Genomic DNA, 283,601 nt, shown 5'->3' on the forward strand with positions numbered 1-283,601 from the left:
TTTTTTTTTTTTTGTGAGATGGAGTTGCAGGCTGGAGTGCAGTGGCGTGATCTCTGCTCACTGCAACCTCCGCCTCCCGGGTTCAAGCGATTCTTCTGCCTCAGCCTCTCGAGTAGCTGGGACTACAGGCATGCAACATGACGCCCAGATAATTTTTGTATTTTTAGTAGAAACGGGTTTCACCATGTTGGCCAGGATCGTCTAGATCTCTTGACCTCGTGATCTGCCCACCTCAGCCTCCCAAAATGCTGGGATTACAGGTGTGAGCCACCAGGCATTCTTAATCACAGGATGAGATAGGAGGTCACACAAGATACAGGTCACAAAGACCTTGCTGATAAAACAGGATAGGTAAATAAGTTGCCCTAAACCTACCAAAACCAAGGTGGCAATGAAAGTGACCTCTGGTTGTCCTCATTGCTCATTATACACTAATTATAGTGCATTAGCATGCTAAAAGACACTCCCATCAGCGCCATGATAGTTTACAAATGCCATGACGTCAGGAAGTTATCCTGTATGGTCTAAAAGGAGAGGAACCATCAGTTCTGGGAATTGCCTACCCCTTTCCTGGAAAATTCATGAATAATCTGCCCCTTGTTTAGCACATGCTCAAGAAGTAACCGTAAGTATACTCAGTCGAGCAGCCCATGCTGCTGCTCTGCCTATGGAATAGCCATTTTTTTATTCTTTTTCTTTTTGAGACAGATTCTGTTACCTCAGCCTCCCGAGTAGCTGGGACTACAGGTGCCAGCCACCATGCCCAGCTAATTATTGTATTTTTAGTAGAGATGGGGTTTCACCTTGTTGGCCAGGCTGGTCTCGTACTCCTGACCTTGTGATCCGCCCACCTCGGCCTCCCAAAGTGTTGGGATTACAGGCGTGAGCCACTGTGCCTAGCCTGAAGGCAAGTTTATTAAGAAAGTAGCCGGGGCCAGGTGCAGTGGCTCACGCCTGTAATCGCAGCACTTTGGGAGGCCGAGGCAGGTGGATCACCTGAGGTCAGGAGTTCAAGACCAGCCTGACCAACATGGTGAAACCTCCATCTCTACTAAAAATACAAAAAATTAGCCGGGCGAGGTTAGGCATGCCTGTAATCCCAGCTACTTGGGAGGCTGAAGCAGAATTACTTGAACCCGGGAGGCGGAGGTTGCAGTGAGCAGAGATTGCACCATTGCACTCCAGCCTGGGCAACAAGAATGAAATCCCTCTCAAAAAAAAAAAAAAAACAAAAACAAAAAAAAAAAAAACAAAAAAAAAACAAAAGGAAAAAGGGAAAAAGAAAGTAGCAGGGCACGGTGGCTCACGCCTGTAATCCCAGCACTTTGGGAGGCTGAGGTGGGTGGATCACCTGAGGTTAGGAGTTCAAGACCATCTTGGCCAACATGGTGAAACCTCATCTCTACTAAAAATACAAAAATTAGCCGGGTGTAGTGGCGGGCGCCTGTAATCCCAGTTACTTGGGAGGCTGAGGTAGGAGAATCGTTTGAACCTGGGAGTGGAGGTTGCAGTGAGCCAAGATTGCGCCACTGCACCCCAGCCTGCGTAGCAGAGGAAGACTCCATCTCAAAAATAAATCAATAAATAAACAAACTTGTTTTTGCTTTACTCTGTGGACTCACCCCAAATTCTTTCTTGGGTGAGGTCCAAGAACTCTCTCGGGTCTGGATTAGGACCCTTTTCTGGTAACAGTATGTTTCTGTGGCTTGCAACCAAAAGAGTCCTAACCAATAAACCCTCTTTTTTGAGTGCTCCTCTCCCCTATATAGGCCAGAAATAGACCAGACCTATGTCTACACTCAAATGGAGAGTGGAGGACTGGAAAGCCATGGTCCTTTGCTCACAGGTAACAAATTGAACCCCGGCCTAGAAAAGCTCAGTGGGCACTGGTGATTTTCCTGCTGGCCCAGATACCTGCATAATCTGCAGTGCTGTCCCAAAGTTGGGCCCCAAGTTACAGCTTTTTAGTTCACATTCTCACACTCAGCCACTGTTCTCCAAAGCAGGACACGTAAGAGTGGCTGGACCCAGAGAGATTTCCAGCCTTAGCCAAATGCCATATTGAAACCAGCTTCTCCATTGAACTCTAGGCCTTTGTTTTGGGCCCTGTTTTCCAACCCGAATGCCCACTTCTTGGTAAATTGTCCTTTGTCAGGGGTACTCTGCTTAACTCAGAAAAATTCTCTGAATTTCGAGTCTTGAGAGTTTTATTTCTGTCCCTACTAAAAGGCTCTGGGCTGCTATGCAAATTGGTCCACCCCCTCTCCAGGGCTCCTCATACCAGGGAATCTCTAGGAGATGCTCAGTTTTTATCAAGGATGTTGTCAAAGCTATTTAAATTGTACATTTATAGGATAGTCAGATGTGGCCACAGGAGGAAAGATAGGAGAGGCTTGTAGAAGAAAGTTTATTATACTCACAGGTCCTAAAGAAGGGGTCACCACATGCCATGCAGAGGTCACTGGGGAATGTGGGGGTAGTCAGGGGGCAGAACACTGGGATGGGGGAGAGCTTGGGCCATGGCCTTTATTGACGTTTCTGAGGCAGGGCAGGTTAAACAGTTGAGGAGTGGCCAGTTGAATAATCTTTTTCTTTTTCTTTTTTTTCTTTTTTGAGACAGGGTCTCATTGTCGCCCAGGCTGGAGTACAGTGGTGCCATCACGGCTCATTGCAGCCTTAACTTCCTGGGCTTAAGTGATTCTCCCATCTCAGCCTCTGAGTAGCTGGGACTACAGACGTGCCACCACACCTGGCTAACTTTTGTTTGTTTTTTGAGACCAGGTTTCACCATGTTGCCCAGGCTGAAATTTCAATAGGCTCTAAATTAGATGAGTGGCCCCTAGTTGCCTGGTAGCAGGGCCTGGGATGATTAAGGCAAAGGAATAGTCTCTTTTGGAGTGTAAGGGCCAGATAGAGCTAGGATGGCCATAGATTAGTTAGTCTGCGCATCAAAGGCATGCTCCTGGCTAGTCCCTTTGCTATCTCTAAGAATTGGCTATCCCTGATAGGGGCAGTCTCTCCCCAGCTAGAAAGATTTTTCAAGACGTCAAAACAGGCTGGGCGCGGTGGCTCACGCCTGTAATCCCAGCACTTTAGGAGGCCGAGGCGGGTGGATCACGAGGTCAGGAGATCGAGACCATCCTGGCTAACACAGTGAAACCCCCGTCTCTACTAAAAATACAAAAAATTAGCCGGGCTTGTTGGCGGGCACCTGTAGTTCCAGCTACTCGGGAGGCTGAGGCAGGAGAATGGTGTGAACCCGGGAGGCGGAGCTTGTAGTGAGCCGAGATCGCGCCTCTGCACTCCAGCCTGGGCGACAGAGTGAGACTCCATCTCAAAAAAAAAAAAAGTCAAAACAGGCCGGGCGTGGTGGCTCACCCCTGTAATCCTAGCATTTTGGGAGGCTGAGGCAGGTGGATCACCTGAGGTCAAGAGTTCGAGACCAGCCTGGCTAACATGGTGAAACCCCATCTCTACTGAAAATACAAAAAATTAGCGAGCATTGTGGTAGGCGCCTGTAATCCTAGCTACTCAGGAGGGTAAGGCAGGAGAATCGCTTGAACCCAGGAAGAGGAGGTTGCAGTGAGCTGAGACTGCGCCATTGCACTCCAGCCTGGGCAACAAGAGTGAAACTCTGTCTCAAAACAAAAAACAAAACAAAACAAAAAAGTTGAAACAGCATAATACACAGAAAATTTAAAATATACCCAATGAATCAAGTAACAAAGCCTTCCTTTCCCTAGGACAAAAGTGTGCCTTTATATTTGCATACGAAAATAAGCCATTTAAGTGATTTTGCAGAATGCAGAAAATCTGCTCCTAGATGACTTTATTTCTGCTTATTCAGGGAAGCAGCTTCTGTGGTTTTCAAAAGGTAAAAGGAAGAAAAAAAGCTCCTATTTCCCAGTATCCTGCATTGTGAACAGTTTCTACTTGCCGAGTTAGTCTTTGTTTCCTTTCCATATCCCAGCTCCTATACCTTTGCAGTCTCTCAGCTTAACCTTTCCCCTCCCATTTTCGGAATTTCACTTTTTTTTTTTTGAGACGGAGTCTCGCTCTGTCGCCCAGGCTGGAGTGCAGTGGCATGATCTCAGCTCACTGCAACCTCTGCCTCCCGGGTTCATGAGATTTTCCTGCCTCAGCCTCCTGAGTAGCTGGGATTACAGATGTGTGTCACCGTGCCCAGCTAATTTCATATTTTTAGTAGAGATGGGGTTTCACTGTGTTGGCCAGGCTGGTCTCGAATTCCTGACCTCAAGTGATCCACCCACTTCGGCCTCTCAAAGTGCTGGGATTACGGTGAGCTACCGCACCCAGCAGAATTTTACTTTTTCTTTAAGGGTCAATCCAAGATTACACTGCTTATGAATTAATTATATAATCATTTGCTCTCTTGTTTTCCTAAATATTAGTCTTTTCTCTTAACTAGTGTACACATTCTTTATGTGTAGGAACCACATTTTCCTTGTTTATTCTTTAGTGCTTAACATTAATAATAATTAGTGAGTGAATAATTTCATGAAAAATCAAATACCTTTTGTAACAAATGGTACTTCGAATACTTGACTTTTCTTCTCTTTCCTTCTTTTTTTTTTTTTTTGAGACAGGGTCTCACTCTGTGACCCAGGCTGGAGTGTAGTGGCTCTATCTTGGCTCAATGCAACCTCTGCCTCCTGGGCTCCAGCGATCCTCCCACTTCAGCTTCCTGAGTAGCTGGGACCTCAGGCACACACCACCATGCCTGGCAAATTTTTTTTGTATTTTTTGTAGAGATGGGGTTTTGCCATATTGCCCAGGCTGGTCTTCAAACTCCTGGGCTCAAGCAATTCACTTGCCTTGGCCTCCCAAAGAGCTGGGATTATAGGTGTGAGCCACCACGCCCAGCCTTGGAATTTTCATGTAAGTTGATGTAACATTAAAGTCTATAAAGATTGAAGTCTATAAAGCTCTTCATTGTATATTGTCATTAGTATATTAATTTTTACATATTTTCACCATACATGCATTTTGAAAACAGGATTTTATTTTTGTTTAACAATCAAAATAATATCTTTTACACATTTCTAAGATTACTATTCAGAAATTTTACATTTAAATTAATTTTAACATTTTTAAAAAGTTTTTTTTTTTTGAGATGGAGTCTCACTCTGTCACCTAGGCTGGAGTGCAGTGGCGCCATCTTGGCTCACCGCAATCTCTGCCTCCTGGGTTCAAGCAATTCTCCTGCCTCAGCCTCCAGAGTAGCTGGGATTACAGGCACATGCCACTGCGCTTGGCTAATTTTTGTATTTTTAGTAGAGATGGGGTTTCTCCATGTTGGCCAGGCTGGTCTTGAACTCCTGACCTCAAGTGATCCACCTGCCTCAGCCTCCCAAAATGCTGGGATTACAGGTGTGAGCCACTACGCCCAGCCATAAATACATTTTTTTAAAAGTAATTTCTGCTTGTCAAAGTCCAGTGATTTAAAATTTGACTTAATGTCTGTTTTCTGTTGCTATAAAGGTGAATATGCAGTTTGATATTATAAATAGAAAGAGCTTTTGTGTGTGTGTCCTATAAACATTCCTCCCTTAAATCCTCTTGTGGAAAAACATCCAGCTCTGTAAGTCAGTGGCACTGTACCCTAGAAAAATGGTGAAGGGAAAGTCCTTAGGAGAATGGGACATTTCTGAACTCTTAGACTTTCTATCTGTTTAGTGGCTCACTTTGAAAAGTGAAAGGGAGGGAATCACGTATCCCTATCCCAACAACTAGTTTTCCATAGGTATATATACATACACAGAGAGAGAGAATTTCAATAGGTATGTATATCTACTATATATGTCAGGTACACACACACACACACACACACACACAAACATACATATACATATCCCTGAATTTACATACAATGTATAGTTATCACAAATCAGGGACTTTTAAGATAAATATAAGATTTAAATCTCTTTTGCCGACTTTTCTTTAGTAACATGTGGGAAAAAACCTCTATTTCAAGATGTGAAATTGGAGACTGCTTTTCCATTTCTTCAGCTCCTAATAAGCACTAAGAAGCAATTTGCATCAATTCACCACCTACTCCTTGGCATCCCCAATTCCTCCAGCAGTTATTGCGAAGGTGGCTTCATTTTCAGGCATCTCAGGACTAACAGAATACAAGGGAACAGAAGTTTATAAAAAGCTCTATTTCTATAAATACTATATTCATGTCACAGGCATTATGCGCCCATCAGTCTGAGTCTCCAGAGACATCTCAGAGTTGGTACAACCAAATGTGGCCTACAGAATTTACCCACAAGTATTATTAACCCTCACAAAAAATTTATTGAGCAACTTCTATATATAAAGTTCTGAATGTCAAGAAAAATTACCCCAAACTTGGAAACAGGTGAAAGGATAACTGGATGTTCTTTCATTTATTTATTTTAATTTTTTTTTTTTGGACAAAGTCTCGCTCTTGTCCCCCAGGCTGGAGTGCAATGGTGAGATCTCGTCTCACTGCAACCTCTGCCTCCTGGGTTCAAGCAATTCTTCTGCCTCAGCCTCCCAAATAGCTGGGATTACAGGTGCCTGCCACCACGCCCGGCTAATTTTTGTATTTTTAGTAGAGACGGGGTTTCACCATGTTGGCCAGGCTGGTCTTGAACTCCTGACCTCAGGTGATCCGCCTGCCTCGGCCTCCCAAAGTGCTGAGATTACAGGCGTGAGCCACTGCGCCTGGCCAACTGGATGTTCTTTTAGTATAGTGTCAGGCATTGTATAGCAGCCCCTTAGCGGTTTATCTGATTCTGTAGGGGTATGCACCTTTCTCATGACTAGACTAATGTAGGAGCAAACTGTAAAATACTTTGAAATAAATTAAAAGATTACTGAGTACCTTCCGTGGAAACATAGGTTGTTTAGCACATCCTCCCAGGTTATCCAATTCTTTTTTGTTTTTTGTCTTTGTGTTTTTTTGAGACGGAGTCTCGCTCTGTCACCCAGGCTGGAGTGCAGTGGCGCGATCTCGGCCAGTCTCAAACTCCTGGCCTCAGGTGATCCGCCCACCTTAGCCTCCCAAAAGTGCTAGGATTACAGGTGTGAGCCACTGTGCCCGGCCAAAATCTGTAATTCTTAATTAAACACATAAAGTGCTGAGAAAGAATATAGGGTATAATATACTGAGTAGCCTAGACTGTAAGGGTTAGGGAAAGGTTCCCTGAGAAAGTGATGTTTAAACTGAAACCTGAAAAACAAATAGAGTTAACCTGGCAAAAAGAAAGGAGGATATGTTCCCATACTTGATACTTACCTTGCACTTAACACAATTTAATTGGAATTGATGATTTCATTATCTAGGTGTATGCTTTGAAAGGTCAGGGACCAAGTCTATGTGTCAATAGAATCCCTCAATCCCTAGTACCTAGTACACAGTAGGGACTTCCCAATAAATTGAATAATTTTTTAGAAGGAAATTCAAACACACAGCATCTGGCAGTAATAATTACAGCCTTGCGGTGGCTCACACCTATAGTCCCAGCACTTTGGGAGCCCAAGGAGGGAGGATTGCTTGAGCCTAGGAGGTTGAGATCAGCTTGGGCAACATGGCAAAACCCCGTCTCTACACATACGCGCACACACACACACACACACACACACACAAAGAATAAAAAAAATTTACCTGTCATAAATCTTGGCAATTCTGAGCTCTCCTCTTCCCTTTCGCAAGCTTATTCTTGTTGTTGAAGCATGAGCCAGAATGTGTCCCCCAATGGGTTTTTTGGGATCTGCCTGAAAGCTGAATTAATAAAATACCCTTTCAGGTTTCATCATATGGACTATATATGGCAATATCTGCAATTACAAAGCAATCTTTCTGTGGTGGATGTCAGGAGTTGGAATAAGTATATATTCTAAACAAACAGAGGCTTGGTCATAAACTATGGAGTGGGGTGAGTTTTGGAGCTGCTATATACCCCATCTAGTCTAGGCTTTTGAGATTCCTATGATAAATAGTTTATATGTTGTTTGACTTTTTTTTTTTTTTTTTTGAGATGGAGTCTAGCTGTGTCGCCCAGGCTAGAGTGCAGTGGTGTGATCTCACTCACTGCAACCTCCACCTCCTGGGTTCAAGCAATTCTCCTGCCTCAGCCTCCCAGGTAGCTGGGATGACAGGCGCCCACCACCACGCCCAGCTAATTTTTTGTATTTTTAGTAGAGATGAGGTTTCACTGTGTTGGCCAGGCTGGTCTGGAACTCCTGACCTCATGATCTGCCTGCCTTGGCCTCCCAATGTGTTGGGGTTACAAGCACGAGCCACTGCACCCAGCCTGACTTTAAAAAATGAGATTACTGGCTGGGCTCGGTGGCTCGTGCCTGTAATCCCAGCACTTTGGGAGGTCGAGGTGGGTGGATCACTGAGGTCAGAAGTTCGAGACTAGCCTGGCCAACATGGCAAAACCCCATCTCTACTAAAAATACAAAAATTAGCCAGGTGTGGTGGCGTGCGCCTGACGCTTGTAATCCCAGCTACTCGGGAGGCTGAGGCAGGAGAATTGCTTGAACCCAAGAGGTAGAGGCTGCAGTTAGCTGAGATCAGCCACTGCATTCCAGCCTGGGCAACAGAATAAGACTCCTTCTCAAAAAAAAAAAAAAAAAAACTAGAAAGAAAATGTGGGCTTAGAAATCATCAATAAGGAAACAGCACAAACTAAAGGTTATACTTGATCAAAATAAACTATGATATAGCATAATAGCTTCAGTTCTGGAAGAATATAGTTACAAGTCAATTCAAGTTGTGCTTGCTCCATGAAAGTGTTCATGATTCTGGTTACTCTAAGCTTCAGGCTTGGTGTAGCAAGGATGTAGCTGATTGGCATGAGGTTAAATATTTAGACTGTAGGTTGGTCGGGATAAGAAGCTCTTTGGTAAAGGAGTTTGCTGAGATAAACTGCTACTTGATTAAATGGCTCAGAGGTTAGGACCAGAAGATCCCTGGTTGGTGCTGAATGGGATTGATTAAGATTCAGTAGAAGCTGGGCACTATGGCACATATCTGTAGTCCCAGCTACTTCAGAGGCTGAAGCAGGAGGATCACTTGAGCCCAGGAATTCAGAGGCTAGCCTGGGCACCACAGTGAGGCCCTCTTTAAAACATTTTTTAAAAAATTATATATATAATTATATATATAATGTATAATATATTATACATTATATAATAGATTATATATAATATATAATATATAATACATTATATTATATATCTATAATGCAGCAGCTCCAACATAGGAACAAGGACAAAGTTAGTTTTGGAGTGAACCGCTATCAAGAAAGTAGTAGCCAGACAGTTGAGACTAACAGCAGTTAAGAAGTCAGAAAGCTGGGTTGCTTTGCTGGGCACCTGACAGGGTAGTAAAGCTATAAAGCCTTCTCAGTTGGATAAAATAGCTAGGTAAGTGCGTTGTCTCTATAATGCTTTCATATCAATGCCACTTAACTTTTCAGGTCACCCTACCTTACAGGTGGTTCTTCATGGTTTTAAAAGAATCTTATGTTCTATATAGATGGGCTGCTTGAGACCCTGAGGATATTCTCAACTGGGCTATGAACTCCAAGCCTGCAAACACTGTATTTATGCTTCTGTAACGTACTTTTCATGTTCTGCCTTTAGTACTATTATTTATTTACTTATTGTATTCCTTTTCAATTCCTCTCTTATTCTCTATCACTAAGCTCCTTAAGGGCAGATTATATTGTGTTTAGTTCTGCACAACCAGGCACACAGTGGGTGTTCAAAATTGTTTTTTCAGCTACATGGGAGGCTGAGGCAGGAGAATCGCTTGAACTCGGAAGGCGGAGGCTGCAGTGAGCTGAGATTGCGCCACTGCCCTCTAGCCTGGGTGACAGAGTGAGACTCTGTCTTAGGGAAAAAAAAGTTTTTTCAGCTTAAGATATTTATGCTACAACAATTCCAAGGGGAATATTGGACTGCAAAAAGATTGGTGTTTTCACAAAAGTTAAGAAAAAATAAAATTGAGACCAGTTGGAAATTTCTATCAAAAGGAGCTAAGAACGGATAGTCAAGGTTAGCTTAATGGGCAGAGAGAAGTCTTAACACAATGCTACTGCTTCTCCCAGCTAGTGTCTCAATGCTGCTCATTCTCCTGTGTGAGCATGGTTGGCTTTACTGCCTAACCTTCAGTAGTCTCCTTAAGCCCCCTTTTCCATTCTTATCCCCTCACCTTGGATGACATTGCCTGCTACTTTATAAAGAAAATAAGGGCTCGGCCGGGCACGGTGGCTCATGCCTGTAATCCCAGCACTTTGGGAGGCTGAGGCAGGCAGATCACAAGGTCAGGAGTTTGAGACCAGCCTAGCCAATATGGTGAAACCTTGTCTCTACTAAAAATACAAAAATTAGCTGGGTGTGGTGACATGCACCTGCAGTCCCAGCTACTCAGGAAGCTGAGGCAGAAGAATCGCTTGAACCCAGGAGGCAGAGGTTGCAGTGAGCTGATCGCGCCACCGCACTCCAGCCCAGGCGACAGAGCGAGATCCCGTCTCAAAAAAATAAAATAAAATAAAATAAAACTAATAAAAAAAAATAAGGGCTCTCAGGGGGACACTTCCTCAACTTCTTCTTTCTATCCACCACCTATATACTTAACTACAGTTGTACTCATGTTTTCTCCTTCCCTCTAAAACTTCCTTTTTTCTGATTTCAGAAAGTCTTCTTATCCTTGATGACTTTGCACCCATTATTCCCTCTGAAATGAAAGCTCCTTTCCCCACCGTGTCTGCTCATTCAGCTCCTACACAGCCTTCAAGTGTCCTCCCTTCTAGGAACCCTTGCCTGGCTCCCTGAAACAGTAGAAACTGGCCCCGTCTGTGCTTTCCAACAGTTTGTATTCTTTTATTAAAGCACACTACGGGCGGGCGCAGTAGCACTTTGGGAGGCTGAGGTGGGCGGATCACCTGAGGTCGGGAGTTCAAGATCAGCCTGACCAACATGGAGAAACCCCATCTCTACTAAAAATACAAAATTAGCCGGGTGTGGTGGCACATGCCCGTAATCCCAGCTACTCAGGACGCTGAGGCAGGAGAATCACTTGAACCCGGGAGGCGGAGGTTGTGGTGAGCCAAGATCACGCCATTGCACTACAGCCTGGGCAACAAGAGCGAGACTACATCTCTAAATAAATAAATAAATAAAGCACACTACATGGTAATTTTAAATGTATGGGCCTTATTCCCCAACTATACTCTAAATATCTGTTCATCTTTGAAACTCCAGTGCCTGGAAAAGTGCCTATAATATACAGGGTACTTCATAAATATTGCGGAATGAATACAGAGATGACAATTTGGGACTCCCTGGTCTAGGTCCTTCTTATGTCATATCTTCAAAACTGTAATTCAGGGAACTTTTGAAGAGTGTTCTGACAGAGGCAAATATAAAAGAAGATAGATTCCCCCAGTTGAAGCATCATGCCTCCCATGCCATCATAGATAACCTAAACAAGACTGGGAAGCTAGAGCTTCTAGATGTATAGCCATGATTTTTTTTCTTAGCAAACTATTGTTTGCTGTTACTAGTGTGGTACCCGATGTGCAAAAAAGAATAGAGACAATTGCTTGTCATTACTATAGGTGAAGAGCCTGAATGTTAAGAACATTATTTCCAAAAGGAGATGATTTTGAATCACCCAAATGGGGAAATAAATTATAGCATTTGCAAAAGGGCAAAGAAAACATATAGGAATGAGGCTAGGCACAGTGGCTCACACCTGTAATCCCAGCCCTTTGGGAGGCTGCGGCAGGTGGATCCCTTGAGCCCAGGAGTTCGAGACCAGTCTGGACAACATGGTAAAACCCCATCTCTACAAAAATACAACAATTAGCTGGGCATGGTGGTGCATGCCTGGAGTCCTGGCTACTCAGGGGGCTGACACAGGAAGATCTCTCAAGTCCAGGAAGTTGAGGCTGTGGTGAGTGGTCATTGTGCCACTGCACTCTAGTCACTCCAGCCTGGGTGACAGAGCAAGACCTTGTCTCAAAAATAAAATAAAATACATAAAATAAAAGAAAAAAAAGAAAAAGATATTATGGGGATAAAAAAGTCTAACAAATGATTCATAAACTAAGAAGTTATATCAAAATAGGCTGTGACATAGCAGCCTTAGCTCCAGGAGAATATCAAGCCAATTCAAATTTTGTTTGTTCGATATAATCCATGGGTTTAAAAGAAAGGAAAACAAACAAATTTTGTTTGTTCCACTAAGGTGTTCAGGATTTTGTGTAAATTTATGGATTTTTTTTTTTGAGATGGAGTCTTGCTGTGTTGCCCAGGCTGGAGTGCAGTGCCGTGATCGCAGCTCACTGCAATCTCCACCTCCCGGGTTCAAGCGATTCTCCTAGCTTAGCCTCCTGACTAGCTAGTAGTAGATTACAGGTGCATGCCACCACGCCCGGCTAATTTTTGTATTTTTAGTAGAGACAGGGTTTCACCATGTTAGTCAGGCTGGTCTCGAACTCCTGACCTCATGATCCGCCCACCTCAGTCTCCCAAAGTGCTGGGATTACAGGCGTGAGCCACCACTCCTGGCCAAATTTATGGCTCTTAACCTTGCTTGTAGGTCACTAACACTTTGATAATGTAATAAAAACATCCCCCCCCACCAAAAAAAAGGGCACATATACACACATACAAAAATTTTTGTGTAAGTCTGGGAAATTCATAACCCCTTCTCTGGTGTACATGGGTATTAATAATAATAATAATAACTAAGATTTACTGAGTCCTTGCTATGTGGCAGACATTCTTCTAAGTCATCAAATTTTTCCCTTTGCTTGGATTCCATATCTAGTAAATAATTTCAGATTAAAATTGGATTCCTATTGAGGTCTACTTACAGGGAGAGAATGTGCTGGTCACATGAATCTCAAGTGTAGCTACATTTTTGTTATCAATAAACTGGCCCTCTGGTTCTTCATTCAGTCTCATGAGCTTGATTAATGTGTGTCTGGCCCCAAGAAACAGATTGGTTCTTAGTAAGCTGACCAAATCAAATCTCTGCCTGCAAGGCTGAGGGCTCTGGACTATGGTCAATTCACTGGATAAATGGATACATCCCTGCAAAACCTCTCGGGTGACAGCATACCAGCCGTTCCCCAGGCAGAAGCAGTCCTGATATACTGTGTGTTGTATGAGCTACGGAGTTAGACTTGAGTTCAAATTCTGGCTTTTTAGCCATATGACTTGAAGAAAATTGTTTAACCATTCTAAATCTCTCTTTCTTCTTGTATTTTTTTTTAGACGGCATCTTTCTCTGCCACCCAGGCTAGAGTTCAGTGCCAGGATCTCAGCTCACTGCAGCCTCCGCCTCCCAAGTTCAAGCGATTCTCCTGCCTCAGCCTCTGGAGTAGCTAGGACTACAGGCACCCACCACCACACCCGGCTAATTTTTATATTTTCAGTAGAGACAGAGATTCACCATGTTGGTTGGCCAGGCTGGTCTTGAACTCCTGACCTCAAGTGATCCGCCCACCTCGGCCTCCCAAAGTGTTGGGATTACAGGTGTGAGCCACTGCACTGGACCTCCTTTTTCTCCTTTTTTTTGAGACAGAGTCTTGCTTTGTCACCCAGGCTGGAGTGCAATGGCACAATCTTGGCTCACTGCAACCTCTGCTTCCCGGGTTCAAGCAATTCTCCCTGCGTCAGCCTCCCAAGTAGCTGGGATTATAGGCACCCATCACCATACCAGATAATTTTTGTATATTTAGTAGAGACGGGGTTTTGCCATGTTAGTCAGGCTGGTCTCGAACTCCTGACCTCAGGTGATCCACCTGCCTCAGCCTCCCAAAGTGCTGGGATTACAGGTGTGAGCCACCATGCCCGGCCTTACTTCTTCATTTTTAATGGGAGATAATAACTGTACTTAATAGTTGTAAAATAAAATGCAATAATTCAGGTAAGGCATAACTCCAGTGACTGCAATTATTTACCTGCTTTCCTAATCCTGACTTAAACATTTATTACCTATATTACCTTGGGGTACCTTTATGAACCTCAGTTTCTTTCACTATAAAATGGGAATAAAAAGACTTTATTTCTTAGGGCATTGTGAGGATTCAAGATATATGGAATCATTTTTTTTTTTTTTTGAGACAGAATCTCACTCTGTCACCCAAGCTAGAGTGCAGTGGCATGATCTTGGCTCATCGCAACCTCCACCACCCAGGCTCAAGCAATTCTCCTGCCTCAGCCTCCCGAGTAGCTGGGATTGCAGGTGTGCGCCATCACACTCAGCTAATTTTTTTGTACTTTTAGGAGATACGGAGTTTCATCATGTTAGCCAGGATGGTCTCAAACTCCTGACCTTAAATGATCTGCCCGCCTTGGCCTCCCAAAGTGTGGGATTACAGGTGTGAGCCACTGCGCCTGGCCTGAATCTCGAATATTATACATACAAGGCTCCTATGTGCCAGGAACTGTACCTGTTCACTTACATACATTTGTTCTATCCTTACGGCAATCTTGGCACATAAGAGATCCTTGATAAAGGATAATTATTGGCTGGGCACAGTGGTTTACGCTTGTAATCCCAGCACATTGGGAGGCCAAGGTGGGCAGATCGCTTGTTTGATCCCTTGGAGGCCCATGAGTATGAGACTAGGCTGGCAACAGGGTGAAACCCTGTCTGTACAAAAAAAATACAAAAAATTAGCCCGGTGTGGTGGCATGTGCCTGGTTCTGTGCTGCCTTGGAGACTGAGGTGGGAGGATCACTTGAGCCTGGGAGGCCAAGGCTGCAGTGAGCTAAGATCATGCCACTGCACTCCAGCCTGGGCAACAGAGACCCTGTCTCAAAAACTAAACTAAACTAAAATAATACATAGGATAACTATTATTTAACTAAACAATTCAGCTAAAACAGTCACTCTGTCAGTGAAAAGTAGACCAGGAAACTTTTCTTAAAGTTTCTTTGAACTTCCTGACTATTACAGCAGTTATAACCAAGTCTTGAGGTGAAGTACAAGAAGGTGTAATAGCGTTCCACATTCTTTTAGAGGGCTTTAATTTTCTACTATTTCTTCTTCTTTTTTTTTTTTTTTCACGGAGTTTCACTCTTATCGCCCAGGCTGGAGTGCAATGGCATCATCTCGGCTCACTACAACCTCCGCCTCCCGGGTTCAAGCGATTCTCCTGCCTCAGCCACCCAAGTAGCTGGGACTACAGGCGTGTGCCACCATGCCCTGCTAATTTTTGTATTTTTAGTAGAGATGGGGTTTCACCATCTTGGCCAGGCTTGTCTTGAACTCCTGACCTCATGATCCACCTGCCTCGGCCTCCCAAAGTACTGGGATTACAGGCGTGAGCCACTGCACCGGGCCAATTTTCTTCTATTTCTGACCAAGTAAAAACAGCTTCAGAAAACCACCCATAACCCTCCTTGAGCCTATCGTCTTATTTCTTCTTCTTTTATATTTTCTTCTCTTCTTTCTTCCTTTTGTCAGGGAACTGGGGAGTATGGCGAGGAGGAAGAGATGGGGGTAGATATTAGTAGTAAAGAGGGGATGAGAATATTTCACTTCTCCCCCTCTGGTTGAACAGGATATGGCATATTATATTGTTGAGGGTAAGACCCAAAACAGCCTGAACTGGCAATGTCAAATTAGAATGCTGGGGTCATGAAACATATATAGAGTTATGGTATAGAATGGGAAGGATGGTACAGTGAGGTTCAAGTAGCATTAACTTTGTCGTCAAAGATACCTGGGTTCAAATCCTGGCTCCCACATTTTTAAATTCTGGAATTGGGCAAACACTAAGTATTCTGAGCCTCTGTTTCCACCTTTATAAATTAGGAATAATCATCATGCCTACCTTAAATACTGGTTAGAGTGTGGATCTTGAGGGGCATGGGCAAGGGCAAGCTTAAGGGACAATAAATACTCCTGGTGCTTTTTACTTGCTAAGGAGTGAGATTACAGATGGCATTTTCGAGAAGTGGTCCATTGAGGAGAGAAAGATTGAACTTGCCCAAGAATGAGGAGGCTTTTTTGGAGATGGAGTCTTGCTCTGTCGCCCAGGCTGGAGTGCAGTGGCATGATCTCGGCTCACTGCAACCTCCGCCTCCTGGGTTCAAGCAATTCTCCCTGCCTCAGCCTCCCAAGTAGCTGGGATTACAGGAATCTGCCACCACACCTGGCTAATTTTTGTATTTTTAATAAAGATGCAGTTTTGCCATGTTGGCCAGGCTGGTCTCGAACTCCTGACCTCAGGTGATCCACCTGCCTCAGCCTCCCAAACTGCTGGGATTACAGTTGTGAGCCATGCCTGGCAGGGGAGGCTTTGAGATTTTGGGAAGATGGGGGAAAGGGGAGTACTACCAAAGGAGAAGAATTCTGAGGAAAGAGAAGAGGTGGTTAAAATAAAAGGGTATGTTTAAGAAGTTTTGTTAAGTAATTCTCCCCTCTGTCTTCTCCCAAAATATACAGAAAAATATATACTTTTTTCAACATTTTAAAGATAGAATTCTGGGTTCTTTTTTGCGGGGGGAGGTGAGATGGGGAGGGATTCAACAACATACTGAGATTGGCTTCACAAAAACAACAGGGAGTTCCAAGGAGGCTGTGAGTTACATAGGGGTCACATGAGAATTAGAAAAGATGATGCATAAAAGCACCTGCCACATGGTAAGTAATCAATAAACATAAATTAATTTTGAGAGGGAGGAAAATGAAGTTCAAATAGTTTAAATCACTTGTACAAGGTCACTACGCTAGTGACCCTGGTTTAATGTTTTTTCTCTAATCATATTGCCTCTTAATTTACGCTAATGATGTTGGATCAGAAGGTGACATCCTTAGGACGGGTGTGGTGGCTCACACCTGTAATCCCAGCACTTTGGGAGGCTGAGGCGGGTGGATCGCCCCAGGTCAGGGGTTCAAGACCAGCCTGGCCAACATGGTGAAACCCTGTCTCTACTAAAAACACAAAAATTAGCCAGGTGTGGTGGCATGCTCCTGTAATCCCAGTTACTCAGGAGGCTGAGGCAGGAGAATCTCTTGAACCTGGGAGGCAGAGGTTGCAGTGAGCCAAGATCGTGCCATTGCACTCCAGCCTGGGCGACAACAAACAAACAAAAAGAAGGTGACATCCTTAGAGAATAAACTGACTGTACATTTACAAGACTGCAAATGTTCTACGGTGACTTTTTGTTTTCCCAAAACAAATACGCAAATGAAGTAGGTGGCAACATCATGGTCTTATTTGTTGTTCATCTTGTTATTTGCCCCAGTGTGAGACATTATGGACTGATACTTTGACTTTTTATCTCCAACTCTTCATCAACTGGATCATTCCAGTTCTAAAGTCTGTATCTGTAAGCCTCATCTAGGAGCTACTCCTCTTGCTATATCATATGGCAGCTCCTCGCCTCTATAATTTCATTCCTTTTTAATAAGATGTGCAATCAAGTATAATGCATGGGATATAAGCCCCAATTATTGTCAGTGTACTTGCGGACTCATACCAATTATAGTGATATTTCCCTGACAGGCCCCCAGGGAACTGCAGCTTGGAGTTTCTCAACACTGAGAAACAAAGATATTTTCTTTATGGGAGGTTTCCTAATAGTATTTAAAATCCTTTAGTTTAAAATTGTCCTTCTTTTTCCCATTTAGCTGTGGCAACTTTTGTGCTTTATATAAAGACAAGCGTTTAATTTGTATTGTTATAATTTTATATACTTTATTAACATACCAATTATAGTGAACCTTGTTTCCTAACAATTCAGCTAGGTGGAGGAGATGATGTTTCAGAGTTGACTTACCCAGTAAAAATACTAGCCTTTGTTACTTTGTCTAGCACTTTACTTAGCTTCTTCATTTTCAGTCTCCTCCCCATTCCAACTCTCTCTTCAATTATCTGTCACCTCTCTATTTCTTTCATTGTCTTATTGGAATTAATTCAAAACTGTTTTACTCTTTTTGAAACTTTCTACAAATATAAGAAAAAGAACCCCTATCTGACCTAATTTCCGCTGATTTCCTTTGCCTTCTAACTCTAGAGTGACAGTTTTGGCCTCTTCAATGTTCCCTCCCGACACCTGAAGAAAGAACATTGCTCTCTAACTTGTACTGTTTTATTTGAATGCAACCCACTTCCTCCCTCTGAGCCAATGAGTCATTTTCTCTTTTTAAAACGAGCCTTAAAAATCTTCCATTTCTCTTCAGTTTAAAATTATTCTCTTTGTGAAGCACTTCATGTCCTGTGTATGAAAGTCATCCCATAAAACAGAGATGATTGCCTTAACCACTCAGCGACTATACTATAGACAATGTGTGACTTACCAAGACTAAAATTTTGAGTTGAATGGACATCATTTATTGTCCTTCTTTTTTTTTTTTTTTTTTTTTTGAGACAGAGTCTCACTCTGTCACCCAGGCTGGAGTGCAGGGGTGCGATCTTGGCTCACTGCAACCTCCCCTCCTGGGTTCAAACGATTCTTCTGCCCCAGCCTCCCAAGTAGCTGGGATTACAGGCACGCACATTTACGTCCAGCTAATTTTTATATTTTTAGTAGAGACAGGGTTTCGCCATGTTGGCCATCCTGGTCTCGATCTCCTGACCTCGTGATCCACCTGCCTTGGTATCCCAAAGTGCTGGATTACAGGAGTGAGCCACCACACCCGGCCACAAGACTTTTTTTTTTTTTTTGAGACAGGTTCTCACTCTCTTGCCCAGGCTGGAGTGCAGTGGTGCAAACATGGCTCACTGCAGCCTTGACCTCCCAGGCTCAAGCAATCCTCCTGCCTCAGCCTCCCAAGTAGTTAGGACTACAGGCGTGTGCCACCATGCTTGGCTAATTTTTAATTTTTTGTAGAGACGAGGTCTCTCTATGTGGCTCAGGCTCCTGGGCTCAAGCCATCCTCCTGCCTCAGCCTCCCAAAGTGCTGGGATTACAGGCGTGAGCCACCGTGCTTGGCCGAGGCCAGGATTTTTGTCTTTTTTGTTCACTAGGGAATTCTCAGAATATTGTTACATAGTAGATTTTCAATAAATATTCATTGAGTGAATAAATGATTTCCCCTGCTCAATCTTTTTAACTTGCTTAATAACATTTGAGTAGTTAATATTTTTCATAGGAATCTCTTGTAACTAAGTAGAAAATACTTATAAAAGGGTCTTGAGGCCGGGCGCGGTGGCTCATGCCTGTAATCCCAGCACTTTGGTAGGCTGAGGCAGACGGATCACGAGGTCAGGAGATCGAGACCATCCTGGCTAACACGGTGAAACCCTGTCTCTACTAAAACACAAAAACAAAATTAGCCGGGCGTGGTGGTGGGCGCCTGTAGTCCCAGGCTACTAGGGAGGCTGAGGTGAGAGAATGGCGTCAACCTGGGAGGTGGAGCTTGCAGTGAGCCGAAATCGTGCCATTGCACTTCAGCCTGAGTGACAGAGCGAGACTCCATCACAAAAAAAAAAAAAAAAAAGAGTCTTGAAAAGTGAGAGATAGATATCAAACTGCGAAAGACGAAGCAAAATTGTTAAGGGTAAGTTTGGAAAATGCCTAAAGAGAGACACATTCATTTCAATGTAATTTACAGAATTTACTCCAGCATATCAAATATCTTTTAATATATATGTCAATGATTCGTTTAATCTGCTACCATATGACGCATTGCTTCTGTTTTAAAGTAATAGCACTTTGTATTGCAACCATCAGAGTAATAATTAATTTACTCTAATTAATTTAGGCAAGAATCTTCAATGGATGCTAATATAAATGCATGAAAGCTTATTGCAGAGAAAGATATTTACACAGTCTCAAATTATCACCCCACAAATTACTAATTAAATATAAAAGAGAATTTTTGTAATTTTCTTTTACAATGGAAACATCATGTGAATATCATCTTAATCATATGATCAGAATTAACATCACTAATAATGGGACAAACTGCCATCATGTGCCTCCTGATATGATATACTGAGAAGGCCATAATATTGCTTATGTAGTTTTCCTGTCAAAATGCTTAACATTTTAAATAATGAAGAAAAAAATCAACTTCAAATTGAGGGACATTGCAAAACAGTTGGCCTGTGTTCTACAAAAATGTCGGTGTCATAAAAGTCTAACAAAGGTTGAAGAGCTGTTCTGATTAAAGGAGACTAAAGAGACATGACAATTACACGCAGTGCATGTTCTTCAATTGATCCTGAATTGAATGCAAAACAAAAAAACCCCCAACAACTATAAAGGACATTATTGGGGCAACTGGAGACACTTGAATACAACTGTATATTAGATAACATTATTATGCCAATGTTAGAATTTCTGAATGTGATAATTATATTGTGGCTATGTAGAAGAACATCATTATTCTTAGATATGCTGAAGTATTAAGAGGTGAAGCGTCATGATGTCTGTGAATAATTTTCAGTGGTTCAGAAAAAACTTCTCAAATGGTTCACCAAAAAATACATATACAGGCTGGGCGTGGTGGCTCACACCTGTAATCCCAGCATTTTGGGAGGCTGAGGTGGGCGAATCACCTGAGGTCAGGAGTTTGAGACCAGCCTGGCCAACATGAAGAAACCCCGTCTCTACTAAAAATACAAAAATTAGCCGGCCATGGTGGCAGGCGCCTGTAATCCCAGCTACTTGGGAGGCTGAGGCAGGAGAATTGCTTGAACCCAGGAGGCAGAAGTTGCAGTGAGCTGAGATGGTGCTGTTGCACTCCAGCCTGGGTGACAGGGCAAGACTCTGTCTCAAAAAACAAACAAACACGACTGAGTGCGGTGGGTCATGCCTGTAATCCCAGCACTTTGGGAGGCCAAGGTGGGTGGATCACCTGAGGTCAAGAGTTCGAGACCAGCCTGACCAATGTGGTGAAACCCTGTCTCTACTAAAAATACAAAAAAAATTAGCCGGGGGTGGTTGGCAGGTGCCTGTAATCCTAGCTACTCGGGAGGCTGAGTTAGGAGAATCGCTTGAACCCAGGAGATGGAGGTTGCAGTGAGCTGAGATCGCACCATTGCACTCCAGCCTGAGCAACAAGAGTGAAACTCCGTCTCAAAAAAAAAAAAGGCTGGGCACAGTGGCTTATGCCTGTAATCCCAGCACTTTGGGCGGCCGGGGCAGGTGGATCATGAGGTCAAGAGATAGAAACCATCCTGGCTAACACGGTGAAACCCCATCTCTACTAAAAATACAAAAAATTAGCCGGGTGTGGTGGCACGCGCCTATAGTCCTTACTACTCGGGAGGCTGAGGCAGGAGAATCGCCTGAACCTGGGAGGCACAGATTGCAGTGAGCCGGGATCGTGCCACTGCACTCCAGCCTGAGTGACAAAGCGAGACTCCGTCTCAAAAAAAAAAAAAAAAGAAAAACAAAAACAAAAAACCACATACACATACCACATACATATACATATGAGAATGTGTGTATGTGTGGAGAAACAAAGGTGTATGTACACCTCCACATATACACACACACACACATAGGAGAGAGAAAAAAATGTGGCAAATTTAACAACTGGTGAACCTCGATAAATGAGTAAATGTCTTGCTCTGTCTCCCAGGCTGAAATGCAGTGGCATGAATTCATTTCACTAGTTATTTTAACTTCTCTCTGGTAGAAATATTTTCTAAATAAAAACCTTTAAAAAAATCTTTTTTTTTTGGTTTTTGAGACGGAGTCTTGTTCTGTCACCCAGGCTGGAGTGCAGTGGCACGATCTTGGCTCACTGCAGCCTCCACCTCCTGGGTTCAAGTGATCCTCCTGTCTTAGCCTCCCAAGAAGCTAGGACTACAGGCGCACGCCACCATGCCTGGCTAGTTTTTTTATTTTTAGTAAAGACAGGGTTTTGCCATGTTGTCCAGGCTGGTCTTGAACCCCTGACCTCAGGTGATCTGCCCACCTCGGCCTCCCAAAGTGCTGAGATTACAGGGGTGAGCCACTGCCCACTGCATCCAGCCTTTAAAAGATTTTTTAAAAAGCTTTTTGGCTAGGCAAGGGGGCTCACACAGGTAATCCTAGCACTTTGGGATGCCGAGGTGGGAGGATCGCTTGAGGCCAGGAGTTTGAGACCAGCCTGGCCAACATGGCAAAACCTTGTCTCTTCTAAAAATAAAAAAATTAGCCAGGCTTGGTGATGTGTGCCTCCCAGCTACTCGGGAGGCTGAGGCAGGAGCATCACCTGAGCCTGGGAGGCAGAGGTTGCAGTGAGCAGAGATGGTGCCACTGCATTGCAGCTTGGGTGACAGAGTGAAACCTTGTCTCTTAAAAAAAACACACACACACACGCACTTTTAAAAAGCATTATCATGAATTTAGATTTGTTTTGCTTTGTTTGAGACAGTCTTGCTTTGTCTCCCAGGCTGGAGTGCAGTGGTGTGTATTTAGGATTATTTTGATTGCTTATTCAGACACGTAATGCTCAAAATTTGTTACGGTGGCAACAAACCTTTGTCTGATTTATCTATTTTTATTATCCTACTTTAGCTCTCTGTGTGTTTCTATTCACTGCCGTCTTTCAGAGTCAATAGTTATGTGCACAAATACTTCAACAAATTCTGAATATGCCTAGTGTGAACTGAAATTCTTTTTCTTCAAACAGGAGACTTCTCCCATAGTGCCTCTGATAAATATATCTCATGTATATCCTGTAGAAAGATGACTTTTTTGTTTTTATGAATGGTTTTTATTGTACTGATAAGCTGCAATATTAGTTTTTATTTCTCTAGGATCTATTTCTTATTGTCCTCCCATACCCCTTTAGCCCTAGACCAAAGAGAAGCCCAAAGTACTGCTGAAAATGGTTAAAGTATCGCTTTATTCTATAAAGAACTAGAGAAAAATAGATTCTGGATACCAAGTGATATTTACAATTATGAAGTCATATACACTGTGCAATAAAGTGATTTTTTTTTTTTGAGATGCAGTTTTGCTCTTGTTGCACAAGATGGAGTGCAATGGCATGATCTTGGCTCACTGCAACCTCCGCCTCCTGGGTTCAAGTGGTTCTCCCACCTCAGCCTCCCGAGTAGCTGGGATTACAGGCGCACGCCACCACGCCCAGCTAATTTTTTGTATTTTTAGTAGAGATGAGGCTTCACCATGTTGGCCAGGCTGGTCTCGAACTCCTGACCTCAGGTGATCCAACCATCTCGGCCTCCCAAAGTGTTGGGATTACAGGCATGAGCCATTGTGCCCGGTAATAAAGTGATTTGTGATACGGTAATAAAGTGATTTGTGATATATTTGTGCCCACATAAAGACTAATGATTTTTAAATTCTTTTCTTTTATTTTTTCTTTTTTTTTTTGAGATGGAATCTTGCTCTGTTGCCCAGACAGGAGTACAATGGCACGATCTCGGCTTACTACAACCTCTGCCTCCCAGGTAGAAGTGATTCTTCTGCCTCAGCCTCCTGAGTAGCTGAGATTACAGGTGTGCGCCACCACACCCGGCTAATTTCTGCATTTTTAGTAGAGACGGGGTTTCACTATGTTAGTCAGGCTGGTCTCCATCTCCTGACCTCGTGATCTGCCTGCCTCAGCCTGCTAAAGTGCTGGAATTACAGGCGTGAGCCACCGTGCCCGGCCTTGAAATTATTTTCTATTCTACACTCTAACCCTCTTTATGTTAACCACTGTGAAATAAAAAGTAGAATATTGGGGCTTACGTCATAGTTGCTCCTGGATCGGCAGTCATTTGATTGGTCACAAAAACAGCCACGTTATATTCTGCAAGAGATAAAATTTTAAAACTATGAGAAAGGCAATACAGATATTTAAAAGTTCATTGTTTAGATTTCAGAGTTTAGAAATATTGCATCATGAATTTATTTTATAAATAACATCATATTCCTATTTTTCACTGACAACAGAAATTATTTGTTATTATTATTATTATTAAGGTTAGAATAAATATTTTTGGTTTAAAAAAAGAGTTGTAAAGCCGGGCTCAGCGGCTCATGCCTGTAATCCCAGCACTTTGGGAGGCTGAGGTGGGCAGATCACGAGGTCAGGAGCTCGAGACCAGCCTGGCCAACATGGTGAAACCCCGTCTCTACTAAAAATACAAAAAATTGGCTGGGTGTGATGGCAGGCGCCTATAATCCCAGCTACTCAGGGGGCTAAGGAGAAAGAATTGCTTGAACCTGGGAGGCGGAGGTTGCAGTGAGCCGAGATTGCACCACTGCACTCCAGCCTGGGCAACAGAGCGAGACACGATCTCAAAAAAAAAAAAAAAAAAAAAAAAAAAAAGAGTTGTATTCTCATTAAGGTAATTTTATTAAAAAAAAAAATCGCTGCCTCCTGTGACATTATATTCCAAGCTTCTCTGCAAAGTATACTTGACAAACATAGTCACAGATGCCATTTTATTTTAAAGATATACCTTCTGAGATTTTTTGGAGTCGTGACAACATCTGGGCCAATTTTTGCTGCCGTTCGGCCAACTCCCCACGGCCACTGAAATCCACTCGAAAAAGTGCCATGATTGAATCGATAATCTACACAGGATTAATGTAAAAATAAACATGCATTTGGAAATTGAAGGAAGATGTTATTTGAATAGAGATCAATAGAAGAAAAATATTATGCTAAATAGCTCTGTGAAAGCAATATTTAAAAGCTTGTACCAATAGCTTGAAGATGCCAGCTTCTTCATGGAACTTTGCTGCTACATAATCAAGTAGCTCCATCTGATGTTCACCTGATGGGAAATGCAGTGAAAAAATGTTATAAACGTTGAAAGAAGCAGAGGCTAAGATCATTCATATTCTTGGGAGCCAGGCAAAAGAAATTCCTTGAAGGATTCTCTTAATTATTTATGACTTTATTAAATATTATTGCAGCAGGGCATGGTGGCTCATGCCTATAATCCCAACGCTTTGGGAGGCTGAGGCAGGTGGATCACTTGGGGTTAGGAGTTCAAGACCAGCCTTGCCAACATGGTGAAACCCTGACTCTACTGAAAAATACAAAAATTAGCTGGGTGTGGTGGCGTGTGCCTGTAATCCCAGCGACTTGGGAGGCTGAGGTAGGAGAATCACTTGAAGCCAGGAGTTGGAGGTTGCAGTGAGCCGAGATTGCACCACTGCACTCCAGCCTGAGTGACAGAGCGAGACTCCACCTCAAAAAAAAAAAAAAATTATTGCATATTCTGCCTTAGCATATATACCAAATGCTACATTATCCAAAAAGAATGTTACTCTTAATTTCAAAGACAAAGAATAATAAATAATTTGAGGGCACTTTATTATCTAAGGACTTACCAGATGATAAAATTTATAGACTGAGTACATTAATTTAGAGAATAATAAAATAGAAAAAAAGTATCAAAATGTTGTATCACTCAAGTAGTAAATCAGTGCTGCCAACCTTACACTGACCCAAGCATCCAACTGCATGGGGCTCTTACTAGTATATGCACGTGCATAAAGTACGTTGTCCAGTACTGCATCATGGTCTACATTAAAGCGATCAGCAATGTCCCTAAGGCGATCTGGACGGCTGGAGTATGCCAAGATTAAGGATCCAATAAGTCAATTCTAAAAAAGTTTAGACAACCACTACAAAACATAATATCTTACGTAAATTAACAGAGAAGCCAAACGATGTACCTGTGAAGGTATTCTAGAGGATGCTAGCAACCATTTAAAGTCTATACAAGATTTGTTTATTCATAAGTGCCTCAACTTACCATAGGTAATGATAATGGTCATAGAAATGTGGGGCAGTAATGAATTTAACTATTAAATTATCAAATCTTTACAATAACCTTGGAAACTAGTTTTTATGGCCTATTTTACATTTTACAACGTAAGACACTGGCAAACAGAGATTAGGCAAATGACTTGAGCTTATGCAGCAAATCAGTTACAAGAGAAAAACTAGGAACTAAGCTTTGTGAGTCCTTTTGTTCTCAGATCTATAAAAATAGACCTGTGATAGATAATATCACTGAATTATAATTCAATAACTGCAAAGTGAATTAATTCACTCTCTTCATACCCCTCATTTGCTCAATATGAAATAGTTTATTATATCATTAATCACATGTTGTTAAATGATAAATTTGACTACATGAACCAAAGGGTCAAAAAGGTAACTTCAAGGGCCCAGAAGAGAAATATCGACCAAAGGTTTTTTGTTTGCATAGGTTTTCTTTTTCTTTTCAAATCTTACCTGGAAAGTATATAGAGTTTAAAATCTACTTTCTTCTAAAGGAGTTGTTAGCTTTTTTTTTTGTTTTCTCCTCCTTCAGTCTCCTGAGTAGCTGTGATTACAGGCGCGAGCCATCATACCTAGCTAATTTTTGTATTTTTAGTGGAGACGGGGTTTCACCATGTTGGCCAGGCTGGTTTCAAACTCCTGACCTCAAGTGATCTGCCTGCCTCGGCCTCCCAAAGTGCTAGGATTACAGGCATGAGCCACCATGCCTAGCCAGGAGTTGTTAGCTTTCTGAAATTAGCAAATTCATAGGGAAGCAAACTAAGTGCACCTGCAAAGGTATTCTGGAAGAAGCTAATAATCACTTATACCTATAAACTATAAAGGAGTAATAAACATTTTTTTTAGGTCTTTGGGGATCCCAACAATATGTCTGAAGTAAAATGAGGTAAAATTAAATGCATGTTTGTGACCTTATTTCACTTTGTTTATAGTGTTTACATAACACTGATCCCAGTATAAGTAACTGTAAATCAAGGACCATTTATAATCTTATTTGTGATATTTGCAATTAATTTAATAAATGTTTAGTTGAATTGTCTTTAGGATTTCCCAGCCATTTATATCCTAATGCACTAGATATGTTCTTGTTGTTAGAGCTTTGGTGACAGCCACAAAAATCTTCCATTGCTATTGAGTATACCCAGTAGATGTTTTTGGTGGACAAGTTAGACAGGGAATTGGAAGAGGCAATAAAAACATTTTCATCATGTCGGTTTCTACAAATTCCAGATACTATGTTGTAGCAGGCCAGGTCTTACTAATGTAGGCCTCCATAACAACTGTTTCAGCACTGACTAAGTGGTTAAGTTAAATATTAAAAGCTGAAAGTGCCCTTATACAAAGGCTGGAATGTAACAAAAGCCCACCAAGAGTTTTGCCCAGGTCTTTCCTGGGCCTTGAAGCATGACAAGATAACGAAGAAATTCTTAACAGTACCTGTTTAGGATTAAACAAGTTTTATTGGGGGTCTGAAGAAACTCCCCAGGTCTCCACAAACAAGTTATTGGGGGTCTGAAGGAACTCCCCAAAGCTCCATGATTTAGCAGGAGATAAGATAAGGGTAATCACCCCAGCACCTGGACCCATTTAGATTAAGTAAATTTACTGAGGCTCCAGAGGAAGGTCTTTAGGACTCAGATCTTAGTTATAGATCAAAAGAAGTTAATCACTTATATCTTTTTTAAAAATTTTATTTTATTTTTTTGAGATGGAGTCTCACTCGGTTGCTCAGGCTGGAGTCCAGTGGCGCAATCTTGGCTCACTGCAACCTCTGCCTCCCTGGTTCAAGTGATTCTCTTGCCTGAGCATCCTGAGTAGCTGGGACTACAGGCGTGTGCCACCATGCCCAGCTAATTTTTGTATTTTTAGTAGGGACAAGTTTTCGCCATGTTGGCCAGGATGGTCTTGAACTCCTGACTTCAAGTGATCCACCCACCTTGGCCTCTCAAAGTGACTTATGTCTTTAGATGAATGCACACTTACAATAAACATATAGCTGAGAAGGTATATAAGTTCTGGAAGACTTTGTAATTTTGAGTTGGTTTGGTGTTATTTTCCAGGTCTTCTCCCTGTAACCAGTTACAGAAACAAAAACTCCCTCCTTTCCCAGTTCATTTGCATCTCATTATTGGGCCACAAGAATAAGCAGCCTGATCCTCAGTTTGGTCTGGGAACAATGTGACCAGGGGTGTAAAACTTGGGCTTAAATCCTCAACAAAATACTAGCAAACCAAATTCAACAATACATTAAACAGATCATTCATCATGACCAAGTAGGATTCGTCTCAGGGATGCAAGGATGGTTCAACATACACAAATGAATGTGATATATCTTATCAACAGAATGGACAAAAAACATGATGATTTCAATTGATGCTGAAAAAACATTTGATAAAATTCAACATTCATTTATGATAAAAAAAAACCCCTCAAAAAATTGGGTATAGAGGGAACATAACCCAACATAAAAGCCATATACAACAGACCCACAGCTAGTATCATACTGGATGGGGAAAAACTGAAAGTCTTTCTTCTAAGATCTGGAACAAGTATGCCCACTTTCACCACTGTTATTCAACATAGTACTCAAAGTCCTAGCTAGAGCGATCAGACAAAAGAAATAAATAAAGGTCATCCAGATTGAAAAGGAGGAAGTCAAATTATCCTTGTTTGCTGATAATAAGATCTTATATTTGGAAAAACCCAGACTCCACCAAAAAACTATTAGAACTGATAAACAAATTCAGTAAAGTTGCAGGATACAAAATCAACATACAAAAATCAGCAGCATTTCTAAATACCAACAGGGAATAATTTGAAAAAGAAATTCAAAAATTAATCCCATTTACAATAGCTACGAATAAAATTAAATACCTAGAAATTAACTTAACCAAAGAAGTGAAGGATCTCTACAATGAAAACTATAAAACATTGATGAAATAAATTGAAGAGGACACACAAAAAACAGAAAGATATTGCATGTTCATGAGTTGGAAGAATCAATACTGTTAAAATGTCCATACTACACAAAGCAATCTACAGAGTCAATGCAATTCCTATCAAAATACCAATGACATTCTTCAGAGAAATAGAAAAACAACCCTAAAATTTATATGGAACCACAAAAGACCCAGAATAGCCAAAGCTATCTTGAGCAAAAAGAACGAAACTAAAGGAATCACATAACCTGACTTCAAATTATACTATAGAGCTATAGTATCCAAAACAGCATGGTATGGGCATAAAAACAGACGCATAGACCAATGGAACAGAATATAAAACCCAGAAACAAATCCACACACCTACAGTGAACTCATTTTTGACAAAGGTGCCAATAACATACATTGGAGAAGGGACAGTCTCTTCAGTAAATGGTGCTGGGAAAATGGGATATCCATATGCAGAAGAATGAAATTAGACCCCTATCTCTCACCATGTACAAAAATCAAATAAAAACGGATTAAAGACTTAAATCTAAGACCTCAAACTATGAAACTACTAAAAGGAAGCATTGGGGAAACTCTATAGGACATTGGACTGGGTAAAGATTTCTTGAGTAATACCACACAAGCACAGTCAACTGTAGGATATAATAAATTCCTCTTCAAAGGTTTTAGCCTGTAAATTTTTTTTTTTTTTTTTTTTTTTTTTAGACAGAGTCTCGCTCTGTCACCCAGGCTGGAGTGCAATGGCGTGATCTCGGCTCACTGCAAGCTCCACCTCCCGGGTTCACGCCATTCTCCTGCCTCAGTCTCCCGAGTAGCTGGGACTACAGGTGCCCGCCACCACACCCAGCTAATTTTTTGTATTTTTAGTAGAGATGGGGTTTCACCGTGTTAGCCAGGATGGTCTTGATCTCCTGACCTCATGATCCGCCCACCTTGGCCTCCCAAAGTGCTGGGATTACAGGCGTGAGCCACCGTGCCCAGCTGCCTGTAAATTGTTAAGTACAGCGAGTTTTGAGATCCTCTCCAAGGAACCAATGTATCAGTATGTTCAGCTCCCCTGTTCTTTGTTCTCCATTTTAAAGTTTAACTTCCTCCTTCTTGCTTTCTTGCCCCTAGTTTCAGTAAACAACCTTTTCCATCAGTTCTAATCAGTAGTTTACATCTGTTCCCCCGGTCACCTGCTCCATGCTGAGTCTCCCCTGGTCACCTGCTCTGTCCTAAGTCACCCCTGGTCACCTGCTCTGACCTGAGTCACCTTTAGTCACCTGTTCCTAACCATCCTTCCTGCCAAACTACTCACTCCACCACTCCGACTCATACCCCTGCTCTCTTTAAAATAGCCAATCGGAATTAGCTTAGACTGTGCAGTCCAACCCTAGCCAATAGGGGAATGACACAGCAGTAGGGGCTACTTGAGTCAGGAATAAAACCCCCTTCCCCTCCCTTGTTCAGATGTGCTCTCGCCATTGCTCCATCAGTGAGTCGCACCCTTTTATAGAAGTAAAATTGCCTTGCTGAGAAAATATTTGCAAACTATCCATCTGACAAGGGATTAATAACCCGAATATATAAAAAGTTCAAACAACTCTATAGGAAAAAAAATCTAATAATCTTATTTTAAAATGGGCAAAATATCTGAAAAGACATTCCTCAAAAGAAGTGTGAAAGGAAAATATCTTGGGCCTCCAGAATCACTAAGGAAAACTCAAACTGGAAACTGCTTATGGCAAACCTGCCTTTCATTCTATTCAAAGTCACTCCTCTGCTCACTGAGATAGATGCATACCTGATTGCCTCCTTCGGAAAGGATAATCAGAAACTCAAAAGAATGCAACCATTTGTGTCTCACCTATCTGTGACCTGGAAGCCCACTCCTTGCTTTGCTTAGAGTCTTCCTGTCTTTGCTTCAGGTTGTCCTACCTTTCCAGACTGGACCAATGTTCTTTTTACATATACTGATAGATGTCTCATGTCTCCCAAAATGTGTAGAACCAAGCTGTGCCCCAACCACCTTGGGCACACGTCGTCAGGACTTCCTGAGGCTGTGTCACGGATGTATCCCCAACCTTGGCAAAATAAATTTTCTTTTTTCTTTTTGAGACAGAGTCTTGCTCTGTCCCCAGGCTGGAGTGCAGTGGCGCGATCTCAGTGCACTGCAACCTCCACCTCCTGGAATCAAGCGATTCCCCTGCCTCAGCCTCCCGAGTAGCTGGGACTACAGGCATGTGCCACCATGCCTGGCTAATTTTTTTGTTTTTTTTATTTTAGTAGAGACAGAGTTTCACCATGTTGGCCAGGATGGTCTCGATCTCCTGACCTTGTCATCCGCCCGACAAGGCCTCCTAAAGTGCTAGGATTACAGGCATGAGCCACCGCGCCCGGCTGCAAAATAAACTCTCTAAACTAACTGAGACCTGTCTCAGATTCTCTGGGTTCACGGAAGACATACAAATGGCAAATAGCTATATGAAAAGGTGTTCAATGTCACTGATCATCAGAGAAATGCAAATCAAAACTACAATGAAATATCATCTCACCCCAGTTAATATGGCTTTTATACAAAAGACAGGGAATAACAAAACCAGGCATGGTGGCTGATGCCTGTAATCCCAGCACTTTGGGAGGCCCAGGTGGGAGGATCACTAGAGCTCAGGAGTTGGAGACCAGCCTGGGCAACATGGTGAGACCCTATCTCTACCAAAAAAATATAAAAATTAGCTGGGCATGGTGGCACGCACCTGTAGTCCCAGTTACTTGAGAAGCTGAGGTGGGAGGATCACTTGAGTCCTGGATGTTGAGGCAGCAGTGATCCATGATCACGTCACTGCACTCCAGCCTAGGCAACAGAGCGAGACCCTGTCTCAAAAACAAAGCAAAACAATTTTTTTTTTTGAGATGGAGTCTTGCTCTGTCGCCCAGGCAGGACTGCAGTGGCGCTATCATGGCTCACTGCAAGCTCCGCCTCCCGGGTTCACACCATCTCCTGCCTCAGCCTCCCAAGTAGCTGGGACTACAGGTGCCTACCACTGCGCCTGGCTAATTTTTTGTATTTTTAGTAGAGACGGGGTTTCACCGTGTTAGCCAGGATGGTCTCGATCTCTTGACCTTGTGATCCGCCCGCCTTGGCCTCCCAAAGTTCTAGGATTACAGGCGTGAGCCACAGTGGCCGGCCAAAACAATTAAAATGAAAAAACTTGGGCTTATGCTGAAGGGAAGTTCAGATCAATTATAAATATTTATTAAACAATTACCATATGGAATTAATTACCATATTAACCAATTACCAAGGCAAAGCATTATGGAGGATATAAGGAGTCCTAAGACAACCTATGCCCTAGGTAAATTTAAAACATAATTAAGGAGGCAAAATATAAGCATATAAAAAGAAAAATATCGAGAGACAGCAGTATAAGTATGAGACACCGAAAGAATGAAAACATTCCAATGTGGCCCTTGCCACAGTGCCTTGCATCCCCACCCAGCTGTTCTTCTCCACTCTCTCTTGCATATGACTTAGCTGCTAACTATTCCTATTGTTCTTAATAAAATCCAAATTGCAGGCCGGGCATCGTGGCTCACGCCTGTAATCCCAGCACTTTGGGAGGCCAAGGTGGGTGGATCACCTGAGGTCGGGAGTTCGAGACCAGCCTGACCAACATGGAGAAACCCTGTCTCTATTAAAAATACAAAATTAGCCAGGCGTGGTGGCATGCACCTGTAATCGCAGCTACTCGGGAGGCTGAGGCAGGAGAATCGCTTGAAACCGGGAGGCGGAGGTTGTGGTGAGCCGAGATCGCGCCATTGCACTCCAGCCTGGGCAACAAGAGTGAAACTCCATCTCGAAAAAAAAAAATCCAAATTGCCCAAACTGGCTGCTACTCTGCAAGAACAATTCTTCCCTCTCTGAGATAAGAATCATCCTTAATCAATTGTTTCTGAAACCAGCTGAACTCCAGCTGAGCACCCTTGTTAAAGCGCTATACAACATTTCACCCTCCTTCCCCAAGTTAAAAGGCTCTTTCAGAGTCTTCTCATGCCTGGCATTTCTGAAAAGGGACTTCTGCAAACAGTTCTCTGTTTTGTTTTCTAAGTGAGTATTTTAGATAGTAAATTCTATAATAGGTCAAGAAGGACAAGATTTTCTAAATTGAGTAATTAGGGAAGATGAGAAAATGCAGGCCTTGAAATGAGAGCCTTAAATGATTTGTATGATTCAGAAAGACTGTGAGATGGGGATGGAAGGAGCAAATACCCAAGAAGATAGAAATATACCATGCAAAGTTCTCTGTGACCAGACAAATTAACAGCCAAGAGTGAGAGCAAAATAAAGGCACTTTCAGACATACTAAGGTTCAAAGTTTACCACCTGGATTACATTTCTAAAAGAAATACTTAAGTATTACAGCAAAACAAAAATACAGGAAAGAATAACATTTGGGATGCAAGAAACCATAATGAACAAAGAAAACAAAAATATTTATAGTTAAATCTAAATAACTGCTGATGTACAATGTTTTTAGATTTTTTTTTCTTTTGGTAGAGACAGAGTCTTGCTATGTTGCCCAGGCTAATCATGAACTCCTGGCCTCAAATAAGCCTCCTGCCTCAGCCTTCCAAGTAGCTGGGATTTATAGCCACCACACCTGGCTAATTTAAAATTTATTTCATAGAGACACTATGTTGCCCAGGCTGGTCTTGAACTCTTGGCCTCAAGTGATCTTCCTGCCTGGGCCTCCCGAAGTGCTGGGATCACTGGAGTGAGACTAGACAGATGTGCAAATTTTGATAACAAAGTATGTTTACAGGCAATGGGATGGACTAAAACAGATTCATCTCTTTGCCTCTAATAGTGGCAATGGTGAGTACTGAGCTTGGAGAGGCAGGCTGGGGCTTCACTGTGAACAGCCTTACAAACGTGTGTAGGTCTTCTTTGTTATTAAAAAGAATTTCCTCTGAATACCTCCTCAAACTAGTATATTTTTTCTTCCTATTTGTTTTTTGTTTTTTTTTTTGAGATGGAGTTTCCTTCTTGTTGCCCAGGCTGGAGTGCAATGGCACAATCTCGGCTCACTGCAACCTCCACCTCCCGGTTCAAGCGATTCTCCTGCCTCAGCCTCCTGAGTAGCTGGGATTACAGGCATGTGCTGCCATGCCCGGCTAATATTGTATTTTTAGTAGAGACAGGGTTTCTCCATGTTGGTCAGGCTGGTCTTGAACTCCTGACCTCAGGTGATCCACCGGCCTCAGCCTCCCAAAGTGCTGGGATTACAGGCGTGAGCCACTGCGCCTAGCCTTCTTCCTTTCATTAGTCAATTTAATACTGCCTCTCTCCCTTGTTTGTTTATATAAAGCTTATATCACCTCACCCTACGGCAAATGTTCGCTTGAACTCCTAATTTTGAACTTATAGTGATCTTTCTCAGGCTGTATCCTCAAAATCCGTGTGTGTGTAACATTGCTGACAACTCTTATCATCTTGAAACTTTCCTTTTGCTTGACTTTTACAACCAGATTTCCTTCTACTTCCTCTGTCTCTGGGTTCCTCATTTTAGTCCTCTTGCTAAATATAAAAATACCTCAAAGTTATTTTCTCAATTCTCCTCTCTTCTCTAAGTTCTCTTTCCCACTTGGTTAATTCGTCCATATTTCTGGGCCTACCCCTTTCTCAAGCTGAATTCAATATTTCCAAGTGCCATCTGGATATCCTCATGTACATCATATTCAATACATTAAAATGAAGGCTGGGTGCAGTGGCTCATGCCTGTAATCCCAGTCCTTTGGGAGGCCAAGGCAGGCAGATCGCTTGAGCCCAGGAGTTGGAGATCAGCCTGGGCAATATGGTGAAACCTGGTCTCTACAAAAGATAAAAAAAAAATTAGCCAGGTGTGGTGGTATGTGTCTGTAGTTCCCAGCTACTCAGAAGGCTGAAGTGGGAGGATCACTTGACCCTGGAAGTTCAAGTCTGCAGTGAGTGTAATTAGGCCACTGCACTCCAGCCTGGGCAACAGAGCAAGACCCTGTCTCAAAAGAAGAAAAAAATTAGGCTGGGCGCGATGGCTCACGCCTGTAATTCCAGCACTTTGGGAGGCCGAGGTGGGTGGATCACTTGAGGTCAGGAGTTCAAAACCAGCCTGGCCAACATGGCGAAACCCCATCTGTACTAAAAATACAAAAATTAGCCAGGTGTGGTGGTGCATATTTGTAAACTTAGCTACTTGGGAAGCTGAGGTTGCAGTGAGTTGAGACTGCACCACTGCATTCCAGCCTGGGTGATGGAGAAAGACCCTGTCTCAAAAAAAAAAAAAAAAAAAAAAGAAGTAAAATTAGTACATTAAAATGAAACATCACCTTTTATATGAAACATGATCTTTCCAGTTCTATTGTTAGCATCACGTAACTATTCTAGTATCTAGACAAAAAACCTGAGCAGTTTCTCGAACCTGTCTTTCCTTTGTCTACCAAATATAGCCATCAAGTCCTATCAATTTTCCTCTCTAATACTTCTTTTCCTTTTCTTTTTATTCTTACCAGTTCCAACCTAGATCAAGTTCTCATTACTTGCCTAGAATATTGCTAAAGTATCCAGTTTACACCCACTATCTTGTTTCAAAGCCTTTCATGTCTAAGATCCCAATCATCTGTCTAGCCCATATCCTGGAATACCTTACATTTTAATTAAACTGCAATTCTTTGTGTTACCCAAACAGGTTCTGCCTGTTTTCCTTATGAACTTTCACCCTCTTCATACCTTTTCCTTCATTTGGGACCATGACTTTCAGTGAGAGTCAATAATTTCAGCCAGGCGCAGTGGCTCACCCCTGTAATCCCAGCACTGTGGGAGGCTGAGGCAGGCGGATCACCTGAGGTCAGGAGTTCCAGACCAGCCTGGCCAACATGGGAAAACCCCGTCTCTACTAAAAATACAAAAAAATTAGCCAGGTGTGGTGGCACACACCCGTAATCCCAGCTACTCGGTAGGCTGAGGCAGAATTGCTTGAACCCAAGAGATGGAGGTTGCAGTGAGCCGAGATCGCCCCACTGGACTCCAGCCTGGGCAACAGGGTGATTCCGTCTCAAAAAAAAAATATTTTTTCTAACTATTAAGCAAAATCTTTAGAGAAGTAAGAGGATTAAAAATGAAGATGATATAATTTCCTCTCATGTATTTGTTTTGTCTCATAAACCCATATGAAGAAGTGAAACCTCATTAAATAAAAAGTGATTTGAGAACTTGACCAGTAATTGTTTTCCCTTTGGTTTGTCTCATTACTACTGGTTTATGGAATGACTACAAAGATTGTATATCTCAGACAAACTCTTTAGTGGTAACATTCCTATATCACACTATTATGTTAGCAACTTTAAATAAAAAGGTTACAAAGTATTTTCTGTATCAATGAAGATAATCTTTCCTCCTGGGTAGCCACCAGCTCCTGGAAGTTGAGCTGTCACTAGGAAGCAATTAAAAATTTATATTAATAGGAGTGAATAAACTTTGTACAAATGACTATATAAATACACATGGAATCTGCTGTTGCAACTCTTTAGTACATTTTGCAAAGAGTCATGATCCTTTCGTTTCTAAACAACATGTTATATTTTCATATTACTTAAGCAGAGTGAAATTATAAGTATTCTGCCAGCATAGTTGTAATTCAACAAATAATTTCACTGTCTTTCACAATGGAAGATATTCATGAAAGTTAGTTCTCCCAGAGTGGAAATAAAATTTAAATATTACTAACTTTCTTTCTTTTTCTTTTCTTTTCTTTTCTTTTTTTTTTTTTTGAGATGAGTCTAGCTCTGTTGTCAGGTTGAAGTGCCGTGGCGCAATCTCGGCTCGCTGCAATCTCCGCCTCCCGGGTTCAAGCAATTCTTCTGCCTCAGCCTCCCAAGTAGCTGGGACTACAGGCACGCACTGCCACGCCCAGCTAATTTTTGTACTTTTAGTAGAGATGGGGTTTCACCATGTTGGCCAGGGTGGTCTTGATCTCCTGACCTTGTGATCTGTCCACCTCGGCCTCCCAAAGTGCTGGGATTACAGGCTTGAGCCACCGCGCCCAACCTACTAACTTTCTTTCTACAAAAAATAGTCACAAATATGGCCGGGCGTGGTGGCTCATGCCTGTAATCCCAGCACTTTGGGAGGCCAAGGTGGGTGGATCATTTGAGGTCAAGGGTTGGAGACCAGCCTGACCAACATGGTAAAACCCTGTCTCTACTAAAAATACAAAAATTAGCCGGGTGTGGTGGTGCATGCCTGTAATCCCAGCTACTCTGGAGGCTGAGGCAGGAGAATTGCTTGAACCCGGGAGGCGGAGGTTGCAGTGAGCTGAGATCATGCCACTGCACTCCAGCCTGGGTGACAAAGCAAGACTCCATCTCAAAAAAAAAAAAAAAAAAAAAAAAAAAAAAAAAAAAAAAAGAAAGAAAAGAAAAAATATAAAAAAAGAAAGAAATAGTCACAAATAGGCCAAGTGGCCGGATCATGAGGTCAGGAGTTTGAGACCAGCCTCATCAACATGGTGAAACCCCATCTCTACTGAAAATACAAAAAACAAAAATTAGCCAGGCATGGTGGTGCGTGCCTGTAATCCCAGCTACTCAGGAGACTGAGGCAGGAGAATTGCTTGAACCTGGGAGGCAGAGGTTGCAGTGAGCTGAGATCGCGCCACTGCACTCCAACCTGGGTGACAGAGCGAGAATCCGTCTCAAAAAAAAAAAAAAAAAAAGAAATAGTCACAAATATAATTTATGCTATATAACTAATTTAAGTTACCTTTCAATTAAGGTATGTCAAATTTTAAAAATGCATTTACTTTTTTTTTTTGAGACAGGTCTCACTTTGTCGCCCAGGCTGGAGTGCAGTGGCACGATCTTGGCCCACGCCAACCTCTGCCTCCTGGGTTCAAGTGATTCTCTGACCTCAGCCTCCCCAGTAGCTGGGATTACAGGCACGTTCAACCAGGCCCAGCTAATTTTTGTATTTTTTAGTAGAGACAGGGTTTCACCATGTTGACCAGGCTCGTCTCAAACTCCTGACTTCGGGAGATCCTCCGGCCTTGGCCTCCCAAAGTGCTGGGATTACAGGTGTGAGCCACCACGCTCGACTGCAATTACTTTTTATGTAGTAGTAGTTAACACTAAGGAGCTACTTTATACCAGGTACATACATTATTTCATTTACTTTTCAAAACAATCCTAAGATTTGGCATTGTCATTATTTCAATTTTATTGGTGGCGGAAATTAGAGAAGTAGAGCAACTTGCCCAAGGTCACACAGCTACTAATGATAGAACCAAGATTGAAGTCCGGCATTTTGATTCCAGAACTCCTTTTTTTTTTTTTGAGACGAGTCTTGCTCTGTTGCCCAGGCTGGAGTGCAGTGGAGCCATCTCGGCTCACTGCAAGCTCCGCCTCCCGGGTTCACACCATTCTCCTGCCTCAGCCTCCCCAGCAGCTGGGACTACAGGTGCCCGCCACCACACCTGGCTAATTTTTTTGTATTTTTAGTAGAGATGGGGTTTCACCGTGTTAGCCAGGATGGTCTGGATCTCCTGACCTTGTGATCCGCCCGCCTCGGCCTCCCAAAGTGCTGGGATTACAGGCATGAGCCACCGCACCCGGCCAGAACTCCTTTCTTAACCACTTTGCCAAGTTCCTTCTCCATAGCTCAAAGAAATGCACAGTAGTGTATTTGTGGAAAAGGAGATATCTTTGGTTATTTTGTTTAAAACAATTTTGTTTTTAAATCTCTCTTAGGGCCAACTTTATGCCATGGAAAGTGAAAGATTCTAGGACTCAATAGATTTTGTGTCACTCTTCTAAAAAAGATATAGAAAAGATGGAATGGGAAAAATTGAGACAGTGGACTCCTCACCAACACATTCATATACCCATTCAACTTCTCTCTCTTTCTACTCAGGTGTTCATAGTGCAGCACATACATCACCTCAAGGATCACACATTCAAAGACCAGCTGTATAACCACGGGCAGTTTACTTAATCTGCCTGTGTTTTAGTTTCCTTGCAAGTATGTTCAGATTATATGAGATTATTTAGAGTATCAGGCACATAGTAGATGTTTGATAAGTAATAGCTATGATTATTATTGTTATTGTTGTTATATATCCTTACCACAGAGAGTATGAGAGAGCTGGGTTTTTCCAGTACGAAATTCTGTGAAATACAGAAAAAAATGATTTTAAAAATGCATAATTTCCAGATATTTTCATAAAGAATAAAACATGTCTTCAGAATATTACTGTTTTCTTTTTCTTTTCCGACTGGCAAATCTTACTTATAAAGTATCTTGGGTGTTATTTATTTTTTTTTTTTTGAGACGGAGTCTTGCTCTGTCACTCAGGCTGGAGTGCAATGGCACGATCTTGGCTCACTGCAACCTCCGCCTCCCGGGTTCAAGCGATTCTCCTGACTCAGCCTCCTGAGTAGCTGGGATTACAGGTGCCTGCCACCATGCCTGGCTAGTTTTTGTATTTTAAGTAGAGATGGGATTTCACCATATTGACCAGGCTGGTCTCGAACTCCTGAACTCAGGTGATCCGCCCACCTCAGCCTCCCAAAGTGCTGGGATTACAGGCGTGAGCCACCACGCCCGGCCTTATTTGTTTAATATAAATTAATTTAAACCAAGTTTTCCTTAGTAACAGTCATATAAATGAAAGTTTAAGGCTGGGTGTGGTGGCTTATGCCTGTAATCCCAGCACTTTGGGAGGCTGAGGTGGGTGGATCACAAGGTCAGGAGATTGAGACCATCCTGGCTAACACAGTGTAACCCCATCTCTACTAAAAATACAAAAAATTAGCCGGGTGTGGTGGTGGGCGCCTGTAGTCCCAGCTACTCAGGAGGCTGAAGCAGGAGAATGGTGTGAACCCGGGAGGCGGAGCTTGCAGTGAGCCGAGATTGAGATCGCGCTACTGCACTCCAGCCTGGGTGACAGAGCGAGACTCCGTCTCAAAAAAAAAAAAAAAAAAAAAAAGAAAGTTTAAGACCCTACCACCTGGGGTAAAGTGCAGTGACTCACACCTGTAATCCCAGCACTTTGGGAGGATGAGATGAATGGATCACTTGAGGTCAGGAGTTCGAGACCAGCCTGGCAAACATGGTGAAACCCCATCTCTACCAAAAATACAACAATTAGCTGGGCATGGTGGCTCATGCCTGTAATCCTAGCACTTTGCGAAGCTGAGGCGGGCAGACTGCATGAGCTCAGGAGTTCGAGACCAGCCTGGGCAACATGGTGAAACACCATCTCTACTAAAAAACAAAAAATTAGCTGGGTGTGGTGGCGTGCACCTGTAGTCCCAGCTACTTGGGAGGCTGAGGCAGGAGAATTGCTTGAACCTGGGAGGCAAAGGTTACAGTGAGCGGAGATCAGGCCACTGCACTCCAGCCTGGGTGACAGAGTGAGACTCCATCTCCAAAAAAAAAAAAAATTAGCCAGGCGTGGTGGCAGTTGCCTGTAATCCCAGCTACACAGGAAGCTGAGGTAGAATTGCTTGAACCCGGGAGGCAGAGGTTGCAGTGAGCCGAGATGGCACCACTGGACTCCAGCCTGGGAGACAGAGCAAGACTCCATCTCTAAATAAATAAATAAATAAATGAAAATAAAAGAAAGAAAGACCCTACCACAAGAAAGCAAGCCTTGGGTTCCCCTACTGAACTGAGGTCCTTAAAGGGGAGCTGAAGTAGTCTTAAACTGGTGCCATCCCCTAGCTACCAGCAAAAGCAAATTCTTTCTGGAGGAAAACTTTCCTACTTACCAATCCAGGTCCATTGAACTTTCATAGATTAAAATCAAACAGTAAGCTCAGAAACACCAATAAATACAGAAGAAGGTAAGCCACTAAGACTGAGTCAACAGAAATAATGAAAACCAGATTTAGTGCCCAAGTCAACAGAAAAAAAAAAACAAAAAACAGATTTAGTTCTCCAAGGACAGCAAATACTGGAATTCCCAGATGTGATACACAGTGTAGCTATGCATGAATTGCTTTTTAAAAATAGAGGATAGGACGGGTGCAGTTGCTCATGCCTGTAATCCCAATACTTTGGGAGGTCAAAGTGGGAGGATTGCTTGAGTCCAGGAGTTTGAGACCATCTTGGGCAACATAGCGAGACCCTGTATCTATTATTTAAAAAAAAAATAGATTCTCTCAGGGAAGAGAGAATCTAGTCTCTATGTTCATGGAACATTAATTGCCTAGAAATAAAATCAGCCTCATTATTCAATTACCTTTTGAACAAATAAGTGAAAAAAAATCTATTATCAGCTGGGTGCAGTGGCTCACGCCTGTAATCCCAGCACTTTGGGAGGCCGAGGTCAGGAGATCAAGACCATCCTGGCTAACACGGTGAAACCCCGTCTCCACTAAAAATAAAAAAAATTAGCTGGGCGTGGTGGCAGGCGCCTGTAGTCCCAGCTACTCGGGAGGCTGAGGCAGGAGAATGGCGTGAACCCGGGAGGCAGAGTTTGCAGGAAGCTGAGATCGCGCCACTGCACTCCAGCCTGGGCCTGGGTGACACAGCGAGACTCCGTCTCAAAAAAAAAAAAAAAAATCTATTATCTTCTATAGGAATCACAAATAAAAGATGAAGTGTTGATAAGACCCATCTGTTAATGTTCATATATATTTTCGTCACAGTACAGAATGATCTCATGTTATGATAATTGAGATTTTATAAGTTCCAAAATAGTTACAATTTATTATTTGTTGTTTATTTAATTATATGTGTATGTATACACATAGATGTGTATGTGTGTGTGTATACTATTTCATTTAACAAAATATTAAGGTTCTACCTACCTCCAAAAGCTTCTGTAATTGCCATACTTTCAATTCCACCTCCTAGCAACTTACTGGAAATAGAAAGAAAGCATTAGTAACAGGAACAGAAATAGAAATATTAAGAGAGGAGAAAGTATTTATATCATTAGTATCCTTCCTATCTATCTCTCTATCTATCTCTCTATCTATCTATTCTATCATCTACCTATCTACCTAATGAACAGCAATTCTTGGCTGAACAAATAGCATGCCACTTGCTCAGATCACAGGTTCTATTGTGTATGGGCAAGTGGATCAGCAAAACAAATGATAAGCCCTATCGTTCTTACTTCAATAGTAAATGGAACCTGGGAATACTGCATGCTGTAGGCTTAAAAAATAATAATAAAAAAATTATTTTAAGAAAAAACTTAAAAAATAGTAAATGGGTTAGCAAGGCCTTATGTCTTACTAGTCTTTAGAATCGAATTGGAGTTACAGATCGTCTTAATTATTATTATTATTATTATTTTTTTTTTTTTCGAGACGGAGTCTTGCTCTGTCGCCCAGGCTAGAGTGTAGTGGCATGATCTTGGCTCACTGCAGCCTCCACCTATCAGGTTCAAGAGATTCTCCTGCCTCAGCCTCACGAGTAGCTGGGATTACAGATGCCTGCCAGCACGCCAGGCTAATTTTTGTATTTTTAGTAGAAACAGTTTCACCATATTGGCCAGGTTGGTCTCGAACTCCTGACCTCAGGTGATCCGCCCGCCTTGGCCTCCCAAAGTGCTGGGATTACAGGCATAAGCTACCATGCCCAGCCCATCTTAGTTATTAATTGGGTATTTAATATTGTGCTGAAACTATGTTTCTAAAGTCAATTGAATTTTCAATGTTTTTTCTTTCTTTTTCTTTTTTGAGACAGGATCTTGTTCTGTCGCCTGACACAGGGTTAATTTTTTATTTTTTGTACGGCTGGGGTCTTGCTATGTTGCCCAGGCTGGTCTCAAACTCCTGAGGCTCAAGAGATCTGCCCACCTTGGCCTTCCAAAGTGCTGGGATTATAGACATGAGCCATCATGCCCGCCTTCAGTTTTTAATATACTGAAAAACATATGAAAAACAGATATTAGGAAAATCCAGTGATTGTCATTATGGTCAGGTTATCTCACATAAACCAAATTTTATGGAGAACATGTCAGAATAGTAAATGTCAAAGATGTTGTAGGTAATGCTAGCAGTTAGAAGAGTAACTGTCAGATTTTGACAGCATACATTTAATTGGTAACCCAATGTTGTAGTGCATTTAAAGTTCTGAATATGAAAAGGCCTAAATTTAAGTCATGATCTCATTCATTCATTAAATGCAACACATATTAATCGTGTTAATTGTGCTAAGACCTGGTAGGGGCACTTTAAAAACCTTGTATGTAGTCTATAAACACGATTTTTTGGGATGTGATCACAGGTCAGACAAAAATTTAAGATATATAGATAATCCAATAGATTTACATTTACATAGTTTAAGAGAGCAATTTAAATGTAAATTGAAGCAATGTTGGAAGTTATCCACAAATTTAGTGAGGGCTGCAGACTTCAATAAGGAAAAGAAAAATCTAGATAGTGACCTGCACAACTTAAATCTAAAGGACATGGGCTAAGCGATCAACCCCTTTGGAGGGAATACACCTGGAAATCTTATAGGCCCAGCAACTATTTTTTTCTTCAACTTTTATTTTAAATTCAGGGGTACATGTGCCAGATACGCAGGTTTGTTACATAGGTAAATGTGTGCCATGGTGGTTGGGCTAGCAACTATTAAAGAAATCTTTATTTGTCCCTCTTCTTCCTGAGAAAAATGACCCTGGAAAGCTATACCTCTGGAAAATCCCAGACAAAATTTCTGGTTGATATGTAATCTCAATCAGCTGAAAAGGTAACCCCAAAATTTACCTGTGAGGATACCCCAAATTATTTGGGATAGCACAATTGTTTCCTTTTTGAGACTCAGGAAAATTTAGAATTAAGTGTAGAAATAGTGTTTTTAAATATAGGGAGATTTAAAAATAGAGACACAAATCAAACCCACAGATTACTATTTTCATATTAAATTTGGCAATATGGGCATGGTGGCTCATGTCTGTAATCTTAGCACTTTGGGAGGCCGAGGCAGGTGGATCGCTCGAGCCTGGGAGTTCAAGACCAGCCTGGATAACACGGCGAAACCCAGTCTCTACAAAAAATACCAAAATTAGCCAGGCATGGTGGCCTGTGCCTGCAGTCCCATCTACTCAGGCTGCAGTGAGCCGTGATGGAGCCACTGCATTTTAGCCTGGGTGACAGAGTGAGACCGTGTCTCAAAAAATAAAATAGAATATAAATAAATAAATAAATTTGGTAATAACCTGTGCATATTTGCATTTGAGACCTTTTGACGTTTAAGATAATTTGACCTTTTTGTAATGGATTGGCCTCTGACTGATTAAATGGTACATTCCTTAAATTTTCAAGTTGATAACTAATTTTATAAATAGTATTTGAACATTTAAGGGTGCCTACAACTCACTATACTTCTAAACTTATTTGAGTTACAAAAGATATTTAGGTAATTGGGAAGATTTTGCTGTTAATAATTAGATAATTAGACAAAGTTCTTCTTTTTTTTTTTTTTTTTTGAGACGGAGTCTCACTCTGTCGCCCAGGCTGGAGTGCAGTGGCGTGATCTTGGCTCACTGCAACCTCTGCCTCCTGGGTTCAAGCAATTCTCTGCATCAGCCTCCCGAGTAGCTGGGATTACAGGCACCCACCACCATGCCCGGCTAATTTTTGTATTTTTAGTAGAGACAGGGTTTTGCCATCTTGGCCAGGCTGGTGTTGAACTCCTGACCTTGTGATCCACCCGCCTCAGCCTCCCAAAGTGTTGGGATTACAGGCGTGAGCCACCGCACCTGGCCGACAAATAAAGTTCTTAAAGAAAATACAATATACTAAATGTATAAACATAATAAAAATGTTTAAGAGAATTTAGTTAATCTTGTTATATAAGCTCCCTTAAAATGTGCTAGATTTATAAAGGGACTTAAAGCTTAAGGAAAAATGTATAATATTTTAATTAATTAAATATTAATTTTTAAAAACCTAGCTCCTGGCTGGGTGCAGTGGCTCACGTCTGTAATCCCAGTACTTTGGGAGGCCGAGGCAAGTGGATCATCTGAGGTCAGGAGTTCGAGGCCAGCCTGGCCAACATGGTGAAACTCTGTCTCTACTAAAAATACAAAAATTAGCCCGGTGTGGTGGCACGCACCTGTAGTCCCAGCTGCTCAGGAGGCTGAGGCAGGAGAATTGCTTGAACCCGGGAGGCGGAGGTTGCAGTGAGCCGAGATCATGCCACTGCACTCCAGCCTGGGTGACAGAGCAAGACTCTGTCTCAAAAGCAAACAAACAACAAAAAAAACCTAGCTCCTGAATGATCTTTTCTGTTCTCAAGAGCAAACATCAAGGGCACCAGAAAACTCACAATAACAATAATTATTTCTTTAGCCCAGTGGTTCTTAGACCACCATGTGGCAGAGTAACTAAAGAAAATCAGGTTGTCATTTGAATCAAGTGTTTTGTTGATCAACCTCATTTTGACCAATTTGCCTAGGGGTAGGATTTCCCCAAGCCTCTTTCTTAACTTTACTTGAAAAAAGGGTATGTGATTTTAAAAGTCTGGGACAATGCTGGGTTAAACAGGTGTTTTCTTTTTCTTTTTCTTTTTTTCTTTTGAGACTGAGTCTCACTCTATTGCCCAGGCTGGAGTGCAGTGGCACGATCTCGGCTTATTACAACCTCCATCTCCCAGGTTCAAGCGATTCTCCTGCCTCAGCCTCCTGAGTAGCTGTGACTACAGGCACATGCCACCACGCCCAGCTAATTTTTTGTATTTTTAGTAGAGATGGGGTTTCTCCATGTTGGTCAGGCTGGTCTCGAACTCCTGATCTCAAGTGATCCACCCACCTTGGCCTCCCAAAATGCTGGGATTAAAGGTGTGAGCCACCGTGCCCGGCCATTTTTTTTTGTATTTTTTAGGAGAGACAGGGTTTCACCATGTTGGCCAGGCTGGTCTAGAACTCCTGACCTAAGGTGATCCACCCGTCTTGGCCTCCCGAAGTGCTGGGATTACAGGTGTGGGCCACCGTGCCCTGCCAAAACAGGTGTTTTGTGTCACTGCAGGATTTCACAGGCTAGTGTGCACTGTGAATCTTCAAGAATATATAGTATATCGTACTTCTCAAACTTATTCACTATTTGTTTATTCATTCATTTAGTCATTCAACAAATATTTATTGCACACCTAGTTTATGCCAGGGATTGTTTTGTGCACTTGGGATAAACTAGAGAACAAAAGAGACAGAAATTTTTTTCTCTCACGAAGCTTACAATCTAGTGAGAGATTAGATAATAAACACAAATAGGCCAGGCGCCGGTAGCTCAAACCTGTAATCCCAGCACTTTGGGAGGCTGAAGCAGGTGGATCATGGGATCAGGAGTTCAAGACCAGCCTGGCCAAGATGCTGAAACCCTGTCTCTACTAAAAGTACAAAAATTAGCCGGGCGTGGTGGCGGGCACCTGTAATCCCAGCTACTCGGGAGGCTGAGGCAGGTGAATCGCTTGAACCTGGGCAGCAGAGGTTGCAGTGAGCTGAGATCGCACCACTGCACTCCAGCTTGGGTGACAGAGCAAGACTCCGTCTGAAAAATAAAAAAAAAAAAAAAAATAAACACAAATAAGTAAAATCTGTAGTACATCAGATGTTATTAAATGGTATGGATAAAAATAAGGCCAGGAAAGGGGACAAGGAAGACAGAGTATGAAAGTGAGGAGGTTATATTGTCAAATAAAGTGATCAGAGAAGTTCTCATTGAGACGTGGACATTTTTGCCAAGACCTGAAAGAGATGACAGCAAGCCATGTAGATCTAAGAGGAAGAGTATGATAGGCAGAGGCAGCACAAAGTGCAAAGGCCCTGATGCAGGAGTATATCTGACATGTTCTGGGAATAGCAAAGAGGTCACTATGGCTGGTACATAGAAAACTAGAAAAGTGAAATATTAGAGATTGGAGAGGACTTTGGCTTCTTTTCTGAGTGAGAGGGGGAATCATCAGGGTGTTATGAGCCACTGCATTCCAGCCTAACCTATGTTTTAAAGTGACCATTCTGGCTCTTTTGTGAATAAAAAAAAAAAAAACAGCAGGGGATAGGTCTCAAGGAGGGAGGTTAATTAGAGGTTATTATAATAATCCAGGGGAGATATTAATAGGTGGTAGTTTAGTCCAGTGAGGTAACAGCAGAGGTGGTAAGAAATAGTTGAATTATATTCTCACTCTCTATGTACACACACACATATACACATAAAAATAATATATATTATATATTAATCTTTTATTATAGAAAATATCAAGCATAAACAAATGTAGAAAAAAAAATAATGAACCATCATGTCTATCACTCAGCTTCAACAATTGTCAACTATGAACTCAGGGTAAATCTTTTTTCATATAGACCACTAACCATTTACCTCCCTTCCCATATTATTTTAAGCATATACTAAGCAACATATCATTTCATTATAAATATTTCAGTATGTATCCCTAAAAGATGAAGACTCTCATCTTTAACAACCATATTCCCACTATCACACTTAAATTTAGTAATTCCTTAATTTTTTTTTTTTTCAGACAAGGTTTCTCTCTGCATCACCCAGGCTAGAGTGCAGTGGCATGATCACGGCTCACTAGAGCCTCAACCTCAACCTCCTGGGCTCTAGCTATCCTTCTATCTCAGACTCCTGAGTAGCTAGAACTACAGGTGTGCACGATCACACCCAGCTAATTAATTTTTTTTTTTTTTTTTTTTTTTTTGTAGAGAAAAGGTCTCAGTTTGTCGCTAGGATGATCTCAAGAGATCCCCTCCCCACCTCCAGCCTTGGCCTCCCAAGGTGCTGGGAATACAGGTGTCACCCACCGCACCTGGCCAGGTGATATGTCTTTTAAATCTCTTTAATCTATAGGTCTTTTCCCTGACTCCATCTCTTTTTTCCTCCTTGTAATTTGTTTGTTGAGGAAACTGGGAGGTTTGTTCTGACTAAATATATTTTGAAAACAGAACAGACAGGATTTGTTAATGGGTTAGAGTTAGGGTGTGTGAGAGAAAAAAGATGTCAAGGATAACACCCAGGTTTTAGGTCAGAGGATCAGGAAAGAGATAGATCTAAGATGAGGGAGCCTTTGGGAGAAGCAGATTTGGGGCAAAGGTCAGAAGTTTGATTTTTGGACCCTGTGAAGTCTGAGCTGTCAATTAGGCATTCAAGTGGAGGTATATTTGACTATGAAATCCTTTTTTTCTTAATGTATCTTGTGAGGCCAGGGTTTTGAGAAATACTTAGAGGAAATACTGCTTTTGCTCTAATTGCTCTTGGGCACTGCTGTAACACATGAAACACTAATTCTTTCTAGTAAGGTAGGGAGAAAAAAACCCACATTTTAGTACACTTGCATTGAGAAGATGATGATATGTCTTGGGGATCAAAAAATAGTAAATAAAAAGGGATGTTAAAACTTCTGCAGAAGAGCAAAAATAACTGCAGTATTTCTGAAATATTTAATCTAACAATTGCTTTTTGAGTAAACCCAAAATGTGCAATGAAACCTCCTTCATATGGAGAAGCAAAGTAAATGAAAAGTTAAACTGATTTTTAAAAGTGGTTTGAGATTAATATTGGCTGATTCAGAAACTAGATTTTGGGTCTGAATTTCTTGTAAGACATTTAATCTTGCTCCTCCAAGCAGTCTAGAATTTGTTTCAGTTATCATTTAGAAAAACAAACAAACAAACCCAAACTTCAAATGAAGAAGCTACTTCTACTACTTATAGTAGAAATAACCAGAAAGAGGAAAAGAAACATGGTATTCCAAAGATTATGCTTAGTGATTATAAAAAATGTAAGATACACACTCAAATTCCTGGCTCCCGGTGGTGATATGGAAAACCATTTTCCTCTTTTCACTATACTCAAATGCAGTCAAGAATCCTGGTTCCTACAGAAAGATAAAAGGAAATGTTCAAAAAGGGTTTAAAGATCATGGTTTTATTTTCAAATGTTGCCCAAAATGATATACTCAATTATTAAGATCATCATTTGGTATAAGCTACAGTTCACTTGTCCTTGAAGGCAGTACAAGATTATGGTTAGGAACACAGGCTTTAGAGCTGCCCTTTCTAGGTTCAAATCATGTCTCTAATAGTTATTAGTTGTATGATATGGAGTAAACTACTTAATCTTGCTGTACTTCAGCTTCCTCTTTTGGGTCAAACAGATAACAGTGTTTCTTCAAAGAGTAGCTGTGAAAATTACATTTTATATATATATACACACACACACATATGTATACACATATATACATATATATACACATATATACACATATACATATATGTATATACGTATATGTGTATATATATGTATATGTATATGTGTGTGTGTGTATATATATATATATATTTTTTTTTTTTTTGAGACCGAGTCTCGCTCTATTTCCCAGGCTGGAGTGCAATGGTGTGATCTCGGCTCACTGCAACCTCCACCTCCTGGATTCAAGTGATTCTCCTGCCTCAGCCTCCCAAGTAGCTGGGATTAGAGGCACTTGCCACCATGCCCGGCTAATTTTTTGTATTTTTAGTAGAGATGGGGTTTCACAGTGTTGGCCAGGATGGTCTCAAACTCCTGACCTCAAGTGATCCACCCGCCTCGGCCTCCCAAAGTGCTGGGATTACAGGCGTGAGCCACCGTGCCCAGCCAAATGAGATATAATTATGGCATAAAGCAGAGGGTATTTTACTAACAATTCACTTTTTTTCATTCAACAGCATCGTTTTTTTTCCAGCTATAGAAGTTTCAAGGGGCACAGAAATTCCAGTTTTCATTATTCTTGAGACAACATTTTTCACATGGTAGATATACTACTTATTGACTGATTAAAAAGGTACAGCTGATGCAGTGGAGGACTAGTGAAAATGGGCCCCAATGTAGTCTAACAGGTGTCCCTCTTTGTTGTTTTATACTATGACTGTGGTTCTTAAACTTTGGAGAACTTGGAGAATGGGGACAGCCAAGCCCAGGTCCTATCCTACTTGAGTGAGCCAAGTCTGGGCTTCTGTTTTCTTTATTAGCCACACCAGGTGATTCTGATACATATCAATGTTTAGAACCACCGTACTATGAAATTAACTTCCTTTCTTTCTCTCCTCTCTCTCTTTCTGTCTCTCTCAATTGCTTTCTCTATCTCTAAGAATAAACAACTGGGTGCAGTAGCTCACACCTGTAATCCCAGCACTTTGAGAGGCTGAGGCGGGAGGACTGCTTGATGCCAGCAGTTCAAGACCAGCCTGGCCAACATAGTAAGACCCCCCATCTCCACAAAATTATTATTATTATTTTTTGAGACAGAGTCTAGCTCTGTCGCCCAGGCTGGAGTGCAGTGGCGCGATCTGGGCTCACTGCAAGCTCCACCTCCTAGGTTCACGCCGGTCTCCTGCCTCAGCCTCCCGAGTAGCTGGGACTACAGGCGCCTGCCACCACGCCCGGCTAATATTTTTGTATTTTTAGTAGAGACAGGGTTTCACTGTGTTAGACAGGATGGTCTCGATCTCCTGACCTCATGATCCGCCTGCCTCGGCCTCCCAAAGTGCTGGGATTACAGGCGTGAGCCACCACGCCCGGGCTCCACAAAAATTTTAAAAAATTAGCTGGACATGGTAGAATGTACCTGTAGTCCCAGCTACTGAGGAGGCTGAGGTGGGAGGATCGTTTGAGCCTGGGAGGTCAAGGCCAAAGTGAACTGTGATTGAGCCACGGTACTCCAGCCTGGGTGATAGAGTGAGACCTTGTCTCAAAAATAAATGAATAAATAAAACTGGGCACAGTGGCATATTCCTGTAGTCCCATGTACTTCAGAAGCAGAGGCAGGAGGATCACTTGAACCCAGGAGTTCAAGCCCAGACTGGGCAACATAGTGAGATACCCTTCTCTCTCTCTCTTTTTTTTTCTTTTTGAGACAGAGTCTCGCTGTGTTACCCAGGCTGGAGCGTAGTGGCGTGATCTTGCCTCACTGCAACCTCTGCCTCTCAGTTTCAAGTGATTCTCCTGTCTCAGCCTCCCAAGTAGCTGGGACTACAGGCACCTGCCACCATGCCTGGCTAATTTTTGTATTTTTAGTAGAGACGGGGTTTCACTATGTTGGCCACTATGTTGGTCTTGAACTCCTGACCTCATGATCCGCCCGCCTCAGCCTCCCAAAGTGCTGGGATTACAGGTGTACGCCACTGCACCTGGCCCGATACCTGTCTCTTAAAAAATAAAAATAAAAAGAATAAACAGTTTAAGTTAAGAAAGGAGAAGATTCTTGGTGCAGTAGTGGGTGCTTGAGAAAGAGAGAGGTTCTTTTCTTTGGTAATAAGATTTAATTTCCAAAGAAAACAACTCTAATGTCATAGAGCAGTTTCCCAAACCCTGAGTACTGCTCCAGGGCTTTCTTAAACACCCTGGTACTTGTGGAATTGACTTGTGGGTATACTGCCCGAGTGTACTCAGAAGCTAGAGCAACTGAGCTGGGTTCAGAGTAATTCAGTTCGGTTGAGTCCTCTCCAAGTTCAGGATCACACTGCCACTTGCATCACTCTCCTGCCTTGACTGCTTCTGAAGAAGGAAACCAAATGGCTGTCGGTGAAGAGAGCTTCTCAGACTCACTGGGAATGAGACCCTCACATACCAACAGAGAAATGGAGAGGCCTGCTATTAAATGAAGAGGAAGACTGCCTTTCTTTGCTTTCCTATTTCAAGAGCTGGTACCTCTAGTGATTCCCAAAAGCTCTACATAAAAGCTTGGGTCAAAGGTATATATGCTTTTGTCTGGCAGCCTGGCAGTTGCAAAGGCCCCTCACAGTCAGTGGGCCCTGCTAGAAAGTAGTAAGGTAGGAGATGGGATTTGACTCCAGAGGTGGGGTTCAGACACCAGACCAAATTGAGAACTAGCTAAAACAGGGTCCAGGGCAGAAGCAACTTTCCATAAGACATGCCCACCAATGTGCCATGTCAGTTTACCATTGCTATGGCAACACCTGGAAGTTACTGCCCCTTTCCATGGCAATGACCCAATGACCCAGAAATTACCACTCTTTTTCTAGAAATTTATGCATAAACTGCCCTTTAATTTGCATGTAATTAAAAGTGGGTATAACCATAATGGCAAAACTGCCTCTGAGCTGCTACTTCTGGGCACACTGCCTATGGGGTAGCCCTGCTCTGCAAGGAGCAGTACCTCTGCTGCACTGTACTGGGCTGCTTCAACAAAAGTTGCTGTCCAACACCACTGGCTCACCTTTGGGCAAAGCCAAGAACCCTCCCAGGTTACGCCCCAATTTGGGGGCTCACCTGCCCTGCATCACTATGGGTTAGCTTAGCTCAGCTGCTTCAGTGAGCACATGCTTGGTCATGTCTATCTCAACTGCACACATGTAGACTCAACCACTGTTGGTCTTTTTCTAACCCAGTGCTCTCTTATCAATTGGCTATATCAATTGGCATATATATCAATCTCCTATACCAGGAGAGAGCAACTTCTTTGGTACTGAGTGCTTCACAACAACCATAGGTATGATATTTGAGGACACAAGACAAAACTGAGGAGGAGAAAGGTAAAAAATAAAAATGAAGGCCGAGCATGGTGGCTCATGCCTGTAATCCCAGCACTTTGGGAGGCCAGGGCAGGCAGATCATGAGGTCGGGAAATCGAGACCATCTTGGCCAACATGGTGAAACCTCGTCTCTACTAAAAATACAAAATTAGCTGGGTGTGGTGGTGTGTGCCTGTAGTCCCAGCTACTCAGGAGGCTGAGGCAGGAGACTCGCTTGAACCCCGGAGGTGGAGGTTGCAGTGAGCTGAGATCACGCCACTCTGGCCTGGCGACAGAGCAAGACTCTGTCTCAAAAAAAAAAAAAAAAAAAAAGCAAAGGAGAAGGAAAGGCAGAGACAGCCAGAAAAAGTAGTATAAACAGAGACAAAAAGTTTTGGCAAAAATAATTACCTTCATTAGTGTTCCAGGTCTCTTAATCCCTACCTTCGTCTTTCAGAAATCAATTGCTGTTGCTTTGAAACTGAAGTGATAAAAAGTTAACATGGGGAGTATAATATACTGTGATCTACAGGAACTCAGTTCCCACTATAATTTCTAGTTTTCATGAGAAAGCCTATAAAGATTCACAAGGCCCTTCCAAGCTAAAACAGCAAAGAATGGATTTTGCTTACAATTAGTTTGTTCGCTGCCTCTTTAATCTTGTCTACTTTGGCTTCTGAGAGTCCTTTGACATTGCATAGAGCTCTTCTTGTTGTCATCTGTATACCTTTGATGGTACAGATTCCTACTGATTTCAGTTTCTTAATGTCAGCCACGTTCTGTAGATTAAAGAATGGGCACAGCAGACTGATAAGATGCCAGCCTGCAAGGCTCCCATACTATGTCATGTGTTTCTGTGTCCATCTCCTTCCACCATGATGCCAATTTTATACAAGCTGCCAGGTGGAACCCACCCACCATGTAGCCAAATGTTCTGGAAATATCTGAGTAGAACATACTCAGCAGGCTGCCAAATGTTCTGACTGTGCCCTGATTTCCCAAGAATGTTAGTGAGACCATGGCAATGTAACAAGGAATTCAAAAGAAAAGCCTGTTGGTGGAAAAGCTAACAAATTTATCACACATTCACCCCCTCAGTTCAGCTCCTTCCTTCTACAGAACTTCATTACCAACATGTTCTTTTAAATTTTTAAAGATTTTTTTTTCCTCTGCCCCTGGAGAATGCAAATAACTACATCACCAAAGGACCAGGATTTTCTCTTGCTTCTATTTTCTAAAACCACTGAAAGAGATTAAATGTTAGGGCTACAACAGATAATGTCAGCACAGTTTTACTATCAACTGATTGCTGTTGAAATCCACCCAGGTCATTATTCAAAGGCTGGATTTCTGCCAACATCATTTATTCCAGTCGCCTGACATATAGAACTTAATTTTGTCCTCTGGATACACTTGACAATGTCTGGAGACATTTTGATTGTCACAGCTGCAGGGGTGCTACTGGCATGCAGTGAGTGAGTAGAGGCCAAGGATGTTGCAAACACCCTACAATGCACAGGACGTCCCCTTGCAACAAAGAATTATCCAGGCCTAAATGTCCATAAGGTTGATGCTGAGAAATCCTGAATCAGATAATTTAACACAGCATTGAAAAACTACTTACAATTCCATGTTTCTGTAACAGGTCAATATCTTGAAACAAAGATTCCTAAAGGAGATGAAACAGAAAAAATGAAGTTTTGATTCTTCATATCCAGCTGTTTCACATCTTTTAAAGAGGTAATTCAATACTATGAGTCACTCCAAAATGCCTCAAATTCCGCTTCTCTAGAGATTGAGGAAGGATCAATACTGTTTTTCAAACACATACTTAGAAGCACCAACATTGAAAGGGCTGGGAAGCCAGTTACCTTTGTCATGTCCTCCCTAAAATTTTAAAACCTTTACCTAAAGGACTGGAACAACATTTGACCTATTTTAAATACGTTTTCTCAACCCTCTTCCCGTCCAGATCCTAAACTCCTTCCTCTAGGCCCAGGCTGCTATTCGGTACCAGTGTGTATAGGTACCAGTATGGCCATACCAGCTGTTAAGTTATTAAAATACTTTCATACCAGTTGCTAAGTAGCTAATCTTAGCATCCTTGCCAAACAAGTTGTTACATATTTGCAATATATAACTATGTGTTATTTCTACTTTCAGCTTCTAAAAATAGTAGCTAACAAAGAAGGAACTTGATTTTTGTGGAATGACCGAATGTCTATATATCTTTCAACATTTCTAGTCATACCTCTTCATCTTGGAATCCTGGTTCTTCCGCCACAACTTGATCCTCCTTCATATTGAAAAGTGAGCAACAGAAAAATAATCACTTCTGGAAAAATAAGAAATATTATGTAAGAAGTAGTCCTTTGTCCAGGGGCCTCTGATTTCATTTCAAAGTCAACAAGGACTAGAAGGACAATAAGAGAAGCATTTAGCTTGGGAAGACGAGGCCAGCCTATCTTCTTTCTGCGAGGCATGTGGCATTATTTCTTGTGTGTGTGTGTGTGTGTGTGTGTGTGCGCGCGTGTGTGTGTGTGTCCCCACATGCACACAGATGCCTGAGGGGCAAATTGGTGGGTGCTTATTTAGTTTCTTCTTTCCCCAACAGTGATCACTTATCATCTGGTTTCCATTGCACAGCTAATCATGACTTTATTACTGCCTGGAATGTTATTTAGAATTGCATATTGCTTTTAACCTTTCTTGCTTATGTTTAACAACAATACTCTAGGAACCTTGACATTATATCATTCTTCCTCCCTGACACCTCCAACTTTGTCCTCAATAAATGGATTTTATTTTTCTCATCTATGATGAATGCCTTCCTGCCTGCTGATTATGAATGAGTACTCCTGTGACATCTACCTTTTTGTTTCATAGAACATTAGCCATACTTTCTTTCACAGTATTTACTAGTTTCATGATTTTTTTAAGATTTAAAAATATGGTGGGCCGGGCGCGGCGGCTCACGCCTGTAATCCCAGCACTTTGGGAGGCCGAGATGGGCAGATCACAAGGTCAGGAGTTCAAGACCAGCCTGGCCAAACCCCGTCTCTACTAAAAATACAAAAAAATTAGCTGGGCCTGGTAGTGGGCGCCTGTAATCCCACCTATTTGGGAGGCTGAGGAAGGAGAATGGCATGAACCCGGGAGGCGGAGGTTGCAGTGAGCCGAGATCGCGCCACTGCACTCCAGCCTGGGCGACAGCACGAGACTCAGTGTCAAAAAAAAAAAAAAAAAAAATTGGTGGATCATAATACTATATTAAGGCTGATAAGCAGTTAAAGTTTTTAACATTGTAGACTCAAAAAGAAATCTCAGGAATCCACAAGGCGTGATTGTGTTTATTACAATAAAATGCGGTCCAAATAATTATTTTTCTTGGTCGATTCCATTTCCTCATTTGATACCAAAGTCAGGGGTTGGACCCTAGAACAAAGGGAACGAACTATTAATACTAAGGCAGGAGCAGGGTCCTACCACCCAGCACCTCAAACGGCAAAGGATGGAAGGCAACCCAGACCGTTCGGATGGGATGTTCGGGGACACTGTCCTTCAGATGGCTAGCTATGAGTACCCCAATTCCACATTTACTGTCCCCATAGAAGAAAAAAACATATCATTCATTTCTTCTCCCCGTGATGAAATGAAAAGATTGTCCCCCATCTCTCAAGGAGCCGTTGATGGACTGAATGGTTGGATTGAAGGTAGGGCTCCCCAATCCCCCGGTTTAAGACGACCCAGCTGTCCCCTGTGGTGGGGGCAGCAGCGCGGTCGGGTCGCCCTCGACACCTCCCTCGTCGGGAGGCCTGGGCAGACCCCGTGCGGCCGCCGGACATCTTCCTGACACCGGATTCCCTGGTCAGGAGGATGAGGCGGGCTCTCCTAGACTTAGGTCCGATTCGATTGAAAATGAGGTTGGAAATCCCTCAAGATCACTAAAATTCCTCCCCAGGGGTGGGAGCGGAACGCTCAAAGTCACTAGCCCAGGGACCCCAAAAAAGGAGTGAGAAAGGGAAGCGCGCCTTCTCAAAACGAGCGTCCCCTCAGAGTCTTCGCACGCTGTCCGTTTTTGCCACTTACCCCCCTCGTACCCACAGTCTCCCCGAGATTTTCAAGGTGAAGCCCGTCTGCCCCGCCCGACCTCCTCAGCTGACAGGATTCTAACTCGGGCCCAGAACACGGAGCCTGGAGACCCGCGCGCCGTTGATCACAGGGTTTGGCGCCAAACGAGGAGGGCGGGGCGAGGACCAAGGGGCCGGGCGGGGCGCAGGGTGAGGGTGGAAGGGCGGGGAGCGAGCAGGCCCACGGTGGGCGACACGGGTTGGGGCGCAATGGGGGCGGGGCGAAGACCGAAGGGCGGGGGACGAGCGGCTCACAGTTGGGCGGACCAGAGGGCGTGGCCTGGAGGGGGCTCAGGGCGAGGGGGCGGGGCGAGGGCTGAGGGGCGGGAAACGAAGAGGAGCCTCCAGCGGGTGGCGAGCTGGGGTGACGGAGGAAGGGAGGGGCGCTGTGGAGGCAGCGCGCTGAAGAGCGGGGCCTTGAAGGGAGCCAGTTGAGCTGGGGCGTCCCTCGAGCTGAGCACCTCGCTAAAGTCCGGGAGAAGACCCTGAGGCGAGGGTTCTGAGGAGGAAGCCTTGAGTCGGGGGAGGGGCGATGAGCAGAGGTGGCTGACTTTGGCGATAGGTCTTGGTCGCGAGGGTCGCAGATGGAGCCTTGGGTTAGAAGGTCGAACCCGGGCCCTCTTCCCCCCGCCCCCGCTGCCCATGGCTTCTCTTTTCACCTCCAGGTTTTCATGCTGTTCAGAGTTTGGCCGTGCTCCCTCAGCGTTCCTAATTTCCCACTTTCTGACTCTCACCATTTGCCACTCTTGTCTGTGATTGAGACACCCAAGGCCCATTCAGGATGGAGAGTAATTTTTTCTCTGTCTTAACTTGAAGTTTTAAATAGACCACAGACGCCAAGTATATTTTGGTTCAGCTTTTAAATAGAAGTCGCAGGCCAGCCTTCGTGCCAGCAGCGCCATCGCTGGCAGCGTCCTCCTCCCCTCACGCGGAGACTGACTTGGGGAGAGTCAGGAAACATTTGAGAGAGCAGCTGCCGAGGTGGAGGCTGTGATGTATCTTGGATGAATCTCTGTGCAAACAGTTCTTTGGGTTCAAGACCTAGTACAGGGCGATCCTTTTTGTTTTTTCTGTCTGAATCATTTTGCTGGAATAAATAGCAAAACATTCCCACAATAGCAGTTGGCATTTTGTGTAGGACGCCCCCCCCCAAACAGGTGGATTGTTTTAAGAGCCAACAAATAACTGCCATTGTGCTTCCAAATCTGTTATTTTCCCCCAAACATAGCCGTGCTTGTTACATGCAGATGAATGCCCATTTGGGGGAGGAACTGGATAGTGGTGAAAGGCTTTCACTCTGAGGCCTCACCTAAATAATTATGGGAACTTTTGAGCAACTCGTTAGGTGAAGACATCAACAGTCTACAGAAGAGCTGCAAAGAGCACAGCAAGATGATTTAGGGAAATATAACATATGTAGTTTGGTGTAGTGACAGCTGGGAGAGAGAAATGTTCATAATATTTGAAGGTTGTGTGCAGTACACTTAAAAAAACTAAAATGAGCTGGGTAATGACAAATTCATGAAAGGAGGAGAAAAATCTTATTTGGGTATCATATTGATGGTTAGAGACAACTTTTAAAATATTTAAAACAACAACAAACTCTGGAACAGTTAAAAAGTGCACATGAAGACTTTCCACTCAAATCGGAACAAAAAAAAATTAGTCTTTCATATCATAAAAAAACTCTGAATGTCATGAAGGTGGCATTTCACATCAGTGGAGAAATGATGAATTCAGTGAATAGTGTTAGAACAACTGGGTAACCATCTGGAAGAAAAATAAAATTGGAACCACACTTTACACATTATACCAAAATAAATTCCAGACAGATCAAAAAATTAAATCTGAACAATAAAATAATAAAAGTACTAGAAGAAAATATTGGACATTTAAAATTACTTTGTAATAAGGAACATCTTTTTAAGTATGCTACAAAACTCAGAATCCATGAAAGATTGGTAGGTATGCTTATATTTTAAAAAATATATCCTGCATGGCAAAATGGTACTTTCCTATCCACAATATAGAACATGGCAAACCAGAGCTTTTGTGTCAATTATTAACTGGATAATATAGCTTGCCTAATTTTTCAAATCCTTCAGGAAGTCCACGATTTCTCTATACAATTGTAAAATGTTGTGTCTTTTTATGATATTTTAAGAAATAAAAAAACAGGCAGTGGGATTATAGTTGACCTGAATTTTAAACTATTACACTTTACTGCCCCTCCGTGGACAGTCACCTTATAACCAAATAGAGGCACAGGATTCCAGCGCATATAGTTGGGCTTCTACAAAGTGATGCTTGCTGATACATATTCTTGAAATTTCAAGAGCTTGAATTTGAGAAATGCTTTAGTAGAGAACTAAAGAATGAAGGCTCATCACATACAAATTTCACTGGGTAGAATTCCCCTTAAACATATTTGTTTGTTTTGTTTTGCTTTTTGTTTTTGAGTCAGGGTCTCCCTCTGTTACCCAGGCTAGAATACAGTGGTAAGTAAGATCTTGGCTCACAGCAGCCTCAATCTCCCGGGCTCAAGTGATCCTCCCACCTCAGCCTCCTGAGTAGCTGGCACTACAGGCACAAGCCACCACACCCAGCTAATTTTTTGGTATTTTTTTGTAGAGATGTGGTTTCACCATGTTGCCCTGGTCTCAAACTTCTGGGCTCAAGTGATCCTCCCATCTCAGCCTCCCAGAGGGCTGGGCTTACAGGCATGAGCCACTGCGTCCAGCAGTGTTCCATTTCTTTATCTCCATTTTCAAATAATTCCCCTTTAAGAATAAGGTACTTGTAGCCTATTGCTGAGAACTATACCTCTTAGTGGCTCTTCCCTGGCTACATAAAGGTTTAAAATAACTGCTGTTTGTAAAGAGTCGATTAAAATTTTAACCTAGGGCCTTACATTATTCACCTCCAGTTACAAGAAGGAATACGGGGTGCCATAGGAACACATGGGAGGGACATCTTATTCAGTTTGTGGGTAAGTGGGGAACATGGCATTTAGAGGCTGACACCCATGAGTAATTCATTAGTCAAGTAATAAGAGGGAACAAGTACTAACTTAAGAGAGTGCATTTAGCTGGAGCTCAATACTTATTTGTAGAATGAATGACTAGTAAAACACCTCTTACATTCGCCAGACTTTCTCTTTTTTTCTCAATATTCTAGTTCCATCAATCTTGTCATGCTTTTTTTTCTTACACTTCTAGTTTATATAGACATTTCAAATATTGTGTTTCTTGCCTCAGCAGAGGGAATATTCTGAAAGATACTAATTCTGCAGTGTGTGGATTTGCATTAACCTAAAGGGGTTTACTATAGATTTACTGGAAAGAAAAAAAAATCTGTAGGATTATGAACCAAAAAATAAAAAACCAAAGTTCCCATCTTTATTCAAAGCATTGATTAACAAAAATAAAAGGCAAAAGTTGTATATATTTTTGCATATCTACTTCTTTTTTTTTGAGACAGAGTCTCACTCTGTCACCAGCCTGGAGCGCAGTGGTGTGATCTCAGCTCACTGCAACCTCTGATTCCCTGGTTCAAGCGATTCTCCTGCCTCAGCCTCCTGAGTAGCTGGGATTACAGGCATGTGCTACCACATCAAGCTAATTTTTGTATTTTTAGTAGAGACAGGGTTTCACCATGTTGGCCAGGATGGTCTTGATCTCCTGACCTCGTGATCTGCCCACCTCGGCCTCCCAAAGTGCTGGGTTTACAGGCATGAGCCACCACACCTGGCCGCATATCTGTTTATTTCTGATCCTACTTTTTCAGTCACCTAATAAGCATTTTTCCATGTCTTAAGCATAATTTTAAATGATTGCATAATATTCCATTGAATGTATTATTAACAATTTCCCTATTACTGGACATTACTAATTAGTGTCAGCATCTTTTTGCACTGTTTGTTTTTTAGGATTACTTTTATTTATTTATAATTAAAAAAATAGAGATGGGGTCTCGCTATGTTGCCAAGGCTGGTCTTGAACTCCTGGGCTCAAGCAATCCTCTCACATTGGCCTCCCAAGGTGCTGGGATTACAAGCATGAGCCACTGCACCTGGCTGAGGATCACTTTTCTTAGGGTAGATTTCTGGACGTATAATCATTGATTGAAAGGCTGTGGACAATTTTAAGGCTATTTAAAGCTCATGGAAATATTTGGTTGTACTAGTTTCCATTTACCAGCAGAGAAAGAGTTGGTTATTTCACAGCTGTCACAGAGCTTACAGTCTAGTAGGAAAGATAGATTTTATACAAAGAACTATATAAGCAGAATTGTGAAAAATGCATTAAGGGAAAAATAGTGTGCACTGTGCTAAGCACACAGATAGGTGACTAAGTCTCTGCTGTGGAAAGCAACAGTGCTTGGGAGAGGCAGATCGATAAATAGGTTGTTCCTTTAAAAAAATTTTTTTTAGGCCGGTTGCAGTGGCTCACGCATGTAATCCCAGCACTTTGGGAGGCCAAGGCAGGCAGATCACCAGGTCAGGAGATCGAGACCATCCTGGCCAACATGGTGAAACCCTGTCTCTATTAAAAATACAAAAATTAGCTGGGTGTGGTGGAGGGTGCCTGTAATCCCAGCTATTCAGGAGGCTGAGGCAGGAGAATCGCTTGATCCAGGGAGTTGGAGGTTGCAGTGGGCCGAGATCGCGCCACTGCATTCCAGCCTGGCGGCAGAGGGAAATTCCATATCAAAAAAAAAAAATTTAAATTTTTATTTTATGTAAAAAGAATTTTTTTCTTTCATTCAGTGGATGCCTTGGATAATCTATTCAAGGAAGATCACTTAGTCCAACTTAACGAAACCTATATCCTTCTCGTACTGACTGGCAGCACACATTAAGGCCATATTTCCTTTTCTTTTCTTTTCGTTTTCTTTTTTTTTTTTTTTTTTTTTTGAGATGGAGTCTTGCTCTGTTGCCCAGGCTGGAGTGCAGTGGCGCCATCTCAGCTCACTGCAACCTCTGCCTCCCAGGTTCATGCAATTCTCCTGCCTCAGCCTCCCAAGTAGCTGGGATTACAGATGCATGCCACTATGCTCGGCTAATTTTTGTATTTTTAGTAGAGACAGGGTTTCACCATGTTGGCCAGGCTGGTCTCGAACTTCTGACCTCAAGTGATCCACCTGCCTCGGCCTCCCAAATTGCTGGGATTACAGACGTGAGCCACCGTGCCTGGCCATTTTTTTTTTTTTTTTACCTAAAATTTATTTGGTTAAAGATGAAGACACAAACACACACAGTAGCCCAGGCCTACGCAGGGTCAGGATCATTAATATCACTGTCTTCCACCTCCACATCTTTGTCCCACTGGACGGTCTCTGCAGCAATTACATGCATGCAGCAGTCATCACCTATGATAACAATGCCTTCTTCTGGTTTACCTCCTGAAGGACCTACCTGAGGCTGTTTTACAGTTAACATTTTTTTTTTAATAAGTAGGAGTACACCATAAAATAATGATAAAAACTATAAGATAGTAAATACATAAACCATACCTAAAGAACACTGAAAATTAAATAATGAAATAAATAAAACATAAACCAGTAACACAGTCATTTATTACCATTACACCAGTATTGTGTACTATATTTTATATGACTGGCAGGCAACACAGTATGTTTGTTCACACCAACATCACCACACACACGTGATTAATGCGTTATGCTATGACATTACGAAGGCTAAGAGTCTCTAGGTGATAGGAATTTTTTAGCTCCATTATAATCTTATGGGACCACCGTCATATATTCAGTCAGCTGCTGACTGAAACATCGTTACGTGGCGCATGACTGCGTGTATGTATACACATACATACATGTATATTTAATAGTCATTTTGGGCTTTCTCATTTTTTCAGTCCAAATTTGAAAAACTTTTTAACTTCAGCACATAGCTGTCCAAGAGAGGCTTGCTATGACAGTTTATTTTACCAGCATTTATTCAACACTGCTCAGTTCCACGTCTCTGCTGGATATAAAGACAAGTAGGTACCTGCCCTCAAGGAGCCATGAGTCTAGTAGAGAAGACAATGCAGAAAGAGATAATCACCACACAAGGCAGGATGAGAAGGATTAGACATGCAGCTGGGAACCAAGTAGAGGCTCTCTCTGGGGTTGCCGGGATGGTGGCCCTTAGTTTGGGGCTGGATCAGTGAGGATTTGTCAATCGGGCAGGGTGGGAAGGGCAGAAGGAACACAGAGGCTTATATGGGGAACTGCAAGTGGTTCTGCTGGAGGATTTTAATTTCAAAATTAAAGGAGAGAGGCCAAAAGGAACGAGTATTTGTTGAACACCCAATAATGATAATAGCCAGTACATGCTGCACTTACCATGTGTCAGGCACTGTTCTAAGTGCCTCCCACAGATTCATGCATCCACTCCTCACACAGACACCATGAGGCACAACAATTATCACCCTATTTGCATGATGGAACTGGGGCACCAAGAGGTTAAATAACTTGCCCGAGGCTCACAGTCTGGCTTCAGTGTCCATGCTCTTAACTGACATGCTAAACCACTATATGGCAGGCTTGTATATTCATATCTTGACTTTATTTTCCTGTCATAAGTACACATAGGAGCAGCAACTAAGCCAGACATACAGCACACTTCAGCCATTCACTAGCTGTGTGGTCTTGGGAAAATTATTTAACCTCTCTGTGCCTGAGTTTCGTCATCTGAAAACCAAGAATAATATCGGCGCTGAGTTGTGAGAATTAAATGGGTTAATGCACATGAAGTATGTGGGCTTCTGTGTGGAGAACTGATTGGAGGAGAGGCAAGACAAAGGGCAAAGAGAATGCCAGGAGAATATTGTATAACAGAAGTCCCAAGCCAGGAGTAATGGTGCTTTAAACAAGAGCCTCAATTTGAAAATGGGGGAAATTGTACCTCATTGACAGGGCTTTAGTGAGACCACAATAAAAGTGTGTAAAATATGCTTAGAAGTGTCCATGGTAGATGCCTTTAATTTAAAAAATTATGGATAATATCAAATATACACAAAAGTAAAACAGTATAATATTCCCATCACCCATCTTCAACAATTTTCAACACATGGTCAATCTTGTTTCACCTATACCTCCATCCACTTTCTCTCTCCCATATTATTTGAGTACAAATTCCATTAATCTTATTATTCCATCTGTGAATATTTCAGTATATATCTCTAAAATGTAATAACTCCTTAAAAAATATAACCATAATGCTATTATCACACCTAGAATTAATACTTTTATATATAAAATATTTAGGATTCAGATATCCATTTGTCTCATAAATGCCACATTTTGTTTCAATGGGATCCAAACAATGTCCACATGTTGTAATTGATGGATGTCTTCTTCTTCTTCTTTTTTTTTTTTTTAAGAGATGTGGTCTCATTCTGTCACCTAGGCTGGAGTGTGCAGTGGCATGATCATAGCTCACTGCACCCTCCAACTCCCAGGCTCAAGCAATTCTTCCATCTCAGCCTCCCAAGTACCCAGGACTACAGGAGTATGCCACCTTGCTCTGCTAATTTTTACTTCTTATTTTTGTAGAGACGAGGTCTCACTATGTTACCCAGTTTGGTGTCACCTCCTGGGCTCTAGGGCTTCTTCCACCTTGGCCTCCTAAAGTGCTGGGATTACAGGCATGGGCCACCATGCTCGGCAACTGATGTCTTCTTTAAAGTCTCTTTTAATCTATATATCCCCTCTCTCTTTTTCCCTTGAAACTTATTTGTTGGAAAAAAAATGAAGTCATTTGCCCTGGAGTTTTCCATAGCCTGGATTTTGCTGATTGCATCCCCTAGGTGTCATTTACCATTTACCATGCTGTCCCCATCCTCTGTATTTCCTGTTATGGTGGTTGGATCTAGAGTTCAGATCACATTCAGGTTTACTTATTTGTAAGACTATTTGATAGGTGGTCTTATGGTCTAATATCAGAAGGCATTTAATAGCTGTTTGTCTTCTGTGATGTAAGCAGCCACGGACAATCAACCTAGATCCATTAATTCATTAGGGGTTTCAAAATGGTGACATTTTAAGTCTATCATTATTTCTGAATTTATTAGGTGGATTGTTTATAAAGACAAGTTTCTCTTCCGCTACTATTTGGTTACCTGGTAATACAGTTCATATGGGAATGGCATGATAACTGCTTATTCATTTACTTACCAGTTTTCAAAATAATGAGGTAGTTCCCTAGTATCCAATTAGTGTTTTGTTTTTTTTTTTTTTTTTTTTTTTTTTGAGAGAGTCTCACTCTATCACCTAGGCTGGAATGCAGTGGTGCAATCTCAGCTCACTGTAACCTCCACCTCCCAAGTTCAAGTGATTCTCGTGTCTCGGCCTCCCGAATAGCTAGGATTCCAGGCATGTGCCACCATGCCTGGCTAATTTTTGTATTTTTAGTAGAGACAGGATTTTGCCATGTTGGCCAGGCTGGTCTCAAACTCCTGACCTCAAGTGATCTGCCCACCTCGGCCTCCCAAAGTGCTGGGATTACAGGCATAAGCCACCACATCCAGCCACCAATCCGTTTTTTTAAAGTCACAATATGAACTTACAGGTGAGAACATGTTTGATGTGCTTCAAATATGGCAATTATTATTAATGCCCAAATGGTCCTCTCTTTTAGCTAATTGGATTGTCTCTAAGTTTGCTCCCAAGTCTTTCTGACAGGATCCTTGTCTTTGATAGCTTCCTTGGTGTTAAGTGTGACAAGATGTTTCAGGTCTCATGATTTTCCTGCCCTAGACCTGGAACTGATCATTTCTTCAAGGATCCCTAGATCCTTTTAGGGCAAATAGTATTTCAAGACCACAGTCTGGGTCACTGCTGCCGGGTCAGTCTTTATTTCTAGGTCATTTCAGTGGACAGAGTTTTAGGAAATATATATATATATATTTTTGAGACAGAGTCTCGCTGTGTTGTCCACGCTGGAGTGCAGTGGCATGATCTTGGCTCACTGTAACCTCCGCTTCCTGGGTTCAAGCGATTCTCCTGCCTCAGCCTTGCGAGTAGCTGGGACTACAGGCAGCCGCCACCACACCCGGCTAATTTTGTATTTTGGGTAGAGATGGGATTTCGCCATGTTGGTCAGGCTGGTCTCAAACTCCTGGTCTCAGGCAATCCACCCACCTCGGCCTCCCAAAGTGCTGGGATTACAGGTGTGAGCCACCGCGCCGCGTTTTTTTTTTTTTCCCAGACACGGTCTTACTCTATCACCCAGGCTGAGTCCAGTAGCGCAATCATAGCTCATGGCAGCCTTAAGCTCCCAGGCTCAAGCGATCCTCCCACCTCAGCCTCCCTAGTAGCTGGGACTATAGGTGTGCACTACCACATCTGACTAATTTTTTATTTTTTGTAGAGGCAAGTTCTCACTATGTTGCCCTGTTTGGTCTCAAACTCCTGGCCTCAAGCAATCCTCTTGCCTTGGCCTCCCAAAGTGCTGGGATTACAGGTGTGAGCCACCATACCTGGCCTGTTCGTTTTTTAACAAAGCTTTACTGAGGTATAATTGACATATGAGAAACTGCACACATTTAAAGTATGTTTAGGTGTGTATACACCCATGAGCCTTTCACCACAATCAAGATAGTAGACATATCTGTCACCCCCAAAAGTTTATTTGGGCCTCTTTGTAACCCCTTCCAGCTTCCCTCCTATCCCCTCTCTAGCTATCCCTCCTGTTCTTCAGGAAACTCTGTGTTCTAAACATACATTTCATCATAAGCAATTCAAAATCAGGACTATAGGATTTTAACTTCATCTCTTCTAGTTTAACATCTGAATTTATCTTCTTCCATGCTGAGAATATGGGTTTTCAGCAACACTGGGAGTGACAGAATTAGAATATCATGCAATTACTCATTTGCTTTATCCCACATTACAGCAAATGCTTTTTAAATGTTAGTTCCCTTTGATGCTCTACCCCCCTTCCCTTATAAAGGGCAAATAATTCTTCCCCATAATTTTCCCTTCTAATGTTTACAAAGAGCAGAGACAGGTTTCTTCATATTTAACATCCTGAGAGGCCTACAGCTCTGAATCCTCAGTAATTTCTGGAAAGGGTCCATGCAGGGATGATCTTGGACTGTGCAACAAATGGTCCTGAGAGACAGAAATGCGGTTTGTCCTGGGCTTAGAAAATAAGGAGACCTTCTTGCTGTATGGGGGCTAATAGTAGTGGTGGATAGGTAAACAGGCAATTCCAATCTACTATGGTAACTGCTGCCATAATGGGATGGCACAGAATGCTGTTGGAGCATAATGCAGTGGAGCACTTGTGCCTGCCTTGCTCCTGGTATATTAGGGAAGGCTCCCAAGATGGGGGACGTCTAAGCGGGGTCCTGGAGGAAAAGCAGGAATTAGCGATGTTGGCAGTTAACAAAGAGGAGGGAGGAGAAGGCGTTTTCAGGTCCAGAAGCAGCAACAGACAAAAGGTCCAGAAATAGGAAAGTGTGGTTCCTACAGAAACTGCAAATGAAGAGCTGACAGTGGCTGGGGTAGTAAAGGGAAGGCGAGAGAGTGTTCTGCTTATTTGCCCCACATGGTGCCTTGTACTCGGCAGGTGCTCACACGTTCTGGTTTCAGAAGACTATACTTTTTTTTTTTTGAGATGGAGTTTCACTCTTGTTACCCAGGCTGGAGTGCAATGGTGCAATCTCAGCTCACTGCATCCTCCACCTCCCGGGTTCAAGTGATTCTCCTGCCTCAGCCTCCTGAGTAGCTGGGGTTACAGGCACCTGCCACCACGCCCAGCTAATTTTTTTGTATTTTTAGTAGAGATGGAGTTTCGCCATGTTGGCCAGGCCAGTCTCAAACTCCTGACCTCAGGCGATCCACCCGCCTCAGCCTCCCAAAGTGCTGGGATTACAGGCATGAGCCACCGCACCCGGCCAAGAAGAGTACACTTTATAACAACAACAACAACAGCTTGTGGCAATTACAAAGTGAAAAGTACTGTGCCAAGAACTTTGCACAAATTATCTCATCTAATCCTCACAACAACCCTCCTAGGTAGGCACTCAATTTCTGCAGTCAAGAAAGCACGTTCAGAAAGGTCAAGATGCACAGCTACTATGCTGAGTCACACATCTATATGGTGAAGCAGGGCAGGGATTCAAAGGCCCAAATTTTCTCATGCCAAAGCCTGAGCTCCTTCCCTCTTACCTTTCCTTTATCCCCTTTTACATGAGTATTGGCCTCCAAGGGGGTCACCTAGAGTTCTACTCAGGATTCAAGTAAAGATGTGTATCTGAGGGATGAGCTACATGTCCCAAGATCTGCTTATCTGCTGCTTGGTTTGGGCAAACAGCCATCTGCACCATTTCTTTCCTCTTGGCTGTGACAGGTGAACTGTTCTAGCACAGACCAGGTGACTGCCTTGTGCCTTGAAGCTCAAATGATAAAACCTATGCCCCTCAGCCCAGCTGCTGGTCCTCTGGCAAACCAACCCCTGTGCCTGTGCCCCTCAGTGAAATATCTTCTGTCCCAAAGGGCTGCTGGCACACTGGCTTCACCTGCCTTGGTTTTTCTCAGATTCCACGCAGCTCTCTATCGGAGCATTAATGCATTTATTGGTTTACACATCCTTCTCTTTTTTCCAGATTGTGAGCCCCATAAGGTCAGGGACTGTGTCTTTATTTATCTCTGTATTCACAGGGCCTAGTGCAGGGATGGTACAGAATAGACATCTAGCAAATACCTAATCATCCCCACCAAGCCCGTTTCTTCCTAGGAGAAAATGGAGGTAACAATATCCATCTTGGGGGACACCAGGAAGGTTAACTGAGATAATGTCTAAACCAGACTTAACAGTGCACTCAGCACATACTAAGTACTCAATAAATGACATCGCCTATGATTACTATTATTATGTTATACAATATTAGATACTCCAGGCCAGGTGCGGTGGCTCACACTTAGAATCCCAGTGCTTTGGAAGGACAAGGCAGGAGGATTACTTGAAGCCAGGAGTTCGAGACCAGCCTGGGCAACACAGTGAGATCCCATCTCTACAAAAAAATTTCTTTAAAAATTAGCCAGACATGGTGGCATACCTGTAGTCCTAGCTACTTGGGAGGCTGAGGTGGGAGGATCGCTTCAGCCCAGGAATTTGAGGTTGCAGTGAGCTATGACTGTGCCACTGCATTCCAGCCTGGACAACAGACTGAGATTCTGCCTCTAAAAAAATTTAATTTGGTTAAAATTAATTTAAAACAATTTTTTTTTGAGACAGAGTTTCACTCTTGTTGCCCAGGCTGGAGTGCAATAGCATGGTCTTGGCTCACTGCAACCTCTGCCACCTGGGTTCAAACGATTCTCCTGCCTCAGCCTCCCGAGTAGCTGGGATTACAGGTGCCTGCCACAACATCCAGCTAATTTTTGTATTTTTAGTAGAGATGGGGTTTCACCATGTTGACCAGGATGGTCTCGAACTCCTGACCTCGTGATCTGCCCACTTTAGCCTCCCAAAGTGCTGGGATTACAGGTGTGAGCCACCACGCCCGGCCTAATTTAAAATTTTTTAATTAAAAGAGTTAATTTACATTTAAATCCTGACTTTGGCTATGGTAGGAATGAACTTTAATATTCCTTGTCTCATGAACTGGGAGTGACTAAATGTGTCCCTAGTTGCAGTATTATTTTTTGTTTTCTTGTTTCTATTTTAGATTAAATCAGACAACATGTGCATGCTTTACCTATAAAGTTTCTCTCAATTCTTGGACAAAGATTCACTCAAATGAGCTGGAAGGTGAGAGGTTAAGAAGGCAGAAGCCTAGGAGTCACACAGAAACACATTACAGATGTCATGTCCCTGGGCTTTTAGAAAAGACAAGATGTTTGCCAGGCAGAAAGAGGGCATATTGGAAATAGGCTGGCAAGCCCAGTGGTTAGAGGAGCAGGGGGCAAAGGCTCAGAGGCAGCATAATAGAAGCGCCTATCAAATTATCAAATTAATAGTTCCACAATGCTTGTTACAAAAAATTGCACTCCTCTAGGCCCCTTTTCCTTTTCCCTCACAACACTTTCCTCTTTTTCCTCTGTCCAATACTACAGCATTTAATGTGTTGATACATCTGTCTTCCCTCTACCAGATGGTGACTCCCTTGAGAACAGGGACTGTGTCTTATCTACTGTTAATGACCCAGTGTCTACAGCAGAGAACTCGGAAACCTTTCTAAACCTGGGCTTGCTCCTGTGTAAAATGCAGTGGATAATCCCTACTTCATATGGCTGGTATGAAAGTTTAACCTTTGTATGAGGTCATATTTGTAATGTACTTACCAGCATGCACGTAATAAAATACTGAAAGAGTAAATTTATGAATAAATGTAGTGACCCAAGCACCAACTCTCTACTCCTGCTTTTCACTCAGCCTAGGAAAAACTACAACGGAATCCTTCCCCTATGGAGAAATCGTGATTCCTATTTCTGTCTTTGGCCACAATTTTCTTGTTTTCTTGTTGTTCTACTCCACCTCGTAGCAGAAATATCACGGATTCTGTAGGCGCTGCCTGGTTCTAGGTTGTGGAGCTCCTCAGGGCTTGGAAGTAAGTGGAAAGAAATGTTCAACTTCTGTTTCTCTTCTCTTTCTCTCTCCTCCTTTCCCCTCCTGTGGGGGAAACGAACAAACAAAAACAAAAATTAATTTAAAAAATGTAATTTCTTCAAAGACTTTGCATGTGAGCAGTGGCGTGGCCAGTGGTGATCCTTGTGTGCATGGAATATCGAGGGCGTGCTCCTCCCTCCAGAGAAAGTGGTCGAGCAGGACAGCTGGCATCCACGGCTTCCACATCCCCAGTGCCTCCATCCTTCATCTTTCACCAGTACTGACAGGAACACTGCTGCGTGGGATCTGAACTGGGCCCCAAAAACCTCTAGGCAGCAGGCAGGTACTACTCCATTGGAGGTGACATCCCTCTGGTGACGCTGAAAACCTGGATTGTGTTTTCTAACTCTGTCTATGTGCTTCACACCTCCAGATGTGAATCTTCCCTATCTGCTTCACACCTCCAGATGTGAATCTTCAGAATATTATTTGCTGGGCTATGGGATGGAGACTAGTCTCACAAGCCTAAAGCATTTCCTTTAATATTTCACAAAAGCATTACATTTCCTTCTTTCCTTCCTTCCTTCCTTCCCTCCCTCCCTCCCTCCCTCCCTCCCTACCTCCCTCCTTCCTTCCTTCCTTCCGATGGAGTATTGCTCTGTTGCCAGGCTGGAGTGCAGTGGCGCGATCTCGGCTTACTGCAACCTCTGACTCCCGGGTTCAAGTGATTTTCCTGCCTCAGCTTCTCAAGTAGCTGGGATTATAGGCATGCACCACCACGCCCAACTAATTTTTTTTTTGTATTTTTTTTTTTGAGTAGAGACGGGGTTTCACTATGTTGACCAAGATAGTCTCAATCTCCTGACCTCGTGATCCGCCTGCCTTGGCCTCCCAAAGTGCTAGAATTACAGGCGTGAGCCACTGTGCCTGGCCTACACTTCTTCTATTTAGGTTCACTGTCCATATTTGGAAAGAACATGCTACAACTTGAAGGAGAAATCACAAGATATACTAAAAAATATTTTGAAATAAAAACAAAAACATAACACAATAAAACTTATGGAGTGCAGCAAAAGCAGTGCTAAGAGGGAAATTTATAGCTATAAATGCCTATGTTTTAAAAACAAGAAACATCTCAAATCAATAACTTCACTTTATGACTTGTGGGCCTAGCAAAAGAAGCACAAACTAAATCTGAAGCTGGTAGAAGGAAGGAGATTAAGATTAGAGCAGAGGACGTGAAATAGAGAATAGAAAAAATAGTCAATTGAAAGAAACAAAATGTTAGTTATCAACAAAATTAACAAACTTTGAGTTTGAATGACTACCAAGAAAAGGACACACATAGATGAAAATGAGAACATGATTACCGACCTTACAGAAATAAAGCTTGTAAGAGAATACAAATGCCAATAAATTATATAGCCTACATGAAATGGAAAACTAGAAATACACAAATTACCAAAACTGACTCAAGAAAAAAATAAAAATTCTGCATAGACTTATAACAAATAAAACGATTGAATCAATAATCAAAAATCTCCCTTTGAACAAAGAAAAGTGAAAGACTACAGGGCTTCATTTGTGAATTCTACCAAACTGTTAAGGAATAATTAACACCAATTCTTCTCAAGTTCTTCCAAAAAATAGAAGAGGTAACAGTATTTCATAGCTCATTTTATGGGGCCAGCATTATGCTGATACCAGAACTAGACAAAGAAATGACAAGAAAAGAAAATTATAGGCCACTCTTCCTTAAGAATACAAATGCGGAGATCTTCAACAAATACTAAAATATTAAAAGGATTATACACCAGGACCAAGTGGGATTTATCCCAGGAATCTGAGGGTAGTTCCCCTCAGTGAAACATAAATCCATCAGTGTATAGAGCACAAAGGAATGAAGGGAAAACCCCACATAATTATCTCAAATGATGCAGAGAAAGCATTTGACAAGAACCAACAGCATTTCATGATAATAAACACTCAGAAAAATAGGAATAGGATGGAATTACTCCAACATGATTATGGACATTTATGATAAACCCACAGATAACAGCACACTCAAAAGTTAAAGACTAAAAGCCTTTCCCTAGGACCAGGGACAGGACAAAATGCCTCCTTTCATGGCTGGTATTCCACTTTGTATCAGAAGCTCTAGACAGATAATTAGGCAAGAAATGAAAGGCATCCAAATTGGAAATGAAGAAGTAAAACTATCTTTATTTACAGATAGCATGATTCTATATGTTGAAAATGCCAACACAGCAAGACCCTGTCTCTACAAATAAATTTTAGCCAGGTGTGGTGGCTCATGTAATCCCAGGACTTTGGGAGGCCGAGGTGGGTGGATCACCTGAGGTCAGGAGTTCGAGACCAGCCTGGCCAACATGGTGAAACCCCATCTCTACTAAAAATGCAAAAATTAGCTGGGCATGGTGGTGCACACCTGTAGTCCCAGCTATTCAGGAGGCTGAGGAAGGAGAATCACTTGAACCCGGGAAGTGGAGGTTGCAGTGAGCCGAGATTGTACCACTGCACTCCAGCCTGGGTAACAGAGCGACTCTGTCTAAAAAAAAAAAAAAAAAAAAAAGCTGGGCGGAGTGGCTCATGCCTGTAATCCTAGAACTTTGGGAGGCCGAGACGGGTGGATCACAAGGTCAGGAGTTCAAGACCATCCTGGCTAACACAGTGAAACCCCGTCTCTACTAAAAATACAAAAACAATAGCCGGGTGTGGTAGCAGGTGCCCGTAGTCCCAGCTACACGGGAAGCTGAGGCAGAAGAATGGCATGAAGCTGGGAGGCGGAGGTTGCAGTGAGCCAAGATCGCGCCACTGCACTCCAGCCTGGGTGACAGAGCAAGACTCCATCTCAAAAAAAAAAAAAAAGAAAAAAGAAAAAAAGAAGAAAGTTGTTATAGGTTTAATCATATTCCCTATATGTTAAAGACGTGTTAAGGTTGTAAACCCCAGTACCCATGAATAAGACCTTTTTTGGAAATAGTCTTTGCAGATGTAATCAAGTTCAATGAAGACATTAGGGTGGGCCTTTATCCAATATGACTGCTGTCTTTAGAAGAATAGATGCAGACAGACATGAAGAAGGCCAGGTGATGACAGAGGCAGAGATTGGAGTGAGGCCTCTACAAGCCAAGGACAGCCATGGACTGCTGGCAAACACACGAAGCTAGGGAGAGGCAAAGGAAGACTACCCTGAACCCTGCAGAGGAAGCATGGCCCTGCTGACACCTTGACTTTGGACTTTGGCCTCCAGAACTGTGAGAAAATACATTTATGTTGTTTGAAAAAGAAAAGAAATATATATACGGATGCCAAGAGGCGAATAAAGAAAGATAAGAAAATCAGAGGATCAGTCCAGGAGGTCTGACAATTGACTATCATAGTTCCAGAAATAGCAAAGAAAATGAAGGGAATTTTCAAAGAAATAGTACAAGCAAAGTTCTCAGAATTGAAGGACTCTACCGTCTGGACTGAGAGCACTCCTGACCTCAGTGACGCATATTAAGAAAAGGACTCATACCAAGGTATATCATTGTGAAACTTCAGGATACTAAGAATGAAGACAATATCCTAGAAGTTCCCACAGCTGGGAAAACAGTGACCCACAAAGCGATAGGAATCAGAATAGCATGAGACTTCTCAACGGTAAAAGTAGGAGGCAGGAAAAATTTTCCAAAATTCTGTAGAATATTGACTTTTAACTTAGAATTTTATTTCCAGCAAAACATTTGCCAAATATTAATCAAGAACAAAGACATTTTTTCATGTCTGTAATCCCAGCACTTTGGGAGGCCAAGGCGAGAGGATCGCTTGAGCTCAGGAGTTCGAGACCAGCCTGGGCAACACAGCAAGATCTCATCTCTTAAATAATTATTTAAAAAATAGAACAAAGGGCCAGGCATGGTGGCTCACACCTGTAATCCCAGCACTTTGGGAGGCCGAGGCGGGTGGATCATCTGAGGTCAAGAGTTTGAGACTAGCCTGGCCAACATGGTGAAACCTCATCTCTGCTAAAAATAACAAAACAAAACAAAACAAAACAAAAACGAAAAAAATTAGCTGGGCATGGTGGCACGCGCCTATAGTCCCAGCTACTCAGGGAGGCTGAGGCAGGAGAACTGCTTGGACCCAGGAGGAGGAAGTTGCAGTGAACCAAGATCGTGCCACTGCACTCCAGGCTGGGTGACAGAAGGAGACTCCATCTCAAAAAAAAAAAAAAAAAAAAAAGATATTTTGGATGTGCAAAGACTCAAATAATTTCCCATATACCTTTGTTTTGGGAACTGCTAGAAGACGTGCTCCAGCAAAGTGGACATGGCTTTTTAGGTCAGGACTATAAGGAGACAGACTTGGGCTGTCCATGGCCCTGAGGCAGAGGCAGCTTGAAAAAGAAGTCAGCCCACAGAAGGGAAGAGGATCAAGAGACAGACAGAGAAAGAGCCTGAAAATATCAAGCTGTCAGGTCTAATATGCCTGCAGATGGCCTGTCATGGCCTTCCCAGTTATTTAAGCTGCTACATTCTCCTTCCATTTAAGCTAGTTTGAGCTGGCTTCCTGGCACGTGCAACCAAGGAGCTCTGTCTCATACAGTTCATAAAGTACATAGGCCAATGCTTGGTACAGAGGAAGGACAAAATCATTAGTAGCCCTTACTACTACCAATAATAACACTAAAACTAAAATGAGAGTGGTGTGAGTAATACATAAAAGTGAACTTTTTTTGAGACAGAGTCTCATTCTGTCTCCAGGCTGGAGTGCAGTGGTGTGATCTCGGCTCACTGCAACCTCCAGCTCCCGGGTTCAAGCGATTCTCCTGCCTCAGCCTCCCGAGTAGCTGGGATTACAGGCACGTACTGCCATGCCCAGCTAATTTTTGTATTTTTAGTAGAGGTGGGGTTTCACCATGTTGGCCAGGATGGTCTCGATCTCCTGACCTCATGATCTGCCCACCTTGGCCTCCCAAAGTAGTGGGATTACAGGCGTGAGCCACAGTGCCTGGCCATAAGTGAACTTTTATATGCTCTTTCCTATGTTTTAATAATTTTCCAGCCTGGGCAACATAGTGATACCCCCAACTCTACAAAAATAAAAAATGAGCTGGGCATGGTGGCACACACCTGTGGTCCCAGCTACTCAGGAGGCTGAAGTGAGAGGATTGCTTGAGCCCAGGAGGTGGAGGCTGCAGTGAGCTATGATAGCACCACTGCACTCAGCCTTGAGGAGAGAGTGAGACTCTGTCTCAATAAAATAAAATAAAATAAAATAAAATAAAATAATTATTATTCTTACACTGTTCACACTTCTACATTTCCCATGGTTTTTGTTCGAACAAACCTTAAAAGAAACTCAATTTCTCTTTGGAGACTTCCCTTAGTTTTCTTGTCAGGTGATTCCTCATTGACAGCTGAAGGTGGGATGAATATGTGGTTTGCCTTTTTTTTATCTGCTGCTTTTTCATCAATATTCTTCATTTCCCTGGGGGGAAAACACAGAGACATATGGAAAAAGGCTGGAGTGATTAACATGTCCTCAATGTTCTGTATGTCCTGTAAACTGATAGATCCACGTGACCATTTACAAAACATGTATTGAAGTATAACATAGAAACTGGAGTGCACAGATTCTAAGTGTGCAGCTCAAGAAATTTTCATATACTGAGCATGCCCATGTAACCAGCACTTGGATCGAGAAAGAGAACACTGCCAGCTCCTTAGAAGCTGTCTCACGTCCCTGCTCAGTCACTATCCTACTTCCTTAAGGCAACCCTGCCCTGATGTCTAGCAGCACAGTTGTGTTTTAAGGCACCGCTTTTAACTGTAGACAAAACTTTGAGAATCACTTTATTACTATAAGGCATGATGAGCTTCTCAACAATACCTTTTTTTCTTTTTTTTTTTTTTTGAGATGGAGTCTCGCTCTGTCGCCCAGGCTGGAGTGCAGTGGCACGATCTTGGCTCACTGCAACTTCCGCCTCCTGGGTTCAAGCGATTCTCCTGCCTCAGCCTCCCGAGTAGCTGGGATTACAGGTGCATGCCACCATGCCTGGCTAATTTTTTGTATTTTCAGTAGAGACGGGGTTTCACAGTGTTAGCCAGGATGGTCTCGATTTCCTGACCTCATGATCCGCCCACCTCGGCCTCCCCAAGTGCTGGAATTACAGGTGTGAACCACCGCGCCCAGCAACAATATCTTAAACAACAAAAAGTGGATGTACTTAGCAATGCAACTGCTAACACACAGTTACAAACTTCCTCTTGACAAAAAAATATTTACTATGATAATTCACCCAATAAGAATTTATTTATTAAATAAGAGTATCCTTTATTTCTGAAATATGTAAGCTATAAACTTAATCCTGGATATTCTATATGAATTTAATGCTAATTTTAAACTAGTTCTGAACTTTAAAACGTTCTGGCCATGGAATGGAAGGGTTATTTGCAACTTCCAGAAGAAGTGCATTTCTTTGGACTCATCTTCCTTTGAACTGGATGAAATGTGGACCTGGTGGCTGGAACTTGAGCAGCCATTTCTTACCATGAAGCTAAATCATGGGCTGAAGCTAGTGGAGCAATATGATAAAAGATCTTGAGACCCTGTCACTGTGAACTTTCATATCTACTGGAGTCCTTGTAAATGAGAGACAAGAAATTGTAATAAATTTTAGTCACTGTTTGAGTTTTTCTGTCACTCTAAGCCAAACCTAATTATAACTGATACAATTACCTACCTATGGGCCTAGTTCTGAGAAAAGTCTTTACAGACCTTAATTTATTTGATCAATACAACCCTACAAAGTAGGAAATACTATCAAATGACTGAAGTACAACAAAACGACTGAGGATCAGTGAGCTGTGTGCAAATAAACCTTCCATTTTTATTCCATGGCTAGAACTTAGCCCCATAGCCAGACCTACCTGTGGCCTTAAAAAGGCAAAAACAGTTTAATAGTCTGTGGTCACAGAACCAGTAAGTAAAAAGGCCTGTATTCCAACCCTAGCCTCTGCCATTCCATGGAGCCCGCCATCAAGGCTTGTTACGACTATTGGGAGAGACAGATATGAGAGCAATCATAATGCCTGGTGCCCAGAAGGTGCTGAAAATCTGTTGGGACAATGAACTACAGAATAAATAAAGCATAATGGGCTGGGCGCAGTGGCTCACGCCTATAATCCCAGCACTTTGGGAGGCCTAGGCAGGCAGATCACAAGGTCAGGAGATCGAGACCATCCTGGCTAACACGGTGAAACCCCATCTCTACTAAAAATACAAAAAATAAGCCGGGCGTGGTGGCAGGTGCCTGTAGTCCCAGCTACTCGGGAGGCTGAGGCAGGAGAATGGCGTGAACCCGGGAGGCGGAGCTTGCAGTGAGCCGAGACTGCGCCTCTGCACTCCAGCCTGGGCGACAGAGCAAGACTCAGTCTCTAAAACAAAACAAAACAAAACAAAACAAAAAAAGAATAAATAAAGCATAATGAACAACAGTTACAGAGGCAGAAGCAAAGAGCCCCAAAGAGCAGTCCCTATGTCTTCTCCCTTCTCCATCGTGACCCTCTCCTCCCTCACCTACATGTCCAATCTCTCCCCCTTCACACAGGCTTGGGTCTTCTACCTTATGTTTATTTATTTATTTATTTATTTAGAGACAGGGTCTCACTCTGTCACCCAGACTGGAGTGCACTGGCATGCTCCCGGCACACCGCAACTTCTGCCTCCCAGGCTCAAGCGATTCTCCTGCCTCAGCATCTCAAGTAGCTGGGATTACAGGTGTGCGCCACTACCACCCAGCTATTTTTTCTATTTTTAGTAGAGATGGGGTTTCACCATGTTGGCCCGGCTGGTCTCAAACTCCTGACCTCAAATGATCCACCCGCCTTGGCCTCCCAAAGTGCTGGGATTACAGGTGTGAGCTACTGTGCCCAGCCTTCTACCTTATGTTTAAATAGCCCTTGTTACTTACCATCTGATCTTGCCTTTTTGATGCAGAATTTTATTCCTTCTGCTTCCTAGGAATCCCACCCATCCACAGGGACTTACATCTTCCCCTTCACGTCCTAGGCTCTGCCTTCCGACTTTAGCCTTGTTGAGACTGCCTTCTACCAAGTCGCCTACCTGTCTCTGCCCCACGTTTTGGAGTCTGGCCACCACACTGCTGCTTGCTGCTTCCCTACTGTCCTTTGTCCCCTTGGCTTTATGGTCAGTGTGTCTGCATGTATGGACTCTCCTCCTTCCCTTCTGGTCACTCCTCCCCTTACAGAATATTCTGTCCTCCCTGACGTATGTGGCTGCCCTCCAAGGTTCTGTCCTCAACCTCAGCTTCCACATCTGTAAAATGGGGATAAGTAAATAATTGTACCACTTTAAACACACTGTCTTATAACCTAAACTTTGGTCCAATAATATGTTGTGACCATCTCTCCTTGTAAAACAAAAATAGAGGGACGTTTTTCTTGGCTGCAGAGTATGGAGGTATGATAGTTTATTTAACCAATCATCTTTTGATGAACATTAATGCTGAACTGCATTCCTGTGCTGCTGGTGGTGGTGGTGGTGATGTCCAACGGGGTTTTGTGAATGTGTGTGGTCTGTGTCCCATAATATTTTATAAATAACTCAACTGTGGCCGGGTGCGGTGGCTCATGCCTGTAATCCCAGCACTTTGGGAGGCTGAGGCCTCAAGAGGTCAAGACCATCCTGGCCAACATGGTGAAACCCGGTCTCTACTAAAAATGCAAATTAAAAGGCCGGGCATGGTGGCTCAGGCCTGTAATCCCAGCACTTTGGGAGGCCGAGGTGGGCGGATCACGAGGTCAGGAGATCGAGCCCATCCTGGCTAACACGGTGAAACCCTGTCTCTACTAAAAATATAAAAAATTAGTCAGGCGTGGTGGCATGTGCCTGTAATCCTAGATATTTGGGAGGCTGAGGCAGGAGAATCGCTTGAACCTGGGGGGCGGAGGTTGCAGTGAGCCGAGATCGCACCACTGCACTCCAGCCTGGCAACAGAGCGAGACTCCGTCTCAAAAAATATATAAAAATAAAAATAAAAATAAAAATAAAACCCAATTGTATTATATTGCATAACAAAGTATTTATCTACATATTCATATTTTTCTGTCCCTCTTATTATGGGAGACATGGATAGCTGTCTAGCCAATAGCAATTCCCTCTTTCTCGTTTGTAAACTGAATCCCATTTTGTTTTGGACAACAAAGTGCCCAGTTCTATGGAAGGTCCAGTCCAGTCATGGAAATCTCGCCCTCCTTGGCCAGATATTTCCCATGCTTCCCTTGGAGACAGGGTGGCTCCATGAAAGAGTTATAGGGGCATGCAGGAAAGACATGAGAGAGACAAAGAAAGATAAAAGAAAGTGAGCTATTCTTTATGGAAAAATGCCAGCTAATAAATGTGGAAGGAATGGCAGAAATAGAAAAATCACCATTTTGCAACCTTAAATGTAATAGTTCATCAGGCAAAGACCACTGATGAGTGCTAAAACCACTGTGTGAAAGATGTTGGGGAAGCACATTCACACAGTCTGGGAGACTCACATCATTTATTCCTGACTAATTAGAAAGACAAACATGTGCTCTTACAATGCAGAGATCTGGTAGATATCAGTTTAACCAAGTGTTTAAACTTAGCATCACCAGCAGCAGGGCAACCTGACATGATATGCCTCCTAATGGAATGCAACATAAATATACAACATCACCTGTGAAAGATTCTGGGCAAAATGATTTAACTTGAATCTAATCAAACTTCTAGCATAGACCTAATGTCCAGTGTACAGAAAACATAGGCTATATTGGAACAAATTCAATGATACTTTGAGGAAATATCAGAAAAACCCACAAAGTGGCTTGAGCTTTTCAAAAAAGCCCATGTCATAAAAAACAACTAAAAAAAGGGGGGGTGGGCAGGATACTGTTATAGATTCAAAGACACCAAAGAGATAAAACTAAATATAATTTCTGGCTAGGCACGGTGGCTCACGCCTATAATCTCAACAGTTTGGGAGGCTGAGGCGGGGGCAGATCACCTGAGGTCAGGAGTTTGAGACCAACCAGGCAACATGGTGAATCCCCTTCTCTACTAAAAACACAAAAATTAGCCAGGCATGGTGGTGCACACCTATAGTCCCAGCTACTCGGGAGGCTGAGGCGGGAGGATTGCTTGAGCCCAGGAGGCAGAGGCTGCAGTGAGCCAAGATCACACCACTGCACTCCAGCCTGGGCAACACAGTGAGACTCTGGCTCAAAAAACAAAAAACAAAATATAATTTGTGATTCTTGATTGGATCCTGGAGCAGCAGGTAAAGCCAAAGAAGACACACTGAGTTAGGCACAGTGGCTCGTGTCTGTAATCCCAGCACTCCAGAGGAGGCTAAGGCAGAAGGATCACTTGAACCCAGGAGTTTGAGGCTGCAGCAGGCTGTAATTGAGCTGCTGCACTGCAGCCCGGGTGACTGAGTGGGACCCTGTCTCTAAAAATAAAAATACATTTTGGGGACAACTGGGGAAATTTGAATTTGGATTAAATATTAGAGAGAGAAAGCAAATGGGGCAAAATGTGAATACTTGGCAAATGCCTGATGGACAGTTCAGTGTACTATCAACTTTCTGAAAGGTTTTTCTAAGCAAAATAAAAATTCTGAAAAAGGCAGAAGACAGAGGAAAATGTCCATAATATGCTGCTAGTGGGAAAAAATAGGTCTAAAAAACAGACCGACAGTATGACTCTACTACTTTATTTAGTGATATGGATATATGGGCCCAGAAAAAAAAGACTGGAAGGATTTATAGGAAAATGTTGGCAATGTGTATCTCTTGGTACTTTTGTGTGGTTTCCGGGTCCTTTGTTTGCTTTCATTGAACACATAATGTTTTTGTAGTTAGAAAAAAAAATACCAACAAAAAAAGCTCTGGTCTCTGTTATTAGGAGTTTATATTCTGACCACAAGAAAGCTGATTATGCTTATGACAGTTACAGGAAACCCCCCTGCCCCCACCAACCCATTTAAAAATGATGATGATGATGTGCTGCAAAAGATGAGTGCTGGAACAATGGCATTCCCCAAAGCCCCTTCCATACCTGGAGAAGTTGTCTTGCAGCTCCTTTAGATGCTTGTCAAAATAATTCCATTCACTCCAGTGACGCTGGTACAACTGATTGAGGTTGTCTTTCCGCTTCTTCATGCTGCACAGGGTCTCGTTGATGACATCAGTAAACGTTGGGGTGCAGTCAGTGGCTTCCGCTGTCAAGGAAATCCCCGTACTGTGGAACTGTGTTGACGCTGCATTATTAGTGGCATGAGTGCAGTGCATGGGGAAGAGGGGCATGGAGGACAGAGCAGGGAAAATGCCCTGCGTTTCTGGATAAGATACCTGAAATCTGAGCAGGAGATGACTCTCCTGCTCTTTGACCATGGCCTGCTTTGAAGGGAAGAGGCCATCCTATCTGTGGTCAGGCGTTCTCTACGTAGGAATAAAGTCCTTCTCTGTCCCTGTGGATGGAAGGCAGGGCTAAGAAATACTTTTTTAGACTGTCATCTGAAATTCTTACTCTACTATCACAGCGGTGAATAGGAAGGGCTCCCAGCTTTCCTTTTCTCTCAGCCCAAGGCCTCATTCTCCATCTCGTTTGTATATAAAAATATTCTTGGCCAGGCGCAGTGGCTCACGCCTGTAATCCCAGAACTTTGGGAGGCTGAGGCAGGCGGATCACGAGGTTAGGAGATGGAGACCATCCTGGCTAACACTGTGAAATCCCATCTCTACTAAAAATACAAAAAATTAGCTAGGCATGGTGGCACATGCCTGTAATCCCAGCTACTTGGGAGGCTGAGGCAGGAGAATTGCTTGAACCCAGGAGGCGGAAGTTGCAGTGAGCCAAAATTGCGCCACTGCACTCCAGCTTGGGCAACAGAGTGAGACTCTGTCTCAAAAAAAAAAAAAAAAAAAAAAAAAAAAATTCTCCCTCTGCTCTGCCCTCCTTCCACCCCTTCTTGATTGGTTAGAATCTCAGCTACACTTGCCACAAGCTGTAGGACCTCAAACAAGATAGCAGTCATCCTCTGTGCCTCCATTTCCACATCTATAAAACAGAGATAATAATGCCCACTTTAGATGATGTTAATCATAATCATGGTAGTTATTTATGTAGTACCTGCTGTATGCCATGTAATCCTCACCACAACACTGTAAGTTTGGTATAACTATCCAAATTTTAGGAATAAGTAGATAAAGATATTGAGCTTGGAGGTCGAGCTGTGCACATAATATCTCAAAGCCAGTGGTTGCTAAACTGGGACTCAAATCTAGGGCTGCGTATCCCAACCCAGGTTCCTTCCACTACACTAAACTGTCTTTAGAGAACAATGAAGTGATGTTTGGGAAAACATGTTGCAAGAAATAAAACACTATGAAATGTGAGCTGTTGTTATTACTCTCTCCCTATAGAACATGTAAATAAGTTTGTGGACATGGAGTTCTATGCAGCAGAAGATGCAAAGTCCTCCTAGTTCATTATGAAACTCCTCCTGTTGGGGAGCTCAATGTAGACGTGGATCATCCCAGCCCTTGTTATCTGCCAGGCACTAGCCTTTATCTCTGTTGTGTCTGTAATCTGCATAATAGCCCTATGAGGCAGGTACTCTTATCCCTATTTTACAGGTGAAAAAAATGAGGCACAGAGAGAAGCTGGAACTTATCTCAAATGACTCTGTTTGCAGTAGAGTTGGTTCCTGAGTCCAGGTCTATTTGAACCAATAGACTAGTTTGATTCCAAATAGAACCCGTGTTCTCTGACTCCCATGGTAAGCTGCTAAGACTCAGGACACCAATATATGCCACACTTGTTTTCTTTTTTTTTTTTTTTGAGATGGAGTTTCACTCTTGCTGCCCAGGCTGCAGTGCAATGGCGCGATCTCAGGTCACTGCAACCTCCACCTCCTGGGTTCAAGCGATTCTCCTGCCTCCAAGCGATTCTCCTGCCTCAGCCTCCCGAGTAGCTGCGATTATACAGGCATGCACCACCAGGCCCAGCTAATTTTTTTTTTGTATTTTTAGTAGAGACAGGTTTCACCATGTTGGCCAGGCTGGTCTCAAACTCCTTACCTCAGATGATCCGCTCATCTCGGCTCTCACAGTGCTGGGATGACAGGCGTGAGCTACCACGCCTGGCCAACCACACCTGTTCTCTTGAGATCTGAGCTTTCTATTAGATCTTTAGGATAAATGGCAACAGGGCCAGGGATTTGCTGATGGGTCTAAGGAAGGAGTGTGTCTGAGGAGGGTGTTAGATGAAACATACATGTAGACAACAAAATTCCTGGTCAGTACATACTCTGGGGTATGTACACTCGTCTGGGAAGTGTCTGGGAAGCATTATTTAGTTTCAATATATGTTAGAATACCAAGTTAGCACATTCATTCTGGTAGGTGAAAAAGAGATTTTGCACACAAGGAAATATGACACACCCTGGGGTGTCACGGCCAGTTCACAAGGCTGGCTCTAGATTTGGAACGAAGATGAGCACGATTCTGACCCTGAGGCTCGCACCACTGGCCACCTCTGGCGAGTACACATGGTGTGCCAGGCGCTGTGCTAAGGCCTGGGTGCCACTCCCTGACCTTTGCTTCTGGGAAGAGGATGCAGGGGCCTGGAGCAGTGCACACCCTGCCCACAGTGACAAGGATATGGGGTGCTCGTGGTCTTTTCCCTTCTGACTATCAACACATTCTTGCCGTGCTGCTGCAGACTGGCGTAGTTCTGGAGAAAGTACACAATCAGAGGGCTCTTCCCATAAATGTTGAAGAGGTTTGAAGTCAGCTCAGGGCTTTTGCAGGCAGCACACGACTGAGGATGAAAGAAAAACGAAAAATAAAGGATATTGTCATTTTTACAGTCTGTATTAAGAACCGGAAAGGCATCAAAGCACTCATGTCCTTTGATCCAGTAATTCCAGTTTTAGGATGCATCCTAAGAAAATTACTCAACATAAAGCAAAAAAATGTCAAGGGGCAAAGATGTCCACTGCAGAGATGTATACTATACATAGCAAAATATGAGAATAACTTAAATGTTCAAGGAGAAGACATTGATCTCTTTACCCAAAGGAATGGTATGTCACTATTAAAATGTTTATGAAGAGCTGATAACCTAAAAAAGTTTTCAGGTATAATAGTAAATTTTTAAACACTGAGATGCAAAGTTTGATAGTGTTTTTTATATGTGTGTGTGTATATATATTTTATTTTATTTTTGAGACTTGGGTCTCAATCTATTGCCCAGGCTGGAGTGCAGTGGCACAATCTCAGCTCACTGCAACCTCAATCTCCTAGATTCAAGCAATTCTCCTGTCTCAGCCTCTCGAGTAGCTGGGATTACAGGGGCCCGCCAGCCACCATGCCTGGCTAATTTTTCTATTTTTAGTAGAGACAGGTTTTCACCATGGTTGCCACGCTGGTCTCAAACTCCTGACCTCAGGTAATCTGCCCGCCTTGGCTTCCCAAAGTGCTTGGATTATAGGCATGAGCCATCGTGCCCAGCCGATAGTGTTATATATTTTATAGAAAATAATTTAGTAAAAGCCAGGTGCGGTAGCTCACACCTGTAATCCCAGCACTTTGGGAGGCCGAGGCAGACCGCAAGTTCAGGAGATCAAGACCATCCTAGCCAACATGGTAAAACCCCGTCTCTACTAAAAATACAAAAATTAGCTGGGCGTGGTGGCATGCGCCTGTAGTCCCAGCTACTCAGGAGACTGAGGCAGGAGAATCGTTTGAATCTGGGAGGCGGAGGTTGCAGTGAGCCGAGATTGCACCATTGTGCTCCAGCCTGGCGACAGAGTAAGACTCCGTCTCAAAAAAAAAAAGAAAATTATTTAGTAAAAAAACAGATAGATGAGAGACTGGAAGGCTCTTACCAAAACATTAATAATTCATTCAGCAAATATGTATTGAGTGATTACTATGTATAAATACTATTTTAGGTGCTGGAGATTCAGCAGAGAACAAGACAAATTCCAGCCCTTATGGAGTTTGCATTACAGCTGGAAGAAAACAAGGAAAAAAATCAACAAATAAAAGAATAACATGATATGATGAATACTAACAAGATCAATCAGGCCACGGTATGGAGAGTGGTAGGGAGGAGAGGACTGGGGTTCCATGGGGTGATCAGGGAAGGCTGTGAGGAGGTGAGACCCCAGGGATGCTGAATGCTGTGGGGGAGGGAGCCATGGGAAGGTCTATCAGGAGTTGTTCCTGGCTAAGAGGACAGCAGGTGCAACAGATCCAGCCACTGATATGTGCTTGGTGTGGCTGAGGGGCAGGAATGAGGTGGCTCACAGGGCTGGGGGCGGGTGCAGAGCGAGCAGGCGCTGTGGTCATGGTGAGGAGCTGGGATATTTTTCTAAGGGTCATGGAAGCCACTGGCAGATTCTGAGCTTGGGTACAATATAATCTGAGTAATCTGTTAAGGTCTCTTTGACTGATGTGAGGAGAAATGACTGTGATGGGTAAGAATGGGTGCAGAAGAGCAGTCAGGAGGCCCCTGCAGGAGTTGGGGAATTGCTGATGGGGCCCAGGACTTGGTGATTGCAGACAAGGGGTGAGAAGTGAGCAAATTTACAACATATGATAAAGGAGAACTGGCATGATTTGCTGATGGACTCAACTCTATGTAGGTTTGAGAAAGAGAAGAGTCTAGGGCGGCTCAGAGGGCTTGGGTGTTAGCTGCTCAGGTGGGACAATCTGGGGAGGAACAGGCTGGGGCGGTGGCAAAGTCGAGTCCCGTTTTGGATGCTATTTGAGATGCTAATAGCCAGGAGGAAACAGATCAGAAAGAGAACAGGCTGGGGCCAGGAATGGTTTGTTTTCTTCTGCCTTTTTCCAAAAATGACAATACTGCTTTTGTGTTTAAAAAAATAATATATTTTATTTTGAAGAAGCAGTTATACCCTAATGGAACAAAAATTCCACCTCATGAATAAAGGCTGTAGCAGTACCCAATCACACTACTTTTTTTTTTTTTTTTTTTTTTTGAGATGGAGTCTCGCTCTGCCGCCCAGGCTGGAGTGTAGTGGCACGATCTTGGCTCACTGCAAGCTCGGCCTCCTGGGTTCACGCCATTCTCCTGCCTCAGCCTCCCGAGTAGCTGGGACTACAGGCGCCTGCCACCACGCCCGGCTTATTTTTTGTATTTTTAGTAGAGACGGGGTTTCACCATGTTAGCCAAGATGGTCTCGATCTCCTGACCTCGTGATCCACCCGCCTCGGCCTCCCAAAGTGCTGGGATTACAGGCGTGAGCCACCGTGCCCGGCCAATCACACTATTTTCTAATCCTGTTCTAATGGGATAGGGTTGCATTTAATTAATTGTCTAATGGGATTTCTTCTGTCTCCAGCAAGGTTTCTCAACCTCAGCACTACTGACATTTGGGGTTGGATATTTCTTTGTTGTGGGAGGCTGTCCTGTGCATTGCAGGATGCTGAGGAGCATCCCTGGCCTCCCGCAATGTCCCCCTGCCCCCAGTTGTAACAACTAGAAATGTCTCCAGAGCTGGCCAAATGTCTCCCAGGGGACAAAATTGCCCCAGTTGAGAACCACTATTCTAACAGCAGGATACCACTGGAATCACAGAAACCTGGAGTTAGCAGGGAATTTACAGATCATTTGGTCCAGTGATTCTGACATGCTGTCTCCTAATGGGGGCCATGCTGTGTCCAGTGGTCACCAGGCAAATGAGGGAAACAAGGAAAAATCTACACGAGTCTAAGTAAATTGATTCACTTTAAGGACCTTTTTAAATTTTTTGCTTTGTGATATTAATGACTTTCTTTTATAAAATGCTACTGATGACAGACAGCAGTCATTTTGTTTTAATGAATTTACTTAGTAAAAAAAAAAATTTTTTTCAAAGCCTACGAAAGTCCAGCATCTGGGATCCACTAATGTAGTGCAAGGTTTCTCTGAGGGTCATTCTTTTGGCAGCCCAGCGTCCTTCCCCTTTCCTAACAGCCCCTGACTCTGGTGTGTTTTTGAGGGAGTGATCTGGTCTCTACTGCATTTGGGCTTGAAGTTTTGTTTTTTGTTGTTGTTGTTGTTGTTTTTGAGAGGGAGTCTTGCTCTGTCACCCAGGCTGGAGTGCAGTGGCGTGATCTCTGCTCACTGCAACCTCCGCCTCTTGGGTTCAAGCAATTCTCCTGCCTCAGCCTCCCGAGTAGCTGGGATTACAGGCACCTGCCACCATGCCTGGATAATTTTTGTATTTTGAGTAGAGGTGGGGTTTCGTCATGTTGGCAAGGCTGGTCTCGAACTCCTGACCTCAGGTGATCCGCCCACCTCGACCTCTCAAAGTGTTTGGATTACAGGTGTGAGCCATCATACCCAGCCAACTAATATTAATTGTAAAATTATTTGCATTATTGTGGGCTGGGAGCGGTGGCTCACGCCTGTAATCCCTTTGGGGGGCCAAGGTGGGCTGATCATTTGAGGTTAGGAGTTTGAGACCCGCCTGACAAACATGGCAAAACTCCATCTTTACTAAAAATACAAAATTAGCTGGGCGTTGTGGCACACATCTGTAATTCCAACTACTTGGGAGGCTGAGGCAGGAGAATAGCTTGAACCCAGGAGGTGGAAGTTGCAGGAGCCAAGATCGCACCGCTGCACTCCAGCCTGGGCAACAGAGCGAGACTCCGTCTCAAAAAAAAAAAAAAATTATTTGCATTCCTGTGGTATGGGCACCCCTCTCCTCATCTCTTTAAACTTCAGTAAAGTCTTCCATTCTTCCATATACACAAATACATGCACACAGAGGCCTTGTGTGAGTGGTTTTTGTAAAAATCAGAAGAGTTCCACATTCGGGCTGATGCAGTTAGTATGTGCATAGTGTATGCAGGACAGACAAGGAGCTTAGTGCCAGGAAAACATCAGGCCCCAGAGGTCACAAACATATTTGAGAGGGTACTAGACTTCAAACAAATTAGATAACAAATGCTTAAGCCAATTTTTAGCTAAATTCCAAGGAATAGAGTGACCCCTGGTGATACTGGGGGGTTATGTGAGTAAAGATTTTACTGAGAATAGGTGATAATATAAAATATTGGGAAAAAATTGGGGAAGATGTTTTATATAATCTTAGAATGGTAAAATGCTTAGCAAGAAATGAAATCTAAAAGCCATGAGAGACTACTAAATATGACTATAATAATTAAAAACTTCTAACATAAAACACCGTAATTAGAGTCAAAAGATTAGCCCGGGGTGGTGGCTCATGCCTGTAATCCCAGCACTTTGGGAGGCCGAAGGGGGTGGATCACCTGAGATCGCGAGTTCGAGACCAGCCTGGCCAACATGGTGAAACCTCGTCTCTATTAAAAATACAAAAATTAGCCGGATGTGGTGGCACGCGCCCGTAGTCCCAGCTACTGGGGAGGCTGAGACACTAGAATCACTTGAACCCAGGAGGCGGAGGTTGCAGTGAGTTGAGATGGCACCACTGCACTCCAGCCTGGGTGACTGAGACTGTCTCAAAAAAACAAAAACAAAAAACAAGAAATCTACATTCCTCGTGGTACTTGGCCCAAATTCTATGGCCAACTCCCTTGCTAGCTGGTGCCTAGGGAAGCTCCCAAACCTCTCACCCTGTTCTGGCCCCACTACACAAGACTGAAGTTCCTATCGATATAAACTAACATCCACTGAGGTTTATGGGGAAGGGGAAGAGGAGAGAATGATGCCAGTGACTTTCCTGTGTTGGGCACTGCGCTGGAGGGAAAGCTCAGTGGTTGAGAGCTCAGGCTCAGAGCCAGGCAGATCTGCATGCAAATCTTGGTTTTATCACTTATTTGCTTTTTATTTATTTATTTATTTTTTTGAGACGGAGTCTCACTCTGTTGCCCAGGCTGGAATGCAGTGGCATGATCTTGGCTCACTGCAACGTCCGCCTCCCAGGTTCAAGCAATTCTCCTGCCTCAGCCTCCCAAGTAGCTGGGATTATAGGCACGCCACCATGCCCAGCTAATTTTTGTATTTTTTAGTAGAGACAGGGTTTCACCATGTTGGCCAGGCTGGTCTCAAACTCCTGACCTCAAGTGATCCACCTGCATCGGCCACCCAAAGTGCTGGGATTACAGGCATGAACCACTGCATCCAGCCTTTATTTTTTTATTATTGTTATTTATTTTTTTACTTTTAGTATCACTTATTTGCTTTGTGATATTTGACAAATTGGGTACCTGCTCCCAGCATCACTTTGCTCATTAATAAACTGGAGAGTAACAATAGTAACTATCTCAGAGGACTGTGACAGGAGAAGAAAATGCACTGTTTGCATAAGGTTTGGCATAGTACCTGGCATACAGTAAATATTCATTAAATGTTAATTATCATTTTCTTACCACATCTCTCACCCCCTTTGGAATCACCTTTACTATTAAATTTCCAATCATGTGCTCACCTTTTTAGGAAACATATTCTCACTTTCTCTTGCTTCTGATATCCTCTTGACTTCTTGTGTAGGTTTCTTCAAGACCAGGGTCTGACAATGATGCTCTGTCAATGTGACATTAGCAAGAAAATGACCATTAGGTTCAAGCGATTCTTGTGCCTCAGCCTCCTGAGTAGCTGGAATTACAGGTGTGTGCCACCGCACCCAGTTAAATTTTGTAGTTTTAGTAGAAACGGGGTTTCGCCATGTTGACCAAGCTGGTCTCAAACTCCTGGACTCAAGTGATCTGCCCACCTCGGCCTCCCACAGTGCTGAGATTACAGGCGTGAGCCACTGTGCCCAGCTAAAGCAGTGTTTAGAGGGAAGTCTCTAGCCTTAAATAAATGCTCATATTAGAAAAGAAGGTCTCATTTCATTCAGTTCAAATATTTTCTAATTTCCCTTGGCAACTCCTCTTTGACACATGGTCTTCGTGAATCGAATATATATGTAAGCTCTGGGGGACTTGCAAAGTTTCCTACAAATATTTACCTCTATTTAGAGCCCTGGCTAAACCTCTTGATCAGTGGTCCCCAAGCTTTTTCTTTAACAGTTTTACTGGGACATAATTCACATACTAACTTCTCTGAACATCCATTTCTCCCTCAAGAAAAAGAATAAAGTTTAAATAACAATAATGATGTGAAATTACCTAGGATGATACTTAACAGTTCCTGTTCTGTGTTTTCTTATATTCTGTATTTGTCTATTTGCCATGCATTAATTACCAGGGCTAGACTAACAGACAAAGTTACTAATATACTTCTCCTACAATCCAGAGGCCACACTTTGAACCAACTCTTTTATCTAACTCACACACCAAGCCAACTAGGGACAGCCCCTATGCCCTAGAGCCCATTGGAATTATTCAATCCAGCCAATTCTAAACTTTTTTTTTTTTTTTGAGACAGGGTCTCACTGTCACCCAGGCTGAAGTGCAATGGCTCAATCATGACTCACTGTAGCATCAACCTCCCAGACTCAAGCGTTCCTCTCACCTCAGCCTCCTGAGTAGCTCGGACTACAGATGTGCACCAGTGTCCAGCTAATTTTAAAATTTTTTTGTAAAGACAGGGTCTCGCTATGTTACTCAGGCTGGTCTCAAACTTCTGGGCTCAAGCAATCCTCCTGCCTCAGCCTCCCAAAGTGTTGGGATTACACTGTAATGTACCCAACTAATCCTAAACTGGTTACCATGCCTTGCTTTGTCTTTCCTGCTGAAACTTCAAGAAAGAGTGTGGCCTGTCCCTTCCCCATGCTCCTTTCTGCCTCCTGGCCAGCACTGGTGCTTCCCCCTGTGGCCCTGCATGGTGTGCTAAGTTTAATGTTACTCGCGATTTCCAGGGGGAATCGCGAGTAACACGAAACTTTTCTTTCAATGGCACTGACCTCTCTGGACTATCACAGTCACCAATATAAATTAAGACCTGGGTGCAAATTAGTTCCAACCTTAGTAATTACTGGTTTCTGGTGGGGGACACGAGCAGTCATCATGTCTTAAATTTATTTTCTTCCGGTGTCATAACCTCTCTTCCCCACAGATATCAGCACTGTGCTGACTTCATCACCACAAAAGTGGAACTTAATCAGTGCTTAGGCCGGGCGAGGTGGCTCATGCCTGTCATCCCAGCACTTTGGGAGGCTGAGGCAGGAGGATCATGAGGTCAGGAGTTCGAGATCAGTCTGGCCAACATGGCAAAACCCCATCTCTACTAAAAATACAAAAATTAGCCAGGCATGGTGGCGCACGCCTGCAGTTCCACCTACTTGGGAGGTTGAGGCAGGAGAATCGCTTGAACCTGGGAGGCGGAGGCTGCAGTGAGCTGAGATTGTGCCACTGCACTACAACCTGGGTGACAGAGTGAGACTTCATCTCAAAAAAAAAAAAAAAAAAAAAAAAAAAATCAATGCTTACTGAACTGAAAAGACAACTACATCCTTTCATAAAATATTACTTGGTGCCAAGGCCCAGGCTGGAACCCCAAGTATAAAGTAGGGTAGCAAATTCTGTTCATACGAACCCAAGAAACCAGGGTTCTGGAGACAAAAACTAAGCCAAAAGCCTACATTTCCCTTTTTGGTAGTCAATATACCTTTTGCAGTATTCTGCATTCGTAAGCTTTTTTCTGAGTTCTGCTTGGCCGAAGAGGCTTTTTCATTGGGTGAATTTGCACTAGAAGACTTCAGGAGACAAAAGAGAGAAAGAGAGGGAGAAAGCGAGAAAGAGAGAGAGAACAAAATAAAATTGGCAGTGAGAGAAATGCAAAAAAGTAATACATGCAATTTCTTTGCTATTTCTTATTGTTCTCAGCAAAGGAACATGCAGAACGAGACCTTTCAGGTCCTCCCAGGAGCATGGCAGACAGCAGTGGCTGATGTGGAGAACACATGGGCTGGGGACCCAGGGCAACCAGAGTTCCAGTCCCAATTCTCTCACTCAAAAGCCAGTGATCTGGGGCAAGTCATCAAACCTCTTTACCGCCTTGGTTTCCTTGTAGGATTAAGTCAGCAAATGCATGCAAATTACATGAGTGCTCAAGGTGAGTGCTTCAAAAACATTGCTGTCACCCTTTATGCAATCACCTTTTTCAGCAAATGTTTCACTGGGCAACTACTAATGTGTCTGCACTGGGCAAACACTGAAAATGAGCCCCTGGCTTGAGGAGCTTCCAGTCTAGCAGGGGAGATAACAGGAAACAGACAGTTACACTAAAGTGTGGAAAGCATCCCATATTTGTTATAGAGAGGCAATAGAAGTTAGGGTTATGTTTGAATGTGACAGAGACTCAAAATAACAGTGGCTCAAAATAGGCAGAAATTTCTCTCCCACCAGCTTGGGCAACACAGTGAGACCTTGTTTCTACAAAAAAAAAAAAAAAAAAAAAAAATTAGCCAAGCACGCTGGTGTGCACCTGTAGTCCCAGCTACTTGGGAGGCTGAGGTGGGAGCATTGCTTGAGCCCAGAAGGTTGAGGCTGCAGTGAGCCATGACTGTTCCACTGTACTCTAGCCTGGGCGACAGAGCAAAACCCTGTTTTTAAATAAGTAAATATAAATACATTTCTCTCCCACATAAAAGTCTGAAGGCGGGCAAGCCTGGGTTCATATGGTGTTTCTAAGCACTGGTGGTGCTAAGTCCTCAAGAAGTCTGACTTTTTTTTTTTTTTTTTTGGAGATGGAATCTTGCTCCGTTGCCTAGGCTGGAGTACAATGGCACGATCTCGGCTCACTGCAACCTTTGCCTCCCAGGTTCAAGCAATTCTCTTACCTCAGCCTCCCGAGTAGCTGGGATTACAGGTGTCCGCCACCACACCCAGCTAATTTTTGTTCTTTTATTAGAGATGGGGTTTCACCATGTTGGCCAGGTTGGTCTCGAACTCCTGACCTCAAGTGATCCGTCTGCTTCGGCCTCCCAAAGTGCTGGGATTACAGGCATGAGCCACCGCGCCAGGATAGATTCTGACTTCTTCCAGCACACGGTTCCAGCTTTCATAAGATAAAATAAGACCTTTGCTCCTATTTTTTTTTTTTTTTTGAGATGGAGTTTTGCTCTTGCTACCCAGGGTGGAGTACAATGGCGCGATCTTGGCTCCCTGCAACCTCCACCTCCCGGGTTCAAGTGATACTCCTGCCTCAGCCCCCCGAGTAGCTGGGATTACAGGTGTGTGCCACCACACCCGGCTAATTTTGTATTTTTAGGAGACAAGGTTTCACCATGTTGGCCAGGTTGGTCTCGAACTCCTGACCTCAGGTGATCTGCCCAACTTGGCCTCTCAAAGTGCTGGGATTACAGGCGTGAGCCACTGCGCCCAGCCAAGATCCTCGTTCTTAGGGTCCAAGGAGGCATCTGGAGCTCCTGCCATCACATTCGCATTACAGGCAGCAGGAGGGAGGAAACGACAAAGAGATAAAGCTGTTTTTTAAGGAAGGCTTCCAGAAACTGCCACACGACACATCCACCTACATCTCATTAACTGGATCTTAGTCACGTGGCCACACGTAGAGGTAGGGAAGGCTAGGAAATACAATTTTTATTTCGGCCAGGTACACGCCCAGCGAAAAATTGGAGGTTTTCTTTTCACAGGTGAAGGGGACAACAGATATTAGGAAACAAGTCATAGTTGGCCACAACCAGTATGAGGAGAGTATCACGGGAAGCTAGAGCGGAGAACGCTGGATTCATCTGGGCGAGAGCTGGAGGGCTTCCAAGGAGAGAAGACATTTGCATTCTGTCTTTAAGGATGAGTAGGAGGTTGGCAGTGTTAAACAGATGGCCCACCAAGTGGCAGACAAGCAGTCCACCAGTCTCAACAACAACCGTTTGCTTTTATAGAAATGTGATATTTGAATGGGCAGGAGAAAGCCGAAAGGACTTCCCAGACATCATGCAGCTGGCTGTCCAACAGCTACTGGTTTTTATAGTGTTGAGGTGGTTGCAGGGAAAACACTCCCAGGGCTCAATGAAGCATCAATGCTCATTCTTTTTCTTTTCTTTTCTTTCTTTTTTTTTGTTTGAGGTGGAGTTTCACTCTTGTTGCCCAGGCTGGAGTGCAATGGCGCGATCTCAGCTCACTTCAACCTCCGCTTCTCGGGTTCAAGTGATTCTCCCGCCTCAGCCTCTCGAGTAGCTGGGACTACGGGTGCCCGCCACCACGCTTGGGTAGTTTTTTGTATTTTTAGTAGAGACGGGGTTTCGCCTTATTGGCCAGGCTGGTCTCAAACTCCTGACCTCAGGTGATCTGCCCGCCTTGGCCTCCCAAAGTGCTGGGATTACAGGCGTGAGCCACTGGGCCCAGCTATTTTTTTTTTTTTAAGAGACAGTGTCTTTACTCTGTCACCCAGGCTGGAGTGCAGTGGTGCGATCACAGCTCACTGCAGCCTCAAACCCCCAGGCTCAAGTGAATCTTTTGCCTCAGTCTCCTGAGGAGCTGGGTCCACAGGCATGTACCACCACACCTGGCTAATTTAAAAAAATTTTTTTTTTGGTAGAGACAGGGGGTCTCACCATGTTGCCCAAGCTGGTCTCAAAATCCTGGGCTCAAGCCATCCTCCCACCTTAGTCCCCCAAAATGTTAGGATTATAGGCCTGAGCCACCACTCCTGGCAACGCTCATTCTTAACAGGCCTCAGAGAGGTCTGCAGTGGAGCAGAGAACAACGCTGGGGGCGCGGATTCGCTTGGGTTTCAGTGACTAGACCCTCTTATTTCCTGGAGAGGCAGCTTGCTGATGCAGAGAGAGCTCAGACTGACAGTGTCCTGACATCAGCTGAGGTCAGCTGTGTGGCCTGGGGCAAGCCATTTACCCCCTCAGTCTATTACTTCCTTTGTCAAATAAAGATAAGAAGTAATAATGACCCACCTTGCAGGGCTGTTGTAAGGACTAGAGAGGATATATGCAAAGAAAACCTGAACATGGGAGGCGGAGGTTGCAGTGAGCTGAGATCGTGCTATTGCAACAAGAGCAAAACTGCATCTCAAAACCAAACAAAAACAAAAGAAAACCTGAATATGGTAGATTCCCCATAGAGACCATGCCCTTCCATTTAGAAAGTACTTTCCTGGGCCAGGCGCAGTGGCTCACGCCTGTAATCCTGGCACTTTAGGAGGCTGAGGAGGGCTGATCACGAGGTCAGGAGTTTGAGACCAGCCTGGCCAACATGGTGAAACCCTGTCTCTACTAAAAATACAAAAATTAGCTGGGGGTGGTGGCGGGCACCTGTAATCCCAGCTACTCAGGAGGCTGAAGTAGGAGAATCATTGGAACCTGGCAGGCAGAGGTTGCAGTGAGCCGAGATCGCGCCACTGCACTCCAGCCTGGGTGACAGGGCAAGACTCCATCTCAAAAAAAAAAAAAAGAAAAAAAAAAAGTACTTTCCTATCCATTCCCTGATGTTGTGACCAGCCACCACCCCATGGGTGTATGAGGCAAGGTGACTATCATAAGGGTTAGGGGTAAACCAAGACTGTTCTGAGACCCCCTGTCCCATCACAGCATAGAGGACATGGAACTGTTCCAGCCCACCTGGCCACGCAGCTGCTCAGATTCAACATGCTGAGGGCTCAGTTGTTGTTGTACAGAGTTGGGGGTTGGGGAGCCTATATTTGAGCTACTATGAGATACAATCTAGGGATGCCTAGAAATGTCTGGGTGGGGAGGGAGCTGCGCAGACCTGGAATTAGCAAGTATGGGCACGAGCTGCAAAAATCTAAGTCATTATGGTTAAGGACACTGACTGTATCTATGCTATTGAACTTGGGAAAATTCTGGTTAAATTAGTAGGTATTCCGACAAGACATAACTAAATGATAATCTCTGGGACATCACCTACCCCTAGATTGAATCTGTAAGAATTAATACCAGTCATGATGCTCATTTTGTGGATAAAAATACGGAGGCCTAGATTTGCCTCAAGCAATGTAACTGATAGGTGGCATCACCTAGATGGAAATGTAGGTCTCCTGGCACCAAGCCCAGAGAAGGCCAGCACTGTACCCCAGTGCCTTTGCCTGTGGTTCCACGGTGGCCATGCACTCCTACTTCCCTTATTTTGGCTTGGGTAGAAATTGTTCTCTCTGTAAGCCAGGTCTCTCCTCCAAAGTCCAGTCTTGTATATTTACCCACTTGGCATCTATCTTCATTTACACTTTTCATAGGCATCTTAAAGTTAACAAGTTCAAAGTTGAACTCTTGATAGCTTTCCACTAACCCAAACCCTACACTGTCCATCTCAGTAAATGGCACCATTCGGATGCTGAAGCCGCACACCTGGGAAGCAACCTTCAACTCCGTCCTTTCTTCCCCCACTTCTCCTCCCCACTCCCAAAGCCAACCCACTAGCAAGTGTTGAAAGATCCATCTCCCAATGTGTCAGGTCTGTCTGCTTCTTGCCACCTTCCATATTTGTCATTTAGACAAATACAGAAGCCTCCCAGCTGGTCTTCTGTGCCCCTCCAATACATCCTCCATATTCAAAAGACAGTGTGATCTTTAAAAAATATAAATCACATCATGTCATCCCTAATGTAATGAATTCTCGTGGCACTTAAATTATATCCATATTCATATTCCTTTCTATGATGCTTACAACTCTGCAGCATCCAGCCCTGGCAACATCCCAGCCTTTGCTTGTGCCTCTCTTCTCACTCTCTGGGGTACAGTATTGGCCTTCTCTGTTTCCTGAACACTTGAGCTCTTTTTTTTCTGCCTCAGGGCCTTTGCACATGCTGTCCCTTCTTCCTGGAAGGTTCTGCCATTTACTCTTCCAATGGCTGACTCCTTGTCTCTTGGTTCTCAGCTCAAATGGTATCTTCTGGGGTCATTACTTGTTACATGTGTGCTTTTTCTTCTCCACATATGTGAAACCCATCCCCAAGGTAAAAGACTTAAGTTGCAAGCTGGGGTGCAGACATTTCACCTAGGCTCTACCTGCAGATGCACCACCCCTGCCTGAGATTTCAAGACGGAAATGAGTAACTGGGAGGAAATGGGAAGCATGCGGACTCCAGTTTTTGGAGAGACTGTTGACAGGAGCAACTGGTTTTTCAAGGAGCAGAGTAGAACTTTTAGCATCCAGTCCTCAGTCACACTGGCACACAGTAGCATGCCTTGGCAGAGGCAGTATGGTTTGGGCCTCATTCTTGGCAGCATGGCCTCTGAAGCTAACACGGAGGCTCTTCCAGGGGAGCTGTGTACCTTTAATACATTTCTTTCTGCTTAAAGTACCTGGAGTGGATTCTATGGTTTGCAACGGAGAAATCTGGTGATGATTCCTCCTTACAGAGGCCTTCTTTCACTGTCTTTTTTTTTTTTTTTTTGGCTCTACAAAAACTCTACAAAAAAAAAATATATATATATATATTTTAGAAAAAAAAATATATATATATTTTAGAAAAAATATATATATTTTAGAAAAAAATATATATATATTTTAGAAAAAAAAATATATATTTTTTTAGAAAAAAAAATTATATATATATATAATTTGTTTGTTTGTTTTCCCCCCTGCAAGGACCTAGGTCCAAGGTCCCAGCCCAGGGATGTCCTTGGACCCTGACAATGTAGTTTCTAGCCATCTCATCATCTTCCCAGAGACAAAGCTCAGGATCCTAAAACTACATGTTTGCACCTGACATATATAACGGGGAAGGTGTGTACAACTGGGTTTCATGGATGTTGGAAGTCCCTGAAATGTATGCCTTCCTGGCTCAAAGACATCATTTTTCCTAATCTCCAGCTGTGTTTCTCTAGGTACCACCCTTGTATAATATGATTAGAGCTAATGTTTATTGAGTTCTTACTCTGTGCTATGCTGTTTGCTGAGTGCTTGCATATAAGATCATATTTAATGCCCACATTGTGACTGATTTCTCTAGGTACCCACTTTACTGATAAGAAAACTGAGGTTCAGGGACATGAAATGATTCATCTGAGAGCTAGAATTCCTTTTTTTTTTTTTTTTGACACAGGGTCTCGCTCTACTGCCCAGGCTGGAGTGCAGTGGTGCGATCTCAGCTCACTGCAACCTCTGCCTCCTGGGTTCAAGAGATGCCTCAGTCCCCCAAGTAGCTGGGACCATAGGTGCGTGGCACCACGCCCATCTAATTTTTGTGTTTTTAGTAGAGACAGGGTTTTACCTTGTTGGCCAGGTTAAGAGCTAGGATTCTAATCCACGCCTAATTTAATAGTCTGGTCTCTCGACTATATACTACTTCTCCAGGTTTAGGACCTGGGGAGCTGGGAAAGGGGGACACAGAGTTGAGCCACTGTACAAAGAGACGCAGGGGAGAATATCCTGCCTGCTGCTCTTTTCGTCTCCCTGGTTTTCTCTCTCCCTATCATTTTCTCCCTCAGATTCCATTCCCTAAAACTTTTTATCTTTAAAAGTATTTATTAAATGAACAAATGACTCAGTCTCTAATAGGTGGGTGTCCTAATTTATAGCTGGGTCTCATAGCAGAAGCCAGCTCTGTGGTTAGATACTTTTTCATTTCCACTGTGCAAATCCCTAACACTTAAACAAGAGAAGGGCAGACAGGAGACCAGAGATGGAAAGTAATTGCAACTCATTCCCCTGAATTGTGGACTCTCAGACAGACTATTGCCATTGAAATGCATATTTTGAACACAGCCAGCTCCTTCATTGAGCAGATGGGAAAATGTGTCTGCTCTTGATGAGAGAGGCTCTATCCCCACCACAAAACCCAACTACTCCCTCTATCCTGGTTTGCCCATTAAAGCTTCAGCTGTGCTCAAGGTTCCAGAGCTTTTGATTATTTCTATTTTGGGGGCAGTAAATGGAATCTCTTAACTAGGTTCCTGAAATAACTGTCAGAAGAGTTTATGTATTTCAGTACAAAGAACACACGCTTGTTTCAAGCTGTTGTGACAGGCAGTACCCAAACAGTGAATAATATTTTGGTCTTGGTCTCTGGGTGATGGCTGTCCCTCTGCAGCACCTATGTCATCTGCACTTTTTGGGAACTGACGTTTACAGAGCACCGTCATATGCTAAGCACAGGGCCAAGAGTTTACATAGATGACCTCATTCACGAAGTCCAGAAATATTTGTTAAGTGTCTTCTTTGTGTTAGGTCTGTTCTAGGAGGGAAAAGAGATAGAACAGCAATAAATGTTGCCCAGGCTGGAGTGCAGTGGCACGATCTTGGTTCACTGCAACCTCCGCCCCCTGGTTCAAGCAATTCTCCTGCCTCAGCCTCCCCGTAGCTGGGATTATAGGCACGCGCTGCCACGCCCAACTAATTTATGTATTTTTAGTAGAGATGGGGTTTCACCATGTTGGCCAGACTGGTCTTGAACTCCTGACCTCAAGTGATTCACCTGCCTGGGCCTCCCAAAGTGCTGGGATTACAGGCGTAAGCCACCGCGCCCGGACAGAGTTTACCTTCTAAGAGAGGGAGACAAACTCTAAACAACACATCAACCCAACAGGAAGATAAGTACTGTACAGAGATTGAGATAGGTGATGGGAAGACAGTGGCTGGCAGTCAGAGACAGCTTCTCTAGGGCAATGACAGTGAACCTGGCATCTGAGGGACAAGGAGGAACCAGATTTCCCCTCTGGATCCCTGAGGAAAGCAGATTCCAGGCAAAGAGGACAGCAAGTGCAAAGGCCCAACCAGGCATAGACCTGGCACGTCCAAGAGGCAGAAGGAAGTCCAGTGCCTGGTGCTGCGGGAGGGCACGGGTGCCAGGCACCTGGCGTGGGGGGACCTGATTCTGTACGGCACTGCAAGTCAGGTGAACGAGACTGGATTTTATTCCAAATGCAATGAAGAAGTTATTGGAGGTTGTAAGCAGGGAATGACCCCATCTGATGTATATCTGTAAAAGGTTACTCTGGTCACTATGTGGAGGCTGGGTTGGTGCTACAAATAAAAGAAAGGAGCCCAGGTGGCAGCTGCTGCAGTCAGCCAAGCAAGAGAGGACACTGGGGGCTAGGAGTCAGGTGCTTTCCTCACCTGGCTAAGTCTCAGATCCTCCTAGTGTGGCTGAGAGGGCTGGTGGACAGACCAGTACGAGTTCCGGGAGAGGCCAGGGCGAAGGTGGGTCACTGGTGTATGGGCAGTATTTGAAGCTACCAGACCAAAAGGCCACCCAGGGAGAATATGTAGATATAGTAAGGAAGGCGGCTTGGGAAAGAGTAGACTGACAGGACAGGGAGCTGGCAGAGAAGATGGAGAGAGGTCAGCCAGTGAGGAAGGAAAACACTGTCAGAAGTCTGGCAACAAAGAGGCCAAGAGAACAAAGCGTCTCAAGAAGATGGGAGTGGCCAACCACACCCAACAGGTTAGAGGAGCGACTCAGTCCAAGCCAGTGGGGTCCCCGCACTGTTGGCAAGAGCAGCTGCAGTGGCTGCCGAGGGCAGGAACCTGACAGGAGTAGCCAGGCAGAGATGGGGGTACAGAGGCATCTTTCAAGAAGTTCTGGGCCAGACATGGCTCATGCCTGTAATTCCAGCACTTTGGGAGGCTGAGGCGGGTGGATTGCCTGAGGTCAGGAGTTTAAGGCTAGCCTGGCCAACACGGTGAAACGCCATCTCTACTAAAAATACAAAAAAATTAGCTGGGCATGGTGGCGCAAGCCTGTAATCCCACCTACTCGGGAGGCTGAGGCAGAAGAATCGCTTCAACCCAGGAGGTGGAGGTTGCAGTGAGCCAAGATCATGCCATTGCACTCCAGCCTGGGCTACAAGAGCGAAACTCTGTCTCAAAAAAAAAAAAAAAAAAAAAAAAAAAAGTTCTGGAGTGAAAGGGAGCAGAAGATGGGTATGTGGAGTCAAGACAAGAGATGATGAAAGCACTGCTGTTCAGTGATGGGAATGACCCCACAGAATGGGAGGAAATGAGGATGCAGGAAAGAGCGGTGCTAAGGGCATCTCTCCTTGGGAAGCTGAGGGCCAAGGTTCAGAACACAGGTTGGGGACTGACCTGGGAGGGGAGCAGGACCTCTCCATAGGCACAGAGATGGCAGATGGCGAGGGTGCAGAGCGGGGCAGGCTGTCTTGGTGGTGGGAAGGCACGGGCCTTCCTGCTGACTGCTTGTGATGTCTCAGTGAAGACCTTCCCCGGGTGGTGCTGAGGTGGAGGGCAGGTGGGGAAGGACACGCTACGGGGGAAGTGTTTCGAACGTGGGAGAATCTGGGCATGCTAGGGCGGTACAGTGGTGCGTCCAGGCAGTGCTGAGTGCCCTTCTGAGCTGTGGGGACGCACAGTCCTCAGAATGTCTGCAAGAAGGCACCATGGTTGTTGTATCTATTTTATACCTATAGAAACAAAGTCTTAGGGAAGTCAAATAACTTGCCTAAGGCCACACAGCTAGAATCTGAACCTGTGAGAACAGACTTTTTTTTTTTTTTTTTTTTTGGAGACAGAGTCTCGCTGTGTCACCCAGGCTGGAGTGCAGCGGCACGATCTCAGCTCACAGCAACCTCCGCCTCCCGGGTTAAAGCAATTCTCTTGCCTCAGCCTCCCGAGTAGCTGGGACTACAGGTGTGTGCCACCACACCCAGCTGATTTTTTGTATTTTTAGTAGAGATGGGGTTTCACCGTGTTAGCTAAGATGGTCTCGATCTCCTGACCTTGTGATCCGCCCGCCTCGGACTCCCAAAGTGCTGGGATTACAGGCATGAGCCTCCACACCCGGCCGGAGGAGGCTGTCTTAATGAATTAAGCCTCCAATGCCATTTGTTAAGGAAGCATGTCATTAGAAATGGGGCATTCAGGTACTAGAAGTGGGAATGTTGTCCTAGGGTTTAAAGATTAGCGGGGAGGCTGGGCCTGGTGGCTCACACCTATAATTGAAGCACTTCAGGAGGCTAAAGTGGGAGGATTGCTTGAGCTAGAATTTCAAGACCAGCCTGGGCAACATAGCAAGACCCCTCTATTAAAAATTCATGGTGACATGTTCAGCTACTCAGGAGGTTGAGGCAGTAGGATCACTTGAATCCAGGAGGTTGAGGCTGCAGTGAGCTATGATCAACACCACAGCACTCTGGCCTGGGCAACAGAGTGAGACCCTGTCTCTAAAAGAATAAACCAATTAAAAAAAAGATTAGCAGGGGAAACAGCCATGATCAGAGCAATAACCAAATAATTATGTGAGTGCTCTGAAGGAAAGGGACATTGGCCTGTATAACAGGGAACCTCATCCAGCCCAGAGGGGCAGAAAGCTGACCCTGAGGATGAGAGTGAAGGGGGTCAGAATCTGCCATCCCAAAATAGGCCACTTTGTGTAAGAATTATTTTGAGCTGAAAGCAATTGAAAAACAGCAGATGCAGTAAATCTCTTTACAATTCCAGTTTCCATCTAAAAGCAGAGCATAAATTTTCCTTTGTGAAGGTGTCCCTGCTTCCCATCTCCAGTACCAGGAAGAAGAGACAACTCATCACTGGAGATAGCACTCCTTGAATCTGCATATAGAAATCTTATTGAAAGAATCCTTATCTTCCATTAGTTTCTCCCATATATTTACCTTCCCACAATTTACCATCCCCAGAAGCCCAAACCTCTTTTCCTTTGTCTTGTCACATCTCCACAATTAATTGCTCTTTGTTAGGGTGGTATGTGAACTATCAGCCCTAGCCACTTCCTTGAGGTTTTCACTTTCTTCCAATGAAGTCCTGTGTCATGTAAAAATATTAACATCAAATAAAATTTGAATGCCTTTCTCCTGTTAAACTGTCTATCTTTTGTCAGTTTAACTTGTAGGGCTCCATACACTTTGCCAAAGAGGGTAGATAAAAGGTTTTTTTCCCTGCCTACAAGAATCTGAACTGAGATGGAAGGATGACTATATATTTCCTAGACCAGGGGTTAGCAAACTTTTTCTGCAAAAAGCCAGATGATAAATATTCGGCTTTGCAGGTCCTAAAGTCTCTATCACAAGTACTCGACTCTGCTGTTTCAGTGCAAAGGTAGTTGTAGACAATAGTAAATGAATGGCCATGGCTGTGTGCCAATAAAGCTTTATTTTCAAAAACAGGCAGTGAAAGGTCTGATTCATAGTTTGCTAAACGCTGCCCTGGAATTTTTTTTTTCCAGCTCTTCAGAAAAAAAAAAAAAAAAGGCTCTATTTGTGGCATTTGGTTAACTGCATGCTATCAATGTCTCTGGACTTGGGAGTTGGGAGGAAATGCTGACAGTGACAATGGCAGTGGTGATGGGAGCTTACCTGGGACAAGAAGAACAGGAGGTACAGAGGCCACATACAGAAAGGGAGTGTGGTATACAAGGAAATGAAAGAAGTCCCCTGTGGCAGGACTCCTGAGAGCCCAGGAGTGTGGAGAAGGGGTTGAGCCAGATGAGCAAGGCTGTGCAAGTCAGTCTACCCTAAAGGCCAGAGGAAACATTCTGGGGTGCGGAGGGTGTCATTTTATCGGCTAGAAGTAGGATCTTATCTATTTATTTATTTTTTTTTTTTGAGACAGAGTCTTGCTCTGTTACCCAGGCTGCAGTGCAGTGGTGTGATCTCAGCTCTCTGCAACCTCTGCCTCCTGGGTTCAAGCAATTCTTGTGTCTCAGCCTCCTAAGTAGCTGGGACTACAGGTGCATGCCACCAAGCCTGGCTAATTTTTGTATTTTTAGTAGAGACATGGTTCACCATGTGGACCAGACTGGTCTTGGACTCCTGGCCTCAAGTGATCTGCCTGCCTTGGGCTCCCAAAATATTGGGATTACAGCCGTGAGTCACTGCGCCTGGCCTGGAAGTAGGGTTTTTAGGGTCGGGGGATAGGATAGGATCAGGTGGTGGTGGGATGATGTGCTTAGCTTTGCACTTTGAAAAGATGGCCCTAGAAGTATCTGAGTACCTGAGGGAGACCAGTTAGGTGCCTACTGCAGTAGTGATGGGAGCTCAAACTAGGGTGGTGGGAGTGGAAGAGTGAGAAATAGGTGGTTCTGGGAGTTACATCAGAAGGAACATCAATAGGGCAGAGGAGAAAGTAGGTAGCAGGGATGATAGGTTTCAGGTTTGCCATGAGGATTAGCGGAGAAAAAAAATAAGTAAAAGCATCTTGCACTGCAGCCTACACTGAAAACCTGGTTCCTTCCCTCTCTCTTCTCAATTGCTGCATTTCTGTGAATGCCCCTTAGCGCACCACTTACCCACGAGAGACCTGGAGGCCTCCCGGGGCTCCTCACTTAGAAGATGGGGTAGACCTGGGCAAGGGGTACAGAGATGTGCAACTAACAGGAGGCCACTGATGCTCCAGAAGAACCGAGGGTTCCTGAAGCTTATGGGGCCCCAAAGCGGTCCCGGTCTGTGCCTCCCCACTTACCTGAGGGTGGCAGAATTTCCTGCTCTGGGCTGGCTTCTGGGAGAAGGCTCTCTTACCAGCAAACGAAGAAAACTCTTTCCCTATAGAAGGGGAAAAGCTGTTATTAATTCCTCGTCATGGGGCAATGAAGATTGCAGCCCAGGAGCTTGAGACAGCCTCCTTTCTGGAGACAGTGACACCCACCAGACCTAGGGTCTCTCTGTTGACTCCACCTGCTGGGCAAGTTACCTAACCCTGATCCTGTTAGACTGTGAACACTATCTCCCTCTAGGGCGAATGCACCAATTAAAGGAAATAATGTATGCGCAGGGCCGGCGCGGTGGCTCACGCCTGTAATCCCAGCACTTTGGGAGGCTGAGGTGGGCGGATCACGAGGTCGGCAGATCAAGACCATCCTGGCTAACATGGTGAAACCCCATCTCTACTAAAAAAAAATACAAAAAATCAGCCAGGCGTGGTGGGGGGGCGCCTGTAGTCCCAGCTACTCGGGAGGCTGAGGCAGGGGAATGGCGTGATCCTGGGAGGCGGAGCTTGCAGTGAGCCGAGATCACGTCACTGCACTCCAGCCTGGGCGACATAATGAGACTCCGTCTCAAAAAAAAAAAAAAAAAAAAGTATGCACAGCTCTGTGCATAGGGCAGACACTCAACCCACAGGAAAAAAAGGACTGGCTTCAGAAGAAAAACCAATTCAGAGCTCTGCAAAATTAAAATGCTTAAATGCTTAAGAAACAATCTATCAAACTCATAGCTGTTAAATTTAATATTCATTAAAATGTCATTAAACTCAAGCAATTTATGGGTTAGGTTTTTCTTCACTTTGAAAAAACTCCCTGAGTTGGCCGGGCATGGTGGTTCATGCCTATAATCCCAGCACTTTGGGAGGCCAAGGCGGGCAGATCGCTTGAGCTCAGGAGTTTGAAACCAGCCTGGGCAACATGGTGAAACCCTGTCTCACCCTGTATTTTTGTACTAAAAATACAAAAATTAGCTGGTGTGATGGCACATGCCTGTAATCCCAGCTACTCGGGAGGCTGAGGCTCAAGAATCGCTTGAACCCGGAAGGCAGAGGTTGCTGTGAGCCGAGATCATGCCACTGCACTCCAGCCTGGGTGACACAGAAAGACTCTGTCTCAAAAAAAAAAAAAAAAAAAGAAAGAAAAGAAAAGAAAAGAAAACAAGAAAAAAAAAAACCTCCCTGAGCGTGCATGATGACTATAGGGAAATTGTATCTATGAAGGGATCAGGAAATGGAAATGCTTAGAGAGCTAACAGGTAAAAGTGTCTATGTCGGGAGGCTGAGGCAGGAGAATCGCTTGAACCTGGGAGGCGGAGGTTGCAGTGAGCTGAGATCGCACCATTGCATTCCAGCCTGGGCGACAGAGCAAGACTCCAAAAAACCAAAAAGCGTCTGGCCCTGAGTAAGTGCCAGCTTATAATTTCCAGCTAATAACCACCACCGTGCTCTGCTCCAAGCGTTTCAGGTATTCTATTCCTTAGTGCCCTAAACCAGGGCTTCTCAAACTGGAACAGGCTTCTAGAACACTGGAAGTCCTGATCAACTGCAGACAAGAGTCGGAGTCAGTTGATTTGGGGAGATGCTGACGCTGCAGGTCCTCAGACCAACATACCCTTCAAATCTCAGCTCAAACACCACATACTGACTTTCTCAGGGCTGGACTGGGTGACCCTCCCGCTGTTGCCTTACCCCTCTGAACCCCCACACTGCAGTGCCCAATCCCCTGCAGGACAATTGTGTGGCCTGAATTTCCCACTAGATCATGAAGTAAGGTTGGAGGTGGAACTCTACTCCAGACCTAATTGAAGACTAGCTCCCTAAGACATGCCCACCAGGCATCAAGACAGTTTATCTATTCCCTAGCAATGACCGGACTTGGAATTTACCACCCCTTTTTCCAGAAATTTCTGAATAATCTGCCCCTTAATTTGTCTGTAATTAAAAGCGGGTATAAATGAGCCTGCAGAACTGGCCCTGAGCTGTTCTTCTCAACACACTGCTTATGGGGTAGCCCTGCTCTGCAGAAGCAGTCAGACAGCTGCAATAGTCAAGGTGAGCTGCTTTGTTGTACCACCAGCTCATCCTTGAATTCTTGAATTCCTTCCTGGGCAAAGCCATGAACCTTTCCAGGCAGAAGCCCCATTTCTGGGGCTCCTTGGCCCTGCAACAGAGGGACTGAGCTTGCCTCCACCACCATGTTCCCAGTGCTGAGCAGAGTGCCTGGCAGTATGGGTCTGCTGAGTGAAATAGAAAAGCTGACCTTGGACAAGTTGCTTCTCTGAGCTTTAGTTTCCTCATCCGTGAAGTGGATTTAGTGTGTACTTCAGCAGGTTGTCGTGAGGATTAAATAAAATGGGCTGGCCGGGCATGGTGGCTCACGTCTGTAATCCCAGCACTTTGGGAGGCCGAGGTGGGTAGATCATTTGAGGTCAGGAATTCAAGACCAGCCTGGCCAACATGGCAAAACCTAGTCTCTACTAAAAATACAAAAATTAGCTGGGCGTGGTGGTGGGCGCCTGTGATCCCAGCTACTCGGGAGGATGAGGCAGGAGAATCACTTGAACCTGGAAGGTGGAGGTTGCAGTAAGCCGAGATCACACCACTGCACTCCAGCCTGGGTGACAGAGCAAGACTGTCTCAAAAAAAAAAAAAAAAAAAGGCAGAGAGCCCAGCACAGTGCCTGGCACACAGGTAGACACTCATTATCTGGCATCCACTATTCCAATACAAAATTCCATCCCCTGCCTCCCAACGATTATGTTGTACACTACAGTCCACAAGCACGAAGAATTTTGGTGGCTAGTTTGGGGTTACCCGAGAGAGAACTTGACCTGAGGACGTCAATGCTAAGGCCTCCCTCAGTTAGACAGTGGTTGAGTATGGCAGCGGCAAAGAAGGCGGGAGGCTGTAACTGCTATCTTACCCTTTGTCAGTCTTCTTCTGTATAACATTAATTCTTCTCTGCGGAATCGCTCTGGGTCTAGTTCCGAGTAGTCCCAGCTGTCATAGCTCTGTGGGCTAGGATAGGTGCCTAAGGGAGGAGTCAAGAGTGAGAACGGGGCCGGGTGCGGTGGATCACGCCCGTAATCCCAGAACTTCGAGAAGCCAAGGTGGGACAGCCCAGGAGACCAGCCTAGGCAACATAGTGGGACCCCGTCTCTATTTAAAAAGAAATTTAAAAAAGAGTGAAAATGGACGCTTCTGCAAAAGAGGCCTGGGGAGCCCCTGCTGGCTCCTGGGAGGCTGGGCTTCCAGTGTTAGCCCTGCCCCATGCTAGCCTCGTGGCCTTGGGCGAGTCACTTCCTCTCTAGAGGGCTTTGGCTTCTTCGTCTGGAAAACGGGGATGATGACCCTGCCCTACATGTCAGCTGGGTGTAAGGGTCAGAACACACAGGTGTGTGAGTCCCTGACATGCTTTGCAAATGTGAAGACATCATAGTTATTTGTTTTCCATGTCCCCTGTTCTGGCTAGACCATGAGTTCCCCGAGAACAGGGACTGGGTCTTCTTCATCTTTATATCTCCAGGGCTCTAGGTCTGGCACATAATAAATACAGTAGGTGCTTAGTAAATGTTTGTTTAACATGATCACACTTAGCTTAGTGCCAGAAATGGTTTCTCTTTACGTGTTTGACAGTGATGCTTCCAAGGATTACTTGAGACATTTGAGCCACTATGCAAAGCTGCTGGCTCCATTGGACAAAGTGGACAGGGGGTTTATTACTGGGGATAAATTGGGATAAGAAGGTGTAGCCTTGGACGTTAAAGGGAACAGCAAGGTGCAACGGCCAGAAGAGAAGACAGTCAGAAAATGGGAGGCAGGGTGGCATAATGGTCAAAGACCCAGCTTTGGAGTGGCACAGCCCTGGAATGAACACTTGTTCAGTGCTCATGCCTGTAATCCCAGTACTTTGGGAGGCCGAGGCAGGTGGATCACCTGCGGTCAGGAGTTCGAGACCAGCCTGACCAACATGGTGAAACCCCATCTCTACTAAAAATACAAAAATTAGCCGGGTGTGGTGGCATGCACCTGTAATCCCATCTACTCGGGAGGCTGAGGCTGGAGAATCACTTGAACCCTGGAGGCAGAGATCCTGCCATTGCCCTCCAGCATGGGCAATAAGAGGGAAACTCCATCTCAAAAAAAAAAAAAAAAAAAAGATTAAATGGGTGTGCAGAAAAGAGTTAACACAGCAGGCCTGAGACTGCTATCCTTAGAAAGGCCTGCTTGCCAGGATGCCTTGGCTGGCCTCTGGGAACCTGGCTAGTAAACAGTTTCTTCCACTGATATAAAACTCTCTCTAACGGAAGAAGAATGGCTCATTGTGCCTATACTGTTGGTAGAAACTACGTGGCTTATGCTGAACACTGCCTTCCTGGAATCGTGGTACGTGACAGATAGAGGTGTCTATGTGACTATCCCAATGAAAACTTTGAGCACTCCAGCTCTAATGGGCTTCCCTGGGCAGAAGCAACACACACATGTTGCTAGATTTTCGTTGTAGGGGGATGAGTGGGTTCTGTATGACTCCTTATGGGAGGGAGGGGGCATAAGGAAGTCTGCATACGGATTCCTCCAAACTCTACCTTTTTCCCTTATAATCCAGCTCTATTTCCTTACTACATTACTGTAATAAATCATAGCGAGACTACACTTAAACGCAGAGACCTATGAGTTCTTCTAGCAAATCTTCTAATGTGGGGGTGATCTTAGGAAGCTCCAACACAATAGGAAATTTAAAAGTGCTTACTTAGCACAGCACCAGGTACACAGGAACCTTTCTATAAATGGTAGCTTTTAATGAACTTAGAAAATGTCAAGGTTGAGATCGGGGGAGGGGACTAGGAGGCGGTTGAAAAAGGGTACGGTGGCTCATGCCTGGAATCCCAGCACTTTGGGAGGCCTTGTCGGGCGGATGACGAGGTCAGGAGATGGAGACCATCCTGGCTAACACAGTGAAACCCCGTCTCTACTAAAAATACAAAAAATTAGCTGGGCGTAGTGGTGGGCACCTATAGTCCCAGCTACTCGGGAGGCTGAGGCAGGAGAATGGCGTGAACCCGGAAGGCAGAGGTTGCAGTGAGCAGAGGTTGTGCCACACTGCACTCCAGCCTGGATGTCCGTCTCAAAAAAGAAAGAAAGAAAAAGCACGCATCAAGCTGGTCCTTTGTGTGCTGGAGGGAAAGAACCATGATTGGCCACTGGGGGGTCACACGGAGGGGTGGAAGGGTGGGATGATCTAAACCCGCATACTGCTTTTGAGTCCCTCAGTCCTGGGTGCAGCAGCCCACAGCACATGGTTAACTAACAGGGCTGTGCGGAAACTTTGCTATCTTGCTAGGATATGGCCCCTCACTCCCTGTAGATGTAGCTGAGCACAAAAAGGGGATTAGGGGCCGGGCGCCGTGGCTCATGCCTGTAATCCCAGCACTTTGGGAGGCCGAAGTGGGCGGATTACGAGGTCAGGAGGTTGAGACCAGCCTGACCAACATGGTGAAACCCTGTCTCTACTACAAATACAAAAATTAGCCGGGCATGGTGGTGCACGCCTGTAATCCCAGCTACTCAGGAGGCTGAAGCAGGAGAATCACTTGAACCCAGGAGGCGGAGGTTGCAGTGAGCCCAGATCGCACCACTGCACTCCAGCCTGGGTGACCGAGCGAGACTCCAACTCAAAAAAAAAAAAAAAAAAAAGGATTAGGAAGGGATGTCTCAGAACTGTTTTGAAGAAGCAGGAAAATTTGTATTCCTTGGGGCTCCAACTACATACTTTGCTCTCTTTAATGTTAAGGAGAGAAAAGAGAGAATGCCTTCATGAAGGGGTGTCATAGCAAACAATAACATACCTAGGTGCCAGTGGAAAACATTTTTCTAGAATCGCTTTCCCCGGTGGAAAAAAGTCACCTCTCACCTGAAATCCACAGGCTCATTGTGTTACAGATGTCAGACTTGAATTCGTGCGTGTTGAACCAGGACTGTGGGAAGCAGCAACAGAAGCTGGTGTACACAGCTTTGCTCAGAAGTGATGGCAGCCTCTGCAGAACAAGCCGAGCTCAGGCAACATTCTCAACATTTCCACCCGGCTTACATGATTTGGGGATGAGGAAGGACTTTCTTTTTTTATATATAGTTTTTGTTGTTGTTGTTGTTGTTTCGAGACAATGTTCTCACTGTGTTACCCAGGCTGGATTTGAACTCCTGGATGAAGTGATCCTCTAATTCACTTGCCTCAGCCTTCTCGGTAGCTGGGAATACACGTGTGTACCACTGCACTTGGCTATACTCTTTAATCTACACAATCTAAGAAGTACAATGGGGCCGGGTGCAGTGGCTCATGCCTGTAATCACAGCGCTTTGGGAGGCTGAGGCGGGTGGATCACCTGAGGTCAGGAGTTCGAGACCAGCCTGGCCAACATGGTGAAACTCTGTCTCTACTAAAAATACAAAAAAAAAAAAAAAAAAAAAAAAATGCTGGGTGTGGTGGTGCATGGCTGTAATCCCAGTTACCTGGGAGGCTGAGGCAGGAGAAGCACTTGAACCAGGAGGGCAGAGGTTGCAGTGAGCTGCGACCGTGTACTCCAGCCTGGGCGACAGAGAGACTCTGTCTCAAAAAAAAATACATATATATATATAAAAATTAGCTAGGTGTGGTGGTGCATGCCTGTAGTCCTAGCTACTCAGGAGGCTGAGGTAGGGAGATAGTTCGAGCCCAGGAATCTGAGGCTACAGTGAGTTATGATTGCACCACCCTGGCAGCAAAGCCAGACTCTGTTTTTAGAGAAAAGAAAACAAAGAAAGTCCTTCCTCATCCCTAAATCATGTAAGTATTCACTTATATTTTCTTCTAGCAATCCTTTTAGTACATATATACATACATATATACCTATATAAAAAGTATATATGTATAGTCACATTTTAAATTTTAAAATTATATGCTTATTTAAATACTACAGAAAAATATGAAATGGAAAGGGAGGCTGGGCGCAGTGGCTCACGCCTGTAATCCCAGCACTTTGGGAGGCCGAGGCAGGCAGATCACTTGAAATCAGGAGTTTGAGACCAGCCTGGCCAACATGGTGAAACCCTATCTCTACTAAAAACACAAAAATTAGCTGGGTGTGGTGGTACGCACCTGTAATCCCAGCTACTTGGAAGGCTGAGGCAGGAGAATTGCTTGAACCCAGGAATTGGAAGTTGCAGTGAGTCGAGATCATGCTACTGCACTCCAGCCTGGGCAACAGAGTGAGACTCTGCCTCAAAATAAATAATAAAATGGAAAGGGAAAGTTTTTTTTTTTTTTTTTTTTGAGACAGTCTCACTCTGTTGCCCAGGCTGTAGTGCAATGCTGCGATCTCGGTTCGCTGCAACCTCCGCCTCCTGGGTTTATGTGAACCCTGCCTCAGCCTCCTGAGTAGCTGGGATTACAGGCACCTGCCACTCACTCCCAGCTAATTTTTGTATCTTTAGTAGAGACAGGGTTTTGCCATGTTGACCAGGCTGGTCTTGAACTCCTGACATCAGGTGATCCGCCCGCTTTGGCCTCCCATAGTGCTGGGATTAGAGGCGTGAGCCACCATGCCCAGCTGGGAAAGTTTCTTATAACCTCACTTCCCAGTGGTAAGCATTGCTAAGAGTTTGGTAAATATTTTTCCAGGTTTTTTTTTTCTATTCATAGGTATATATATCATATAGAGTTGTATAAATTGCTTTGTTTTTCATTTAAATATATCATTGCATCTCCCAATCAGTATAAATAGCTCTACTGTATTTTTATAACTTCTGCATTGCAAGTCAGTGTATGGATTATGACAATTTACTAATTACTCCCTTATGTAAAGAATGTTTAAGACATTCTCTTGGCATCAGAAATGAATAGAAATCTAATGTGACTTTTTTTCTAGATAGTGGCTGATGCTCACTTTTAAGAGCGCCTCTTCATAGTGGGACTTGGGTACACGAAACAAAAGTAAGGCATAGTGCTGGGCTATCCGGTCAAACAGATTATTCTGGAGCTCCTTGTTTGGCTGCCAGGAATAGAAATGAAAAAGGAATTACTAAAGTCCCTTGCTGAAACAACTAAGGGGCTGGGATTTTTAAATCAGTATTGCTTTCATTTCCAAGAATCTTATTCTCAAGATATTTAGCCTCATATGCTTTATGAAATAATGTGTTCATTTTTGGGGATGAGATTTACAAAGCACGTACACAGAGGCAGAGCGCTGTTGAAGACAGCACCCTAATGCTGGCCCAGAAGTCCTGAGGTCTACTCTCAACCCTGCCTGTGACAGCCATGCAACCAGCTCCTAAAGCCTGGGGGAGCCGCAGGGCATTGTGCAATGGCTGAAGCACAGGGTGTGTGGCTGAGGCATGGGAGGGGAGGGGACCAGGTGACAGGGGAGGCTGCGGGGTGCTCCATGGGATCAGAGGGGCTTGTAGCTCATGTCAAAGAGGATGGAATTGGTTCTGTAGAAAAATAACTTAAGCAAGGCAGAGAAACAAGCAGATTTGTATTTACCTGGTACCTCTCATGAAATATCCACCAAAAGCTATCCAGCCAGATGGCTCTTGGAGAAGGAGAAGAGAGAAACTTCTCTAATTCTCTACCTGAACAGAAACGCTTGAAAAAAAAAATCACATTATTATTATTGTTGTTGTTATTTTTTAAAAAATCCATTTGGAGTCAATGTATTTTAGAATGAACAGAAAAACCACCTAATCTGTTAGTGAGGCCCTACCCAGGTAATTTTACATACTCTCATTTAACCCCTATAATAGTCTTATGAGGAATACATTGTTATCTCGTAGATGAGGAAACCGAGGACCAAAGTGGCAAGTGGCTGAGCCAGGACTAGAACCCACAACTCTAGACTCTGGACAGCTGCTCCACACCAACTACCTCCAGTTCTCACCTCCTACACTCAGCCAACAGCAACTAATACCAACCAACGCAGTTAATGGGCAAACATAAACCACTGAACTGTAAGATTCTGCTGAGTTAGCAGTAAGCATATGGAATTCTAAAGTTAAAATGGAATTATCTGTGAGGTCAGAGCAGCAGAGATGTAGCTTCCATTGTCATACAACTGGGTCTTCACCCTTGCCCTGGCTCCAAAGCTCCCACTATAATAATATAACATGTACCATTTAGTGAATGCTTCCTGTATCTGCCCCAGGGCTAGCACCTCCTCTCACTTTATTTTCCACAATCTAAGTGGTAGGTAGTACAGTTATCCCACTGTACTACTGTATAGAAGAGGAAAGTAAGGACTGAAAGGTCAGCATTCTTGCCTGAGCTTACATGGGCCAAGAGGTTCCAAAGCAAGTAGCCTGGTCCCAGACTCACACACAGGTGCCTCTCCTTTACCATCAGGAAGAGTGGAGACAGCCTGTCCTCGCCATCTCTGGGATGCAGAGGGAAAGACCCCGTGGCATTCCCCTGCAGCCTCCACACAGGTAAGATCAACATGCATGGATAAACGAGCCTCATCCACTCTTAAGGAGCTCTCTGAGCGCTGCTCTTTGCTTTGTCTTTCTCACCTTTCCTCGTGTTTCTTCAGACTGGCAGTCTAGTGGAGTGATTAAGAGCACAGACTTGGGTGTCAGACTGCCTGGATTCAAATTCAGCTCTTTCACTTATTGGCTGTGTGACTTTGAGCAAAGTTACTGAACCCCTCTGTGCTCCATTTTTTCACACAACACATGGAGATGGTCATGGTCCCCGCCTCAAGGACTGTTGTGGAGGTTCGATGAGTGGTTCCTATTAGGGCTTAGAACACTGCCAGGCATTCAGGAAACACTTGACAGGAGTATACTAGTTACTGATTGTTTATTCATTCACACTCCTCCCTCCTTTCAAAAAGGATTTCATGTCAGCTCTTCAACAAATATTTATTGAGCACCTCCAGGTACTCAAGATGATGCCATAGACTCCCTGCCCTCCAGGCTTTCACAGATAAAGAGACATTTACAACAGTGTGATAGGATCCCCGGGACAAGGCAACCCAGGGGGATGTGGAGCCCAGAGAGGGCATCTCATCTGCACTTCAGGTCTCGGGACAGTGTTACGAGTAAAAATAACTGGATGGCCGGGCGCAGTGGCTCACGCCTGTAATCCCAACACTTTGGGAAGCCGAGGCAGGTGGATCACCTGAGGTCAGGAGTTCGAGACCAGTCTGGCCAACGTGGCGAAACCCTGCCTCTACTAAAAATACAAAAATTAGCCAGTCATGGTGATGCGCATCTATAATCCCAGGCCCTTGAGAGGCTGAGGCAGGAGAATCGCTTGAACCTGGGAGGCGGAGGTTGCAGTGAGCCGAGATTGTACCACTCTACTCCAGCCTGGGCGACAGAGCGAGAGTCTGTCTCAAAAAAACAAAACAAAACAAAACAAAAACTGGATGATGCAGCCATAAACAAAGAATGATATCGTGTCCTTTGCAGCAACATGGATGGAGCTGGAGGCACTATCCTAAGTGATCTAACTCAGAAACAGAAAACCAAATACTGCATGTTTTCACTTATAAGTGGGAGCTAAACACTGGGTACGCATGGACATAAAGATGGAAACAACAGACACGGGGAATTCTCAAAAGGGGGAGGATGATGAGGATGAGGGTTGAAAAATAACTTGTCTGGTACAATGTTTGCTATTTGGGAAATGGGTTCACTAGAAGCCCAATCCTCACCAGTATGCAATATACTCACGTCACACACATGCACAGGTACCCTCGAGTCAAAAATAAAATACGATGTAAGAAAATATCTGCATGATGAAGGGAGAGCTGAGAGCTCCTCAGAGAGGGGGAAAGCGTGTGCAGAGGCTATGGAAGCACTTGACACATGTGGGGTACTCCAAGGGGTTTCTGTGCAGTGGAAGCACTGGGTGCCGGTGGCGAAAGAGCAAGCAGGAGCCAGGCTATGAGGTGCCTGGTGCCGGGATTGGGAGCGGTTGTGAAACTGGACAGGGGGAGAAAAGGCACTGGTGCTGAGACATTTTTAACAGGGCAGAACACTGTGACATTGGTGTTCTAGAAAGATCCCTGGTGGCAGTGTACAAGACGCACTGGAGGGGATTAGAACTGCAAGGCAGACAGCAAGCTGGACAGAAGACACAGTAACCCAGACAGGAAGTTGTGGTGCCTGAACTTGACAGTGGCCAGTGGGAAGGGGCGGAGACACAGGAAAGACGGTAGTTAAATCTTTCTAAGAGTGCGCAGAGGTAGAGATGAGGGTAAGGGAGGAGACTGGCTGATGCCCAGGTGGAAAGCTGTGTTTTCAACAAGACGGGGAACCCTGGAGGAAAAGCAGAACGGATGGGTATGAGAGCCTGAGGGGCACTGAGGTTAGAGGCAGAGGGATGGAGGGATATGGGAGTCTGCAGTGTAGCGAAGGCCTTGGAGGAAGTGACACAATTCTGAAGTAGTGATTGGTCTCATGTAGGAATATGATTGCTATGGTCTGAATGTGTTCCCCAAAGTTCATGTATTAGAAACTTAATCCCCAGTGCAACAGTGTTGGAAGCTGGGGCCTAAGAAGAGGTGATTGGGTTAGAGGGCTCCACCCTCATGAATGGATTAATGTGGTTATCTGGAGGTGGGTCAGTTACAAAAGCAATTTCAGTCCCTTCGCCCCCTCTCTCTTCCATCTTCTACCATGGGATAACACAGCACGAAGGCCCTCACCAGATGTGGCCCCTTGATCTTGAACCTGCCAGCCTCCAGAACTGAAAGAAAGAAATCTCTGTTCTTTATAAATTACCAGTCTCAGAAATTCTGTGATAGCAGCACAAAGAGACTAAGACAATGACCAAGGTCCACCTGCCCCCTAGGGTTTGTGCAGAGGGAGAAGACAGAGAGCAGAAGGGAGGGGTCTCAAAGAACATGGGTGGTAAAGGGGCCTGGGACACCAAGATAGTGCTGTTTGCATAGAGGGAGAGTGACCCACCAAAACCAAAGGGGAAAGAACTTCAAAATGCAGGGAGTTGTCCTCTGGGTCAGTTCTACCAGAGGTCATCTAATAACAACAGAAACACAATCTTTAGATTCGATAAGGTGAAAGCTAATGATTGACTCGGGACACTTTCAGCAGTGGGTGAGGGTGGGAACCCAGGCTGCAGCTGGATGAAGAGAATGGAGATGAGAACATGAAGCCAGCATGTGTGGACAGCTCCTCCAAGAAGTCCCAGGCGAGGCCTGGTGCGGAGCTGAGACGGCACTCCCAGATGGGGCAAGGTGGGAAAGGCTTTTGTCCTTGTGGAGCTCAGGGTTGCTGGCAGCCCCCAGACTCCCTAAAGCAGAGGCACAGCTGATGCCAAGAGTGAGGGGAGGTAACGGAGGAGAAGATTTGAGGAGGTGAGTGAAAGTTTGACATGGCCCCTAAGCAGGGTAGAAGAAGGTCCTTTCGAAGACGGGGCACAAATTTGCTTTGAGTTTCCTGGGAGCCAAAGAAAAGCAAGAAACAGTATCAGCTTTAAGGCTGAAAGCATTCCGGGAGTTGCACAATTTTATTTGTAGTAAGTCTGAAGGAAAACATTCCTCATAGGACCTCAAAAATGGGGCATTAAATAACATAGCAGTCTTGTCCTTGGGGGCTTCCCACCCCACAAATGAACTGTGAACACTCAGGCTGTGCCCAGGCAGTCTGTCAAGGCAAACTGCGCAGGAACAGCGGGTACAAGAAGCACAACTCCATGTGCTTCTTACAGACAATTTGAAAATAGAAGAAGTAAAAGGAGGAAAACAACTATAATCTTTTTTTGTTTGTTTGAGATGGAGTCTCACTATATCCCCAGACTGGAGTGCAGTAGTGCCATCTTGGCTCACTGCAACCTCTGCCTCCCGGGTTCAAGCAATTCTCCTGCCTCAGCCTCCCGAGTAGCTGGGATTACAGGCGCATGTCACCACGCCTGGCTAATTTTTGTATTTTTAGTAGAGACAGGGTTTCACCACATTGGCCAGGATGGTCTTGATCTCCTGATCTCGTGATCCCACCACCTTGGCCCCCCAAAGTGCTGGGATTACAGGCGTCAGCCACCGTGCCCGGCCTATAATCTTATAACCTTATCACTCAGCGACCAGTGGTAATATCTATGTATTTCATCTAAAATTTTCCCACATGTGCACTTACATAGATTGAATTGTTGGCCAGGCGTGGTGGCTCACACCTGTGATCCCAGCACTTTGGGAGGCTGAGGCAGGTGGACCACTTGAGGTCAGGAGTTCAAGACCAGCCTGGCCAACATGGGGAAACCCTGTCTCTACTAAAAATACAAAAAATTAGCCAGGCATGGTGGCTGCATATCTGTAGTCCCAGCTACTCAGGAGGCTGAGACAGGAGAATTGCTCGAACCCAGGAGGTGCAGGTTGCAGTGAGCTGAGACCGTGCAACAGCACTCCAGCCTGGGAGACAGAGCAAGACTCTGTCTCAAAAAAAAAAAAAAAAAAAAAAAAAAAAAAAATTGAATTGTAGAGAGTTTTCCATACTGATACTTTTCATTCAACATCACAGCATGAAATGTTAAAATACACTCTTTATAAACATTCACTTTTATCATCACATTTTATCATATGGCTACACGGTCCATGATCCAGATGTGAAAAATGACCGTGCTGTTCCTCTATTATTGACCATTAAACTGTTTCTAATAACACTAATCACACAAACTACCATTTTCTTAGAATTTATGACTTTTAGCACTGTGCCAGGCACCTTTATATGCATTATCTTATTTATTTCACAATAACACCGCAAGGTAGAGACCGTTTTTATCTCCATTTTACAGGAGAAGAAATTAGAGCTCAGAGAGGCGCTTAACCACCCCGATGTACTGCTTTCCACTTCCTTGCTATTGTAATGAACGTTGTGGTAGGCATCTTTGTACACTGTCCTGTAGAGAACGTGATGCTCTGTGCACCTGTCCCTCCTACTGGCTCTCCCCTGAGGAAAGCAGGAGCAAAGGGAATCAGGTGCCCAACACCTGGGCCGCCGCTGCCAGGCCCAGAGACCAGCGCCCCTTCCGCTGACTGACTGCAGGCCATGCCAGCAAACAGTACTGTCATTCTGGGCAGTGACTGGCCCAAACAGATCATCTCTTAGGAAGTCAGAATGCAAGAAACAGATGGGACCGAAATAGCCCAGAGAGAAGGCAGCAGGAAGAAGCCATGAAGAAGAGAGGAGGGGGCCGGGCGCTGTGGCTCACACCTGTAATCCCAGGACTTTGGAAGGCTGAGGTGGGCGGATCACAAGGTCAGGAGATCAAGAACAGCCTGGCCAACATAGTGAAACCCTCGTCTCTAATAAAAATACAAATATTAGCTGGGTGTGGTGACACATGCCTGTAATCTCAGGCAGGGGAATCACTTGAATCAGGGAGGCAGAGCTTGCAGTAAGCTGAGATGACGCCACTGCACTCCGTCCAGCCTGGCGACAGAGCGAGACTGTGTCTCAAAAAAAAAAAAAAAAAAAAATTAGAGAGGAGGGAAGGGCATGAGGAGAAGGAGAGGGAGACAGAGATAGAGAGATGGGGTATGGTGCAAAGCAGCAGTGAGAACTACAGGTAGAACAGACTGAGATACTAGGTCTCAGGAATGGTGGGGTGACTGGTTAGGAGCTCGGGGACAATGATCAGAGCTGCTTTGAGGACAACAGAGTTGTGTGATGATGAAGAGCCATGAGGCACAGCTGTACAGCAGCCAAGACCATTTCCTGGGCTTCCTCCCTTCTCCAAGACCTCCCTGCAAGGATCTCCCATCTCCAGAGTTGCCAGTGTTTGTGTCACCTGAGCAAACAGGTTCCTCTGGGCCTTAGAATACTTCCTTGCTTTCTTCCCAAGGAACCTAGCAGGCTCTAGTGCGCAGCTCTGCAAGGAAGCATACTCACCCCCAGAGGCGTGAGAAGAAAATATTCTAACTAATGTCTACATAAGAAAGAAAAGCAATTGGCTGGGCATAGTGGCTCACACCTGTAATCCCAGCACTTTGGGAGGCCGAGGATGGGGAGGGGAAGATGGCTTGAGCCCTGGAGTTTGAGACTAGCCTTGGGCAACCTAGCAAGACCTTGTCTCTACAAAAAAAATTTTTTAAAAACTAGCCAGTGTGGTGGTGCACGCTACTCAGGAGGTTGAGGCGAGAGGATCAACCTGAGTCTGGGAGTTTGAGGCTGCAGTGAGCTATGATAGTGCCACTGCATTCCAGCCTGGGTGACAAAGGGAGACCCTGTCTCAAAAAAGTAAGAAAGAAAGAAAAAGAAAGAAAGAGAGAAAGAGAGAGAGAGAGAAAGAGAGAGAGAGAGAAAGAAGGAAAGAAAGAAAGAAAGAAAAAAGGAAGGAGGGAGGGAAGAAGGAAACAGAAAAGAAAAGAAAAGAAAAAAAGAGCAATTAAGCATACTAATATGCATTGTAGTGATTGGCAACAGAATAAGTACATAATTTATAAACAGACACATTTCAATGAGGGTTTGTGATAAAAATTGCACACCAGTAGGATATGTGATCAAAACAGTCTGAAGACTGTTGCTCTGGTAGAAGGAATCTAGGTTTTGCAGTGAGGCTGGGCTAGGGTTCCTAGCTCAGCTCAGACACCTGCAAGCCTGTGGCCCTAGGTGAGTTCCTCAGTTTCTCCTGGGGTGTGAAAGGGTGACAGCTGCATTTGCCCCATGGGTTGGCAAACTCAGGGTAGGCACTGCTTTTTCCTTACCTTGCCACTAAGGCAGTCTCTCTCAGCCCGGACCACGTTGCCCACCATGTCACAGAAGTCCACACCATTCGGAAGCTTGTTTGGCTTGGAGCTATTAAAGTTGGAATACTGGTACAGCTCCACCAGCAGATTTTTATCTGCTGTTTTCTGAAGCAAAAGAGCAGAATATGAAAGTGGGGTTCACATTTTGACAGTGTGAAACAATAGGCTAGCTTCCCCTCTTTATTATGAAGACAATATAACAACCTTATACAATGTTGAGAAAATGAGGGGTGTTTAGGATCCCAGGACCCCTTCCAAACTCCTATCTACATTATTTCTTTTCTTTTTTTTTTTTTTTGAGACGAAATTTCACTCTTGTTGTCCAGGCTGGAGGGCAATGGTGTGATCTCGACTCACCGCAACCTCTGCCTCCTGGTTCAAGCAATTCTCCTGCCTCAGCCTCCTGAGTAGCTGGGATTACAGGCGCCCGCCACCATGCCCAGCTAATTTTTTGTATTTTTAGTAGAGACAGGGTTTCACCATGTTGGCCAGGCTGGTCTCGAACTCTTGACCTCAGGTGATCCACCTGCCTCAGCCTCCCAAAGTGCTATCTACATTATTTCTGTTTTCCCTTATATGATTTGAGGAAATCTACACGAACACAAATACGTAACTTCAATCGTAATATGATTTATATATGATTCATCTGGCTGACTTTGATCATTCTAAGAAGTAAAATATATATGTGATTTTTATGTCCTGCTTTATCTACTTCACTTTAGATTTTCATGTAGTTATGTTGTCTTCAAAATTATCATTTAAGATGATATATCCTGTTAAGATGTGCTATAATTTAATTAACTACTCACTGATTACTTCCAATTACTACTAATATCACAAATAGCTTGGAGCATGTAGTTCCCCTCCCTTTGGGGTTATTTAGTGTGAATTTCTTCAAATGCTAATATTGGATATTACTATCTTTGTGCTTAATATATATCATTAAATGATTTTTAGGATAAAACTAAAACATGATGACTATAAAAAATGTAAAAATATGGAAAACAGGAAACTAATTACCACCACCCAAAGGTGCCCACTGAACACCTGCATGGCCCAGCTGACTTCCTAACTGGGCTCTGGCCATGGTCAATGAAAGAACAGTTCATGATTCACGGCACTGACTCTGAGTCAGATGACTGGAGTCACAGCCGCCATGTGTTGGCTGTGCCACCTTTGCAGGACACTTAGCTCAGCCACCATCAATGGATTGTATGACAGTTCCAATGCAGACTTACACCCCCCTTAGGCCTTGTGCTGTTTTGGAATTTCCTAGGCTAAAAGGTGTAAGAAGGATAAGAACAACATACTGTTTCGGATTCCCTAGCATTTAAAGGTTTGGATACTTAAGACCTAGGCGGTATAAAGAACAAGCTAAGGGCTGGGCACGGTGGCTCAGGCCTGTAATCCCAGCACTTTGGGAGGCTGAGATGGACAGATCACTTGAGGTCAAGAGTTCGAGACCAGCCTAGCCAACATGGTGAAACCCCATCTCTACCAAAAATGCAAATTTAGCCAGGTATAGTGGTGCATGTCTTAATCCCAGCTACTTGGGAGGCTAAGGCAGGAGAATCGCTTGAACCCTGGGGGCGGAGGTTGCAGTAAGCTGAGATCGTGCCACTGCACTCCAGCCTGGGTGACGGAGAGAGATCCCATCTCAAAAAAAAAAAAGAAAAAAAAAAAGAAATAAAGAACAAGCCAAGGAGGATCTGAAATGGGGGCTGTGCGGTGGGGCCAGATTGCTGCAGGGGAGGCAGTGGGCAGAGCCTGTCTCAAGTCAGAGGACTGAGCAGGAAGTGGGGCCTGCCATCAGTGAGCTGCATGACCCCGTGACAAGTCACCTTCTGCTCCTGAATCTCAGCTTCCTGAGGCATCCGCAGCAACTCTGCAGTAGCACAACTAGCATGGGGTGTGACTCAGAGCAGCCGCACAGGAGCCTGCAGTGTGGACAGCCCCTTTGAGCTGCATGGCACAGTGGCTCTGGATTAGACCTGAACATCTCTGAGCTGAGACACCTTCTAAGTTCCAAAAATAAACAGACACATGACCTCTGTCACCCTCCCTATTCTGAGGCTGGGGTCAGCTCTGCCCTTTTGAGGGTGTTATGAGAAATTCTAGATTCAGGAGCTCTGCGATTTTCCTTCATAATCACTACCCAGGCGCCAAGTATTCTCCTCCCCAGGAATAAAATCTTTATTTCATGCCTAGCAGAAGCCGGTCAGAAACAGACCCAGCAGTAGATCCCTTACCCTTTTTATAACAGAAGATCTGGCATGTCTGAGTTCGGAGCCTTTGCAGGAATACTGAGATTTTCTTTGTCTCTTGACTGCAGAAAAATGGAGAAAGAGATAAACGAGTAACCACAGGGTCTGTCCACAGCTGTGAGGTGCTTACAACTGTGCTTTTTCATTCCACCTGAGCTGCCAGAGGATACTCCTACTACTAGTCTCATAGATCCCAACTGTGTTGCTGACTTATCTGATTAGACCACTTGATCCAGAGAAACAGCAAGGAGGAGCAGACACACTGTGACTTTAGGTAAGTTACTCCCCTCCCTCCAAGGCTGTTTCCTCATCTATAAAATATATTAAATGGTACCTACCTCCCAGGTGTTATGAAAATTTAACAAGGGGCCGGGCGCAGTGGCTCACATCTGTAATCCCAGCATTTTGAGAGGCTGAGGTGGGCGGATCACTTGAGGCCAGGAGTTCAAGAACAGCCTGGCCAACATGGTGAAACCCCGTCTCTACTAAAATACAAAAATTAGTTGGGCGTGGTGGCGAACCCCTGTAATCCCAGCTACTCAGGAGGCTGAGTCAGGAGAATTGCTTGAACCCGGGAGGCGGAGGTTGCAGTGAGCTGAGATTATGCCACTGCACTCCAGCCTGGGTGACAGAGCGAGACTCTGTCTCAAAACAAACAAACAAACAAAAAACCCAAGAGAATGTGGATAAAAGCACCTGGCATCACATGTAGGTGGTCTCTAAATGGCACTGCCCCTCCCTCCTTCCTTGCCCAATGTCAAGAAGTCAGATTGAAGGCTCCTTCAGAAGAAGACAGAAACATCCTCATCTGAAACTTGGGATTCCTACTCAGTTGCATTTTAGATACTAAAAAAAACAAACCCCATGAAAACAGCATCAAGGCTAAGGGAAAGGTTTTTGCCTTTGTCTCCTGGACTGCTGCGAGTTTTCTCTCTTAAAGCCTTCTTCTCCAACTCAAATCTCTCAATTGCCTTCAAAAACCAAGAAAAAGGGGGGCATTAGGGATTAGTGCAAATCCTGGAGAAGGGTGGGGTCAGGGTCTGGGCCTTTTCTCTTGTTGGTGCACAAAAGACCTGGAGCAAAGTTTGTGGCCAGTGCCTTGTCTTTCTCCAGGTGGTAAGTCCTGGTGGCCTCAATGTCACTGACATCATCCCCCAGAGTGTCCCCACTATCTCACACTGCCCCTTCTTCTAGGAGTAGTATGTGATTTACAGCAGGAATTAGAAATTAAACAAGCTATTATTTAATCTCTTTGTAAAAGGGGGATAATAATATCTATCTTTCAGGGTTCTTTTTTTTTTTGAGACGGAGTCTCTCTCTGTCGCCCAGGCTGGAGTGCAGTGGTGCGATCTCGGCTCACTGCAAGCTCCGCCTCCTGGGTTCACGCCATTCTCCTGCCTCAGCCTCCCGAGTAGCTCGGACTACAGGCGCCCGCCACCACGCCTGGCTAATTTTTTGTATCTTTAGTAGAGATGGGGTTTCACCCATGTTAGCCAGGATGGTCTCGATCTCCTGACCTCATGATCCGCCTGCCTTGGCCTCCCAAAGTGCTGGGATTACAGGTGTGAGCCACCATGCCCAGCCTCTTCTAGGGTTCTTATAAGGGTCAAAAATAAAGTGTTTAATGTATTTTAAAACACTGGCAAAGAGGCTACCAGATAGGAGCTGTTCAATAAGGGGTATTGAACCCTTGACCTCTCAAGAGAGACTTCTCTTGATCTCTGACTCTTCCCCACCCCCATCCTCCTACTCCCTGAAAAGGAAGAAAGAAAAATGAATGCTAGTGACCCAAGTTGCACTGATTGTCAACCAAGAGTCCAGCAATGAGCTTGGATAACAAAGTTAACAAACAAGTATGAGTCTGTGTTTTTGCCCTCAAGGGACTTACACTCTATTTGGAGAGCCAAATCAGCACTCGTGAACAATTAAATGCTAAACTGCTGTGATTACGAATCAAAGAAGTGAGGTCAGTGTAGGCCAGAGCAGTCACAGAGGACTGCCCAGAAGAGGCGGACATGAGTGTCGGCAGCATCAGGCTCCTGAGCTTGATAAGCTGGGAAATACCTCTCCAGGCCTCCCCCATCTTTCCCTTGCATCAGCACTCCCTGGTCTGCATGAGTGAAAGGTACTGGGCATGTGTGCAGGGGTGTGTGTATGTGTGTGCCAGTGGTGGGGGGGCGGTCACAGGGGTTAGTCTATGTATTAACATTGTTGCTCCAATTAAGTAAGCTGAAATTTAAGGCATGAGGAACGAATTGGATGGGTATGAGTCACTGTAGCAATATAGCAATCTCTCTGATCTTTACCAATGTCATTGTAGCAGACACTGCATGGCCAGGAAGGATGGATAAGATTTGCACAGAAAGAGGGTAGAAAGGATAGTTGAATGCTGAAAGAAGAACAAGTTTTGGGGGGAAAGATGATAAGACCAGCACTGGGCTGAGTTTACCTTTGAGATGACTTCAGGGCCTACAAGCAGGGCTGTTCTCCAAGAACGCAACTCCCAAACCAGACCAATGACTGGCATTTTGGGGAAGTATTCAAATACACAGATTCCTGGGCCTTTGCATTAGAGATGCTTATTTCCTGGGTCTGCATTGGGCCCTGGATTTTTTATGCATTTATAGTGGCTCCTGAATAAAAAATTAGCCGGGCATGGTGGCATGTGCCTATAATCCCACTACTTGGGAGGCTGAGGCAGGAGAATTGCCTCAACCTGGGAGGCGGAGGTTGCAGTGAGCTGAGATCGCACCATTGCACTCCAGCCTGGGCGACAAGAGTGAAACTCCATCTCAAAAAAAAAAAAAGAAAGAAAGAAAGAAAAATCTGCAGGCGAACTTGCCTGCAGCTCACAGGATCTCTCAAAGAGTAAATCTTCATCATTGTAATCCTCTGCCTCATAGCCACCATGAGTAAGTGAGCTGTAAGGGGCCATCCAGTCTGAGCAGCGTGTGAAACTGACCCCCCAAAAAATATACCCAGGACCGTCGAGAAGCAGGTCTTTAGTAGCAACTTGTTGGTTGGTTGACATTTCTTTGCTGCTCTCATTTTCAAATCTCTCTATCTCCGTATCTTAGAGCTCTTTAGATTTATGCCTCAGATTTCTTAAGTGCAGTTAAAAATAAGAAACAAATACACGCCATTGCCAAAACCCAAAATAGCCAAAAAGACACTTACAGATGATTCACGCCTGTATTCTTCCATCTTGTGGGAGCCTGCTACACAACAGCTACTTGCTTAACATTTAGCACTCCTGCCTCCCGAAAAGATGTGTGTGTGTGTATGTGTGTGTGTGTGTGTTTGAGAATTATTGAAGGGTTTGTATATTTTCCCAATAAAAATGTACCAAAATTAACCTTCAGACTTCTCATTTCAGGTCCACATGTAAGGATCTCATAAGTCACCATTCTGTCCCAATAATAAGTAAACCTGAATAAACTGAAAAATCAACAACTCTTCTTAGATCATTCAGAGAAGTGAGGTCACAGGGCAAACTACTGCCTGAAAACAGGCAGGTAGATACAGAGAATCACAACTGGCAGGAGAATAAACCCATGGGCAGAAACCTCCATGGGAACCAGTAGCAAAGCCAAAACTGTCACAAATGAATTCTGGAGGCTCAGTGTAGACACCCTGAGAGGTAAAAACTCCAGCCATCACAAAAATGAACTCAAAATGAATCAAAATCAAATGTAAACATAAACTGTAAAACCCCTAGAAGACAACAGGAGAACACCTAGGTGACCTTGGGTCTGGCCATGACTTTTTAGATATGACACAGAAGGTACAATCCATGAAGGAATTGATAAGTTAGATTTCATTAAAATTAAAAATTTCTGCTCTGTGAAAAGACACTGTCAAGAGAATGAAGTGACAAGTCACATACTAGGAGAAAATATTTGCAAAAAAATCCAACAAAAGGCTGTTATCCAAAATATTCAAAGAGGCCGGGCGCGGTGGCTCACGCCTGTAATCCCAGCAGTTTGGGAGGCCGAGGTGAGCGGATCACTTGAGGTTGGGAGTTTGAGATCAGCCTGGCCAACATGGTGAAACCACATCTCTACTAAAAATACAAAAATTAACTGGGCGTAGTGCCACATGTCTGTAATCCCAGCTATTAGGGAGGCTGAGGCAGGAGAATCATTTGAACCCAGGAGGTGGAGGTTGCAGTGAGTCCAGATTGTACCACTGCACTCTAGCCTGGGTGACAGGGTGAGACTCCGTCTCAAAAAAACAAAAACGAAAACAAAAAAAAACCCAAAACAGAATATTAAAAGAAATCTTAAAATTCAACAGTAAGAAAATAACCTGATTAAAAAATGGGCTAAAGGTTGGGCATGGTGGCTCACGCCTGTAATCTCAGCACTTTGGGAGGCCGAGGCGGGTGGAACACCTGAGGTCAGGAGGTCAAGACCAGCCTAGCCAACATGGTGAAACCCCGTCTCTACTAAAAATACAAAAAATTAGACGGGAGTGGTGGTGGGTGCCTGTAATCCCAGCTACTCAGGAGGCTGAGGCAGGAGAATCACTTGAACCGGGGAGGTAGAGGTTGCAGTGAGCCAAGATCACGCCACTGCACTCTAGCCTGGGTGACAGAGCAGGATTCTGTCTCAAAAAAAAAAAAAAAAATAGTGGGGGGGGCGGTGGCGCTAAAGATTGAACAGACACCTCAACAAAGATCTACAGATTATAAATAAGCATATAAAAAGATGTATGTCATTGGGGAAATGAAAATTAAAACAACAATGGGATACCACTACACACCAATTAAAATGACCAAAATCTAGAACACTGACAACACCAAATACTGGTGAGGATGTGGAGCCACAGGAACCCTCATTCACTGCGGGTGGGAAGGAAAAATGTTAACACCATTTTGGAAGAGAGTTTGCCGGTTTCTTACAAAACTAAACTTAACTCTCACCATAAGATCCAGCAATTGTGCTCCCTAGTATTTACTTACATGAAGTGAAAACTTATGCCCACACAAAGACCTGAACATGGATGCTTATAGCAGTTTTATCCGTAATTGCCGAAACTTGGAGGCAACCAAGATGTCCCTAAGTAGTGGACAGATAAACCATGGTACATTCAGACAATGGAATATTTGGCACTAAAAAGAAACGAACTATCAAGCCATGAAAAGATGTGGAGGAAACTGGCTGGGCGCGGTGCCTCACGCCTGTAATCCCAGCACTTTGGGAGGCCAAGGCAGGCGGATCACAAGGTCAGGAGATCGAGACCATCCTGGCTAACACGGTGAAACCCTGCCTCTACTAAAAATACAAAAAATTAGCCTGGCATGGTGGCGGGCACCTGTAGTCCCAGCTATTGGGAGGCTGAGGCAGGAGAATGGCATGAACCCGGGAGGCAGAACTTGCAGTGAGCCAAGATCACGCCACTGCACTACAGCCTGGGCGAGAGTGCAAGATTCCATCTCAAAAAAAAAAAAAAAAAAAAAAGATGTGGAGGAAACTAAAAAGCATACTAAGTGAAAGAAGCCAATGTAAAAAGGTTACGTACTATATGATTCCAACCATATGGCATTATGGAAAAGGTAAAACTATGGAGAGAGTAAAAACAACAGTGGTTCCCAGGGGTTAGGGAGTAAAAAGAGATGAACAGGTGGAGTACAGAGGATTTTTAGGACAGTGAAACTATTCTATATGACACTACAATGGTAGATATATGTCATTATGTATTTGTCCAAATTCGTAGAATGTACAACACCAAGAATGAATCCTACTGTAAACTCTGAATGTTGAGTGATGGTGATGTAACAATGTAGGTCCGTTAATTCTAACAAATGTGCCACTATGGTGCGGAATGATGTCCACAGTGGGGGAGGTTGTGCATGTGCAGGAGCAGAGGGTGTAGGAGAAAATTGTACTTTCTGCTCCATTTCGCTGTGAACTTATAACTGCTCTAAAAAATAAAGTTTAGGCCGGGCGCGGTGGCTCACATCTGTAATCCCAGCACTTTGAGAGGCTGAGGTGGGTGGATCACTTGAGGTCGGGAGTTCGAGACCAGCCTAACCAACATGGTGAAACCCTGTCTCTACTAAAATACAAAAAATTAGCCAGGCATGGTGGTGTATGGCTGTAGTCCCAGCTACTCGGGAGACTGAGGCAGGAAAATTGCTTGAACCTGGGAGGCGGAGGTTGCAGTGAGCCGACATCACACCACTGTACTCCAGCCTGGCGATAAAGCAAGTCTCTGTCTCAAAAATAAATAAATAAAGTTTATTGGCCAGGCTCATGCCTGTATTGCTAGCACTTTGGGAGGCCGAGGTGGGCAGATCACGAGGTCAAGAGATCAAGACCATCCTGGCCAACATGGTGAAACCCCGTCTCTACTAAAAAATACAAAAATTAGCTGGGCATGGTGGCACGCACCCGTAGTCCCAACTGCTTGGGAGGCTGAGGCAGGAGAATCGCTTGAACCCAAGAGGCAGAGGTTGCAGTGAACCAAGATTGCGCCACTGCACTCCAGCCTGGCAACAAAGCGAGACTCCGTCTCAAAAAAAAAAAATGTTTATTAATTTTTTTTTAAATTAACTTTGAGTACTCAATTGTGTAAACATGTTTTCAAATAAATGGAGAGGCCCCAGGGCACTGCGACACCTTGATGATCCCTGGGGCCCTTCCCTGTCAGAAGCTTTGTCTCAGCTCCAGCACAGGTAACTCACCAGGCTGTTGGCCGAGGGCTCGATACGCAGATTTATGTCAGCAATCTTTTGGTTCACCTGGTGCATGGAGCCAATAAGGCACGCTGGGAGGTTAGTCTGCTAAGGAAACTCAGGGTTATGACTACACACACAACAGGATGGGGCTTCTCTGGTGAGAAGGGCAGCCCCTGTCTACACAGCGTCTCTCCTTAATTATTTTCTTTGCATTCACATTTTTCACATTTCTTTCTTCCTTGTTTTTGAGACAGGGCCTTGCTCTGTTGCCCATGCTGGAGTGCAGTGGTGCAATCATGGGTCACTGCAGCAGACCTCCCAGGCTCAATCGAACCTCCCACCTCAGCCTCCCAAGTAGCTGGGACTACCGGCGCACACAACCAAGCCTGGCTTATTTTTAAAATTTCTTGTAGAGACGCAGTTTCGCCATGTTTCCCAGGCTTATCTCAAACTCCTGGGCTCAAGTGATCCACTCACCTCAGCCTCCCAAAGTGCTCAGATCACAGGCATGAGCCACCGCACCTAGCCCATATTTCTTTATCTTGTTTAAATGAGATACTTTGCAAATTATAAATGAGAGTTGACCATATTATAGACACCTTGGAACATATAAAAAGTGAAAAAGAGCCATCCATAATGCCACCACCCTAACAACTCTGTTAGGACTTGGGAACTTTCCTACCAGTATTTCTTACATACCTATTTTTGTCTGTACTTACAATCTCAGTGTACGCCTGTTTTACTACTCTGATTTCTCTTCCACTCATTATGATTATGATTATGATTATGATTATTTTTTGAGATGGAGTCTCACTCGCCTGGCCACTCTTCCATTCATTATTATGAGCATTTTTCCCTTTGGCTAATGGATCTTTATGATAATCATTTTAAATGACATTATACTAATCCATGTAGAAGATACACCTTAATATACTTAACTGTTCCTTGGATATTGAACATTTAAGTTATTTATCCTTTTTGGCAATTATAAATAATGCTGGCTGGGCACAGTGGCTCACTCCTGTAATCCCAGCACTTTGGGAGGCCGAGGCAGGCAGATCACGAGGTCAGGAGTTTGAGACCAGCCTGGCCAGCATAGTGAAACACCGTCTCTACTAAAAATACAAAAAATTAGCTGGGCATGGTGGCGGGTGCCTGTAATCCCAGCTACTTGGGAGGCTCAGGCAGGAGAATCGCTTGAACCGGGAGGTGGAGGTTGCATTGAGCCAAGATCGTGCCATAGCACTCTAACCTGTGCGACGGTGAGAGACTCTATCTCAAAAATAAAATAAAATAAAATAAAACAAAACAATGCTGTGTGCCAGGCACGGTGGCTCATGCCTGTAATCTCAGCACTTTGGGAGGCTGAGGTGGGTGGATCACTTGAAGTCAGGAGTTCGAGACCAGCCTGGCCAACATGGTGAAATCCCGTCTCTACTAAAAATACAAAAATTAGCCGGGCATGGTGGCGGGCGCCTGTAGTCCCAGCTACTCGAGCGCTGAGGCAGGAGAATCGCTTGAACCCAGGAGGCGGACGTTGCAGTGAGCTGAGATTGCGCCACTGCACTCCAGCCTGAGTGACAAAAAAAAAAAAAAAAAGAAAAAAAAAGAAAAATAAATAAATAATGCTGTGATGCACGTGTGATGTCACATAGAGAGCTGTTTCCATATTTTAGAGTATTTCTTTATGAGAGATTTTGAGGTGACAGATGACAGCGTCAAAGGGTATCTCAACCTTGTTTATCACTTAAAATCTGTTCAGTTCTATGGCCCCTCTTCCTATCCTCTCAGCTTTTATATTTCTTTCTGTCTTAGCCTCAACTGATCTAGGATATATCCTTTGTAAAACCCCCATAATCCTATCACCCCTCACTCCCTTCACATAAAGCAAGGTTCACTCTTACTTTCATTACCCTCAAGTGTTCTTACAAATTGGAGGATACTTGAAAAAGGAAGATACCAAGAAGGGACATGATAAATCACAGCGGGTGAAATGGACTTGTTAGGTGTGGGATTAAGAAGAAAGAGGGGACATTAGAAAGCAGCCCTGCAAAGTGAGACCCTGAAGCAAATTCTGATGGGATCACACTTTGCCTCATCTTAAGAAGAGCTTCTGAGAGGCAAGGAAGGTGAGGGGGGCAGAGTGGTACATGCAGCTGGGTTGGCAGCATAGCTTGAAGGTAAATGAGCTCCACAGGAGGTGGAAAGACCTGGGGTTATTTATAGTCCGAGAGGGTTATTTGCTGGACAAGCTGTAAGGTCCTCCAGAGATGGAGTTCTGTGACCCTGGAATACAACTCAGGGTCAGAAGTGAGATGAGGATTAATGAAGACAGGGCCAGGGCAGTAAGATGCCGGTAGAGCCTGGATGATGCCAGAAGGAGCAGATTTGGGGCCAGGGGGAAGGGCTGGCAGGTGACAAGACGCAAGGTCAACTTGATTAAAAAAAAAAAAAAAAAAAAGGCCGGTCGCAGTGGCTCATGCCTGTAATCCCAGCACTTTGGGAGGCCGAGGCAGGCGGATCACCTGAGGTCAGGAGTTCGAGACCAATCTGACCAACATGGAGAAACCCTGTCTCTTCTAAAAATACAAAATTAGCCAGACGTGGTGGCACATGCCTGTAATCCCAGCTACCTGGGAGGCTGAGGCAGGAGAATTACTTGAACCCGGGAGGTGGAGGTTGCAGTGAGCTGAGATTGTGCCACTGCACTCCAGCCTGGGTGACAGAGTGAGACTCTGTCTCAGAAACAAACAAACAAACAAAATATTCAAAGAACTCTTAAAAACTCGACAGCAAGAAAATAAACAACCTGATTTAAAAATGGGCTAAAGGTTGGGTGTGGTGGCTCACGTCTGTAATCCCAGCACTTTGGGAGGCTGAGGCGGGTGGATCACCTGAGGTCAGGAGGTCGAGACCAGCCTGACAAACATGGTGAAACCCCGTCTCCACTAAAAATACAAAAATTAGCCAGACGTGGTGGCAGGTGCCTGTAACCTGGGCAACTTTGGGGGCTGAGGCAGAAGAATCCCTTGAACCTGGGAGGCAGAGGTTGCAGTGAGCCGAGGCTATGCCACTGCACTCCAGCCTGAGCAACAGAGTGAGACTCCGTCTCAAAAAAAAAAAAAAAGAAAGAAAGGAAAAGCTGGGTTTCATGCTCATCTGTCTGAGGGTGGAGGGTTGCACCACAACTTCTTAGTTGCTATCAATAACATCTATAATTCTTTGGGAGATAGAAGGGAAAGAAGGCAACCATTTTTTAAAATTAGCTTTTAAAATCTTCTTCCCCATTCTTTCAACAAATACTTCCAGCACTTCTTCCTTTGGGGCTCTTTCTGATTATGTTAGTAAAAAATACTGGAGTCAAACAATCCTTCACAGTCTCAAATTCTTTTAGAGGATAGGTAGAGTTTAAGTAATTGAAAAAAATGTATCTGGCCAGGTGCAGTGGCTCATGCCTGTAATCCCAGCACTTTGGGAGGCCAAGGCGGGCGGATCACCTGAGGTCAGGAGTTCAAGACCAGCCTGGCCAAAATGGTGAAACCCTATCTCTACTAAAAATACAAAAAATTAGCTGGGCATGGTGACAGGCGCCTGTAATCCCAGCTACTCGGGAGGCTGAGGCAGGAGAATCACTTGAGCTTGGGAAGTGGAGGTTGCAGTGAACTGAGACTGCACCACTGCACTCCAGCCTGGGTGACACAGTGAGACTCTGTCTCAAAAAAAAAAAAAAGAATGTGGCTGGGCGAGGTGGCTCATGACTGTAATCCCAGCACTTAGGGAGGCCGAGGCAGGTGGATCACTTGAGGTCCGGGGTTCAAGACCAGCCTGGCCAACATGGTGAAACCCCATCTCTACTAAAAATATAAAATATTAACCAGGTGTGGTGGCAGGCACCTGTAATTTCAGCTACTCAGGAGGCTGAGGCAGGAGAACTGTTTGAACCTGGGAGGTAGAGGTTGCAGTGAGCTGAGACTGTGCCACTGCACTCCAGCCTGGGTAACAGTGTGAAACTCCATCTCAAAAAAAAAAAAAAAAAAGAGAAGAAAAGAAAAAATGAATGTATAAGGGACAAGCTAATAAGTAATGTGCATTATAGACCTGAGCACTGATTAGATCTCTGTGGCATGACTCAAGTTAGGTGTATTTGGTCTGATTGTAGGTGACACCACCAGAAGGATACAGGGTGGACTGTTCTCTAACTCCTTCCTCACGGTCTTCACCATTGTATTCCGTGCGACAAGCGAGACAGCCAGGTGCTCATCCACTGGTATCATAGGTAGGGCAGTGAGGTTGATGACCTCCATCTTCCTGAAGTGATTCATTGTCCAATTTCTTATAAATGGACAAACAAAAAGCTTCCACTTTTAAGAGCCTCCATTTCCCACTCCAATCTTGTCCTTTGTTTAATCAGCCTCCTGGAAATCATAAACAGCATAGAGCCAGCTCAGAAAACACAAGAAGAAAAGCCCAACCACGTTCCCCAGCTACGCAGGGTTGATGGCAAAGCACATGTCCCATGCCTGCATGGGGACTGAAAGGGTTCTGTCTGAGAAGCCCATTCTTAAATGAGGATTGCAAGGTATATGGACTTGTTCTTCCAATTTCTGATGCCTGACTCTCCCTCTGCCCCTCTCCCATAATGAAAATTGTTCTAGTTTTAAAAATAAGGAAACTAGAATGCGGAAAAGGCCAGGGCTCCAGATTACTCCAGATCACTCAGCAAGTCAGTTCCCAAACGATAAATGAAGTCAGATCTCTTTGTTTCTCTGAGTCCCAACTCTAAAAGAGGTTTGGATTAGGTGACCCTAAGGCTCTCTCCAGCTTTCTGATGCTGTGATTCTAGAATACGGGGTCCATGTCCTCAGCACGAGGCTCCTGATCAACCTGAGGCTTTCTGCTCCCTCTCAGAAAACTGGCCCCAACCCTGCTCTTCCTCCTTGGCTCTGGGACACTCTGGTCTGCCAGCTCTCCTGGGTCCTTGCTTGTTGGCCAGGAGCCCATTACTTCCATCTGTGGGCCCTCTAGGTCCAGAGTCTAGTGTGATAGGCCTTGTTATAACAGAGCAAAAGACTTAGATCCTGCCCTCTAGAAGCTCATACATAATGGAAGGACAGAGAAAACATTGAGTTTGGTGGAAACGTGAACTCAAGTGCCCTTTCACCTTACTCTCCTTCCCTCTCCTCCAGTTCAGGCCTTTGCTCCATCCTCTTCTCCACAGACATGCATCTTACACGCCAGACCCGCGGAACTTCTTCCTGCTCCCTGACCACATCATGCTCTTCCTACCTCTATGCCTTTCCAGATGTGGTTCCCTCTGTTGGACTACGCCCAGGTGACACATCTGTGGAAACCTTTTCAAATAATCCCAAGCCATTAGCACCATGCCTCCTATGCAAAGCCCAGGGTTCTGCATTCATCTATCACAGGACTCACAATAGTGAACTGGAATTATTTGCTTCTACTGCTTTCTCCATTAGGCAAATTATGGATTAACTGTGATTCCTCTTAGACTTACCACAGTTTTTTGTTTGTTTGTTTGTTTTGAGATAGCGTCTTGCTGTCACCCAGACTGGAGTGCAGTGGCGCGATCTTGGCTCACTCACTGCAGCCTTGACCTCCTGGATTCAAGCCTCCCATGTAGCTGCGACTACAGGTACCTGCCACCCACATCTGCCTAATTTTTGTATTTTTAGTAGAGATGGGGTTTCACCACTTTGGCCAGGCTGGTCTCAAGCTCCTGACCTCAGGTGACCCACCCACCTTGGCATCTCAAAGTGCTGCGATTACAGGCGTGAATCACCACTCCCAGCCCCTTCTGAATATTTCATACCATTTTAGGTATTCTCTGAAACATGGTAAGTTTTTACTGCCATTACTTGGGGAGGATAAAAGGAGAGGGAAGAAAACTAGCTTCCTTAAATATCTACCCTGCGGCAAGCAATATGCTATGTGCTGGGGGCAGGAGAGTGGAAGAGTAAGAAACCTTCTGCCCTCATGGAGCACACATTCTGGCAGTCAAGTTTCAAATGCCCTGTTTAAAGTTAACATATTTGGGCCGGGCGCGGTGGCTCATGCCTGTAATCCCAGCACTTTGGGAGGCCGAGGAAGGCGAATCATGAGGTCAAGAGTTCGAGACCAGCCTGGCCAACATGGTGAAACCCCATCTCTACTAAAAATACAAAAATTAGCCGGGCATGGTGGCAGGCGCCTGTAATCCCAGCTACTAGGGAGGCTGAGGCAGGAGAATCGCTTGAACCTGGGAGGTGGAGGTTGCAGTGAGCGGAGATCATACCACTGCACTCCAGCCTGAAAGACAGAGGGAGACCCTATCTCAAAATAAATAAATAAATAAAGTTAACATATTTGATGCTTTTCAGAAGAGGGGATATGAAAAAAAGAAAAATTAAAATAACAAAAAAGTTAATATATTTGAGCACATAAAAACAACGCTGACTTTAGGCTGTGCGCAGTGGCTCACGCCTGTAATCCCAGCACTTTGGGAGGCCGAGGTGGGCGGATCACGAGGTCAGGAGATCCAGACCATCTGGCTAACATGGTGAAACCCTGTTTCTACTAAAAATTAGCCGGGCGTGGTGGCGGGCACCTGTAGTCCCAGCTACTTGGGAGGCTGAGGCAGGAGAATGGCGTGAACCTAGGAGGTGGAGCTTGTAGTAATCCCAGCACTTTGGGAGGCCGAGGCGGGTGGATCAAGAGGTCAGGAGATCGAGACCATCCCGGCTAACACGGTGAAACCCCATCTCTACTAAAAACACAAAAAATTAGCCTGGCGTGGTGGCGGGCGCCTGTAGTCCCAGCTACCAGGGAGGCTGAGGCAGGAGAATGGTGTGAACCTGGGAGGTGGATCTTGCAGTGAGCCGAGATCACACCAGTTCACTCCAGCCTGGGCGACAGAGCAAGACTCCGTCTCAAAAAAAACCAAACCAAAACAAAACAAAACGATGCTGACTTTAGCATCTGACAGACTTTTTAGTATAACCTTCAGTCATACAATCAGGGGTCCCCAACCCCCGGGCCATGGATGGGTATAGGTCTGTGGCCTGTTAGGAACAAGGCCGCACAGAAGGAAGTGAGTGGCAGGTGAGGGAGAGAAGCTTCGTCTGTATTTACAGCCACTCCTCATTGCTCACATGACTGCCTGAGCTCTGCCTTCTGTGAGATGAGCTTCAACATTAGATTCTCATAGGAGTGCAAACCCTATTATGAACTGTGCGTGCGAGGGACCTAGGTTGTGTGCTCCTTATGAGAATCTAACACCTGATGATCTGTCACTGTCTCTCAGCACTCCCAGATAGACTGTCTAGTTGCAGGAAAAGAAGCTGAGGGCTCCCACTGATTCTACATTATGGTGAGCTGTAGAATTATTTTATTACATGTTACAGGGTAATAATAGTAGAAATAAGGTGCACAATGAATGTAATGCTCTTTCTTTTTTGAGACGGAGTTTCGCTCTTGTTGCCCAGGCTGGAGTGCAATGGCACAATCTTGGCTCAGTGCAAACTCCGCCTCCCGGGTTCAAGTGATTCTCCTGCCTCAGCCTCTCAAGTAGCTGGGATTACAGGCGCACGCCACCATGCCCGGCAAATTTTTGTATTTTTAGTAGAGATGGGGTTTCACCATGTTGGTCAGGCTGGTCTCAAACTCCTGACCTCGTGATCTGCCTGTCTCAGCCTCCCAAAGTGCTGGGATTACAGGCGTGAGCTACCACGCCCGGCCTGTTATGCTCTTGAATCATCCCAAAACCATCCCCCCACCCCAGGTCTGTGTAAAAATTGTCTTCCATGAAACTGGTTCCTGAAGCCAAAAAGGCTGGGGACTGTGGATGAAATGACTATTTACTGAGTACCTACCATAAGCCAGCAGCATGCTCATACTTGGGACAGGAAAGTGAATTAAACCAGACTTGGTCCCTGCCCTCAAGGGGCTTACATCTACTGGAGGAGACAGGACAATGAGACAAATATGTAAATCATAATTATGAGTTATAACTGTCATCACTACTTCAAAGGGAACAGCACTGTAAGATGACATAATAGTGTGTTTTGACCACACAAGGAGATCAAGGTGCAAAAGGAGGAGCACAAGTTAATTAGATAAAGGGGAGCAGGGCCGGCGCGGTGGCTCACGCCTGTAATCCCACCACTTTGGGAGGCCGAGGCAGGCGGATGACGAGGTCAGGAGATCAAGGCCATCCTGGCTAACACGGTGAAACCCCGTCTCCACTAAAAATACAAAAAACTAGCCGGGTGTCATGGCGGGCGCCTGTTGTCCCAGCTACTCTGGAGGCTGAGGCAGGAGAATTGCTTGAACCCAGGAGGCGGAGCTTGCAGTGAGCCAGATCACACCACTGCACTCCAGCTTGGGCAAGAAGAGCAAAACTCGGTCTCAAAAAAAAAAAAAAAAATGGGGAGCGGAAATAATATGCCATCCAAAATGTACCATCCAAGCAGTGGGAAGTGAGGCTGGAAAGGTAGGAAGTGCCCAGACCGTGCTGGCCATCAAAATAACACTAGCTACATGTGACAACTAAGTCCTTGGAATTTGGTTAATGTGACTGAATAAGTAAAATTTTAAGGCTGAATGCAGTGGCTTATACCTGTAATCCCAATACTTTGGGAGGTGGGGATGATGCCACTGCACTCCAGCCTGGGTGACAGAGTGAGACCCTGTCTCAAAAAAATAAACAAAAGGCTGGGGGCGGTGGCTCACGCCTGTAATCCCAGAACTTTGGGAGGCCGAGGCAGGCGGATCACGAGGTGAGGAGATCGAGACCATCCTGGCTAACATGGTGAAACCCCATCTCTACTAAAAATACAAAAAAAAAAAAAAAAAAAAAAATTAGCTGGGCGTGGTGGCGGGCGCCTGTAATCCCAGCTACTCCAGAGGCTGAGGCAGGAGAATGGCATGAACCCAGGAGGCAGAGCTTGCAGTGAGCTGAGATTGTGCCACTGCACTCCAGCCTAAGCGACAGTGCGAGACTCCATCTAAAAATAAATAAATAAATAAATAAAAACACACACACACACACACAAAATTAGCCTCGCCTGTGGTGGCGGGTGCCTGTAGTCCCAGCTACTTGGGAGGCGGAGGCAGGAGAATGGCGTGAACCCAGGAGGCGGAGGTTGCAGTGAGCCAAGATGGCGCCACTGCACTTCAGCCTGGGCGACAGAGTGAGACTGTCTCAAAAAAAAAAAAAAAGTAAAATTTTTTTTAAAGTAAAGCAATAAAAGAATGGCTACTCCATAGATAGAACAGCCAAGAGTAAAATTTTAATTTAATTAATTCAAATTTTGGCCGGGCGCAGTGGCCCGCACCTGCAATACCAGCACTTTCGGAGGCCGAGTCAAGCAGATCACCTGAGGTCAGGAGTTCGAGACCAGCCTGGCCAACATGGTGAAACGCCATCTCTACTAAAAATACAAAAAATTAGCCGGGCGTGGTGGTGGGTGCCTGTAATTCCAGCTACTCGGGAGGTTAAGACAGCAGAATCGCTTGAAACCGGGAGGCCGAGATCATGCCACTGCAACCCCAGCCTGGGCAACAGAGTGAGACTCCGTCTTAAAAAAAAAAAAATTAAATTTTTAAATGGAAGCAGTGCAAATTTAGAAATACTGATTATATCTTGAAATAGTAATGTTTTGGACATATGGAGTTTAAAACATTACTCAAATTAATTTCACTTGGCTTTTTTTCTTTTTCACTTTTTAAAAAATGTGGCTACTAGAAAATTCCAAATCACATATGTGGCCTGCTTTATGTTTCTATTGCACAATGCTGAGCCAGATTGTGAAGATTTTAGTTCTAGGACATGGAAGTCTCCCCTCTTTTAATGCAGGCTGGTGTAGTTGGAAGAGAACTGCGCTTGGAGTCAAAGACCTGCCCCTCACTGGATGGATGCCCTGGTACACCCACTAGGCAGCCAGTAAACTCCTTGAACGGCCTAAGTTTCTTCACTTATCAGGGAACCAATAACACACGCTGTTAGGACTCTAGGCGATCTGGAGTTGATTCTCCAGTAGTTCTCTGTCCCTTCCTCACAATGCGACCTTTAAGTAGTCCCTGGGCCTCAGCTTTCCTTGCTTGTAGAAGCCGCCATGAGGGCATGGGGAGGGGGCAGGCTGCCAGAGGTGGGTCATGGTGCGTCTGTCCGTCCGTCTTACCTGAAAGCATCGGCGGAATTTGACGAACCCAGGGCCGGTCCCGCCACGGGTCCCTCAGGGGACTCCGCAAAGTTCTGGGTCGGCCCGCGACAGCCGGTGCCCCCAAACTCACAGCAAGGGGTGCCCTTTGCCTTGTGCTGGGGGAGGAGGAGGGGAGTTGGGGAGAGGCCCATTTTGCTGCTCTGAGTCCAGGCGTTCTCCAGGCAACACCGGCGCGGTCTCCACTTTCCAGTTTCCCGTAACAATGGAACCGTCGTAAGCCGCAGCGTTGTCCGCGAGAAGCCGTTTCCATGGTGACAGCGCGGCCGGGGGCCCAGACCAATGTGTCAGTGGGGAGGGTGAGTGCAGGTCCTGGTCCTAGAGGCATGAAAAGGACCCCAGAAGACACTGCCTTTGTATAATCCGTTTAGTATCCCGAGGTGATTCCCGGAGTTTCTGGGGATTCGCGCAAGCTGGCGCTGGGAACCCCCGCGCCGGTTACCCCTTTCCTCGGTGGTAGAGGCCGGGCGGGGCAGCGCCTGCGCGTGGCGGGCGGGCGGTAGGAGGCGGGTGGGTCAAGGTAGCTCTAGGCTACAGGGTCCTTGCTAGGGGGTCTCTGGAAGCGCTTGGACCCTGGCTTCTGGGACGCGTCAGGTACGTCTCCGAGTCCGGCGTCGCCGGCCAGCGCGGCCTGGGTTCACCCGGGGGCCCGAGCTGGGTAGGACGCCCGGGCCTCGCCTGGAGAGAGGCTTTGGGAGGGCCCGGGGAAGGGGGCGGAGGCCGGGCGACCCCGGGCGGTGGCCGCCCTCCTCTGTGTGTCTCCGCGCCTGTGAATTGGGGCGGTAATTCCTCCCCGTAGGTCGCCGTGAAGGTGATTGTTTGAGATCGTGCGTGTGAACGTTTGTTGACAGCTGTTACTTGAGTCCGACAGCCCTGGGGGCCGTGCACCTGCGTAACACGGCTACCTCTGAACTCCTTGTGGGACACGTATACCTTTGAGAATCCGATGAAAGCCAAAGATTCCGCCCTTGTTTTCTTAGAATTAAAGTAAGATAATATATTTTATGGGCAAACGGAAAACCTTTACACAATGATTAGTGATTAGTATCAGTATCTGTGGACTGGGGAGGCCCCACTTACTTGATCTTCTTCCCAGGGTCGTTGTGAGGATCAAGTGCACAGCTTATAAACACTAAAACACTATAACATCTTGTGAGCCAGGTACTATTATTATTCCTCAGTGCAAAGAAAGAAGCTGAAGCCCAAGGGGGATAAATGCTGGGGTCCCACTGTGGGTGAGCAGCAGAGTGATCATTGGAATCCAGGTGCTCCCCCTTCACTTCCTGTATGCCGAGCACGCTCCCCCGGGAGTTTCACTAGAAAGAAGGTTGCCATGGACCAAGGGGACAGCTTGTACCTCAAGTGCACGCGGATGCCCCAGAATCCCAGGATCTCAGCTGAGCCGTTTGTGGATTATTAGATCTGACTTAAAAGGTAGCTAATCCAGACCCTTCCTCATCAGTAATATATGGATGACAGTTCCCAGCTGTGGTGTTATGAGAATTAGTGCGGTCATGGGTGAGGTGCCCCAGTTAAAGCCCGAGAAGTAAAGCAGCTGGGCCAAGGTCTAGCAGGCAACTGAGGGGCGTAGCCAGGCCCGAAACCTGGTTGTGTCCAGCCCATGTGCTCAGGCGCAGTGCAGTTAGCATCAGTGGGGAATTGGCTTATTTCTCCTTCTTCAAATGTCTCTAGATGCTAGGCATGCTGGGGGCTGCTTTTTAACTGTGTTTTGTTTATTTTGTTCATAAGTAATACATGAATATATTCTCATTGTAGTAATTCATTAAATCTCGAGTATATTTAATATAATTTTATATTGTACCATATGAAATTGTCACAATTTGACCTTTTTTTAACCTATAAAATGACAATTTCATTCAAGTCAGTCATCCTATTCCCTTTTTCAGGTTTAACCACTATGAATAGTTTGGTGTATCCTTCCAGATCTCTTTCTTTCTTTTCTATTTTTTTTTTTTTCTTTGAGATGGGGTCTTGCTTTGTCACCCAGGCTAGAAAGCAGTGGTGCAATCTCGGCTCACTGCAACCTCCACCTCCTGGGTTCAAGCAATTATCCTGCCTCAGCCTCCTGAGTAGCTGGGACAACCGGCGCACACCACCACACCCGACTAATTTTTGTATTTTTAGTAGAAACAGGGTTTCACCATGTTGGCCAGGATAGTCTCGATCTCTTGACCTCATGATCTGCCCAACTCGGCCTCCCAAAGTGCTGGGATTACAGGCGTGAGCCACCGCACCCGGCCTCTTTCTTTTTTTTAATACGCACATATATTCTTTTATTTTATTTTATTTTATTTTTTTTGAGATGGAGTCTGGCTCTGTTGCCCAGGCTGGAGAGCAGTGGTGCGATCTGGGCTCACTGAAAGCTCTGCCTCCTGGGTTCATGCCATTCTCCTGCCTCAGCCTCCTGAGTAGCTGGGACTACGAGTAGATGGGACTAGAGGCGCCTGCCACCATGCCAGGCTAATTTTTTGTATTTTTAGTAGAGATGGGGTTTCACTGTGTTAGCCAGGGTGGTCTCAATCTCCTGACCTCGTGATCCGCTCGCCTCGGCCTCCCAAAGTGCTGGGATTACAGGCGTGAGCCACCGCGCCCGGCCTATTCTTTTATTTTCACTTTGTCTTATCATATGGGGGAAATACCATACACGTCATTCGGCAACTTGCTTTCGCAGTGTTAAAGCATGTCAGAAGTCTTTCAGGTTAGTTCATATACAGCTATCTCACTGTCTTTAATTGCTATTTACAATTTTATTTTTATTTTTATTTTTTGAGACATAGTCTCACTTTGTTGTCCAGGCTGGAGTGCAGTGGCGTAATTTCTGCTCACTGCAACCTCTGCCTCCCGGGTTCAAGCAATTCTCATGCCTCAGCCTCTTGAGTAGCTGAGTTTACAGGCGCACGCCACCACACTGGGCTAATTTTTATATTTTGAGTAGAAATGCGGTTTTGCCATGTTGGCCAGGCTGGTCTCGGACTCCTGGCCTCAAGTGATCCACGTGCCTTGGCCTCCTAAAATGCTGGGATTATAGGTGTGAGCCACTGTACCTGGCCTACAATTTTTTTTTTTTTTTTTTTTTTTTTTGAGACAGAGTCTTGCTGTGTCGCCCAGGCTAGAATACAGTGGCATGATCTTAGCTCACTGCAACCTCTGCCTGCTGGGTTCAAGCCTCAGCCTTCTGAGTAGCTGGGATTACAGGCGTGTGCCACCACACCCGGCTAATTTTTGTATTTTTTAGTAGAGACAGGGTTTTGTCATGTTGGCCAGGCTGGTCTCAAACTCCTGACCTGAAGTGATCCACCTGCCTCAGCCTCCCAAAGTGCTGAGATTATAGGCGTAAGCCACCGTGCCCAGTTTAGGCCCACAATTTTATTATAAGAATGTGCTGGCCGGGCACGGTGGCTCACACCTGTAATCCCAGCACTTTGGGAGGCCAAGGCGGGCAGATCACGAGGTCAGGAGATCGAGACCATCCTGGCTAACACGGTGAAACCCCATCTCTACTAAAAATACAAAAAATTACCCGGCTGTGGTGGCGGGCGCCTGTAGTCCCAGCTGCTCGGGAGGCTGAGGTGGGAGAATGGCGTGAACCTGGGAGGCGGAGCTTGCAGTGAGCCGAGATCGCGCCACTGCACTCCAGCCTGGGTGACAGAGAGTGAGACTCTGTCTCAAAAAAAAAGAATGTGCCACAAATTATTTGGCTACACCGAAATTGTTTGGATTGTTTCTTATTTTTTACTGTTATCAACAATAGAGAACATTGGGTGTGAGTATGTCCAAGTCTTTCTGGAGTATAATATTTTAGAAGTAGATTTGCTGTCCAAAAAGTGTACACATTTACAATTTTGCCAAGTTTTGAGTGCCCTTGAAAGAATTATAGCATCTTCTGATTCCACCAGTAATAACAGTGTCTTTTTCTTCACATCCTTTTTAACCATGGGTATTATTCATCTTTTTAATTTTTGCCAATATGATGAATGAAAATGCATTTTTTTAATTTTTTAAATTTTTTTTTGAGATGGAGTGTTGCTCTGTCACCCAGGCTGGAGTGCAGTGGCGTGATCTTGGCTCACTGCAACCTCTGCCTCCCAGGTTCAAGCGATTCTCCTGTCTCAGCCCCCTGAGTAGCTGGGATTATAGGTGCATGCCACCGCGCCTGGCTAATTTTTGTATTTTTAGTAGAGACGGGGTTTCACTGTGTTGGCCAGGCTGGTCTTGAACTCCTGACCTCAAGTGATCCACCTGCCTTGGCCTCCCAAAGTGCTGGGATTACAGGCATGAGTAGCCACACTGGGCCAAAAATGCATCTTTTAATGATGTGCCTCACATGTTACTAATACAAGCATAAGTATATACATGTGTATATAGACACACACACACCATATGTATATACACGTATACCATATGTGTGTGTGTACAGGTACATACACACACACACTCATGCAGACACATATACACCTTCAGCCAACTGATCATGGCTATGCACCTTGGGAAAATTGGGAAACTTCCCCAAACCCTAGCATTTTCATCTTTATTTATTTATTTATTTATTTTTGAGATGGAGTTTCACTCTTGTTGCCCAGGCTGGAGCGCAATGACGCGATCTCGGCTCACTGCAACCTCCACCTCCTGGGTTCAAGCGATTCTCCTGCCTCAGTCTCCAGAACTTTATTCATGGATATTCCTCCTATTTTATTCTTGTTCTGTCCTTTACACAAGATTATAGACATAAGATTAATGCTTTTCCCTCTTCTAACCTCTTTCTCTTCTCCGGCAGAAACAGTGCCAGGGCCTTACAATGTGTTTTGGATGGTGACACAGCATCAACCCCCCTCTGCATCTTGGTCCCTACCCCGTCCCCTCCACTACCAAGCTGGAAGCACTCTGGTTTGTCCAAGTTCTAAAGTGCTGTGCCCAGGCCCAAATGCCATCCCCTAAGTTGCTGGTCTATGATTGTTTTTATTTTTATGATTTTATTTTAGTTTATTTTATTTTTGAGACAGAGTCTCGTTCTGTCACCCAGGCTGGAGTGCAGTGGCGTGATCTCGGCTCACTGCAACCTCCACCTCCCGGGTTCAAGCGTTTCTCGTGCCTCAGCCTCCCAGGCAGTTGGGATTACAGGTGAGCACCACCACTCTCGGCTAATTTTTGTATATTTTTAGTAGAGACAGGGTTTCGCCATGTTGGCCAGACTGGTCTCGAACTTCTGACCTCAGGTGATCCACCTGCCTTGGCCTCCCAGAGTGCTGGGATTACAGGCGTTTGCCACTGTATGATTGTTTTTAATTCAAACACGTAACTACCAGGAAAGCTGTCATGAGCACATAACCCCAAATACCTTCGTTTATTTATCAATTATATATACATATACTTATGTATTGTATGTTATACATACATTCCAAAGAAGCTTCTTAACTTTTATCATTAATTTTAGTGAGATCAATTTCTTCCTTAATGAAAACAGCCTGGAAGTTTTTTTTCCTGTTCTCATTGGATACATATCTTGCTGATTGTGATGGATTCATACTTTGAATTCTCTTTTAATGCTAATGGATATAAAACCTTGTTCAAATAGTCTTGAAAAGATACCAACCCCTCCTCCTGCCTTTTTTGGCCCATTTCTTGTCATATCCAATTAATCCGTTACTGCTTTTATTTCATAATGTAGTGAAGGAAGACCTTACGCCCAGGAGGAACAGTGAGAGGTCGGCTGTTTTTTTTGCTCACTTGTGCCGTCATTGTTGTTCTTTTCAGTCTATGGCTTCTTAGAAGGATTCTTTGTAAGCTGTGTGCGTGCTATAAATTAAAATTGAATAATATAGGCCAGGCGTGGTGGCTCAGGCCTGTAATCCCAGCACTTTGAGAGGCCAAGTTGGGCCAGTCACTTGAGCTCAGGAGTTTGTGACCAGCCTGGGCAACATGGCGAAACCCCGTCTCTACAAAAGACACAAAAATTGGCTGGGCCTAGTGGCGCGTGCCTGTGATCTCAGCTACTTGGGAAGCTGAGGTGGGAGAATCGCTTGAGCCTGGGGGGTCGAGGCTGCAGTGAGCCGAGATCACACCACTGCACTCCAGCCTGGGCAACAGAATGAGACCCTGTCTCAAAAAAAGAAAAAAGAAAAGGGTGATATATGGGGAAAAAAGAACACTAACCCCTGTTTTACATCATATACAAATATTAATTCAAGATGAATTATAGTCACAAATGTGAAATGTAAACAATAATATTACCAGAAGTTAACAAAAAATATCATCATGACCTTGAGGTAGGCAATTTTTTTGGGGGGGCGGGGGACAGGATCTCACTCTGTCACCCAAGCTGGAGTGCAATGTCATAATCTCAGCTCACTGCAACCTCTGGCTCCTGGGCGCAAGCAATCCTCCCACCTCAGCCTCCTGAATAGCTGGGACCACAGGCGCACACCACCATGCCCAGCTAATTTTTTGTATCTTTGGTAGAGACAGGGTTTTGTTTGCCATGTTGCCCAGGATGGTCTTGAACTCCTGGACTCAAGTGATTTGCCTGCCTCTGCCTCCCAAAGTGCTAGGATTTATAGGCATGAGGCACCATACCCAGCCTGGGGTAGGCAAACATTTAAAAAATAGAATACAAACACTACTCATTAAGAAATAATAGTAAATTGGGCTGGGTGCAGTGGCTTATGCCTGTAATCCCAGCACTTTGGGAGGCCGAGATGGGTGGATCACAAGGTCAAGAATTCAAGACCAGCCTGGCCAACGTGGCGAAACGCCATCTCTACTAAAAGTACAAAAATTAGTTGGGTGTGGTGGCAGGTGCCTGTAATCCCAGCGACTCAGGAGGCTGAGGCAGGAGAATTGCTTGAACCCAGGAGGCAGAGGTTGCAGTCAGCTGAGATCACATCACTGCCCTCCAGCCTGGGTGACAGAGTGAGACTCGATCTCAAAATAAATAAATAAATAAATAAATAAATAAATAATTGGATTTCATTATAATTAAGAACTTCTGGCTAGGAGCTGTGGCTCACACCTGTAATCCCAGCACTTTGGGAGGCCGAGGCGGGTGGATCACGAGGTCAAGAGATTGAGATCATCCTGGCCAACAGGGTGAAACCCCGTCTATACTAAAAATACAAAAATTAGCTGGATGTGGTGGTGCATGCCTGTAGTCCTAGCTACCTGGGAGGCTGAAGCAGGAGAATCACTTGTACCCGGGAGGCGGAGGTTGCATTAAAAAAGCAAAAAGAGGCCGGACGTGGTGGCCCACACCTGTAATCCCAGCACTTTGGGAGGCTGAGGCGGGCGGATCACCTGAGGTCAGGAGTTCAAGACCAGCCTGACCAACATAGAGAAACCCCGTCTCTATTAAAAATACAAAAATTAGCCGGGCGTGGTGGCGCATGCCTGTAATCTCAGCTACTTGGGAGGCTGAGGCAGGAGAATCACTTGAACCCGGGAGGTGGAGGTTGCGGTGTGCTGAGATGGCACCATTGCTCTTCAGCTTGGGCCACAAGAGTGAAACTCTGTCTCCAGAAAAAAAAAAAAAAAGAAAGAAAGCAAAAAGAGGTTGGGCGCAGTGGCTCAAGACTGTAATTCCAGCACTTTAGGAGGCGGAGGCGGGTGGATCACTTGAGGTCAGGAGTTGGAGACAGACCAGCCTGGCCAACATGGCAAAACCTCATCTCTATTAAAAACACAAAAATTAGTTGGGTTTAGCGGCAGGCGTGTGTAATCCCAGCTACTTGGGAGGTTGAGACAGGAGAATCTCTTGAACCTGGGAGGCAGAGGTTGCAGTGAGCCAAGATAGCACCACTGCACTCCAGCCTGGGTGACAGAGCGAGACTGTTTCAAAAAAAAAAAAAGAAGAAGAAGAAGAAGAAAGCAAAGCAAAAAGAAAAAAGTGGGAGAAGATATTTTCAGTACTGTACATATATACAGTAATGAAACTTGTATCCAGCATATATAAATACCCTTACAAACCCTTACAAAATGAACATGATAGCTCAATTTTAAAAAATGGCAAAAGAGGGCTGGGCGCGGTGGCTCATGCCTATAAATCTAGCACTTTGGGAGGCCGTGGCGGGCGGATTGCTTGAGGTCAGGAGTTCGAGACCAGCCTGGCCAACATAGCGAAACCCTGTCTCTATTAAAAATACAAAAATTAGCTGGGCATGGTGGCGTGTTCCTGTAATCCCAGTTACTCGGGAGGCTGAGGCAGGAGAATCACTTGAACCTGGGAGGCAGAGGTTGCAGTGAGCCGAGATCGTGCCACTGCACTCCAGCCCGATGACAGAGGGAGACTCCATCTCAAAAAAAAAAAAAAAAAAAAAAAAAAAGGCAAAATACGTGAACAAGCATGCCACAAAAAAATCCATATATGTCCAAGGAGTATGGTAAATGATGCTCAACTTAATTAGTTATTTGGGAAAAGCAAATTAAACAATGCAACACCATTACATACCTGCCAGAATGGATAAGATGAAAAAGACAGAACGTGCCAGATATTGACAAGAATCTCTTGCAAACTGCAGATAGGAGTCTAAATCGGTACAATGACTTTGGAAAACCATTTGGCAGTAGGAGTCTAAATTGATACAATGACTTTGGAAAACCATTTGGCAGAATCTGTTAAAGCTAAATATATGAATGCTCTGTGACTCTTCAGTTCTACCCCTAAGTATGGAACCAGAAAAGTGTACATATGCACATAGATATACATGCTCAAGTCTTATGTTCTTAGCAGTAGTTTTTTTTTTTTTTTTTTTTCTTGAGACAGGGTCTTGCTCTGTTGCCCAGACTGGAGTGTGCAGTGGTGATCATAGCTCACTGCAGCCTCAAACTCCTGGACTCAAGCGATCCTTCCACCTCAGCCTCCTGAGTAGCTAGGACTACAAGGGTACACCACCACGCCTGGCTGATTTTTCAGTTTTTTTTAGAGATGAGGTCTCATTATGTTGCCCAGGCTGGTCTCAAACTCCTGGCATCAAGTGATCCTCCTGTCTTGGCCTCCCAAAGTGCTAGGATTACTGGCATAAGCCACCATGCCTGGCCTAGCAGCACTATTTTTGATGGCCAAAAACTGGAAACAGGCTGGGCGTGGTGGTTCACACCTGTAATTCCAGCACTTTGGGAGGTCGAGGCAGGCAGATCACTTGAGCCCAAGAGTTCAAGACCAGACTGGGCAACATGATGAAACTCTCATCTCTATTAAAAATGCAGAAAATTAGCCAGCATGGTGGTGCATGCCCGTAGTCCCAGCTACCCATGAGGCTGAGATGGGAGGATCACCTGAGCCTGGGAGGTCGAGGCTACAGTGAACAGAGATGGTACCACTGCACTCCAACCTGGGGGACCAGAATGAGACCCTGTCTCAAAAAACACAAAACAAAACTGCAAACAGCTCAAATGTCCATCTTTTGTAGACAAGTAAATTTTGCTGTGTTTATACAATAGAATATTATCCAGCAATGCAAATGAACAAACTATAACTACACACAGCTGCATGGATAAATGTCAGAAACATGATGTTGAGTGTGAGAAGCCAGATGCAAACGAGGACTCACTGTGCAATTCTGTGCATGTACAGTGGCCAGGTGAGCCTTATGGAGTGCTGAAATGCTCTGTATCCCAATCTGGAGGGTGGTTTTAAAAAAATGTTTTGAGCCAGTGTGTTGGTTCACACCTGTAATTCCAGCACTTTGGGAGGCCAAGGTGGGCAGATCACTTGAGGTCAGGGGTTCGAGACCAGCCTGGCCAACATGGTGAAACCCCGTCTCTACTAAAAATACAAAAATTAGCCGGGTATGCTGGCACACACCTGTAATCCCAGCTATTTACGAGGCTGAGGCACAGAACAAGGTTCTGTCTCAAAAAAAAATCATAAATAAAAAATAAAATTTTAAAAAATTTTGATTTTAATTTTTTTAGAGATGGGGGTCTCACTGTGTCACTCAGGCTGGTCTTGAACTCTTGGGCTCAAGCAATCCTCTCACCTTGGCCTCCCAAAGTGCTGGGATTACAGTTGTGAGCCACTGCACCCAGCCTAAATAAAAAGTTTGCTTCTCCCCTCCTTTTCTCCCCAAAAACCAGGGTGTTATCAGGAAATCTACTTAACTAGGCCTAGGTGAATTGCAATAGGTTGCATTATGCTAAAAGCAAATGTACAGGTTGAGGGGGTGTTGTTGTCAGCTCCGCCATGTCGTGGACCTGCCCCCTTTTCAGGACACCTCACGTCACCTTCCATAACCGAACAGGTAACCTGACATATGAGGTGCACTGTTGACAGGTGACACTGGTGACAAGTGAGGAGCACTGTTATCAATCTGGAAAGGAAATATAAGCATAGCTTTACTTATTTATTAATTATATTTTTTTATTTATTTTTGAGACGGAGTCTTGCTCTGTCACCCAGGCTGGAGTGCAGTGGCACCGTCTTGGCTCACTGCAACCTCTGCCTCCCGGGTTCAAGCAATTCGCCTGCCTCAGCCTCCTGACTAGCTGGGATTACAGGCACCCGCCACTATGCCCAGCTAATTTTTTGTATTTTTAGTAGAGACGGGGTTTCACCTCGTTGGCCAGGCTGGTCTCAAACTCCTGACCTCTTGATTCGCCCGCCTCAGCCTCCCAAAGTGCTATGATTACACGCATGAGCCACCGTGCCCAGCCATTTCTTTCTTTCTTTTTTTTTTAGAGACAGGGTAATGCTCTTTGACTCAGGCTAGAGTGCAGTGGCATGATCATAGCTCACTGGAGGCTCAAACTCATAGGTTCAAGTGATCCTCCCACCTAAGCCTACTGAACAGCTGAGACTACAGGCACGCACCACCATGCCTGGCTAATTTTTGTATTTTTTGTAGAGACAGGGTTTTGCCATGTTAGCCAGGCTGGTCTTAAACTCCTGGGCTCAAGCGATCTGCCTACTTCAGCCTCCTGACTCACTGAGACTGTAGTTGTGTGCCACCATGCCAGGCTAATTTTTTTTTTTTTTTTTTTTGAGACATGGTCTCTCACTCTGTAGCCTAGACTGGAGAGCAGCAGTGGATCACAGCTCACTGCAGCCTCAACCTCCCTGGGCTCCAGCGACCCCCCAGCCTCAGCTTCCCAAGTAGTTGGGACTACAGGCATGCACCACTGTGCCCCACCCAAAAATCTTAGCATACCTCGTAGCACAAAGGGAGTGTTCAGCACATGGGAGCTATTACCAGGCATCTTAATCCATTTTGTGCTACCATTACAGATTACCACAGACTGGGTAATTTATAAAGAAAAGAAGTTTATTTGGCTCACAGTTCTGGAGACTGGGAAGTCCAAGAGCGTGGTGCAAGTATCTGGTGAGGGTCATCCTGTGTGAGGCAGAAGGCTCACATGGTGAGCAACTGCATGAGACAGACAGCATGGCAGCAGAACTCATCATTTTGCCAGGAGCCCACTCCCGAGAAAACTAACCTACTCCATGACAATGGCGTTAATCCATTCATGAGAGCAGAGCTCACATGGCCCAGTCACCCCTTATACTGTTAAACAATGGCAATTCCATTTCAACATGAGTTTCGGTGGGGGCATTCAAACCATAGCACCAGGATCGTTAGTAGCCACATGATAAAATGTATGCCTTCAAGATTTGAAGACAATGGCATAAGGTCAGTGATCCAGCTGCTTGTACCCCTGACTTTTTCTGACCCTAGGAGAAGGGAGCGTTGGCTTTGCTTTCATCAGGACAAAGATGCCTTTCTTTGGGAATACGTTCAGTCCGAAGAAGACACCTCCTCGGAAGTCGGCATCTCTCTCCAACCTGCATTCTGTGAGTGTCGGTACTGGGGTCGGCCCGGTGTGCAGCGTGAGTTGAGTGCTGAGCGTGTCTCTGAATGGAAAGTGTGGTCCTCCAGAGGCATCGGTGCAGGAGGGCATCCTTTCCATCCATATCATTGCTATTGCTGAAAACATCTTTGAACTCTTGTTTGGGAATGATTATCAGAGCTTGTTTATCCAAGAACCTAAGAAGACAATCTCATTATGATATTTGACCCCAAATATCCAATTTTTTTTTTTTTTTGAGATGGAGTCTCGCTCCCATCCCACAGGCTAGGGTGCAGTGGCGCGATCTCGACTCACTGCAACCTCCACCTCCCGGGTTCAAGCGATTCTCCTTCCTCAGCCTCCTGAGTAGCTGGGATTAGAACTGCCCGCCACCATGCCTGGCTAATTTTTGTGTTTTTAGTAGAGATGGGATTTCACCATGTTGGCCAGGCTGGTCTCGAACTGCTGACCTCAGGTGATCCACCCACCTTGGTCTCCCCAAGTGCTAGGATTACAGGTGTGAGCCACTGCGCCCAGCCGGTATTATCCAGTTTGACTTCTACTTTGTTCTGTGACCTTTTCCTACAGAGCTGGCTGTGCAGACTGGCCGTGTCTTCACAGAAGGCGAGTGGGGTTGAACAACAAGGCTGTGGGGGCTGAGCATTCACTCCAGCTTTCAGGTCTTAGAGTCTCCTGTTCCCAGTGAAAATCATGGTGGGGGCAGCCCCACTGTGGCCAGAGCTGGGCATTCTGTGGAGCAGGCCAGGCAGAGGCTTAGGATCTCAGTTTCTGGTGCCCCCAGGCCTGAGGCTCCCTTTCCTCACTGCCATGTGTGAGAGATGCAGATACACCTGGTGGTCCCTCTGGGACATCCTCTGTCCTAACCCCACACAGCGTAAGAGCAGCAGTGTGCTTACATGACGTCCGTCTCTGACCATGACTTGAAGTCAGTCCTCCCCTACGTTGTTTTCCACATGCTGACAGGTACTTGTAAGCCTTGGGAGGGAAAAAGGCCTCCACAGCGCTACGTATGGTCACTGGTGGATTTTATTAGTTCCCCGTTATTATAGGTTAACGACCCAGATCTTGGGAGCGGCACAGATGACCCTTGGTGGCCTCACTGCAGCTCTCCTTCCTACCCTTGCCCTCTGCACACCCTGTGCTGCAGCCGTCCAAGCCCCGTGTGACCCTCCTCTGTGCACGCTACTCCTTCTGCCTAGAATGTTTAATTCTAGAAGCTAGAACAGATTCATTCAAGAGCTATTGATTGATACCTTTCTATGTGCCAGGCACTCTGCTAAGCACTGGGCATGCAGAAGTGGATGAAGGAGGGGAGAGAAAAACATCAAATCCCTGCTTTCATGGGGCAGATACTTTAACGGAAGACTACAGAAAATAAGCAAATTTATATCAGATGGTGATACGTGCCAGACAGCAAAACAAAGCATAGGCCTGGGATGGGGTGTGGCTGAGCACTGGGGACCAAGCTGTCATTTTCACCAGGGTGGTCAGGAAGGCCTAACTGAGAAAGGGACATTTGAGCACTTACCTGAAGGTCTCCCCGTGTTGAGCCGCTATTGAGGGCAGAGCTGGTCATACCCATCCCTGGATACCCAGTACCAAGTCCTGAATCGGGGTGGGTGCTCAGTGAGTTGTAGAAATGAATATCTAGGCCGGGCGCAGTGGCTCACACCTGTAATCCCAGCACTTTAGGAGGCTGAGGTGGGCGCATCACTTGAGGTCAGGAGTTTGAGACCAGCCTGGCCAACGTGGTGAAACTCTGACTCTACTTTAAAAGATACAAAAATTAGGCCGGGCACGGTGGCTCACGTCTGTAATCCCAGCACTTTGGGAGGCCGAGGTGGGCAGATCACAAGGTCAGGAGTTCGAGACCAGTCTGGCCAATATGATGAAACCCTGTCTCTACTAAAAAATACAAAAATTAGCCAGGCGTGGTGGCGTGCGCCTGTAGTCCCAGCTACTCGGGAAGCTGAGGCAGGAAAATTGCTTGAACCTGGGAGGCAGAGGTTGCAGTGAGCTGAGATTGTGCCACTGCACTCCAGCCTGGGTGAAAGAGTGAGACTCCGTCTCAAAAAAACCCCCAAAAATTAGCGGGTATGGTGGTGCATGCCTGTAGTCCCAGCTATTTGGAGGCCAAGATGGGAGGATCACTTGAACCCAGGAGGCAGAGGCTGCAGTGAACTGAGAACTGTACTCCAGCCTTGGTGAAAGAGGGCTGGAAATGACTCCGTCTCAAAAAAAAAAAAAAAAAAAAAGAAAAGAATAGAATATGTAAATTGTACTGTCCCACGTTAAGAAGCAACTCCTCCCCCTCCTAATTGTCAGAATTTTATGTCTTTTCCACAACATATGTAGCTCCATATTAAGCAAATCATAACTCAGGGCACTATTACATTTAAAAAGGATTTTTCACTTGATTAACAATTTATAGTAGGATTGCTTAAACTATTGTGTCAAGTAGGTATAAAATAATTCAATTTATAAATTTCAGTATATATAGCTTTTTTAGAAAACATCTAATGTATAAAACAGTATATTTTTTATCTCATAATTAAACTTTTGCTGTACATCATTTGATTTTATGGCTTTAAAAAAATCATTAAAGGTGCCAGGTAATGATTAGAGAAATGAGTTGTTGGGGTCATATTGTTGGTGGAAGAGGAGCTGGGATAAGGGCATGTTCTGGGCCTGCTGAAGTTGTCACGTAGCATCTCGCCCACAGTTGGATCGATCAACCCGGGAGGTGGAGCTGGGCTTGGAATACGGATCCCCAACTATGAACCTGGCAGGGCAAAGCCTGAAGTTTGAAAATGGCCAGTGGATAGCAGGTGAGCTACACTTCCTGCCATTTTGTCAAACAAGATTGTAGGAGGAAATCCCCCTTTAACTGGTTCTGTCCTTCCTCCAGAGACAGGGGTTAGTGGTGGTGTGGACCGGAAGGAGGTTCAGCGCCTTCGCAGGCGCAACCAGCAGTTGGAGGAAGAGAACAATCTCTTGCGGCTGAAAGTGGACATCCTGTTAGACATGGTGAGGCAGGTGATGGGGAAGAGAGGCCTAGCTTCTCCTTTTGGGAAGGCTCCACCTCGAGTCATTTAATCTGACAGATATCTCCTCAATGCCAGTTTGGCCAGGTACATTGCTTTGCATCCAAAGCCACACGCAAGAAACAAGACACAGTTCCTGCCCTCACAGTGTAGAGGCAGGTGGACCGTAAGCATAATCACGTAAGGACCCAGTTGGAGTCTGCACAGGATCTGCACAGCACACGAGGGAGAAGTTATTTCTGTCAAGTCGGGAGAGCTTCCCAGAGGAAGGGATGTCTGAGCTGAATGTGGAAGGATAATGGCAGGAATGGAGGTTACATGAACGCATTCCAGGAAGAGGGGTAGAGCCGGCTCATGGCTTGGAAATGTCTCATACCAAGTAGGCATTAATCAGTGCCCAGCACAGACCAGCTGAGGGGCTCACACTACATTAGTGTTGGTTTCTTGTGGCTGTTAAAAATCCAGCAACCCACTGGGCCTAGAGGAGCCTGTGAAGGTTCAGAGGCAGGAGAGTATACACTGTAGTGGTTAAGAGCACACACTCCGGAGCAAAATGGCCTGGGTTCCTCGCCCAGCTCTGCTACTGACTAACTGCTGTATGACTTAATTTCTTCAGCAATAGATGGCATAATAGCTAATTGTGGTGGTGCACCCCTGTAGTCCCAGCTACTCGGGAGGCTAAGATAGGAGGATGGCTTAACCTCAGGAGTTTGAGACCAGCCTTGGCGACAAAGTAAGACCCTGTCTTTTTTTTTTAAAAAAAAAAAAAGACTAGGCTGGGCATGATGACTCACGCCTGTAATCCTAGCGTTTTGGGAGGCTGAGGCGGACGGGTCACAAGGCCAGGAGTTCGAGACCAGCCTGACCAACATGGTGAAACCTTGTCTCTACTAAAAGTACAAAAATTAGCTGGGTGTGATAGCACGCGCCTATAATCCCAGCTACTCAGGAGGCTGAGAAGGGAGAATTGCTTGAACCCGGGAGGTGGAGGTTGCAGTGGGCTGAGATCACGCCACTGCACTCTAGCCTGGGGAACAGAGTGAGACTCCATCTCGGAAAAAAAAAAATAGAAAAAGACTGACATTTTAGGCTGGACGGTTTTTTATTTTTATATTTATATTTATTTATGTATTTTTTTGAGACAGAGTCTCGCTCTGTAGCCTGGGCTGGAGTACAGTGGCATGATCTCCACCCACTGTAACTTCTGCCTCCCGGGTTCAAGTGATTCTCCTGCCTCAGCTTCCTGATTAGCACCCGCCACCATGCTTGGCTAATTTTTGCATTTTTAGTAGAGATGGGGTTTCACCATGTTGGCCAGGCTGGTCTCCAACTCCTGACCTCATGTGATCTCCCTGTCTTGGCCTCCCAAAGTGCTGAGATTACAGGCATGAGCCACCACACCCGGCCTGGATGTTTTTTCTAAAAATGAGCATAATCGTAGTATCTACCTCATAGTGAGTTAGTACAAGAAAAGCACCCAGCCTGGCCGACAGAGCGAGACACTGTCTCAGAAAATAAACAAACCAAAAAACAAAAACAAAAAAACCCTAAGGAAGAAAGTGGCATTCTTTTTCCAGCATTTTTTCCCCTAATCCTCATTATGGGAGCTACAGCTTAGAATCAATTTAAACTCTAATCTCTTAGCCTTAGAATCACCAGTATCTGCCTTTGACATCCTCTGAGACCTGCTCTCCTTCATGCAGGGAGTGCCATGCCCTTGTGGGTGACAGCGTGCTGACAGAGTGGACTGTGAATATTCTTCAAGTACTTGTGGTCCTGGGTCATTAGGGGTTGCATTCTACCCAGTTACAGAGGGTTTCCCATCGTGGAGGCCGGCAGCGTCAGAGAAGTGGCAGGGGGCCTTTCCTCCGTGTGTAGGGCCGGCCTTGCTAACCTGAAACATTTCCTAGAAATGTGCTGGTTGCTAACAGCTGCTGCTTTACTTTCAGCTTTCAGAGTCCACTGCCGAATCCCACTTAATGGAGAAGGAACTGGATGAACTGAGGATCAGCCGGAAGAGAAAATGAAGACCCCAGAGACATTTATTGGGGAGTAGGATGTGGCTAAGTGCTTTTTTTTTTTTTTGGCAAGACTGCGGATTCGGTCCTGGAAGAGAGTATCATATAATGGGATCCACAGGCACTGGCACCCTTGGGTTGGCAATAGAAGGTGACATGGAATGGAGAAAACCAAGATTCCAGATGGGGATAGTAACTAGAAGGTGCTTCAGATGCACTGCCTGCAGATGCCAATCTGAAAACCAGACCGCATGGAGGCCTGGGGCTGCTGACGAGCTTTTTGGTGCTCTCCACACACGAGCTCACAAACACACATGTCCCAGAATAGCTTTGTTGGGCCCTGTTGGGAGAAGCGGCTAGAGTTCATTCTCTCACCCCCTTATGTTGGTGTTTGGGGTGTGACAGCAGTTCTACAGAGCTCTGTGTTAGGGGTCATGGATGAGCGGCTCTCTTGGCTCTTAAAGGCAGGCCTCTCTCTTCTTGCCTTTAAAGAATCCTCCTTCCTCACACTGGCCTCCTCTGGCTTCAGCTTCTCAGCAGCAAGCACCAGCCTTCCACAGCAACACTACATTTTTATGCTACTTTCCTGTTTGCACTACTACTTTTTTATTAAATGATGTGAAATAATCTCTCTGTGACCAAAGTGACTACAAAGAGAACCATGAGTTTCTCAAGAAGTAAATGGAGCTGGCCAGGCGCGGTGGCTCACACCTGTCATCCCAGCACTGTGGGAGGCTGAGGTGGGCAGATCACCTGAGGTCAGGAGTTTGAGAACAGCCTGGCCAATAGAGTGAAACCTCGTCTCTACTAAAAATACAAAAATTAGCCAGGCGTGGTGGTGGGCACCTGTAGTCCCAGCTACTTGAGAGGCTGAGACAGGAGAATCACTTGAACCTGGGAGGCAGAAGTTGCAGTGAGCCAAGATCATACCATTGTACTCCAGCCTGGGCGACAAGAGCGAGACTCTGTCTCCAAAAAGAAAAAAGAATTAAATGGAGCCTGGCCAGGTGTGGTGGCACACACCTGTAATCCTAGCACTAGCACTTTGGGAGGCTGAGGCGAGCTGATTGCTTTAGCTCAGGAGTTCAAGACCAGCCTGGCGATAGTGAAACAAAATACAAAAAAAAAAAAAAAATTAGCTGGGCGTGGTGGTGCACACCTGTAGTCCCAGCCTCTCAGGCGGCTGAGATGGGAGGATCGCTTTGAGCCCAGGGAGGTCGAGGCTGCAGTGAGCTGTGGTTGCTCCACTGCACCCCAGTCTGGGTGACAGAGTAAGACCCTGTCTCAAAAAAAAAAAAAAAAAAATGAAGTAACTGGAGCCTGGAGTCTAAGCCTCTGTTGTTCTATCAAAAGACAGAATTGGCCGGGCGCGGTGGCTCACACCTGGAATCCCAGCACTTTGGGAGGCTGAGGCGGGTGGATCGTCTGAGGTCAGGAGTTTGAGACCAGCCTGGCCAACATGGCAAAACCCTGTCTCTACTAAAAATACAAAAGAAAATTAGCTGGGCGTGGTGACACATGCCTGTAGTCCCAGCTACTTGGGAGGCTGAGGCAGGAGAATCGCTTGAACCCAGGAGGTGGCCACTGCACTCCAGCCTGGGTGACAGAGCAAGACTCCGTCTCAAAAAAAAAAAGAATGTAGCGTCTGGGAAAATGTCACCCTTGTAGGGGAGCATTCCAGCTTTCCTGGGCATTGGCAGAGGCTGATGCCAAACAGAAACAGTCTCTCTGCTCAAAATTCGCCTGCCCTCCTGCTTCATGGTGTTGGGACTGGCCAGGACCTGGCAGGAACCTAGTGGTTGGTGTGAGAATTTGTGCCTTAGGCAGCATGAGCTGGACTTTTCTGGCAGGAGGAGGGAATCCAGCTCCTGAAGTCAAGCGGGAAGGAACTGAGGGGGTGGGGGTAGGGGGCACGGTGCCCAGGGCTTTAGACTAGGGACAGGCTACCATGGTTAGCCACTTCTGAATGCCCGGTACATGCCTGGCACCAGGCTCCCTTTGCTCTCACTGTCTCATTTCCCCTTCAGCTCAGCCCTGTGTGGCAGGGGCTATCAGCACATCCTTCTGCAGAGAAGGAAACTCTGGGAGGTTCAGACACTGATCTAGGATCACACAGTGGAAGTGTTGGAGCCTGATTCACACAGCCCGCTGTGAAAGAGAGGAGCTGGGGGCGGCCTCAAAGGGAGCTGCTGTCTGCAGTCCATCCTTACGGCCAGCAAAGCACTCTATGGGGGGGATGGATCGAAGGGCAGATTTGTAGCTCCAATCCATAACCTTACTTTCTGATACAGGAGAGAATGTTTAATACAGAAGAAATTGGAAAAGGATCCACATATACGCAAGGTGTAAATCATCAGGTGCAGATAATAGGAGCAGTGGAGTTTGCTTATGCCTCGGCTGGTATCACTGGGGACCCTTTATTAGTATTCCTGATGCTGGACACCTCCTGATGCTGGACACCTCATTTGCATGACACTCTTTCAAGTTTGTTATCCCCATCGCCGTTTTTTAGATGAAGAAACCAACCCGGCACAGTGATACAGTGGGAGGGGTGGGGCCAGGATGAAGCCTTGGGTATCATGTGGGCATATTTCGTTGTCACAATGGTGTGGATCCCCCCCATGACCAGCACCATTAGGACCTTTGGGGGTTCCAGCCAGGAACCCTAAACATCCTGTGGTAGGAGGGACAGTTCTGCAGTGAAGAAGGACTTTCTTTTGAGTGAGCGGGGAAGCAAAAGCCATTGTTATGAGCAGATAAATGCTATGATCCAACTGCGCTTTTAAAAGGCGCTGGGCGTGGTGGCCCACACCTGTAATCCCAGCACTGTGGGAAGCTGAGGTGGGTAGATTGCTTGAGCTTAAGAGTTTGAGGCCATGGCCGGGCGCGGTGGCTCACGCCTGTAATCCCAGCACTTTGGGAGGCCCAGGTGGGTGGATCACGAGGTCAGGAGATCGAGACCATCCTGGCTAACACAGTGAAACCCTGACTCTACTAAAAAAATACCAAAAATTAGCCAGGCGTGGTGGCGGGCGCCTGTAGTCCCAGCTACTCGGGAGGCTGAGGCAGGAGAATGGCATGAACCCGGGAGGCAGAGGTTGCAGTGAGCCAAAATCGTGCCACTGCACTCCAGCCTGGGCAGCAGAGCGAGACTCCATCTCAAAAAAAAAAAAAGTTTGAGGCCGGGCGCGTTGGCTCACGCCTGTAATCCCAGCACTTTAGGAGGCCGAGGTAGGCGGATCACCTGAGTTTGGGAGTTTGAGACCAGCCTGACCCACATGGAGAAACCCCATCTCTACTAAAAATACAAAATTAGCCGGACTTGGTGGTGCATTCCTGTAATCCCAGCTACTTGGGAAGGCTGAGGCAGGAGAATCACTTGAACCTGGGAGGTGGAGGTTGCGGTGAGCCGAGATCGCGCCATTGCACTCCAGCCTGGGCAAGAGCAAAACTCTGTCTCAAAAAAAAAATAAAATAAAATAAAAAGAGTTTGAGACCATCCTGGGCAAAATGGTGAAACCCCATCTCTACCAAAAATACAAAAAGATTAACTGGGCATGGTGGTGTGCACCTGTGGTCCCAGGTACCCGGGAGGCAGTGGTGGGAGGATTGCTCGAGTCCAGGAAGCAGAGCTTGCAGTGAGGTGACATCGTGCCATTGCACTCCAGCCTGCTGACAGAGTCAGACCCCATATCAATCAATCAATCAATCAAAATAAAAGGATCCTTCTGGTGGCTTTGTGGTGAGAACAGACTGAAGGAGGCCAGGCCCGTCCCAGGGAGGCCACAGTAGATGAGGTGAGGTGGTCTGATTCTGGATAACACTTGAAGGTAGAGCCTCCCAGTGATGGCTAGGAATCAAGGACAGTCCTATGAATGAAAGTCTTTAGGAGAAAAGGAAAAAAAAAAATCACCCATGTATCACCACACTAACCCTGTGTCCTTCAGTGAGGTGTTTTGTTTTGTTTTTCTTGAGACATTATATATTTTCAAATCTAAATAGAGCCAGATATATCCTTCAGGTTCTGGCTAAAATTCTTCATCCTCAAAGACTTTATTGGCCAGGCCCAGTGGCTCATGCCTGTGATCCCAGCGTTTCAGGAGGTCAAGGAAGTCAAGGAAGGAGGATTGGGCTGAGCCCAGGAGTTTGAGACCAGCCAGGGCAACATACTGAGACACCATCTCTACAAAAAAAAAATTTAAGTTAGCCAGGCGTGGTGACACACACTTGTAGTCCCAGCTACTTTGGAGGCCGAGGTGAGAGGATCCCTTAATCTGGGAGATCGAGGCTGCAGTGAGCCAAGATTGCACCACTGTATCCTCCAGCCTGTGCGACAGGGCAAGACACTGTCTCTTTAAAAAAAATTTAAAAAGGGCCCGGCGCAGTGCCTCATGCCTGTAATCCCAGCACTTGGGGAGGCCGAGGCGGGCGGATCACCTGAGGTCAGGAGTTCGAGACCAGCCTGGCCGACATGGCAAAAACCTGTCTCTACTAAAAATACAAAAATTAGCCTGGCATAATGGCAGGCACCTAATCTCAGCTATTTGGGAGGCTGAGGCAGGAGAATCACGTGAACCTGGGAGGTGGAGGTTGCAGTGAGCCGAGACTGCGCCAGTGCCCTCCAGCCTGGGCAATGGAGCAAGCCTCCCATCTCAAAGAAGAAAAAAAAAGAAGGTTCTGTGGACGAGAGGGGAGGGCATGAGTGCAGGATTAGAGGCAATAATGGGAGGAAGTCTGAGTTTGAGTCCCAGCAAGGGGAACTGTGCGGACAACAGGACAGGCATGGGCTACTGTGCACTTTTTAATGAGAGGGGCTTATAGTTTTTATAGAATTCTCAAAGGGAGCCATGCCCCCCACCCCCCAGTTAAAAGCTACTATATCACCTGTTTCTAATTCTGACAGGGCAGAAACAAGCAAGGTGGAAATCTTGGGCTCCATAGATGGAGAGTAGCGGAGCTAGGAGCCCGGCGTTCTTGAACCTGCCTCTCCCATCTGATGGCAGTCACCTGGGCTCCTAGCATGGGGCATTGCCACTCACTTGCTGACACTCTTGTCCACTGATGTGACCTCCATCCTGGCGCCAGTCTCACCATGTCATCTCTGCTGCTGAGCCTTCCTCTTGAAGCCTTCAGCAATTCCTCAGCCCTCTGGTTTTCGGTTTTCCTCTCTCCCCAATCTTTAAATGTCTGATTCCACAGGACTCTGTCTTTTTTTTCTTTCTTTTTTTTTTTTTTGAGACGGAGTCTGGCTCTGTCGCCAGGCTGGAGTGCGGTGGTGTGATCTCGGCTCACTGCAACCTCCGACTCCCGGGTTTAAGCAATTCTCCTGCCTCAGCCTCCTGAGGAGCTGAGACTACAGGTGTGTGCCACCACACCTGGCTAATTTTTGTGTTTTTAGTAGAGACAGGGTTTCACCATGTTGGCCAGGATGGTATCGATCTCTTGACCTCGTGATCCACCCACCTTGGCCTCCCAAAGTGCTGGGATTATAGGCGTGAGCCACTGCGCCCGGCCAGGGCTCTGTCTTCTGTTCTCACTCTGCCTTTTCTTTTCTTTCTTTTTTTTTTGAGATGGAATCTCACTCTGTCGCCCAGGCTGGAGTGCAGTGGTGCAATCTCGGATCACTGCAAACTCCGCCTTCCGGGTTCAAGCGATTCTCCTGCCTCAGTCTCCCAAGTAGCTGGGATTACAGGTGCCCACCACCACGCCTGGCTAATTTTTGTATTTTTAGTATAGATGGGGTTTCACCCTGTTGGCCAGGCTGGTCTCGAACTCTGGACCTCAGGTGATCCACCCGCCTCAGTCTCCCAAAGTGCTGCAATTATAGGCATTAGCCACCGCACCCAGCCCTGTTCTTTTTAAAAAAGTAAACTTTTTAACACAGGCAAAAAAGCACAGTTCATAAGTGTACAGCTTGATGAATTACCCAAAATGAACACACACCTAAGAGAACCATAGCATCCCAGAAGCTACTCTCCTGCCCCTTTCCAAAATTAACCCCTTCAAGGGAATCACTGTCCTGACCTCTCATCATAGATTGGTTTCTGCCTGTTTTTGAACTTTATATAATGCAATCATACAGGAGGTACCCTTTTGTCACATGAAAACTGTCTGATAGGCCAGACTCACGCCTGTAATCCCAGCATGTTGGGTGGTCGAGGAGGCTGGATCACTTGAGGTCAGGAGTTTGAGACCAGCCTGGACAACATGGCGAAACCCTGTCTCTATTAAAAATAGCCAGGGCCATACCTGTAATCCCAGCTACTCGGGAGACTGAGGCACGAGAATCACTTGAACTCGGGAGGCAGAGATTGCACTGAGCCGAGATTGCGCCACTGCACTCCAGCCTCCATCACAAAAAACAGACAAACAAACAAACAAACAAAAAACTGTCTGATAGAGATGCCCTGTCCAAAGACAAAAGGGAGGCCTGGGGACTGTATCGGAGGGAGTATGAGACAGGACAAACACTCATTACTGCATCCTCATGCATCACAGAAGGATTTGGACTCTCCCATCCTGGGAGTCTCTGATTGCAGGTTCAGTTGGCTAAAGGTGTTTATCAAATTACCCTGTTTAATAACATGGGGCACATTTTAAAAAGAAGCACTTACATCCATCGTATAGGCAAAAAGTAAAAAGATGGATAACACCTAATGCTGGGGAGGGTGTGGGACAAGGACATTTCCATTTACTGTATTATTATGAAAGTATATGATAGAGGCTAGGAGCAGTGGCTCACACCTGTAATCCCAGCACTTTGGGAGGCTAAGGCGGGTGGATCACCTGAGGTCATGAGTTTTAGACCAGCCTGGCCAACATGGTGAAACCCCGTCTCTACTAAAAATACAAAAAGTTAGCCAGGCATGGTGGCACACACCTGTAGTCCCAGCTACTTGGGAGGCTGAGGCAGGAGAATCGCTTGAGCCCAGGAGGTTGCAATGAGCTGAGATCATGCCATTGCACTCCAGCCTGGGCGACAGAGCAAGACTCCATCTCAAAAACAAACAAACGAACAAACAAACTCAAAGAAAATTTATATCTGCATACTTTCTGACCAGCTCACCTACTTACTAGAAATCTATGTACTATGCCTCAGTTTCCTCACTTCTAAAATGGGGATAACAGTGCCTACCCCAGTGAGCTGCTGTGAAGATTAAATGAGGACACACCGCACCCACCCACACCCACAGGCACCAGAGCACCTGGTATTTAGGTGTTAACTCTTACCTTTGTTTGGTACATTGGGGAGATTTACCTGATGTTTTCCCAAAAGACCTGCAAGACACTGATTTATTCCTACCAAGTAAAACATGGCTCAGGAAAATGAAACTGGATCAGTGTCTCTCTAAAACAGCCCAAGAAGCAGGCCAAGGAGATGGACAAGGAAGATAAATCTTTGGCCCTGGTCACAGGCCGAATTAAGAAATCTGGCAAGGTGGGGCACAGTGGCATAGGCCTGTAATCCCAGGACTTGGGGAGGCTGAGGCAGTCAGATTGCTTGAGTCCCGGAGTTCAAGACCAGCCTAGGCAACACAGTGAAACCCTGTCTTTATATATATATGTGTGTACGTGTGTATGTATATGTGTGTATGTATATATACATAATACGTATATATGTATACGTATGTATATACATATGTGTATATACATATATACACATACGTATACATATATACACATATATATACACATACACACACATAAAATATATATTATATATAATATATAACTATATATAGGCCAGGTGCGGTGGCTGATGCCTGTAATGCCAGCACTTTGGGAGGCCGAGGCAGGCAGATCACTTGAGGTCAGGAGCTCAAAACCAGCCTGGCCAACATGGTGAAACCTCGTCTCTACTAAAAATACAAAAAATTAGCGGGGCGTGGTTGGTGGTGCATGCTGAGGCAGGAGAATCGCTTGAACCTGGGAGGCGGAGCTTGCAGTGAGCCGGGATCACACCACTGCACTCCATCCAGTCTGGGCGACAGAGCGAGACTCCGTCTCAAAACAAAACCAAAAACAAAAAACAAAAAAAAGCTAAAATCTTACAAAAAGCGACCTGTTTCACTGTCCCTTGGGCCTGCGGTGATGATGGGCCTGACTCCATTCGTCTTTAAACATCTCTATTCCCGGCCACATCTTTGGCCACCTATGCTAGAATAAAGTGTTGTCTTGGAGCCTGTTGTAAATTTAAGAATAAACTTTTGTTAAAAAAAAAATACAGTGGCTCATCATCTCTTGAGTTGTTTTCACTCAGCCACTGCTACCTTAGCTGTGAATTTAAGGTAAAACAAGCCCCCAGAATCTTGCCAGAGTCAGCCCTTTGATCTTTGTTCTCCCCTGAACTCTATTACCTGGAATTAAAACAACGCATTTGAAAAAAAGAAAAACAAGCAAGTTTCTGAGCTCACCCTAAACCCGCTGAACAGAATGACTGCGGTGGCGCCCCAGAACCTCTCACAGGCCTCTCAGCTGCTGCTAATGCCCGCTGAAGCCCCGACGCCCGGGTAAGGCCAGGGCTGCCGGACCAGCTGCGGGCACTGGAGGACCCGGGGCTAGAGGGCGCCGCTCTCTCCCGGCTCGCGCCTCGGCTCCCGGAAAAGCAGCTCTGTCCGCCGTTCGGCTGCGCTCACCTCCTTTCCGCTTCCGGTGTCCCCTACAGTCATGGCTGCCGCCGTCGCTGCTGCCGGTGCAGGGGAACCCCAGTCCCCGGACGAATTGCTCCCGAAAGGCGACGCGGAGAAGCCTGAGGAGGAGCTGGAGGAGGACGACGATGAGGAGGTACTAGGGCCTCGCGGGGTGCGGAGCGGGAAGCGGGCTCCCTCGTGGATGTGGGATCCGCGTGGTACGGGATCCGAGCGAAGCGGCTGCTTTGGGAGGCGGGGTTAGGGGCCCTGCTGGGCCCTGGGTGCCCTAGCTCCAGTGGGGCTCGGCGGCTCCCAGTGCCGCAGCGGGGCCAGGAATAGATGTCGCTTTTTCGGCTAAGACCCGCGTCTACTGCACCACAGCTAGATGAGACCCTGTCGGAGAGACTATGGGGCCTGACGGAGATGTTTCCGGAGAGAGTCCGGTCCGCGGCCGGAGCCACTTTTGATCTTTCCCTCTTTGTGGCTCAGAAAATGTACAGGTAAGGAACGAGGGCAAAGGCACTGGGTACGTGCATGGGATGATCGTGGTGCTGTGAAAGAACACGGGGTTTGGAAGCAGCAGACCCGTGTTGGGTGACCTTGGGCTTGTACCCTATCCTTTCTGAGTCTCAGTTTCCTCTGCTGTAAAATGGGGATTCTTACCTGGCAGGGGAGTTGTGGGGGTTATTTCAGATTTTTGGAGATAATTAATGAATAAGGAGCTTTGTAAGAATTCAGGAGAATGTTAAACCGCCATCACTAGATGATACAGCTACCATAGCTGCTCCTCCTGTCTCTGGTAGGAGTATGGTGTAAGGAGCGGGTAGAATACGTTTATCAAAAACATTGGAGTATGTAATGTGAGAGGTTTGGTTACTGGGTAGTTCTTGCCTGTTTTGTTTGCATGTCTTCATGCTCACCCTCTGGGGGTTTTCCTCTGCAGGTTTTCCAGGGCAGCCTTGTGGATTGGGACCACTTCCTTTATGATCCTGGTTCTTCCCGTTGTCTTTGAGACTGAGAAGTTGCAAATGGAGCAACAGCAGCAACTGCAGCAGCGGCAGGTGAGCCCAGACCCTGGGCTTTTTGCCAGTGGTGGAGACGCAAGTTATTTCACTAACACATTGGTCCCCAACCTTTTTGGCACCAGGGACTGGTTTCATGGAAGACAGTTTTTACATGGACGGTGGGTTGGGGGTGGCGGGGGGTCGGGGGGGTTTCTGGATGATTCAAGTGCATTACATTTATTGTGCACTGAATTTCTATTATTACATTGTAATATATAATGAAATAATTCTATAATGTAGAATGAGGGGGAGCCCTGAGCTTGTTTTCCTGCAACTAGACAGTCCTATCTGGGGGTGATGGGAGACAGTGACAGATCATCAGGCATTAGATTCTCATAAGGAGCTTGCAACCTGGATCCCTTGCATGCACTGTTCACAAGGGTTTGTGTTCTTATGAGAATCTAACGCTGCTGCTGATCTGACAGGAGGTGGAGCTCAGGCAGTAATGTGAGCGATGGTGAACAGCAGTAAACACAGATGAAACTTCTCTCACTTGCCTGCTGCTGATCTCCTGCTGTGTGGCTCAGCTCCTAACAGGCCATGGGCCAGTGCCAGTCCACAGCCCAGGGGTTGAGGACTCCTGTTGTAGCACCTGAGTTGACCAACAGTTTATGTGTGGGTAGAGATTGGGATCGGGCCCATGCTCTTTTAGTTGTCTGACTGTGCTTTCAGTATTACTTTTGTAGACGTTGGCCCCATCAGGTATGGTGAGAATAAGCTCTCTAGGCCTGTATGATGCCTTACACCCCTCCTTTTCTTTTCCAGATACTTCTAGGGCCTAACACAGGGCTCTCAGGAGGAATGCCAGGGGCTCTACCCTCACTTCCTGGAAAGATCTAGATTGTTATTGCTGTTTGAGCTGTCTCGGTGGGATAAGTTTGAAATTCAAGTGTTTGAACTGCTGATTATTTGGATTTTTTTTTTTTTTAACTTTGGCACATTGATCTATCTAAACCTGGTGGGGAGAATTATCCCCACATTGTCTCATGGAAAGACTCAACTTGCAACTGTGCCCTCCACACTATGCTTACTTCTGTCTTCACTCTGATACCAGAGTGCAGCCATGCAGACGGTTATTCCAGCTCTGGTCACCCGACTCCTTTCACCAAATTGCTCCTAACTGGAAGATCTCACTTTCCCCTTGTGGGGTAGGAACCGATGCCAGTGGCAGGGATGTGCCCCTGACCATTAACGACTACTTTTTTTTTTTTTTTTTTTTTTAAAGAATGGAGTTGTTGGGGAGGGACATGCACACAATGTGAAACAGACAAAATGCATTACACCTGTAGTGTAAAGTGGCCACTATGAATCCCTGTGTATGAGAGGAGGGAGGCTGGCTGCAGCTTCAGACACAGAATGGGGACTATGGAAGACAGCAGGAGCTCATTTCTTCTGCACATTTTGGCTCTTAGATCTGTGTGTGTGTTTAAAAAAACAGAAGTCAGTGCTCACTTTTTGTATTTAAATATTAAAAATGATTCCAACTGAAAGTGTCATCCTAAGTACCTTGAAATGAGACCAGGTCAGAGACATGTACTGCCCCTCACATTTTTTCACCTAAACCAGCAGCACCTCCATCTTAACAGCCATAGGCCCAAATTGTTTCCAAAAGTGAAAAAATTCATTTTTAGTACTTCATAGCAATCTTTTCCCTGAATTTAGGCAGTCACTTTGAGATCCATCGGCCTAGAACAAAGGATTGGGTCTATGTACTTCTTTAGTCTATAATGACACTGTGTAATTATAAAGTATTTGTAGGGAATAACATAATACTGATTTCTGGGGAATAGGGGAGGGGGACAGAATTTTTTTTTTTTTTGCCTGAGACCAGGTCTCACTGGAGTACAGTGGTGTCATTTGGGTTAACTGCAACCTCTACCTCCCCTCCAACTTGGCCTCCTGGGTAGCTAAGACTACAGGTACATGCCACCATGCCCAGCTAGTTTCTTTTATTTTTGGTAGTCAGGGTTTCGCCTTGTTGCCCCAGATAGTCTTGAACTCCTGAGTTCTAGCCATCCACCCGCTTCCAGCCTCTCAAACTGCTGGGATTATAGGCGTCACCCACCACGCCCAGCCAGAGTAAGCCTTTTGTGTGTTTATCAGATCAACCAACACTACAATCTAGGTGGTATTGTTCCCATTTTACAGAAGAGGAAACAGCCACAGAAAGGTAACTGCTTAAGGCCGCAGAGTTTAAGTGCTAGACCTGGATTCAAATCCAGCCAGTCCAACTACAGAACACTGCTGCTGTGCACTCGGAATGGTGAGGCTGGACCCAGGCCCGCTGGGTAGATACATGATCTTTCACTTGTTAACTAGGGAAAAACACTAGTCACCAGTGTGGTACAAACTTGTACTTAGGTGGATTCTTCAAATTGTCAAGATTAGTTTTTATAAATTAAAATAGACTGAAAAATGTCTTGGGGACATCTTTTGAACCAAATCCCATTTCAGTGACTATTTTGTCTGGATTTCTCAGGTGAAAGATTTAATCAAAGCATGATATATCTCTAAAAGATGACTTACGCTGGCAATGAATTCCTTTTAAAACAGCATCATACTAAAGTTTATTTTTCTTTACACAATTATAGAATTCAGGCAGACAAGGAGACATATATGGAGTTTTCCATTTTTAATATTTGGTTAAACAAAATACATCTTTTGTAAACAAACCCAGCACAAGGCCAACAACAAAAAGGAATAAAAGCAAGAAAAACAAAAAGCCTAGGGTTGCCCATTATTGGGCATCAGGGTCAGGCCTGTTCACTTCCTTAAAGGAAGTGGGGCTTTTTGCCCTTGGGCGTCAGCATGGGTCCCTGTTCCTAAGCACCAGAATTGGATATGAACAGAGAAACCAGCCCTGAAATGTTTAAGCGTCTTTGCATATCCCATTGGCTCATGGACTCCAAGTGCATGGGGACTCTTTCAAGTGCCATTTGCACAGGCCTAAGCGGATTTGTGGAGAGGAGTTTCCTCCTCTACCCAAGAAATGGCTTACTATCTGACAGTGCCAGTGGCCCCAAGGTCCGGCTTGTGACACTCAGCAAGGTTGGCTGTAACGTCTGGCTGGTGGTGGTTGGAATGTCATTGTGCAGGGCGGGAAAAGAGCTCCCTGTGGTGCCAAGCAGGTCTGGTGTAGAAAATGGTGCAGAAGAGACTGCAGCCGGTTGCTGAGAAGATATAATGCAGTAGCCGCGTGGTGGCCTGTTACTCAGCATAAAAAAAACGGCCTTGTTGGATTGAAGACACATGTACAGAAAAAGTGCTGGTGTCAACATGCACTCCAGTCACAGGGGGGAGAAAGCCCAGCTTCACCCCGTTAAGCTTGCTCAGGATCAACATGCAAGCCCCAGGCTGGCTTTGCTGCTGGAGAGAAGTCTGGCCAGTGGAGCAGCTCTCAGACCTGCCAAGACCATTGATCTGAGGGCCAGCGGGTCACCCCTGCCTGCCCACCTGCCTTGAGGCAACCACATCCACTTTGGAGACACGTGTATGGTATGATACTTATTTCTCCTCTTTTGTTTTCCAAAGTTACAAGAGAAAAGTGGCCTACAACTATTTGAAGAGGTAGGGGCGGGTTGAACTTCCATTGATAGAGGAAACAACATGAAGATGACCAGCCCAGGTCCTATTCCATCCATACAGCACAGAACCACCCAACCTGAGCTTGGCACTATAGTGGCAGCCTCCGAGCCTAGAGTGTCTACTGAATTGTGGCTGCCCCTACTCCAAGAAGCTTGTCTTCACAATACTTTCCTCACCCAACTCTGCCCCAAATTAGTGGAATTTGATGTCAAAGGCAGACTTTTTTTTTCTGATTTTGCCAGAGTGAGTGAACTGGGAAAACTGCTCTTTGGCTTCTCTTTTGTCCCAGAGCCTCCTAAATCAATGTTGCGAAATGGTAGGGACAACATTGAAGTGAAGAAACCAAGCCACCCCATGGCTGTCCCAGTTTGGCTTTAGCCACATCCTGTTCGGTATCCTACTCACTTCATACTAGAATATTAGTTAATTTTTCATTATAAAACACTGCCGGGTGCGGTGGCTCACGCCTGTAATCCCAGCACTTTGGGAGGCCAAGGCGGGCAGATCACCTGAGGTCGGGAGTTTGAGACCAGCCTGACCAACATGGAGAAACCCCGTCTCTACTAAAAATACAAAATTAGCCAGGCGTGGTGGCAGGCGCCTGTAATCCCAGCTACTCGGGAAGCTGAGGCCAGAGAATCGCTTGAACCAGGAGGCAGAGGTTGCAGTGAGCCGAGATGGTGCCATTGCACTCCAGCCTGGGCAACAAGAGTGAAACTCAGTCTCAAAAAACAACAACAACAAAAAACCTCCACGTATGACCATAAACCACCCTTAAACCTGGGGATAAGGGTTGGAGACAGCATGCTGTACCGCTGCTAGGGTTTTGGACATGGTTTCCTGAGAGACCTTTATGTTCTGGGTCCTTCAAACCAGTCACATGGGGTTTGTGTGCACTATCTTCAGACCCACTGTTTTCAGACCCAGACAGGATGGAAAGTGGAGGCAGCATCTCTAGGTGAGTCTGGAGCAGCAGTGACAACTCAGTAGAACCTGTGTCAAGTCCTCATAGAAAAGGGAAAATAAGCTAGGATTCCCTCCCCGCTCCACTTTCTCCTCTGTCTCTTAAAACAAGGGTTTGTGACCACTGGCCTTGAGTGCACAGAACTTCTACCTTCCTTGCCCAGGAACAAAACACTGGGTAGTTCTTATAACAGTCCACACGTCTGTCCTATTGCACTGTCAGATCTGAAGGGGAAAAACCTGATGAGATGTTTGGGGAAGTGGCAAGGGCAGACCCACTGTAGAGGCCACAGCACGTCACAGAGGACTGAAGGGGCTGAGGCGAGAGGGAGGTTGGGCAGAACTGTTACACATCGGTCCTCCAACTCTGATGAGCCTCTACCTCTTCTGGTACCACCAGCAGGAGTTCACAGTTCTTTCCTCGCAAATGATGTTTTAGAAACTTCCTATGGAAAAAGAGAGAGAGAAAATGAAATGCTGGCAACTTGCAAATTCCAGTCTCAGGACCACAAAGTCACCTGAAACCTCACTATACCCTTGGCAGTCCAAAACATATCCCTGTAGTCATCTGGTTTTGGAGGGTTCCACATTTGGTTACCCTCCAATCTAGCCAGTTAAAATTCCAACCTGAATTTTGCTCATCCTTGTAGTTACTGCCAACAGTAGCTGGATCTGTGAATAACAGTACCCAAAGTATATAAAGGACTTTTTTTTGGTTTGTTTGGAGACAGAGTTTTGCTCTTGTCGCCTGGGCTGGAGTGCAATGGCATGATCTCGGCTCACTGCAACCTCCGCCTCCCGGGTTCAATCGATTCTCCTGCCTCAGCCTCCTGACCAGCTGGGATTACAGGCACCCGCCACCAAGCCTGGCTAATTTTTGTATTTTTAGTAGAGACAGAGTTTCACCGTGTTGACCAGGCTGGTCTCGAACTCCTGACCTCAGGTGATCCACCTGCCTTGGCCTCCCAAAGTGCTGGGATTATAGGCGTGAGCAATCGCCTCTAAAGAACTTTTACAAATGTTCTTTGGTCCTGGGGAAATTCAGTCCTCCCTGGCCTGAATGTTTGTCTTCCTTTCTATGAACTGGCAACTACGCTGTCTCAGTTGTCTTAAATGGAGAGAACGTTACAATGCCAGCCCCACCAGACTAGAAGGCTGGTATCCCAGGCTGTGCATCTTCCCTACCAAAAGGACTTAAAAGTACTGATGGGCCATCGAAGATTAAGGTCAGGTCCAAGACACTATGATTCTAAGGCAGGGAGAGAATCCAAGGGCACAGGAATTTCATTTCCTTTGTCAAATAACCAGAGATGAGCTCAGTGCCCCCAACATATGAAGCAGCCTAGCAACTTAGTCACAAAAGGTGCCGATTACCTGAGCTCGCTCTCGCCTCCAATCCACTCGGGCATCTTGAGTTTGGAGTCGAGGTTGTAGTAGGCCCCTCCCACCTCTCGAACACAGATCCAGTGCTGCCTTTTGAGGGGCAGTTTCAGTGGACCCCAGCATAGGCTGGAGGGCAGATTCATGATGAAGCCCATGACGTTAGTGAGGGCAATGACACCGACATCCCTGCAGGGGAGAAATGGTTGGCAGGCTCTGAGGCAGCCCATTTTCCAAGGTTCCCTGGCTGTAATACCACAACTGGCTACCTCCCCACCCATTCCATGAGCCCAAGTACTAAAAGCTTATACCACAACTGTGCTGTTCTCCATCAAGTCAAGCCTGATTCAGATTACCTGCGCTTGTCCCACCAAACAGCTTCATAGCCTTTGGTCTGAAGTGCTGCCATAATGACATTCACATCGTAGTTGCCATTTCCCAGCATGCTCTTCTTGTGAGGTGTCACCATGGTGTTTGGAGACAACCTACCAATGTGAAAAGAGGAGGGCTGAGACTTGCTGGCTGCCTAACCCCTGACCCCGCACTACCAGGGACGGAGAGCACTTTACATCACTGCCCCTGGAAGTTAGTTTCCCCACATTCAAGTGCAATTTCCCCAGCTTCTACCTAAGTATTTTGTAAGTGTTCCATGAAGGAGACTCACTTATGAAATCCCAGCCTCCTGCAGCCTTTCTGCTCTTCCTGCTGATACTGATCTTCCTGCCTCATGCAAGCTTTTTTTTTTTTTTTTTTAACATTGGAAAATAAGATTCAATCTTTTCATTTGCATGGATAGTAACTGGTGTCACTCCTGCTTTCTAGTTAAGGCCTGCAAACTTGGTAATCATTAATCATTAAATACTCAAAGGCACACAGGAGCCTAGACAGGTGACATAAATGTATAAACTGGGGTTGGATATAAGGAAAGAAAAAGTAGTGAGGCCTACTGGAATGCATGACCCACCTAAAGGGGGTGTGTGTGTGGGTGTGTGGGTGTGTGTGTGTGTGTGTGTGTGTGTGTGTGTGTGTGTGTGTGTGTGTGTGTGTGTGTGTGTGTGTGTGTGTGTCCCACCTAAAGGGGGTGTGTGTGTGTGTGTGTGTGTGTGTGTGTGCATGACCCACCTAAAAGGGGTGTGTGTGTGTGTGTTTGTGTGTGTGTGTGTGTGTTACTTGAATAAATTTTTCTTAAAATACCCAATAAATCAACTGAAAAAAAATTTGTGCCAGGCAAACAAAACTCAGCTGCAGCACTGGTTTCCCCACCCAGCTTGAAGCCATTTACTTCCAGGTTTCTTTAGCCAGTCTGTATTTCAAGACAAGGTCCATGCTGAAGGCATTTCTAATTCTATTATTTTGCTTTCATCAACTTGTCAGGCCAGGAGCTGAGGAAAGGCCGTTTTGAAGGAAGGGTTCAAGGGGCATACCTTTGGGCCTCGTGTGAAGGGGAGAAAGGGAAGTGTGGCGAGTTCCTCAGGACATAAAGTGCATGATCAAGAGGCTACTAAATGCCATCTCCAGAAAAGAGTCAAGACGTTAGGCCAAGGGTGTCAACTCTAAAAAACTTAAGAAATCTTGTAAAGTATTTTAAAAATTTTTCTGTGCACAGCAAAAATACTGGTTTTTTTTTTTCTTTTTTTTTGAGTTGGAGTCTTGCTCTGTCGCCCAGGCTGGAGTGCGATGGCGCGATCTCAGCTCACTGCAACCTCCGTCTCCTGGGTTCAAGTGATTCTCCTGCCTTAGCCTCCCAAGTAGCTGGGATTACAGGCGCCCGCCACCATGCCCACCTAATTTTTGTATTTTTAGTTGAGATGGGCTTTCACTATGTTGGCCAGGCTGGTTGGTCTCGAACTTCTAACCTTGTGATCCACCCGCCTCAGCCTCCCAAAGTACTGGGATTACAGGTGTGAGCCACTGAACCCAGCAATACTGGTATTTTTCAAATATAAAACATACTCCTGGCCAGGCACGGTCGCTCATGCTTGTAATGCCAGCACTCTGGGAGGCTGAGGTGGGCAGATCACTTGAGCTCAGGAGTTCAAGACCAGCCTGGGTAACATGGTGAAACCCCGTCTCTACTAAAAATACAAAAATTAGCCAGGCGTGGTGGTGCATGCCTGTAGTCTCAACTACTCAGGAGCCTGAGGCAGCGAACTGCTTGAACGTAGGAGGCAGAGGCTGCAGTGAGCCAAGACTGTACCACTGCATCCAGCCTGGGTGACAGAGCGAGACTCCGTCTCAAAAAACAAACAAAACCAAACCAAACCCCATGCTCCTGGCCGGGAGTGGCGGCTCACACCTGCAATCCCAGCACTTTGGGAGGCCAAGGTGGGAGGATCGCTTGAGCCTGGGAGTTAGAGACCAGCTTGGGCAACATGGCAAAACACTGTCTCTGCAAAAAATACAAAAACTAGGTGGGCACGGTGGCATGTGCCTGTGGTCCCAGCTACTCGGGAGGCTGAGGTGGGAAGATCACCTGAGCCAGGGAAGTCAAGGCTGTGGGGAGCCATGACTGCACTCCAGCCTGGGTGATAGAGTAAGACCCTGTCTCAAAAAAAAAAAACAAAAAAAAACCCTAAAATTAAAAACAACAAACATACTCCTGCCACTGCTTAAAACCTTCTGATGGCACCTAAAGCACTGAAATACACTCTAAACTACTTCCTTTGGCGTGCAAGGCCCTCAAGGTCCTGCAGATCTCATCTCTTACCTTTTATTACACTGACCTTCTTACTGTTCCCTAAAAACAAAGCTCTTTTTCTCACTGTGCACTCATGCACTCACTGTTCCCGCTGTCTAGAATGTTCTTTCTGTAGTTCCTTATTGTTTGGGTGTCAAATGTTACTGCCATAGAGAGGCCTTTTCTTTTCTTTTTCTTTTTTTGAGACAGAGTCTGGCTCTGTCGCCCAGGCTGGAGTGCAATGGAGCGATCTCAGCTTACTACAACCTCCGGAGAGGCCTTTTCTTGACCACCCAACCGTAAGTTTCTCCCAGTCACTACCTCACATCAACCTTTTGATTTAATTACAGCCCTGTCACTACCAGATGTGTTTCTCATTGGTCTGTTTTTCTACACTAGACTGACAGCAGGGGCCTTGACTATCTGTGAATGCTACACTGCTAAGGCCTAAAGAGTGCCTGGCACAAGACAGGTGCTCAAGGAATGTTTGCTGAAATGTTCAGTGTTTATTTTTGTTATCCTTCTCTTTCCCTGTAAACATTAGTAACTGACTCTTAAAAGGGCTTACATGCTCATCTCCAGGGCTAGCAAACAAATCTGCAACCAAACTTTATCTTACCTGTAATAATAACTATCACTTATTGAAAAACCTCTGTGCCAAGCACTATGATAAAGTACTTTAATTTGCATTTCATTTAATCTTCACAACAAACCTATGAGGATATGAATTATTTCTATCGTATAGGTCCATAAAACTGACGTTTGGTGGTTTTAACTGACCTGCCCATGAGCACTTACAAGTGACAGAACTAGGATTCCACCGTGGATTCATTTGAATCCAAAGTTACGCTTGTTGTCTTACAGCAAGGACCCAAGAATCAGAGTGGCAGGGGATGGGGGCTTGAAAAGAGGAGAGGCCAGCTACATCCCTGAGGACTGGGGCTGAAACATAGCTTAAAAAGACAAAGGCTCTCCATGGGTTCTTGCACATTTGGATTAAATGAGAACACATTGCCAGGTGCAGTGGCTCACGCCTGTTATCCCAGCACTTTGGGAGGCCGAGGTGGGAGGATCACTTGAGGCCAGGAGTTTGAGACCAGCTTGGCCAACATAGTGAAACCCCATCTCTACTAAAAACACACAAAAAATTAGCCAGGTGTGGTGGCAGGCGCCTGTAATCCCAGCTACTTCGGAGGCTGAGGTAGGAGAACTGCTTGAACCCAGGAGGCAGAGGTTGCAGTGAGCCGAGATCATGCCATTGCACTCCAGCCTGGCAACAAGAGCAAAACTCTGTCTCAAAAAAAAAAACAAAAAAAAAAAAAAGAAAAAAAGAGAACAGAACACATATGAAAGAAGGCCTAGCCCCAGATATAATTGGTTCCTTTCCCCTTCCCAAGTTTCTAATAGCTTCTTGTCCTTTCATTGAAGTCTCTGACCAGTACATGAATGAAGGCTCCAACAATGAAAATGCTGAGTCTTCCACCTCATTCACCATCTAACTCCCTACCAGGCTCAAACCTTAGAGCAGCGCTTCCCAAGGGTGCTCCTGGAGATGCCATTTCCATGTTCATTAACAGAGGATCCCAGAAGACATCCAATACAATAACAGCTGAATGAACCAAGTAGGTAAATGGGTTTCCTGCAGAATTCTTGGAGTCCCTAACATGCTAATCTTCACCTTGAGTCTCAAGGAAAGGGGATTATAAAATATGCTTCAGTTTCCAAACAAATTTGACCACACATTTGTTTTGAAGTGTACCTTACAGAACTAGCGTTCCAATGATCTTTCTTCCCTGTCCTTCATCTTCTGTCTTGGATTCAAATCCTTTCCTATTACCACTCCATCTCTCTCCTAACCAGAGGCTCCTCACCTCACACCTTGACTTTTGAAACAGATTCCTAAATTGATCACTTTGCTTCCAAGCGCTCCTTCCACCAATTCAGCCTCTATGTTCCTGCCAAATTCACCGAGGCATCAATTCACTTCCCCTTGTATATACAGGAACTGACAATGGTACCAACTGCCTGGCTGGCCAGTTCTACACTTCCTGGCCCCACTTGGCCAGCTATATCCCTCTCACTGGGCTTAGTGCACTTTAGGCACCATGATCATATGGCCTTTATTCTATTTTTTTCTTCCTCTGTCACCTAGGCTGGATTACAGTGGCTGGTAATACACCTAGGCTGGACTGTGGCTCACCGTAGCCCCAAACTCCTGGGCTCAACTGATTCTCCTGTCTCAGCCTCCCTCTTGAGCCACTGTGCCCAGCAGCCTCTATTCTTTTATCCTATTTCCTGTTCCAAGCCAAATCCTACAGCTTCTTCACACCCTATCTCTTCCATAGGCTCTTCCCTGGATCCTCTGTGAAAAAGGAGGGAGGGAGGACCATACATATCTGAGTTCATATCCTAGCACCATCAACACTAACTGTGGGGTTTAATCTCCATGCCTGTTACCTTGCCTGTGAAAATGGAAATAATTACTATTTTATAGGACTGTTGGAGAATTCAGTTATTTCATATATGTTCAATCAAACACTAAATCCCTGGATAGTTTTTTACTCTATATCCCTCACAGCTAGGCACTGGCAACTCACACTCTGGGCAATTTGAATACAGGAAATGTTGAGTAGCTTCCATCTCATTCTAGAGGAATGGTCATTTGAATAAGTGGGGCCCACCTAGTGTATTCACCACACCAGCACTTTCTTGTACTTTTAACAGTAATCAAGTGGCCACTGTGTTAGCTGCTTTTATGGGCTTTATCACTTCCAGCCATCTTGAGATACCATAAACATGGAAGCTGAGGTGCAAAGGTTATGGTGACTTGCATAGTCAGGCACAGGTGGTGAGTGGCAGGGCTAGGGTCAGCCTCTACCCTAAGACAATACTGAACAGTGCTCTGGATATTTCAACACACCAGTCCCACTGAGTTCCATGGGATCCTGATGATTCCAGTGGAAAGTATTCTTGAGACTCCTTGGCAAACTCCTGTTCGGGACTGTCTTAATGATTTCCACAGAAATTCTGGGCTACAAAGTGAGCCTCTCACTTCTGTCGTCACAGCCAGAGGTTAGAGCCATGAGATGTGAAGTGACGTAAAAGTGAAACGACGGGCCGGGCGCGGTGGCTCAAGCCTGTAATCCCAGCACTCTGGGAGGCCGAGGTGGACGGTTCATGAGGTCAGGAGGTCGAGACCATCCTGGCTAACACGGTGAAACCCCATCTCTACTAAAAATACAAAAAAGTAGCCGGACGTGGTGGCAGGCGCCTGTAGTCCCAGCTACTTGGGAGGCTGAGGCAGGAGAATGGCCCGAACCTAGGAGGCGGAGCTTGCAGTGAGCCCAGATCGCGCCACTGCAATCCAGCCTGGGCAACAGAGCGAGAGACTCAGTCTCAAAAAAAAAGTGAAAAGACGGGCTCTAGTCCAGGTCTCCCCGCTGTCTGTGTCCTCAGATAAGTCCCTGTTCCTCTCGTGGTTTCCACTGTGTCTGACTATGGTGATGATTTTGGATATTAATGAAAAAGGAGATGGGAGACATTTCATCAAGATTCTTTTCCCCGCCCTAATTCTTTCTTTCCTTATCAGATCTGAAGAGATGTGACATCAGAAAATATGGCTCAGAACTTCCTGATGTTTCTAAATCAGGCATGGGTCAAAGAGCTAGGCACACATTAGTAATCTGTAGGTGTTAGCTATTATTACTACGTGTTTGCCTAGCCCTTGGACAAGAGAATTCAAGTCTCTAGAGGTTAATACTTAACAACAACTTTTCTCAGTTATAACCACCACACTTTTAAATGTGGCACCTTCCACCTGCTCAGGGACTATGTAATGGGGAGGCTGGAATAGTCACCCTCTGTGGTAGAGAATGTTAATTGTTCACCAATATCCCCAATCTCTTTGTCCCTTCCAACTTTCATTAGATTTTTTTCCCTTGATACCAAGCTACTTTTCACCTAGTTTTTTTTTTTTTTTTTTTGAGATAAGGTCTCACTCTTTTGCCCAGGCTGGAATGCAGTGGCACGAACATGGCTCACTGCAGCCTCGACCTCCTGGACTCAAGCCATCCTCCCATCTCAGCCTCCCAAGTAGCTGGACTACAGGCGCGAGCCCCCATGCCTAGCTAATTTTTAAATTTTTTGTAGAGATAGGGTCTCACTATGTTGCCCAGGCTGGTCTCAAACTGCTGGACTGAAGCCATCCACCCATCTCGGCCTCCCAAAGTGCTGGGATTACAGGCATAACCCACCAAGCCCAGCCGTGGTTAAATTTTAATATTAAATATCCAAGGCTGGGCGCAGTGGCTCACGCCTGTAATCCCAGCACTTTGGGAGGCCAAGGTGGGTGGATCACGAGGTCAGGAGTTTGAGACCAGCCTGGCCAACATAGTGAAACCCTGTCTCTACCAAAAATACTAAAATTAGCCAGATGTGGTGGCGGGCGTCTATACCCTCAGCTACTCAGGAGGCTGAGGCAGGAGGATTCCTTGAATCCGGGAGGCGGAGGCTGCAGTGAGCCCAGATCGCGCCACTGCACTCCAGCCTAGGCAGACAGAGCAAGACTCCGTCTCGGGTGGGGGGAAAAATCCTATTTGGGAGAGGAATGCAGAGCTAGATGTAAGAATCTGATCACTAAAAAACTGGGATGAGTCTAGTGAAAATGTTTCAGGCCTGAGCATTTTCAAAACAACCTAGCAAAGCTGCCATCATATAATTTGATTTCTATGACCCTTTTTTTCAAACCTTAGACGCTTTTTTTTTTTGAGAGATGGGAGTCTCACTCTGTTGCCCAGGCTACAGTACAGTGGTGCGATCTTGGCTCACTGCAACCTCCACTTCCCGGGTTTAAGCGAGTCTCCTGCCTCAGTTTCCCGAGTAGCTGGGACTACAGGCGTGCGCCACCACGCCCAGCTAATTTTTGTATTTTTTAATAGAGACATGGTTTTGCTATATGTTGGCCAGGCTGGTCTCAAACTCCTAACCTCAGGTGATGTGCCCACCTCTGCCTCCCAGAATGCTGGGATTACATGCATGAGCCACCGTGCCTGGCCCACATTCTTTATATAAAATGATGAGATCTAATATCTACATCTGTATACATATATACTGATGACACTTGCCCAGTTTATCTTTTCTCCAATTTCACAGGTTGAAAACAGATACTTTTTAAACAAATGACCTCTTTTTGCAGATGTTACCACTATGTTCAAATCCTGGACCAAGCCTCTGACACACCTGACTCCTCTCTTCCTGTCCTTGTTGCCGCCATGTTGAGTCATTAGCTTAGCTCTGAGTTCCTATTCATTTGTAAGCATGAATCATCTCATATCCACAACTCTATTGAAACTCCACCCTGCTTTTGTATTTTGCTTCTTTTTTCTGGCTAAAATTCAACTGCTAGGATGAACTTCCTCTCAACAATACTGCTTATCAACATTTCTCTCCCATTTCTACCATTCACTAGCCACACTTTTAAACAGCATAGAATTATATCTGCTAAAGTCCAAATTGATCACTTTTCACTTTTTAATTGCTCTGAATGCCAGGGTTCTAACTTCACTTAAATCTAATCTCAAGGCCTGGTTAAAGCATAGCTGAGATGTGCTTCTCAGGGGCTGAGGCCTGTTCGACTTGTTTTCTCTATGGTGCCTCATAGTGCCTGGCACTCTGTAGGCAGCTAGTCAATGTTTGTTTAAAAAATTCCATCTTCTCTCCCTCACCTCTTCTCCCTTTGCTTTTTCCTCTAGATTCCTTTCACACTTCTGTATTTTTTGTTCCTACCTACTCATACATTGTTTCAATATAAAATACTCTATGCAGAATTCCACTTCTGGAGTTGGGACAGAATACATGCCCTTATGTGCTGGCTTGCCAGCACTTTTTGGATCTTTATATTATGCTGCTAGAATTGGGGAATGCAGTACAATTCGCTAAAGCTTCCAAGGAATAGGATCTTAGTTCCATGTGGGCATTTAGCAAATATTTAGCATTCTTGTATTCAGGAGAACAAAGCTGAGAAACTCCTGTTATCATCCACACACGCTTGATGAGCATAGTCCAGAACGTCAGTGCTGGCCCAGCTCAGCAGCTGGAGGAACAGCTACTGATAGCACTCTACAGGCGCTTCCAGTACTCGAGAAACAGGAGAGCGGTTAGTGGGGCAGGTTCTAGAGTCAAAAGGCGTGGGGCCAAATCCTGCCATCAATAGCTGTGAACTCTCTGTGCCATGATTTCCTCAACTGGAAAAATGGGCAGCAACAGAATCCATCTTGGAAGATCAGTGTGAGGACTGAGTGGACACAAGGAAAGCACTCAGAACGGTGCTTTGCACCAAGTGTTCATGTGTGTTAGTGATCCCATCATTATTCCCATAGTCAGATCAGGGGCCAAATGTACAGAAGTGAAAACTTTTCTACCAGAGTGTGACTGGATACACAGAATCTTGTTTCTGGAATTTATTTACTAGTGGGTGAAACTGGGCAAATCGCCTGAAATGAATCCTAGTTTCCTAAGTTCATCACTGATAAGGTTGTTGCAAGATTGTTCGTACATATCACAAAGTACTAAGCACATTTAGGTACTCACCCTGAGTCCTTTCCTTCTCCCTAGTTTTAGCTCAGGAAATAATTTGCAAATATCTGATTAAGAGTAGGAGAAATACTAATGGCTGGCCAAAAGGAAGCATGTACTGGGTCCTCCTTTCAGTGACATGACCTGATGATCTGAGACAAATTATTTTATCTCCCAGTGCCCCAGGTCCTGAAGAGTCAATTCTACTTGCTGCCAGATAATGGCCATGATGCAAATGATATATTTGCTCTGGTAAGGCATTACTCTGGTTACTACTGGCATTGGAAAATAATTACTCTCATTATAGTTTTGTCTGCATCTGGGGATTAACATTCTTCTAAGAGTAGGCCTTTGGCTCTTTCAGGGCAAATGGTCCATACCTGTGTTTTACAAATCACCCCAAATAGGTTGCTTCCAGCTGTAATTCTGGTCCCTATGTGGCAACAATTTCATTTCCAAGCTAAGAGAGTAAGAAAAAGGTCTTCTGGAATTGCTAATACGCACTGCTTGAAGAATGCTTGAGCTTCTCTGCAGTGAGGACTGCGTGGACCTAACCCTTTCTAGTCGGGGTCATCAGGCAAGATCACCACCTGAGTTGCTATGGACTGCAGACATGCTGTTGTGTCCATTAAGACACCACAGAACTGACTCTCAAAACGTTTTAATAAAGTAATTCTAGAAAATCAAAGCAAAGAGAAAAAAGCTGAACTTCTTTTTTTGTTTTTCCGAGACCTGTCACCCAGGCTGGAGTGCAGTGGTGCAATCTTGGCTCACTGCAACCTCCACTTCCCAGGTTTATGCGATTCTCCTGCCTCAGCCTCCCGACTAGCTGGGACTACAGGCGTGCACCACCACACCGGGCTAATTTTTGTATTTTTACTAGACACGGGGTTCCACCATGTTGGACAGACTGGTCTCAAACTCCTGAACTCAGGTGATCCGCCCTCCTCGGCCTCCCAAAGTGCTGGGATTACACCGCACTTGGCCAAAAGCTGAACCTCTATTAACCTGTGGGGTGGCATTTGTTCTAAGTGGGTAAGAAAGGCCATCTAGAATAAAGGAGAAAGAAGAGATCCGGAGTCAACTTCAAATTATAGCTTTGCTATTTAGAAGCTATTTGGACATATTACCTGACCTTTCTGCCTGTTTATCAGCATAATACAGGCAGTGAAATGACTGTTAGGAGGGCTACACAAAGCAATGTACAACAGCACTAATGCCAGCACATGGCCTCACACAAAAGCTGAGCATTGTGTATACATCTTGCTTGTGGTACCCACCACATTCCACCTTTAATGACAGATGACTGAACGTGTACGTATCTAGTCCCACTTCTAGAATGTAAACTCCTCGGCAGCAGAACTTTAGAGGCATTATAGCATAGTGGTCAACAGCACAGACATAAGAATTCAACCTCAGCTTCAAGTTTTGTTATCTTGGGCAAGGTACTGAACTAAATGTGTCTTCATCAGTAAAATGGAAATAACATCACGTATTAACACGTATTCCATGGGATTGTTCAACAGATCACTCAAGAAAACACAGCTGAAGCTATGAGTACTTTCCTAGCCCACAGTAAGTGCCCGATAAATGGTAGTGATTATCTTTTCCTGTCTTGTGTCCCTTATACCTGCTAACGGCATCTAGCTAATACCTACAGCTTTGAAGGTTTATGAAGCTGAGACACTGCCCCACCCACAGAAATCCAGAAATATCAGTATCAAGATGCCAAGGAGAAGGGTCCCCTACCTCTGGAAAATCTCTTGCAGCGTATCCCGGGTGAAGGCATTGCTGTCCTGGAAGACGTTATTGAGGGCGTGGAGGGCACAAAGCTCCCTGCGCTGTTTCTCATGGTAGATTTGTGGGGGTGCTGCCTGGGGCAGCTCCAATGATTCAGATTTGGCCTTGTCTCCTTTCCATGGCACACAACTCATGTTTTTTGTTTTAGGTTCCAAAGATGGCTATAAACACCCCACTCTTCCCTCCAGAGGAAGAATGTAAGCTTCTCAGTCTTTTCCGGATTCCTGAGGTCCACCTTATTCTCTGGTGTCCATGATTTATGCTTTGTCACTGGGAGAAAAGATTGGAATCAAAAGGAAAAAAAAACCCACCTCTTCTCTCTTCTTAATAGAAAAATAACTTCTGGATTACTTTTATTTTGCTACCACTGTCAAAGTGCAGAATTTAAAAAAACACATAAAATGTAAGACCTTGTTTCCGTTTCCCCACCCTTCCCTCCCACCCCCCTCCAAAATCCCCACGATTTTCTTGCTGTTTCCCTCTGCAAACGCCAGGCCTCAAAGCAGGAGGACCGAACAGAATCGGTCACATCGCTCCTTTTCTTCCATTTCTTTCGAACCACGACGCCAATGACTCGGGAGACAAGGCCTGGGTGACGGATAAAACGCACGAGTCGAGTAGCTAGCGCGGGCCGGCAGGCGTGGGACCGCGAGCCGCGCGGGGGCCTCGGGGGCAGCCCTCCATCCCCCCGGGTACGGTGGGGCCCGCAGGGCGCGGCTCCCTCGGAAGGCGCGGACTCTCGCCCTCTGGCCGCGGCCCTGCGGAGGAGGAGACAACTCCGGTCAGCTGCGAGCGGGCGCGGGAAGTGCGCGGCGGGGCCGGCCCCTGCCGCAGGGAAGGTTCCGCGCGGCGACGGGCTGGCCAGCGAGGGGTGGGGCCGGACAGTCAGCCTCGCGCTCCCGGGCCCGCGCCCACCCGGCTCGCAGGCTCTACACAAACCTCCCCGCCCGTCACGTGAGCGCAGGCCCAGACGCCCTCCCGCCGCGCCCCCGGCCGCAGACCCCAGCGCCGCCGGGACCGCTCGCCGCCGACCGCCCCCTCACCGCCGCCGGCCGCCACCTGGAGCGCGGGCCGCCAACTGGGCCGCGCGGGCGGGCGCGCGCACCTGAGCCCGACGTCAGCGGGCCCCGCCTGGCGCGTGCTCCGGAAACGCCCTCCCGCGCCGTCCTCGCTCCTCCCAGCCGTGGCGTCACGCCTGACGTAGGTCTGACGTCATCCGCATCGGCCTGGGAGCCGCAGACGCCGGGCGTGTAGGGGCGCAGTTGAACGGTTGGGGTGTTGCAGAGGCTGTGGGTGTGGGGCTGCGGGCTGCGGCCCTCGGCGGCGGCCGGCAGGGTTGGGGTCCAGCCGCTCGGCTCGGCGCGGTCCCTGGCCGGGCGGGGCGGCCTGAGGGAGTCCTGCCTGGGCGCCAGCCTGCCCTTCTTCCCGTGCGTGGGCGTTGTTTCGAGGCGGCAGCCAGGCCAGCGGCTGCAGTCCGCGGCTTTCCGCACCCCTCCCTTCTCTGGGCCGGGCTTTTCGGCCGAACGTTCTCGCTCCTTCTGCATTGACTGTTTTATGTGTGGTTAACGCGCGGCTCACCAGGGGGGATTTTGAAGCAGCTGATTGGGTCGGGCGCAAATTGCCTTGGTTAGTGGGCCCGACCGTGCCGCACTGTCCAGGGAGCGCTAAGGGTAGGTGTCTCGTTGGGAGTCACATTTCAAGTGGAAAGGAGAATCCTGTTGCAGTTCCTTGGTGTCGCATTTCGGTTCACTACACACAAGCCACTGCCTTCTTGCCTGGGGGCTCCCCGCTCTTCTAACGGTGGCTTTCCTCTCTGCAGAGACCTCCGCGGGAGGTATACCTAAGCGCATTGTGTGCGTCTTCGGGAAAAGGCGAACTACTCGCAGTCCCACGTGGATTTCATTTTTTTTCCCTTTATCTACTCTTAGGGTGCATGGTAGGCATTGTCCACCTTAGCTGCCCTTCTTTTGGGTTTTCTGTAAAACTGGAAAAACGAGAAGAAATTGTTGCACTTTAAATTTAGTCTTTTTGTTTTGTTTTTTAGGAGACGGAGTTTCACTCTTATTGCCCAGACTGGAGTGCAATGGCAAGATCTCCGCTCACCGCAACCTCCGCCTTCCGGGTTCAAGCAATTCTCCTGCCTCAGCCTCCCGAGTAGCTGGGATTACAGGCATGCGCCACCACGCCCGGCTAATTTTGTGTTTAGTAGAGACGGGGTTTCTTCGTGTTGGTCAGGCTGGTCTCGAACTCCCGACCTCAGGTGATCCACCCGCTTTGGCCTCCCAAAGTGTTGGGATTACAGAAGTGAGCCACCGTGCCCGGCCTTTTTTTTTTTTTTTTTTTAAGATGGAGTTTCACTTTTGTCGCGCAGGCTGAATTGCAACTGGGCGATCTTGGCTTACTGCAACCTCCACCTCCTGGACTCAAACGATTCTCATGTTTCAGCCTCCCGCATAGCTGGGATTACGGGCTCCTGCCATTACGCACGGCTAATTTTTGTATTTTTAGTAGAGATGGGGTTTCACCATGTTGGCCAGGCTAGTCTCAAACTCTTGAGATCCACCCGCCTCAGCCTCCCAAAGTGCTGGGGATTACAAGCGTGAGCCACTGCGCCCGGCCTCCAGGTTTTATTTTTGAGACAGGGTCTTGCTCTCTTTCCCAGGCTGGAGTGCAGTGGTGCGTTCGCGGCTCACCCACGCAGCCTCTGGGCTCAAGCAATCTTCCTGCCTCAGCCTCCTAAGTAGCTGGGACTACAGGCATGCCCCACCACACCTGGCTAATTTTTATTTGTGTAGAGATAGGGTTTCATCACGTTGCCCAAACTGGTCTCAAACTCTTTCCTGGGCTCAAGTGATCTGCCCGTCTTGGCCTCCCAAAGTGTTAGGATTACAGGTGTAAGCCACTGCACCTGGCAAACGCGACTATTTTAACACCATTGCACTCAACGTTAAAATTTAACACGCTGGAGTGCTTTCCTCAGGGTGAGGAGCCTTCTGGCTCTGTCCAGCCAACTTTTGAATTATCTTAAATTTTCGTGGCCGGGCGTGGTGGCTCATGCCTGTAATCCCAGCACTTTCGGAGGCCGAGGCGGGTGGATCACGAGGTCATGAGATCGAGACCATCCTGGCTAACACAGTGAAACCCGGTCTCTACTAAAAAATACAAAAAAAAATTAGCCAGGCGTGGTCGCAGTCGCCTGTAGTCCCAGCTACTCGGGAGGCTGAGGCAGGAGAATGGCGTGAACCTGGGAGGCGGAGCTTGCAGTGAGCCGAGATCGTGCTACTGCACTCCAGCCTGGGCAACAGAGACTCGATCTCAAAAAAAAAAAAAAATTGTAATTTGTAAGCTACCCACGGCTATGTTATATTTACATATGAATAGTTTGAGGGCTTGCTCTGCAGCAAGCAGTGTTCTAAGTGCTTTACATATATTAGTTCATTTACAGCTGATTTTATCCTATTAGATACTTTATTTCTTTAAAGGAGAAGACAAGCTCTGAGAAGTTAACTTGCTTAAGGTCACATACATATGATATGTGAACCCAGTACATAGTGAATACAGAATTTGAACCTGGGCTCCAACTTTTCTCCAGAAAGACGTGTAGATGGGTAGGGTAAGGAGTTCCTTCTATAAAATGTCATAATACAGTTACCTGTTCAATTCAAAAGTACCTGCTCTGAGAGTTCTTTTCTGGGTAAAAGCTATAGTGCAAAGGGCAATTTTTTAGTTCGCTATTAGCTGTCAGCACATTCTGGACTTGAACTCTTTTTTTTTTTTTTTTTTGAGATGGAGTTTCGCTCTTGTTGCCCCGGTTGGAGTGCAATGACTCGATCTTTAACCTCCGCCTCCTGGGTTCGAGCGATTCTCGTGCTTCAGCCTCCTGAGTAGTTGGGATTACAGGCATGCACCACCGCACCCGGAAAATTTTGTATTTTTAGTAGAGACGGGGTTTCTCCATGTTGGTCAGGCTGGTCTCAAACTCCCGACCTCAGGTGACCCGCCCACCTTAGCCTCCCAAAATGCTGGGATTACAGGCGTGAGCCACCGCACACGGCCAACTTGAACTCTTTGGATGAGCCAGTTGGTGAGATGCTATCGATCTGGGCCATAAAGGAAAAGCCAAAATCTGTTTTTTAAAATGTTCTACTCTCAATACAACACAACGCCTCTGGTCACCAAAATGTGTGGATTTCTCCCCACCAGCAACCCATCAGTGCTGCAGGGGACACCAGCTGGATGTCCTCTAGTTCAGTTCAATTCGTCTCACACTGTCTACCTGGAGATACTGTCAGATCCCACTGATTAAGGGCTCAGTCCCACAAAACTGTGCCCCTCCTTCAGAAGCCAGTTATGAGTTCAGGCCTCCAGTACTTTTTTTTTTTTTTTTTGGTGAGTGGGAGTCTCGCTCTGTTGCCCAAGCTTGAGTGCAGTGGTGTGATCTTGGCTCACTGCAACCTCCGCCCCCCCAGGTTCAAAGGATTCTCCTGCCTAAGCCTCCAGAGTAGCTGGGATTACAGGCACATGCCACCACGCCCAGCTAATTTTTGGTAGAGACAGCGTTTCACCATGTTGGCCAGGCTGGTCTCGAACTACTGACGTCAGGTGATCCGTCTCAGCCTCCCAAAGTGCTGGGATTACAAGTGTGAGCCATTGCTTCCGGCCCATATAGGATGGAGGTGACCAATTTGGCAAGGAAGAAATTAAAAAGCACATAAGAACAGTATCAAGACCATTGGAATCAGATGACTTCCTGTCCAAGATTCCCAGCTGTGTTTGTGCAAATAAGACTTGATAGTAGTGGAAAACAGGGACAAGAAGAGACTGTCTCTTCTCAGGTAGATCCCCAAAACTGAAAGCCATTTTCAATCCTGCCACTTGCTCACTAAAGATTTAGGGTTTAGGTCCAAACCCTAAATCTTCGATTCCTTATCTTCTCAAACATGCTCTTGTTTGCTTGATGCCTGGGACGAGTGGCCAAGGCCGACATTATTAGACGTTGGTTAATCCCTAATTTCGCCAAACAATGACGGCCTAGGCTTTTCCGGCTTTTGAAACAGGAATTCAAGACACTAAAACTTGTGTTGATGACATTTTGGGTTGGGGCTTTTCACAACTGATGACACTGGAAAAATAACCCATAGGAAACTACCGTATGAGACCCTAGATCTCGGTTTAGCAGTTCACCACAAAAGTGGTGAGGTGTTTTTTGGGTTTTAATTTTAGCTGCTTGCCTCTGTTTTTAGTTCGTGTGATTGTCTCCGCAAAGGCAGTGAATGGAGAATTCTCCCTAAGGTCAGCATTTAATTATTGCCTCACTCTGGCTGCTATAGTATTACAACTCTTGGAACGTACAGCATCGATCCTACTATTAAAGTTGCCTGGAGCATGCCAGCACGTTGGACATCGGCGTTCCAGCAACTGCCTCAGTCACTGAATCGAGTGGGAGGCTCATTTTGCAGTTTACTATCTCCATGAGCGGGTCCGGGCGCGGGACCTGTTCTATGACTCAATTGGGTCCTGCCCCTGTCCGTCATCGGAAGGCTTACAGCGCCTACTGTTTTGCAGTAAGATTTGCAGGCTTAGCACCGCCTCTGGAAACAAGGAGAGTGAAGGGGCGTTGACGAGTAGCGTTGTTTGTATTTCTCTCCTCATTGGATGGCTGCTGTGTCAGTCACACTCTTCTCTGCTCCCGTTGGCGGGAGGGCTTCAGGCGGGTAGCGGGGACTCGGTACTGCCCCCTCCCAAGCTGGGAGCAGGGCGCGTGACGTCTCAGACATTTGTTGTTGGGGTTTGGGCCTCATTAATTATTCATTAGGTGCTTGAAAGCTCTGCAGGGATTGGTGGCTGAGAGGCCTGGTCGACTGTTTCTTAGCTAGAGGTACGTGTCACCCAGTACGCGGCTGGAGAAGTTTTGCATAAATTATTCCGATAAGGAGCGGGGCGGGGCTGTGTGCATAGATTAGTCAAATGAGCCTGGGAGGGAGGGAAGCCGGCTACGAATTAGCCTAAGTTATTAAAGATGGCGACGGAGCGCAGTCGCTCCGCGATGGACTCGCCGGTCCCGGCCTCTATGTTCGCCCCCGAGCCCAGCTCCCCCGGGGCGGCCAGGGCCGCAGCGGCCGCCGCCCGACTCCACGGCGGCTTTGACTCGGACTGCAGCGAGGACGGCGAGGCGCTCAACGGCGAGCCAGAGCTGGACCTCACCAGCAAGGTAGGCCCGGGCGGCGGCGGCGGGCGCTGAGGGGAGCGGGCGGCTGGCCAAGCAGTCTCCGGGGCGACGGCGGGGCCAGCGGCCGCCCTGTCCACGGAGAGCGCGGAATGGGAAGAAGGGGCCGAGCCCGCCCACCTGCTAGTCTCCGGGACGTGCGGGGGCTCGCGGCGCGAGGGGCCGTCCCCACGGTCCCCGCACCCACCTTGGCTCCCCCGCGTCGCCAACCCAGCCTCCCGCCCTCCCGTCTCCCGCCGAGATCGCAACCCCTCGGCTCTGCCACGTGGAACGGGGGCGCCCGATGCCAGCTGCGCTCCGCGCGTTCCCTGTCCCCGCTCAGTGCTCCTCCCCGTTCTTCGGGTCCCCACTTGAGGGGATTCGGAGACCGAGAGTCTCCTCTCCCTGGACCGCGCGGGACAGCAGAGGGGCGAGGGGGCCCGGGCAGGGGGCCGAGACGCTCACGAAGACAGGTAGTCGGAGGCCAGGGCAGGGTGGCAGCCGCGTCACTTCCCAGACTCGGCAAAGGAAACAGAAAGTAGTCGCTCAGCTGGGGAGGAGCATGTCCGAGAATGTCTACTTTTTGAGGCCACCCGAAACAAAATGGAAAGATGGGCAGGCTCCTTAGTCTCGCTATCCTGTGAGTGGAAGCTCCTCTTGTATGAGTGGAGCAGTGAAGGACATTTAAAACCGTGTTTTTTTAGCTGTGGAGAAGGTAGGCAGTAATTAAGGCCTCGCCAACGGCTTGACATTGTGAAGAACAGAAAAGTAAATACAAGATGTGACTGGTGTTTTAAAGGTGCTTAACGTTCCTCAGGGAAAGAATGCCAACTTGGGAGTCAGACGGGGCTGGGTTCCCTTTCCTGCCCTACCATCGAAAGGCTCCGTGACGTTGGGAAAGTTTCTTAACCTTTCAGTTCTCCAACCACCTCATCTTAAGAAAGTACAGATGGGTTGTAAAAATTAGAAATATATAAGAAGACACCTAATAGTGCCTGATGCATACTAGAGACTCAGTAAATGTTTGAAGTTAACAAGGTAGTTCCTAATTTCCTGTGCAGATTAAATAGCAGTGGGTGAAAGATAGAACACCAATACCACCACTTACGTTTGTATGATAGTTACGATAGACATTTTATCCAGCTTTGAAAATGTTTGTGACTTTTTATAGTTTATGGCTGCAAATTTGCATGAAACTTGGTCCTAAACTGGAAGGAACTTTTCCTGCAACCTAAGCAAGTTGTGGTCAACTGCTCTTTGCCATTCTAGTCTCAGGTGAGCACTTGGAAGCCAGCTAGCCTGTCAAAGTTGGTCCTGTCTTGTGCCTGTAATGCCATAATGAGGATGGCCAAACTTAGAGAGAGGAATGGCCAGGACGATGTAAAATACCCAGGAAACATCCAGGTTAGAATTACAAGCTCTGATGAGTCAACTCAGGAAGTTACAAGATTATGGACCTGACTCAAGAGCAAACAAACTGGATGTCAACACATGGTCAAGGTGCTGAAGAAACATGGTAGGAAATTGCAGGGCAGAGTTGCAAAGATGGTAGTACCTTCATTTCTTGACCAGCTCATTTAATATTCCTAGAAGTGTTATTTCATCACATAGCTGGGGAAGTCCTCCTCACAATTAAAAAAACATATGTATATTAATATTGATGATATCAAAAAAAAGTGATGATGTGGAGGGAGAGAAGGGTTGGGTTGAATAGACTGATTCCAGAGGAACGGATTAGAAGCTAAAGGTTCATGTCCTTACAATAGAAAATGTGGAGACCTAAGGCTCCGAGAGCTTCCAAAGGGAGAAACACTTAGTGAATAGTGGTGGCTAGTTTCATCCAACAAAGTTTTTCTGGGAATGATTGGGTGAAGAAAACCTTGTAGTTTCACATTTATTGAGCTGTGGACTAGATGCTTTACATGTTATTATATTTGCTCTTTACAGTGGCCTTAGGATGCAGGTAGTATTAGCTCTGTTTTATAGATTGAAAAACTGAAACTCAGAGGGGTTAAATTCTTTGTCCAAGGTAACACAGGAGTGGTTAGAGAATGGGGTCTGATTGCCAAATAGCTTCCCCAAGTAAATGGTTGACACTTTAATGTTATTGGCAGACATTTGCAAAATGATGGTGCTAATACTCCTTGTAGTGGTAATGGTGATGGTGTTTTGTTGATGAAGATGAGTCTTGCAGGCAGTTTTCAATCCCAAATATTCAATATAGCTAAGACAAGATAGAACAGAATTCTTTTGTTATCCTGGGAGCCACTGGCCTGTGGGTGGAGGGCATGGAGGTATATGAGGTATATGTCTTGTGGGCTTCCAGATGCCAACTGCAGGTAGAAGACTTTAGCATGTAGATGGAAAGCACTGCGCTTTCTATCCACAGTGCCATATTCTCAGTCACTTGGGTCCTGCCCTTCCTGTTAAGCAGCAGGAGGCAGGCTGCTTGTGCCCTCTTTACCATGGGTTGTGGCTCAGACATACACATTTTAGTATATCATTTGGCTCATATAAGGCCTGAGGCTCAAAGGCTACTTCAGGAGAAGCAGAGAGGGCATGAAGGGGCTGTGCAGCCTTTTTAGATGAGGGTGCTAGGGGGTTCAGTCAGGATCTTTGGTTAGGCTATATTGATCAGCTTTGGCTGTGGTGCTCTTCTAGCAAGTGTGGTCCTAAGGCTGTTGGTTTCTTTTCTAGCTGGTTCTAGTGAGCCCTACATCAGAGCAGTATGACAGCCTACTTCGGCAGATGTGGGAGAGGATGGACGAGGGATGCGGAGAGACCATATATGTCATTGGGCAGGGATCAGGTGAGCATAGTTTTCCTTTCACTTTATTTTTAAAAATTACTGGGCCGGATGCGGTGGCCCTGCCGCCTGTAATCCCAGCACTTTGGGAGGCCAAGACGGGTGGATCACCTGAGGTTAGGAGTTCGAGACCAGCCTGGCCAACATGGTGAAACCCCGTCTCTACTAAAAATACAAAAAATTAGCCGGGCGTGGTGCCGGGCGCCTGTAATCCCAGCTACTCGGGAGGCTGAGGCAGAATTGCTTGAACCTGGGAGGCGGAGGTTGCAGTGAGCCAAGATCGCGCCATTGTGCTCCAGCCTAGGTGACAAGAGTGAAACTCTGTCTCAAAAAAAAAAAGATATTATTTAGAGCACGTTTTCCTCTCTTTTTGAACTTTTCTGCTTATGTGTCTCAGTTACAGTGATTCTTTAGTGTCTGCAGAACTGTTTGGAGTACATGAAAGTACAAAGTTAATGTTAATTCTGACCTTAGTGGCCATAATATGCTTGACTTTCCAAGCAGTTTTACAGATGCTTCCTTTTTACCTCCAGTACTCTCTATCTGCATAAGAGAAAATGAAGCACAAAGCAAAGGAACTTCTTGTCTAAGGTAATAGGGCAAGCCATAGTTAGGTCTAGAATTAAGCTTATTCCTGGGCTTCTGGAGGTCTTCCCTTCCAGGCCCTGTTTACAGATCCTATTGCTACTTATTTTCGCTTAGCAGAGGACCTCTGTGATTCTTCTTGGTGTCAGCAAAGAAAAGATGCCCAGAATTCCTCTCTTGTCAGGCTCCTTGCCCCAGACCCTACTGACTATTTAGTCTGGATAGCTGGGATAACAGAGGTCGTCTTCTCTCCCCACTGGATCCTGTCAGACACATAGGCTTGTAACCATTCTGAAAGGGACTGGTTATTGTTCTCCAAGCTGCTTATTCCTTGTAACAGAACCTACTGTTTTAGAGGAAGGCAGCCCTCACAACAATCCCAGAGTATATTACAGTTTCTTCCCCGGTCGCTCCTAGTTAACAACTTCAATACAAGACCTACTTACCTTCATCTTCATTATGGGATTATCTTTGCTGAAATGACAGCTGGGGTTGTTAATGATTATGAATTCAGCCCATACCAGCACTTGTCTCTGTCATCTTTGCAGGAAGCCCAGGTGGGCCTGGATGCATTGTTAAAGAAACACTTTTCTTTGCTGAATGTAGGCTTTGTAAAGCCAGGTAATAATTCTTTTGTAGTTTGAGTTGAAGATTGAAGAAATCTCAAAATCATTCTTAAACTATTTGACACATATCTATTGAGTATCTTCTAAGGCCTGCCACCGTTGCAAAGCTCTTTTGGAAACTTAAAATCCAGTCCCTGCCCCCAAGGAGGAAAGATGGCATATACACAAATAACCTCCATGGGAAACAGTATTTGGAAATGTTGTAAGAGTGACATAAAGAAGAAGGATTTGCTCTCCAGATGCAGCTGTGCCTTCCTTTGAAATATCTTTTGTATCTGTTCTTTCCTTCCCATCCTTGCTGCTACCTCCCTAGTTGTGGGTCTTACCACCTAAAGGAAGGCATGGTCAGAGAGATAGGCAAACTAAGAGGTTGCGTATCAAGAAAGGGAGAGAGTTGATTAGCATTATCAAATGCTACAGAGGCAGCAATGAATGCCAGGTTCAAAAAACAAAATTCCCTTTGTTGACTAGGAGATCATTGGTAGCCTTTTGAAGCTTTGATGTCAGGTACACATCTGGCCTGCTCTAATAAGATGAACCACTCAAAGATTACTTAATGATTGTAGAATTTCAGGAATCACATATAGGTCAATTTTGACAAGTCTGTTTTTGAAGACCCAGATTCTTAAGACTCCTCTTTCCCCTCATCCTTTTATGTGGACTCAGTGAATTTTACCATGCCTTGACAACTCACACTCCACCCATGGCAATTAACCCACCCATAGCAAACCCACCCATGGCAAAGCATAAGATGTCAGACATTCATTAACACATCTGTACACCCAAGCATCATCCTCGAATCCACCAGTTGGATGCTATTAGATTCATAGTGACTCCTCCTGCTGGCATTCTTTACAAATAGAAAGAGATCATAACTAGTTAAACAAGTTGAACAATAATCAGAAGACTAACCCAGATACACGGCCCCAAGGAGTCAGTTTCATCAGTGATTTCCTTGCTGCTTCACCTCTGTTTATCACATCCTTTCTCTGTAAAACGGGAATAATGATACCTTCCTCATCCTACCTCAGAGAAATTTTGTATAGATAAATAAGACATTTAAAATTGTAACAAATGTAGAGGAATGTGCTCTTTAAGAATACGTTCTTAATGTTGATATTTTAAAAGGGGGCAGTCTGGCCTAATCTACAGGATCTGGAACCTGGCAGGCCTGGGTTTGCCTACTGACTCTTTTCCTTGTCTTAAAAAGGGGGTAATAATGGAATCTCTCCCATGGTGTAGTAGTGAAGATTAAATGAGAATTCAAGGAAATCATCGTGAATAGTGGGCATTACATAAATGTTAGCTAATATTAGCAGTTGCAGTAATAATTTTTTTAAGGGTCCCAGGTTGTAGTTGATTTATCATGAGATTTCTTTGAAAAAGAAGACTCATGCCTATAATCCCAGCACTTTGGGAGGCCAAGGTGGGCCAATCACTTGAGGCCAGGAGTTCGAGACCAGCCTGGCCAACATAGTGAAACCCCATCTCTACTAAAAATGCAAAAAATTAGTTGGGCGTGCTGGTGCACTGCTGTAATCCCAACTACTCAGGAGGCTGAGGCATGAGAATCACTTGAACCCCGGAGGTGGAGGTTGCAGTGAGCTGAGATGGCGACAGAGTGAGACCTGTCTCAAAAGAAAAACAATTAAAAAAAAAAGTTCAGGGGACATAGGAGGAGTATTAAGTCTTTTAAAATTATTATTATTTATTTTGAGACAGAGTTTCTGTCTGTCATCCAGGCTGGAGTGCAGTGGTACGATCTCGGCTCACTGCAACGTCTGCCTCCTGGGTTCAAGCAGTTCTTCCACCTCAGCCTCCTGAGTAGCTGGGACTACAGGTACCTGCCACCACACCTGGCTAATTTTTGTATTTTTATCAGAGACGGGGTTTCACCATGTTGCCTAGGCTGGTCTTGAACTCCTGACCTCAGGTGATCCCCCCCACCTCAGCCTCCCAAAGTGCTGGGATTACAGATATGAGCCACCGCGCCCGGCCGAGGAGTGCTAAGTCTTTGTGGAAGAGTCAGGAAAGGCTGTGAAGAGGAGCTGCCCTTTAATTGATTCTAAAGGATGAGTAGGAATTTTCCAGGTAAATGGAGGGAATAGTGAATGGGCAGAGGAAACCATTCTCACAAAGGCATGGAGGCATTGGATACAGGAATATATAGTGGACCAGAAGTAATCCAGTAGGATGAGTGGAGAGTATGAGGTCCTGAGTGGTAGGAGGAGAGGCTGGGCAGAGGAAGGCAGGGCTCAGATTCTGAGGGTCCTTAAATGCCATGCCAAAGAGGTTAGACTTTTATTCTGAAAGTCTAGGGAGTCTTTGCAGCCTGTAGAAGAGGAGAATACATATAAGAAAGGTAAATGAGCCAGCAGGATGGAAATCTGATTAGCGTCTGGCATGGCTGAGTATGTGGCCTTTAGTAATTGGACCTCTGCAGCTTTTCTCCTCCACCTTTGTCTCCACTTCTACAGAGTGAGGAATGTGATGCATGCTGGAGACGGGTAATGTGACTGACAGAGAGCCCTGATGGACAAGGTGACGTTGGTGATAGCCCTTGGTGTGGAGCAGGACCTGAAAGAACAGGAGCAGGGGAGGTTGAATAGAATGTAGCCAGCCTTCTCAGGAACACTCCCAGCAAACCCTTCTCTAACCCTGAAGACTTTCACAGCTCACTTTGCCATGCATTTAGAAACTCCTCAGGCCAACCGCTCCCTCTTTGTTCATTTGTTTTACATGTTACAAACATTTGAGGACTTGATATAGGAAAGGCACTGGTTGTGGGTCATCAGGAAATTGTTGCGGTATGTTCCTTGTTTTCAAGATGCTTATGTATTGTGCGGGGAGGGGAGGATGTGTATCCAAAACACTGTTGCACAAGGCAGTACATTGCAAATGTAAGGGAGACACAGACATTTGTGGGCAGAATGAGTAGGATTTTGCCAGGAGGAGGTGCGCTGTTGGGCTTCCGGGATAGGAAATCCATGAGCAAAGGTGTAGAGCTAGGACCCTGCAGGGAATCCCAGCACAAGGAAGGGGAGTGCTGTGTGTGTGATGGGGCCACTTGCACCAGGACAGAGCTTACAAGGGGAGAGTGAGGAGGGAGTACGGCACAAATGGAGAGGCTGTTAAGCAGTTGTGCCTGGGGAGCCATTCAGAAGCTTTGACTTGAAGTGACAGTGTCAGAGCTGTGCTTTATTTAGGACCTTAAGGGGTTGGTTGGAGGGAATAGAGACTGAATTTGTAAAGACAAAAGTTACGAGTCTGTTGTGGTGGTTCAGGTAGAATAAGAGCCTGAATCAGGCTGGTGGCTGCGGATTGGCAAAAAGGGCAGACATCAGGGAAGGAGGCAAGGTAAAATGCTAGAATCATCAGGACTGGACTAAGGAGACTGGTGGCTAGAGAGATGGTATTGTCATTGTCAGAAATAAAGAAGGAACTGGTCAGGCAGTAAGAGGATAAGGCTCTAGTTTTGGAATCTGAAGACCTGAACTCATGGCCTCCCCCAAGCTCTGAGATATCCCTAGCTTCTTTTTACTCCACTGTTAAAAGGGAACAGTAATGCCTACCTCGTAAGATTACAGTGAGGAATAAAATGCTTTATTAACATTGTTAGTGTCTGTGCTGTTGTTTAAAAGAGGGTTGGGTTGGGTGTTGAGTTTGGATATCAGACTTCTAGGAGTTATCCAGGCAACTGGAAATTCAGTCTGGAGTTCTGGGCATAGGATGGTGTTAGAAATGAGTGTTTTTATAGTTTTCAAAATGACAGCCAAAGCCATAGAACAAGATGGCCAAGGGGAAAGTTTGGAGGAAACAGAACAGGGCCACTGACAGACTACTGGAAAAGACTGGCATTCGGGAGACAAGAGCTGGGGGACAGGGGTGGGGAGGCACATCAAGAGAGGTCAGGTGATGCGTGAGCAGGGCGGGAGGGAGGTGCTTCAAGAGGGAAAGGCTGAGTGGCCAGCAGTAGCGAATGCTGTAGGAGTCAAGAAGAGGGCATTAGAGAGTTTAGAAGGCCACTGGTGGGCCAGGCATGATGGCTGATGCCTGTAATCCCAGCACTTTGGGAGGCTGAGGCGGGTAGATCACTTGAGGTCAGGAGTTCGAGACCAGCCTGGCCAACATGGTGAAACCCCGTCTCTACTAAAAATACAAAACTTAGCCAGGCATGGTGGCGGGTGCCTGTAATCCCGGCTACCTGGGAGGCTGAGGCAGGAGAATCGCTTGAACCCGGGAGGCAGAGGTTGCTGTGAGCAAAGATTGTGCCACTGTACTCCAGCCTGGGTGACAGAGTGAGACTCCATCTCAAAAAAAAAAAAAAAAAAGGCCACTGGTGGCACGTGACAACTGCGGTTTCTTCTGTAGTGGGCAGATTCCCAGTGAGTAGATGGTGGGGTAGTACAGTCAACACGCGTTGATGACTCTCGAGATGTTTGATGGTGAAAGGAAAAACAGGAGATGGTAGCTTTGCAGATAAGCAGGGACAAGGGAAGGGGGGTGGTTTTCCTTTCCTTAGTTTAGGAGCTTGTTTGGAGTGGGAGGAAGAGAAGAAGAGACAAGGAGAATATTTGGTGCGGGGGAACAGAGTCACACATGCTAAAGGGGTTAGCCAGCCAGGGAAGGAGCAGGGGTGCTCTCGGAGACAGGACAGCTGGGAAAGGCTGAGGGAGTAATTGTGGAAATTAAATCCAGCACCTCATGGAAAGCAGCTGACGGGTTGTCATATAGTAGGAGCTCAATAACTGTTTGGTCGGTTGGTCCTGCCTTCTGTCTGATTCCCTTCCTTGTCCTGAGCTCAAACTCATTTCTCCAGCTGCTTGCTGGACATGTCACCTGAGCCACCTCAGTTAAAAATCTTCTCTCTAAAATGTTTCTGAGTTCCTCCCCCATTTTCCTCCATCTTTCTGTCATCATTATCTCTTGCCTGCATTATTAGAGTTACTTCCTAACTGGACTCCCCCTTACTGGTCTCTCACTTGCTGGTGCACACTTGGCACTGCTACCCAGGAGATCTTTCTAACCCACAGCCATCTGATCATGTTACTCCCCTGCCTCAGCCTACGGGTGTCTCAGTGCCTGGTGCAGAAGGTGTGTCGCTGCTGTCCGTCTGTTGTGCCGCTTCCACCTCTCATGTAGTCTCCCACCACTCCATGTCACCCATCCTGCTCCCCAACACACTGAGCTGCTTCCTGGTCCCTGAACTTGCCACGATCTGCCACGCCATGCTTTGTTCCTCTGGCTAGGATGTCCTTCCTCCTTCTGCAGGCCCAGCACTTGTTGACCTAGCTTGGCATCGGCCCTTTGCAAAACTGTCCTCGGCTTCCCCAAGCAGTGCTTTACATTCTCTTCACACAGTCCTAGAGTGCAGCACTCAAGCTGTATTGCAATTAATTAATTTCCTGTCTGCCTCCCCCACTGGGCTGTGAGCTCACTAGGGGCACCTGTAGTCCTAGTACCCAGCATGAGGCTTGGCATAAAACCTGGGAGAGCCTCGGTGGCTGTTGTTGAATGAAGTAGCGAATGCTCTGCTTGATGGAGAGGTCTGTGGCACTGTCATGTTTTAACTTGGTGTGTGCCCAGGTGTTCTCTCAGGTAGAGAGGACCTTTGCTCTTTGCTACACTTTGCAGGTGTTCCTCTGCAGTGCTAGGGTTGGGGGATGGTGGCCTTTGTTAGGTGGGGTTCCTGGCTGGCTGGTTGGCAGGCCGGTTGGTCAGGACTCCGTCTCCTGCTGATGTCTGGGCTCTTGTCACCAGATGGGACTGAGTATGGGCTGAGTGAAGCTGACATGGAGGCCTCCTATGCCACAGTGAAGAGCATGGCGGAACAGATAGAGGCCGATGTCATCCTTCTGCGGGAACGGCAAGAAGCTGGGGGCCGCGTGCGTGATTACCTGGTCCGGAAACGAGTAGGAGACAATGACTTCCTGGAGGTCAGGTGAGGAGGCCGCAGGACGTTTTGGGGTCCCCATTCTTCACAGAGGTTGGTGACTGAGCCTGTGGCACTCAGCGTGTCAGCTCCATCCTTTCCCCTCCTGAGGTGTGGAGAGAGTGTCCGGGTGTCTGGAGACATGGGCTCCTTGCTCTAATTCTGCACTTGCCTGTCCCTTTGGGAAGAGCACGGGAGAGGCCAGCCGTGCATTCTGTGGCCGTTCTCTGTGGGTGGGCTTCTTTTCCCTTCAGCCTGTGAGCCTGGAAACCAGGGTCATGGAGAGGAGCCTTTCGTGCCTCTGGTAGCCTTGCAGCTCTTCCTGGCAGCACCCAGAAGCTGGTGGGAGTTAAGGGAGATAGCCGCTGTGGGAGTCTGGGCCCTTCTGATGACTCTACAGCAGCAGCTCCAGGAACCTTCCCACTGTGCTCCTTCGGCTCAAGGAGGAGCTGTGAGCTGGAGGGGATCAGGGGCAAGCCTGGACTTGCGGATCCAGTTACTGGGGTTATGATGTTCGCTCCACTTCACTCATGCACTAACTCTCACACAGATATATGGGTTCATCTACACGCAGGGTAGCCGTGGTGGGCAACGTGGATGCCGGCAAAAGCACGCTTCTGGGGGTCCTGACACATGGGGAGCTGGACAATGGCCGAGGCTTTGCCCGCCAGAAACTCTTCCGCCACAAACATGAAATTGAATCTGGTCGCACCAGCAGTGTGGGCAACGACATTCTGGGCTTTGACAGTGAAGGCAATGTAGTGAACAAGCCTGACAGCCACGGCGGCAGCCTGGAGTGGACCAAGATCTGTGAGAAGTCCACTAAAGTCATTACCTTCATCGACTTGGCTGGTCACGAGAAGTACCTGAAAACCACTGTCTTCGGCATGACAGGCCATCTGCCTGACTTCTGCATGCTCATGGTGAGTGGGAGGCGCCCCAAGGAGGGGAGGCTTCAGCAGGGCTGCTTGGGTCTGGTTATGAGCAAGTCTGAAACTGTTCTGAGACTGAGGCCTGTTGGTTTGGGGCTTTGACATCGGGTGAGGCTGGCAAGTTTTGCAGGGGTGCCCAGTCCTCTGAGTAATGGTCTTCTCAAGGCTTGAACCGTGATCTCTCCCTTACGTTAGACTAGGGAAGGGATCATCTTGGTAAAAACCAGGTACCCGTGAAGACCTGTCTTATTTTTTGCAGAGGCATAGAGGAGGGTTTCTCCTGGGGCTTACTTGTTACCTTCAGAAATGTTTTCTGCAGAGGACTGGGCTACTTTGAGGAGGTGACACCAGATAGGTGGTACCTTCAGAGGGGCAGGCCTGGGGAAGAAATGGAGAAGACAGCCATAGGAGGCACAGGCCACAGTCAAGAGGCCCTGAAAGGTGGCCTCCTGGAGCCTGGGAGGAGGATTGGCCAGTGCACAGCCCTTGTTGAGAGGCTCCTACGTGTCTGGTACTGTGTGAGGTCTGATGATACAGCAATGAACAGGGCTGTCCAGAGACTCCCAAAAAACTTAGGGTCAAGCGTGATTAAATTTTTAAGCAGGTATTCCTGCTAGGAACATTAAAAACAACCAAAAAATGTTGGAGCAGCTCATCTAATAGATTAACTGAGAAAGAAAGGGAGCAGAAGGCTCTGTGTTGGATCTCATTGCTAAGCTTGCCTTTGTGACCCACTGATCTTCCTCCCTGGACAGACAGCGGGAGTGCTGAGGGGAGCGGCAAGGCCTGTAACCTTGTGCACATCTCCACAGCTTTCACAGCAGGATTAAGGAAGAGGGAGGGTGGGAAGGGAGAGAGTCAGAGACACACATGCCTCGAGTGTTCCCTTGGCAAGGCCTTCCCAAAACCCTTCCCCATTTCTCGATTCCTTCAGCTGCCTGTATTAATAAATGTAGTAAACATAAGCATCTGTTCATAGCAAACTTGATCACGTTGCTGCAGAAACACAGGTTCTCAAGCAAATTCTCCCTAAATGGGAGAGCAGTAAAGAGAGGCAGAGCATGCCATGTGAACACTCGTAGGCTCTCTGCCTGAGGCTTTTGGGACCTCAGCATGCCTTCATTTCCCATTTCCTTCAATGTTGCAAAGGGCCATGACCAGCTTCTTGACTGGGCTGAGGAAAGCTGCTTGTCAGGAAGGGATCTTAGCGGAAGATCCAGAGGGCGTATTTGGGGGAGTTGTTGCGTTGATATTAAGAAGGGTATAGAAACTGGTTGAGAATAAGCATTTTTCCAGCTGAGCTACAGTGAGTAAGACCAATTAATGGAAATATCTTCACCCTGGACAAAATGTTACATATATATTATCTGACTTTTTGGTTGTGATCCAAATGTTAACCTTTCTGTAGAAAACAATGAAATATTTCATTATAGTCCCATGGCATTTGACTTCTAGGAAAAAATATTTAAAATATATAGAAAACAGCCGTAGAGCACTCTCTTCTCCAGGTTGGGAAGAGCAAAAGCAAGTCTGCGTTGGGTTGGAAAGGTGGCCGAAGGGCACAGGAAGACGTCGGGAAGACTGTGGAGGTGTCCTGGTGGAGGGAGAGGGAAGTACCAGCCGGGGTGACTCATCTAGGAGCCATGGAAACTCAGTGGGCGTCTCCGTGACACACTGGAATGGATAGGGCACTATGTAAACACATCATGGCAGCTTTTCTTTCAAATTTTCTTCTGGTTTAGTATGGTACAAAATAGTGAAAGGTTTCCTCCCAGAGGCAACCAGTGTTTCCAGTTTCTTGTGTACCTGCCAGAGATATTTTGTACTCAGATCAGCAAATGTGTATATATTCTCTCCCTCCAATTTTAAACATTCAGAAAAGGTGAAGGAATAGTATAACGAATACCATAAACCCACCACTTAGATTTAGCAATCATTAACATTTTGCCATATTTATGTGTATATATGGTGGGTACATATGTGTATATATGTTTTTTATTTATTTAAATTTTTTTTTTGAGATGGAGTCTTGCTCTTTCGCCCAGACTGGAGTGCAGTTGTGCTATCTCAGTTCACTTCAGCCTCTGCCTCTTGCATTCAAATGATTCTCCTGTCTCAGCCTCCCGAGTAGCTGGGATTACAGGCATGCGCCACCACACCCAGCTAATTTTTAGTATTTTTAGTAGAGACGAGGTTTCACTGTGTTGGCTAGGCTGGTCTGGAACTCCTGACCTCCAGCAATCTGCCCACCTTGGCCTCCCAAAGTGCTGAGATTATAGGCGTGAGCCACCGTACCCAGCCTGATTTAATATTTTTTAAAGAGACAAAGCCTCACTCTGTTACCCGGGCTAGAGTGCGGTGGTGCGACTGTAGTTCACTGTAACCTCAAACTCCTGGGCTCAAGGGATCCTCCCATCTCAGCCTCCCAAGTACCTAGGACCACAGGCGTGCACAACCATGCCTGGCTAATACTAATTTTTTTATAGATGAGATCTTGGTATGTTGCCCAGGCTGGTCTCAAAACTCTTGGCTTGAAGTAATCATCCCACCTTGGTGCCTCCCAAGGTGCTGGGATTACAGGTGTGAGCCACCGTGCCCAGCCAAGTAGATATGTTTAGTTTGGTTTTTTTTTTTTTGGCTGAATCACTTGAGAATAGTGGAAATGTCTTCACCCTGGACAAAGTCACAATGTAGACATTGTGACTTCACTGCCAAACACTTCAGCATACAGCTCCTAAAAGTAAGGCCTGTCTCCTACTGTTTTTACAATCAAGAAAATGAAGAATAGTTACCTAATATCCTCAAATATTTAGTCTGTATTTATATTATTTCAGATGTTTCCCAAATATCTTTCAGCTGCTTTTTTTAAGCCATGAATCAGTCACCACTTATCCCCCACTGCCTTTGATTTTCTTTTTTTTCTTTTTTTTTTGAGATGGAGTCTCGCTCTGTCACCCAGGCTGGAGTGCAGTGGCATGATCTCAGCTCACTGCAAGCTCTGCCTGCCGGGTTCATGCCATTCTTGTGCTTCAGCCTCCCAAGTAGCTGGGACTACAGGCGCCCACCACGACGCCCAGCTAATTTTTTGTATTTTTAGTAGAGATGGGGTTTCACCGTGTTAGCCAGGATGGTCTCGATCTCCTGACCTCGTGATCCGCCTGCCTCGGCCTCCCAGAGTGCTGGGATTACAGGCGTGAGCCACCGCGCCCGGCCTTTATTTTCTTTGAGATGGAGTCTCACTCTGTTGCCCAGGTTGGAGTGCAGTGACGCAATCTTGGCTCACTGCAACCTCCACCTCCTTGGTTCAAGCGATTCTCCTGCCTCAGCCTCCTGAGTAGCTGGGATTACAGGCAACCACCACCACATGCAGCTAATTTTTTTTTTTTTTGTATTTTTAGTAGAGAAGGGGTTTCACCATGTTGGCCAAGCTGGTCTCGAATTCCTGACCTCAGGTGATCCACCCACCTTGGCCTCCCAAAGTGCTGGGATTACGGGCATGAGCCACCGTGCCCAGCTGACCACTCACCTCTTTTTATGATAGCATTCTATATGCAACTTACTTTTTTTTTCCCCCTTAAAAGCATATTTTGGAGATTAGTCCATATCAGTAGATAAAAATTTCTTCCTTCTTTTGTACAGCACATTTCGTACATGTGCCCTGATTTATGTAGCCAGTCCTTACGGTGATATTTGGAAACATTTATTGTTACTGGAAGGATAGTAACAGTAATAACAGGTGCAATTGCTTAAAAACCTAGTTCCTGCTAGTTGTGTGCTGGACCCTTCATGTGTGTTGTGACATTTAAACATCAAGTGACCCTCTGAAGTGGATATTGTTATCTCCCCATTTTACAGATGGGGAAACTGAGGGCCAGTGATGTTAAGTTGAATCCACTTTTTGTTGTTGTTTATGAGACACAGTCTCGCTCTGTCCCCAGGCTAGAGTGCAGTAGCTCGATCATGGCTCACTGCAGCCACAACCTCCCAGGCTCAAGTGATCCTCCCACCTCAGCCTCCCAAGTAGCTGAGACTACAGTGTATCCTGCCACACCCAGCTAATTTTTCTTTTTTTTGCGGGGTGGGGGAAACGGAGTTTTGCTCTTGTTGCCCAGGCTGGAGTGCAATGGCACGATCTCGGCTCACCGCAACCTCCACCTCCCAGGTTCAAGCGATTTTCCTGCCTCAGCCTCCTGAGTAGCTGGGATTACAGGCATGTGGCACCACGCCCGGCTAACTTTGTATTTTAGTAGAGACAGGGTTTCTCCATGTTGTTCAGGCTGGTTGCAAACTCCCGACCTCAGGTGATCCGCCTGCCTTGACCTCCCAAAGTGCTGGGGTTACAGGAGTGAGCCACTGTGCCCAGCCTTAATTTTTGTATTTTTTTATAGAGATGGAGGTCTTACCAGGTTGTCCAGCCTGGTCTCAAACTCCTGGCCTCAAGTGATCCGCCTGCCTTGGCCTCCCAAAGTGCTAGGGTTACAGGCATGAGCCACTGCTCCTGGCCTGGATTCACTTTGATGGCTCAGGACAGTTGTTTCCCTGATTGGGTTTATCTTTTTTATTGTTTGCAAGTCTCCTCCGATTTTGACACCCCACATCATTGAGTCAGGGGTTAAAGTGATTTTGCCCAGCCCAGCTTTCCTCCACATCTGCTTTTGAGCCCCTGTGTCCACCCAGCAGCAATCTCTTTCTCTCTCGTCCTGACACTTCCTTTCTGTGTTGGGGCAGGTGGGCAGCAATGCTGGCATCGTGGGGATGACCAAAGAACACCTGGGCTTGGCACTGGCACTCAATGTACCCGTCTTTGTGGTAGTCACCAAGATTGACATGTGTCCTGCCAACATCCTGCAAGGTAAGTGAAGCCTCCAGCTAGCAGCAGCCCCTCTGATTGGGGCTGTCACCTACTGTGCCTTCAGGTGGTCTGCTACCACGGCTTTAGCCCAGAAACTTCTTTTCTTTTTTCTTTTTATTTTTTTATTTTACAAAATGTTTATTTTTATTATATGCTCTACATTGAACACTTCAGCAAAGAAAATAATTATAATAATTTCAAAATGCAATCCCTGGATCCAATAAATATCCTTTATAATCCATTACACTAAACAATATCTAGAAATATGTGTAGACAAAGTTAGCTAATGAATAAAATAAGTAAAATGGCTAGGTAAACTATAAATTTCAAGCATGAGGGATCATGCATGATCAGTTAAGTCACTCTGCCACTTTTTAAAATAATATGATTCACATTTGCTTCAATCACATAAACATTCATTGCAGGAGTTAAATTTGACTGCTGATAACAATTGAAAGCTGTGATCTTTGTTAGCTTAAAAGAAAATTCAGCTTAATACAAAGACATTCGAGATGAAAATTTCAGGACCCTTGATCAGAAGCTTTCAATGTGTGTTGCTCCACTTTGTTGTAGGGAAGATTCAAGTAAGGCTAAGACAGAAGAGTGTTTCCACTGAAGATGTGATCTAAGAATTGCCTTCTACAGAGGCGAAGTATGTGCTGTAGAAACTAGCTAGCCACCAAGATGTTACCAATAAAGGATTCCTTATCCTAGCAACTAACCATGTTTAAAAGGCCTTAGCCAGTGTTAAAAAATAAAACATTTAGAGTAATATTTATGAGTACAAGCATAATTGGTTCCTTGCCTTCTACAGATAATCATCTATAAAATGATAAAAGCAGGCTTCAACTGTTTCTTCTCTGGGGTAAGAAGGTGCAGATACATATGGGCGATCTACTGATTTACCTTCTGAGAGTACTCTTTGGAAGCAGCTGGATTTGGCTTGATTGTAGGAGAATCCGGTGTCCAGTTTGCTGGGCAGACTTCTCCGTGGGTTTCTACATACTGGAACGCCTTCACCAAGCAGAGGGTTTCTTCCACGCTTCGGCCCACTGGGAGGTCATTGACGCTCAAGTGCTTGAGACTCCATCGGGGTCAGTTATGAAGAGACCTCTTAGTGCAAGACCAGAACCTTCTAACAGCACACCGTAGTCTCAGGAAGTTTGCTCAAATCTGACAAGAGTGGGATGTTCATGTGGTCCAAACCACCATTATTTCTTGGTGTATTTATCCAGGCAAGATGACTAACGTGGGAATTCACTGAGACCACAACAACTTCACAGTTCACATCATGAAATTCCTTAGCTTTGTCACTAAAAGCAACAGTTTCTGTAGGACCACAAAGGTGAAATCCAAAGGATAGAAGAAAAGCACCAAATTATTTCCCCTTGAAGTCATCAAGGCTTAGGTCTTTGAACTCTCCATTGACAATGGCTGTACCCTTAAAATAGGGTGCATGCTGGGCGACAGCAGGTGCATGGTATGAGGAGCTGGTGCTAAAGAATTTTGCTTGACCGGAACCAGACCATAATATGTTTGTCAAGCTCGTTCTTCCAGAAGCAGCAAGCTTGAGGGCTGCAGTGGCAGAAATGCCCCAAGGAATGGCACTCACATGTCGGGCAACCGATGCTCAGAGCAGCCTTCCCACAGCAGCTACCATCTTCAGTGCATGCGGGCGAAACTTGCTTTGTCTTGTACTTAGATCTTGGCCTGAATTTCCATCAGCCCAGAATCTTCTGCTACTTCCTCCCCTATTTAGTTCTTGGTCTGAGCACAGCCTAGAATTATCCTCTTCCTTGTTCCTTCTGGTTCCACATGCAGAAATCTTGAGATCCTGAATCTGGCACCTCTTTTCAGGTGATCCCAGGCAGAAGGAGTTGGGCTCTACCAGCTAAGCTGGATATATACGGGGAAGTTTGGACAGAGGGTCTGATTACCTTTTACCACCAAAGCTTTGACACAAGGTTGCAGGACTAAGCCTTCATGCCTTTCTCCCTCACTGCTAAAGATTGTAGAAAAGTATCCCTTTGGGAAGCCTCATAGTAAGGGTCTCTGTAGACTTCTAAATGTCTAAGAGATCCTTTTTGTTGGATGAGATTTTTTTCCAGGAAGTAGTGCATTCTGAGAACTGAAGTGTGAACTGAATGGTTTTTCTTGGGGACCCTCAAGTCACACACTTACAGGAGGCAGGTCGTCTAGACACAAGAGAAATCTGCCAGGTTTCAGACACAGAACCCTAGAAAAGAGGCCCCATCTGTGCTTTTCTTACTCTAGCAGCACCCAAAGTTTTGATCCTCCTTTTTGCTTCTCCAAGCATTGTGGCATTTAACACTGGTCCATCTATCTTGTCTGTCTCCTGCTTGCATCAGTAATGAGTGGACCCATCTTGCTGTTAAAGCCTGGCCAAAGAGAAGGCTGCGTCCCCCTAATTTTGTTCCATTTCATCCTTTAAGAAACCCTGAAGCTGTTACAGCGCCTGCTGAAGTCACCAGGCTGCCGGAAGATCCCCGTGCTGGTGCAGAGCAAAGATGATGTGATTGTCACAGCCTCCAACTTCAGCTCTGAAAGGTAACGGGTGGGGAGCGCACACTTCAGACAGGCACCCTTGCAGGCAGGACCACAGTGAGTGATGGGCCTGGAATGGCTGTCAGTTTGGGCATAAGGTCTCATGAAAACACTACATCAACATCTCTTCCTATTCAGAGATCGGAGGAAATAGAAGCTTCCAATCTTAGCGCAGGGTCTCCCAAGCCAGCATTGTTGCCCAGGGGTAATATCACGTAACCCAGATTGTGAGGTGCTGGCATTCCTGAAGTTGGCATCCCGGCTGAGACTTCAGTGTCCTTATCTGTGAAATGGGAATAACATTCCCTTCCCTGTAGGGCTCCCGTGAATGTTGGAAATGAAGTATGTAGAGCACTTAATGCCCTGCCTGGCTGATGGATGGTAAATACACAGCCATTTTTGTAATTCAGTTTTTTATACTGTTGTTCCTCAAAAGCTCACTAATCATAGATCAGTTTTGGCATTTACTCATTAATGTATTCTTTCATGCCATAAATATTTATTGGATGTTTGTTCTGCAAGACTCTTTATCTAGATGTTGAGGATTCAGAGTTGAATTGAACACAGTCCTTGTCCTCAAGGTGTTCAGCTCCTTGGTGAGAGATGCTCTCTTGATAATGGTGAACTCCACCAACTCTGCCTGTTCACCCAGAGCTTGATCTATAGTGCCAGGCCCAGAGCAGCCTGGCTTTTTGCCTATGCCTCTGCCCTGATGTGATCTTCAGTACCATCAGTTGGCCAGCAGAGGGGGCACGTTTCAGACAGTCCCATTTGAGCTTGTTGATATTGTTGAGTGCCTGTTCTGTGCAGGCACTATTCTAGGAGCTGTGGGGAATGGATAATTCATGATCTGAAGGATTTTAATTCAGTTACCCTGAACAGGAGCGATAGAGGCCATTTACAGGACTCTGATGAAAAATCAGATGCAGTCATGTGTAATAGAGAAAAAGCTCTCCAGGAACTCAGAGGAGTCAAGAGTGTCCACCCAGGAAGGATTTCACGGAAGAAGTGGTATTTGAGATGAGCTCTGAAGGGTGAGAGGGCCTGGTAGTTGCGTAAAAGGGAAAGAATTCAGGAAGGAAGGTCAGAGTGAGCAAATCCACAAGGGCAGAAAAGTTCCAAGGTTTTAGGAGAAGGGAAAGTTCTCTGATGTGGCTGGAATATAGGAATTTGCGAGAAGTGAATTTGCAGAGATGGCTACAAGCCCAAGCAAAGGGCTGTGAGTGTTGGGAGAGGGATTTGGGATGTCTTCTCTGCGGTGGAAAGGCGGTTAAGGATTTTAAGCAAGCATGCGTGTGTTTGAGGAAGAAGCAGTCATGAGGTTCCAAACTAGGGCAGTGGTGGAGGACAGAGAGGAGAGGACAGGTGTCAGAGACAGAACTGAGAGAAGAAGGCCTCAGAGCAGGGCTGGCCAGGAGCTTGCTAGGTCAGGGCAGGGAGGTCAAGCCCTTGGAGGCAGGTGAGGGAGAGGTGGAGTCATGAATAGTGGCATCTGCTCCTCAAGCCCTGTTGCTGTCCCTGGCCTGTGTCAGGGCAGGACCTGGTCTCCTGAGCGCCTCTCTCCTTTTTTCCTTCCTCTTCTCCCTTTGCTTAGGATGTGCCCGATATTCCAGATCTCCAACGTTACAGGCGAGAACCTAGATCTGCTGAAGATGTTTCTCAACCTCCTCTCCCCCCGCACCAGCTACAGGGAGGAGGAGCCTGCTGAGTTTCAGATTGATGACACCTACTCCGTCCCAGTGAGTGGCTCTGGGCGGGTAGCTGGGTGGGCACTTCCTACAGTGGCATCAGGGGGTGGGTCTGTGCTGGGGATGCACTTATGAGGCCAGGGTCTTCTCTTTGGCAGGGTGTGGGGACAGTGGTTTCGGGGACAACACTGAGAGGCCTGATCAAGCTGAATGACACGCTGCTGCTGGGCCCAGACCCCCTGGGTAACTTTCTGTCCATTGCTGTCAAATCCATCCATCGCAAGCGCATGCCTGTCAAGGAGGTGCGGGGTGGCCAGACAGCATCCTTTGCGCTGAAGAAGGTGAGTAGCGATGATACTGAACACTCCCCTCAGACTCCATCATGCCAGGCTCTTGGCCAGATGCCCTCCTCACCCACTCTAGTCCTCATGGCTGCTCTGCAAGGTCGGGATTACTGGCCTTATTTTTACAGATGAGGAAACTGAGGCTCAGAGCCCAGGGACTTGCCCAAGACACACAGCTTGTAAGTGCTAGGGCGAGGAATGCCTGCCTTCTAAGCTCTGTTCCTCTCTCTGGTGCCTGAGCAGGGTGGCCTGAGCTCAGTGGTGAGGTCAAATAGGAGTATCCCTGCTGTGCAAGGATCCTTCTACATAGGACCATTGGGATCTGCGCCACATCCTCTTCCCATTCAGCCTTCTATCTCCTGGGGTTTGGGGTGGGTTCTAGTTCAGGGGTCACCTACCTTTACCCACCAACTAAATTAACCAGGAATAGTAGGACTTTCTTCCCCAGAGTGGTCAGGTCACGCTCACCTGTTGTTCCCCCTGAATGCTTGCCTGCCTTTGCTTCCTCATTCGTCCTTCATGGCCCAGCAGCTGAAGTGCTGATTCCCGCATGAAGCCTTCCTGACCCCCAGTAGTAGTGTTGAGTCTTCCATGGAGCACCGAGGGTGCTTGTGCTGTCCACCCTAGAAGGCCTGTGGTCCAGTTGGTGAGGAAACCAGGCAGAGTTGGGGTGGTCCCTATCCCTAGAAAGACTCTTGGTCCCTGGGACCAGGGGTGAAACCAGAAGGCATAATTGTCCCTGAGGGCTGGGGCTCCCTCTTTCTTTCAGATCAAGCGCTCGTCCATCCGGAAGGGCATGGTGATGGTTTCCCCACGTTTGAATCCCCAAGCCTCCTGGGAGTTTGAGGCCGAGATTCTCGTCCTCCACCACCCCACCACAATTAGCCCGCGCTACCAGGCCATGGGTAGGTGTCTAAGGCCCTGCCAGCCCAGGAGGCCCTCATGCTAGCTCCCCTCAGAAGGTATTCCAGCAACCCAGGCCCCCTAGTTCCAGCTGCAGCTGGGTGGTAGGCCTCCTTACTGTTTAGTGATGCTGTTCCTTCTGTTCCACCCATGAGCCGCAGTGTTGATTCCTTCCCACAAACACTGAGGACTGGGCTCTGAGACCCAGACCTATCCTCAGGGACCTCACATGCAATCCTTCAGCAAGGTCTGCTGAATGCTGCTATGTACCCAGCGGTGTTGCTAAGGTGCTGGGAACAAAGATGAGGTGGATGGGCAAGGATCCTTCCCCGCAGAAGCCCACAGTCCAGCGAGGAGGCACATGTGCGGTGTGCTGTAATCCCAGGAACTAGGACCCTTTTCTGCACAGGGCCTGGGGGTGGGGGATGACGGGTGAGCATTAGCTGGAGGAAAAGATGGGAGATGGTAAGGCAGGATCAGAGCCAAGAGCAGGCTTCACGGGGGTCTGTAGGCCCAGAGATAAGGCCCCACCCTTCCACAGCTTAAGCGTATTTCATGCTTTCACTCACTGCCTCCCCTTGTCCTGAAGCCACCAGGTGGCTCCAGCCTACCCTGACCTCTGGCTCCCTTGACAGTGCACTGTGGGAGCATCAGGCAGACAGCCACCATTCTGAGCATGGACAAGGACTGTCTGCGCACTGGGGACAAGGCCACTGTACACTTCCGCTTTATCAAGACCCCTGAGTACCTGCACATAGACCAGCGGCTGGTGTTCCGGGAAGGCCGCACCAAGGCTGTCGGCACCATCACCAAGGTATGGCCAGGGCAGACCTTGCCTGCCTCCAGGAAGCACCAGGGGCCACTCCTGTTCTGTGACCCTGAGCGCAGGGCAGAGGTTTAGTCACTGCCATGGGAGAGCCGGACCCACTGAGGTGTGGCCTCGGTGCCATCTCTCTACTCCCTTAGAGGTATCCCGTGGCCTCCTGTCCTGGGCAGTGGTGGTGACCATGGAGAGGAGAAGGTAGGGTTAGGGTATGATCTTCCTCCATAGAAAACTGGTGACAGAATGTCTGGGCCCAGCCAGGCTCACCCTTCAAGGTGCTGTCACAGGTTCCTGTGGCCTCACTGGGGTCATGTCTAGGGTCTCCTCTCAGAGCAGAGGTCTGGTTGGAGTAAGTGCAGGGGGTTATGGGCCTGAGTTCTCTTGGGGCTTAAGCTGTTTGTGTATCCTGGACACTTGCCCACTGCAGACCTTGCCCGTGGTCTTGGAGGGGCATTTGATAGAGGGGTTTGACCCCTGCTCTGTACAAAGGAGGTACTGGCTCCAGCCTACCTGAGATCTTGGAATCAGTCTTCGGCTGGCCTTGCCTCCAGAAAAGGCCCCCATCCATGGTCACCCTGGGGCTACAGATATCCTTGAAGGCCTGCATGCTCCTGGGACTGCTGAGTTTGGCCAAGGCTGCAGCAAACATTGTAATGTCCTCTGGGACTCACTGGGCTGCTTTTGTGCTTTGTATGAGATAGAACTTGGGCCACAAGGGAATATTTCAAGTCAGTTACTTCTGGCCAAACTCCAGATGTTTCCAGCTGAGGAGACATTCACTTGGTCTCTTCGGGAGGCCTGGAGTTAACACTTGCCCTAGACTCTTGTTACAGGGGCAGCAGCAGCGTGCTGGGGCTGGAGCTGCAGCATGCTCTGAGGAGTCTCCACCAGCTTAGCAATGAGGAGAGCCCGGAGCTCCACTTGCCAGGCTCTGTGCAGGCTCTGGGCTCTGGGGGCTGGACTGAGCGGGAGGTGGGAGATATGTTCACCAATTTCTCTGAAGGAATAGTAGCTGTAGCAGAGAACAGGATGGAGCCTTTCTGGGCTGGGCAGAGGCAGGAAGTGAGGCATGAGCCCAGGGCCATAGCAGTCCTCGGCCACTGAGTGGGGATGAGAATGCCTCTTCATCCCCACTGCCTCCTGTCACGGCCTTCCTGCCATCCGCCTTGCCCTGAACTGGCAAGATCAAGGAATGAGGAGTCCTTGGGAGAAGGGGGCTGGGGGTGAGGGGTAGCCAAGCCAGTGCCACTGCCCCGCAGCACCAGCCTCAGCCTCTCTCCATGACTCCCACAGCTCCTCCAGACCACCAACAACTCCCCGATGAACTCCAAGCCCCAGCAGATTAAAATGCAGTCGACGAAAAAGGGCCCCCTGACGAAACGAGACGAGGGGGGCCCGTCTGGTGGGCCAGCAGTAGGAGCACCCCCACCTGGAGATGAAGCCTCCTCTCTAGGGGCTGGGCAGCCAGCTGCGTCCAGCAATCTCCAGCCTCAGGTGAGTGCGGGCCCCTCGCGGCTTCGGCACGGTGGTGGGGGCTGTGGCTTTTACTCTGATTCGGTGAGGGTGACATGTAGGCAAGCCTCAAGCCTGGCTAGAGGGTCTCCTCAACAACTCTGGCACTGTAGTGCTCCTAAGTGTGAGGCATTTGTCTCTAGAAGCTATAAGGCAGTGCTTTCCAAAGCGGGGAATACAGCCCACCTGAAACCAATTTAATTGGCCCTAACTAGCATTTGGTTTTAATGAAATAAAATAGAACAGAAAAATGTCGAAGCTTCCCTTTCATAGTAGGAGTAAGTATTGCAAGTATTGCTGGTGTGAGTGTCCAAGTGATATATGTGTGCACTGCAGTCCAGCAGGTTTGAGAGACACTGCCTTAGAGGGTCCTCCTCTGTCCCCTCCCTGATGTGCACACATCCTGAAGGGGAGGTGGCTTTGGGATGTGCCAGTGCGCCTCTTACTCGGCCTCTCCTGCCAGCTGTCTCCCGTAGGCACTCTCTCCTGGTGTGATGAAGGCCTGGTGCCCCTTGCACCCCTCTCCCCAGCATCTTTCTCCATTGTCCCCTCATTGGAAAAGGAGGCTGTGCCTGGATCTGTCTGTCCATTCTGTTATCTGTCTCCCATGGGTCTTTCCTCTGGTTCGTTCGCTTCCTTTCTCTCTCTCCTGCTCTGCTTTGTGCTTCTCTGAATGGCTGCTTCTCATACCCTCATCACGTATATCCTACCCACCCTGTAAGGAAGGCAGGGCAGACACTGGCTCCATTTTAGAGACAGAGGGGAGGTGCTGCATGCAGTGACCCAGTAAATTCCTGGTCAGGCTGGGGTGAGGACCACGCTGCCTGCTCACGCATCTTCCGTCCCCCTCTCCCCGCTGCTCAGCACCTCTGGTCTCTGGCCCTGCTCCTGATGGGCCAGTGCTTCTCAAGCTCCTTCTCTCTCTTTCAGCCTAAGCCCAGCAGTGGAGGCCGGCGACGAGGGGGCCAGCGCCACAAGGTGAAGTCCCAGGGGGCCTGTGTGACTCCTGCCAGCGGCTGCTGAACCTTCCCCTGGCCCACCCCCACCACCCAAGGGGTCATCATCTCTGGCCACCATTCCACCAGATGGGCAGAGCAGCTATGACCGCCACCCAGCCCTCCCGCTCAGGCCACAGCCGGAGCCTCCGCATTGCCCCCACCCCCATTTTCCAGGGGGGTTGTAATTTATAAGCTGAGGAAGGTAGCCAGACTTCTGGAGGACTGACCATCTCTCACTGTCCTCCCCACCTTCTTCCTCACTCACACATTTTTTTGTACATCTGGGCCCTTAGTTTTTATTCTGTTTATTATATGTCTCTGTCTCTCTCTATTGTGTGTGTGTGTGTGGTGCAGGAGTGCCACCCCCAGGGCCCTGTCAGCCTCTCTTTTCTCCTCCATGGCTGCCTGCCTGCGAGTCTGTCTCTGAGAATCCTCGGGGCGGTCAGGGGATGTCAGGAGGGGAAGGAGCCGCCCTCCCTATCTTGCTGCTCCTCTTGGCACTCAGGGGCACCTTCCATGGAGCCAGACTGGGTGGAGGGGCTTCTGGGATTTGGTGTCTGCTGCTGCCAGAGCAGGAACCCCCAGTCTAGGACTTGGGCATTTTAACAGAGAGAAAGTAGTGGCTTCTCCTTTTCTCTCTCTCTGCCTTTTTCCCTTTAAGCCCAGAGATTCAGGTCATGCCAAAAGCTCTCTGGTTGTAACCTGGAGACATGTGGAGGGGAATGGCGATGGGATTATAGGACTCTCCCCATCCTGGGCCCTGACCCTGACCCTTGCCACCAACCCAAAGACAACTGGTGGGTTTCCCCTTGGAGACAATCCTGCGTTTGCCTGGGCCGGCCCTGGCTGCCCTCAGCTTTTGCTGATTTGCCCGGCCTGGAGCCTCCCATCACCCCGCTTCTTGTTGGGCCTCAGGCACTGGTTACCAAAAGGGGGTCTGGGTCTGCTCAGGATCATGTTTTCTAGCACCTCCTGTTGGAGGGGTGGAGGGATGTTCCCCTGAGCTAGGCTGAGACTAGAACCCCATCTTCCCCGTCATGTCACTCCTGTGGCTGCTACAGGAGCACAGTAGTGAAGGCCTGAGCTCCAGGTTTGAAAGACCCAACTGGAGCGTGGGGAGGGCAGGCAGGGTTCAGTGAAAGGACACTTCCAGGGTTAGGACAGAGCATTTAGCCCTCTGGAAGAACCCCTGCCTGGGGTGGGGCTGTGCAGGCCAGAGAAGGTGGCATGGGCCTGAACCCACCTGGACTGACTTCTGCACTGAGGCCACAGATGTAGGGGCAGGCTGGTGGGCGGGGGTGGTTCATTCTCTAGCCGGGGCAGACACCCAGCTGGCTGGGTCCTTCCTCAGCCTTGCCTCCTCCTGTCCCCAACCCTTTCCTTTCCTCCTGCTTGCGGACTGCTGGTCCCCTCTCCTTCCCTCCTTCCAGCTGTTTCTAGTTACCACCTACCCCTGGCCATGGACTGATCAGACCAGCATTCAAAATAAAAGTTTGTTCCAAGTTGACAGTGTGGTGCTCCCTGCCCAGCCCCTCCAGGTGGAGGTGCTGCCACGGGAACGCAGTTGCTCTGCCTGCCCTGGGGCCCCTGGCGACAGCTGGGAGCAGGGCAGTGCTGTGAGGAGCCCAGCTTTCCCAGTCAGGCAGGCATGGCTTCCATGTTCAGGCTCCCTCACCAGCTGGTGACAGGGGACAAGCTTACCAACCTTCTCTGAACCTCAGTTTTCTCATTTACAAGAGGCAAAGCCATACATCAAGGTTGTGTGGATTCAGAGAATGTGAGGCCCTGGGGTGTCCTACACACGGGAAGGGCTTGCTCAGTGAGCGGTCTGCACACCGTTAGCCACCCTGCCACCTCTGTGCCCTGGGCAGGCTTGAAAGGAAAGCTGTGGCTGGGACTGCCAGGCATCTCACACGCTCCTGTTGACATTCCCAGCAGCCGCCCCTGAGGTCGATGTTTGTTCTGTTTTTCTTTTTTTTTTTCGTTTTTTGAGACAGAGTGTCGCCCTGTTGCCAGGCTGGAGTGCAGTGGTGTGATCTCTGCTCACTGCAACCTCCACCTCCCAGGTTCAAGCGATTCTCCTGCCTCAGCTTTCTGAGTAGCTGGGACTACAGGCGCACGCCACCACGCCCAGCTAATTTTTTGTATTTTAGTAGAGACAGGGTTCCACCATGTCGGCCAGGATGGTCTCGATCTCCTGACCTCATGATCCGCCCGCCTCGGCCTCCCAAAGTGCTGGGATTACAGGTATGAGCCACCGTGCCGGGCCTGTTCTGTTTTTCTAGTTAAGGGAACTGAAGCTCAGAGACAAGTGTCACCAGCAGGTGTTCATTCCTGTGCCAGCCTTGCCCCCCGGCTTTTCCCAGGCGAGCTCCTGTGTGTCCACTGGCTCCAGCCCGGTCCTCTGTGTCTTGGCTGCTTCCCTCCTGCTCTTTGTCCTGACTCTTGCCCTGCTTACAGGGGCCACTACCTGCTGGTGCCTCCATAACAAGCCTCTGGCGTTGAGCCCCCTGGCATGGCAGGGGCTGTGGGGTCTGGCTTTCCACCAGGCTTAGCCATGGCAGAACCTCGTTTTATTTTAACTCTTTGCCCTTACAAACAGCAGTACTTGCAGGAACCATTCTTGGGATTCAGGAGCTCTGGCGACTACCTTGGCTTGTGGCCGCACCCAGGAGGGTGGGGTTGGATCTGTGTAGTTGCCAGGCCCACATCTGCCAGCAGGGGGCTGACTGGATCCATGCTTTACTGTGTTTAATGGGGGTAACAGGGGTCCCTACAGCCCTCCCAGCTAAACATTTGGAACAAAACACCAGCCCTTTTGTAGTGGATGCAGAATAAAATTAATCCAATCACCTCCAATGGCAAGGCCTGACCCTTGTGTGTGTGCAGCAGGTGTTTGTGGCGTCTTTCCCAGGAGTAAGGCCTGTGATGATGGGATGGGGATGGCCAGACCCCTGACTCCACAGTCAGGACTGTTCTGGCTTATCAGCCCCCCTGGCACAGAGAAGGTCACAGGAATGAATATGCCACGCACAGGGGCAGCACAGGTTTAGTTGGGTTGGGGGAGTACCGTGGAGCCAGCAGTGTGAGGGCTGTGCTGCGAGGGCCCAGTAGGATTTGAATGTACAGATGGGCAGAGGGCATGTGCCCAGCCCAGGCTCTGGACTCTTGCCACAGTGTGTGGCAACTTCCAGGGGCTTGTTTATTGGTGCTGCGTGGGGATGTCTCCTTTGTTTAGATGGCGCCAGAGGCAGAGCAGGTGTCAGTGAAGGGGAGTGAGCACAGGACCAGCTGTCTCCCAAGAGGCTGAGGAACTGGCCCAAGGCTTTGGGGGCTGGATTTGTGCCTCACCCAGCTCCTCTCTTGTGGCTGTCTCCACAGCCCTCCCTACTGACTGGGTTCCTGCCTTTGTTTTCTCAGCCATGAGGAGGAGCAGCCCTGGGCCAGGTGCCACAGTCAGTATGAGAGGCTCCAGGATCAGGCTAGAGAACCACCCGAACCAGGTCTGGGGAGCTATCTGTGGGAAAGGTCAGGGCCTGTTTTTCTCCTAGAGCTGGCAGCTGCTGGCTGTTCAAGGGACCTACCTCCTTGTCCCTTCCCAGTCACAGGTCCAAGGGGCAAATAGCGAATTCCCATGGAGGAGAATCACTGCACTCCAAGTGAACATGGCCGGTAGGTAAGTGTAATTATTTTTTCTGCTGCTGTTCAGTGGTACTGAGAGACAGGAAAGCTCCACTGCTCCCGCCCCACCCTTTGTGATGGGGTAATCAATGACAGCTAATAAAGCCACCTCACTTCTTCCTCATGCCAGCCCTTGACCCACAAACACTGGAGGAGACCTGCCTCAGGTCCCATCCCCCACCACAACTGGGCTTTAGCTGAAAGTTGTGGGTGTCTGAAATTTAGGAATAAGTCTTCGGGGACATTTGTTTGGCCAAGAATTCATTCCCACAGCTGCCCTAGGTGATAGGCAAAAGCCACATGAAAGCCACATCCCACAGCTCTTGGGCATCATTTATTTTTTGCATAGGCATAAATTAGGATCTGGAGATAAAAAACTTAAGAACCAATAGTGCAGCATTTGTGACAGGAGAGCGCAAAACAAAGCCTGACTGCCTCGGGATGGAGCAGGGGCGGCCTCACCACCACTGCATCCAGCCTCATGCTCCAGAGCGGATTTGAGGCTCAGCGCTGCAGTGAAGGCCTGCCCGCCTTCTTGCCCTTTCCCCGCAGCCAGACCACCAGACACAGCCAGAACCAGTGCCCCAGGCCCCTCTCCATGGCCAGGAACAAGAAACTGAGTATCACCCAGTGCCCCACAGAACGGGGCTAGGAATCAAGCCCTTAGCTTTTCAGTTAGAAAAACAGACCTTGAAAAATATATACATAATACAGTGGGGCCTGCTGGCTCTAAAAGTCCCCTCCTCCCCCTTCCCTATCCAGGGTAACTACTGCCAGCCTCTTCCCACAGCCCCCACCAACTGCCCCACAGAGAACAAACCAGAAGGGCGACTACCTGAACAAGAGCTGCAAGAGCCCAAGGGGGCAGCCTGAGCGGAGGGCCCCTACATCAGGGCCTGGTTAGATGTGGGGGCCGGTGCAGACAGACCTCCCACCCCGATACCCTGAACGTCCCCACAAGAGCCCAGGAGTTCCATGCTCCCCACTCTTCTTGCTATAACCCCAGATGCTAATGGCCCGAAAGACAGGTCTAGGTCTCCGTACCCCGGGAGAATGTGGAAAGCAAGCTCAGGGGCACTGGCAGGCCCTAGCAGGAATGGGGAGCAGGGTGGGCCCCAACCTAGCATCAGGAGAGAGAAAAGCAACTACCGTCCCCAGCAGAGGGGAAGCCTACAGGGTTGGCCCTGGGTCCCTTAGAAGATCACAGGAGCCAGTCCCCTTTAGGGCACAAGAAGCCCCATGGCCCACTGCTACCCTCCCCAGGAGAAAGACACGCTTTTGTCGAAGCCCCTCAGGGACCCTGGGGTTCAGGCTTCCCTAGGTGGAGGGCACTAACCTTGTAGGAGAGCTGGGCAGCTCTCCATCAGCTGCTTCCTGCCTGGGGAAGTCCCATCCTGCTCTGGAGCTAAGCACCCTCCTCTCAGAGGGCCTCGCTTCTCTGCCCAGGGGCAGGGGCAGAGGCAGAGGCAGCTCACCTAGACCAGGCCCTAGCTCGCCCCTCCCACAGCCCTGGCACCTGCTTCATCCATAGGCCTCCCTTCAGCAGCTCCCAGGCACCAGCCCCTGACCCCAGGCAACACCAGTCAGGTCCTACCTCTCCCAACTTCCCAGTCCCCCATGATATGCTACATATATACACACTCCCAGGATGGGAAGCAGATGCCACGGGCACGGAGGGAAGGAAGAAGGGAGCTGCTGGAGCCTGCTAACTGCCTCGAGCCACCTGCTGCTCAGGAGACCCTGCCCGTCCTTCTCATCTGCATGGGGCCACAGGCTCCTCTCTTGTGCTCCTAGAAGTCAGAGCGCTGAGTAAGCGTGTGGGGGAAGTGGCGGGGTGCTGTTCACCCACTCCCAGATGGCTGGCAGCAGGCACCACAAAGCAGGGCTAGTGGGCGGGCTCCCCATGCACTCTGAAGCGGTAGATGCAGGTGTACTCGGGGTGGCCCCAGTTAGTCAGGATCCGCAGCTCCACCACCTGGTACGTGGCCATCGTAGGGGCCTGGGTAGAGAAGAAAGGGATTAAGAGCATCAGAGACCTGTGAGGCCTCACTGACAGAGAAGGTGGGAAGGGGAGACAGCCTCGCCTAGGGCCAGATGGCTCCCCTGCTCCTTCCCTGGGGCTCTGAAGAGAACCGGGCTTCAAAAGCTCCTATCTTTAGTCTCCTGAGCAGTGTTTCCAGCCAGTGGGTTAAGGGGCCACCTGTAGCACGCTTCATCTGAAACTGAAATGAATTCATCCACAATCGCTTTTTTATTGTGATCAACAGATAGAACCACCTTCATAGAGGGCTTCATAGATGCTGATGTGTGGCACACTTGATTCTTTTTCTCCAGTGCCCATCAGGCCTCTGTCTAGCCACAGTGTTGGGAATGGTGTTAGCAGCATATCTTACCTGGGCAGATGCCACAGGCCTAGCACACTCCTGGCTTGTCCCTTCTCTCTGGCACATCGTTCTGTCCTCTACCCTTTTTTTTTTTGAGACAGGGTCTTGCTCTGTCACCCAGGCTGTAGTGCAGTGGTGTGATCACAGTTCACTGCCTCAACCTTCTGGGCTCAAGGGATCCTCCCACCTTAGCCTCCCCAGTAGCTGGGACCACAGGTGCATGTCACCACACCCGGCTAAATTTTTTAACATTTTTTGTAGAGACGGGATCTCGCTGTGTTCACCAGGCTGGTCTTGAACTCCTGGGCTCAAGCAATCCCCTTGCCTTGGCCTCGCAAAGTGCTGGGATTACAAACACGAGCCACCTCGTCTGGCCTCTATACTTTCCTAAAGAGAAATCCCAACCTCTCACGCGGCCTAGTTACCTCCTCAGAGCTGACGACAACTCAGTTCTTTCTGGCTCCCTCGACAGCTCCACTGAACTGTCCCATAGGTGCCTCAGACTTAGCCAGACCTGCTCCCTGCTCCACATCAGCCCCCCTCGCAGTGGCTTCTTCTTCCCACCCCATCCAACCAGACATTCACGACCCTCCCTGCTACATCTTTGTCCTCACTCCCAACACCCCTCTCCCCCACCTATCCTGTTCTGGCTGCTTTCCCGCAACCACTTCCTGACGGGTCTCCCAGGCCCAGGCTCGCCCCCTTCGAGTCATATAGGGATGTTAGTCAAATGGACATAGCTTTGTCACCTGAAGCACAGCACTGCCTCCCCCAGGCCCCTGAGGGCTTATTTCCTGCCTCTCTGTGGCCTCCTCTTCCTGCCACTGTCCCTTGTCCACCTCCCACTGTCCCCGCCAACCCAGTTCCTCACTCCAGGACTCCCCCGGTGTGGGGCTTAGGCCAGTGGTTTGTTCAAATGCAGGCTCCTGGGTCCTGTCAGCCCTAAGGAACCAGACTCTCCTGGGGTGGAGACTGGGAGTCTGCATTTCTCGCTGACTTAGGAGATGGGATGCCCACTGAGGTTTAAGCTGCATGCACTGCCTGAGGCTGCAGCTGGCCGTGACAGAATGCCCGCGCCCTGGCACGTGCTGGCAGCGGCTCCTCGAACGCCTCTCGCAGCCTCCTTTCCTGGCCACCCAACCCCTCTTGTATAAAGCCCGCCTCCTGGTGTCCTTTTCCAGGAAGCTTCCCTCATGCTGCCCTTCTAGAAGGTGCCTTCCCCTGTGCTGACACCTGCAGGACGCGTGTTACACCCCATTTGGATGTCACATCTTGAGCTGTGGGAAAGGAGAGCAGGGCTTCCCTCTCTGAACCCCATGCCTGGCAGGGTAAGTGCCCAGGGAGCACCTGCTGCCTGGATGGGGAGTCTGCGCTGCTTCTGCTAGCACAGCAGCATCCCGTACCTGAAAGTGAAACGTCTGAATAGGCTCGCCGTCCTGATCGTAAGTGAACTTGCCAAGGAGTGTCCCCTCCTGCTGCAGGTCTTCGTCAAACCCCTGCAAAGAGAGTGGAGGGAAGTGGGGAGGGGCTGGAGCAGGGAGAACACCCCTCCCCACTCCAATCCCTGCTCCTCCCACCCAGCGGGTCAGGCACCAGCGTGGCCTATGACAAGTCACTTCACTCTCTTGTGCCACAGTTTCTGCCTCCAAAGCCTGAGGTAACAGGGACTGAAGTGCTGTCTCCCACCCTGGCTCCTCCTCTTCCAAATCCACTCCCCTCCCTTCCAGTCCAAGGGTGACCCTGACTTGATCCTCAGTAGAGAGGCCCACGGGATCCTCCTGCAGCCCCTCCGGCCCCACCACGGGACAGATAACTCACAAAGATGGCAAAGTCTTTGGGGGCACTGGAGATGGTGCTGTTGGGTGACAAGGCCTTGGGCACATGCTCTAAGGTAACGGCCGTGGGGCGGATGCGGGCAGAGAGGCGGACCACGGCGAAGCCCTGTGGCCCCTGGAAGGCCCAGCAGTTGCCTGGGTGCACATCCGGCTGGAGGAGCAGAAAGTCATGTGAGGACAGGGCCCTGAGTCCAGCTCTTGCTGACCCCAGATGGGACCAGCCCCCAGTGTGCTCAGAGCCCCTGCTGCTGTGCTTGCCAGGTGCCCACCTGGAGGATGACTCGGGGTGACTGGGAGTGGTACCACAGGGGGATGCCGAAGAGGCTGAGGAGGGCCGTCTTGGTCTCATAGGTCTCGGAACATCGGGTGCTGATGACGCTGGCCCCTGAGACAGGAGAGGAAGGCAGGGTGGGCTCCCGCATGGGAGAAGGGCCCAGCTCAGGCCATTGGCTGTCTCCTCGCTGAAGGTGGATGGCGGATGCCCCAGGCCTAGCCTTTAACCCTAACCCAGACGCTCAGAGCAGCTTTAAACGTCAGCCTCTCCCTGGCCCAGGATGGTGCTCGGTACGTCCTGACTTTCCTGAATTGCCACTTGCCTTTGTGATGGGTTCTAGGTTGGGTGATTTCTGCTGATCCTGAGGTTTGCTTGCTCTGCCCCACCACCAACCTGGTAGATGCCAGGGGACTGGCCATTGCGGGGTCCAGGACAAGGCAAAACGAGGAAAGCAGGGCACGTACCTCCTGACTCCAGGGCGTAGTCTGCCAGCCCGATGCGGTCCTCACTGTAGCGCTGCAGGGCCTGCTTCACGATGTGGTGCACCTGCTGCAATGCAGGCAACAGGAGACGGTTGCAGCAGGGAGCAGACGTGTCCCCGTCACCTCATGGCTGTGGGCCAAGGACCCATGGGCTGACCCCTTCTAGGCTTACACTGTGATGGTGCCCAGTCAGATGTGGGTACACTGCCACCCACCCATGCCAGCCCCACAGCATGCAAAGCCTCCTGCTTGGCACTTCCATCCTGGAACCTGCCAGGGAGCTGGCAGTGTGGGACTGTCCAGGGCTTCCAGGGAGGAGAGCTGTGGGTGGGTGTGTGGAGAGGGGCATGTGGGCCTCACCTCCTCTGTCACTCCAATCACCCCTTCTTTCTGCAGCGTCAGGCCCAGGGAAGCCGCGGCTTCCCTGGCCAACTTGCCCTGCATCTCTGCCACATGGGTGAGGATCTTGCTCTCCAGCTCTCGCAGCTGAGCTTGCATCTCCTCTCTCTGAAGGAGCCCCACGCGGCTCCCTCCGCCTCGGGCAAGGAACTGACTGATCCAGGCTGGGAACTGAGATTCCACCTATGGGAACCCAAAAGGGTGTCACCCTGGGAGGCTTGCCGGGACAGCAGGAGCTGCTATGACAGGGCCAGTGCTTAGCTGGATAGCAGGGATAGGGTAGGAGGGAGGCCACTGGAGGAAAGAGTTATGAACACTCCATGGGCACTGACAGAAAAACAGGAAGAACGCCTGTCAATGAGAGCCCACATGTGGCAAGGCCAGCGCCACAGTCTCTTGGGCATAACAGAGGCTGCAGGGGCAAGGGGTGCCTGCTTTGCAGGCCCCAGGACACATGGTCTCAAAGGAAGAGGAGAGGGACCAGCAGGGCCCTGGTGGTTCCCACTCACGTCGTCCCGCACCGCCTGGAACTGCTGGGGCAGCAGGCCCACTTCATCCGCCACCGAGCTCTGCTTCAGTGCCAGAGCCGCCAGCTCCTGCTGCAGGCCGGCCAGTTGGTCCTCTAGCCGCCTCAGCTCCTTCACAGAGCTCTCCCGGAAGGACTCCTGCGTCATGCTGGTCCCAGAGAGAGAAGAGTAAGCCTCGGATCTCTTGGGTGGGAGGTAAGGCCACACCAAAGAAGAAAGAGGACCCCCTAGTGGGCTCCTGTCATGACAGTGGGTGCCCAGCACTCATCGTGAACCTAAGAAGGGGCAAGGCCTCTCCTGGGGGTTCTGGCTGCAGAACACAGAGCAGGTGCCCAGGAACTGGCCTGCCTGTCCCAAGGAGCTAATTCTGAGCCTGCTCCCTTTCTAAGCCCAGAGTCCAGAATGTACTCTGCCTCAGCCTCTCACATCCTCCACAAGCATGGACATCTGGGGCATGAGAAGGCAGCTACATGAGGCTGTAAGAAAGGACGCCGTGTCTATAAATGAAACCTGGTCCTCTCACAGGGCCTGCCCCCCGCCCTCAGGACCCCCCTGCTAACCTCCATGGCACCTCAAAGACAGGCCCTGGGCAGGGATCCTGAGCTGGGTTTCAACCCCTCCCCCCACCCTCTGCTTGGCAAGAGGATCAGAACTCTCTGCTCTGCGGCTCTGCTCCCCAGTCCTGCCTGGAGAGTGGGTGGGGCTGGGGAGGAGCAGGTCGAGGCCAGCTGGTGGCGCCCAGTACCTTTGCCACTCTGACTTCAGCTGCTGGATGCGAGCCTCAGACTCCTGTGTAGGAAGAAGGGACAAATACAAGAAATACCCAGCTCAGAAATTGGTGTTCCGGAGTAGGATCTGCTGTTAGCGTCTTTGCTTAACCACACCCCTGCCCAAGGTCTCTGACCCCTGCAGCAAAAATCAAACTGGCCTCCTGGTCAAAGCCCTCATGAGTCTCGTCCATGTCTGATACACTGAGGTATCCGTTCACCCACACTCAGCACGTGCACACCAGCATGACAGGCCGCTGTGCCCTGGCACACCCCAGGGAGCCCCTGCACAGCTCTCCAACTAAGGGGTCGGGGGTCAAACAGAGAAGTCAGAGGAAGGCATGCCCCTCGCCATGCAACACCCAAACAGTCCCTTTGGAAGGGCCGAGGGGTCCGAGGTGAACATGTTGGATGGGGTCAGGACCCGGTCACAGGCCCTGAGTGCGCAAGCCTGCTGACCTGGGAGGCCCGGACGATCTTCTTGAAGAGGTCTTCTGAGTCTTGCTGATGCTCTGCTCTCAGGGCAGACAGTTCTTCCTGTGAGACAGGAGTGAGAGGACAGGTCTGACAGAGCCATGCTTATAGGGACCCTTATGACTAGGAGGTGGTGGAACTGGAATTCAAACAAGGTCTGTTTGCTTCCAAAGCCCTGGCTCTCAGCCTTCAGGCTACATTGCTTCTCTGAACCACGCAACACTCCCACTTCAGTTCCACTGCACACCTGTGCAGTGTCAGGCACCATGCTGGGGCTTTCTACTCGCACAGCTCACTATGGGGGTGGGGGAGACACGATAGCCTCCATCAAACAGGAGGAAACTGAGGCTTAGAGAAGGTGAGGAGGCCTGGCATGGTGGCTCACGCCTGTAATCCCAGGACTCAGGGAGGCCAAGGCGGGCAGATCACTAGAGGTCAGGTGTTTGAGACCAGCCTGGCCAACTTGGTAAAACCCTGTCTCTACTAAAAATACAAAAAAAATAGCTGGATGTGGTGGTGCACGCCTGTAATCCAGCTACTCGGGAGGCTGAGGCAAGAGAATTGCTTGAACCTGGAAGGCGCAGGTTGTAGTGAGTCGAGATCACGCCACTGCACTCCAGGCTGGGTGACAGAGTGAGATCTTGTCTCAAAAAAAAAAAAAAAAGAAAAGAAAAAGAGAAAGGGTGTAACTGCCAAATGGCAGAGCTGTCTGATCCCAAATGACACTTGTTCTCTCTCCTGTTGGGCACCTTCACGCTTTCCTATGGGTGTCACCCACCTCCCACCCTGAGGTATTCCGCCTCCTACCTGGATGTGAGCAGCAGTTTCCCTGCGGAAATCCTCCTTCAGGGCAGCTTCACGGCGGCTCACTAGCCCCTCCAGCAGCGCCAGGGTGTCCTCGTGGCTCAGGCCACCACCGCCTCCCTGGCCAGGAGCCCCTTGCTGCAGCTCCAGACGTTCCAGACGCATGGCCTCCTTCTGCCAGTTGGAGGAAAATTCAGCAGCAAGAGCTTCCAGACGCCGCTCCAGAGAGTGTACCCGGGACATAACGCGCTGCTCAGCCTGGCAGGGCGGAGAGAGAGCCACGGAGTGAGGGACCCTTGGATGACAGTGCTTCCCAAAGACCACCCCGACACAGCCAACACAGAAAGAAAGGGAAAAGATTCCACAGGCGTTCCAGCATAAGGCCATGCAGGGCCAGCTGGAGCTCATGGGCAGGGGCTGCCGACCTCTGAGCTGGGTGTGCTGGGAGCCGGGGATCACTGGGTGCCGGCCACAGAGGAGGGTCCCTGAGGACATAGTACAGAAGTCTGATCCCAGAGGAGGAAGGAAGGTGGGCCGGGGAGAAGGTCTGAGTGCAGGGATGGTCCAAGAGGAGGACTGGAAGCTGCATGATGGCTGCAGGGAACCGTGGACCCTGCTGGCCTGAAGCTCACTCCTTCCCCGCCTCCTACAGGGGCAGGGGAACCAGGGCTGCGAGTTCTGTCTGTGGACTCTCAATGGCTTTCACTCCTTCCCTAGGTAACTATGGCTAAGAGACAGAATAATTTCAAAATACGTTCTTTTTCCTCTTTAGCTGGATGTCCCACAGAGAAAATGGAATAAATGTCATTTGGACTGAGGGTGGCATTTGATAGTGTGTCATGAATTTGAGAACGTTGTTGGCTTAACAACAAAATCATTGCCAAGAGAAGTGATAAAAACTGTCAAATAAAGGGCAGGGAGCTACTGAGCAGCAGAGGTTCTGAGTTTTAGAAATTCTGGTTTTTAAATAGGCGCTACATTTGCATGACTCAAAAAGCACACAAACAGGCGGGACGTGGTGGCTCACGCCTGTAATCCTAGCACTTTGGGAGGCCAACGCAGGTGGATTACCTGAGGTCAGAAGTTCGAGACCAGCCTGGCTAGTATGATGAAACCCTGTGTCTACTAAATATACAAAAATTAGCTGGGGATGGTGGTAGGCTCCTGTAGTCCCCAGCTACTCAGGAGGCTGAGGCAGGAGAATCGCTTGAACCTGGGAGGCGGAGGTTGCAGTGAGCTGAGATCGTGCCATTGCACTTTAGTCTGGGCAACAAGAGCAAGACTCCGTCTCAAAAAAAAAAAGCCCACAAAACCAGCAAAACATCCTCTGCCCCATCACCCCAGTTGCCTCACCAACAGCCTCTCCCAGACCAGGAAGCTGTTTTTATTTTAACTTCATGCAAATGTTGCTAATACAAGATATATTCATTTTTTTAACCTACCTTTTTTACAAAAAAGATGGTTCTGAAATTGAACTGTATTTAATGTCTTTAATGGTGAATAAAGGAAAAGTCATAGATGACATGTCATTATTTTGTAAAATATGTAAAATAACAAGATCATGGTCTGGTACTCACTTTGGCAGCACATATAATAAAATTGGAAAGATCATGGTCTGGAAAGTAATATATACAAAAATAGATGGTTAAACATGTGATACCGGCTGGGCGTAGTGGCTCACGCCTGTAATCCCAGCACTTTGGGAGGCCAAGGCGGGTGGATCATGAGTTCAGGAGACAGAGACCATCCTGGCCAACATGGTGAAACCCTGTCTCTACTAAAAATACAAAAATTAGCTGGCGTGGTGGTGCGCACCTGTAGTCCCAGCTACTCGGGACGCTGAGGCAGGAGAATCGCTTGAACCTGGGAGGCATAGGCTGCAGTGAGCCGAGATCGTGCCACTGCACTCCAGCCTGGGTGACACAGCATTCCAGCCTGGGTGACATAGCAAGACTCTGTCTCAAAAAAAAAAAAAAGTGATACTATGCCAGGTGCAGTGACTCATGCCTGTAATCCCAGCCCTTTGGAAGGCTGAGGCAGGAGGATTGCTTGAAGCCAGGAGTTCAAGACCAGCCTGGGCAACATAGTGAGACCCTGTCTCTACAAAAATTTTTTTAAAAATTAGACAGACATGGTGGTGTACACCTGTAGTCCCAGCTACTTGGCAGGCTGATGCAGGAGGACGCTTGAGCCCAGGAGTTCAAGGTTACAATGAGTTATGATTACACCACTGCACTGCAGCCTGGACAACAGAATGAGACCCTGTCTCAAAAAATTTTTAAATGAATAATAAAAATGTAATACCAAGTTAAATTCAGTGAGGTGTAAGTGCAGGTCAAATAACTATAATTAGAAAATGAAGAGTTTTATTAAAAATAAAGACAGGGCCTCACTGTGTTGCCTAGGCTAGTCTCGAACTCCTGGCCTTAAGTGATCCTCCCACCTTGGCCTCCCAAAGTGCTGAGATTACAGATGTGAGCCACCAGGCTTGGCTTAGAGGTTTAAATTGTCAGTATCCGTACCTGTGCTCACATTGCTTTCTGGTTATGCTGACTGCAGGCTCCTTGAGGGCACAGCCTGGGCCTGATTCATCTTTAGACTCTGGCAGATTATAAAAATGGCCACCATCCCTCACTCCTCCCTGCAGCCGCACCTCTGCCATGTGACCTTGTGGGTTCTCTTGCTGAGAGGTGAAGTCTATTTCCCTCTCCTTGAATCTGGATTTGGCTCTGAGATTTGCTGTAGCCAACAGAATGTGGCGGGAGTGACGGTGTGCTGGTTCTGGATCAAGGACTCAAAGGTCTGGTTGCCTTGGTTCTCTCTTGAAACCCTGCCTGGGTGCGATGAGAAACAGCTGGGGCTAGCCTGCCGGGTGAGCAAAGTGCATATGGAGTACAGCTGTCCTAGGCAAGGGCCTTGACCAGCTGGCCCCCAGCTGACCCGCCCCCAGCCAACTGCAGACAGACAGATCCACACAGGCAACTACGAGCCCAGCCAAGATTGCTTCTCTTTTCTCAGACCAGAAAGACCACCCAGACAACCCACAGACTCATGAACTAATCAAACATTGTAGTTTTGAGCCACTGCTTTTAGGGGTGGATTATCTGTGGTAAGAGGTAACTGACTGGGATATTATCTTAGTCATAGAAGGTGCTCAGTAAATATTTGTGAAACAGTATTGAAAAGGAACAAAGTAGACAAGATAATTTGTTGGATTCCTTTTCTTTCTGTTTTCTGTGCCTTGTAAGATGGCAACTAACAGTACACCTCAGCTTTGTGTGTACGGTGTGAGGCAGGCTGAGGGCGCACCCACCACTTTCACTGTCACCTAATTATTGCTAAGCTCTTGGGAGCTACCACCCTCAGAGACTCACCTGGAAATGTGGCGACGAGTCTCTGGCTTCCCAGCCCTCATCCTGCCTCCTGCTGTCCTTCGCTGCCCACCAGGAAACCAAAGCAGGGTGGAATGTCTGCAGCCCATAGGGGTAGAAATACCAAGCGCCTGTGCACACGGGAGAGGGTGTTACCCCAGCTGGGCCTCCAGCAAGAGGCGTGTGCCAGGGAGGATGGCTGCCTGATCCCTGCCAGTGTTTGTGGCCTGTCCCACTCGTGGAGCTGTGCCCTTCCAGAGGCATCAGAGGGATGCAGGTGCCCCCATTCTCTGAGGTGGCAACTTCCACCCAACAACCTCAGAGCATATTCATTCTCACACCCCCACGGGAATCCTTCATCTTTCTGTAAATGGCAAAACTTGGAGAAAACATTTTGAATGAGTTAGGGATGATCCAGGGTACAGCCCAGAGGACCTGATGGTGGTTCTCAGCCCTGTCTGGATGTCAGAATCACCTGGGGAGCTTTTAGTACAACCAGGTCTGGCCCTGCCCTCCGGAGAGCAAGCTAATTGGCCTGGGGTGGGGCCCCTGCGTAGGTGGGTTTGTAAAGCTTCCTGGTGACTGTCATGGGCTGCCATGGCTGAGAGTCACTGCAACAGAAAGCATCACTCCCTCTAAGAGAGGCTGCTCGAGGCCCAGACACGAGCACCAAGCTGCAGCCACACAGAGACATGTTCATTCTGTTTTCAGGGCCATCTGTTTGATACCTGTTTACTCCTGAGCTCTGGGGCAGGTGGCGGGGGAGCAGGGGAGGGAGGGCTTTCTGTCCTGATAAAGCTCCATTCGCTACTCAAGCACCAGTGGTTGGCAGGTGCAAAAGGAAGCTCAGGCCCATGGGGCTTGAAGCCCAGCATGGACATGGCCTTCATGCACACACTCCCTGAGCAGGTCACTGAGCCCCCTCCATGCGCATCTCCATGTGGTGGGTTCACAGCACTGACTACAGCAACCCAAGGCCATGGTGAAGCTCAAATTGAACTGAGATAATGCACGGGAAAGTGCTCTCTGGGTACATTGCTATGCAATTATAAAGAATCACTGACTGGGCCGGGCGCGGTGGCTCACGCCTGTAATCCCAGCACTTTGGGAGGCCGAGGTGGGCGGATCACGAGGTCAGGAGATTGAGACCATCCTGGCTAACATGGTGAAACCCCATCTCTACTAAAAATACAAAAAGAAATTAGCCAGGCATGGGGGTGGCCGCCTGTAGTCCCAGCTATTCGGGAGGCTGAGGCAGGAGAATGGCGTGAACCTGGGAGGTGGAGCTTGCAGTGAGTCGAGATCGCACCACTGCACTCCAGCCTGGGCAACAGAGCGAGACTCCGTCACACACACAAAAAAAGAATCACTGACTCGGCGTGGTGGCTCACACCTGTAATCCCAGCACTTTGCGAGGCTGAGGCAGGTGGATCACTTGAGGTCAGGAGTTTGAGACCAGACTGGCCAACATGGCGAAACCCCGTCTCTACTAAAAATATAAAAATTAGCTGGGCATGGTGGCATGCACCTGTAATCCCAGCTACTCGGGAGGCTGAGGCAGGAGAATTGCTTGAACCTGGGAGGCAGAGGTTGCAGTGAGCCAAGATTGTGCCACAACACTCGAGCCTGGGCGACAGAGCAAAACTCCGTCTCAAAAAAAAAAGAAGAATCATTATTTTAAGGGTGGTGCTCAGTTTCCACTGGATATGAACCAGCTGTTCTTGTAGCAGCAAACACAAAAACGAAGCTAACTTTTGGAAAAGTGTTCTACCCTGTTATTAATAAAAGAAATACAAGTTGAATGATATTAAGCTTATAAAACGAACTCTCAAAAAATAATAAAGCATGGTCTTTAATTAATTGGTACAGTCATTAAAATTGAGCTGAGAGTCACATAGGCAATTCATATGAAACTAGCGAAGCTGTCAAGTGAAAAGCTGAACACAAAGTGTCTATAAACAAGGAAGGGCTGGGTGCAGTGGCTCACACCTGTATTCCCGACACTTTGGGAGGCCGAGGTGGGTGGATCACTTGAGGTCAGGAGTTCGAGACCAGCCTGGCCAACATGGTGAAACCCCGTCTCTACTAAAAATACAAAAATTAGCCGTGTGTGGTGCTGCGTGCCTGTAATTCCAGCTACTTGGGAGGCTGAGGTGGGAGGATCACCTGAGCTCAGAAGGTCAAGGCTGCAGTGAGCTGTGTTCGTGCCACTGCACTTCAGCCGGGGTGACAGAGGAAGACTTTGTCTCAAAACAAACAAAAAACCAAGGCAGGCCTGTGCTAGCGCCTGGGATGATTCAGGGCAGCTGGTAAGTGACTCGTGTAAAAAGAGGCACTTACGGCCGGGTGCAGTGGCTCATGCCTGTAATCCCAGCACTTCGGGAGGCCGAGGCAGCTGGATCACCTGAGGTCAGGAGTTCGAGACCAGCCTGACAACATGGAGAAACCCCATCTCTAGTAAAAATACAAAATTAGCTGGGCATGTTGGCGCATGCCTGTAATCCCAGCTACTGGGGAGGCTGAGGCAGGAGAATCACTTGAACCTGAGAGGTGGAGGTTGTGGTGAGCCGACATTGCGCCATTGCACTCCAGCCTGGGCAACAAGAGCAAAACTCTGTCTCAAAAAAAACAAAAACAAAAACAAAAACAAAAGGCACTTATTTCCCTTTGCTGCTTCATTGTTTTTACTTTAGAGACAGCTCAAGATTTAACTTCATCTTGTAAAAATAACTCCCTCATAGCCGATGTCCCTGTTGGAGTGGAGGGAGGATGACTGCTAATGATAATGGGAGGGCATCCCGCTCTTCATCCAATGTTGCGGCACTAGGGTGTGCTCCTGCCCAGGATGGCACAAAACAGGCTCAGGAGAGGTGGGGAGGGCCATGCAGAGATGATCCAGGGTCCAGGGCTCAGGCCCTGCCCAGTCACGGGCTCACCCCACCCAGTCTTGCCCCTTCCCTGCCTGCCAAAGGTCACCACCCTCTGGTGAACGCATCTCTGTGCCTCCCTCTGCTCTCCCCACGCAGGCTCACCATATGTCAGGCATGTCAGCAAGAGCAGCGGCAGCAGGAACCAGAGGAACGTCTTCAGGGACGAGAAGCGCCTGGATCACGCGGGAGGGCAGGACGGGGGAGGCAGAGGTGTGAGGGGAGCTCCAGGCCGCCACGTTCCACCCAGGGAGTACCCTGAGATGTTTTCCTGGGTGCTGAACTAGAGCTAAGGAGGATAGCTTTGAGCTTCTCACTGTGCCAGGGCCAGCCTGGACACGTCAGAGCCTTTCCTGCTGGGCAGGTCTTAGAATGATGGGACAATTTTGACTGAATTTTACTGATGTTATTAAAAATAGTGTGGTCTTTGAAAAACTCGAAAATTTTTATATGGACAAGGCCTCTAAGTATGCAAATATAGAAAAAAAAAGTAATTCCTTAAATAATAACAAGGAACCTGTTTTTGGTGACACAAACCCATCCTTGCCCCTTGTTTCAGTGTGGCCAGCTGTCCACTCTGCCCGGACCTGGATTACGGCCAGAGGGATCCTGACTTCTGGGTTCCGTGTTCTTCTGCCTAAGGGGCACGTTCTCAAATCCTAGTTCTGCTGGTTTAGGGACTTGGGGAATGAACCCATAGCATCCTCAGGCAGAGCCTCTTTGTGGCTCTGACCATGAGTGGGGAACTCGGGGGGTTAGATTGTCGCAGGCCCAAGAAGGAAGATGGACTTTCTGGAAAACCCCACTTCTTGCCTGGAGTCAGTGGGCCTACCCTGCAGGAGGAAAGTCATCATGTGTCTGAGAGCCAGGCATGGCTGGACTAGTGTGGCGTTTAGTAGAATGTGTCCAAGAAGAAATAATCCGTGCTCTGGAATCCTGCCTCGAAGGGCTATCGATTCGGGGAGAAAAACCTGACTCTGAGTCCATCCTCTGTCAGGCAGGGGTGGGCTTTGGGGAGGCTACTCCGTGATCGCTAATAAAGGCTCCAGGGAAACTGGGGAAAACCCTCAGAGAATCGACCATTACAGGTTGACACACTTTACCAGTCCCTTCACCCTAGGGCCTTGCGATTTATTGGCAAGGGTGGAGTCTCGCTCACCTGGTTAAAACGAAGACGTCAAGGAGGGAGGCAGCTGTGGTCAGGCGGTACCAGGTGGTGCCAGCCCACCAGTAAAGAAGTCTGAAGAGCCGGCCTGGAAGAATGACGATCAAGCCGAAGGCTCCACATGGTGGTTGGGGGCACTGTTCCTTTGTCCCGTCTGCCGTCCTCCCTGCCCCTACCCCACCCCCACCTGCCAGTATGCCTCTGTCCTGCCCTACCGGGACCCAGCTCCTTGGATCCCACCTGTCCACACCCTCTGTCCTGCTCTGCAGCTGCTCCTTCCCTTCCACGCAAGGGGGTCCCCACAGCTCTGGGCTCCCAGTGATTATTCTAGAATGACCTTTCCCCAACGGTCCTACAGTCTCTCTGCATGGGCAAGATGCCCAACTGCAGAGAGATGGGTAAGAAATCACTACCACCAAGAATGGAAGTAACTGGGCACGGGTTGCAGCCCACCTGGCGAAGTGGCCACCATCCAGAGTAAGGAGCCCGCCCGTGAGACGGCGCTTCGGAGCCGCGAGCCAGAACTCTGCTGGTCTGCATCTGAGTAGCCTGCGGGGAACGAGGACACTGGCTCAGTCTCTGTCACTTTTGAGCCTCTTCCTTCACTGTCTTCTGTGAGCCAAGACCACAAGTCAGCCACCCTCCTTCACATCCCCACAGCCCCACGCAGGCCCGGTGTGCAGTAAGGAATGAAATGGGAGCTCTTTGACATTCTGTTTCCTCTGACAGCTTCCTGTTTGCATCCCTCTTCTCACCAGCCACCCCTCAAGCTGCTGTTCAGAACTAGGTGACAGGGTCTGACATGCACACCACTCAGAATGACTGAGCACCCACCATGTGTGGAGCCCCACAGGAAAGTGCTGGAATGGGCCTGAATGCAAGGGTGTTGGCCTTAGGTCGCCACAGACTCGTGGGGTGGGGAGGACAGACAAGTGAAGGGCAGTCACAGCCCAGGGCACCACGGTCCACCGCAGGCCAGGCTGGGGCGCACCCAGGGCCGGGCATGGGAGGGGCGGTGTGCCTGCCACACGCTGCCCTCTCTCCAGCTCCCCGGGGCTCCCTGCCCCGCCTTCCTGAGGTCTCCCAGCAGCCTCGGATCTGCTCAGGAGGGAGGAAGCATCGCCTACCCACGTAGTCGTCCTCAGAAGAGTAGCCCGAGGAAGAGCCCAGGAAGTCCTCGGTGGCCTTGCGCCCCATGAGCCCGCTGGCCCTGCTGCTCTCTGAGCCACCCGTGCCTCTCCTCCTCCGCACCCGCAGGTCCTCACCTGTGCAGGGAAGAACCAGGGGCTCTTCTGGGCTTCCAAGAGCTTCTGAAAAGTGGGGTCTGGGCAGAGAGGTGCTCTGAGGAGGGAATCCCGGGGACTGCAGGGGACACTGCGAGGAGTATCTCGCGGGAGGCGGAGGAAGCAAAGCCCCAGGAGGGAGGGCTCCACACTCACCCCAGTCGGCGTCACCATGCAGTTCCTCCAGGGAGCTCCTGGGTGGGAACCGGGTGCCGATGTAGGACTCGCGGACCAGCGACTCACTGTAGTAGGAGGTGTGTGCATCAGAGGACGGGCCCAGCTGTGGCGCTGGGGACAGGCGCTTCATGTTGCTGGATTTCCTTTTCAAGGTCCTGTGGGACAACCGTGAGGGCAGAGGCAGGGAGCAGGGAGGAGCATGAAGGAAAGCCACAGCCTGCGGCCCTGCCTAGTGCAGGGTGTGGGTTCCCTTGTTGCTAGGCAACTCGCAGCTGCCATTCCCCTGTCTCTTCCAATGCTGGCACTTCCTCTCCTGTTATCTCTGAATCTCACCAGCAGATGGGCAAGATGGGCAGCGGCAGCTAGGGATGGAGCCAGATTCAAACTTTACAACCCACTGAAACCAGACAGACCTGACCTGGCCTCAGAGCTAGCCAAAGCCTCAGGGCCTGTCCTCTGGGCCCCATGTCTGTGAGCGGGGCAGGACAACCAGGCAGCTGCCACCACAGCCCATTTCCCAGTGGCCTGAGGACTGCGCCTGTCCTCAGCTGTGTCGCTGGCCAGCTGCTGAGGCCGGACAGGTGGTGAGACATGCGGGCGTGGGGCCAGGAAGGATGGTAAGGCTGACACGCCCGTCCAGAGCAGGGGGGTTCCTGTAAGCCCAGCCTGCAGTTTTGGGGTTTCCGGCCTGGCTTATGCTTGAAGCTGCCTCTCTCCACTTCCTGTTTTCTTTCTTTCTTTCCTTTTTTTTTTTTTTTTGAGATTGAGATGGAATTTCACCCTTGTCGCCCAGGCTGGAGTGCAATGCCATGATCTCGGCTCACTGCAACCTCCGCCTCCCGGGTTCAAGTGATTCTCCTGCCTCAGCCTCCTGAGTAGCTGGGATTACAGCTGCCCGCCACCACGCCTGGCTAATTTTTGTATTTTTAGTAGAGACGGGGTTTCACTATGTTGGTCAGGCTCAGGTGATCTAACCCCCTTGGCCTCCCAAAGAGCTGGCATTACAGGCGTGAGCCACCGTGCCTGGCCTACCACTTCCTGTTTTCTAAGCATGAGGGCAGCAGCCCCCCAGCTCACAGTCGGGGGGAGAAGAATGGGTGCTGTGTGCTCATACACATGGAGCAAGGCAGGACCCCCTTGACCGGACAGGGGCCCACATCCTTCGACCTCTGCCCAAGGTTGCAACAAGAAGGCAGGGGGACGGCTGGACCACAGGGCGTGCGGGGAGTGACCAAAAGTTTGTGGGGTCATCAGGGGCTGTGGCACTCCCTTGGATCCCTACCTGAGAGGACTATCTTTAAACAGGGTGCTCTGGCTCCCGGCCACCGAGCTCCCTCCGCTGCTGCTGCTGCCATCATCGTCACCCTGGGAGTAGCGCGTGAGGCGCTGGCTTCTTCGGGACATGATGAGGTGGGATGTGGACTCTTCTCCTGAAGAGAATCTAAAGAGAGAGAGGAGGAGGAGGACTGGATGTGAGGCCTGGGGCTGTCCCCAGCTCCTCTCTGGAGGAGGTGGGACAGAGGCATCGCCTCACAGCCGAGAAAAGACCACCCCCCCGGCCCCTGGCATTCAGTCTAAACAGCCCTGATGGAGGGCAAGGCAGGGATCTGTGAAGCACCCCCGCACTGCACAGTGGCTGGAGTCATGCCCGGCCTGGGGCTCACTTCGTGACTCTGGAGCCTCTTCCAGGGCGCTTTCCACAGGCTTCCCAATTCTCAGTTTCCTTGTCTTTATCCTTCGTGGTGCTGAGCTCCGCACAAGCCAGAATTGGGTCTTCCTCGACCTCTGACAAGTAGCAGAGACTCTGGCGCTTCTGGTCACTGCCTGCACGCCCGGTGGTCCAGCCGCCCCACCTGCCTTCTCCCTAGAGACTTCCCCCAGTCTCACTCTAGCTGTGTCCCTTTGCTGACGTGTGCTCGTTAATTGAGGGCCCCAATGAACCTTGATGGAAAACCTTTCCCATGTAGACCCCACCTATGTTCTTTTTTTTTTTCTTTTTTTTTTTTGAGATGGAATCTCGCTCTGCCGCCCAGGCTGAAGTGCAGTGGTGCAATCTTGGCTCACTGCAACCTCTACCTCCCAGGTTCAAGTGATTCTCCTGCCTCAGCCTCCCAAGTAGCTGGGATTACAGGTGTGCGCCACTGTGACCGGCTAATTTTTGTATTTTTCATAGAGACGGGGTTTCGCCATGTTGGCCGGGCTGGTCTCAAACTCCTGACCTCAGGTGATCTGCCCACCTTGGCTTCCCAAAGTGCTGGGATTACAGGCATGAGCCACCACGCTCAGCCAAAAGGATTTTTCTTTTCTTTTCTTTTTTAACAATAGAGACAGGGTTTCACCAAGTTGGTCAGGCTCCCACCTACGTCCTGATGGCGCTTGCACTCTCTGTCCCCACGGTGCACACTGTGCTGCCACATCTTGGTAAGATGATGATAAAATGGTAAGTGTCTGCTGGGACCGGGCTCCTTGTATACCCCATTTATATTATTAGAAGCAAGATAGGTATCATTACTCCCATCTACAAGGGAAGAATCTGGACACCAAGGCAATGGGTAACTTGCCCACAGTTCCTAGCCTGTAAGTGACAAAACCAGGGTTTGGGCTCAGCTCTGACAGGCTGTAGGGCCTGGGTCTTTCTACTCAGCCATAAAGTTTTCCAGTTGTTTCAGGAATGTATTGAAGATTCTGGTTGTGTGTCCTCAACTAGAATCTTTTTTAGCCCCACACATGTGCAAAACAAGGCTGTATACAAACTTGTTACACAACAAATATTTGTTAGCAAACTAACAAAATAGGGAGGAGGAGGGCAGCATGAATTACAGTCAGTTCCGATCACCATGTGGGGCAGAAATCAAGGCTCTGGAACTGATAATGAGGACAAAGGAAGCCAAAGTGCAAAGATCTGGCAAAAGGTAGCATTCTGTGACATGAGGAAGATTAATGAACTGCTCAGGTCTAGACACCCGAATTCAAAGTCCCCGACTGCCAACATGGGGAGTCTCAACGTTAGTGCCTCTGCTGGCCCGTACGACAAAGTCACTTGGGAATTCCTAGCACTTGCTTGTGACTTTTGATCACTTCTAATATTCCTGGTTGATACTTAAATGACCAGTTCTCTGGGTTGTGTGGTGAGTATAGAAGTACACTTCCCAACCCAGGCTGCAGAAACCTGAAGGTCTGGTTAGTCCAGCTAGAAAGTCCTCCTCTGAAAAACAAGCAGCCTCATGTCCTGGCCTTCTTGGCGTCTTCCCAGGTCAGATGCCCATCTGGCATCCCCCTCTACTTTTAGCTGGTGTTGGAAAAGGGACCGATTGGTAGTAGGAAAAGCAGGAAGTTGGCCTGGGTCCTTGTCTCTATTCCTGTCCTTATAAGGTAATCTCCCCTCCCCCCTCCCTGCCCCACCCGTGCGGTCCCTACCTGAAGGCTCCAGCTGCCCACACAGGGACTCCTCTTAGCCCCTGTCCTGCTGAAGGAGGTGACGCCTTTGCCCAGGGCAGAAACGAGGCAACATGTTTATACCATACCCAAGCTTCCGCTGGGAAGAACTAAATATTCTGATGGAGGTTGAGGGGGGAGTGCTGAAAACTGTCAGCACCCGCCTCCGCCCTCCCAGAACTCCCAGAGATGCCTCTTAGTCTTTCCTGCGGCATCCTGGCATCACAAAACAGTTTACCATTGAGTCTGGGTTTCACAAGATGAAAAAGGTCGAGGCCCCATTCTCCAAAACAAGAAGCGAGCCTCTAGGAGCTGAAATCTACTACTGCGAATCATAATAGACACCACCCCCGCCCCACCTCCTCCCTAACAATCAGTTAGGAAACGCTCACCGAAAGCATCCTTCCCCACTTCTCAGCTGGGCGACTTCCTTTCTCAATTCCGCCCTTCCCCATCACAAACATCTCCATCCATCTTCAGACTTAACCCAGATCTGGGGCATCTTCCTCGTGACATTTCCACTCCCTGGGCACAGCCAGGCCACACGCCCTTGTGGGACCTGCCAAACGCCCGGTGCTAACTCCCTCTTCCCTCATTCCCACAGGCCAAACCTGCAGAAATTGTCACCAAAGGCGCGCCTTCCTGGCTCTCTAAGTCACACCGCGCCCCCCATTGCTTTGTTTTGTTTTGTTTTGTTTTAGAACTGAACAAAACGGGCCTTCCTCTGAGGCCCTGAGTTCTGACAGGCAGAGGCTGGGAACTGCCTGTCCCTGGAAACGGCCTGTCTGGCACAAAACCCGTAGGCGCTGCCCGGGGCCGGGTTGGGGCAGCCGGCCTTTGCCCTCCTCCTCCCGGGAGGCTGCCCGGGAAGTCCCGCCCGCAGACACCGCCCTCCCGGCTGACCAGTGGCGCGGCAGGCGGGGCGGGGCGGGGGCCAGGAGGTGAGTCAGGGCGCGGGCCGCGGACCCGGGTGGGGGCTGGAGCCGACCCAGCGCGGCCCGGAGAGGAGGAAGCAGGCCTGGCGGCGCGGCCCCGCCCGAGTGGCCCGACGGTGACCCGGGGTCAGGCCGGGCCGCGGCCCCCCAACCCTCTCCCGAGCTCGCCCTCACTCACCTGCTGCCGCGGCGGCTTCTAGCCCGGCCGGGGGCGTCCGAGGCCCGCCCGCCGCCGGGGTGCGCCCCCTTTCCGCGTGGGGATCCCGCGGGCGGCGCTCCGCGCAGGGCGAGACGGCGGCCGGGCCCGGGGCGCGCGGGCACGCGGAGAGCGGCGACGCAGGACGAGACGGGCGGGCGGACAATGCGGCCGGCGGAGGCCCGCGCTGCGCGAGTGGGGCCGGGAGGCGCCCGTGTGGCCGACTCTGTATGTGTGCGCCTGTCAGTCAACGCTGACAGGCCGCAGCCCATTGGCCAGGACCCGCCGGCCGTCACCGCCCACCGCCGCCACCCATTGGCCGGTTTGAACACAAAGCCCCGGCTCGCCCCGCCCTCGCGTGGGCCCCGCTGCCCTGCGCGCTCAGCCTAGGAGTCCGCGCGTGGGAAGCGCTGGGCGGGCGCGGACCCCGGGCTGCCAGAGGATGCGACGGGAGCCTGTGCTGGGGCTCGGGCTCAGCAGGGCACTGGACTCCCGATCTGGCGGCTCAGAACACCTGAGACAGCTCCGAGCGCCCCCACGCGCGCCCGCAGGCTGGTTCACCAGGCCGGCGTCCGAGGGGAGGGTGGGAGCCCTGGGCGCGGCAGCGCGCGGGTGGCCCTTGGTGCGCTCTCGGTGAGGCTGTCGAGTGCTTTCTCTACACCCGGCACCAGTGCCGTTGTCCTCTTAGCCGGCCATTTCTACACCCATTTTACAGACAGGGAAACAGGTTGCTAATTTGGGGATTCCAGACATGCTGGGAGGCCTTGCCTCTTCCCAAGCTTTACCCAGAGCACCCAAGTTTCACGACAGCTCTTCTATTGTTTGTTTGTTTTAAACAGATTTTCTATTTTATTTAAATAGAGACGAGATCTCACTATGTTTGCCTAGGCTGGTCACGAACTCCTGAGCTCCAGTGATCCTCCCGCCTCGGCTTCCCAAAGTACTAGGATTACAGGTATGAGCCACCGCGCCCGGCCAGCTCTTCTGTTTTAAGGACGGTGCTTGCTGCACTTGAGCTGTGGGAAGGCAGGGCTGGCCACTCATTCTTCTGCCTTACTCAGACTTGGAACGAGTGCTCAGCATTTGAGTAAAATGCCGCCTGACTCCGGGGGTCCTGTTCCTTGGCTCCCCATCCGCCAACTGTACAGATAGAGCAGGTACACAGCTTGGGATGAATCACTTTCTGTGCCAGCCCTTCTAAGGGCAGATGAACAGTCGTTATTTTACTTTTAAAGTACCAAGAGGAAACGAGACAAGAATGACAAAATCACCGAGGCAGGAACAGGAAGGCTGTGGGGTCGGGGGATTGAGGAAAGGCAAAACCCTCATGCTAAAGTGGCTTCAGCCCAACTCCAGACAAAAACAGTCCCCTTTCCTGGGCCTCCATTGCCTGCTCTGGAAAGAGGAGAGTGTCCTGCTCTTCCACCCTCCTGGAGACCACGGTGCTGGCCATTATCACTCCTAGGTTTAGACTGCAAGCTCTTTGAGGACATGGACAAGCTCTCCAGAGCCTGGTACCGAGCCTGGCTCTGGTCTGAGTGTCTGCTGAATGGAGCAATGAAAGGAGAATTCAAATCAGACGTAGGGGCAGCATCCAAGTAGGGGAAGGGCCTCTCTGACTCCTCATCTCTGGGATGCTGAACTCCAGAATTCTGTCCTAACCACTTCTATGGAGTTTCCACATCCTACCGCCCCCATTGCACAACCTGCTTCCCCCTCTCTGGGGGTCCTGGCAGACAGGGGGGTCTGGCCTTGCTGGGGTCAGGGGGGAGCCCAGGTCCCTTCCCAGGATGTGCTGAGTGGATGTGTGAGGCTCATGCCCACAGGCTGAGTGAAGGCAGGCCCCTCTTAAACTCTGTGTCCTCTGGGGGCTGGGAGCAGGCAGAATAATGGTCGCTACAGGAATTCGGTACTAATGCTTGGAATCTGTGACTGTTACCTACATGCAAAGACTTTGCAGATGTGACTAAAGATTTTGAAATGAGATTATCCTAGATTATCAGGGTGGGCCCTAAGTGTAACACAAGTATCCCTTTAAGAGAAAGATAGGGGCTGGGCACTGTGGCACACGCCTGTAATCCCAGCACTTTGGGAGGCTGAGGCAGGTGGATCGCTTGAGCTCAGGAGTTTGAGACCAGCCTGGCCAAATTAGTGAGACCCCCCCATCTCTAAAAAAGAAAAACAAAAAAAGAAAATAATTAGCTGGGCATGGTGGTGTGTGCCTGTAATCCCAGCTACTCAGGAGGCTGAGGTGGGAGGATAGCTTGAGCCTGGGAAGTCAAGGCCGCAGTGAGCCAAGATCAAGCCACCGCACTCCAGCCTGCGTGACAGAGCAAGACTCTGTTTCAAAACAAACAAAAAACCAAAGAGAGGCAGAGAAGACGAGGAGAGGGCAATGTGACCGTGGAGGCAGAGAATGGAGTGATGAAGCCACAAGCCAAGGAATCAGAATAATAATAACTGTCCTGTGTGCCACACCGATGAGCTCTGTAGCCTTGGACAAGTCAATGGGGCTCTCTGGCCTTCATTTCCTCTTGCGTGAGGGTCACATGAGCAAAGGACTTCTGAACTACTTCATCCCAAAGGGGTTTTGTCACCATGATCTTTGCGGGGAGACGGGAGGAGGTTGGGCCCTTGGTTTGTCCTGGACCCATCATCTGTCAGGTGGGCTTCTCTGTGCTGCCAGAGAGCAGGGCCTCCCCTCTAACACCCCACGTGATGGTGGAATGTGCTGTGTGCCTGTCTGCCTCCCCCATGGACACTGGACAGTGACAGGTCGTGGTGGGTGCTCAGCGTCCTATGAACACAAGAGTGAAGGAAGAGCCTCCAGTCACCTGCCTGCAACCCAAGCCACCTCCACGTCTCCCTCCCTGCTGTCAGCATCAGTCAGCAGCCAGGGTGTTGGCGTCTGTCATTTAACCATCACAGGCAGGCCTTGGCGGGGGTGGGGGACTTTCATGTCAGGCATTCTGGCTGCAGGAACACGCTTGGCAGCTGTCAGAGGGCGGTAACCTCAGGGGAGCTTGGCGACCGACCCTCCCTCCAACTCCCCAGGGCTGTTTCTCTGCACCCTTGGGGATCTGATGCGGGCTCCCTATTCCACCCCACCCAGTCTGGTGACAAAGGCTGCGTATTTACAGAATCTTTCATCCTGAGAGCTCAAAGAGCTCCATCACCAGGTGACAACCGCAGTTAAACTCATTTTATGGAAGAAGGCTACGCCGTGTGCAGGTGTGGGATCCAGGTTACAAAGTGGGTCAGCTAGGGTGCCAGGAACACAACGTGGGTCCCTGACTGAGGGGGACAGTCTTAGGCATGCAGAGATTTGGCCAGACTCTTGTGGGTGACTGTGCCTTAGTCACCTCTGTCCCCTACACCTATTACAGTACCTGGCTCCTAATAAATGCTCAATAAACGTTCATCGAGCGACTGCCTGACTGCAGCTTCCCAATCTTAAATCACCAGCTCCCCAGTGTGGTTGCAGACGCAGATCTCCTGCAGGCCTCACCTGCACTCCTAGGGCCTCACCCCAAGGCCTCTCCTACTCCTGAGCCCTTACTCAGGCTGTGCCTTAGCCTAGAATGCCTTTCCTTGTTTCTCTGCCTGATGACATTCTAATCTTTCAGCCAGGTGTAGTGATGAATGCCTCGAATCCCAGCACTTTGGGAAGCCAAGGGGGGCGGATCCCTTGAGGTCAGGAGTTCGAAACCAGCCTGGCCAACATGGTGAAACCCTGTCTCTACTAAAAATACAAAAAAATTAGCTGGGCATAGTAGCATATGCCTGTAATCCCAGCTACTCGGGAGGCTGAGGCAAGAGAATTGCTTGAACCCGGCAGGCGGAGGTTGCAGTGAGCTAGCACTCGGTAGGTGTAAGCTCCAATTAGCCGTCGTTGTCACCAACACCCTGAGCACAGCATCTGGCTCAGTGTGTGCTGCCCACGTGGAGGAATGGCCTGAGCTGGCTGTGCACTCACAAGGGAGGCTGGGGCAGCCCCGGAGCTCCTGAGGGCACCGATCCACGGGCCAGAACTCAGGGGCTGACATAGCCTGCTTGCCCCATGTCTAGGGTGTTCCTCCTGGACTCAGCCTCTTCATACATCCACAAGCTGCTCCACCTTCCGTGGGGACATTCTGGGCCAGTGGTCCAGAAAGCAGGCTTGGAATGCAGACACTCCTGGTGAACAACGTGGGCAAGTTTAACCTTTCATTGTCTTTGATGTCCTCATCTGTAAGACGGGGATGATATCAATGTGTCTACATCACAGGAGCTCAGTACAGTGCCTGGCCCTGGGCAAGGATTGCTAACTATCACTAACTAGCAATCAAGGCTAACTATTTTTTTTTTGTATTTATAAGCATTTGTTTATTTAGCAAATACTTACTGCTTGCCTGTTCTGACAATGTAAGACATGCCCCTGCCCTCCCAGGGCCCACTGTCTGGTGGAGAAGGCAGTCATGTGAGCAGATCATCACAACACTTGAGACTCGTGCCCAGGAGGGACACAGGGCTCAAAGGGACCCAGTGTGACTTTCATGGGCCCCCTCCTCCAGAAAAAGTATTAAATATTGTGTTTTGCAACTATGTCAGTATCCACAAGCCGGCTAGGTTACATCCATTTTTTTCCCTTCTGATTAAACAAATAATTAAAACATTTCTGTCAGCCCCTGAAAATTCATGGCCCTGGGCCTGGGCCTGCTGTGCCTAGTGGAGAGTTGGTCTGGCCCTGACTCTCCTAACCAGACTTGGGGAGTCAGAGAAGCTGCTGGAGAAAGAGACCTCTGGAGAAAGAAAGGGCAAGAGGAGTAGCCGGGGACAGAGGGGACAAGAGTACCAGGCAGAGGGGATAGCAGCAAGAGCGCTCAGCTCACTGGTGGGGAAGCTGCCAGATGGACCAGGCCCCCTGCGTGGAGACAGCTGGCAGAGCCGCCTCTGCCCATCCAACCCTGTCACTGCAACCTCCAGCTCTGTCCCCTGGGCTAGCTGGAACGCCATAGCACATCCCGAGTGCCCCCGACCCCAGTAAAAACTCCCCAGTCTACCCACCTCCCTCCTGCAGGGCTGCAGCCCCCAACCCCTGCTCTGGTCTTGGCTTTTTTGCTTGTAGAGCAGGGGGAGTAATTGCCCTGCTCCCTTCCCTGCCAGGTGTCTGTGGAGGCAGAGGAGGTGGGAGGACCCTCTAGGCCACCAGTTCTCACAGCAGTGTTGCTGTGGGTGTGGCCTGTGTGCTTCCCATGCAGGGACACTCAGCACCCAGCTGTCAGCACTGCAGCCTGCATGCAGTGAGTCACTGAGGGTGGTCCCCAGGGAAGCCGGAGGGCTAGTGGCCCTTGGTTATGGCTGAGGGCATTTGAGCCCGGGACCCCAGTTCATTCAGTCCTCCTTTGTGCCCACTGCCCCTCCCCCAGTGCCTCTGTTTCCCGGGGGACGGTGCTTCCTGACAGCCAGAGGGATCCAAGTGTAGGGAGTCTGGGTGGGTGGCGTTGATGGCACACAGCTGCATGTGGGCAGCTGCCCAGCTCGGCTTGACTCGGCTCTGAAGTCAAGCACATCAGGTGGCACCTCCCAGGGCCCTGTCCATGCACCTGTGCATCACATGCAGGACGGCCTGCCACTGCCAGTCCGGGGCCTCCAGGGGCTTGAGACGCAGGAAGTGGCTCTGCGGTAGGGCGTGGTGGCCAGGAGCTGTGGGCTGGAGAGGGCGGCTTCTTGATGCTGAAGGGAGGGACGGTGGGGCAGGATCAACTGAGCCAGGGACCAGGGCTGCCCCCTCCTCCCCATGTCCAGGAGAGGCTCACCTCCAGGTGGGTGTGAGTGAGAATGTGAGAGTGTGTGAGTGTGAGTGTATGTACGGGAGTGTGTGAATGTGTGTATGAGTGTGTGTGTGTGGGGAGTGTGTGTGAATGTGTGTGTGTGTGTGGGGTGTGTGTGAATGTGTGTGTGTATGTGTGTATGAGTGTGGGAGTGTGTGAATGTGTGTGCAAGTGTGTGACTGTGAATGTGTATGTGAGTGTGAATGTGTGAGAATTGTGTGTGAATGTGTGTGCATATGTTTGTAAATGTGTGTGTGAATGTGTGTGTGTGTGAATGTGTGTGCATGTTTGTGTGAATGTGTGTGTGAATGTGTATGTGTGTGTGAATGTGTGTGCATGTTTGTGTGAATGTGAATGTGTGTGTGTGAACTGATGCCTGCTCTGGCGACCTCTCCTCTGTTCCCTGGACTGGCTTCCCGAGCTTGGGCCACACGGGCTCTGAGGGTCCCCTGGGTTATGGTCTTCCCTTTCTCCTTTGAGTCTGGGGTGCTCGGAGCTCCCCTGTTTTCGCCTCCTTTTCTGTGCCCAGGTTCTTTTCTCGATGACCCCATCCTCCTCTGTTTGATTCTCAACAGCTCGGCTCTTAGGGCCAAGGTGGCTGCGGTGATTTGTAATTCAGGCAATTTCTTAATCTTCTCCTTCTGGCCTCTCCCCAGCCCAGCCCCCACCCCCTCCTCAGCTCCCTCAGCGACAGGTTCCTGCCGCCACCCCATGCCCACCCAAGTCCTGCCCAGGACATGCTTTTTGGATCCTGAGCCCCCCCTCTCCCTCCCACGGGCTCAAACAGTTCCCCCAGGACCCCCTTGGCACAGCCCTGCCTCTTCCTCCAAGACAGACGGGCCTTCTGCCTCCATGGGGCCTCTTGCTACACTGTCCTCTTCTCCAGTGAGCTTCAGTCCGTGAACTTGACTCTGGATGGTTTCTGCAGCTTCCTGGCTGCTCCCTCCCCTCCTCTCCGCTCCATCCTCCACAAAGCTGCCAGGCAGATGTTCCCGAAGCAGGAGCTGGACTCGGTCACCTGCCTGCAGCCAATCATCTGTGCATGGCTCGTCAGCCCCACGGCCAAGTCCATGGCCTGGAGGCCCCCGTGACATGGCCTCTATCTGCCCCTCTGCCTCATGGCCTCCCCTTCCCTCCTTCCCCCCTAACTGTGTAGAAAAGAATGAACATAGCAGGCTGGAGACAAAGGCCTGCTTGCAAGGCTGGCCCTGGGCTGGCATCTGGGAAGCTGGATTTTGGGAGGATTCCCACCATTCCCTAAGAAGACCAGCTCACAGTGCCAGAACTGTTTCTACACACAGTGTGTCCATGATGCATGCTGGCTTTCCTTCTGGGGGGCTGGAATTCTGGTACGTGCCAGGCAGAGGGTGCCCATGAACCAGCCCCTGGGCTGAACCCCGGGCACTGAGTCTCTTTTGGGCATCCCTGGTAGACAACATTCCCATGTTGTCACCACTTGTTCTGGAGGAATTGATTACATCCTGGTTACTCCACTGGGTCCGCTGGGGGAAGATTTTTTTTCTTTTTCTTTTTTTTTGAGACGGAGTCTCACTCTGTCGCCCAGGCTAGAGTACAGTGGCCCAGTCTCGGCTCACTGCAAGCCCTGCCTCCCAGGTTCACACCATTCTCCTGCCTCAGCCTCCTGAGTAGCTGGGACTACAGGCATCTGCCACCACGCAAAGCTAACTTTTTTTTTTTTTTTTTTTTGTATTTTTAGTAGAGACGGGGTTTCACTGTGTTAGCCAGGATGGTCTAGATCTCCTGACCTCATGATCCGCCCACCTCGGCCTCCCAAAGTGTTGGGATTACAGGTGTGAGCCACCACGTCTGGCCTTTTTTTTTTTTTTTTTTTTTCACCTTTAAGCTCTGTTGGACTTGATGGGAGAAGATTCTTTTTTCTTTTTTTTTTGAGACAGAGTCTCACTTTGTCGCCCAGGCTGAAGTGCAGTGGTACAATCTTGGCTCACTGCAACCTCCGCCTCACGGGTTCAAGTGATTCTCCTGCCTCAGCCTCCCGAATAGCTGGGATCACAAGCATGTGCCACCACACCCAGCTAATTTTTGTATTTTTAGTAGAGACAGGGTTTCACCATGTCGGCCAGGCTGGTCTCAAACTCCTGACCTCAGGTGATCCACCCGCCTCGGCCTCCCAAAGTGCTGGGATTACAGGCATTAGCCATCGCGCCCAGCCAGTCCAAGGCTTCTTGACCAGGGCAGCTGAGGTGGAGGCTCCCCCACCTTCTCTCATTTTTCATTATTAGTAAGCCTCGTGAGCGTGTTATAAACAAAGGCTGATTTTCACGCAGTCTTTGGGGAGTCCTCCTGTCTGTGAAGCAGAGTGACCCTGAAGGTCAAGCTGGCGACAGTGGGCAGGAGGCCTGGCTTGGTCCACGTCCGATGGCAACACTACTCCACCGGACAGGGGTTTGGGACACTCCTCCTTCCACACTCTTGTGCTGGAAAAGATGCCAGGCTGGGCAGCTGGGGAAAGAACCCCAGGCAGCTGAAAAACAATCCCGGCTTTGGCTGTTGGAAACACCCCCAGCTTTTTTTTTGTTTGTTTCGAGACGGAGTCTCGCACTGTCATCCCGGCTGGAGTGCAGTGGCGCGATCTCGGCTCACTGCAACCTCTGCCTCCCAGGTTCAAGTGATTCTCCTGCCTCAGCCTCCGGGGTAGCTGGGACTACAGGCTCCCACCACCACGCCTGGCTAATTTTTTATTTTTATTTTTATTTTTGTATTTTTAGTAGAGACGGGATTTCACTATGTTGGCCAGGCTGGTCTTGAATGCCTGAGCTCGTGATCCACCCACCTCAGCCTCCCAAAGTGCTGGGATTACAGGCGTGAGTCACTGTGCCTGGCCAGAAACACCCCCTGCTTTTTAGTCCTTGGGGTGGATGATGCTGTCCCAACCCTCAGGAAGGACACTGGGTATCGGGGCCACAGCGATCTCTAACTGAAGCCACCGTGGCCTCAGCCTCAGTGACCCTCTGCCCTGGTGAGAACTAGAAGGGGACTGTCCCTGTAGCAGGATGGCCACCCCGACCCCACCAGCCATGCCTCAGGTGTGGGAGTGGAACCTCGTCCACAGAAGCTGCCCCTTATGCGTTATGGGACCTCATCAGCCACCCGCCTCTCAGAGGACAAGAGTGTTTGTGGGGTTACTACGAAGGTTAAATGAAATTATTTTTATTTCAAATGATTTTTTAAAAATCATTTAAAATGTTATTACTTGGCTGCGTGTGGTGGCTCACGCCTGTAATCCCAGCACTTTGGGAGGTCAAGGTGGGCAGATCACTTGAGGTCAGGAGTTCGAGACCAGCCTGGCCAACATGGTGAAACCCCGTCTCTACTAAAAGTACAAAAATTAGCCGGTTGTGGTGGTGGGCGACTGTAATCCCAGCTACTCAGGAGGCTGAGGCATGAGAATCACTTGAACCCAGGAGGTGCAGGTTGCAGTGAGCTGAGATCATGCCACTGCACTCCAGCCTGGGCGACAGAGCAAGACTGTATCTGAAACATAAATAAATAAAATAAAATAAAATAGTATGACTCAATGACTGAATCTGTGCTGCACATTTTAGCATCAAGAAGGGGTGGGGCTGTGTATCCCTGGGCCCTCCCCAGGCCTAAGACTCTGTGTCTGTGTCTAAAGTCCTGGGAACCTCACTTGTGGTGGTTCATAGACATCACCAGGTCACGGACAGTGACAGAGGACAGAACACCCCAGGGGAAGCTCTCGCCTGCTCTCTCAGCACTCAGGAGAGATGAAGAGGGGTTTCTGTTCACCTCCAGACACAGGTGCACACACCCCCCACACAGACACATACAGAGATACACAAAGACATACACACACGTACATTAGAGACACACAGACACACTCGGATACATCGAAACACACACACACGCACACACACACACAGACTCCTGAGGAGCTCTGCTAGGCCTTGGGACCTTGAAGTTTCCTGGGGAAAAGGTAGGAAAGGGGCTCCCCCAGGCCACTTGGGGTAACAGTGGGGGGCTCCCCATTTAGCTCTTGCAGCCACTGTCACCCTGGAAGTGCTCAGGTTCGGAAAGGCTCTGTAAACCTGGGGAAGGGGCCATAGGGGACCACAGTGGGGCTCAGTGGGGCTCAGGGATGGGGCCACCCACTGAGCTGGGAGTCAGGAGCCCCTGCTCTCATCCAGTGCTCTAGGACAGGCTACAGGTAGGTGGGCTGGTTGCTTGCCAGCCATTCTGACCAACTACTCAAAGCCCAAACCTCTCTGAGCCTCACTGGCCCACAGGTAGAATGAGGAGGTGGCCAGACAGCAGTTTGCCAGAATGTTCCCTAAGATCTAAGGACAGGATCCCTGCCGACTCCCCCTATTTCGACTAGAGCTGTTTTGCTCTGGTTGACACACTGGGGTTCCCTGGGCAAATTTATTTGAAAAAAGGGATTCTAGTGCCAAAGGAAAAAAAAAAAAAAGACAACTGGCTTGGCCAGCTGCCCTGTGACTCACCCTGGCCTGGTGCCTGCCACCTGCATCCAGGATGAGGATGAGCAGTGGGAATCCTTCCGACCCAGGCACAGCAGGCGAGTCTGTCTCCCTAGGGGCAGCTGGGAGAGTCATGGGCATAGCTTGGCTGAGAAGCTCCGGTGGTCCCAGGCCCACCCCCGTCATGGGGCAGTGGTTGGCCAGGCTGGGCCCAGGGAAGGGAGATCGATGTCTCATAGGCTCGGGTCTCGTGGAAAGGCCGAGGGGCTGTCAGCAGACATGGCCCCATGTGCGCCCTGGACTCAGGGAAGCATGTTGGCTCAGTCCATATTCCTCTCTGGGCCTCAGTTCTCCCAGAGAAGGGCATGGCCATTGACTGCTTTCATTATTTCGTGCCAGGCATGGGGTTCCCAGTGAGTGAGACCCCGCAGGGCTGTCCTCTGGTGCAGAGAAGAGGGATTTGTGGGATCACACCAGGACTCACATAATCAGGTAATGTCCTTATAGTCTCTTCAGTCCCGCTTCAGGCCGCTCCTCTTTTTTTTTTTTTTTTTTGAGACGGAGTTTCCCTCTTGTTGCCCAGGCTGGAGTGCAATGGCGTGATCTTGGCTCACCGAAACCTCTGCCTCCCGGGTTCAAGCCATTCTCCTGCCTTAGCCTCCTGAGTAGCTGGGATGACAGGCATGTGCCACCACGCCTGGCTAATTTTGTATTTTTAGTAGAGCAGGGGTTTCTCCATGTTGGTCAGGCTGGTCTTGAACTCCAGACCTCAGGTGATCCGCCTGCCTGGAACACTCTGGAACATAGTTAGCTGCATGGCCCCTTCTCTTCCTGGCCCTCTGCTCCGGAGTCCCGCTGACGTCAGGATACCTTGGCAGAGGGCAGGGGCATTCATGCTAGGCCAGGGATGGCCACTGCTAGTCCTGGGTGGAGGGGCCACCGCGGCACCCCTTCCACAGCCCCAGGGACACCTGCCAGGCAGACCATGGGCGCAGCTTCACCTCCGGGGGCTTTGGCTCCTTTACCTGCTAAAAGTGGGGTAGTGACGTCTGCCTTGAGGGGCTGTGGATAGGCCAGAATGAGAACGTGGCTCAGGGCTGTGCACATGCTCACCTCCCTTCCTCGCCTGGCTTCCTTCCCCAAACAGCCCACAGGCAGGCCATTCTCAAATTGGGGGAAATGGGCCTGGATCCCTCAAGAATACGGGGCTTTGAGCCTGCTCTGGACTCACTTTGCTGCTCGGCCACATTAGCTGTGTGATCATGGCAGCGCACCTGGCCACTGTTTCCCCACCCTGCCTCCTCAGGTGCACCCACAGCTGTACGTGGTTCTAGAGGGATGCTCCTGGGAGGGGGTTGTTTTTTGAGGAGGAGGGGGCAGTACGGAGCAGGCCAGGGTCCCTTTTCAGGGTGACTGTAGGCTTGCAGGGTGGGGTGGACTCTGTTCTAGAGGTGACACTCCCAGCCACAAAAAGGATGCCAAGAGGGGCTGGCCCTGCCTGCATTTTCCCTAAACCCAGATACTGGGGCCTATGCGTCCTACAGAGGGTAGGGAGCCCCCTTCCCCTGCAGGGAGCTCAGAACTGCCCCACTTTAGGCAAACCTAAGTGAAGAATCCGAAGATGCTGTGGAGGGAATGTTGGAGTGTTCCCCAAAGCTTCCCCATCCAATTCCATTATCTTATCCCCTGGGGGAAGAGGATGAACCAGTCACTCCCACAAGCTCCCAGAGAGGCACCCAGCATAGACAGTGGCACTGGGACAATGAGATTTGGGCACCCAGGTGGGAGCTCTTGGAATAACCTTCTGAAAGAAGGGGCCTCGGAGTGCGGAGGCAAGAGCAGTGGGAGGAAGAGGTGAGTGATGATTGCCAACGGGACCACCAGGTCCTGGGTGTCTCCCTGGCCAGGACCTGAGCACCTTCCCCTCTGCCCTCAGGAGCCCTGTGAGACCGGCAATACTGAGTGGCAACACGGGGTGGGCTCGGAGTGGGAAGAGGAGGAGCTGAAGCCCACAGGCCTGCAGCCGCAGCGAGGTGCGGACCTGCCTGCTCTGAGGTGGCTGCTTTAGGACCTACACAGGTAGGGCATGCAGCAGGTGCTCAATAAATATTTGTGGCCGGGCGTGGTGGCGAGAAGGTGGGGGAGCCTCCACCTCAGCTGCCCTAGTCAAGAAGCCTTGGACTGGCTGGATGCGATGGCTAATGCCGGTAATCCCAGCACTTTGGGAGGCTGAGGCGGGTGGATCACCCGAGGTCAGAAGTTTGAGACCAGCCTGGCCAACATGGTGAAACCCCATTAGTATTAAAAATGCAAAAATTAGTCAGGCATGGTGGCAGGTGCCTGTAATCGCAGCTACTAGGGAGGCTGAGGCAGGAGAATCACTTGAACCTGGGAGGCGGAGGTTGCAGTGAGCTGATCACGCCACTGCACCCCGGCCTGGGTGACAGAGCAAGACTCTGTCTCAAGAAAATAAATAAATAAATAAATAAATAAATAAATAAATAAATAAATAAATAATAAATATTTGTGACTGAAGAGCAGAAGGAAGTCAGGCCTGACTCGAAGCCACCACACCTTTTCTCACTCGGGCCCAATGGGTGTGAACAGGCTGAGCCTCAGAGAAGGGTGAGGTGAGCCCCCCAGCACCCTCCCAGCAGGCCCCCTCAACTGCAGTCCTCCCAGCATCTCCCCCAAATCCTCCCAGGGCTTGGCCAGCCCTCCCAGTGTCCTCCCATCGCCCTGTTGATGAGCCATGTTATGCCCACATATGGCCATGAGAGGTCGCCCCGCGCCACCGGCTGCAGCGAGACTGTGTGGTGGAGGAAGGAGCTTATCTTGGAGAAATAGCAGGATGCGGCCAGGACAGGATTGGAGGATTGTATCATCCAGAGGGGCAGGGGTGCAGGGAGCCCCAACGTTCTGCTGAACAGCGCACCGTAAAGGGGCCCCTTGGGGCACAGAGGAGAGATGGGCCCGGAGAGGGGGCGGCTGGCCCCAGAGACACACAGTCTGTGCCCGTGGCAGAGCCAGAGGGTCCCCCAACCCAGGCCCTCACCTCCTGGGCTTGAAGAGGGCCTGCCCATGTTTGGGGCACATCACGGTCAGCCTCAGTTGGGTACCCAAGACTTCTGGGCGGCACGGTGGAGATGAGGTCAGAGAGGACACGGCTGGGGACAGGGACCGTAGGCTGGGGGCTGAGGGGGGGATTTGGCTGACCTGAGGCCACAGTATCCTCCCTCACTGGAGGTCCTGCAGGTCATGCTGGTCACCCCTGTTGATGTGGAAGTGGAGCTGGGTGGGGCCTGGCTTGGTGGCTCTGCCAACTTGGTTTGGACTTCACTGATCCTGGGTCCCCAGACTTGAGGATTAGAGCTGGGCCTTGCTGAGAGGTGGTGGGACCAGGCCATGCTGGGCCTCGCAGGTTAGGTTTAAGCGTTGGGTTTTGTCCAGGGAAGTGGAGAAACTGCTGGCTGGGAGGTTAGGCCACGCTAACCAGCATGGTCCCTCTGGTTATCGTCAGGCGAGAAGTAAGTGGGAGCTGACTTAGGAGGCTGCTGCTCTCCGTGCCTATAGCATAGCTTGAGGCCCAGCTCCATCCCTTACTGGCAGAGCAGGTTACCGGCCCTCGGAGCTGGAAGAAGGGCCTGTGTTCCTCAGGCCTGGCCCTGTGGCATCCCTGTCCTCCAGGAAGCTCTTCGTGGCTCCCCGCTGTGGGCCCAATAACATGTGTGTCTCGCCCAGCCTCGTCTTCAGCGCTCCTCACCCATAGTTCATTGGCTGCAGTGCCCTGACCCCTCCTCATCTCCCTGGGGCCTACTGAAATCTCTTCCAGCCCCAACTCAAATGTCCCTTCCTCTGAGAAGCCCTCCCGGCCAGCCCTGGGCATCGAGGCCTCCACTCCTCTGGGCTCCCTGGCACTTCCAGCCCCTGGGAACTCAGTGGTCATGTTGGCCGAGTCTGCAGTCAAGGCCCCTGTGGGGAGGGAGCTGCTGCTGGTGGCAGGGATGGGCCGTATCTGGCTGTTCCAGGGTCCAGCGGCAAATACAGCATTCAACAAAATGGATGGAGAGGAAGGGAAAAGAAGGGAGCCCGGGATAGAGAAACCGGCTGAGACCCTGTCCTGGAGCCCCTGAGCATCTGAGCTGTAGGCCTCACGCAGCCCCCTTGCTTCTCACCGCACTGGGGGCAGGAGGGGCTTGGCTCCAGCCCGGGTACCCAGCACTCTCCTGGGGTCCGGCCTGCTGGAGCCTTATTGAGGAGAAGACGGGGCTGGGCTCTGGAATACTCATTACAGGATGCGTGCCCGCCCTGGACAAACCTCTGAAGACGCCAGCCCATCGCCAACGTGCTACTGCCTTCTTCAGCTCCACAGGGTCCCTGCGCTGGGGCAAGGACCAGCTAGCCCCATCAGAGATGCACCTCCCCCTGAATCCTTGAGGCCCTCCTTTCACAGTGGCATTTCTGATGTCCGGTGGGTCACCTTTCCCTGTTCAGCACCCTGTCTCCATCCTGGCGCGCGCTCCCTACCCCCAGCCCACCCTCCAGGAGGGAGCTGCACCTGCCATGTGGGTGCTGTCGCCTTCTTCCAAGCCACCCATTTCCATGCCTTGCCTCAGCTAATGAAGCCCACACAGGTCTGACCCCTGCCTGCCTCTCAAGAGGCATCTCTCACGACCCCCTCGTCCACGTGGCCCCCTTGCCCTGGCTGCACCAAATGGCCTTGTTTTCTTTCTTTTCTTTCTTTCTTTTTTTTTGAGATGGAGTTTCGCTCTTGTTGCCCAGGCTGGAGTACAATGGTGCGATCTTGGTTCACTGCAACCTCTGCCTCCTGGGTTCAAGCGATTCTCTTGCCTCATCCTCCCAAGTAGTTAGGACGACAGGCGTGCGCCACCACACCTGGCTAATTTTGTATTTTTAGTAGAGACAGGGTTTCTCCATGTTGGCCAGGCTGGTCTCGGATTCTGGACCTCAGGTGATCCGCCTGCCTCGGCCTCCCAAAGTGCTGGGATTACAGGTGTGAGCCACCGTGCCCGGCCAATGGCCTTGTTTTCTAAAAATGTCACACTCCTTTGTTTTCAGCACTGTGCACACACTCCCGGCTCCTCCTCAATCCCATCCTCTTGTACTGACCTTCAGCTCCTTCCTAGAGATCTAGTTCAAATGTCCCTCCTCTGGTCTCTGCCACTGTCCTGGGCACTCTCAGCACCCAGAATGGCACTCTGCATACAGAGCTATTCATGTTGTCTCCTGCATCTGCCTAAATGCAAGGTTCTCAAGGGTGGCAACCATGTCACACTGTTCTGTGTTACTGGCCCCAGCAGAGGCCAGCACAAACAATGGGCTGAAAAGTTTGGTGAGTGAATAAGTGGATGACAAGGGCATTTACTTAATAAACAATGACTGAGCACCAGCTGGGTACACAAGCCCATACCGAGCCTCGTAGTGGGTGCTGTAACACAGTGCCCCTTGCTGGGGCAAATGCCTGGAGAGCAGTCAAAGCAGGGAGGTTCTGCTCCCCGCCCTGCCCCAGGGTGAACGGGAAAGGCTCCAGAGAAGCTTTGCAGGGCTCTCCTGCTGGGAGCACCCTCCGGAACATCTGCCCGGTGCCCCCTCGGCTCTGCCGGTTCCTTCAGGAGGCCCCTTTAGAGTCTGTGTATCCTGGGAACCAGAGTGAGTGTGTGTTTCCTCTGCATAGGGCCCAGCACCTCACAGGAGCCCCTGAATATTTGCTGAATGATGGCTGGAAAGACCACCAGGACAACAGGCTGGTCCCCAGTTGCAGGCGAGACTGAAAGCTGTTGTCATGTCAGAGGCTTGTGAACCAGAGCAACGCCATCTTGAATAGGAGCTGGGTAAAATGAGGCTGAGACCTGCTGGGCTGCATTCTCAGGCGGTTAAGGCATTCTAAGTCACAGGATGAGATAGGAGGTCGCCACAAAATACAGGTCATAAAGACCTTGCTGATAAAACAGTTTGCAGTAAAGAAGCCGGCCAAACCCCACCAAAACCAAGACGGCGACGAGAGTGACCTCTGGTCGTCCTCACTGCTACACTCCCCTCAGCGCCATGACAGTTTACAAAAGCCATGGCAACGTCAGGAAGTTACCCTATATGGTCTATAAAGGGGAGGCATGAATTATCCACCCCTCATTTGGCATATCATAAGAAATAACCATAGAAATGGGCAGCCAGCCGCCCTCAGGGCTGCTCTGCCTATGGAGTAGCCATGCTTTATTCCTTTACTTTCCTAATAAACTTGCTTTCACTTTATTCTATGGACTCACCCTGAATTCATGAATTCATTCTTGCACGAGATCCAAGGACCCCCTCTTGGGGTCTGGATCCAGATCCCTTTCCTGTACAGTCACAGGCCTAACATGAGACCCAGAGCCAAACTGGCCTCTTACTTGCTGCTGACCACCCTCTGGCAGCCGCTGCTGATGACACAAGCATTATGACCCCCTCTGCAGCTGCTTCCCCAGAACCTCATCCTCCCAGCCCTCTGGGCTCAGCTAGCAAGGAGTTCTTCCCATTTTACCCACAAGGAGAATGGGGCTCAGGAGACAAAGGAAGTCTCATGGCCACACGGCTGGCATGGGGTGGGGCCGGCATTGGAACTCAGGTCTCACTACAAAGCCCAAGCTCTCTCCCCGCTGGGCTGCCCTCAAACAGCACCTTCCCTTCCACCCATGGGTTCCACTTGTGTTGGATTTTCATCTTTTCTTAGGAACCAGGTCTAAGTGGAGTGACTGTGAGTCCCAAACAGACCTGAGGGGCCTGGAAATTTGGCCGAGGGCATCAGAAGTCAGAGGAGAAAGTTCAGTCCCTGACCCAGTCCTTGCTGATACACCTCCTGGAGAAGTCTTTTCTTTTTTCTTCCTTGTTTTTTTTTTTTTTTTTAGAAGGAGTCCCACTCTGTCACCCAGGCTGGAGCGCAGTGGCGCGATCTTGGCTCTCTGTAACCTCCACCTCCTGGCTTCAAGCGATTCTCCTGCCTCAGCCACCTGAGTATCTGGGATTACAGGCACGTGCCACTACGCCTGGCTAATTTTTATATTTTTAGTAGAGACAGAGTTTCACCGTGTTGGTCAGGCTGGTCTCGAACTCCTGACCTCAAGTGATCCACCGGCCTCAGCCTCCCGAAGTGCTGGGATTACAGGCATGAGCCACTGTGCCTGGCCCTGGAGAAGTCTTTTCCATCCATCCACCCATCCACTCATCTACCCATCCACCCACCCACCCATCCATTCATCCATTCACTCCTCACCCATTCACCCACCTATTCATCCACCCAGTCACCCATCCATCCACCCATCCACCTATCCACCCACCCATCCACTCATCTACCCATCCACCCACCCAAACACCCACCCACTCATCCATTCATTCATTCATTCATCCATCTATTCATCCACCCACTCACCCATCCATCCACCCATCCACCTATCCACCCACCTATTCATTCATCCATCCATCCATGCACCCATCCATCCATCCATCCATCCATCCATCCATCCATCCATCCACCCATTCATCCACTCACCTGTTCTTTCATTCCCTCACTTGCTAGTCACAATGCATTTTCGATTCATATCAGCCCGACCCAGTCATTGCTGATGCACCTGCTAGAGAAATCTATTCTATCCATCCACCCATCCACCCATCCATTCATCTATCCATCCATCCACCCATCTACCCACCCACGCATCCATCCACCCATCCATTCATACTTTCATTCACTCACTTGCTAGTCACAATGCATTTTCAATTTATATCAGGCCCTGGGCTAGGCATTGGGGATGCACAGAGAGATAAGACAGCCCCAGCTATTGAGTAAATAAAGCATAGCAGGTATAGACACCATGACAGAAGATGTGGCAATGTGGGGGCACAAAGTGACTATATGTCATGGGGTGCAGCAGGGAAGGGGTTCTGGAGGAGCTGGTATCACTCTGAGCTGCTGATGTGCAGTGGAGACCTGAGGCCAGCTCCCACCCTGGCATGTCACACGTTCTCTATGACGCCATCTCCTTACTGTTAGGGGAGGGAGGAGCTGCATGGAAGCTTCCAGGCTGCTTCATTGGCCATTTTGAGACTGGAAGGACAAACGCAGTGTGGACCCTGCTGGGTCAACAGCAAAGTCCTCCCACATAATTGCCATTGGGATTGTCATTCCAGATTCTGGTCCCAGCCACCTGGGGCCCTTGGTCACTGGACCAGGTACATGTGCATGTGTGGCTGCCCTGCCTCTCCTGCTTTGGCTCTGCAGGGGCCCAGTGCCTACCGGGGCTTAGAGATGATAACCTACCTACCTGGCACACCCCCAGCCTTCCAGACTCCCAAGCCTCGCACCCAGAGTGGAGGCCCAAGGAAGGGATGGCTCCCCACAGCACCTGACCCAAATCCTTGCTCAGCCCTTCCAACTTTAAAGCATGCTCACATTCAGGACCACTGTCTCCTGGGGGCCCTGCAGTAACTTTGGGAAGCAGGCATAGCCGGAGCTGTGAGTCCTATGTTGCAGGTGAGATCTGAGAAGCGAAGTGGCTTGTTCAAGCTGGCAGGCAACCCTGGAGAGGGTTCAGAGCTGTCACAGGCCTGCGGGGAAGGAACCCTGACTCTGCCACTTAGGTTGTGGGTCTTCTCATCCGTACGAGGGGGACACTGAGGGCATCTCCTCACAGAACGGACGTACACATTAGAGAAGATGGGGTTGGTGAAGTGCTTGGTGCTGTGCCTGGCACGTCTGAGGAATCTAATAGTTTAGGAATATTATTCAAAATGATTCGAGTCTTCTACCTTCTAGGCGTGCTCTCCTTCCACCCCCACAGCCTTTCTAAGGATTGAGATAGCAGCTGGCGGTGGGAGGTGGTTGCTTTAAATATGAGATGAGGAGAACGAAAGGAAATTAGGACAGGGTGGTGGCTTTTGTGGCTGCACTCTGACAGCCCCCTCCCAAACCTGGACACAATCAGATGCTGCCTGCTTCTGCGCTTAAGGAGCTGAGCCTCTGCTGCACAGCTCTCACTCCTGCTGTGGGGCGTGGGTGGGGGATACTGGTTTGAGCTAGGCCCCCACAGCCCAAGGGCACACCCCCTTGCCTACCTGTACGGTCTGTCCTCTGGAGAAGCAGGAAGTAGGTTAAACAAGATGCTGGAGTTTCTCTGCGCCTCTTCCAAGGCAACATGAAATATTCACCAGATTTCTCCACAGGCCCTGCAGAGAGCTTCAAAGGTGGCTGTCCCCGCGGCAGCACGCTCCCTTCCACAGGCGCCACAGGGCCTCGTGACCAAGCCCTCACCCTAACTGCCTTCTCACACTGACTGCCTCGGCGCCTCTTGCTCCCCACTCTTGGGAGGCCTGTGGTTCTGGAGTCCCAGCAAAGGGACCTATGGTTCACTCTCTCTGATCTGGCCGGGCACTCACTGTTCTCCCAGGCAGAGGGATGGGCCCTGGGGTTGGGGCCTGTGACTCCCTTTAGACATGTTCAGACAAGGTTTCCGATTTTTGCCCCACACTGACTCTGGCTGGGCCCAGCAGAGGGGGCTGGGGTGTTAGTGGGGCGAGGCCCTGCTCCCCACACTGCAGATGGCAGCAAAGAGGCGGGGTTGGTGGTAGGCCTGTGGTCACTGCCTCCACTATAAATGCTGCAACTGCCGTGGAGGGTGAAGGGGAGGCCTGGCGATGGTGGGGGAAGCAGCTAGGAGATGGATGGCCCAAGGCGTGGCCAGGCTGCGGGGAGCCCAGCTATCTGTGGGGGACGGGGCAGGAAGGAAGTGGACGGAAGTTCTGAGAATGCAGCATGGGTGGAAGAGCAGGGACTATCCAGGCAGGCAGCCCAGGTTCAAGTCCCGGCTACAGCTGCTCCTTAGCTGGACCCTGGGTCAGACACTCCATCCTCCAAGCCTGGGTTTCTCCATTTGTAAATAGCAACAGCAACCCCTAATTTGGAGGTCTGTTGAGATTTACACATCAGGGTCCTGAGGGAGGAAGCCCAGTGCCTGCCAAGTGGGGGAAGCCTCCTTTCTCCTGAGCCCCAGTAAACCCCTTCACCTTCAGCCCGTCCTCTCTCCCCACCCCCGTACCCTCTCCCATCCACGGCCACTGCCCGGCTTCCCTGAACCCATCGTGAGCTTCCTGGAGCCCCCGCTCTGCACGGGCGGCTGGTCCCTCAAACGATGGTGACTTCCCCACCCCCATCTCACCCCTCCCTGGGAAAATGCCAAGGCCCAGTTCAATGCCACCTCCTCTGTGAAGTCCTCCCCAGCCCCCTAGTGACAGTCACTCTCTTCTCTGAACTCCAGATTCCCTGAACCCCGTCTTCTCTCTTCTGGCAAATGAACCTGTCTTGCTTTTCTGTTCCTGGGTCTGGCCCTCAGTAGCCTGTGTGCTGGGTGGCAAGGACGGTGCCTTCTCTGTGGTCACGGCCCTCTCCTTTCAGCCCATCATCAAATGCTTATTGAATGTTATGGGCAGCAAGGGCCCTGGAAGGCAGGTGTCCACGTTTGGCATGGGTCTTGGGGAGCGGAAGTAAAGCCACCGGGGCCAAGGAAACCCCTGGGAAACACACCTGCCATGGTTCCCAGTCACCTGACCTGGCCCAACGGTGACCACACCGTTGTCTGGGAGCTGGAGGGGGAGACTGTGAATGACCCATTTCTGGGAAGGCAAGTGAGGAGGGGTCTGCTGCAGTGACAGGAGTGACTAGGGTGGAAGGCTTGCTCGCCACCCGTGGTGCCACTGTACGGTGTGCCTGTGAGGGCCAGACACTGCACAAGCCTCATCTCACTGAATCTCCGCCCACCCCGAGGAGCTGGTGTCAGCACCCCGTCCACAGGTGGCAAGAGGAGAGGCACAGCGGTAATGCGCTGCACACCTTGGGGGTGTCACCTGTTCCGGTTGTGGTCCCAGGCCTCCCGTCAACCTCGTGAGGTGGGTGCGGTATATCCCCATTCTACAGACAGAGCCACTGAGGACAGAGAAGTTAGGAGGAACAGGGCCAGATCCGAACCAGCTCTGTGGGCCTCAGCACCCACACTCCTAACTGCCACCCCCACCGCCCTGGTTGCCGGCTGAGCCAGCCTCGCTTTTTGGCGCCCACGTGCAGCAGATGAAAGGAGAGAACAGATGCAGAGCGGGCGGTAATCAGCGCAGCTATTCCAGGCCTCGGCGCCTGCTCCCCACCTCCAGCGCCGGCCCCCGCCTCTCCGTTCACTCCCTTCTGCCAATCCCTCCACAGCACCCGAGTGGCACAGGGCTCTGGCCAGGGCAGGTCTGAGGCCAAGGAGCTGCCCCATCCGCCAAGTCCCAGAGGGCCAGGACCAGCTGGAAAGCCACCCAACCAGATGGTCAGCCTTGAGGCGACAACTGCGCCTTCTCGTTCTTGCTTGTCTGTCCCACTGCTCTTGGGCCGGGCGCACACGGCAGCAACCTTCCCCTTGGCTGCATGGGTCTGGTCTAAGCAAACCTTACCTGCTTGCCATAAGGCTGTTCCAGCCAATCTGTTGACGGATCTTGTTAGTGCTGGACGCTCAGCCTCACAAGGGTGGGACTGGGACTAGGACCGGGACAAGGACGGGTCTTCAGCTCCCAGACCCATGTGTCCTAGGGACCATCTCAGAAGGGCACCTGTGTGCATGGGAAGGCAGGCTCTCCCCGCTCTGCCCATGCCCGGGGTGTTCACTTCTGAGGCTTGGATTCAGGGGACAACCCCTGAGGGGGCTTCACAGGCCTGCACGTGGCTCCTGTCCTCAAGTCACTTCTCATCTCCTGCGTTTACCCCAAGTGCCTCAGGGTAATGTCTAGTTTTCTGTCCTGAGACCAGCCCTCTCCCTTGGTAAGATCCCGTTTTCCGTTCAAGCGTCGGCTGTCAGGCCTTACCCCACTGGAGACCCCTGTACTCCCCAGGCTGGGCTTGGAGTCCCTCCTTCCTCCTCCCAGAATGCCCTGCCCTATCTTACAATGTTACTTTTCGCATGAGTGAAATGATGGGGCCCATGCCCTCTGCAGTGGACCGAGAGCTCACTGAGGCCAGACCTGTGGCTTCTGTCTTTGTATCCTCAGCTCCTGGGGCCTGACCCTCAGTGGCTGTTGAATAAGCATCTGTTGAACTGAGTGAAATTCTGGGGGCCTGAAAACGTCTTTACTGTAGCTCAGTCCAGCTGCCAAGCCTATCTCGGTGTCCATGTGGCCCCGTCCAGGTGCACTTGGCCCCCAACCTCAGTGACCTAATGGTGAGAGGGGCCAGGCCATGTCCAGTGGGGCTATGCCTGGGCCAGGGGCTTCCAGCAGCCTCACAGGTTAACCAGAAACATCTCTAGGTGCCTGAGCCTGAGGATACTGATCACACCTTCCCCTAACATCAAGAGACTGTAGAATGAGGTCAGTTTTTTGGTAATTTTAATTGTAAAAACCAAGACATTTATATAAATAAGACCGCTGTGTAAAATACGATTCACTCTTCTACTAAAACCCTTCTCCCACACTCAAAAAGAACATAGAAAACCCAGCAGAGAGCAGTACAAATCAGCATGTGGTCCCTGATGCGAAGTCGCGGACAGGCCAGGGTTCCCTGCGGAAGCAGCCTCGTGGTGAGAGCCCTCCTGCCCAGGTGTCCCACCAGAGGCTCGGTGACCCCTCGAGAAACTGCCAGGTAGCAGCTCCCACACACCAGCCCCTGGCTCTCAACTGCACGGGTCGAGGAGGGGACGGGAGAGGCTGCTTGGTCCCTACCAAGGCTGGGGGTTGGGGGGCTGCTGGCCCAGGGAGATGCAGTGGTCTGTTCAGCCTGGGGTCAAGTTGGGGGAGGGGGTTTCTGCGGGGTCAGCACCTCCCCAGAGGACAAGGAGAGAAGCCGCCTGTGTCCCTTGAAAGAATCGTCTCCTTCTTGGGGCCATTTTCATATGGCCACTAATGATAAGGACGGCCGACACTTCCCGGCAGTACTGGGGATGGCAGGGCAGTGGGGCTCCCAGGATGCAAGGGGAGAGCAGCCCTCGAGAAAGGGGGACTGGCGCGTTCCTGTGCGGAAAATCTCATCTCCCACCTCCTCTACCCTGTCACACCGCCCCACCCCACGTTTCCCACACAGACCCATGCCTGCTGCCCCGTCCACACCCTGAGACTCCGAGGGAGACGGCTGAGAGCCAGGGGATGGAGATGTCAAGTTCACACACTGGGCGTGGCTCAGGAAACTGGTACACAAAGACAAAAAGAAAAGACCCCAACTCTCCTTGGAAAAACCAGGACCCACCTAGGGCTGCTCCCCACCCCAGAGGAGTGGCAGGAAAAGGCCCTGCAGGGGACGGGGCAGGGGACAGAGTGTCAGGAGCACTTCCAGACGCACACAGCCAGGGTGCCCCCGAAGTACAGGTAGAGGAGGTTCTTCACCTCGTGGGTGATCTCAAACCCAAAGCCCTCGCCGATCACCACGTGCCAGGAGGAGCCGAACTTCTTGTCCATTGTCTCTTTGATCATCTTGGCGGCGCTCTGGAAGGAAGAGGGCGCTCATCAGGGGGGCGCAGGGCAGGTGGGGGCAGGAGTCAGGTCCTTCTCCAGGAAGGAGAAGGCTGGCACTGAGGTCTTGGCAAGAGAAAGGCCTGCTGTCCTATTTCTGTTGTCCTCCTGCTTCAAAAAGGGTTTCCACGCAGGCCACCTCCTGCCAGGTCTATTACACAGGCACAGAAAACTAGACGTTACTCAGCAGTCAAGAAGAAACTGGCTGAGGTGGGAAGGCAAGCATCAGGTCTGGAGATAGCCCGGGGCTGCGTCCTGGCTCTGCACTTAGTGCGGGCTTTCTGGGCCAGTGCCACCTCCCTCAGATGTAACCTGGACAAGCGGGGCACCAGGCAGTCTCAGGACCAACTGGACGGAGAGACCTGGCACCCTGCAGACTGCGAGGTACCTGATGCGTTCAGTGGGCTCTGGGGAGGCGCCGACTACTCCCCTAGTCATGGCCACGGTCGACTTCTTCCTGTGCCTGCTCTTTCAAGACGCGCCCCCTGTGTGAGGAGGTCTGGAGGGGCAGGGACCCCCGCTCAGCAGGGCGAGTCCAGGCGCAGGCGCCTGAGGTACACCAACAGCGCCTCCCACCATGCCAGGCACCATGCTGGGCACTCTGTCCCCATTGTCTCAGTAAATACATCCTCACAACTGGCCCAGTGAGGAGGCACCATCACCACCCTCCATTTAAGGACTAGGAAACTGCGCTCAGAGTTGAGAAATGGCTCATTCAAGGGTATAGCTGGGAAGGGCTGAAGCCAGGATCTGAACCTGGGCCTGGCCGACCCAAAGCCTGGGCTCCCACTGGCCAGTGTCTTGCCTCCACCGGCTGCCGCAACACTGACTTCTCGCTCTCCCCACCAGATTGATGAATGGCCTTCCTGCGTTGATGCCTGCTGGCCGTATCCCCAGCACCTAGAACAGCGCCTGTTCAACATCTTTTTGAATGGATGAATGAATGCATGAATGGATGCCTGGGCAGGCCTCTGTTCACCACTGGGATGGAGCCACGGGGAAAGGCGCCCTATTCAGCAGCCCACCTGAGGCAGGGAACATGGGCAGGGGTGTCACGGAGACCCCTGTGGCTTTGCTCCTCTAGGGCTGGGTGTGACCGTCAGTGCCTGGAGTCAGCGCCAGCCTCTCACTCACTGACCTTCCCCAGACTGAACGCTTCCAAGGAAGGCTCTGGCCTCATCCTAGCAGTACTCTCTGGAGCTCACTGCAGGGAACGGGGGCCACTCTATTCACCCACAGGGGCCACCAAAGGCACGAGGGGCCGCCTGCACTGCTGGCAATACCTCGTTGTTGTTGGAGAATTTCTCACAGGCTGTGACACATAGCTCCATGGTCTCCACGCGCATCTCCTCTGGCATGTCCGAGTGCTAGAGACAGGGCAGGGGTGACAAACAAGAGACAGGCTTAGCCCGTGACCTGGCCTTCCTGGCTGGCCTCTCTGTCCCAAGCTTAAGGCATGGACAGCAGGTAGCCTCCCTGGCCCAGCCCTGGGCAGGTGACCCATCTCCTGACTGAGGGCCTGCGGCTGGGGCAAAGGCGTGGCATGGAGCTGAGCCTCGTGGGCTCTCAAGCCCAGGCTCTCTGCAAGGGTGCGAAGCCGGCACCAGGTTCCAGCCAACAGACATGGGAAGAAGGCCGGCCGAGGGCGGAGGGAATGCTGGCTGTGGAAGTGTGTTCTGATGGAATCTCACCCCGGAGGCCCGAAGAGGCCGCTGGGCGCTCTCTGGGGCCCCCGGTTTCCCTCTGGCCTTTCCCTCTGCTCCTTCTCCATGGATCTGCTGGATTTCCTTCCTTCTCCCAGCTCCTGGAGGGCCCTGGGCCCCACCTCCACTCTCCCATCTCCAGCGACTCCATCTCTGGGGTCTTGTGTGTTCCGCGCCTCTCTGTGTCCTCTCTGTGGGAGGGCTCCCACACTTCCACCCCCAGCCCTAACCTCTTCTTTGGGCTCCTGACTACTCTGTCAAACTGGCCACTGGACAACCTCACTTAGATGTCTAAAAATAACTTGATTCCCACAGACCCATCTTCTTCCATCTCCTTTTCCTGGTAATTGATACCATTTTTTCTCCCAATACTCAGGAAAAGACAGACTCTAGCAGCCACCCTGGACTCTCTTGCTCCCATACCCAGTCTCCAATTTGGCAGCTGGTCCTTCGGCCTCTGCACTCACGGAACACCCTAAACCCGACCGCATCTTGCACTCCACTCCGTGAGCCGCACCCAGCCACCCTCATCGCTCTGGGCCTCCGCAGTAGCCTCCTCGCTGGTCTCCCCACTTCTGCTCTGGTATCCCCAAATCCATTCTGCTCACAACAGCTGGAGTGAGCTTTTGAAAACCAAACAGATCTCATCACTCCCCTGCTTAAAACCCTTCAGTGTTCCCCCTTCGATTCAGGACAGAACCCATAGTTCTCACCACATCCTTCACTGTGGCTGGCCAGGCGTGTGGGGTCTGGTCCCACTGGTGCTGTTATGTCCTGCCACCCCTCTCAGCACTCCATTCCAGCCATGCTGGCCTTCTCTCTGCGCCTCCAAAATGCCAAGTTCATTCCCATCCCAGGCTTCCTGTGCCTGTGTTTCCCCGGCTTGGCATGTTCTTCCCCAGGTCTTTGTGAGGTTTGCTCTCTGTCTTCAGGTCTCTGATCTGCAAAACCTCTCCAGAAGCTAACCTCTGCTCTCCAGCTCCTTCCACCTGCTTCAATTTTCATTATAGTACTTACTGCCTACAATCATGTTCTTAAAGCATGTCTTTCATGTGGGCCAGGCCTTCGCCTGTCTCGTTCACCATCCCCACAGTGCCTAGAACAGTGCCCGGCATAGAGTAGGTGGCCCAATACTTGGTGAATGAATGAATGAATGAAACAATGAATCACTGTCAACTCCAAGATGTCTAGGTCTGAGCCAGCAGAGCCCTTCTTAACTTCCTCCCACTGCCATTCTGCAAGGGACAAGCTCCACCCACCTCTCTCCAGGCTGCGTGGGCCCTGCCGGCAGTCCTGCCTCCCTCCCCTGGGGCTTACCCTGACCAGAGGGAAGGTCTGCAGTCGCTTATAATCAGCCTCATCTTTCTTCCCTTCTGTTTCTCCCATGATCCTTCCACTGTGGCCACTGGAGGAGAGAGTGGGGCTCTCAGGAGGTGCTGGGACTGGCAGTTAAGACACACCCAGGAGATTCAGGAAGCGGGCCCTGCCAACTCGGTGGGAGCAGAAAATGTCTTTCCCCGGGGGGTGCTGCAGAAAACAGGAGAAACCAGAAGAAAAGAGCTGGCTTCAAAACCATACATCGCAAATTAGAAATGTCTCAGTAACAATCTGACACCTCCCCATCTTAACTCCTCCGCACCCTTTTCCAAATGGCCAGCGAGTCTGCAGACGGCAGGATGAGTCAACACGAGATGCTGGGACCTGGTTAAGAACACACTGGTACGATGCTGCAAGCCCACACTGTCGTTATCAAGACAAATACTGACTGTGGGCCAGGCCTGCGGGATGCAGCCTTGAGCTACCAGTGAGCAAACGCAGTTTCCCCGCGTACCCACTATATACACGGGCCTTCCCTCCCACTACACGCACGGGCCTTCCCTCCCACTACACGGGCCTTCCCTCCCACTACATGGGCCTTCCCTCCCACTACACGCACGGACCTTCCCTCCCACTACACGGGCCTTCCCTCCCACTACATGGGCCTTCACTCCCACTACATGGGCCTTCACTCCCACTACACGCACGGACCTTCCCTCCCACTACACGGACCTTCCCTCCCACTACACGCACGGACCTTCCCTCCCACTACACGCACGGGCCTTCCCTCCCACTACACGCACGGGCCTTCCCTCCCACTACACGCACGGGCCTTCCCTCCCACTACACGGGCCTTCCCTCCCACTACACGCACGGACCTTCCCTCCCACTACACGCACGGGCCTTCCCTCCCACTACACGCACGGGCCTTCCCTCCCACTACACGCACGGGCCTTCCCTCCCACTACACGGGCCTTCCCTCCCACTACACGCACGGGCCTTCCCTCCCACTACACGGACCTTCCCTCCCACTACACGCACGGACCTTCCCTCCCACTACACGCACGGACCTTCCCTCCCACTACACGGACCTTCCCTCCCACTACACGCATGGGCCTTCCCTCCCACTACACGCACGGGCCTTCCCTCCCACTACACGCACGGGCCTTCCCTCCCACTACACGCACGGGCCTTCCCTCCCACTACACGGACCTTCCCTCCCACTACACGCACGAACCTTCCCTCCCACTACACACATGGACCTTCCCTCCCACTACACGGACCTTCCCTCCCACTACACGCACGGGCCTTCCCTCCCACTACACGGACCTTCCCTCCCACTACACGCACGGGCCTTCTCTCCCACTACACGGACCTTCCCTCCCACTACACGGACCTTCCCTCCCACTACACGGACCTTCCCTCCCACTACACGGGCCTTCCCTCCCACTACACGGGCCTTCCCTCCCACTACACGGACCTTCCCTCCCACTACACGCACGGGCCTTCCCTCCCACTACACGGGCCTTCCCTCCCACTACACGGACCTTCCCTCCCACTACACGCACGGGCCTTCCCTCCCACTACACGCACGGACCTTCCCTCCCACTACACGGACCTTCCCTCCCACTACATGCATGGACCTTCCCTCCCACTACACGGACCTTCCCTCCCACTACACGCACAGACCTTCCCTCCCACTACACGCACGGACCTTCCCTCCTACTACACGGACCTTCCCTCCCACTACACGCACGGGCCTTCCCTCCCACTACACGCACGGACCTTCCCTCCCACTACACGGACCTTCCCTCCCACTACACGGACCTTCCCTCCCACTACACGCACGGGCCTTCTCTCCCACTACACGGACCTTCCCTCCCACTACACGGACCTTCCCTCCCACTACACGCATGGGCCTTCCCTCCCACTACACGGACCTTCCCTCCCACTACACGGGCCTTCCCTCCCACTACACGCACGGGCCTTCCCTCCCACTACACGCACGGGCCTTCCCTCCCACTACACGGGCCTTCCCTCCCACTACACGGGCCTTCCCTCCCACTACACGCACGGACCTTCCCTCCCACTACACGCACGGACCTTCCCTCCTACTACACGGACCTTCCCTCCCACTACACGCACGGGCCTTCGCTCCCACTACACGCACGGACCTTCCCTCCCACTACACGCACGGACCTTCCCTCCCACTACACGCACGGACCTTCCCTCCCACTACACGCACGGGCCTTCCCTCCCACTACACGCACGGGCCTTCCCTCCCACTACACGCACGGACCTTCGCTCCCACTACACGCACGGGCCTTCCCTCCCACTACACGCACGGGCCTTCCCTCCCACTACACGCACGGGCCTTCGCTCCCACTACACGCACGGGCCTTCCCTCCCACTACACGGGCCTTCCCTCCCACTACACGCACGGGCCTTCCCTCCCACTACACGCACGGACCTTCCCTCCCACTACACGGACCTTCCCTCCCACTACACGGACCTTCCCTCCCACTACACGCACGGGCCTTCCCTCCCACTACACGGGCCTTCCCTCCCACTACACGCACTGACCTTCCCTCCCACTACACGCACGGACCTTCGCTCCCACTACACGCACGGACCTTCCCTCCCACTACACGCACGGACCTTCCCTCCCACTACACGCACGGGCCTTCCCTCCCACTACACGGGCCTTCCCTCCCACTACACGGACGGGCCTTCCCTCCCACTACACGGACCTTCCCTCCCACTACACGCACGGGCCTTCCCTCCCACTACACGCACGGACCTTCCCTCCCACTACACGGACCTTCCCTCCCACTACACAGGCCTTCCCTCCCACTACACGCACGGGCCTTCCCTCCCACTACACGGACCTTCCCTCCCACTACACGCACGGGCCTTCCCTCCCACTACACGGGCCTTCCCTCCCACTACACGGGCCTTCCCTCCCACTACACGCACGGACCTTCCCTCCCACTACACGCACGGACCTTCCCTCCCACTACACGCACGGGCCTTCCCTCCCACTACACGCGCCTTCCCTCCCACTACACGCACGGGCCTTCCCTCCCACTACACGCACGGACCTTCCCTCCCACTACACGCACGGACCTTCCCTCCCACTACACGCACGGACCTTCCCTCCCACTACACGCACGGACCTTCCCTCCCACTACACGGACCTTCCCTCCCACTACACGCACAGGCCTTCCCTCCCACTACACGGACCTTCCCTCCCACTACACGGGCCTTCCCTCCCACTACACGGGCCTTCCCTCCCACTACACGCACGGACCTTCCCTCCCACTACACGCACGGGCCTTCCCTCCCACTACACGCACGGGCCTTCCCTCCCACTACACGGACCTTCCCTCCCACTACACGGACCTTCCCTCCCACTACACGCACGGACCTTCCCTCCCACTACACGCACGGACCTTCCCTCCCACTACACGGGCCTTCCCTCCCACTACACGCACGGGCCTTCCCTCCCACTACACGGGCCTTCCCTCCCACTACACGCACGGGCCTTCCCTCCCACTACACGCACGGGCCTTCCCTCCCACTACACGGGCCTTCCCTCCCACTACACGCACGGACCTTCCCTCCCACTACACGCACGGACCTTCCCTCCCACTACACGGACCTTCCCTCCCACTACACGCACGGGCCTTCCCTCCCACTACACGCACGGGCCTTCCCTCCCACTACACGCACGGGCCTTCCCTCCCACTACACGCACGGGCCTTCCCTCCCACTACACGCACGGGCCTTCCCTCCCACTACACGCACGGGCCTTCCCTCCCACTACACGCACGGGCCTTCCCTCCCACTACACGCACGGGCCTTCCCTCCCACTACACGCACGGGCCTTCCCTCCCACTACACGCACGGGCCTTCCCTCCCACTACACGCACGGGCCTTCCCTCCCACTACACGCACGGGCCTTCCCTCCCACTACACGCACGGGCCTTCCCTCCCACTACACGCACGGGCCTTCCCTCCCACTACACGCACGGGCCTTCCCTCCCACTACACGCACGGGCCTTCCCTCCCACTACACGCACGGACCTTCCCTCCCACTACACGCACGGACCTTCCCTCCCACTACACGGACCTTCCCTCCCACTACACGGGCCTTCCCTCCCACTACACGCACGGACCTTCCCTCCCACTACACGGGCCTTCCCTCCCACTACACGCACGGACCTTCCCTCCCACTACACGCACGGGCCTTCCCTCCCACTACACGCACGGGCCTTCCCTCCCACTACACGGGCCTTCCCTCCCACTACACGCACGGGCCTTCCCTCCCACTACACGCACGGACCTTCCCTCCCACTACACGGACCTTCCCTCCCACTACACGCACGGACCTTCCCTCCCACTACACGGGCCTTCCCTCCCACTACACGCACGGGCCTTCCCTCCCACTACACGGGCCTTCCCTCCCACTACACGCACGGACCTTCCCTCCCACTACACGCACGGGCCTTCCTTCCCAGAAGCTGTGCTTAGGAAGGGAAATGTTCAGGTCACCACTGACAGTCTGGGCTTATTGGCAAGCAAGGGGGCCCCTCTGCAGGTCCTGATCTTCAAGGGAATGGGCACAGTGCTGCTCTGTGCCCTCCCTGGCACACCAGGCTCCCTGGTTGTTCTTTCCTATTCCTTCTTGCACCACTGGGCCCTGTCCTGCTGGCCCAGCAGCTGGGAGGCCTGGGCACTGCTGCTGGTTCACTCACTCACCAGCAGTATGGCCCTGGGCCCGAGACTCCTCACCAGTAACGTGGGTACAGTCACATCCATCTCATGCGGCCGTTATGAGAATTCAAAGAAACAGTGCCTGTAAAGCTAAGACAGTGCCAAGCACAGGGCAGGCACTCAGTACACGGCTGTTCCCTAACCGATGGGACTTCTACTCAAGAGATGGGCCTGGACCCGAGATGACTGGCAGCACTCCTGGCAATCCACACATTTCTCTTTCGTCTTCGACCCAATTTATCTCATAATTCAAAGTTTTTTTTTTTTTTTTTTTTTTAAATCTCAGAAGTACTGACATAAGCGGATACAAATCACCAGGTTGTTAAGCCCTTTTTAATGATTTATATTAGACAAATACAGCAAAATAATGTTATTCCAGTATTTCTCACATTTCCAAATAAATTTACTTTCACTGCACAGTCATGGAACCCAAAGGTGCTGAGCACAGTAACTAACAGGCAGGTAATGACACGTGACGGCTGTCGGTTTCCTGCCTGTCGGTGTTTCACGTGCATTTACACACCTTGTCATCGCAACAACCCCAGGAGTTAGGTTCTGTAGGGACAGAGGCATGAAGCTGGTCAGTTGCTGGCCTGAGGTCACTCAGCTCGTTAGCGACAGAGCTGGGGTGTGAATCCAGGCCTGGCTTTCTGTGTGGGCACTCCTAACCCCTTATTCATACGCCTCCTCATGGGCACACAGGAGGCACTCACAAGCATACATCAACTGCCCACTGGGACAGCTCCTATCATCCTAGAAGGGAGATGAATCAAATATTTGCTCTTCTCCTTTGCTGTCTCTTTTACTTTTTTTTTTTTTTTTTGAGACGGAGTCTCACTGTCGCCCAGGCTGGAGTGCAATGGCACGATGTCAGCTCACTGCAAGCTCTGCCTCCCAGGTTCATGCCATTCTCCTGCCTCAGCCTCCCAAGTAGCTGGGACTACAGGCTCCCGCCACCACGCCCGGCTAATTTTTTTTTGTATTTTTAGTAGAGACGGGGTTTTACCGTGTTAGCCAGGATGGTCTCGATCTCCTGACCTCGTGATCCGCCCGCCTCAGCCTCCGAAAGTGCTGGGATTACAGGTGTGAGCCACTGCGCCCAGCCTGCTGGCTCTTTTCCTAATGTTAACTTGACCCCGGTTTGGCCCAGCCTTGAGCTTTCTGGGCACTCTTTCTGGGCTGTGCCCTCGATTTGATCCCCGCTCCAATGACTTGATGCCACTCCATTTGGTCGGCTCCCTCGCATGAGGCTGGAAGCCTGGCACAGAACCCCCCATCCCATGACACTGGTATTTTCTGATTTCCCAGTGGACAGATGGCTCCACTTATCTCATCAATTCTGGGCATTTGTACCACTCAGATGTTAGCAGTTTTTGTTTGTCTCTCTCTACAAGCTGGCGAATTACCAAGCACAATTTCATTGTACTTTCTGGTCAGGTTTCTTATTTCACAAAATTCAGGGAATCATTTTGTCTTTGCTCATGAACGTGAAGGCATATTTCCAATTCCAGGCTGTCCTCCTAGCCTTACTGCTTCCTCCTCTACCTTTGTCCAGGTGTGACAGAGGTGGCGGCTACACTGGTGATAGAAGGAAAAGGGCACGCAGTTTGTTTACCTCTGAGAATTTCAAGGGGGAACAACGGAAAATGTGGAAGCAGCTTCTTAGGCATCTTCCACTGAGATGTTTCCATTCGATTCAATTCATCCCGGAGGCTAAAAAGTGCTGGCATGTAGGAGCCAGGAGGGAACTAGGAGCCAATTGTGGACATGCCACCCTCCAGGAGGTCAGGGTCTGTGACAGCTGCTGTAACATGCAGAATCCTGCTGAGATGTCCCATGACTTCAGAGGTATTACCAAGGCCCATTTCTCAGGAACAACGGGGAAAAGCCAGTAGGAGAGTGACCTGTGCAGCATCTTGCAGAGCAAAGAACTGTGTGGGCCGCAAGCCAGAGTGCGCAGGCATGAACACCAGCTCTGTCAAAGACGAGCATTCTGCTCACTTCCTTTCTTTGCAGCCTTCGGCAAGTAATTTCACCTAAGCCTTGGTTTCCTTCTCTATGAAACGGGATACTAAATCCTATCTCTGCGTTCTCAGGAAGCTGTTGCAAGCCCCAGGTATGTGTATGTGAGCGATTTGGAACGTTAAAGCTCTCTGCGCTATTATCACACTGCATTCCGCTACCAGCATTAATTAGCCAGGACTTGGTCACCATGATTCAGCCAAATTTACTAAGGGCCATGACTACAAAGAGCTTTTTCTAACCACTACACATACTTCTGGGGACCTAAAAGGGATGAGACAGAATAAAAAGGAATCGTTATAGATGATGTGTTTCCAAATACAGAAAGGCAGGAGAATTTTTTATGACGCTGTATCATTATAGTACAGCTAGAGTCATTCAGCCACAGTCCTAAAACTCTCCTCAAAGAATGCTACCAAAAATAGCAGAACTAGAGGTTCTAATAACCTTATCAATCTTCCATGCAGAGAAGCACGTGCCTGAACGCTTCGGGCCAGAAAGAGTTGTGTCAGGTCTAAAAGAGCCTTTTAATAATACAGTTGTGGCTGGGTGCGGTGGCTCACGCCTGTAATCCCAGCACTTTGGGAGGCCGAGGCGGGTGGATCACTTGAGGTCAGAAGTTCGAGACCAGCCTGGCCAACAGGGTGAAACCCTGTCTCTACTAAAAATACAAAAATTAGCCAAGTGTGGTGGTACATGCCTGTAATCCCAGCTCCTGGGGAGGCTGAGGCAAGAGAACGGCTTGAACCCGGAAGGCAGAGGTTGCGGTGAGCCAAGATCACACCATTGCACTCCAGCCTGGGCGAAGAAGTGAGACTCAGTCCCAAAAAAAAAAAAAAAAATTGTGCCCACCACCAGGGTACTTGAATCTCCTGGGTACAGAAGCTCGACCCCAGCCCATCTGGCCCACAGTGGTGCAAAGCCAGGGGCAGCCTTATTCCCTCTCCCACTGCCCCTGCTCTCCTCCTCACTCAAGGGCCATCTGTGGGCTTTACATATCCTCGCCCCCTCTGATGTGAGGCTCTTCCTAGGCAACAGGGGGCACAGACAAGGGCCCTTTATCTCATTGCCTGGTCAAGGCCAGTGTTCCTGGTCCTGCTATCCCTTGTTCTTTTGTGGCACTGACCTCAGTCACCATTCATTATTCTGTGTCTGAAGCGTCTGGGAAGAATCCTAAAGAGGGTTAGGGTGTGTGGGAGGGATTGGGAAAAATGAATGCGTTCTGGGAAATAAGGCCCAAAATATCTGCCAGCCCCCTGGGAGGGGGGCAGCCACTCAATGTCTGGAACATCCTCGGCCCTTAGATCACGGTTCGCCTCCCTGTACCACCCACTATGCACCTGAGAGATTGCAGGACACACCTGGAGCATGTCATGGTGGTTCTGAGTACAGACTCGACCGTCACATCTGAATTCACATCTTGGTTCTGTTTCAGACAAGGGCTTACCTCCCTAAGCCTCAGTTTTTTCTTTTCTTTTCTTTTTCTTTTTCTTTTTTTTTTTTTGAGACAGTGTTTTGCTCTTGTTGCACAGGCTGGAGTGCAGTGACGTGATCTCGGCTCACTGCAACCTCCGCCTCCCGGGTTCAAGCAATTCTTCTGACTCAGCCTCCCAAGTACCTGGGATTACAGGTACGTGCCACCACGCCCAGCTAATTTTTGTATTTTTAGTAGAGATGGGGTTTCACCATGTTGGCCAGGGTGGTCTCGAACTCCTGACCTCAGGTGATCCACCTGCCTCAGCCTCCCAAAGCACTAGGATTACAGGTGTGGGCCACCGCACCCGGCAGCCTCAGTTTTCTCATCTGGAAATTGGGGCTAAGGACTCAGCTCCTGTTACTGGTGCAGTAGGAAGGAAACTGCGATATCCTTCTTCATAGACCAGCCTGCTACACATGTAAACGTGCAGCCAAACAAACCACTATCTCCCAAGTTCCCACTACGTGCAAACTACTGTGGTGGTAATGAAGGAGGAAGGAGTCACAAGGAGATTCTGTGAAACCTCTTGGGGCTGAGGTGGTAGTGGTGTGGCTACGGTGTGCCTTCACATCCACCATCTCATTTCATCCTTGTAGCACCTGTGAGGGAAGGATCCAGCTCCCTATTCTCAGACAAGTCACCGGAGCTCAGAGAGGTTTTATGGGTGGCCTGAGGGTGCACAGCCAGCAATGGCAGAGCCAGGATCGGAAACCCAATCCATTCTTGTGACTGTACCTTCCGTTCTTTCTCCTTTGGCACAAGCAAGTAGGAGACAAGCCAGTAACACAGATGACTTTGATACTCAGCATCCACCCATCCAGCCTCTGTCCAGGCCTGCCTCTTGATTCCCACCACATCGGGGACACAGGCGGGCACTCCAGTCTTCCTCGGCCTTCTAGCAAACAAATGAAGAACAAAGCTGACAGGGGAGGAAAAAGATCCTAAGGACTTGGGCATTCGTCCAAGATGCTCGTAGTGAGGTCAGGAAATGATGCAGAAGCCAGGCTCCCAGACCAGTTTAAAGTGTGGGCAGACGCAGGGCTGCCATTTTAAAATTCTGCTGCAAAAGGGCCTTAGAAGATACATCATCTACTACAAAAGAGGAAAATTTGGCAGAATAAAGATCAGCCCTCCTCAAGAAAAGTCAAACACACGAAGTTGTTTTTACGTGGTCCTTATTTTTTCTCATTTTGCTTCGGTCCAGTGAAAACTTAATGTGCCTGGGACTGAGGGAGGAGTGGAGGGAAGGAGAGGAGGGAGGGAAAGAAGAGAGGCCTGTTGTCTGGATCTGCAATTCTCAACATTTCCTCATGTCCGACACCATGTGATAAGTGACATTGACTCACACATGCACCCTCAAGGACTTAACCAGACTTGGATGAAATCCCAGACAGTTTTGTCAAGATACAAAGTATAAGGAAAGTCACAACCATCACAGCTATTAGCTCCCAGAGAACAGCTGCTCGCCACATACAGCAGGGCAGGCTCCCGCCCCCCTCTCTCCCACTCAAGAGAACAGATTTGAATCTAAGGGAGTAAGAGTGACATTATCACAGAAATAAATTGGACTTAGCATGGATTTATTTTTTAGAAACTCATTCACAATTGCTAATTACCAGTGACATCTCACAACCGATCACGACTTAACTGCCTGTGAGTCCAGATTCCCTGGGGCTGAGGAACTTGATTTGGCTCTAGATGCCCCAGAGCACAAAGGCCAGCCAGTGTCTGGCACATGGTAGAAGCCCAGAAATTATCCAAATTGCAATTAACTTATATTTCATTTGCCCCCTGGGAGGGGAGACGACCTATCACATCCATTCAAGACTATTTATTGAACACTGATCCTGAGCCAGGCACCAGAATGGGCGATCTACATACAGGATGTCCCTCCCCCAGTCACTCTGTCAGACAGGCACTACTAGCCCTACGTTACTGGTATATCCACACAGACTGCAAAAAAGAGAGTTTCCACCTAGTTAATAAACAAAGGGGCTAGGATTTGATCGCAGGTATATACGACTTCAACGATTATGCTTTTTCTTTTCTTTTCGAGACAGGGTCTCACTCTGTTGCCCAGGCTGGAGTGCGGTGGCATGATCACAGCTTACCGCAGCCTCAACTTCCCAGGCTCAGATGATCCTCCTGAGTAGCTCATGCTACCACACTCAGCGGTGGCACACTACAGGCTTGTGCCACCATGCTCGGCTAATTTTTGTATTTTTTGGAGAGATGGAGTTTTGCCATGTTGCCCAGGCTGGTCTCAAACACCTGAGCTCAAGCAATTCGCCCACCTCAGCCTCCCAAAGTGCTGGGATTATAAGCGTGAGTCACCATGCCTGGCCTGATTATGCTTTTTCAACTACTCGACTGTAATCAACAGTCAGTCCCTGCCTTTAAGGATCTTACAATCTAATAGGGAGACCAACAGGCATACACAAGGAACTAACTATGGTTCCTGGCAGAAAGTAGTGCCACAAGACGGGCATACTTGCAGTGGTGAGGAGGGTGAGCTAAAACAGCAAAAGCAGCTTCCTGGCAGGGGCAGCATTTGAGTCAGGACTGGAAAGGTGAGGAAGAATTGTAACAGGTGGACGAGGTGAGGAAGACCTTCCAGGCGGATGAACACAACAGTGCCAAGGCAGAAAGTACAAAGCATCTTCTGGGAAAGTCTAACAGTCCGATTCGGCTAGAAGATAGAATTTGGCAAAGAAGGGAGAAATAAATCTGGGAAAAAAGGCTGGGGTTGGGCTGTGGACATGTAGATGGGTCCTGAAACCCATGCTTACATATTTTTGTAGACATGGGGTCTCTATGTTGCCCAGGCTGGTCTTGAACTCCTGGACTCAAGTGATGCTCCCACTTCAGCCTCTCAAAGTGTTGGGATTACAAGTGTGAGCCACCATGCCTGGCAAGATGTGTGGATCTTTTTCATAGTGAATGGGAAACCCTTTGGAGGTCTCTGGGTGGCTGGTGACGTGGGTGGGCTGGGTTGACAGGAGCAGAGACTGGAGGTAGGAGCAGTCGCTAGGAAGCTGCAGTAATGGTCCAGGGGTATTAATGTCACAGGCAAGAAAGACTTGAAGGAGAGTGTTGGCTTCAGGAATGGAGACGATGTGTGCTCTGCATGCAGGCAGAATCAAAACAACCTGACAACTGCCCAAGTGGAATGGGCATAGTGGAGTGAGGAATGATGCCCAGGAGGATGGTGATGCCACTGATGGGGAGAGGGGAAACCTGGTGGCACAGCTGGGTAGAGAAGCAGGTCAGTTTCATTTCAGAGCTGCCAAGTTTAAGTTGCTGGTAAGATACGCAAATGGAAGCATCTAGTAAGGAGAAAGAAATCACCAAGTCATGGGCTATCGGGGCAGAAGGGAAGCCATCAAGTCCAACTATCGCATCAACACAGTCATGCGTTGCTTAATGACAGGGGCATGTTCTGAGAATCGTTAGGCGATTTTGTTGTGTGAATGTCATAGAGTGTACTTACACAAACCTAGATGATGTAGCCTACTACAGACCTAGGCTATATGGTAGGGCCTATTTCTCCGAGGCTACAAACTTGTATAGCATGTTACTGTACTAAATACTGTAGGCAACTGTAATGCAATGGTGTTTGTGTATCTAAACACAGAAAAAGTACAGTTGGCTGGGCGCGGTGGCTCACGCTTGTAATCCCAGCACTTTGGGAGGCTGAGGTAGGTGGATCACTTGAGGTCAGGAGTTCGAGACCGGCCTGGCCAACGTGGTGAAACCCCGTCTCTACTAAAAATACAAAAATTAGCTGGTGTTGTGGCGTGCGCCTGTAATCCCAGCTACTCAGGAGGCTGAAGCGGGAGAATCTCTTGAACCTGGGAGGGGGAGGTTGCAGTGAGCAGAAATCACACCCCTGCACTCTAGCCTGGGTGGCAGAGCGAGTCTCTACCTCCAAAAAAAAAAAAAAAAGACAGTAAAAATATGCTATAAAAGTTAAAAAATCATACACCTATATAGGTCACTTCCCATGAATGAAGCATGTAGGACAGGAAGTTGCTGTGGGAGAATCAGTGAATGGGTGGTGAGGGAAAGTGAAGGCCCAGGACATTGCTGGACACTATTATAACTTTATTTTATTTTTTATTTTTATTTTATTTTATTCTTTGACATGAATCTCGTGCTTGTTCCCCAGGCTGGAGTGCAATGGCGCGATCTCGGCTCACTGCAACCTCCGCCTCCTGGGTTCAAGCGATTCTCCTACCTCAGCCTCCTGAGTAGCTGTGATTACAGGCACGTGCCACCATGCCAGGCTTATTTTTCTATTTTTTATTTTGTATTTTTAGTATTTTGTATTTTTGTATTTTGTATTTTTAGTAGAGATGGGGTTTCTCCATGTTGGTCAGGCTGGTCTCAAACTTCTGACCTCAGGTGATCCACCCACCTCAGCCTCCCAAAGTGCTGGGATTACAGGCATGAGCCACTGCGCCCAGCCTATTTATTTTTATTTTTTAGATGGAGTCTCGCTCTGTTGCTAAGGCTGGAGTGCAATAATGTGATCTCGGCTCAATGCAACATCCATCACTCGGGTTCAAATGACTCTCCTGCCTCAGCCTCCCAAGTAGCTGGGATTACAGGCGCCTGCCACCATGCCTGGCTAATTTTTGTTTTTTTTTTGAGTACAGACAGGGTTTCACCATGTTGGGCAGGCTGGTCTCGAATGCCTGACCTCAAGTGATCCCTCCGCCTTGGCCTCCCAAAGTGCTGGCATTACAGGCGTGAGCCACCATGCCTGGCCACTACTGTAACTTTATAAACACCGTACACTTAGGCTGCACTAAATTTATAGAAAATATTTTTCTTTCTTCCATAATAAGTTAACCTTAGCTTACTGTAACTTTTTTACTTTGTAAATGTTTTGATTTTGTTAACTTTTTGACTCTTTCGTAGTAACACTTAGCTTAAAACACAAACACATTGTACAGCTATACAAAAATATTTTTTCTTTATATCTTTATTCTATAAGCTTTTTTCTACTTATAAATTTTCTTTTTTTTTTTTTTTACTTTTTTTTTTTTTGGAGACAAAGTTTCACTCTTGTTGCCCAGGCTTGAGTGCAATGGCGCTACCTCAGCGCACTGCAACCTCCACCTCCCGGGTTCCAGCCATTCTCCTGTCTCAGCCTCCTGAGTAGCTGGGATTACAGGTGCCCGCTACCACATCTGGCTAATTTTTTGTATTTTTAGTAGGGATGGGTTTTACCATGTTGGCCAGGCTAGTCTCAAACTCTTGACCTCAGGTGAACTGCCTGTGTCGGCCTCCCGAAGTGCTGGGATTATAGGCGTGAGCCACCGTGCCTGGCCTTTTTTTATTTTTTATTTTTTTTTAACATTTTAAACTTTTTTGTTAAAACTCAGACACAGATACACTAGCCTAAGCCTACACAGGGTCAGCATCCTTAGTGTCACTATCTTCCACTACCACATCTTGTCCCGCTGGACTGTCTTCAGGGCAATAACACGCATGGAGCTGTCATCTCCTATGATAACAATGCCTTCTGCTTGAATACCTCCTGAAGGACCTATCTAAGACTGTTTACGGTTAAATTTTATTTTCTTATAAGTAGGAGGAGTGTACACTGTAAAATAACAATAAAAGTGTAGGATAGTAAACACATAAACAAGTAAGTCATTTATTACCATTATCAAGTATTATGTCCTGTACACAATTGTATGTGCTATATTTTATATGACTGGCAGAACTGTAGGTTTGCTTACACCAGCATGACCACACACGTGAGCATTTTGCTTTGACATTACGACGGCTATGTAACTAGGTGATAGAAATTTGTCAGCTCCATTACAACCTTAGGGCACCACCGTGGTATCTGTGGTCTTTCTTGACCAAAACGTTGTTATATGATACATGACTGTATTTCAATCTCCATCTGTCCCACTCCCCTCCCCTAAGTAACCCTAACCATGGAAGCCCAGGAGGAAGATCAGAGAGGGTCAACTGGAGAAATGACAGTTCATGCTGACCGGGTTGATAACATTTCCCAGAGAGGGAAAATGTGGTGAAGAGACAAAGGAAGGAAACTAACAAATATTGAATCTATACTGGACTGGACTCTGTACTTCATATTAGCCTCAGAATTACCAAAGGAGATGCACTGTCGTATACTGATTTTACATATGCACAGATTAAAAGCGCAGGGAGGATAGGTCTTGAGACTGGGAATCCAAATTAGGTTTGCCAAGTTATTTTCACAATACACGATACCTCCCATTGGGGAGCACATCCTCTCGGAAGCCTAAAGTTGGGTCAAAGAACAACGACATCCTAGAACGTCAGAGTGGAAGAGGCCTTAGAGATCACTCAACTTCTCGTTTACAGATGGGGAAACTGAGACCCAAACAGGGGAAATGACCAGCCCAGAATCCCAGTACGTCGCCAACTCTCCAAGCCAAGAGCGGTCTGACGGAGTTGATGGCGACCCCGCGGGAGAGGGAATTACTCCGCGAAAGGTCGGGGGATCAAGGTGCTGGGGGAAGTCGGCTAAAGGAGGACGCGGGACCACGAAGCTGGGCAGGCCTTGGGTGGGTGGGGAAGAGCAGCCGGCAGAGTCGCGATGGCAAACCTGTCACGACAGAGCTCGCAGGTCCTGAAGTGGGGGTGAGGGTGGGGGTTGAGGATGGGAAGACCTGGGGCAGGGGAACAGCAGGCAGGAGACTGAGGTGGGGCCTCGGCGGCGGGCGAGGCCTCTTCCGCCCCGCGTTGCCTCCCGCCCTCCCTCCGGGCCGGCCCTCCCCGCCTGGCTGCCCGCCGCGCCCCGGGGCCTCACCTGCTCCCGCGGGGGCCGGAGCCGGGGCCGCAGCCAGCGCACCCCCGCCAGGGTTGTCAAGGAGCGAAACAAGAGTGTCTTAGCAACCAGCAAGGAAGTCCTGCCCCCTCACCGGACGTTGACGGGAACTTCACTTATTATTGGTGGATAAAAGTATGAATCAGCGTGAAAGGCCCTTACAAGTCAGGCGTTTGCAAGGAAAGGGGCGTGGTTTAGAGGCCAGGGAGGCGGGACTTCACTTATAGTTGTCTTAAGCGTGCCCGAAGAGCAGGGGACACATTGAAGTTCTTTTTCTAGGGAAACAAACTTCGAAAAGCAGTACTGCCTTGGGAGGTTCTTTTAGTCATTTGAAATAACAAATGCAACTTGTTGGCGTCGTGACACTTGCAACTTGTTGGCGTCGTGACACTTAGCCACCACTTTATTGGGATCTGAAAAGCCTAATAATAACTAGCATTTATGTAGGGCTTTACAGTTAATATCTCAGTTGATCCTCGCTACAGTACTTTTAGGTGATAGTATTCGTCATCCCATCTGAACTAAAGTTCAGAGAGGTTAAGTAACTTGGTAAAGGATGGAGGTAATCTCCCTGGAGGAGGAACCCAGGGGCTCCTTCCTCTGTGCCACACCCTTGTATGGTCACCTAGCCCTAGTCACTAGGAGACATTTGTACCACCTAATTTCAGACACAGTTGCCCAGAGCCTGCCTTTTCTTCCCCTTGAGAGGGAAAATTAATCCGAAAGTACGGAGATGGAAAAGGGGAAAGGAGAAGAACTGGCGGATTCTATTATTTGATTGGTAGGTCAAAGGGTCAGTTGGGTACTTCGTAGTTTAAACCTTTATTATTGTGATGAGTGCTTGGGGTGAAACCCCACTGCCACATTTACTGGCATTGAAGCCGTCTTTGCCAAAATTATAACTGAGGAAATTATGACAGTGAAAGAGATCAGACCTAACCCACTCCATCTTGCCTTTCTAGCCTTTAAGCTGTCTTTGTTCATTCCTAGGCATAGGCTGAACGAACCTTGGGAAAGAATTTAGTTTATAGTTTTACTCTGAAAGAAAATTGACAATAGCCCTTTCCCAAAAAGGCTCCCTTCCTGCCTTGGGACCAGTCTGCCTTTGTAGGACTAACAAATTAGCTACAACATTAGAAATTATGGTTTAGGGGTCACACAGCAGCCTCTGGCTGCAAGAGTCTGAACCTTCCCAAATTGCTCCTGGGGATAACATCACTATTGTAAAACCTAAGATCAGTGCTTGAGATATTTTGCAGACCCTGAGCTCAGTGGATCAGCTGACACTACCCAGACCAGTAATTTGGCTCAAACAGTTCTGTGATCCCACCCAGAAACAGAAGACTGCAAGAAAACCTCACTTTGACCCCCTCAGTATTCCATCTTTGACTTAATCAATCAGCACTCCTCGCTTGCCAAGCCCCTACCCACAAAATTATCTTTAAAACCTCTGATCTGTGAATGCTTGGGTAGCATATTCAACTGCCTCCTAGCCATGTCCACCAGAATGCCTTCAAACTCAGTGTGTCCCAAACTGAATTGATCATCTCCCTCCAATCTTCTCTTCCTGCATTCCCCATTCCAGTAAATGGCACCACCCCCCACCCAGTTGCCTCCATCAGAAACCAGGGGGGAGTCCTTCACCCTTCCCACTACAATCGTCCACTTGCAATCACAAGCATGCCAATTTTGACTCCTCACTATTTCCTGATACAGCCTTTCTGGCCACGTTCATGGCACCCTCCATGTGCACAATACCACAATCCCATCTACATGAGTGCAATCTCCCAGTGGGACTCCCTGGCTGCAGTCTTGTGCCTCTCTAATTTATCCTCTGTACCATAGTCAACATGACCCTGCCAAAACCCAAATCTCACCACTGCATTCCTCTGTTTGAGTAATTTGAGTAATAATAAAACTACCCTCTCCCGCACAGCTGGCTCTGTTTGAATTACCTTTCTCCATTGCAATTTCCCTGTCTTGATACATCGGCTCTGTCTAGGCAGTGGGCAAGGTGAACCCATCGGGCAGTTACAGCATCTACTGGGAGCTCAGCCCTCGCCAGGTGCTAGTGATTCAGAGAGGAGTAAGATGAGGACCTTGATCCCATGGAAGGCACAGTCCAGTGAACAGACAGCCATGTGAACAAATAGATATAGAATAATTCATTCTACCAATGCTATGGTAGAGGTGTGGGCAAGATTCTGGCTCTCTCCAAGGAGGGAGTAACTAACTCTCAGAGTGTGGTACTTGAGTTGGCTGAGTCCAGGATGACCCCAGGGGGCTAATTGAGGGTGGGACAGCATGTTTCACTGGGGAACTGTGGGTGGCTCCGTAAGGTCTGAGTGGAGGGCGAATGTAGGTGTAGGTGGGAGGTGATGGGGGTGAAGATGCTAAGGGAAGTAGGGAAGTAGTCAGAAGGGTTTTGAATGCCAGGTTCAGGGACTTGAGTGCTCCCTGGGATGAGGTAAGAATAGGCACAGTAGCTGTTGGAGGGTTTCAAAACGTGGTCACGTTTGTGTTATGGAAAGATCACTCTGGTGGTGAAGATGGTGAATTGGATTTTGAGTGGGTAGACAGGAGGCAGGCACAGTGGGTTTGGTTCTGAGAGTTGGCAGCTTGAAGGGTGCTAGGTCCTTGCTGGTTCTTAAGATGCCTCCCTGGTGCGTTCTGATGGTCCGTGGAATGTCTGACTCAGCCTCCAGATTTCCTTAATCCTCTTTGCCAACTTTCTCCAGGAGATGGAAGGTAGCCTTTGAGGAGGAGGATGCTCTTGCCTACGCCTCTCATCCAAATTTCTCCCAAAAGGGGTCCACAGTTGCTGTCTTCTCTTTCTCACCTCCCATTCACTCTTCAGCCCACTGCAATCTGGCTTCCACTCCCACGACGCCACTGAAATTTCCTCCTCCATGGTTACCAGTGACCTCCTGAAGAGCAGAATCCAATAGACCCTTCAGTCTTTAGCTTACTGGACCCAGCCCCACTTCTGGCATGAGCCTGTTGACCATGCCCATCTAAATGAACTTCTCTACCCCATCGGTGGCACCTGGAGAACTCTTTACCATATAGATTCTAGGGCCCTACTGCTCCAGGATGGTGAAAGGCAGGAAAGTGTATTTCTCATCAGCACCCG

At 48.1% G+C, this 283,601-nt stretch overlaps 8 protein-coding genes, 1 long non-coding RNA gene and 1 pseudogene across 30 annotated transcripts; 3 read left to right on the forward strand and 7 right to left on the reverse strand.

Moving 5' to 3' along the window:
- Positions 1 to 5,005: 5,005 nt before the first annotated feature.
- On the reverse strand, positions 5,006 to 58,137 carry DMC1 (DNA meiotic recombinase 1). 6 transcript variants are annotated; one of them, XM_054469546.2, is made up of 14 exons: positions 56,268 to 56,583; positions 54,430 to 54,513; positions 53,803 to 53,847; positions 52,811 to 52,957; positions 48,462 to 48,544; positions 41,503 to 41,555; positions 38,812 to 38,853; positions 36,053 to 36,125; positions 25,413 to 25,504; positions 24,631 to 24,704; positions 24,387 to 24,501; positions 23,671 to 23,731; positions 7,658 to 7,774; positions 5,006 to 6,142 (listed from the first exon to the last, which is right to left on the reverse strand). In XM_054469546.2, exons 2-14 carry the CDS (start codon positions 54,478 to 54,480, stop codon positions 6,073 to 6,075), a joined length of 1,023 nt encoding a protein of 340 aa, XP_054325521.1. In that variant the 5' UTR covers positions 54,481 to 54,513; positions 56,268 to 56,583; the 3' UTR covers positions 5,006 to 6,072. The 6 variants fall into 6 exon arrangements, with proteins under 6 accessions (XP_054325521.1, XP_063519338.1, XP_054325522.1 ...); XM_063663268.1 differs by having other exon boundaries at positions 56,279 to 56,460; XM_054469547.2 differs by lacking the exon at positions 56,268 to 56,583 and adding an exon at positions 55,536 to 55,555.
- Positions 58,138 to 63,275: 5,138 nt separating this feature from the next.
- On the reverse strand, positions 63,276 to 139,418 carry FAM227A (family with sequence similarity 227 member A). Of its 7 annotated transcripts, none has more exons than XM_063663273.1 (17): positions 139,062 to 139,418; positions 133,064 to 133,298; positions 128,890 to 128,972; positions 123,103 to 123,172; positions 122,187 to 122,263; positions 119,896 to 120,042; positions 112,719 to 112,820; positions 112,123 to 112,227; positions 110,115 to 110,238; positions 107,127 to 107,234; positions 104,186 to 104,265; positions 91,485 to 91,572; positions 89,362 to 89,456; positions 83,596 to 83,753; positions 80,988 to 81,140; positions 75,262 to 75,368; positions 63,276 to 69,934 (listed from the first exon to the last, which is right to left on the reverse strand). In XM_063663273.1, the coding sequence occupies exons 2-17, from the start codon at positions 133,203 to 133,205 to the stop codon at positions 69,861 to 69,863; spliced, it is 1,713 nt and encodes a 570-aa protein (XP_063519343.1). In that variant the 5' UTR covers positions 133,206 to 133,298; positions 139,062 to 139,418; the 3' UTR covers positions 63,276 to 69,860. The 7 variants fall into 7 exon arrangements, with proteins under 7 accessions (XP_063519343.1, XP_054325525.2, XP_054325526.2 ...); XM_054469550.2 differs by having other exon boundaries at positions 63,276 to 69,935; positions 75,228 to 75,368; XM_054469551.2 differs by lacking the exon at positions 139,062 to 139,418 and adding an exon at positions 136,752 to 136,778 and having other exon boundaries at positions 63,276 to 69,935; positions 75,228 to 75,368.
- On the forward strand, positions 139,365 to 156,605 carry CBY1 (chibby 1, beta catenin antagonist). 4 transcript variants are annotated; one of them, XM_054469555.2, is made up of 7 exons: positions 139,365 to 139,694; positions 139,900 to 140,087; positions 148,551 to 148,690; positions 150,782 to 150,897; positions 153,637 to 153,742; positions 153,823 to 153,941; positions 155,908 to 156,605. In XM_054469555.2, exons 2-7 carry the CDS (start codon positions 140,047 to 140,049, stop codon positions 155,983 to 155,985), a joined length of 600 nt encoding a protein of 199 aa, XP_054325530.1. In that variant the 5' UTR covers positions 139,365 to 139,694; positions 139,900 to 140,046; the 3' UTR covers positions 155,986 to 156,605. The 4 variants fall into 4 exon arrangements, with proteins under 4 accessions (XP_054325530.1, XP_054325533.1, XP_063519347.1 ...); XM_054469558.2 differs by lacking the exon at positions 139,900 to 140,087 and having other exon boundaries at positions 139,610 to 139,694; XM_063663277.1 differs by lacking the exons at positions 139,900 to 140,087; positions 148,551 to 148,690 and adding an exon at positions 140,282 to 140,534 and having other exon boundaries at positions 139,614 to 139,694.
- Positions 156,606 to 158,357: 1,752 nt separating this feature from the next.
- On the reverse strand, positions 158,358 to 164,530 carry LOC134739342 (uncharacterized). The gene is made up of 2 exons (XR_010125956.1): positions 164,391 to 164,530; positions 158,358 to 159,859 (listed from the first exon to the last, which is right to left on the reverse strand). It is a non-coding gene; the product is annotated as an uncharacterized LOC134739342 (long non-coding RNA).
- Positions 164,531 to 164,611: 81 nt separating this feature from the next.
- TOMM22 (translocase of outer mitochondrial membrane 22) lies at positions 164,612 to 167,160 on the forward strand. Its single transcript, XM_054470583.2, has 4 exons — positions 164,612 to 164,760; positions 164,988 to 165,106; positions 165,550 to 165,667; positions 166,436 to 167,160. Exons 1-4 carry the CDS (start codon positions 164,644 to 164,646, stop codon positions 166,508 to 166,510), a joined length of 429 nt encoding a protein of 142 aa, XP_054326558.1. The 5' UTR covers positions 164,612 to 164,643; the 3' UTR covers positions 166,511 to 167,160.
- Positions 167,161 to 168,287: 1,127 nt separating this feature from the next.
- JOSD1 (Josephin domain containing 1) lies at positions 168,288 to 183,723 on the reverse strand. Its single transcript, XM_054470582.2, has 4 exons — positions 182,598 to 183,723; positions 171,955 to 172,083; positions 171,593 to 171,787; positions 168,288 to 170,664 (listed from the first exon to the last, which is right to left on the reverse strand). Exons 1-4 carry the CDS (start codon positions 182,780 to 182,782, stop codon positions 170,565 to 170,567), a joined length of 609 nt encoding a protein of 202 aa, XP_054326557.1. The 5' UTR covers positions 182,783 to 183,723; the 3' UTR covers positions 168,288 to 170,564.
- Positions 183,724 to 186,436: 2,713 nt separating this feature from the next.
- Positions 186,437 to 216,278, forward strand: GTPBP1 (GTP binding protein 1). Of its 2 annotated transcripts, none has more exons than XM_054470591.2 (12): positions 186,437 to 188,859; positions 191,551 to 191,662; positions 198,631 to 198,811; positions 199,377 to 199,725; positions 204,463 to 204,586; positions 207,040 to 207,154; positions 208,746 to 208,890; positions 208,998 to 209,180; positions 209,953 to 210,088; positions 210,722 to 210,900; positions 212,203 to 212,403; positions 213,352 to 216,278. In XM_054470591.2, exons 1-12 carry the CDS (start codon positions 188,668 to 188,670, stop codon positions 213,442 to 213,444), a joined length of 2,010 nt encoding a protein of 669 aa, XP_054326566.1. In that variant the 5' UTR covers positions 186,437 to 188,667; the 3' UTR covers positions 213,445 to 216,278. The 2 variants fall into 2 exon arrangements, with proteins under 2 accessions (XP_054326566.1, XP_063519341.1); XM_063663271.1 differs by having other exon boundaries at positions 187,627 to 188,859; positions 198,685 to 198,811.
- On the reverse strand, positions 205,351 to 206,246 carry LOC129023729 (thioredoxin-dependent peroxide reductase, mitochondrial-like; annotated as a pseudogene).
- A 1,143-nt stretch (positions 216,279 to 217,421) lies between the features above and the next one.
- On the reverse strand, positions 217,422 to 238,652 carry SUN2 (Sad1 and UNC84 domain containing 2). 7 transcript variants are annotated; one of them, XM_054470589.2, is made up of 18 exons: positions 238,518 to 238,652; positions 235,252 to 235,410; positions 233,949 to 234,034; positions 233,637 to 233,774; positions 232,963 to 233,058; positions 232,504 to 232,597; positions 231,450 to 231,520; positions 228,421 to 228,548; positions 225,050 to 225,304; positions 224,228 to 224,305; positions 223,747 to 223,790; positions 222,984 to 223,149; positions 222,436 to 222,657; positions 222,058 to 222,142; positions 221,589 to 221,704; positions 221,303 to 221,470; positions 220,888 to 220,980; positions 217,422 to 219,099 (listed from the first exon to the last, which is right to left on the reverse strand). In XM_054470589.2, the coding sequence occupies exons 2-18, from the start codon at positions 235,371 to 235,373 to the stop codon at positions 218,986 to 218,988; spliced, it is 2,076 nt and encodes a 691-aa protein (XP_054326564.2). In that variant the 5' UTR covers positions 235,374 to 235,410; positions 238,518 to 238,652; the 3' UTR covers positions 217,422 to 218,985. The 7 variants fall into 7 exon arrangements, with proteins under 7 accessions (XP_054326564.2, XP_054326562.2, XP_054326563.2 ...); XM_054470587.2 differs by having other exon boundaries at positions 233,949 to 234,124; XM_054470588.2 differs by lacking the exon at positions 238,518 to 238,652 and adding an exon at positions 237,387 to 237,510 and having other exon boundaries at positions 233,949 to 234,124.
- Positions 238,653 to 261,205: 22,553 nt separating this feature from the next.
- On the reverse strand, positions 261,206 to 280,612 carry DNAL4 (dynein axonemal light chain 4). Its single transcript, XM_054470447.2, has 4 exons — positions 280,451 to 280,612; positions 265,359 to 265,568; positions 263,622 to 263,705; positions 261,206 to 262,311 (listed from the first exon to the last, which is right to left on the reverse strand). The coding sequence occupies exons 2-4, from the start codon at positions 265,425 to 265,427 to the stop codon at positions 262,147 to 262,149; spliced, it is 318 nt and encodes a 105-aa protein (XP_054326422.1). The 5' UTR covers positions 265,428 to 265,568; positions 280,451 to 280,612; the 3' UTR covers positions 261,206 to 262,146.
- Positions 280,613 to 283,601: the final 2,989 nt, after the last annotated feature.

Source organism: Pongo pygmaeus, chromosome 23 (assembly GCF_028885625.2).
Source record: "Pongo pygmaeus isolate AG05252 chromosome 23, NHGRI_mPonPyg2-v2.0_pri, whole genome shotgun sequence".
NCBI lineage: Eukaryota > Metazoa > Chordata > Mammalia > Primates > Hominidae > Pongo > Pongo pygmaeus.

Coding starts and splice junctions, on each gene's coding strand:
- DMC1 (XM_054469546.2), bottom strand. CDS start 54,480: ATGAAGGAGGATCAAGTTGTGGCGGAAGAACCAGGATTCCAAGATGAA. Junction 53,848..54,429: donor CAGGATTCCAAGATGAAGAG/GTATGACTAGAA, acceptor CATCTCCTTTAG/GAATCTTTGTTTCAAGATAT. Junction 52,958..53,802: donor TGTTACAGAAACATGGAATT/GTAAGTAGTTTT, acceptor TTTAATCTACAG/AACGTGGCTGACATTAAGAA.
- FAM227A (XM_054469550.2), bottom strand. CDS start 133,205: ATGAATCACTTCAGGAAGATGGAGGTCATCAACCTCACTGCCCTACCT. Junction 110,239..112,122: donor ATGAAGAGGCGCTCTTAAAA/GTGAGCATCAGC, acceptor CTTGTTCTGCAG/AGGCTGCCATCACTTCTGAG. Junction 83,754..89,361: donor AGAATATGTTTCCTAAAAAG/GTGAGCACATGA, acceptor TTTCATCCTCAG/TCGTGTGCTGCCTGCAAAAG.
- CBY1 (XM_054469555.2), top strand. CDS start 140,047: ATGAAAGCCAAAGATTCCGCCCTTGTTTTCTTAGAATTAAA. Junction 140,088..148,550: donor CTTGTTTTCTTAGAATTAAA/GTAAGATAATAT, acceptor TTTATACAATAG/AATATTATCCAGCAATGCAA. Junction 153,743..153,822: donor AAATGGCCAGTGGATAGCAG/GTGAGCTACACT, acceptor TCCTTCCTCCAG/AGACAGGGGTTAGTGGTGGT.
- TOMM22 (XM_054470583.2), top strand. CDS start 164,644: ATGGCTGCCGCCGTCGCTGCTGCCGGTGCAGGGGAACCCCAGTCCCCG. Junction 164,761..164,987: donor AGGAGGACGACGATGAGGAG/GTACTAGGGCCT, acceptor ACTGCACCACAG/CTAGATGAGACCCTGTCGGA. Junction 165,668..166,435: donor AGCAACTGCAGCAGCGGCAG/GTGAGCCCAGAC, acceptor TTTCTTTTCCAG/ATACTTCTAGGGCCTAACAC.
- JOSD1 (XM_054470582.2), bottom strand. CDS start 182,782: ATGAGTTGTGTGCCATGGAAAGGAGACAAGGCCAAATCTGAATCATTG. Junction 171,788..171,954: donor GTTTGGTGGGACAAGCGCAG/GTAATCTGAATC, acceptor TCTCCCCTGCAG/GGATGTCGGTGTCATTGCCC. Junction 170,665..171,592: donor GGAGGCGAGAGCGAGCTCAG/GTAATCGGCACC, acceptor CTTTTTCCATAG/GAAGTTTCTAAAACATCATT.
- GTPBP1 (XM_054470591.2), top strand. CDS start 188,668: ATGGCGACGGAGCGCAGTCGCTCCGCGATGGACTCGCCGGTCCCGGCC. Junction 208,891..208,997: donor ATGACACCTACTCCGTCCCA/GTGAGTGGCTCT, acceptor TCTCTTTGGCAG/GGTGTGGGGACAGTGGTTTC. Junction 210,089..210,721: donor CCCGCGCTACCAGGCCATGG/GTAGGTGTCTAA, acceptor CTCCCTTGACAG/TGCACTGTGGGAGCATCAGG.
- SUN2 (XM_054470585.2), bottom strand. CDS start 235,373: ATGTCCCGAAGAAGCCAGCGCCTCACGCGCTACTCCCAGGGTGACGAT. Junction 234,125..235,251: donor TTTAAAGATAGTCCTCTCAG/GTAGGGATCCAA, acceptor GTTGTCCCACAG/GACCTTGAAAAGGAAATCCA. Junction 222,143..222,435: donor TGATTGGAGTGACAGAGGAG/GTGAGGCCCACA, acceptor CCTGCATTGCAG/CAGGTGCACCACATCGTGAA.
- DNAL4 (XM_054470447.2), bottom strand. CDS start 265,427: ATGGGAGAAACAGAAGGGAAGAAAGATGAGGCTGATTATAAGCGACTG. Junction 263,706..265,358: donor AGACCTTCCCTCTGGTCAGG/GTAAGCCCCAGG, acceptor CCCTGTCTCTAG/CACTCGGACATGCCAGAGGA. Junction 262,312..263,621: donor AATTCTCCAACAACAACGAG/GTATTGCCAGCA, acceptor TCTTCCTTCCAG/AGCGCCGCCAAGATGATCAA.